The following is a 288,358-nucleotide window of genomic DNA, read 5'->3' on the forward strand; positions in this document are numbered from 1 at the left end:
TTAGTACATCATGAATGTGAGGAGAAAAAATAGAGCAGAGTAAGGGGAATCAGAAGTGTGAAGAGTAGGTAGTTGTAATTTTAGTAGGTGGTCAGGGTGGGCCTCATTGAAAAGGTGACATTTGGGATAAAACTTGTAGAAGATGAAGGAAGCTAGCAATGCAGATATCTGGGGAAGAGCATTTGAGCAGAGAGAACAAACTACAAAGGCCTGAGGTAGGAGTATGCCAAAGGTCCTTGAAGAACATTAAAGAGACCAGTGTGGCTGCACTGACTGAGCTCGGGGGAGAAGAGCAGGAGAGGAGAGTGGAGGGGTAGAGACTGATAGGTCATTGTGAGGTCTTGGTCTTTTTCTGTGAGCGAGAGATGGGAAGTCATTGGAGAGTTCTGAGCACAGCAGTGGCAGGCTCTGATTTATTTTTAAAAGAATCACCCTGGGCCTCCCTGGTGGCGCAAGTGGTTGAGAGTCCGCCTGCCGATGCGGGGGATGCGGGTTCGTGCCCCGGTCTGGGAGGATCCCATATGCCGCGGGGCGGCTGGGCCCGTGGGCCATGGCCGCTGAGCCTGCGCGTCCGGAGCCTGCGCGTCCGGAGCCTGTGCTCCGCAGCGGGGGAGGCCACAGCGGTGAGAGGCCCGCATACCGCAAAAAAAAAAAAAAAAAAAAAAAAAAAGAATCACCCTGACTGCTCTGTTGAGAATACTTTTGCAGCTCAATATTAAAAAAACCAAACAACCCAATCCAAAAATGGGTAGAAGACCTGAATAGACAGTTCTCCAAAGAAGACATACAGATGGCCAAGAAGCACATGAAAAGCTGCTCAACATCACTAATTATTAGAGAAATGCAAATCAAAACTACAATGAGGTATCACCTCACACCAGTTAGAATGGGCATCATCAGAAAATCTACAAACAACAAATGCTGGAGAGGGTGTGGAGAAAGGGGAACCCTCTTGCACTGTTGGTGGGAATGTAAATTGATACAGCCACTGTGGAGAACAGTATGGAGGTTCCTTAAAAAACTAAAAATAGAATTACCATATGACCCAGCAATCCCACTTCTGGGCATATACCCAGAGATAACCATAATTCAAAAAGACACATACACCCCAATGTTCATTGCAGCACTATTTACAATAGCCAGGTCATGGAAGCAACCAAAATGCCCATCAACAGATGAATGGATAAAGAAAATGTGGTACACATATACAATGGAATATTACTCAGCCATAAAAAGGAACGAAATTGGGTCATTTGTAGAGACGTGGATGGATCTAGAGACTGTCATACAGAGTGAAGTTAAGTCAGAAAGAGAAAGACAAATATCATATATTAACGCATATATGTGGAACCTAGAAAATGGTACAGATGAACCGGTTTGCAGGGCAGAAATTGAGACACAGAAGTAGAGAACAAATGTATGGACACCAAGCAGCAAACCACCAAACAACCAAAGCAGCGGCGGCTGGGGATGGTGGTGTGATGAACTGGGAGATTGGGATTGACATGTATACACTGATGTGTATAAAATGGATGACTAATAAGAACATGCTGTATAAATATATATATATATATATATATATATATGTGAGAGATACAAAAATAAATAAATAAATAAAATACATGTGAATTAAAAAAAAAAAAAGAGTAGGGGAGATGCAAGAGTGAAATCAGGGAAACCAGTTTTTCTTGTAGTAGTCCAGTCAAAAGAAAACAATGGTTCAGACTAGGCTAGTAGCATTGAAGTCAGTGAGGAATGCAAGGTAGAGCCAAGAGTATTTCCTGATAGATAAGATATGGGGTGGGGAAGAGGCATGAAACTGAGAAGGAGTCAAGAAGGGCTTCAAGGTTTTTGAATAATTAAAAGTTAGAGTTGTCACAACAAAGACGGGGATTACTGAAGGTAATTTTTGGTAGGGGAAGAGGAGAAGTTTAGGTTTTTTCTTATTAAACTTGAAGTGTTTATTGGACATCAAAATAAAGACATGGCATTGGCAGTAGCATATAAGAACCTTGACTTAAAAGGAAAGTTGGAAATGAAATTCTAGTCTGCTTTAAAGCATGAGTCTTTACAAAGGGAGTGAATGTACAGATAGAAGATAGAACAAAGGGCTGAGTTCTGGTGCCCTCCAACATTAAGGGGTCTTCAAGAGAGGAATGAGGGGATAGGTGGTGGAGGCAAGAAGAGTTAAGAGAAGGATTTTGTAAGAGGGCAAAATAATAGCATAATATGCATGATTTAATGAAAACAGGAGGAGAGTGAGATATATGAGAGCAGGGGAGAATTGTAGAGTGCTGTCCTGGAGAGGGTGAGGAAGGATGGGAAAGACTAGTTCTGAATAGGATGATGGATAATTCAGTATGAGTACAGATGCTGGTGGGTGGGTAGATGTGGTGGCAGGAGTCTACGTTCTTTTCTGATTTCTTTCATTTGTTTCAGTAAAATAGGAAGCAGAGCCATCAGTTGAGTATGAGTGTGGAGGTGGGAGGTGTTAGAAGGTTGAAGAGAGGAAGGTGTGAAATATTTAACTAGGAAAGTGAAGTTGGAAAATGTAGCAGTAAGGTTTGTGGTCATGTACTTAAAAGTGGGCCAATTAACACAATTGTGTGTTTTTAGCACTTAATTTCAGCCTTAGAGGTACAAGCATGGAGTGGGTGGAGGGTTGAATTTAACTAGGATTATGATTTTGACAAATAAGTTCTATAAAGTAAGAAAGAGGGAAGAGAAATGAAGATCTACTCAAGGGGGTGATTACAATGATTGACCATGAAATTGTTATTGAATAAGGAGGGAAGGTAAGTCCTCAAGGGAGTGAGAGATGATGAGAAGGTAATAGCTTCAATAGATTGGAGGTTCCTGGTGGGAACTGCAATAGGGCAAGTAATCTTGAAAGATAAGAGGTGGTAGTCAGAATGTGTCATGCATGAAACCAAGGTTATGGTAGAAGCACAGTCAAAGGTAATGGCAAGGTCAGTTGCATGACTGTGGGGAGTGAGTGGCTGAGATAGAATGGAAGACAGAATCAGTGGAAGACGTCATGGAACTGAGAGGCCAGTTGTTGGAAGAGTCACCTATGATGTGTATACTGAAATAACTGAGAGTCAGGAGTAGGTCAGGGGAGTGTGACACTGAGCCAGAAGGGAGAAGGAGTGGTGGTTAATCAGTGAGAATAATAATGAGGGGTGTATATATGTAAATGTAGACATACCACTTGGCTATATACTTAGCTGAAATGAGATTTGAAATTGGAAGATTTTAAGGGTGGGTGGAAGGAGCAATGGTCTGGAAGCAGAAAAGTGGAACAAGTGTACCACAACCCCAGGCCCAGCGGTACAAGTGCTGTAGGAGGAGAAACTGCTACCCCTGGAAATTGCTGCTGAAGAGACCAGTGTCCTAAAGAGAGTGTCAGATTTTTTGGTAAAAGAAAGAAGGTGGAAGGAGCCTTCTGAGCAGAGGATAGATGGAATTTTTCTGGTAGGTACAATGAATTAAAAGGAAATAGTGAAAGATTTTCAGGATTGGGAAGAGATGGGAGGTGAGGATGGGTCTTGTGAGATTCTGTGAAGTGGGGCCTCGAGGCACCTCATGGTGATTTTGGGAAGGAGAGAGCGGCATGTTTGCATACATACCTATTTATACATGTATACAGTAAGTTCAAATGTTGATGTCGAACACATTACTTATGCGACTGTAACTCTAATGATTTTACTCTGTCGTATCTTATTTTTTCCACCATTAAATTAGGGTTTTTAATGTAAGAGATCTGTAACATTATCTTTGCTTTCCAAACTAGCTCCTTATTTTCACTCTTCTCCCTCACTATTTTTTTAACACATGCATTTATCCCCTGACCCAGCAATTTCACGTCTGAGAGTTTATCCTATTGCTATATCTGCACATATATAAAATAACATACATACAAAGTTATTCCTTGTGACATTATCTGTAACAGCCAAAGAATGGAAACAACTCTGTTGCTCAGCAGTGAGGGACTTGGGTATGTTCACAAAAAAGAATACCGTGCAGTTGAAGAAAGCAAGATCTTCAATATATATTTTAAAATGAAAAGAAGCAAGGAACAAAAATGTGGATATAGAAAGTTACTTTTTGTGTAAAAATGGGAAATAATAATTATATATATTTATATTTTCTTATATTTGCATAAACAAAGGAAAAGGAAAGACATTAAAAGTTACACACAGAAGTGAAGGGGAATGGTATGGAATGGAGGCAGAGAGAGGTTGGAGCGACACTTCCAGTGTGTACCTTTTTGAATCATTTTGATTTTTTGACCATTCAAATTCACTGCCTATTCAAAAATAATAAAGGTATATTTTAAAGATATCACTGTTATATTAATCACTAAACTGGAAACTTCACTCATACTCTTTCCTCTCCTTCCTTCAATCTGTTTATCTCTTATTTCCCTAATTTATGACTTATTTTTCTCTTCATTGCCAAACTTTTAAAAGTGCAGGCTATAGTAATTGCTCCCACATTCTCATCAATTGCTCACCTTTATTGCCTTGAAACCTGATTTCTGCCTCTCTCCCTACTCCCCTGGAGATCACTAAATCTGGTTTTTGGCTCATCTTCATTCTTTTCAACTTGTCTATATATAGCAGTGGGCACCAGTGAAACCCTTCTCTTGCCTTATCATGTGGCATTATCCTCTCTCAGCTGTAACTAGGGCCCTTTGGTGACTTTTTTCTCTTTCTTTTTCTGACTCCTCTTTTCTTACCGCTTTCTTCACATGGGTGTTTCCCCAACTTTTGTGCTTGGCCATCTTTTTTTTTTCTTTCAGCATTTTATGGCTATCAAGTTCCTCATTTTTAAAATAAACAAACTTGTATGTTTCTTTTAAAACACTCTAAAGTATGAATTTTTCCTGCTAGCAATCTTATCTATCTTCATATATCTGATCATCATTTCAATACCAATAACTATCAGCTCTTTTCTTCTGACCCTACGTTGTGTCGCAAGGACCTGCACTTCCATATGAAAGCCTACAAGACATCCTCATGAAAATGTTGTTGATGCTGATTTTGCTGTTGATGATGATTATAATGAATATTATTTAACACTTTGTGTGAGGGACTATATTCAGTGATTGACATATGTCACCTCGTTTATTGATCACAAAAATCCTGTATGGTGGATATAGATAAAGAAAAGGGGATTTAAAAAGGTTAAATGTCTTGCCGCAAATCACACAGCTAGAAAGCTGGAAGCCCTGGTCAACCTGGGTCTGTCTTGAAGTCAGCCCTTTTACTCATTCTCCCCACTTCCTCATAGTTCTACAATTCAGGTTTATCTCCAAACCTGCTCTGCCTATTACATTTCCATTTCCAAAGGTATCAACACTCTAGACACATAGGCTTAAAGGATCTCTATGGTCTTTTGCATGTCTAAGACTTAATTCATTCTACCATCCAATCAGATGTAAGATCCTTTTAATTCTACCTGTAGGAACTCTCACTTTTGTCTGTTTGTCTGTTCCTACTACCACTACATTTTTCTATCACCTGAGTGGTTTTCATTGTCTCCAATCCCAGTTCCCTTATCATCATCCTTTCTTTATTTCCAATACTACTTACACACAACACAGCCTTATTTTAGAAAATCAAAGCTGCAAATAACCTTAGTTATTATTTAGTCCAATTTATTTAGGTTTATGAGCAGGCAACCGAACTGTAGGGGGACTTGCTCACTGAGTGACTTGCTCAGGGAAGCCAGACATTTAGTAGCAGGGACAACTAAAGTAGTCAGTACACTTGATACCCAGTCCACCAGCTCTGAATATGGCTTTCTTCTGTTCAAAACCTTGACTATCTCCCCATCACCTGTCAAATAAAGCACAAACCTTTTGGCCTGAAAGCCTTCAAAGACTGCCAACCTACTTATTTTTTTTAAGCTTTTTTGCCCACTTATTCCACTGTTTTTGCTTACGTTCTAACCAGTTGGATTGCAATCAGTTTTAAAGGATTTTGTAAATAGAAGAACAACAGGTTTAGAGTCAAAACCTAGTTTTCGTTTTGACTCCACCACAGTTGGATTTTGCTAAGTCATGTGACTCTTCTGAGCTTCAGTTTCCTTGCTTATAAAATGAGGGAAGTGGAATTAGTTAATTTTTAAAGTTCCTTCCAGCTCTGAAATTTCAAGACTTTATGTATAAACACACAGCAGGAGAAAAAATCCTGAGTGAGATGAAACATTCTGGTTATATCTGAAATCTATGTAGAGGGTGGTTACCTTGTCAGTATTCAAAGGAAGCACGTATCTCCTAACTTCAGGCTGGGGAGCCTTTCTGGCATTTCTTTTCACCTCTTCCCAGTTCTCACGTAAATTGGCTAAATATAAGTAATTATAAACAAATTCAAATCTGCAAAAATAAGAAGCCAAACATGAGGACAGCCAATTACAAATAATTTAGAGACACGCTTCATGCCTTTTAAAAGCACAAGTGCCTACCTATTCTTCAGACCCCAACCCAGAACCTGCTAAAGACTCAGGAATACTGGAGCCATTTCTCTTGCCCACTCTGGGTGGACAAAAGAGTCCTGCTCATGGATATGTTTAAATAACAATAGCCTTTGAAACTTTCTGCTCTGTTTCTCTATCACCATTCTGTCAGTGTCCTCAGGGGCTACTGTCTTTTTTAGTGACCTGCTGTTTTGAAGAAAGCATATCTCTTTTTCCCAAACCCAGACTAGGTGGAGTTCTAGGCTCCCCAAAGGATCTTGTTAAGTTTGAGTGAAATTAAGCTTAAGTTTACTCGTCAAGTCACAGAATATTTTATTTTCAGGTCTGGTTCATGGACCTGATCAGTTTTCAATCATTAACCATAGTTTTGAGGTTCAGTTAGTGTTTCTGATTATCTAAACTCCCTACAGCCTTTTCAATCATATTTTGTGACTTAAGCATTCTTCTTGCTTTTTTAGATGTAATTCAGATTAAATATTGAGAATGGCATCTCCGAGAAAAACCCTAATTTCCAGGAACAACTGGAGATGTAACATTTATCCAATGTCCTTTCTTACCCTTTCCAGCAACAGAGATCCACAACCAGAAAACCACTGTCTTCATAGGTATTGATGTGATGAAAGAGGTTAAAAGGAGATGTCCTGTATTTATTATTGATATACTTTTTTCTTTTTTTGTCAGCAATATGAAGCCAAACCTTGAAAAGTGAAGAAAATATTTTGATGCATTTAAAAAGAAAAAAAAGTGTGCATTATGAAAGGCATATTCTTCAGAACCATAAAGCTGACAAATAAATGTAAGACTTACCCCCATGGTTTCATTGGACTCAAAACAATCCAGGTAGTTGGCTCCCCAAAGACTCCATGAAGAAAGAAACTTGAACAGGTTAATTTTGACTGGTGTCTCCACAAAAACAATATAGTTGGGAGTCAAACCAAAACTGTTCAGAAACAGAAATAAACTTGTGAGTGGGAAGGGTTGATTCTCAAACCACAGAGAAATGTGTACACATGAGGTATACTCAGTTATATGAATCAACAGTGCCTACATGAAATTAACTACATTTAATTTTAGGTTTCTGTAAGAAAATGTCATGATCAGGATTGGTATCAAAGGTAGGCAAAGCAGATCTTTAAACCTGAGTTTTCCTGAAGATTCATAGCAGGCCTTCAAGTTACCTATGGACGTAAGATGGCTTGAATCGGTCACTGCAGGGGAATTGTACAACGATCTCTGACTTGCTTATTGGATCTTCCTTGTCTGAAATAAAGTGGTTTCAAAAGGCTGTGGAACAGCCTCTTTTTTTCTTTTTTTAAATACAAAGCATTTAGAACAGCTTATGCAAGCAAAGAAATACATTTTCAGATCTTGATTTTTTAAAGAGTTTATTTCCATTTTCTCAGTCACTGGCATTTCATAGAGAAATTTCATGTGGAGCTGCAATCACCCAGGAAAATCCAAATAGCAGCAGATTTTGAAAGTACACTCAAACAGTGTGTGGCAGACAGGGTACACTGGAGTCACATCTTACATATGGAGGTGGGTTCTAAGTCAAGGGAGTAAGGCAAAATTTTAGTATGGTCTAAGTGCCTTTTACAATATCTTAAGTTATCTATAAAGTTATAGCATATGTGGTTTTGGGTCCATAGCCCTTTACAATAATTCTTAAGCACATTAAAGTTTATTTACTACTAAGACAGTGTCTTCAAACCTTAGTGTATATAAGAACCACATAAGAAGTTTCTGAACTATGGTCTCACCCCTAGAATTACTCATTCAGTCTACCTCAGGTAGGGCTCAAGATTTGTATTTCTAACAGGTTCCCAGGTGAGGCTGCTGGTCCAGGGTCTATACTCAAGAATCATACTAAACAGTAATAAATAAAAATACATATATACTCAAATAATTCTATTATCAAGATCATTATCAAATTTCTGGCAATGAATGGAGGATGAATGGAGAATTCTAAAGAGTACTCTCTTCTGTTTTAATATTCTTTCTCTATAGTATATGAGGTAAAAGGTTATGCTTGTAGTTTTGGGAATTAAATACACAAAAAATACTACACTGTTATATACATGTGTGTATCCTATTACACATACACATGTCTGTTTAAAATCTTAATTTTGTCTGGCACATGGATAAGTGTTCAATAAATATTTACTGGATTCAAATCTAAATCTTATATGATCAAAGTCACATATACACTACATCTTTGAAACACTATAGAATAGAACACGGCAACTTATTTTTGAAGATGTCATTTCCTGCTATGGTGCTCTTTGGCATTGGTCCCCTGGTAGGGTAAGGGCGAGGGGCAGTTGTCCTAAAATCTGAGAGTAATTTAACTATCCACATAGTGCTATCCTGATATTTCTGATCTGACACCCTGTATTTCCAGTAACTTTTTCATATTATAGATACTTGTTTTAAGAAGAGTCAAAGTGGTAAACTGACCTGCTTGTAGTGGAGGGATCTTTACAATATTGTAGGCAATTGAAAAATTTTTCCCAAAGCAATTACCAATATTGTAAACAGTCCCATCATTTTCAATGTGGGGGTGAGCAGTGGCTCCATTGACCGAGACATAGTTGCAAAGATCAACCTATGGAAGGAGAACAACCGTAACCCATGTTAAGAGAAAGATCATATTACACCTTTGGTTCCTCAGTCTGACCTCACCGTTACCACTTGCACCCTCACCCTAAGTGTGCTTTCTCTTTCTTTCCATCTCTCTGGGTCCTACCCTCTTTTAAGTCTGTAGAAGTCCCATCTTTAGTGCTGAGCTCTCCTCTGACCCCCATGCTGATCCCTCATGTCTCTGAAATCTTCAGGTTCTCCCTGATTGAGCTTTTCAATTGATGTAGGCCATACATTACTCTGGTTGGTTACTTTCCTTTTGCACATGCAGTTTGTCTTCAAACAGTGATGAATTTGAATCCTGAAACTTCTTTACATTCCCTTTATTGAATTACATTGAATTGTATGCTGATAGTCAATAATTTTCATTTTATAAAAATGGCAATTTTTTTTTCTTTTTTTTTTTTTTTTTGCGGTACGCGGGCCTCTCACTGCTGTGGCTTTTCCCGTTGTGGAGCACAGGCTCCGGACGCGCAGGCTCAGAGGCCATGGCTCACGGGCCCAGCCGCTCTGCGGCATGTGGGATCTTCCCAGACCAGGGCACGAACCTGTGTCCCCTGCATCGGCAGGCGGACTCTCAACCACTGCGCCACCAGGGAAGCCCCAAAAAATGGCAATTTTTTATGATACAACCTAAATACCAAATCCAGTGTCTTACATACAGAATGAATTTGGAACTGAAAGGAACTTCAGGATTCATCTAGTATAGAAAGTCTTAACCTAAATAGACTTCAGGGGAACCATGAATTCCTGGAATTAGTGGAAACTTTTTCAAGGCAGGATTCAGTGCTTTAATTCGTTTTGGATTCTCATAAAAAATTCAAAACCACTAATCTACCACAAACCTCTCAGTTTACATAAGGAGAACTTGAGGTGTCAGAGAGATCAAATGACTTATCTAAGGATGCAGAGCACTAGAATTTCTACCTGGAACCTGCTCAGTAAAGACTTATTGAATGAATAGTCGATGGAGTATATATTTGTCTAACCAAAATTCTTTCTATGTTTTAAAGCATAGGGAGTTTTTAGCACCCTCACTTAAGTAAAAGGCAAGACATTCATTCAGTCATTCAGTCATTCATAAAGTATTCCTTGAGCTTCTATTATATGCCAGGTGCTGTGTCAGGGTCTAAGAAAACAGAGATGGCCCTTGCTTTCAAGAACTTCAGTCTAGATTTGCACTGTCCACTATGGTAGCCACATATAGCAATTTAAATGTAAGTTAACCATAATTAGATAGAACTTCAAATTCAGTTCCTCAGTCACATTAGCCACATCCAAGTGCTCAATAGCACTTGGACAATGAAGATATAGAACATTTCCATCATTGTAGAAAGTTCCATTTAATAGCACTGCTGTATTAGACCTATAAGCTGGTATACGGTGCAGTAGGTGCAAAATGATATCTGTAAAGAAAGGCCATCTAACCCAGACTAGGGGATTAGGCAGGGCTTCCCAAGGGCAATGACTCCAACACATGCTTGAAAGACGAGTAAAATTTACCAGATGGAGAAGGATGACAGTGTGTTCTAGGGAGTAGGAACCCTAATGTAAAGGCATAGAGTTGTAAAAATTGAATGTTGCTTGGGGATTACTAGTCATTCAGCATGGCTGTGGTTATACACACACATGGAGGAGGAGAAATAAAATAGGCCAGCCACAAAGGTCTGTGCTTTTAACTTTAACTTGGAAACTATGGGTGCACTAGTTGGAATAACACATTTATACTTGCATTTTAGAAAAAAATTGCTTCTACAGAATTAAGGAAGCTGTATTTAAGGGAATCAGGCTGGAGGCAAAGGAACTTGTTAGGAGTCTATTTCAGTAATAGTAAACGAACAAAAAAATACTCAAAATTTTAAAACTACATTTTTATACGAAGTCAGGGTATAGTGCTGCTGACAATGAAACCTGACTCCTAATAAAGTCTATTCTGGAGCCATGCCATGAACTTCACACTTCCAATTAAATTACTATGGTAATTGGATTCACTGTCAAAGTCAAATGGATGGTTTAGAAACTCAGCTTCAGTATTTCTCTAAATGATCTACACACACACACTCATATGTGGTTTCAAACATACATCTAAACTAAGAAAGAGCAATCGAGAATATGTTAAGCCTTAGTAAATCGTCTGTTGGGGATTACAAATCAGCTTGTGATATTGAGACCCATTGTTGGGACTCCTTTTCCTTTCTATTCCTACTACACCGACTATCTAGTTCTGGTCTTCAATTCCACCTAACTGGTCTCCTAGCTATCCCTTATCTTTTTTGTCCTCCCATAGAGCTTACATGTGGCTTCCAGATTAAATAACCTAAAGTACAGTTCTGCTTATACCACTTCCCTGAACAAAAACTTTCAGTAGCTTCTCATCAGCTAAATGACTTATTCCAAGTTTTTGTCCATTATTCAAACTTCTAGTTTCACCCTACCCTGTGTTTCACTATTCCCCTTGACATGGCATGCTTTATATCACTAGTTCTCACCTGGGAGTGTTATTGCCCCCTAGGGGGAGAGTTGGAAATGTTGGGGAGCATTTGGGGTTTGTACAATGATTGAGGACATGTCTGGTGTTTAGTAGGTGGGATCAGGGATACCAAACCTCTGCAGTGGGTGGGACAGTCCCCACAATGATGAAGTACCACCGGCCCAATGCCACTGCCACCTCCATTGAGAAATACTGCAAATCTAGCCAATTAAATTATTCTTTATCCTCCAGTTTCCCACCTCTATACAGCTGATCATGGTATTCCCTGTATATGAAATGTTCTTTCTCCAAATTCAATGAAGTTGTGCCTTCCCTTTAACTTCTAACTCAAATGCAAGACTTTTAAACCTTCCTTGATCTGCCCCACCTCACATCCACCAACTACTGCCAGAAGTAATCTTTGTCCTTTCATAGAAGGTTTTCCCTCTGTGAAAAGAGTCCTCACATTCTGTGTCCTATTATAGTTAAGTAATGTATTTATCTGATTTCTCCACCTAGGTGTTAAGCTTTCTGAAGACAAGAACAATGCCTTGCAAATAGTTACATCTTAATAAATATTGGTTGAAAATGTAGATCTATCTTATCGAATGCTGCACCGAGATTGCCTAAGTTCTCATCAAAATTTGTCACTTTTTAATACTGCTGACATGTTTATCTATGCTTTTTCATTTAAGATATAGCTTTATTTCTAACAAGCAGTGTCTATAAGAAGGGGCAAGTTGGTGCAACACACTTTCCTAGAACAATGAACGGTAGGGTTTTCAATATTAAATGTGCCAGTTCCATGCTAGTCTATAAAAACCATGAAGAGCAGGGACCATGTTGTCTTACTCATTGGTATATCTTTTGCAACTAGCGTAAGTTCTGGTACATGGAAGAGACTCAATAAATATTTGTGTCACAAATAAATATGTTAGGCATTTTATATGGTTTTCCTCCAATCCACATAATAAATGTTTAAAATTTCACAGATGGAGAAACAAAGTTTGCCCTATGTCACATTGCTAGTAGTTGATGACAAAGCAGGGATTTGAAACTTAATCTATCTGGCTCTCATATTCTTCAAACCCAAATGCACAGCTGACTTAATTCTAAGTTGCAAATTCTAAATTCTTGAGCGATATCGTCTGAGCACTGTGTCCTACCTGCTTAATTGTCTCCAAGGTCTCAGGATTAATCTTTGTAATGAAGTTGGTCTCTGTGCAGGCATAGTAATCTTCCCCCACTGGGTAGATATTAACAAGGGCATTGTCAGTAACTTCCACTCCTCGAAAGTAAGAAAAAAACCTGCAGAAGCAAATGGATTTTTCAGTCCAGTAACTTTCAAGCCATAAGAGAAAAAGGGCTAATGTAAAACGTCTTTAATAACATGCAGTTGGGTTTCAGTAACCTGGAAAATATATTCTTGCAGGGGTCTGGGAAAGCACAGGTGCCAAATTCTGTTATGACGATCCTTTTCTCAGTCATTGCCCGTACGTAAGCATCAGTGCGGATGAACCTGAAGGACATTGAGACACGGGAAAGGGTCACAGACAAGGGCAATTAGTGTAGTCCATGGGGAGCTTAGAATGGTCATTCTGTGTGCCCTTCTAAAGTCAGAATCATAAATCCACAACATGAAGAATGAAGAGTCTCATAACTTTCTTGGGGTGACTGAAGGAGAAAGAGACAATGTGCCACGAGCTTAAATTTATGTCTTATAAACTTCACAGTGACATATGAGGAAATCAAGGTTCAGAGAAATTAAGTGATCAGCATATGTGGCCAGAGCCAGAAAACATGCCTTTTCCATATCACACTATGCAGCTCCATGGGTAGTTCACATTGGACCTCTGACTTCCTGTAGCCTATAATTCACCAATCTACACTGAGCAGGGAAGTATAGAACATGTTATGCTGAATTATATTCCTTTCAATCTTCCTCATGTTCCTCTTATGTTTTTCTTCAATTTAAAAATTTATTTTGCTACTTTTAAAAGTAGATATTCTTGAATCTGGTCTCTTGCACAGGCAGACCTCCTGAACCATATCTCCCAGACTAGATGGCATACGTTGCCTAGGATTTCTTATGTGGAGAGCCAATTAAAATCTGATTTTGCACTTTCATGAAGAGGAAAAAGTACTAAGGTCTATAGAAGGCATGTAAAGGCGTTGCCTGACCTCCAAAATATGCTTTCATAACTAAATTTTTGCTTGACCTGATCTGTTTCTCTTCTATTACAATCCAAGTTATCCTGACTACTTCAAGACTCCATTTATTCTTTCTTTTGATGTCTCTTCAGAATGCCTGAAATCTGTGGTGATCAACAAAGCTGCTAACAGGCCTGAATATTAAGGCATAAGACAAACTATTTATTGTGGTGTTAATGAATCTTTGTAATGAAATTGGAATGATGGCTTAGGGCTTCAAGCCTTTTAGCAACAATCTTCTGTTTTTAGAAAACTTCTCTTTCTTGTATTATTATGACATATTTGGGCCTTGCCTCCTTTGTGACACACCTCCCTCCTTCCCATTGGCCTTTCTGATTATAAAAAAGGAAAGACATCAAGAGACCCATGGTTTAATAATAATAAAAATAACTATTATTATTATTAAATGCTTCCTATGGGCTAGGAACCATGTTCTCATTTAATCCTTGTAATAAGCCCTGAAATAAATTCTCTTATTTCTCCCATTTTTATAGATGACAAAACAAAGAATTAGAGATTAACATCTTGCCAAAGGGCACCCACCTAGGCAAATGGTTTGTAGGGGATATAGGATTTGAAGCCAGGCATGTCAGACCCCAAAACCCTAGTTCTTAGCTGCTTCTTTATCCCCTAGTACATCTCCGAGGTGTCCATACAGACTCACTGGCCCAGGAGGATTCTGAGTGGAGGCGAGTATAAAAGTCTCCTCTTGGGTTCAGGAGGTTGAAAAGTACATGGAGGGAGGAGCTGAGATAGGTCCGACCCCTAGGAGGAGTGGACCCTAGTGTTCTTTACCTTCTGTGGTATGTGACGTGTCCTTCTTTAAAGTCAAACTTGTGCAGGAGAGCTTGCCCATCAAACAGGTGGTAAAATGGCTCAGATCCAACTTCAAAGAGTCCTGGCCCACATCGAAGGAGACTGCCGGTTAGCCAGAGGGGGATCCTGCCTGTGATGAAGGCAAGACTCAGAACATTGCTTCTTACCCCTGCCCTTCTCACCCAGGTAAAGAGCAGTGATTATCTAAGCAGCCCGATTGGGCAACCTCTTACTTCTAAAGCTGGCAGTCATTTCCATTCCCAGTTCTCACAGTGGGTAGCTCTCAGGAAATGCCTGCTGGCCTACTCTCCTTTCTCTAGGAGACCAAGTGGTAGGAAATGTGGCAACATCTCAGAGTTTAGATAAAGGGTTGGAAGGAGACAGGGAAAAGTATCTCAAATGGAATGGGATTCTCCATCTAACAGATTTCCCCAGCTACCAATACATTTGCCTTTTTACTGTCTCACTTTTAAGAAAAATTTCAAATTTCTTGATATATAGGAGGGATGGATTAGAAGCAGGGATCTATATACTAAACAAAGATGTGTCTACAGAACAAACCATTTAAATGAAACAAGAAGAATACTGGCTTCTTAAAATATAGACCTATATTCCTTTGAGAATATGGGCTACTGTCCAGATAAAGGTCAACCTGCTGTAGCAGAAAGTGCAAAGGGCTGTCAGAGACCTGAATTCTGGTTCAGGATTTGCTATGTGCCATCTCTAGGCCTCCGTGTCCTTCTCTGAAAAGTGAGGGGCACACAAGAAAGGGCTTAAGTCTGTTCAGTCTAAACAGTTAGGTTTGTCCCCTTTGATCCTTTGAAAAGTGCAGCGTTTGGCAGTGTTTGTATAATCCTTGCCATTAAAAAAAAAAAAAAATGTATTATTTCATATAGCTCAATTTCAGGAGCCCACTTTACAAGGATTTATATTTCTATTTATAAAAATTCTATTTATATAAATTTTTATTTATATATAAATTTTATATATAATTTTATATATAATTTTCTATTTATATAAATTTATATAAATTTCTATTTATATTTATAAAAATTTGAAAAGAAGGCATGGCTTAACTAAAAGGCACAGCATTAATTTGATTGCTAGAACCTAGATTGTTAGCATCAGAATCTAGTTGAGAAAGAGCACCGGGCTCATTCCTTCTATTTTGCATAAGAGATAATTGGGAGGAAAGAGACCTGCCCAGGCTTTGGACCTTCCTATAACACCATGTCTAAGCAAGGATGTTATGTGGGTCATGTGGTGACTTCGGATAATGATAACAGTAGTAATAATAACAACCATCTGTTGATAACTTTGTGTTGGATACTGTGTGAATCTTTCTATTTACATTATCTCATTTAACCTTCACAACATCTCGATGAGGTAAAATTTGGTTTATGGTAGGTGAATGAATTGAGACTCAGAAAGTTTAAGTAACTTGTTGAAGGATTCACAGATAGTAAAATAGTAGAGCTACAATTAGCACCTACATCTGCCTGACTCCAGAACCAAGACTTCTGATATAATGGGCATGAAACCTACCACGCTTTATTGTCATATTCCTAGATGCTTGTCACCAGGCCTTCATTTATTCTGCAACTGATAGAACAGACATTTACAGAACATTTTCTATGTGCCAGGCACTGAGCTAGGCACTGACAGTTTAAAGATGAGAAAGGTATAGTCCCAGTTGTTAAGGAATTCCAGTTAGGTAGCATTTTTCTATATTAGAGAAGTAAAGAGGAAATGGGTTTTTAGTATAAAAAGCCCAAACGTCCAGATTCCTCTCTCTGTAGCCCACAGGGGGAGCCCGTACTGAGAGATGCCAATGAATAAGGAGACAAAGAAGAGAGATTGAGACAGAAGAGAGAAGATGGCTTCAAGATAGGTGAGACCAACCTGTAACATGAGCTGTGAGCGGTGAGGATAGTTCCTCCACAGTTTCAAACAGTTTCTTGTAACCACCAGCAGGATGTTCGACTCTGAAATGGTGGAATAATGAGGAGGAAGCCCATGTGGAATCTCAGGAAGTCCACGGAGACAGAGGCAGAGCTCCAGGAGAAAAGATGCTCTCTGCTCAATGGTGGTGCATACTGCCAGTCTAGCCTGGGCTGGGAGCACACAGTGTTTTGGTGTGGTGTGGTGGTAGAAATGTATGAGGTTGGCAAAGGGGCCCAGGTCAGTGCTCCTCCTTTGATGAAGGAGAAAATGATCTCCCTTTTAATGCCACAGTGGACTTGCCCTCTGTAGTCTTCCCATATTTCTGAAGACAAGTCAACAAATCCTGCCATTGTCACTTCTCTTCCTGACCGGGTCCTTCCCACAGAATTAGCCTGCCCTGTCCCTACCCTCAGCTTTTACTGCATCATTTATTCTCTTGCCTCCCAGACAGTCTCATTCCTCTCCCTCTTATGCACTGGGAGACCACAGGTTTGGGGGTCAGTTTATCATCCTTTGTTATTCACCCATATTATACCATCACGTCTTTACATCATCTCACTTCATCACCAATCTCCAAGAGCTACAGTACATTTTAAATATAGTCAGACAAGGAGATTTAGGTCTTATACTTTTGATTATTTTCTCCCTTCTCACTTTGGCTCCATTTTATAACTTCTTAGAGTGAGAGCTCTGACCAGACTGCCTAATTATGATAGTTATTTTTTATTAAGCATTTACCATGTGTCACATACTATAAAAAGGACTTTGTATGCTATTCGTTCGTTTAAATCTCACAACACCATAATGGGGTAAGTACTACTCATTCTATATACAGAAAAGCCAAGACTTCAAAAAGCAATTTGCCCAAAATCACACAGCTAGGAAATGGCTGGGCAAGAAATGGAACCCTTGTCTGCCTCATTGAAATCCTCATGCTCACTACTATTTCCAAGGCCCATTCCAAGCCACACAAATCCCACTGTAATTTAGACCTGAATTCTAGATATTTGCTTCAATATATAAATAGGAAGAAACTCCCCAACCATGACCCAAGGCCTTCCCTAAAGGGGTCATCAATCCTCTCCAGGAGCTCTTGAAATAGACCATTTACCGTCAACACACTAAGGAATTTAAAAAATAATCTCCCAGAGATACTTACTGGATGGACATTTTCTCTCAGTGGAGGATTGAGAGTTCTGGCACCAGCTGTGGAATGAGGAGGCAAGTCCTCAGCCAGGGACCTTTATATGCCTTCTAAATCCACCTAAAAAGAGTTATGGCTTTGGGAACCCTTTCTCACCCCTTCAGCTGAGAGAGGGTGAATAGAAGTGGCTTTCAGTGCTAAGATACTCCTGATGCTTGAGCATTAATTTGGGCTGGCTGCTCCCTTAATTGTTTTTTGGCTATTTTCCAGAGACCTCAATCCTTCCCAAAGAGAATGAGAAGTGGTTTAGAAAGAAAGAGTTGTGTGGGAGTGGCTAGCATCAGGCCTGTGCTGATCCGGGTCACCCCACTGGAACCAGGCAACATTCTCTGGTGCCCACCTCCCTCTTCCACTTCTGTGCCCTCATCTTTTCCCCCATTCATTTATTCATTCACTTATTTTTAAAAATATCTATTACAAATTGTCTATGGAGCAGGCATGGATGAGCCATCTCCGTCTTCACACATCTTGTAACTCTGCAAGAATAACAAGAAACTAACAAACTATTCAATAAAATTTTATAAGTGCTATGACTGGAGAAGTATGGAGTGTTATGGAAGCATACTGTAGCACTTCTAACTCTCTCTGGTCACCTTACCGACTCCATTCAGGGCCCAATTCCGACCAGGCTGAGGACTTCAGTTATGTTCTTTTGATTTGCTGCAGATGAATCCCTTTCGTATCTTTGCTTGTTACTAATGCCTTCCTGATCTCCACATCACCTTCCTGTTCATTGGTACGTGTGCTGCACTCAGACAGCAAATAGCACTATTTCATTCATATTTCCTTTATTTAGCCTCAGTTGTTTGCCAGCACAGACATAGTACTGACCAAAGGAGTCCCCTGGAAACATAAAAGATACTTACTATACCAGCTGACAACTTTAACATTTTTTTAGAAACTCACCATGATCAAGTGGGCTTTATCCCAGGAATGCAAGGATTCTTCACTATACACAAATCAATCAATGTGATACACCATATTAACAAATTGAAGGAGAAAAACCATATGATCATCTCAATAGATGCAGAAAAAGCTTTCAACAAAATTCAACACCTATTTATGATAAAAAAACCCCAGAAAGTAGGCATAGAGGGAACTTACCTCAACACGATAAAGGCCATATATGACAAACCCACAGCCAACATCGTTCTCAGTGGTGAAAAACTGAAAAGATTTCCACTAAGATCAGGAACAAGACAAGGTTGCCCACTCTCACCACTATTATTCAACATAGTTTTGGAAGTTATAGCCACAGCAATCAGAGAAGAAAAAGAAATAAAAGGAATCCAAATTGGAAAAGAAGAAGTAAAACTGTCACTCTTTGCAGATGACATGATACTATACATAGACGATCCTAAAGATGCTACCAGAAAACTACTAGAGCTAATCAATGAATTTGGTAAAGTAACAGGGTACAAAATTAATGCACAGAAATCTCTTGCATTCCTATACACTAATGATGGAAAATCTGAAAGTGAAATTAAGGAAACACTCCCATTTACCACTGCAACAGAAAGAATAAAATACCTAAGAATAAATCTACCTAAGGAGACAAAAGATCTGTATGCAGAAAACTATAAGACACTGATGAAAGAAATTAAAGATGATACAGATAGATGGAGAGATATACCATGTTCTTGGATTGGAAGAATCAACATTGTGAAAATGACTATACTACCTAAAGCAATCTACAGATTCAGTGCAATCCCTATCAAACTACCAATGGCATTTTTCACAGAACTAGAACAAAAAATTTCACAATTTGTATGGAAACACAAAAGACCCTGAATAGCCAAAGGAATCTTGAGAACGAAAAACGGAGCTGGAGGAATCAGGCTCCCTGACTTCAGACTCTACTACAAGCTACAGTAATCAAGACAGTATGGTACTGGCACAAAAACAGACATATAGATCAATGGAACAGGATAGAAAGCCCAGAGATAAACCCACACACATATGGTCACCTTATCTTTGATAAAGGAGGCAAGAATATACAATGGAGAAAAGACGGCCTCTTCAATAAGTGGTGCTGCAAAAATGACAGCTACATGTAAAAGAATGAAATTAGAACACTCCATAACACCATACACAAAAATAAACTCAAAATGGATTAAAGACATAAATATAAGGCCAGACACTATAAAACTCTTAGAGGAAAACATAGGCAGAGCACTCTATGACATAAATCACAGCAAGATCCTTTTTGACCCACCTCCTAGAGAAATGGAAATAAAAAAAGTAAACAAATGGGACCTAATGAAACTTAAAAGCTTTTGCACAGCAAAGAAAACCATAAGCAAGACACAAAGACAACCCTCAGAATGGGAGAAAATATTTGCAAATGAAGCAACTGACAAAGGATTAACCTCCAAAATATACAAGCAGCTCATGAGACTCAATATCAAAAAAACAAACAACCCAATCCAAAAATGGGCAGAAGACCTAAATAGACATTTCTCCAAAGAAGATATACAGATTGCCAACAAACACATAAAAGGATGCTCAACATCACTAATCATTAGAGAAATGAAAATCAAAACTACAATGAGGTATCACCTCACACCAGTCAGAATGGCCATTATAAAAAAATCTACAAACAATAATGCTGGAGAGGGTGTGGAGAAAAGGGAACCCTCTTGCACTGTTGGCAGGAATGTAAATTGATACAGGCACTATGGAGAACAGTATGGAGGTTCCTTTAAAAACTAAAAATAGAACTACCATACGACCCAGCAATCTCACTACTGGGCATATACCCTGAGAAAACCATGATTCAAAAAGAGACATGTACCACAATGTTCATTGCAGCTCTATTTACAATAGCCAGGACATGGAAGCAACCTAAGTGTCCATCAACAGATGAATGGATAAAGAAGATGTGGCACATATATACAATGGAATATTACTCAGCCATAAAAAGAAATGAAATTGAGTTATTTGTAGTGAGGTGCATGGACATAGAGACTGTCATACAGAGTAAACTAAGCCAGAAAGAGAAAAACAAATACCATATGGTAACACATATATATGGAATCCAAAAAAAAAAAAAAAAAAAGGTTCTGAAAAACCTAGGGGCAGGGCAGGAATAAAGACGCAGATGTAGAGAATGGACCTGAGGACACGGAGAGGGGGAAGGGTAAGCTGGGACGAAGTGAGAGAGTGGCATGGCCATATATCCACTACCAAATGTAAAATAATAGATAGCTAGTGGGAAGCAGCCGCCTAGCACAGGAAGATCAGCTTGGTGCTTTGTGTCCACCTAGAGGGGTGGGATAGGGAGGGTAGGAGGGAGACACAAGAGGGAGGGGATATGCAGATATATGTATATGTACAGCTGATTCACTTTGTTATACAGCAGAAACTAACACACCATTGTAAAGCAATTATACTCCAATAAAGATGTTAAAAAAAGAAATATTAAAAAAAACTGATATAAAAAAATTAACAAGTGGTTATGCCTAGTCACCCTCAATCTCTTCAACAAACCTATAAAACAATTAATCTGAGCATTCCTCAAGATAGAGGACAAAACCTTACTGTCCCAGCATGCCTTGCAGTGAGGATTCAGGAATGTGATCTGGGCTCCATCAATAAGAGGCAGGGCCAGAGGTCCTAGTGGTAGCACCCAATGCTTAGCATCAGTGTTGTCTCCGCTCATCCAAGGCAGCTGTAGTGTGGAGTCATTCCACAGTGAAGCCTGGAGCATTATCACTGGCCTGGTGATCCCCAGGTCTCATTCTTTAGTGATCCCAGAGATTCTGTTAGCTACCTAATATTTAAAAACTTTGTTTGCCACTTTGATTAACTAGAGTTGATTTCACTGTTTACAGATAAAATCTCTGTCTCTAAAAAATGATGGTAATATAGGATACTGTGGTATCACATATAATGAACATCTATATTGGTATATGGAGGTCCTGGAAGGATTTTTGAGGACATATCTAAGCTGAGATAGGAAGAACATGTAAATGTTAGCCAGTAAAAGTGTAGGGAGAAGAGTGTTCAGGCACGGCTTGGGGGAATTTACAAAAGTCTGGAAGCGAGCATGATTTGGGGAAATGGCAAGAGATGAAGCTAGACTAGAGATAATCATAGGCCAGATTTTGCAGAGCCTCGTGAACTATGTAAAGAAATTGATACCCATATCACGAGAACAGAGGGAATCAATGAAATACTTTACCCAGAAGAGTGACATGATCTGATTTGTTTTTTATTAAGACCACTCTAATTACATTGTGGACAATATGTAGGAATGGGAGATTTGGGCAAGATAAATTAGAGAGAGACAAAACAAATGAAGGTAGTTGATGTAGGGGGATGGGTTGGGGATGGATATGATATTCAAGAGATATTTCAGAGGAAGACTGATCAAACTTTGTGATTGGTTAATGTATGGAGAAAGAAAAGGCAGGACAAGGATTATGAGTAGGTTTCTGGCTTGAATTATGGTACAGTTCATTGGGATAGTGCAGTCTGTGTGTGTGTGATGTGTCAGCGATGCAGAGAGAAAAAATTCTGATTTAGATATATGTTTATTAAAGAAAGAGATCACTGGGGGTTGTATACTTTGAAAGCTTTATAGGGAAGTGTGATGAGTTGGAATCTGAAGGATAGGCAGTGTGTGGAGAAGGCAGAGAAGATGGAGAGGACACTCCTGGTGAAGGGAACAGAGGGAGAGAAGGCAGGTTGGGAGGCACATGTTAGAAGGATTTTCTGTCTTCTGTACCACTTCTGCTGGATTTCATTTTCTCAGAAGGAGTCTCATCTCCTTGAGTACAGCCATGTGCCACGTTGTGATACCTGTACACTGGCAGTCCACTGAAGAGAAATTCCAGGAATACCAGGACCCAGCTGCTCTTCTTCCTGTACACCTCCCATTACAAGGGGCCAAAGGAGAAGGCTTTGCAGTAGCCAGGTGCCAGAAAACTACACTACAGTATACTACACTACACTACACTACTGCTCAACATTATGCCCTCAGGGACAGGGCATTGACAAACTGCATTTAATACTGAATATCACTTCCAGGGAGATTAAAGTCAATCTTACTGGTGCCTACAACTGCACCAAATGCCTTTCTTAGGTATTCCTGTTCTGCCTTTGGTATTCTGGGGCTGTAGCCACATTATTTAAAAACAGGAACTGATTTTAGTGATTTTTGCATTTTATTTTTCATCTTTGGTAGGCTTTATTTTTCAGCCTGCTTCAATCATAGGAGGCAGCTGCTTGACGGCTATTTGTTTTAAAAATACAAATAATGGCAATTCATTATGGGAAGGCTCACAGACTCATGGCTCCTGTCAATTGTCAAGTTACCATGTGTGATTAAAGTCAGAATGAAAACTAATTACTATCCACTGAACCTCACTAGACCCCAAGGTCTTCAGGTATAAACAAAGCAAAATAAGCAAAAGCACTTTTTAGCTAAGTACTGTATGTAAGTATTAAGTAATACTTACCAATGCTGATTCTTAGGGAGTTTGATTTCATGTCTAATTTTCCAGCTTATACCTCCTACCTCAGGGTAACTTATTTCCTCTGTTCTCCAGTCCCTGTGAAGTTAGAGAACAGCTGGGTTATATACTCTCCAAAGCCCCAAATGTAGACTTCTCTTTCAGGTCTAATTGTGTCCTTTTGTCATTTCAATGTGATACAGTGGACCATCAGTGGATTGTTATTTTTTCTTTCATCCTCTCATCTTATTCTCCACCTTAATTTTTTGCTATTTGGTAAAATCAAATCATCATGTTTGATTTCTGTGTTTTCCAAAGAAACTGTTTCATTTTGATATATTTTGGTACTTTTACCAAAATAATATTCCATGAGTTGAAACAGTAAATCAACTTTCTTCAAGCAGAGATTTCTAAATAAGAATTCATCCCACATTTCTTTGAAGAAACCATTTTTGAAGGTAAAATAAAAGCTACTTTTTCATCTTGGTATTAGGCAGACCATGAGGTCATCATGAGGCATTTGGATTATATTCTGAGAGCAATGAGAAGATATTAAAGGATTTTAAGCAGGGCAATGACTGAGGTGATCTAATATATGTTATTTGGGGGGAAATCACTCTCCCTGGTATTTGAAGAATAGATTATAAGTGTCTGGCATGGAAGTAGATAAAGCAGTAGTTCAGATGAGGTATGATGGTTCTTAAACTAGAGTGGAACAATGAAGATGGAAAAAAGTGAATGGATTTGAGATCTGTTTTGTAAGTAGGAATATAGGACTTGTGATATAACTGATCTGTCTAGGATGAAAGAAAATGGGGTAATGGGGTATATCATTTATTTATTGCAAATATTGCAGCCTAAAAATTACAGCATAAAAATTAACACCAAACCTCAGTGTCATACAACATTAAGGTAGATTTGCTGATATTGGCTGGACTTGCTCTTGTAACTGGACTTAGCCTGCCTGTCAGCTGATCCAGGTCTCAGCTGAGATGCGTGGGGTAGCTTGGCTTTACTATACAGGTCTCCTCTCCAGTAGGGTGACCTAGGCATATTCTCCTGGCAATGGCAGAGGTGAAAGAGAGCAAGTAGAAACATGAAAAGCTGCCTAAGGCCAAGGCTCAGAACAAATACAGTGTCACTTCTACCATCTTCCATTAGGTCAATCCAACAAGTCATGAGTCCAGTCCATGCATCAAGGGGTGTGAAAATAGCCTCTGCCTTTTTAGTCATTAATGACAACTGCAGTGTCACATGACAAGGGCCACGGACATATAAAAGGATGAAAAACCCAGGCCATTTTTGTAGCATGGCACATGGGAGAACCAAGTTGGATTTCTAGGTTTTTGCTTGAGCAGCTGAATGAATATTACACTATTCTTTAAGAGTAAAGGAGGAAAGGTTGAGTGGGAATGGGTATATCAAGAATTCACAGTAAAATCTGAGATGCTATAAAACGTTCATCTTCTCCATGGGGCTTACTTGTCTATCCTTCTTCCCTCCTGTAGCACCCCCTGATCCTCCTTACCCTGAAGGAACTTGTTCAGTAGAAATAGGATTCAAACCAAAGCAGTCAGATTCTAAGGTCTGTACTGTTATAAGTATTACTTCCATCCACAAATGGAAGTTTTGGTAAATGTTATTTTCTTGATTTCATTACACGCTCAGTGATATTTTAGTGCTCCTTGTAGACAGATGCTCCTGGAAGCTTCTCAGCTGACTTGCCCCTACTCTGTGCCTTCAACCATTCCCCAACCATACTGTCAGAGTCATTCCTCTTAAAGGAAAATCAGATCATGTCCCTTCTCTACTTGGAACCGTTGAAGAGGTCTGCATTACCACTGGATAAAGTCCTAGCACTTTAGCACAGCTATATAAGATCTCACACACCTGACCCCTGCCTACTTCTGTGTCAACGTCTGCCACTCTCCCCTTTCATCTGTGCTCCAGCAGTACCAAGCTGTTCACTGCTTCTTGTCAACTGTTTCATGCTTCCCTTTCTTCACACAGGCTAGCTCCTTTGCTTGGAACTCCCTTCTTTCCCTTGTCCACCTGGTAAATTCCCAGTTTCTATCACAACCCCGGTAGAGCATCGCTTTTCTATGATGCCTCAGACAGGATGCTCTGTTTTGTACTTTTTCTGAAACTCACATATAAGTCTATTTTTGTATATATCACATCATGTCGTTTCATTTGTTAGCATGTCTGTCTTCCACTTTTGATTGTGAGCTTCTTGCTTATTGTAGAGAGAGAGAATTAAATTACCCTAGCACAATGGCATTTGGCTATATCATTCAACACCTGTCAGGATGGAAGCTGGCAGCCACCAAGCTGCTCCCCCAGGGTGAAAACCAGTAGACTATCAAAAGCTCTGCACTTACTTCTCCTGCACCCCCAAAAATGACATGTGAGGCAACTCACCCTGCCCCTCTTTTCTCCTCCCCTATCACCAGAACTTAGTCGGCCCTTGCATCATTCAAAAAGGTCATAGAGAAGGAGGGATATATGTATATACATCCTCCTGACCATGCACATTCTGCCTCTCTCTCTCCTACAGGGGATATCAGAGTGCCCTTTTGCTGGTGGGCCCTGCCCCTCACTCAGGGAATCCCCCTTGCTTTGCATATGCCTGTGTGAGTAATAATTTAAATTGCTTGTGGTCTCTGGTTTGAGTGTGGAGCATTTTGACATCGGATATCTTAAAAACTTAGGGTCTGGCAGCAGCCTACTGTGCCACTTATGCATCATTATGCTTAGGGCATCAGTATAAGAACTCAATAAAACTTGTTTCTTCAACCAAGTTAATAGAGGCTACTAGAAGAACTGCCTTAATGAACTGAACACAAGAATAATTTAAAAATTGTATTTATAAATGAGTACTTAAGGATTTGGATTTGTTTTTTTGAAAGAATTTGAAATATTTTACTTTTACTTGAAAATCTTGATTATACTCATTTAAATTAATCAGCTCTTGATTCACAGAAAAAAAAAAGCACACAAAAGAAAGTTCTGGGCCAGCCTCATTGGATTATGGTGCCTCAGCTATTGAAGGCCTCAGTACACTTTTAAGTTCTCAGGTTCTGCCAGTTGGTATAAATGCAAAAAAAAAAAAAAAAAAAAAAAGAAAAGGCAACTGAATCTTTTAGAATAGACTTTTCCCCTCCCTCTCTGGGCCAGAGAACTGGTTTATTAGACAAAAGAACCTCACATGTGGATTAGGAAGACTTATCCTCTTAACTTCAGGCACATGGACATCAGAAAAAAGAGCTATTCTAATAGCATTAGGAATTCTGGCTGTGCTGATCCAGTTTATGGAATTAATGGATTGCTTATGAGTTATTCTCAGACAACGGGAGAATAGGTTTCCTAACAAGAGAAAGTTGTTAGGAATATTTGACCGAATGTCCACACTTAACTCTATTCCTTTACTTATCAGAGTGTATTATTTGTTTTTATGTTTGTTTCCCCACTTAGCGTCTTGAGGACAGTGCCCCTGTTTATTTGTCACTTTGTCGTAAAGCCCAGCGTTTAGTAAGTAGTAATTAAACATTTTATGTTATTGCATATGGTACTGTTTTATTAACATGAACTTCTGCTTGTTGATGTTAGTGTATAGAAATAAATTTGATTTTTGTATATTGATCTTGTATCCTGCAATCTTTCTAAACTCATTAATAGTTCTAGTAGGTTTTTAAAATAAGCCATCATGTTTTCTACATAAAGATCATGTTGCTATGAATAAAGACAGTTTTACTTCTTCATTTCCAATCTAGATGCCTTTTATTTCTTTTATTGTCTTGCCTTATTGCACTGCTAGAACTTCAGGACAATGCTGAATAGAAGTGGCAAGAAAGGATATCCTTGTCTTGTTCCTGATCTTAAGGAGAAAATATTGAGTCTTTCACTACAAAGGATGATGTTAACTGTAGGCTTTTTCAGACATCCTTCATCAGATTGAGAAAATTTCCTACTTGTTGAAGGCTTTAAATCAGGAATGGATGTTAGATTATGTCAAATGCTTTCTCTGTATCCATTAAGATGATCATATGGATATTGTTTATTAGTTTGTTAATATGGTGAATTACATTGATTTAGAATATGAAACCAATTTTGCATTTTTGGGATAAACCAGAAACATATTTTATCAACTTTTAGATTCTATTTGATAAAATTTTAAGAGTTTTTGCCTTTGTGTTCATGTAGGATATTGGTCTATAGTGGTTTTTTTTTCCTTGTAATGCTTTTGTCTGGCTTTGATATCAAGGTAATGATGGATTCAAAGTATAAATTGGAAATTGTTATCAGCTCTTAACTTTATTGGAAGACTTTGTACAGATTTACTATTATTTCTTCCTTAAATGTTTGGTAGAGTTCATCAGTGAAGCCATTTGAGCCTGGAGCTTTGTTTTTTGAAAGAGTTTTAACTGCAAATTCTATTTCTTTAGTTGATATATGACTCTAGGTTATCTATTTCATTTGAGATATTGATTTCATGAGATATGTTAATTTGTGTCTTTTAAAAATATGTTCATTTCACCCAGGTTAGTGAATACAGTGGGATAAAGTTGTTCATAATAATTCCATATTATCTCTTTAGTATCTATAGAATCTGTAGTTATGTTGCATCTCCCATTTCTAGTATTGTGTAATTGCACCTTTTTTCCTTTTTTTTTCTGGTAGGTCTAGTTAGAGGTTTATCAGATTCATTGATCTTCTCAAATAAATATCTTTTTATCTTCAACCTACTTGTGTCTTTAGGTTTAAACTGCAGTTCTTGCTGGTCAAATATGATTTGGTCTTGCTCTTTTATCCAGTCTGACAGTATGTGCCTCTTAATTGGGCTATGTAGACTATATACTTTAAAAAGAAATTGAAGTATAGTTGATTTACAATATTGTATTAGTTTGAGGTTTATTATTTTTTTTTGGCAGATTGTATTCCATTATAGGTATTCCAAGATATTGGATACAATTCCCTGTGCTATACAGTAAATCATTGTTGCTTATCTATTTTATGTATAGTAGTTTATACCTGCTAATCTTATACTCCTAATTTGTCCTGCCTCTCCCTCTCCACTTTGGTCACCATACCTTTGTTTTCTGTTTGTGAGTCTGTTTCTGTTTTGTATATAGATTCATTTGTATCATTTTTTTTAGATTCCATATATGTGATATCATATAGTATTTGGTAGACCATTTACATTTTTTTAAAATTTAATTTATTTTTGGATGTGTTGGGTCTTTGTTGTTGCATGTGGGTTTTCTCTAGTTGCGCTGAGTGGGGTCTATTCTTCATTGCGGTACATGGGCTTCACATTGCGGTGGCTTCCCCTGTTGTGGAGCACGGGCTCTAGGTGCGCAGGCTTCAGTAGTTGTGGCACGCGGGCTCTAGAGTGCAGGCTCAGTAGTTATGGTGCATGGGCTTAGTTGCTCCATGGCATGTGGGATCTTCCTGGACCAGGGCTCAAACCCGTGTTCCCTGCATTGGCAGGCATATTCTTAACCACTGTGCCAACAGGGAAGCCACCAGACCATTTACATTTAATGTAAATATTGATGTGGTTAAATGTGAGTCTATCATCTTGTTATTTGTCTTTTGTTCACCTCTTCTGTTCTTTGTTCTCCTTTTTCTCCCTTTTTTCTGCCTTCTTTTGAATTAAATCAAGTTTTGTTGTTGTTGTTGTTAATCCCATCTACTTTATTTTTTATGTCAGACATTGTAGTTTTCATCTCTAGAATTTCTATTTGGTTCTTTTTTATATTTCCCATACCTTTTCTTAACTTTCTGTATGTTTTAATGTACCTGTCTGCCAATTACAACATAAGTCTCAGTTCTGGGTTGGTGCCAATTGACTGATTTTTGTCTTAATTATGGGTTATTTTTTCTGCATCTTTGCATGCTTGGTAATTTTTGATTGGATGCCATTTTATTTATTTCTTCTCATGTCTTTTTCTGTGGTTGACTTCTAGTTTCATGATGTTGTAGTCATAAAAGATGCTTGAAATAATTTATATACTCTGAAATTTGTTGAAGCTTGTTTTGTGCCCTAGTATGTGATCATTCCTAGAGAATGTTCCATGTGCATTTGAAAAGATTGTTTATTCTGCTTTTTTGGATGTAATGTCCTGAGAAATATCAATTATGTCTAACTGTTCTATTGTGTCATTTAGGATCTCTGTTGCCTCATTGATTTTCTGTCCATTGATGTGAGTGGGATGTTAGAGACTCCTACTACTATTGTATTCCTATCAATTTCTCCCTTTATGTCTGTTAGTATTTGTTTTATGTATTTGGGTGCTCCTATATTGGGTGCATATATGTTGACCAGTGTAGTATCCTCTTCTTGTATTGATCCTTTTACCATTATATAGTGTCCTTCTTTATCTTGCTTTATGACCTTTGTTTTAATGTCTATTTCATCTGATATGAGTATTGTGACCCCCACTTTCTTGTCATTTCCGTTTGCATGAAATATATTTTTCCATTCCCTTTATTTCAATCTATGTGTGTCCTTTGCCTTAAAGTGGGTTTCTTGTAGGTGACATATTGTAGGCTCTTATGTTTTAATTTCTTTATACAATCTGCTACTCTATGTCTTTTGATTGGAGCATTTAGTCTGTTGACATTTAAGGTAATTATTGATGGATATGTATTTATTGCCATTTTAAACCTTGTTTTCCAGTTGATTTTGTATTTCTTCTTTGTTTCTTTTTGTTTTTCCTTTTGTGGTTTGATGATTTTCTCTTTTATTATGTTTGTGTTCTCTTCTTTTTGGTTTATGTGAATCTACTGTATGTTTTTGATTTGTGGTCACCCTGTTTTTCAAGTATGTTAACCCATTACTATATCTACTTGTTTTAGACTAAGAGTCATATAGGCTGAAACACAGTCTAAAAAAAAAAAAAATCTACATTTTCTTACTCTCCTCCCCCTCATTTTATAACTTGGATTTCCTCTTTTACATCCTCATGTTTATCCTTTTTCTGTTCATTTTGGTTATCATTACTTTCACAGAAATTTTTTTGATTAAAAAGAAAATCCGTGTACTGGCTTATTTAAGTGATTTACTTTCCAACTGTGATTTTCTCTTTCCTATAGATTCTTGCTTCTTTTCTATTTTGAGAAAGCCTTTTAATATTTTTTTTAAGGATATGTTTAGTATTGCTGTATTCCCTTAGTTTTTGCTTGTCTGAGAAATTCTTTATCTCTCCTTCTACTCTAAATGATAATCTTGTTGGGTAGAGTACCCTAGGTTGCAAATTTTTCCCTTTCAGGACTTTGAATATATCTTGCCACTCCCTTCTATGGGTGCCAGACATTTTAAATTTTACTTCATTGTTTGCTAGGTTTATTTGTATTCCTTTAAATATTATTGAGCTTTATTCTGTGACTCATTGTTTTTGGAAACAGTTTGGTTTTTGAGTTTTGTTTTTAAGATTTGTTAGGTTGGATTGAAGCAGTGCTCAGTGTAAGACTAATTTTCCTTAACACTGTATTATGCAGTATTACTGTCCAATACTGAGTTCAAGACTTTTGATTATTCTACCAAATTCTCCATGAATCATGAGACTTTCTAGTTTGGGTGCTGGGAATAGGTACTATATTCTCATCTCTGTGTGGGTGACTAGCACTGTGACCTCTAATCCACTCAGGTGATTCTCTTGGCCTTGGGTAATCTCCTCACACAGAAGCACTAATAAGTATTTCAGTTGAATATTCAAGGGGGACACTCTGCAGAGCTTCAGAATTCTCTCTCTGTAGACTTCCGCTTTTACAGGACTCCATATGAACTCTAGTCACCTTGTTTTCCTCAATTCTCAGCTCCATCTCCTTAACTTGGAATCTTCTAGGCTCTATCTAGATTCACTTTCTGGGCATCACAGCCTAGAATCCTTTCATAGCATTAAGCTGGTGCAATTGGATGGTTTACCTTGTCTAGTGGTCCCTGTATTTTTATTGATGATGTCCCGTATCATGAACAGTGTTGTTTCTTTGAAAAATTATTGCAGATAGCAGGGTTAATCTGGTCCTTAGTACTTAATTTTGTTTGGGAGCTAAAGTTCACTGATTGATAAATATACATTTTTTTTGAAAGAAATATCAGAGAACTGCCTGAGTGACATACAGAACAGTGGTGGGGAGCTTCTGTTGTGCATTTTTAGAAGTGAGAAAATGAGATTATGGAGTTTCATGACTGAAGGCATTACATATGATATGGTGGTATTGGAAGTCAAATAATGCAGGAGGCAAGAAACTTAAGAAAGACTTTTCTGTTAAGACTTATAAGATACAAATAGTGTCATGCACTGTTGTATATATGGCAGTGAATAAAATGACAAAGTCCCTTCCTTCATTAAACTTCATCCCAGTTTGCATGAGATCAAGTTTTGAGTACCTAATGTAGTATTTTTATATTCATTTAATTGAGATGCTTTATTTAATTAGGGTAGACAATGTAATCCAAAAAATACACAACATATGATATGTTACCTCGTAGCCTTATACTTCGTTATAGCACTTGTTACATTATAATTGGCAATTTATTCATCTCTTCCTCTAACCAGTCTGTGAGCATCTCTATATCAGGACTAGGGTGTTTTATTTAGTCTTTTAACCCCATTGTGTACATAATGCAGAGCACATAGCAGGTACTAATGAGCGAATAAATGAATGGATAAATGAACGGTGCAAATTTTCTGTACTAGTGTTGATTGTCAAGGGAGTTATTTTGGATAAATGGGCCTTCTGACCACTGCCCCAATACCCATCAGTCAAAATGGCCAACACATTTATTCTCAAGCACAACTGAGGTTGGTATGTAATAATAACAATAGGTTAAGTGCTCAGTACATTTTTTCTAAAGTTTTAATACTAATCTTCTATGACAACTTCAAGTTTTTTGCCTTCAAATTTAAACAAATGAGCAGCAGTACTCCCTAAATTCAAAGAAGTGAGAAGCTAGTCATGTATCAACTTGAGTATTACTCAGTACTTACTTCACAATATGACAAATGCAGTTCTGTGATCGTCAATGTAAAGAGAGAGAAAAAAAAAAAAGAGGCAGCAGACAATTGTGGCTCATGTCCATAGCAGCAGGATCTTTGTATGTGTCTCTAGGATCTAGAACAATGCCTAGAAATGAATGAAGAGATGAATGAACAACATCTCATCCTTCTCAAGGCTAATTCACTATCAGCAAAATGACTCTGGGAGCATAGCTGAAAAAAAGAAATAGGTGACTTCATTTTCAAATATCTATATCTGATGAGGATGGCATTATTATGGTTTATGAAGAGAATTTCCATTTCTCAAAGGGTTTCTTCTAAAGCTGCCTCTTCAAAAAAGCAGATATTTTCTAATCTGCAGAAAATGGGCGAGCAGATTGCTTTTTAGAATATTTGTGGAATATAAGGCTTTAGCTCAAGCCAAGCTATTCAAGCCATGATTCAATACCCTGAATTCCAATCGAGTTTGTAAAATGAGATGTCAGATTGAAAACCTCTGTCAGGTTTTAAATTGCTTCTCAGAAGATATTTCTATGTAATTAGCAGGACAGTAAAAGGGCACACAGGGGAAGAGAAGAAAAAAAGCCATGCACAAAGATAATGTGGTAAAGTTGTGCATAAGTTATAGGGCTTTAATGACATTTTATAATTAAAAATTTGGGCAAACATTTGATAAGACATCAAATATAATTATGAAAAGGTGAAATATCAGAAATCCACTGAAGATGCCCAAATCAGACTTGTTGAGTTATTTATTTCCAGATCTGCTTATCTTGCATACCAAAAAAAAAAAAAAAAAAGCTGAGTGGGAAAAAAACGAGATTAGTAGATTCTAATTGCTTACCATGCAAGCTCTGTCGATTAGTTTGCAACTGCTGATAACGGCACAAAAATGTGCACTAGAGCTGTGAGATATTCCATGAGACTGCTACAATGTCTTTTCCTGGCATTAATCGTAAATGCAGAAATTCACATTCAATCAGATTTGCAAGTAATTTTTTCCCACATAAATTCCTTATAATCGTTCTTTAGCTTAGTTAATCATGTCTGTCCAGGTTGTGTGCAGTTGAGGGAATTATTCAAAGAATCTTGGTCTTAAAAAATCACTTTGACCTGTAATGTTCATATTTCTGAATGAACAGTTTCAATTTTTTGCCTGAATTATCTACTGTTGAGTCAAATTTCTGTTTTTTTTTTTTTGCATGAGGACACATTTTTGAGTGCCTATTGTATTATTTTTTGCATTCATTAATTAGAGATGTTATATTTAATTAGGAATTTCTTTTAACAACTGGATTTAGAAAGGTTCCAACCGCACTGAAATTAAATTTTAACTGTTACATTCAAAAGATCTTAGATTATTATGGTTGTGATACTCCTAACTAGAAGATTCTAGGTTTGAAAGAATCAGTAAAGTTAACATTTGAAATAGAGTAAAAGAAGAAATGGGGCACCATTTATTCTCTGAAGGGCATTAAGTGAATTTCTCTATTTTGGAATGGGTGACAGCTACTCCAACCAATCATTGGACCACTGGACCCCTTCAGAGGTTCTTGGAAGAGAAGAGGTGAAGAGAAAAAGGAGGGACTAGGTGTTCCTTCTTCCTTTCTCCTCCATATCCAAACTTGGATTAAGTGGAAAACATTAGCTGTATTTACAGAAACAAATAGCTATATTAGTCATTATTGAATTAACCAATCAGATCAGTATAGTAAAGCTATAATAAATTCAATAAACATTTCAGTAATCTAATGACTTGTCATATTTTATTTGACTAAACTGACTCTTAGAATCTAAGACACTAGTCTTTAAAAAGCCTAGAGAATATCTAGTACAAGCTTCCCATTTTACATGTTAGGAAATTAAAACTCAAAAAGATTAATTATCTAACCTTTAGTAAAAACCAAGAATTCACTGCTTTTATTCTCAATTAGGTCAGAATTGAAATGGCCTTTGCATAGGATATAGCAACTAGATTTGAGATATTTAAAGCACATTTTTTCCCCCATATCTATCAGTCTTAGTCTTTTCTCCCCACCAGAAAATGTTTACTTCCAACAGCCCATGTATGGCCCAAATGGATACCAGATAGTACTTCTCTACATCACTTTTACTTATCATGAGTGGAGGCTCCACATCTTGTCTCCCTATTAGGCTATACCCAGTATGAATGATGAGACTAAGTTCCCAGGCAAAGTTTACTTCTTGCCATGGAAAACAATCTTCATGAACCCAGATTTTAGGATTCAGTCAAGCCAATTAGAATTAGACTATAATCATGCTAGATTAAACTAATCATTCTAATTAAAATCATGCTAGATAAAAGATAAAGCAGCATTTACCAAACCTACATAGTCATAAGAATCACCTGGAGTACTTGTTAGAAATACAGATTCCCTCTCTGCAGATTCAGACTCATTAGGTCTGATGTGATAGATTAGGCAACGTTGGAAAACACTAGAATAGGGTCTGTGGGCTAGCACAGGCAAGGCAGGTACAATAGAGCTTAGATGGCTGTACCAGGGGAGAAAAAACTTAAGAGGAAGATCAGAGATAGTTCAGACATAGAGGCAGATGTCTTTGGTCCTATCAGTTAGAGTGTGCTTAAAAGTTGAGGTCAATGAGTGACATTAGTGGCTCTGAGGAAAGGCTGAATGCTCTAGAATTACCTAGCTGATGCTTCCTCTAGAACTGCATAATTAGTTGAAGTTTATTTTATGTTAAATTAAAAGTCCCCATGGTTCTTGATATCCCCAGTGTCTGGCATCACTGTCACTTGATAAAGATTGCTGGAATTAAAACAAAATAGATTCCATAGGGATATGAAGAAAACTTATACAGAGGAATTCTTTCCATTAAAGATGATTTTAAAATCTGCCTTTTTAAAATCATTGGCTGAGATTGTAAATGTACACATATCTCTTTAACAATGGTGGGACAACTTCATTCTCCTGAGCACTCTAGCCTTTGAATCTTGTGGAAAAGGAATGGAAAGGTGTTTATGCCCTCAGATGACCTGGAGAGCTGTTCAATTCTGGTTTAATTCTCATCAACATCACATGGCTTATCCTCTAAGAACTTTTCTTTCCTGGTGGAAAGGATCTTGCAAATTATTTTTCCTCTTTGTGCCTGTGTTTTCTCATTGTAATATACCAGTAATAACTACCTCAACAAGTTCTTGTGAGAAGAAAATGAATTGTTAATGTAATGTGCTCAGAAGAGTGCCTGGCAACAAGTGCTTAATAAATGTGAGTTATTATTATTATTGTCACTTCAGGAGGAGAGTATTTATGATGCTGGGGATAAAAAAGAAAAGAATCATTGAACTATGTGGAAGATTGAGGACAATGATGACCCCAATTTTTCTCCCTTTTCCATGCCCTCTGCAACGTGTCTTTGCAACTCCTCCTATCAAGAGATGGAGTCTATTTTTCCACTCCTTGGGTCTGGGCTGATCTGTGATTTCCTTAGACCAACAGAATGCAGTAGAAGGGAAGGCATGCCAGTTCCAGGCCTAGCCCTCTAGAAGCACTGTGCAATTCCACTCTGTGTCTTGGGCCTTTACTCTGCCATGAGAAAAAGCCCAGGCTAGCCTGTCGGAAGGTGAGAGGCTGCATGAAATGGAGATAAGTCATCTCAGCTGAGGCCATTCTAGATCAGGTAAGAGCAGAAAAACTGTCCTTTTGAGCCCAGTTGAAATGACTGAACTGCAGAATTGTGAGCTAAATAAACGGTTGTCGTTTTAAGCTTTTAGATTTTGAGGGTGGTTGTTTAATGCAAAAATAACTACTTGATATCTTGTAATTAAAGATGAGGGACAGATGTCAACTGATAAATGTTGGCTTATTTGCTACTCTAAGCCAGCTACTAGCAGCTGGTTAATACTATAAAACATTATCATAGAATTTTAAACTTGGTATAGACTTTAAAGATATCTTGGTATAAACTCCTTAGTTTACAAATGAAGAAACTGGAACTCAAAGAGGTAAAGTGATTTGTAAAAGGTCATTCATATAAGTAATTGTAAAGCTAGATTTGCAAAATGCTAGGAGAATAATAAAAAAAGAATGAGGACAAATGCATATCGATTTTGGAAGCAAAGTAAAGGAAAGTGCTCAGGAACTTCTTACGAAAGAGAAGAGAACGTGACAATGGAAAGCTTAGGAGAGTAGTTCTGCATGACTGAGGTGTTTTGCATCATTACCAGTAGATATGTGCCTATCAAATCTCTCCACCCAAAGAGTCTCAATGTTGGATGAGAATTAGCTCACCCTGTAAGCATCTGTGGGCATAACCAGAGGCTACTCGCTTGAAGGACCAAATTTCCTTGAAGTTTGAAAAATATTCATATACCCTATCACCTAGTATAGATTGTTTATATAAATACATATTTTTCTCCTCTGAAATTTCATGATAAACTGACTCTGCAGAAAGATGAGTCCTATTTGTCTTTGGTTATGCCCTGGCATATGACCTCTCCTGTTGGAAAAGCACATTAGATTAAGGTGGTCAAGCAAAAAAAAAAAAAAAATTCTATATACTGTTGATACAGTAAAGGATAAAAATTCACAAGGCCTCTGATTCTCTCTTTGGGTTACCTCATTGTTAAGTCCTCTCTATTTCACCCCTCTATAAATATTTATTGAGCATCTTCTATGTTCCAGATACTGTTTTAGGTCTTGGAGACTTTTTTAAAACAAAGATATACTATTCTAATTGTGACTCAAGCCAAAAACCTTAGCTTTCTTATAGCATAACCAGGGACACAAGAGGCATCACCATAGAAGGTGCAAAAGAAGAAGCTCTCATGATAGATCTCATGATCTATCCAAAGGTGGCCAAAAGCAAGAAAGACTTAGACAAACCAACCCTGAGAACTGGCAATGGCAAGACACCAGCTGTGAATGCAGTGCAACCCACATTTCTGTCTTTTCATCTGCTTGCTCTTGGCCTCCACCCCACCTCCCTGACAGGTGGCTGCCTGCAGTTGCAGGTATGACAACATGCATGCCCTGGCAGGAGGAAAGCCAAACTCTCAGGACACAGAACTAGACAAAGAAGAAAGCAATAGCTGTCCCTGGGAGGGAAAGGATCAATAATCAGTCCCTCAGAACAAAATTCACATGAGTAAAAATCCAAATAACTAATTTCTACAATTGTTTTTCAATTGTTAATCTAAATTTGGAAAAGATAAGACAAAGAGACATTTGCCACCCTCATTTGATTGGACACTGCAGATAGAAACCTGGGAGGCTGACTTTGGTAAGAATTTTTACATTCAGCCAGCTTTGTCAGGGGTCCTGGATTTCAGTTGCAGTCTCCAGAGCAAGTGGGGTGTCCCAGCTAGCCCATTCTCATTGCCAGAAGTCTAGGGGAGGAAAAAGGTCTTTTCCTCTATCCACTTTAAGTTCCTTGGCTGGGGCCCTGATAATCGGGCCAAAGACAGGTTAACAAGTGAAAAACAAAGAGAAGTTTATCAATGCGCACTGTGCATGTACACGAGAGCACCCAAAGATGAGCAACCCAAAATGTGGTTAAAATCTGGGTTTTTATACCATCTTAGGTAAGATAAAGGGCTTCTGAGAGAGGCTAGTTAGGGGAAGGTGGCCAGAAAAATATGGTAAACAAGAGTTGTTTAATAAAGTTTGTTAACCAGTTTTTTTGGTGCCTTCTCCATTGACAAGAGTTAAAAGAGTCCTCCTCCTTCTGGTATAGGAAAATAAGACATCTTATTTACAAATGTAAGTTTCCTTCATAAATGTAAATTTCCTTTACAAAAGGGAATCTTGTGCCCTGGTTTTAGAGCTTTTCCTGGGTGTTCAGGTTCTACTGGCCTTTAGCTCAAAGAAGCATATTTTGGGGTGATTATTCTGGTATCATTCAAGATAGAGCAGCAATAAACCAAAACCTCCTGCTCTCAAGGGGTATATTAATTTCCTGCTGTTAATTACCACACACTTAGTGACTAAAACAACACAAACTTATTATCTTATGTTTCTGGAGGTCGGAAGTCTAAATTCGTTTTACAGAGTTGCTTTCCCTCTGAAGCCTCTAGGAGAGAATGTTTCCTTGACTTTTCCAGCTTTCATTTTTATTTATTTATTTATTGACTCTAACCAAGTTGTAGATTTTACTTCAATATTTCTTTTTAAAAAAATTTTATTGGAGTATAGTTGATTTACAATGTTGTGTTAGTTTCAAGTGTAGAGCAAAGTGAATCAGTTATACATATATCCACTCTTTTTTAGATTCTTTTCCCATATAGGACATTACAGAGTATTGAGTAGAGTTCCCTGTGCTATACAGTTGATCCTTATTAGTTTTCTATTTTATATATAATAGTGTGTATAAGTCAATCCCAATCTCCCAATTTATTCCTCTCTGCCCTTACCCCCTGGTAACCATAAGTTTGTATTCTACATCTGTAACTCTTTCTGTTTTGTAAATAAGTTCATTTGTACCCTTTTTTTTAGATCCCATATAGAAGTGATATCATGTGATATTTGTCTTTCTCTGTCTGACTTACTTCACTCAGTATGACAATCTCTAGGTCCATCTATGTTGTTGCAAATGGCATTACTTTGTTCTTTTTTATGGCCAAATAATATTACATTGTATATATGTACCACATCTTCTTTATCCATTTATCTGCTGATGGATATTTAGGTTACTTCCATGTCCTGGCTATTGTCAATAGTGCTGCAATGAACACTGGGGTGCATGAATCTTTTTGAATTATGGTTTTCTCCAGATATATGCCCAGGAGTGGGATTTCTGGATCATATGGTAGCTCTATTTTTAGTTTTTTAAGGAACCTCCATACTACCCTCCAGAAAGACTGTACAAATTTACATTCCCACCAACATTCCCTTTTCTCCACACCCTTTCCAGCATTTATGTTTGTAGATTTTTCTGATGATGGCCATTCTGGCCGGTGTGAGGTGATGCCTCATTGTAGTTTTGTTTTGCATTTCTCTAATAATTAGTGATGTTGAGCATCTTTTCATGTGTTTTTTGACCATCTGTATGTCTTCTTTGGAGAAATGTCTATCTAGAATTTCTGCCCATTTTTTGATTGCGTTGTCTGCTTTTCTTGATATTGAGCTGCATGAGCTGTTTGTATATTTTGGAGATTAATACCTTGTTGGTTGCTTCATTTGCAAATATTTTCTCCCATTCTGAGGTTTGCCTTTTCATTTTGTTTATGGTTTCCTTTGCTGTGCAAAAGCTTTTAAGTTTAATTAGGTCCCATTTGTTTATTTTTGTTTTTATTTTCATTACTCTAGGAGGTGGATCGAAAAAGATCTTGCTGTGATTTATGTCAAAGGGTGTTCTGCGTATGTTTTCCTCTAAGAGTTTTACATTTAGGTCTTTAGTCCATTTTGAGTTTATTTTTGAGTATGGTGTTACAGAGTGTTCTCATTTGATTTGTTTACATTTAGCTATCCAGTTTTCCCAGCACCACTTATTGAAGAGACTTTCTTTTCTCCATTGTATAGTCTTGCCCCCTTTGTCATAGATTAGGTGACAACAGGTGTGTGTGTTTATCTCTGGACTTTCTATCCTGTTCCATTGGTCAATATTTCTGTTTTTGTGCCAGTATCATACTTTTTTTGATGACTGTAGCTTTGTAGTATAGTCTGAAGTCAGGGAGCCTGATTCTTTCATCTCCCTTTTTCTTTCTCTAGATTGCTTTGGCTATTAGGGGTCTTTTGTGTTTCCATACAAATTGTAAAAGATTTTGTTCTAATTCTGTGAAAAATGCCATTGCTAATTTGATAGGGGTTGCATTGAATCTGTAGATTGCTTTGGGTAGTCATTTTCACAATATTGATTCTTCCAATCCAAGAACATGGTATATCTCCCCATCTGTTTGTGTCGTCTTTTATTTCTTTCATCAGTATCTTATAGTTTTCTGAGTACAGGTCTTTCATCTCCTTCAGTAGGTTTATTCCTAGGCATTTTACTCTTTTTGATGTGATGGTAAATGGGATTATTTCCTTAATTTCTCTTTCTGATCTTTCATTCTTAGTGTACAGAAATGTAAGAGATTTCTGTGTGTTAATTTTGTATCCTGCAACTTTACCAAATACATTGATGAGCTCTAGTAGTTTACTGGTAGCATCTTTAGGATTTTCTATGTATAGTATCATGTCATCTGCAAACAGTGACAGTTTTACTTCTTTTCCAATTTGGATTCCTTTTATTTCTTTTTATTCTCTGAAAGTTATTCTGGGACTGTTCAAGATGATAGAGCAGCAATAAACCAAAAACTTCTGCTCTCAAGGAGCATATTAATTTCCTGCTGTTAATTACCACATACTTAGTGAGTAAAGAACATAAACTTATTGTCTTATGTTTCTAGAGGTCAGAAATCTAAACTAGTTTCACAGAGTTGCTTTTCTTCTGAAGCCTCTAGCAGAGAATGTTTCCTTGACTTTTCCAGCTTTTAGAGGCCACCTATATTCATTGGCTTGTGGCTTCTTCCTGTATCTTGAAGCCAGCAGCACAGCATTTTCTCTGTCTTCTGCTTCCATGTTCACATCTCTCTCTGTCTCTGATCTTCCTATCTTTTTTTTATAAGGACCTTTGTGATTATATTGGGTTTACACAGATGATCCAGATAATCCAGGGTAATCCCTCTATCCCAAGATCCTTATTTCAATCACATTTGCAAAGTATATATATATATATATATATATATATATATATATATATATATATATATATATATATATATATATATATAATCATATAAGGCATTATAATCTCAGGTTTTGGCATTAGGACATGAACTTATCTGGGGGCCTGTTATTCAACCTAACACAAGAAGTCATATTTTAGTAAAGTTCACCTTTATAGAATAAAGTCCAAGTTCTTGAATGTGTGTCAGATAAATTTTTATGATGTTCAGGAAGGATACAAGATGGCAAAGTAGAAGGACTTGAGCTTACCTCCTCTCATGAAAATACTTAAATAACAAATAACAGCTGAACAACCATCAACAAAAAAGACTGGAACCTACCAAAAAAAGATATTCTACATCCAAAGACAAAGAAGAAGTCACAATGAGATGGTATGAGGGGCGCTTTTGTGATGTAATCAAATCCCATACCTGCTGGGTGGGTGACCCACAAAGTGGAAAAGAATTATATTGCAGAGTTTCTCCCACAGGAGTGACAGTTCTGAGCCCCACGTCAGGCTCCCCAGCTGGAGGCCTGATATTGGGAGGAGGAGCTCCCAGAGCATTTGGCTTTGAAGGCCAGCAGGGCTTGAGTGCAGAAGCTCCATAGGACTGGGGGAAACAGAGACCCCACACTTGGAGGGTGCACACAAGGTTTCATGTGCTCTGCGGCCTATGGCAAAGTAGTGACTCCATAGGAGCCTGGGCCAGACCTACCTCTGGGTCTTGGAGAGTCTCCTGGGGAGGTGAGGGTCAGCTCTGACTCACTGTTGGGGCAAGGACGTCCCCCGGGAATATTCATCAGCATGAGCTCTCCTGGAGGTTGCCATTTTGGCACTGAGATCTGGCCCTACCCAACTGCCTGCAGGTTCCAGTGCTGGGACGCCTCAGGCCAAACAACCAATAGGGTGGGAACACAGCCCCACCCATCAGCAGACAGGCTGCCTAATGTGTTGTGAGCCTACAGTAGCCTCTAAACACACCCCCTGACACAGCCCTGCCCACCAGAGACAAGACCCAGCTCTACCCACCAGTGGGCAGGCACCTGTTCCTCCCACCAGGAGGCCTGCACAAGTCCCTGGACCAACCTCACCCACCAGAGGGCAGACAGCAGAAGCAATCCTACAGCCTGTGGAACAGAGACCACAAAGACAGAAAGTTAGATAAAATGAGGCAGCACAGAAATATGTTCCAGATGTAGGAACAAGATAAAACCCCAGAAGAACAACTAAGTGAAGTGGAGGTAGGCAATTCACCTGAAAAAGAATTCAGAGTAATGATAGTAAAGATGATCCAAGATCTCGGAAAAAGAATGGAGGCACAGACCTAGAAGATACAAAAAAAAAAAAAAAAAAATGTTTAACGAATAGCTAGAAGACTTAAAGAACAAACAAACAGAGATGAACAATACAGTAACTGAAATGAAAAATACACTAGAAGGAATCAATAGCAGAATAAACGAGGCAGAATGAATAAGTGAGCTGGAAGACAGATTGGTGGAAATCACTGCTGCAAAACAGAATAAAAGGGAAAAAAAAGAATGAAAGTTTTACAATGTTCTTCCCAGCAGTATCTCCCCGCCTCAAATACATAGCTCAGCAATCCTGACCTGCTTCTATTACCCTTCCCTCAAGAACACATCTGCTATATCTCACCCCCTGTGATTTGCCTCTGTCTACACTACCCTAACCCTCCCATACCCTGTCCCTACATCCATTAACCCTCTGCCTGGCAAAACCCTCATCCAATACATCACCTTACCTGTGAAATGGTGCTCCTTCCATTTACTCGCAAAAGACCTTTTGCCTGCCTCTACTGTGGACTTGATCACACTATATTAGAACTATCTGTTTATGTGTTGTTTGTCTTGTTCCATTAGTTGAAAGCTCCTTGAGAGTAGGGAGTGTAGCATTCATTTTTTCTAGCCTCATCACTCAGCATAGTACTTGGCACACAATAAGAGCTTAAGAAATGTCAAATAAATGAGGATCACTGAAATTGTTTAACTATAATAATTATGAGAGGAAGGAGGGAGGGAAAAATTGAAGGAGTTTTTACCTTGAGTTGTTAAGAAAGTTTGGTAAAGAGCGGCTTTCTTTGCTGAGCCTAGAAAAGGAATAGCAGACAGGGGAAAGATGAGATATACATGACTCACAGGCAGTGATGATAATAAGAGCCGGAGGCACTGAAGCTTCAGGGCTGCTCCTCTCGGTTGGGGTGCTTTTGATGTGTGCCTGCTTTGATCTCTGCTGTGCAGCTATGGCCCAGGATGTTCTGGAATGAAGAAAAACTACTTACTGTTTCCTGTTTCCAAGATCCAGAGTGTGTTAGAAAATACGCACTTGGGGAAGGGGTTGGATTTTCTGGTGACAAAATAAAATCATTTCCCAAAGGTAAACGGTCTCTCCCACATGGTTGAGAGCTGAAGCAGATGAAAAGAGGATGCACAGAGAGGATGTTGCAGTGTGCAGAAGAGAAAAGCTGAATGCAACATAAAAGCAGAGACAAGATAAAATAGAAAAATGCAAAAGGGCAGCAGCACATGGGTGAGGTCAGCTAAGCTGTACTAGTAATGGACACAATGGGACACTGGACCACACATGGAGAGATTTTGCCAGCCTCTTGGAAAACACATGGGAACACAGGTAATGACATTCCAACACCTTATACTAAGGAAAAGGACAACACAGCTAGCAGATCATGTCTGGGGGCAAAGAGACACAGAAATACACTGCTACCTCTCTGTGTATGGGAGGCCAAATAGAACTCCCATTTGTGTAGTTTATTTTTAGAAGCATAACTTCTGTTATGAATTATGCAAAGTTAAATCATCCTTATTAAATTTGTCTGAGATGTGGATTCAGTTATTCTCAAAAACTGATTTTTGAAATAGAGCTTCCATTTTAGAAACTTTCTAAATTTGTATAATAGTCAGATTCTATTCACCATCTCAAACTAACCTAGTGTAAATGTTTGGCAACTTTAATCTCCCCAGGTTGGTAGAGAGAGAAAGGAGATATTATGAACTCAAAAAAAAAAAAAAACAAAGAAAAAAAAAGGAGTAGATGCAATAAAGTTTTATCTAAGTATTGTTAGAAGGAAAATCAAGCATTATAATGCCACACATATTAAACAGCTTAGGGATTAAAAATACCTAAGCAAATATCTGATGGATTTGATTAAAAAAGGAAGCAATTTCCAGAATATGTGTATTTTAGGGTTAATTGTCAGAGCCCCCAAATCCGGGTATTCAATGAGATACATAAGCGGAGGTCAAAGTCATTAAAGCTCTTCTACAAAGGCCTAAATTATATGATTTAACATACCAGACAGCAGAGACCTTGTCTGTTTTATTCCCCACTAGAAGAGTTCCTGCACACTGTGGATACTCAAAAAATAGTTGATGGAACAAGAGTAAGTATAGAGAAACTGAAGCAATGAATCTATAAAATTTGTGCTTGTGAACGGGGATAACAACTGGCATGAAAATCATGATTTTCCAAAGACCTGTGAGTCTCTGAGGCTTGGGCTTCTGTAGTTTAGTCCTAGGAGAGAGTTAATATTAATAGTTACATTTTTTGGAGTTAATATTAGTAGTTACATTTTTTTGAGTTCCATCCTATACCAGATATTGAGCTAGACAACTTAGATACATTGTTCCTAATCCTCAGAATAACTTCCCAAGTTAAATAATATTACCTGTTTTATAGATGGGGATATAGGCTGTGAAAAGTTAAACAACTTTCCCAAAGTTACATAGCTATTAAATGGCAGAGCAGTAACTCAAATCCACATCTGACTGCTAATCAATGTGTTTTACTTATATCAAACTGTCTCTAAGAGTGTATATATTTTGAAAAATTTTATTCCTTGTAATAAAATTAGTGTATGTTCATGAGAATAAATATGTTCATGGAAAATACAGAAATGTATAGGAGAAAAAAAAAGTCAGCCATGATACCTCCACTCTTTTGTAAACATATGGCAATACAATTGATTCTCATTATTTGCAGTGATGTTTCTATAAAGTCGCCACAAACACTGAAATAGCAAATCCTGAACCGTTGCTCCTAGGGTAATTACAGGGTTAGGTTCCTTCGAGCCTTTGGTCATAACATTTTCAGGAACTGACTAATCTATAACCTTGTTTTATGTATGTTTCTGTTCAAAACCACATTATTTAATATGTATTGTTGATGCATTAACATTTAACTCACAGCCAACAGCACTGTAACTCATGCCTGAGTGAAGCTTATCTAACACATACATTTGCTTGTCAGATACATCACCACCTTGTTATGCTTATGCTTAGGAATAAAAGGCAGCACTTCAGCACTATGCTTGGGGTTCAATTTAAACAGTGAAATCACCTACAAAAAGCACAAAAATAAGAAAAACATGGCACTACATAGACTGCAAAGAGGACACTTGTTCATAGCATGAGAGCTAAAACAAGAAGGTAGAGCCTCATCTTGCTCAACCTCAGCTGGAAACGTGTCAGGTGATTCAATTCATAGTCTAATACATAATCACAGAGCTAGCAGTTGGATAATATGTCAGCCTCTGCTTCCTGAGAGGAGAGATCTTAGGCAGTTTATTCTATTCTTATCAATTTTGAAGAAAACTGTATACAGGTTCCCTTGAAAGTATATATCAATATTACAATTTCAGAGAACGTTTATTCAAAATCTGAATTGCTCAGGTAAGCCTTCTCCTTTCTGTCTTGTTTCATTTAGAAGCAAAGATTTTTGGAGGTGGGGGTGAGACCAAATTATCATTCTTCTTTTTTTTTTTTTAGCTGTGCCTTGCAGCATGTGGGATCTTAGCTCCCCAGCCAGGGATCAAACTCGTGACCACTGCATTGGGAGGGTGGAGTCTTAATCACTGGAATGTCAGGGAAGTCCCTATGATTCATTTTTAATACAAGGATAATCTCAGACATTTTCCTTTTCCAAATGTTTATATTTATTAGTTTTATTTTGGAAAAAGCAATGTTGTACATGATAGAAATCAAAACAGTTCCAAGAGTATACACATTAAAAGCATAAGACTCCTTCATATCCCCAAAATTCAGCAATCACTGTTTATCATTTCTTGTAAATACCTCGCAGAAATACTCTATGCAGGTTCTAACATATATCTACATTTAAATTTTAAAAGACATAAGAATGAAAAGACATACAGGACAGGATGGATAATAAGTATCCCAGTAAAACTGTTCCTTCAAACTCCACTTTATCCAAAAAGGTAATGATATATTTTATAACTCTTAAATGCACTTTGTACAAAGGCAACAAATGGTCTTGAGATTTTTGTTTTGTTTTAATTTTAAGGGAAAGGGAAATATTATCAATTGGAGGCATATTGTATGCACATTTGTGCTAGGCACTTTATACATTTAATCTATTTTGAGCTCTCAAAGATGTCATGAAGGAAGTATTATCCCCATTTTACTAATAAAAAACCTGCATCTCAGAGAAGTAAATTTTTTAATGTCACACAGCTGATAACTAATATAAACACAATTAGAACTCAGTTCTGCCTGATTCCAATACCCACACTCATTCTATATATATTCTAGATCTTACACATTATGTTTAATATTTGAATTATAAATATGGATATGACAGTTGATATTAGCTCAGTGGTTTAAAAATCCCTAATGAGGATCTGTACCTATAAGTTCACCCTTCTGCAGTCTGTGATTAATACCATTTTGTACTTGCATTATAAAGCCATAAATATTCAGTAGAGTCAAATCCCTTTTAAAGAGAACATCAGAGACTAAAAAGAACTACAACAGAGGAGGCCTGCAGATGGCACTGCTGCCCATAAGTCATCCAAATCTAACTTACTAATAGGTTTTTAAAAAAATAAATACACAGTCATTTTAGGAATTATATAACACTGATTCCAAAAGTTAAACTTCCACCAACATCTGTGATTTATAAATTGTGTAATTCCTTCCAATTTATGATTTGATTTTGAAATTTAATTTTCTGTTTAATGAACTTAATAGCAATGCTTAATAGTCCTACAGCTTAGCAATAGGTGGAATATAAATCTAAGTGGAGGGGATACATGAATATTAAGCTGGGGAAGAGAAAGACATTTGGACTCTTTGCTTGAGCATAAAGTACTGCCTGACAAATCAGGTCACTTAATTGTAAGGAGACAGGTTGAAACTGCTAAATCTAAAGATGGATGCAGTCTTTAGAACTTCCAAGGTATAAATCAGAAAGCTGATCAAAATCCAAAAATACAGAAGTCTGAGACACTGTACATAATGAATAAGAATGTAGGTCTTTTCACTGCATTTTTAGCTTCACCATGAACTTTTAAGAAAAATTATTGCTAATCTCTAATCCTAGTCAATCATATAAGCTTTAGAAAACAAAAAGCCACTTTCTTTTGAGTTGTTGAGACACAGAATACTCCAAGATTTCACAAAGTTTTATGTTGTTGATAAAGATTATAGGTGATTTAAACTTTTTCATTTCCAAATCATGTACAATAAACAGACATTACTTTTTAATAAATCAACAATAAAGTAAAAAATAATCCCAAAACATCAGTTCTCATAACCTCTCATAGTAACACAATCTCTTTTCCAGTTCGTTTTAATGCTAGGGATCCTTTGCAGTGAATATGAGGTGTTCTCCATAGAACCCCTCAGTGCTCATTCATTTCCCAGCTGTCAGGAATATTGGCTGCACTCCTCTTTAGGAACTGTGCTTGGCTGAAGGGAACTGCTTCACTCAAGGTTACACGTCCTCCCGAATCAACCCATATTCAGTGACTGGTTTACATGAAGGTACAAAGGCCCAGCTCCTTTTCTCTATTGTGGACAATTCCGAAGGCCCATCCCAGCTCCACAGCCTGTTCACTGGATCAGTTGAGGCCTTTGTTACAATTCTGTGGCAGTTCAACATTTTCTTTTGCCCCATCCCCTGTGGCACTTTAAGTATTGCTCCTAAGTGTAGCATCCAGTACACAAACATTTGTCTCAATATTATGGGTAACATGACCTAAGGCAGAACTAAGACTAATCTTAGGAAGCTGACTAAAATAGAATTTTGGATCTGGATCAATCAATGGCTGGCTTGTAATGAGGAGACTATCACTGGTGGTTGGTAGAGTACTGACAGTCCCTGCCAAAATTTTTATTAGTGGTGAATTGGCACCAATTCTCAGCCAAGAAAACAAATCTAAAACAATATCACTTAATTGTCTTCTGGTTTTCAGTTTTTAAAAAGAAGTCTATAATTCTTATTTTTGTTCCTCTGTATAAACTGCTTTTTCTCCGAATGCTTTTAAGATTTTCCTCTTTATCACTAGTTTTCAGCAACTTGATTATGTGTGCCTTGGTGCAGATTTATGTTTTTTTTTGTTGGGGGTTACTTGAGCTTCTGTGGGTTTATGGTCTTTGTCACATTTAGAAAAACTTCAGCCATTATTTTTGGTCAATAACTTTTATGCCCTCCCTTTTTCTTTCTTCTCTTATTTCTCATTTTCTTCTCTCATAGACTCCAATCCACGTTACTCGGTTCATATTTTCACATAGCTCGCTGAGACTGTTCTTTGTCCTTTTCAGTTTTGCTTCCTTTGTACTTTATTTTGGGTAGTTCCTATTGCTGTTTTCAAGTTCATGAATCTTTTCTTCTGCTGTGTCTAATTGGCTCTTAATTTCATTCCATGTATTTTTCATTTTGGGTATTGAATTTTTAACCTCCAGAATTTCTCTTTGAATCTTTTTTATATCTTTCATTTCTATCACTATATTCCTGATTTTCTTTATATCCTAGAATATATTTATAATGGTTATAATAACTGTTAAAGTGTCTCTAATTTCATTATCTGTCACTTCTGGGTATGTTTCTATTGATCGCTTTTCCCCCTGGTTATGGATTATATATATTTTTCTGTTTCTTTGCATGTCTGGTAATTTTTGATTGGATGCTGGACATTGTGATTTTTACACTGTTAAGTACTGGATTTTGTTGTATTTCTTTAAAGTATTGAACTTTGTTTTGGCACACAGGAAGTTACTTGAAGAGCAATTTGAACATTTTCAGGCTGTTTTTAAGATTTATTAGGGTGAATTTATAGCAGTTTTTATTCTAGGGCTAATTTGGCCCCACTACTGAAGCACAACTCTTCTGAAGATGCTACCCAATGTCCCAAGTATTAGAAGCTCTCTACATTTTGGCTGATGGGAATATGAATTATTCCCAGATCCATGAGGTACAGAGATTGTTTGGTTTACTGCTTTCCAGTCCGTTCTCATTCTTTCCTTGGCTAGTGTTTTTTTTTTTTTTTTAGTACTCAACTGACTTACTTCACCGTGCTCCATGCCAATTAGTACTCAACAAAACCTTGAGACCACTGCAGATCTCTGAAGGGTTTTTTTCTTTTCTTCTGCTTTTTTTTTTTTTTTTTTTTAATATATCTCTCTCAGTCATCCTGAACTCTGATCTCTAGCTCCTTAATGCAGTGAGACACTGGGCTTTATTTTGGCTGCCCCTCCCTGCACTGTGGCCTGGCAACTGCCTGTAGGCAGTAATCTGGGGACAATCATAGGACTTACCTCCTTTGTTTTCCTTTTCTCAGGAATCAGTCTTTTATTACCTGTAGTTCGATGCCTACAAACAGTTGTTGCATATACTTTGGTTTTCTAGTTGCTTATGGAAGGATAAGTTAGAGACCAACTAATGATACAAAAATTGTTTTTACAATGAGCAAAAGTCAAAACTACTTTCAAATGTCTTATACATTCTGCATTTCCTCAGTACACATTCTGAGAGGTTTTCAGGAGAGATAAAAACAGCTATTTTGTACATTTTTCCCCCCAGTTCTTAGAAAATAAGATTCTTAGTTAATACAAAAGCTAATTCTGAGTTAACAGAAGATTCTTAGTTGCTATACTTTATTGTATTTAGAACTATTAAGTTTATTCCAGTGAACTGACTTAATTTCTTTAAATTTAGAGTTTAATATTAAAACCAGCAATCCTTTCTCTCCTAGAAGTTTCATTTCAACAATAACACCACATGCATACACATATACACATATGTGCTTTACCTTCAAAATCAAAGGGAGATATATCTTTGGGAGAGATACACAGGCTGCCAGGATATAAAATTCTGGATCTATTTTTAATTCTTCCAAAGATGGGGTAAAAAATATCACCACTGATAGAATAGAAAAGAAAATATATTGTGAGATATGAGGACAGAGATTTGGAAGGGAAGGAGTTTGAATCAGCAGAAATCTTATTAAACTCATTATCAGAGGAAAGGACTTAGAAATTGAGCTTGGGCTTGCTAAGGTCAAGATTTAAACATATTGCTGCTTTAGATTATCTTAACAACCCAGTTAGGTAGATGTTATTATTCATATTTTATGGATGAGGAAACTCAGAGTTTACATTTTCCAAGGACAGAAGCTAGTCAGTAGGAAATTCCTTGTATTGATACTTTCCACTACTGAGTGCTAGATAACTAGACAGTATATGAGAAGAGTGGATCATTAAATGACAACAATTAGCAGAAGCTGTTGGGAATGGTTGGTGGCAATAACTTCTGGGACCAGAACTACAATTCCCTGTGCATTGCCACAGATTTACTATTTCACACCCTCTCCCTTCAAACTTGCAATATCTTCCCCACCATGCTTTACTCTCAAGGGTTGACTCTGATTCTTATTTCGTAAGAAGGCAAAAGCAATTAGAAGATACTTTTTATAAGCACTCAACATCAAATCAACCCATCAATATTTGAAATTAAAGACTCTTCCCTTTTTTTCTGATCCAACGGTATCTGTCCATGCTCCAGCCAAAGGTTAATAAGCCTTCTATTTGTGTAATGTGTCCTGTATGCTTTCACATATTCAAGGATTTTGTTCCTGAAGATATTAATGCTTTCCTTCCTCATCAAATTTTCTCATTATATTAGACCAGGTATTTCCAACCAGTATGTACAATCAGAAGCTGTGTCTCATGACTAAAAAATAGTTTAATAAGACTCACCAATTGTTCACAATTTTGTTTTGGTTCCTTTCTGCCCAAAGCAATTGAGAGGACTGTATTTTTGCTAAGATCTCTTCTAGTGTTATAATTCTAGGTGTTTCTAGTATTAATTTATAACATTTAATAGAGTGCCTATTCTATGCTAGACACTGCTAAAAACTTCTCACAAATTATTCTATTTAATACTCAACAATCCTAAAGGACAGGTACTATTATAATCTTTATTGTACAGATAAGAAAACTGGGATTTAGAGAAGTTAAATAACCTGTCTCAGGTTACACAGTAAACAGCACAGTAGGATTCAAATCTGACTCCAGAGTTCACATTATTAAAGTGTTACATCATGTATTTTGTAACCTCAATTGCATGCACACTAAGGGAGATCAAAGTTTACTATGTCTTTATAATATTTATATATTTAATATCAATCAATAAATACAAAATTAAATTGTTATAAAACCCACAACAGTTTTTATCTCAATATGCAACATAATTCACATTATTACATACCTTTAAACAGGAAAACTTCTAGTATACAAACACCTTGGGAAGAATTCTAATTCGCTTCAATATTTTTATAGCTAAGGTTTCTGGGCAAAAGATATAGTTATTTTCTGTCCATATTTTTAGTAAAAATATTAATTTCAAATGGAACATGGTTATTTTACAGTACGACTTTACACTGAAAAATCAAAACAGTCATTGAACAATAAGTGTCTATTACATCCCAGGCATTATGTATATCTTTACACTTACCAAATAGATATTAAATAACCTTCAGAAAAATGTGGAAGAAACGCTGCTTCAAGTTTGTACACAGTTAGCCAAGCAGAAATTTGTAGAACCTTCTATTAAGATGAGAGGGATTTACACTTGGCATTTTCTTCCAATGAAATAATAAAGCCAGTGTGAAACCAGCTTGACATTTTATTTATAAAAAGTATTTAGGGCACTGATTCTCAAAGGTGGCTGAATATTGGAATCACCTAGAGAGTTTAAAAAATACTGAGGCCTATATGCCATCCCTTAAAATTTTGATTTAGTCAGTATAAGGTAGGGCCTGAGCATGTATTATTTTAAAATTCTCCAGGTGATTCTAATATGCAACAATTTGGAAAACACTAGCTTAGGGAACTGTTGCATAATTAAAAAGGCTAGTCTTCAGTTGAATGAATCCTCATGACTTGATTTCAGGGGATGTATTGTTTTTTTAAATATCTGGTAGGTATATCTCCCTTGATTAGAAAGCAAATACTTTAGAGAAGAGGTTTTCTGTTTTATTCATCATTTTCCCTCCACATCTTGAAGAATGAAAGGCACATAGCAGTTGCTAAGTAAATATCTTTTAAATGAATACGTGATTGCCTTATACTTCTTTCATATCTTTATATTCTAGTAGATTCATGAAGATAAGAATGCAAAAGATATTTATTGAAAAAATGAATGACTGAAGCAGTTAGGGTAAATGTTTAAGGCAAACCAAAGTCTTATAATATATATTCATATTTTAAAACCACATATATATATAAATAGATAAAAAGTAGCAAAAGAATATATGAGTGCAATATTTAGCAGTTGAAAATTAATTCACTGAATTTTCAAATATTCTTCACATTCTTACACTTAGAAACAAAAGTAATCCTAAACAACTAGTTCTTTAAGCTAACATCCATAAGCACATGCAGATAAGTTGTTTTTTGTTTTTTTTTTAAATTACAGCTTAATCTTGAAGAGCAAATGTCATTTTTCAAAATTCAAGTAAATGAAACATTAGCACACATCATGATAGCTTTTCCAGATAGTTGTATAAAAAACAAAAGATTATTTCTGATTAAAATATTTGGTATCACCTATTGTCACTTGCTCTCCATTGAGATTCACTAGTTTCTCAGCAGTTTCACATTGATAAAAACTATTTTGGCACTTCCCTACATAATGTTTTATTTAGAAAAACCTTATTGATAAATAGACTTCCTTTTTAGTAGCTGAATTCTTAGATATGGCTTCACTTACCAAAGTTCCACAAGTATTACATAATTTTCAATTCAATTAGTATCTTAAACTACGAAACTTTGGTTTTCTTAAAATTAGCATTGGTTGCTTGATTGTAGGTTTGTCACCAAAAAGTGCTGCTTCACTTTCAGAGGTTGGAAATCTTTTCTGATATATCAAGGGATATTCCTTCTGAAACTTAAAAATGAGGTGAGGAATTAGAGGGTATTTAACATTATTATCTGAGCTGAAGCCACTGGTCAACATTTTATAAAGATTCAGTGCCTTTCTCAAAGATGTATTACAGAGATCAGCATCCTTTCACTTTATCCTTGCTTCTCCCTCCACTTTCTCACACATGAAAGGTACCCTGTAATATTTCTTAGATTCCAGTTAGCATTAACATCTAGGATTCTCTTCTGCTGTTAATTCTCCTAAATTCCAGATGTTCTTCCTTCTCATTGGTAAAGTCTATGAAGGTCACAAGGATCTAGTTAGTATATTTCATACTTCTTTGAGTGTCTCAGACCAGGAATTGGACTTGCCAGAATCATGTGGCTACAGGGTTTTGATGTAGAGCTAAAAATTCTAAATGATGAGTCACTAAAAGTTACATATTATAGTCCTAAGTTTATAATTATTTTCCCAGGGTAATGCATGTTTTAAATATAAAACACTGGAAGTAAAGGAGAGTATCTGTTATTATGGTTATTATGAAAATTTCAGGACAGAGTAAAACCAGGCAGGTAGTTATACATAGCCTACATATATGATATTTAAAATTCAAAATATTAAAATGAGAAATTAGATTCTAAATGTCATTAAATAACCATCAGCAATAGCATATTAGAAAATATTTATGATTGAAACTTGTTCATTCTCTTACCTGTTTTAGTTTTTTCCTTTTCTCCTTTATAGGCAAACTCTTATTTTTAATAATATTCTCTAAAAGTTCTGCAACTGCAGCTTGAGAGGTAGAAACTTTTTGTTCATCAAACTCCTGAGCACTAATTTGTTTACAGTATGAATACGTTGGCAAAGGAGCAATCACTCCATCTCCAGGATTTTTAATCTGTAATGAACAAAATGATACATACAGTCAAATCTATTCTGGTCATGTTCCTATTTGGTAAAGGGTTCTTCTGATGGGTTTTAATACCTATTATTTTGCCACAAAACATTCAACACTTTAAGAAAACTGTATTATGCAGTAGAGTAGCAATAAGTCAGTAGGGTCTCAATCCCAGCCCTACAACCTACAAGCTTTATAACCATCATCAAGTTATTTAAACTGGTCTTGGTCTGTCTCCTCATCTGTAAAATGTGAATGTACATGAGATAATGTACATAAAATGCTTAGCACACAAGTATTAAATAAAGGTAGCTAACATCATTAGAACCAATAGCCATGGATTTTATTCTTTTAACTACAAAACACTAACGAAGTGATATTTTAATTCATCCTAAAACATTAACGTTTTGAAATGGTAATAAAGTGTTCATCTACTATTTTTGAGATGTAAGAGCATGGGCAGGGCCCATAACATCTGTAGACAAGGTGATTAGGAACCAAGATGGCGGAGTAGAAGGACGTGCTCTCACTCCCTCTTGAAAGAACACCAGAATCACAACCAGCTGCTGGACAATCATCGACGGGAAGACACTGGAACTCACCAAAAAAGATACCTCACATCCAGAGAAAAAGGAGAAGCTACAATGAGAAGGTAGGAGTGGTGCAATCACAGTAAAAACAAATCCCATAACTGCTGGGTGGGTGACTCACAGACTGGAGAACACTTATCCCACAGAAGTCTACCCACTGGAGTGAAGGTTCTGAGCCCCACGTCAGGTTCCCAACCTGGGGGTCTGGCAATGGGAGGAGGAATTCCTAGAGAATCAGACTCTGAAGGCTAGTGGGATTTGATTGCAGAACTTTGACAGGACTGGAGGAAACAGAGACTCCACTCTTGGATGGCACACACAAAGTAGTGTGCACATTGGGACCCAGGGGAAGGAGCAGTGAATCCAGGGGAGACTGAACCAGACCTAACTGCTAGTGTTGTAGGGTCTCCTGCAGAGGTGGGTGGTGGCTGTGCCTCACCCTGGGGACAAGAACATTGGCAGCAGAAGTTCTGGGAAGTACTCCTTGGCGTGAGCCCTCCCAGAGTCCGCCATTAGCCCCACCAAAGAGCCCAGGTAGGCTCCAGTGTTGGGTCTCCTCAGGCCAAACAACCAACAGGGAGGGAACCCAGCCCCACCCATCAGCAGTCAAGCGGATTAAACTTTTACTGAGCCCTGCCCACCAGAGCAACAGTCAGCTCTACCCACCACCAGTCCCCCCCATTAGGAAGCTTGCACAAGCCTCTTAGATAGCCTCATCCACCAGAGGGTAGACAGCAGAAGCAAGAAGAACTACAGTCTTGCAGCCTGTGGAACAAAAACCACATTCACAGAAAGACAGACAAGATGAAAAGGCAGAGGGCTATGTACCAGATGAAGGAACAAGATAAACTGCAGAAAAACAACTAAATGAGGTGGAGTTAGGCAAACTTCCAGAAAATAATTCAGAATAATGGTAGTGAAGATGATCCAGGACCTCAGAAAAAGAATGGAGGAAAAAATGGAGAAGATGCAAGAAATGTTTAAAAAAGACCTAGAAGAATTAAAGAACAAACAGAGAGAGATGAACAACACAATAACTGAAATGAAAACCACCCTAGAAGGAATCAATAGCAGAATAACTGAGAAAGAAGAATGGATAAGTGACCTGGAAGAAAAAATGGTGGAATTCACTGCTGAGGAACAGAATAAAGAAAAAAGAATGAAAAGATAATGAAGACAGACTAAGAGACCTCTGGGACAACATTAAACGCAACAACATTCACATTATAGGGGCCCCAGAAGGAGAAGAGAGAGAGAAGGGACCGGAGAAAATACTTGAAGAGATCATAGTCAAAAACTTCCCTAACATGGGAAAGGAAAAAGCCACCCAAGTCCAGGAAGCACAGAGAGTCCCATACAGGATAAACCCAAGGAGAAACATGCAGAGACACACAGTAATCAAACTGGCAAAAATTAAAGACAAAGAAAAATTACTGAAAGCAGCAAGGGAAAACTGACAAATAACATACAAGGGAACTCCCATAAAGTTAACAGCTGATTTCTCAGGAGAAACTCTACAAGCCAGAAGGGAGTGGCATGATATACTTAAAGTGATGAAAGGGAAGAGCCTACAACCAAGATTACTCTACGTGGCAATGATCTCATTCAGATTTGATGGAGAAATCAAAAGCTTTACAGACAAGCAAAAGCTAAGAGAATTCAGCACCACCAAACCAGCTGTACAACAAATGGTAAAGGAATTTCTCTAAGTAGGAAACACAAGAGAAGAAAAGGGCCTACAAAAACAAACCCAAGACAATTAAGAAAATGGGCATAGGAACATACATATCAATAATTACCTTAAACGTGAATGGATTAAAAGCTCCAACCAAAAGATACAGGCTTGCTGAATGGATACAAAAACAAGACCCATCTATATGCTGTATACAAGAGACCCACTTCAGACCTAGGGACACATTCAGACTGAAAGTGAGGGGATGGAAAAAGATATTCCATGCCAATGGAAATCAAAGGAAACCTGGAGTAGCAATAATCATATCAGATAAAATAAACTTTAAAATAAAGAATGTTACAAGAGACAAGGAAGGACATTACATAATGATCAAGGGATCAATCCAAGAAGAAGATATAACAATTATAAATATATATGCACCCAACAGAGGAGCACCTTAATACATAATGCAACTGCTAACAGCTATAAAACAGGAAATTGACAGTAACACAATAATAGTGGGGGACATAAACAACCCATTTACACCAATGGACAGATCATCCAAAATGAAAACAGGGCTTCCCTGGTGGCACAGTGGTTGAGAGTCCGCCTGCCGATGCAGGGGACATGGGTTCGTGCCCCGGTCCGGGAAGATCCCACATGCTGCAGAGTGGCTGGGCCTGTTAGCGATGGCCGCTGAGACTGTGCGTCCGGAGCCTGTGCTCCCACAACGGGAGAGGCCACAACAGTGAGAGGTCCGCGTACCACAAAAAAAAAAGAAAACAAATAAGGAAACACAAGTTTAAATGACACAATAGACCAGATAGATTTAATTGATATTTATAGGACATTCCATCCAGAAACAGCAGATTACACTTTCTTCTCAAGTGCACATGGAACATTCTCTAGGATAGATCACATCTTGGATCACAAATCAGGCCACAGTAAATTTAAGAAAACTGAAATCATATTAAGCATCTTTTCTGACCACAACACTATGAGATTACAAATGAATTATAGGGAAAAAAATGTAAAAAACACAAACACATGGAGGCTAAACACTACATTACTAAATAACCGAGAGATCACTGAAGAAATCAAAGAGGAAATCAAAAAATACCTAGAGACAAATGACAATGAAAACATGACGATCCAAAATGTATGGGATGCAGCAAAAGTAGTTCTGAGAGGGAAGTTTATAGCTATACAAGCCTACCTCAAGAAACAAGAAAAATCTCAAATAAACAATCTAACCTTACACCTGAAGGAACTAGGGAAAGAAGAACAAACAAAAGCCAAAGTTAGCAGAAGGAAAGAAATCATAAATATCAGAGCAGAAATAATTGAAATAGAAACAAAGAAAACAATAGCAAGGATCAATAAAACTAAAAGCTGGTTCTTTGAGAAGATAAACAAAATTGATAAACCATTAGCCAGACTCATCAAGAAAAAGAGAGGACTCAAATCAATAAAATTAGAAATGAAAAAGGAGAAGTTACAATGGACACCGCAGAAGTAAAAAGCATCCTAGGAGACTACTACAAGCAACTCTATGCCAATAAAATGGACAACCTGGAAGAAACAGACAAATTCTTAGAAAGGTATAACCTTCCAAGACTGAAACAGGAAGAAATAGAAAATATGAACAGACCAATCACAAGTAATGAAATTGAAACTGTGATTAAATATCTTCCAACAGGGCTTCCCTGGTGGCGCAGTGGTTAGGAGTCCGCCTGCCAGTGCAGGGGACGCGGGTTCGAGCCCTGGCCTGGGAAGATCCCACATGCCGCGGAGCAACTAAGCCTGTGCGCTACAACTGCTGAACCTGCGCTCTAGAGCCTGCGAGCCACAGCTACTGAAGTCCGCGCGCCTAGAGCCCGTGCTCTGCAACCAGAGAAGCCACCACGCTGAGAAGCCGCGCACCGCAACGAAGAGTAGCTGCTGCTCACCGCAACTAGAGAAAGCCTGCGCGCAGCAACTAAGACCCAGAGCAGCCATAAATAAATAAATAAATAAATATATTAAAAAAAAAAATCTTCCAACAAACAAAAGTCTAGGACCAAATGGCTTCACAGGTGAATTCTATCAAACATTTAGAGAAGAGCTAACACCCATCCTTCTCAAACCCTTACAAAAAATTTCGGAGGAAGGAACACTCCCAAACTCATTCTATGAGGCCACCATCACCCGGAGACCAAAATGAGACAAAAATACTACAAAAAAAGAAAATTATAGACCAATATCACTGATGAATATAGCTGCAAAAATCCTCAACAAAATACTAGCAAACAGAATCCAACAACACATTAAAAGGATCATACACCATGATCAAGTGGGATTTATCCCAGGGATGCAAGGATTCTTCAATATACACAAATCAATCAATGTGATACACCATATTAACAAATTGAAGAATAAAAACCATATGATCATCTCAATAGATGCAGAAAAAGCTTTTGACAAAATTCAACATGTATTTATGATAAAAATTCTCCAGAAAGTGGGCATACAGGGAACCTACCTCAACATAATAAAACCCATACACGACAAACTCACAGAAAACATCATTCGCAATGAAATGAAATGAAAGCATTTCCTCTAAGATCAGGAAAAAGACAAAGATGTCCACTATCGCCACTATTATTCAACATAGTTTTGGAAGTTCTAGCCACGGCAATCAGAGAAGAAAAAGAAATAAAAGGAATACAGATTGGAAAAGAAGAAGTAAAACTGTCACTGTTTGCAGATGACATGATACTATACATAGAAAATCCTAAGGATGCCACCAGAAAACTACTAGAGCTAATCAATGGATTTGGTAAAGTTGCAGGATACAAAATTAACGCACAGAAATCTCTTGCATTCCTATACAGTAATGATGAAAAATCTGAAAGAGAAATTAAGGAAACACTTCCATTTACGACTGCAACAAAAAGAATAAAATACCTAGGAATAAACCTACCCAGGGAGACAAAAGACCTGTATGCAGAAAACTATAAGATACTGATGAAAGAAATTAAAGATGATACCAACAGATGGAGAGATATAGCATGTTATTGGATTGGAAGAATCAATATTGTGAAAATGACTATATCACCCAAAGCAATCTACAGATTCAATGCAATCCCTATCAAATTACCAATGGTATTTTTCACAGAACTAGAACAAAAAATCTTAAAATTTGTTTGGAGACACAAAAGACCATGAATAGCCAAAGCAGTCTTGAGGGAAAAAAACAGAGCTGGAGGAATCAGACTCCCTGACTTCAGTCTATACTGCAAAGCTACAGTAATCAAGACAATATGGTACTGGCACAAAAACAGAAACATAGATCAGTGGAACAAGGTAGAAAGCCCAGAGATAAACTCATGCACATATGGTCAACTAATCTATGACAAAGGAGGCAAGGACATGCAATGGAGAAAAGACAGTCTCTTCAATAAGGGGTGCTGGGAAAACTGGACAGCTACATGTAAAAGAATGCAATGAGAATACTCCCTAATACCATACACAAAAATAAAGTCAAAATGAATTAGAGACCTAAATGTAAGACTGGACACTATAAAACTCTTAGAGGAAAACATAGGAAGAACACTCTTTGACATAAATCACAGCAAGGTCTTTTTTGATCCACCTCCTAGAGTAATGAAAATAAAAAAAATAAACAAATGGGACCTAATGAAACTTCAAAGCTTTTGCACAGCAAAGGAAACCATAAATAGGACGAAAAGACAACCCTCAGAATGGGTGAAAATATTTGCAAACGAATCAACAAACAAAGGATTAATCTCCAAAGTATGTAAAGAGCTCATGCAGCTCAATATTAAAAAAAACAAACAACCCAGTCCAAAAATGGGTAGAAGACCTAAATAGACATTTCTCCAAAGAAGAGATACAGATGGCCAAGAAGCACATGAAAAGCTGCTCAACATCACTAATTATTAGAGAAATGCAAATCAAAACTACAGTGAGGTATCACCTCACAACATTTAGAATGGGCATCATCAGAAAATCTACAAAGAACAAGTGCTGGAGAAGGTGTGGAGAAAAGGGAACCCTCTTGCACTGTTGGTGGGAATGTAAATTGATACAGCCACTATGGAGAACAGTATGGAGGTTCCTTAAAAAATTAAAAATTGAATTACCATATGATCCAGCAATCCCACTACTGGGCATATACCCAGAGAAAACCATAATTCAAAAAGAGACATGCACCCCAATGTTCACTGCAGCAGTATTTATAATAACCAGGTCATGGAAGCAACGTAAATGCCCATCGACAGATGAATGGATAAAGAAGATGTGGTACATATATAAAATGGAACATTAGTCAGCCATAAAAAGGAATGGAACTGGGCCATTTGTAGAGATGTGGATGGATCTAGAGAGTGTCATACAGAGTGAAGTATGTCAGAAAGAGAAAAACAAATATCGTATGTTAGCACATGTATGTGGAACCTAGAAAAATGGTACAGATGAACCAGTTTTCAGGGCAGAAATTGAGACACGGATGTAGAGGACAAATGTATGGACACAATGGGGGGAAAGTGGTGGGGGAGTGGGAGTGGTGGTGTGATGAATTGGGCGATTGGGATTGATATGTATACACTGATGTGTATAAAATTGATGACCAATTAGGACCTGCTCTAGGAAAAAAAAAATCTGTAGACAAGAGAAAGAATTGTAGGGGATAGTTATAATTACAGTAAGTCATGGCAATATTAGAGTAGTATGTATAGGAAGAAACATGAATATATTTGTTGGGCAGCCAAGGACTGAATATAGCAGACATCTGTTGTTTTTGGCTGCTTAGATTCCTTCTCTCCTTATAAAAGTTCCTTCCCATTCTACTCCAACTATCCTTACCTTTCGTGAAGAACAGATTCTTCTCTAATCTATGTAGAGCCACTCAGATAATGGGCCCTCTCTTCAACCCACTCACCCCCAACCACCTAAAGAATGTGCATTTAATCTAGATTTAGCCACTCTGAGTCCATACCATTAACTTTTCAAATTGGAGGTGAGGAATGGTTTTTTTTCCCTTTGGATTGCAAATATAAGTCTATGACTCAAGAGCTTTAATCAGCCATATCCAATCATGTGAAGGAGCCGTTTTTCAAATATGGGACAGAAATGGAAATAAGTGATGAAGGGATAGAAACAATCCTATTGCTATTTGAATCTCTATATTCTGTCTACATTCCTGACTTTTGGAGGTTATTTATGTGAGCTGATAAAGTCTCCCTTTCTGATTAGGCTAGTTTGAGATGAGTTTGCCACTTGCAACTGACTAATGCAGAGAATTTTAAGACTTAGAATACATACATGGCCCTTTCTTAAGTAGTCAAGATGTTTCTCCACTGCAGTCTGTAGGTAAGAGGGTACTTGGAGAATTTCCTGTTGATGGTCCATCAAGAAAGAAACTAATCGTGCAGCAAGAAGCTCATCAAGATCTACTTCTTCAGCACAGCGTAACACACACCGAGAAAAAGTATGTATCATCTAGAAACATTAAAAGATGTGAATTTAAAAACTTAAGGTTTTATAGAAATTAGAATACCAGTTATTTCTAGGTAGTATTATGCTAAAGGATTGAGATAAAGTGATAAGCAGACTTCAGCTTACAGAATGAGGACAATAACTTATTACACTAGAAAGAATAAAATGCCAAATTTTTTATAGTACTTATTAAGTATTTCCTTAATATAAATTCCAAATGATTACAGAAGGCTTAGCTTTTTCTTCAGTTTTGTCTCAATTTTATCACTAAACACCATAGGTTCCATTAATACCATATAAATATGGTGCTTAAAGACTGTTAGAGAACAGTGACTTATTAAATTAACCCCATAAAAGCACAGACTAGGAGAATGTATAAACACAAGTGGTTACAAGGTTGGCACCATTTATCTTTTGAAACTGGAAAACAGTTTTTAATGCTATTCTATTAGTCTTTAAAAACAATTAACACATTGTATTTTTCAATTCCATCACGACAATCTTCAAATCCTGGGGTAAATTTTGTGTTTCAAAACTAATTTACTCTCATTCATGTCCATATAACCCACCAAATATAAGAGACACACATGTACACACGCAGACATAAACACTCACACACCTCATTCTAAAATAATTTGAATATCAGAATTGTATTTTAAATATTTTGCACATAATAGATGGTAAGCATATTTATTGAATTGAAATATTTTTGGTCTTATTCCTACATGCCTGCAGGTTTTCCTATCTTCTTCCAATGCTCAGTCCTCAGCTTTTATTCTTTTTTTTCTCAGCTTTGTTGAACTCATTTACTCCCATAGCCTCAACTACCACTTTTCCAAAAAATATACTTTCTGCCCTAATATTTCTTCACCAGGTTCATGTTTCCAACATTGTCTGTAGGATAAATTTCACTTGGATGTTCTATAACCTCAATCTCAAAAAGTGTAAAACCAAAATTACCTCCTTCCTACTCATATCTCTCTAAATATCTTTTCCTACAAACTTCCCTATGCTTTTTAATGATGCCACAATGACTTAAGAATAATTCTTCCTCTTTACATTAGGTATGTCATTTTATTAAAAAACTGTCCTTAATAAGTGGAAGAACGGAGCTTAGCTACAGATTCCTTGCTACAAGAACATTCTGTAAATTGAAGCTGCGCTCTGAGGAAGTGGCAGCTCTTTATAGACAGAGAGAGAGAGAGAGAGAGAGAGAGAGAGAGAAAGGAAGAGAGAGATAAAGAGAGGGAGGGAAAGAGATATTAGAGATACTATTTCAAGAGTTCATTTCCAGTCAATATCTGCATATAAATGCCTCTTTTCCCTCATCTTCATATGGAGCCTAAGACTGCTTCACAGTACCTCTCCCAACTTCCTGCCCACAATGACAAGCTATCCTAATTCACATAACACATCAAATACAACTTTCCCACTACTACAATATCTGAAACACTTTGACTTACTACACATGAATTTCCCATTAATTCTTTATTTCACAAGGTTATAGTGCCCTTCGGCTTTCAACAGTGCCTACATCTCCTCTTCCTTCCCCACCAAACAGAATTGGCACAAGGCAATATAATATGGTCTGACAGTTAACCACTATGAAGTGATATAGTGTGAGTGAATAGGCAAAGTCCTTAGGTAAAGATCAAGATGTGAAAGTATAAAAGACTGGGCACGAAGGATTAATGCACCAGTATTCTGCTGCTAGGAAAGGTTAGACTTTCAAGAGCCTTTTTTTAAACTCAAGAATCTAGGATTTCAAGACCATGACATCACTTGAGTAGTATGCTTAGATGGTTTGGTCTTCTTTCTTTCTTTCTTTTTTCGGGGCGGGGGGCGCAGTTTATGAACTGGACTTATTCTTTCCTTAAGAAATCAACTTACCAGTGATCTTGTACCCATTGCATCATGAAGTTGGGGCATATCAACATTTTGACTCATTCGCGAAATCATGCGCATTAAAAGTTGAAGCCGTCTACGATTTGGTGGGGGAAGTAACAAACAACACAACTGTAGTGCATCGATGGCAACTCTCTCTAAATGAGGTTGTAGCAAACCTAGAAGGCAAATTACGCCCCAGAAAAAAATCATCAATGACACTAGCTGCTTTCATACTACCAGCATATAAACAAGGCAAAATAATATTTTAATATTTCGTTTCTTTTGACTATTCCCAGAAATTTCCACATTCTTCAAAAGCATGGTTAAGATACTCATTATTTTCTTCATAACCCATTGGATTATGAAGGATTGAAAATCCTTCACTTATTACAAATAAAGTGACTCAGAATAAGTGCAATTTAAGGGAAAGAAAAGGCGTGCTTTAGGTAAGTAGAATAAATCTTGGTTATGCCATGACAAGTCTTTTACAATATGAAACTTTCCTTCTGGAGGGAAAAAGTAAAGCAATTTCAGATAAGAAAAGCCAGGTAAGTGAAACAGGGTTAGTAAACACTAAAAGTTAACATTACATGCATTGAAAGCATCAACCTTACTTTGTGTGCCAGTCAACATAGAGGAAGCTGGAGGTAAAGAGTTTTCTGAAAGTTCTATTGTACTTTTGCAGAGTCTTTTATTGACTGTGGTACTAGACTCTCCGAGTTCACCTTCCATAGCTGTTTGCACATTTGTGCTGCCTTGTCCAAGATTTGGTTTCATGATAATTTCAGCCACTGGCATATTAATATAACTATTCCTTCTTGTACTACTTCTTAAAAGTAAACTCTGAGATCTACAAAGCTGTTTTGACTTGCACTTTCCATTACATAACTCCTCTTGGTCTTGAACGGTCAAAGTAGAGGTTCTTTTAAAACCAACACAGAGTGGCTTTTGAATACTTTCCTCTGAATGAAGATGCATTAGGGATTCCTGTTTGGTCTCAGACTCTAACAATTGTTTATTATTTTGTCCTTTTATGTTCAGAACAGATTGATGGAAGACACTGGAGACCTCTTTACTTGAACTCCCTGGTAAATCTACAATTCCTTCTAATGAATAACACCTTGGTTTGATGCTAGAGGATAGAACATGCATACTACTTAAGCCTATTAAATTATGACAACTTCCTCCCATTATGTCATTAACACTGGCTCTTCTGTTTTTTAAATTAACTAGCTGCATTTTCTTAGCATCGTTTTCTTGAAATCCTTGATCACTTATCTGCAGTCTCTCAGTAGTATCTGATTCTTCTTTGTTTTTGTCTTTATGAAGCAGACTGAGAAGAAGACACTCAGTTGATTTGAAGGAATTCAGACTGTTTAAGTGAAGGATTTTTGAAGACTGTGGATCATCTTGGATTTTATGTATCCCACTGGGTCTATCTGAAACTGTGACGTAGCCACAAACAACTACCAGGAAATGAAACAAAAATTAAGATGCAACTGTATGACAGTGGACAAAAATAAAACAAAAACAAGAGTAACGTTAAAAAAAACAAAGCATCACTATAGTACATATTGTTAGTATAGTACAAATAGCAGTTGCTTAATTCAGAAGCCACTTAAATAGGACACATGCAACATTCAGTTACAAAGTGCAAGACTCGAGGTTTTCCAACTTGTGATGAAAATAACTTTAAAATTTATTTCAACAATCTAATTAAATGGATTCAGTCAAATACGTGAAAAAATATCTACTTTCAGTCTACAAGTATTAGAAAATTCTTAATTATAAGACAACTGTAGTTTAATAAAACATATATATAGTTTTTGTTTCTGGTACCTGGTATAGAACTCCTAAAACCCATGGAATTTCCAGAGTGACAGGAGTCTTTTGTTATTCACAATGAGCCTATTAGAGCTAGCCTCAGTTTATGCTAATGAGGTGACTTAGGCTTAGCCCTTCTTGGAAGGTTGGAACTTTTAGCCTTACCTCAGACCTCCCTGGAGGGGGTGGTGGGGTAGTGGTGGTTGGTGGAGGTCAGACTTAGTCAACAATGAGCAATAATTCAATCAACCATGCCTATGTAATGAAACCTCAATTAAAACTCTGAAACAACAGTTATGGGAGCTTACCAGTTGGTGAATACATGGACACGCTTGGGGGGATGACATTCCTGGAGAGAACACAGAAGCTCTGCACAACACTTACCCCCATTCCTTGCCCTATATATCTCTTCCATTTGGCTGTTCCTGACTTGTATCCTTTATAATAAACTGGTAATCATTAAGTAAAGCACTTTCCAGAGTTCTGTGAGCGGTTACAGTGAATTATTAAACTTCAGGGGGTTGTGGGAACCCCTAACTTGGTAGTTAGCCAGGCAGAAATGTCAGTAAACCTGAGGACCTCATTTGCAGCTGGTGCATGAAGTGAGGGCAGCATTGTGGAACTGAGCCCTTGATCTCTGGGGTCTGAGCTAGCACTGGGTAGTTAGTATCAGAGCTGAAAGACTTTGTCCTCAACTTTTGGGGGTCTGGGTTAACTCTGGGTAGTAAGTGTCAGAAATGAACTGAATTGTAAGACATGTATTGGTGTAGAGAATTGGTGTTGGAATGGTATACCTGAATTACTGGGAAACAACATAGCAACAACCAGAGTATTCCTGAACTTTAAAATAATTTATAGCCTGCCACCTTCTTATTTACCTATACTTTTAGATCTTTTAAATTATGGGGGACTTGGAAACTAATAAAATAAATTTAAGTAATAAATAAAAATCTATACATACCCAAAATGTTCACAAACAATTCATAATATTCAAAGGTAAGTAGAGGTTCAGGGAGATCTAGAAAATAATCTGCAATTGTTCTGAATACATCTCGTTCAAATCCAACATAAGTTGGATTATTCATATCATTACTTCTTGGCCCTAAGTAGAGGCAAAAAATTAAAAAAAAAGGTGAAATATATTTCATTTTAAATATAATTTTTAAAGATACTTATAAAAAGCATAAAACATATACTTATTTCATGAAGGAGTTATGTTTAACAAATTGTCACAATTTAAAAATTTAAAGGGTTGTGCATATCTCATTCCTTCTCACCATGTTTTCATTAGAAATCACTGCAACTATTAGCATTTTGTTTAATTTTAATATTTATATGACTGAAAAATTGTATATAAAGCAAAATTTGAAATATATTTTAAAAGCATCCGGACAGTTTATTTTAATGGGATTTTATCACAATTCATTTTATAAAGCAAAGATTATTTGGATTTGCAAATAATTCTTTCAAATTGTGTTTTGTAAATTTACATTTTTGTGATTAAATTTTGCCTGACGTGAAGCATACCCTGAATGAGTTTAAATAATATCTTTACATCGCTGTTCCATTAGGTTAACATTATTGAAATAATCATGTCTACTCATTAGTATCTTCCTCAGAAATAAATTCTGATCTTATGTTACAGGTGAGGAAACTGAAGCTCAGAGCAACTTGCTCAAGGTAAAAGAGGTTTGGTGGCAAAGCTAAAATTAGAACTTAGAGCAGTATAAAGTGAGAGCAAGTCACAGGATCTTGAGGTTTAATAGGTTTAAAGTGTGGTCCATGGACTACTGAATCAGAATCATCCAGTGTACCTATTAAAAGTATATATAATCTCCTCTAAACAGTCCAGAATATATCAGAATTCCTATGGAGCTAGGAATTACTGATCTAGAAATGTTTGCTTCTGGTTCACTAATTAAGTAGTTTCCTAACACTGAGCTGGGCATCTTGCTATAAGAATCTTCTGAGACGTGATTTAAAAAAAAAAAAAAAAATCCTGACATACTGAATTGACTGAATCTGAATATTTGCTGAGTTTCTCTAGTGACTGTGATATGCACTCAGATTTGAGAGATACTATGTTATCTTTCAAGTTAACACACATACACACACTTAATAGCTTAAAGGCTAATAAGGATTTTATGTGGAACAAATAGACAATTTTTCTGAGGAGGATATAAGAAATATTCTTAATATGTAGAATAAAAAATTGGATAATCATTAAAAGTTTTCTAAGATAGAAAATACTTTACTGGAATTAAAAACACAGAATTTACAGTTAGAGAATCTAGGTTTGAATACATAGCTCCTTATGTATCAGAAATAAAGACCTTCTAAGCCTTAGCTTTCTCTTCTAGAAAAAAAATTATGAACAGTATACTGATCTTTGATTCCTGTATGTCACAAGATTACGGTGGGGGATTAAATAACAAACAAGTTAAGTAAAAGTTTTAATATTGCTTCTGGCTAGACATATTGTTGTTAAACTGGAATTTAGTAAGCTATATCTTGGTATCATTTATGTATAACGTGGACTGAGAAGAAAAAGAAACGAATCCCTAAAGATGGGGCATCAGAGAAATCCCTGGAAGTATGCTATCTGAGTTGCTAATCATGAGTCAAGGTATGAGAGAGAAGAACAGTTACGTAGCGAGAAGGTAGAAAGAGAATCTCAAAAATCTTTAGCTTCTGATCAAGATTTTTACCTTGATTTGATAAATTTTTTCTATAACTAATATTTACTTATTGCTATTTATCCTGTTATTTTGTCATATTGACACCCAGTGGACAACAAGGGAATATATACTTATCCTGAACATTACTAAAATACTAATTTTATAAAAACTAGAAAAATACTTTTGTAACAAAATTATTAAAATATAATTTAACTTTTGATGATTTAGAAGCATACACCTCTGCACATTTTAAAAACTGATTTTCGAGAGCAATTAGGGTTTTATACTTGAACTAGGGTCTTAAATTATAAAACTCACTGTGGAAAAAGCTTGAAGAATGAAATGCTAAAAAATGATCTGATTAGTGACAGACCATTTTTTTTCATAAACATAAAAGTCCCATTAATATACCCTATGGAGTAGAAGCATGTCATGAAACACCAAATGTTGAAGCCGTGTACAATGGCAAGGGGACTGAAGTGGGTTTTATAAGACTTCATTTCTGATTGAAACTTTCAACTTACAAGCTGCTTTACTTAGAAGTTGCTATTTGAACTCTCTGGACTCACTAAGGCAATTGATGTAGATTATACCTAAAAATCCTCTGAGATCCTCTAGCCTATGATTTGATGATTTATGAGAACTAAGTCATAAATGACAGGCTTGGATTATAGAATCACTATCTGCGTAGAAAAAGTTAAGGGCTCTATAACAAATTCCACATGCAAAGAAGTGTAATCAGTTCTACTAGATCTTCATTTAAACATCAACAGAAATAATATAATTTAATTTTATCAGGACTTTATAAATTATTAAAAATAATTCCTTGGTTCTTATTAAATATTATCAATATAATACACACACACACACAGTTTGTTTAACTTACAATTTGCTAGGCACTTCATGGCAGATAATACCCAGTGAGGAAGGTCATCTACACAAAAAATTAATAGTGTTCAATCATACAATTATGATGATAGTATATTTAAAACTTCACACTTATTATATTATATAATTATACATACATGTGTGTGTATATATATATATATATATATATACACACACATGTATGTGTACCAAGGATTAAAAATGATTACATATTTAATAAGACATAGGGCCAAGACAGTATTTTACAATACAAGTTTAAAAAGTTAGCTATGCTATTTGAATATTACTGACTTGAGTGAGACTTATGATTGAAACAAGCTATATTTGAATATTAAGGTACTTTCACAGTGAGGCTTGCTTAAAATCTTTCAATTGCCACTATATGAAACATGACACATAAGTGTAGCAGTTTTTTGACACAAACACAAAAACCACACATATATTTGACTTGAAAAGTTAATAGTTATAAAGAATAGAAAGCTTAGATGGAGAGCATATAATCAAGTTATTTTAGGTAATGAAAGATACAACTGGTCCAAAGCTATAAGCATACACAACATAGTTCTTAAGTTTTAACATTTACTTTTTTGCTCCTACAATTAAACCCTCAAAGTTCTTGCCCACAAAAAGAAACTCAAAGTAATGCATGTCAATTAATTCTACAGACAGCAACTGATTATAAAAAAATGAGCCAACATTTTCAGTAAATTTATTAATACATTTCCTATAAGCTTTCCAATACATCTGGCTTAAATTATTTCCCCGATTTTCCTATCTTATATCTGAAATCAATACATTATATAAACATATATATAACACAAAGCCAGTGTTCTTTAGAATACTGTTCTTGAGAGTTTTGACTTATTTTATAGAGTGTGACTTTTGTTTTGCATGTATGTCTTGACCCCTTTAAATTTGTATATAACTTCTCATGTAAGCTCCAGGAAGGCATGGACCATTTCTCTCTTGTTCATCACTAATCTTCAGCACAGTGCCTGGCACATTATAGGTCCTCAATAAAATGTGATTAATCAATAGTTTTAATTATGTTTGCATATCTTTTGGATGCTTAACCCTGTCATTAAAAAAAATCATTCAGGAATCCACCTTAAGAACTAAAATAAGTGTGAATAATATTCATTTAAAAATTAGTCCACTATGATTACTAAAGCGCCTCTGATAAAACAGTAGTCTCCCTGACGTTCTCTCAACTGAAGTATTCTACTTTCTACATTTTGGTCTCTCTTTATCCCCACAATAGCTGCAACCTTTGTTAGCATGTTTAAAATGATTCCAACTTCTTTTATTGATACCAACCTGATTTGTCTTGCAGTATAACTACTCCATGCTTACTTGTATTGGTCATGTTGTACATTATACATTGAGGAATTACTTGTTTGGGATTTATGACTTCTTCTAGGGATGACACACCTAAAATTGTTTGCAGGCTAAATAGGAGAAAGAATACAAACTTTTTTTCCTCCATAAAATAAGTGGAATAGAATACAAATATGAAAGAGTTTGAATGGAAAACAAACAAAGTTTTTGGAATATTTCTCTTAAATCAACCTCTAAGACTTATATTAGTATCTACTTTAAAGTATCTTAATAACCTTGCAGGATTCCAATATAGACCCCAAACTAGAGCTACAACTTTGAGTCAAAGAAAAAGCAAATTCTATTGAAAACATTCTACTTCTATTGTACCAGAACTATCGCAAGAATATTTATTAAGAAACACATATACAGGTTAAATTCTAAGCTTTGCAAATTATTCTGTTCTTCTTCAACTGCATATCTTGATGAAAATATCAAATTAACATTCTAAACACCTCAGGAACTTGGTTATAGCTTAGTTATAGCTTACTAGATCAGAATAACATATCTCCAAGCTTCTTCAACATCTTTCTGGCTTATTTCTCTATTATCAACGGAGTTCTCTTGATCTTCATTGATTATTTCACAGTTAATTTTCTCTGCATTTTCCTGAAAAAAGAATTACTTTGGTTTAATACGGTATGCTCACATTTTGGAGATAATGAACTGACACCATTTCTAATATTTAGTAATTCTATTAGCATCAGCCCATTGTGGAGCTGTAAGGTGTCACCTGAAGAAATAATGCAATATATGGTAATAGAGCTTTTGGTTTTGCAGCTGCCTCCACTACCCTCAAATTAATTTAAAACAAAACATGCTTAAATTATACAAATACTATTTCAAGTATGTCTCAAGTATGTCTCAATACCATTTTTATTATCGTTTTTATTATCCAAACAAATTTATGCATACATTTTTAAAATATAATATAGTTAAGAGATTACAAGTATTGGCTTCAAATATTAATCATTCACTTTTAATGATTCTATTATTAAGCATGCAGTAATTATATTTAAACTAGTAACTAGTAAAAAGGATGTTTTACCTGAGAGAAATGTAATCCATGCTTTTTAGGAGTTCTCCGAGATAAGTTTCGTAATTTAAAAATACTATCTTTATCTTTGGAAAAGTTCTCTATTCTGTTTTTTCTCAATTCTGGATGCCTTCGTGGAAGAGTTTTAAGTGGAGAATTTGCAGGAAATCTGGTTTAAGAATAATATGCAATTAAATAATGTGAGATCTATATAAATTAATTTTCCCATTTAACCTTTTAAAAAGTTTTAATAGTTTCCTGCTTTCTTTAGTAAACTGTATGTATTTTAACTTTATTCCTATATAAATCAGGGTTATTATTAGGATCAATTCTTTTGGAGAGGTATCACTTACATAATAAATGGTTCTAGAATGTTACATTTTCTAAATTTCTCTCATTAGTTATCTAATTTGTATATATTTTCTACCCTTTGTAATTGTAAAATTTCCAGAACTCTTACTCCTTTTGATTATAATGCTTTTCCTCCCTTCAATTCAATATAAAATATTTCAAAGATACAAAAAAGTACAGAAAATAATATAAAACAACATCCACATAGGTAACCATCAACCAATGCAACTATTAACATTTTACCAAGACTTCATTATCTTTTTTAAATTTTTTAAATTAAAATTTAAAAAAAATTATTATTTTTAAAATTTAATTAATTAATTAATTAATTAATGGCTACATTGGGTCTTTGTTGCTGCGTGTGGGCTTTCTCTAGTTGTGGCGAGCGGGGGCTACTCTTCGTTGGGGTGCCCAGCCTTCTCATTGCAGTGGCTTCTCTTGTTGTAGAGCATGGGTTCTAGGCATGTGGGCTTTAGTAGTTGCGGCGTGTGGGCTCAGTAGTTGTGGCTCACCGGCTCTAGAGTGCAAGCTCAGTAGTTGTGGCACATGGGCTTAGTTGCTCTGCGGCATGTGGGATCTTCTTGGACCAGGGCTCGAACCTGTGTCCCCTGCACTGGCAGGTGGATTCTTAACCACTGAACCACCGGGGAAGCCCCATTATCTTTTTTATAAATGAAAGAAATTCTTTGCTAATTCTATTTCTCTCTTCCTAAGGGAAATCATTAACCTATAGTTAGTGTATTTCCTTCTTGTTCATGTTTTCATACTTTAAATAAATATACATAAACAATATCTCTATGGTATCTTTTAACATACATCAAGTTTATGCATAAGTTTTTAGTCACCTCGGAAGTTTTTTTCTTATTACTCTGTCCTAAACATAGTTTCTTATATTCTTTCAGAAGAGTTTTATTTTCATATTTAGGCATTTAATTCATGTATAACTCACACCAAGTTTCTTTATATGTAAGGGTTTATATTCTCAGCACTTAATGGTCTTAATTTAAATTTAATTAAGCCCAGATAATCAGGTAAGGCAATTCTCCCCTCACTGTTCCTCAAAATTGACTTGGACTTTACATTATCAAATGAACTCTAAAATCTGCTTGTTAAATCCTACAAAAAATTATGTAGGGGTTTTGAATGAAGATGCACTGAATCTATACATCAATTTGGGAAGAAGTGACTTATTTATGACACTAAGTCTTCTCATTCATGAACAGAATATCCTTCTCCACTTATTACTTTAAGTACAATTTGATAATTTTCTCCAGTAAGTTCTTACACATTTTCGTTATACTTTATTTTTAACTACGTCATAGTTTTGTTACCACTATAAAAGCACTAGAGGTAGACAGACTAGTTGAAGAGTTATGCAGAATTCCAGGTAAGAGAGAATAGTAGTCTCACGAAAAGAACATTCATTAAGAGAAGTAGACAGATCAGAGAATACTGAGGCAGCACGATAGACATGGTTTGATAACTACATCATATTTAAAGGAGAGAAGGGAAAGAATGAGGGCAACTACAGTGAAGACTGTGCCATTCATTCAGATATGGATATAAGAGGTCAGAATTTAGGTTAAGAGATGTTAGTGATTTTCCATATACTATATTTGAAGTGCCTGTTTAATAGGCAAAAGTGGGCCTAAAGCTCAGGAGAGGTATTTGGGTTGGAGGTTTGAAAGTCATAAGAAAAGTAAGTGGAGACATGGTATGAGATTGCCCAGAGAGAGAGGTGAAGGGTAGACAAGCCTAGGACCTTGAGGACAGTAAAAGCTAAAGGATGAGCAGCAGCAAAGGAACTCAAAAGGTGACTGACGAGTAGTGGAGAGAGGAAAGATTTGTAGGGTGTTATACAAGATATTCATGTGCTTGTTATTGCAGTTTACTTGTATGACATAAGTCATCTTTGACACATAGGCAAAAATCAATTTCTACATTTCATTTGAAAAATACTAATTTTGTAGAGTAAAAAAACATGGGGGGCTTCCCTGGTGGCGCAGTGGTTGAGAGTCCACCTGCCGATGCAGGGGACGCGGGTTCGTGCCCTGGTCTGGGAAGATCCCACATGCCGTGGAGCGGCTGGGCCCGTGAGCCATGGTCGCTGAGCCTGCGCATCCGGAGCCTGTGCTCCGCAACAGGAGAGGCCACAACAGTGAGAGGCCCATGCACCGCAAAAACAAACAAACAAACAAACAAAAAAACCCCATGGGTATTAGAATCCAAAGACCTAATTTAAGGGATATATAATCAAGAACTCCGGGTACAAGAGAGAAAAATCAATTATGCTGGCCCAAGGGAGTCAGAAAGGCCCCACAAAGGCTACAATACAGCTGACATGAGAAGAAACGTGTTTACTAGCCTGATGAATGTGTACATGAACATATTTCAGACCAAGGGAATAAAATTTGTTGAAGCATGGTCTCAGGCTCTTCACCTGTAAGAAGGAGTTAATACCTTCCTTGCTGAGCTATTCTAGGGATTAAATAAAGAAAACATGTAACTCATAAAGTAGGGCTTCTGGTACATGATAAATTCTTAATAATCTCTTCAACCTGTAGTATATTTCTTTTGTTAGTTATTATATAAAGTTTGCTATTATTTATTTCATCACATGTGTTCTTAGATTATATAGATTACATATCACTTGAAGGTAAGGACCTGTGAGAACTTGTCTTGTAATTCTTAAATCTATGAAACTAAAGGTTGATAATGTTCTGTCCTTGACATGTTACAGAGATTTCAGAATATGTAAAAGTGACACTATCTCATTCTTTCCTCCCAACTCCTTATTTTATTATAAGTTTGAATTGTGCAGCAATAACCTTTAACTAACTTTAAGTTTTAAATGGTTTTAATTGGACTAAGAGCAGTAAGTTTTCTACAGAAAATATTACTTCCCCTGAAAAGCCTGCTGTTTTAGTAAAAGTATTAGAAGTGGAGTGAAACTTCATTGTTAAGTAATTCAGTTTTGCAGTTATTTCTTTGTTTAGTACCTGAATAGCTGACTGTTGTCATCAAGATTTTCTGATCCCCATTTGCCTTTGATATCTTCAATGACATGGTTCTTAAGAAATTTTCTCAGTAGCTGGATAGTCTGTTGCCTTGTAACTTCAGGACCAAAATTGCTATTATTTCTTAATAGGTCATAAAGCCAGTCTATTGCTTCTCCTGCTGTAAAACAATTGCCATATTTTTTAAAGTGTTGCCTGTGTTTCCTTAGAGGCATTCCTGCTCGAAAAGATGTGGTAACTTCATTCCACTGCAAATGGAAAGAAAAAAAATTTTTTTTAATTAGACAAAGAAAATTCTCTCATTCACATCTTATTAAATCATTAAAATTCATGAAGAAATCACTTGTCTTATTTGTGCTAAAGAAAATTTTACATCTCATACTGATTTCTTTTTATTAATTCTAGTGTTGTAATAATATTTTTATGTAATAGTTTTTGACTAAAAGCACTTCACTAGCTGGTTGGCTTATTTAGGAAACCTAGGAATAATGGAGAACTACAGTGAACCTGCCTTTAGTCCTCAACAGAGAAAGCATTTATTCCTGTTTCTTCCTGTTTCTTTAACCTCAACTAATATTAATAATATGATAGTAGCATTTGTGTCAGACACTATGCATTACACTCATTATTTCACTTTAATTCTCACAATTCTATGAATAGGTACTATTACTATCCCATTTTCAGATAAGGAATATGAAGCACAGAGATATTTAATAATTTGACCAAGGTCACACAGCTAAAACCCAGGCATTGGATTGACTCTAGAACCTGCACTCACAACTAACTATGCAGGCAAAACAAAACTCTTGGCAGGCAATAGTTTTACTGGTAAAATACCTTTAGTATTAAAGTATTAATATACCTTTAGTATATTTACTAGTGAAGATCCCAATAATTTACATAGAACAGATGCGGTAAATTAAGTTTTAAGTCTACTGTTTTTTAATGACGCTGTGATATATCTACATTTTCAAAAGATACTCACACTTTCCAAAGCTGTTTTCAAATTACCCTAACTTTTGGGTTCGTGGTAGGTCTAAGAGGAGTGGTATAGAATAAACATATAACTTTTTAATTAAAAAATCTTACATTAGAGGTTAAGAAATCTGATTTGTAACCCCAACTATGCTACTACTCGCTATGTTACCACTTATCTAGCCTATGTGGTCCCAACATCACAACGCAGAATTTAAGGGCTGAAAACACAATAACTGTATTCTTTTCTTTCCACATTTCCACATTTCATATATTATTCAAGAAACTTATATTGAGCTGCAATTTATCCAGAGAATAAGTTGTTTGTTATTCTACAGATCACAGCACACTTTCACATACAGTATGTCTACTCTGGGACATCTCTTAGCCTGGGCATGTATCATTAGCTCTAGTTTACCAAGGTGGAAACTGAAGCTCACAGAAGTGACTCTCCTAATGTCACATAACCAGTGGCACAGTATCCTCTTGGATTGATGATGCAAATACACAAGACACTCTATGCAAGTACAAATCCAGTGACTACCAACAGTGGTTCCTGATGGGTACTTAAAATATTCTTAGTTATGAAATAGCTGTTACTGAGTGGCATTCAGTCGGTACATCCTGCATTAAATTCTACAGGACCGGCAAAACGAAGCTGTCACAAACAATCGGGCTTGTCCCCAGTCTGACCCTACAAAGCACTGGAACTCAAAACTCTTCTCGAATCCTTATGCGGGTAGAAAATCAGGCGTGGGGAGCGGCTAAACTCAGAATATTCCAAGACATTCCAGGGGACGCCGACAGCACCAAGAACAGGGGTCGCTTCAGAAGCTGAGTCCGATGCGCCCACCCGGGGAGCCCGGAGCAAAGGAGGGGACAGGCGTGTCCTGCAAGGGGCCGCGATTCCCGTGAACTCCCCTCATTCTCCTCTTCAGCCACGCAAGAGGTTCTGGGAACTATCCCTCCGCCCGAGGGAAAGCTACAAACGTTCTCACGTAAAAGCGGCCATCATCCCGGCTGGCCAGTCTCGTTCATGCGCGGTCTTACCAGCCTGGTGGCCCGATAAGGCCCGGGAGGCACACCCTGATTCTCCATTCCGCCCACCAGGCCCGAAGGTCTGTCAGCGCCCGGTGCCCGGCATGGCGGTGGAAGGCGACACTCAGCCCCCGAGACGCCGGCGGCAGCGCAGTCCCACACAACCGTCGGCCCCGCCATCGATTTGAATACCTCAGAGGGCTGCGCTGATTGGCTGCGCCGTTGGGTCACGTGACGCGCCGCCCTGACTCCGCCGCCTTCGGCGTGGGCTGTGGACTCTCAAGGCTTTCGCGCGGGGCCGTGGAGCTTTCGCCGGCTGGTCTACTGCCGGGCGGGGCCGGCGAGACAGGCGCCCGGCCTCACCTGGCTTCCCTGTAGCTGCTTCTCCCTCTTGCGATCGTTGGCGAGGCGGAGTCATGTTTCCACATTCAGAACGGGTGAGGCGGTTTAGTCCCCCACAGCATGGTTTGGAGCCAAGCCTTTGGGTTAAAGGAATTTGAAATTTGCAAAGAAAAAACGGAACAGACAACCCTTTTCTGCCTGGCCTTAGAGGATCTCAGGCAGTGGTTAGCATGTGAAAAAAACCTGGGGCGTACTTTTCACCTGACAGATCCCTTGGTTTTGCTTCTGGAAAGCTTCCTGGGTGTATGTTGCAGCGCTGTTCCCTTCGTAGATTTTTGCAGGGGCCACAGTTCCATTCTCCCCAGTGCTAAAATGTAGGTTAACATCCCCGCCCTCCGCTCCACCTCCCCACCGGTTAATTCGGTAGTAAAATGGAGCTTAAGTAGTTTTCCGTAAGTGCACACAATAAGGGGCTTGGGACAGGTGATGCAAAACTTGCCAAATTGCTTCCCTTAAGAAAATCTACTGCCATATCAAAGAAGAGTTCTGGTTATGTTTAAATCACCATTATACATTTGAGGGAATTTTAGGAATCTGCATCAAACGCCATTTTCCAAATGAAAAAGCTAAATTTCCCAGCGTTGAAGAACTTGCCCCAAATCTCAGGTCCTGTTGGCTGACCTCATACTTTGTACTTTTATTAAAAGTTCTATCTCCAGCCGGAAACTATTTGGTGGTGGGAGTCCCTTAGTTCAGAGACTGAGAGGTTACCTGAGTGATGTGAAGCTGTGGAAGAATAAATTTGGAAATTAAACAGCAATTTGAAAGGATAGGCTTTAGTAAAAAGGAGAGGTAAGAGAAAATTTTTTAGGGTGGAGCAGTATAATGGCGTGCAGTTTACCTTACCTATTGAATTTAGGATTATTTCGTTGGAGATACATATATTTTCTGAACAGGACCTAAAATTCTTTCAGGAATTTTCAAAAAGCTCTTGGTGGACAGGAGTAATCAACTCAGTTTTGCATTTGTGTTATGGAAAAGAAGTACAGTGATGTTACAAAATAGTGTTAACCCTTTTTTTAAAAATCTGGCTTTATGACACATTGTTCTAGGGTTTTCTTCTCTCTTTTCTTTTGTTCCCTATTTCCCTTTAGAATGAAATGAAGATAAGAATGTGGAAGCCAAAATTTATCTTGCATTTTTGCCCAGCTCCCTAGTTGAACATTATCTGATATACAGCCTTTGGTATGAGTAGCCACAGCCTAATATTACCTATGTTTCCAAGACATAACCTGACAGGGGATACTATTAATGGCACAAAATTAATTTAAAATTATAAAGTTTCATGTGAAACATTTTAAAAGGTAACAATAAAAGTAAATCCAAACTTTTCATAAGAGAATGGTTGGAGGACTTCTGAAAATGTGTGCAATAAGATGTAGGCAACATGTCTTGAGAAGACCTCTGAGACTATCTTTTAGTTGCTTCCATATTGTTTATGGGCTCACTCTGCATCATCCACCTTCACTCCAACCATTTCTTTAGATAAGAAAATACCTAAAAGTTGAGGTTTTGTCAAATGTGGGTGGTTTGGCTTTCTTTAAGGTGACTTTACTTATCTCTGCTCTTAGGAACTATTTATTGATTTCACAGTTTGATTCTTAGAAGTAATTTTATTTCTCTCATTACCAAGGTTTTAGGAGTCATTTTATCATCTTTTTCCTCAGTCTTCTACATCAGGATGTCTCAGGTGGGTTATAAACTACCTGCATTTGGATTACCTGGGATACCTGTTAAAATGCAGATTCCTTGGATTCCCCAAACAGTTTTGGGGGAGTGTATGTATGTGGGTGGGCATGGTAGGGTGGTACAGGGTACATTCTTAGGAATAGAGGAGTCTTAAGTCTCTGTATATTTCATGGAGCTGATCTGCTAAAATGCCCACAGACTGCCTAGCTGTGGACTTATATGTGAAAGAAATAAGGGCCTCTGTTAATTTACTCTTGTGGCTGAACCTAATCCTAATTGACAGAATGAATATCTCAAAGTAAAATGAAATGTATGCATCACCTCTTAAATATGATGAGACATAAAATATGATGAAACAAAATTTTTCCACCTTAACAGAGATTGGTAAGCTTTCTCTGCCTTGCAGTTTAATTTTTTTCCCACTAGAATGAAGATTCTATGGCAGAGACTGTAGTTTTTTCACTGCTCTATCTCCAGCTGCTAAACAGTACGTAGTAGGAATTTAGTAAATATCTGGCGAATGGATGAGTTTCTTATCACTAAAAAGAAAGCTTATCTATAGGTGATGTAATTCAGTTATCTTTCCTAGGAAACTTTTTTTTTTTTTTTTTTTTTTTTTTTTTTGCGATACGCGGGCCTCTCACTGTTGTGGCCTCTCCCGTTGCGGAGCACAGGCTCCGGAGGCGCAGGCTCAGGGGCCATGGCTCACGGTCCTAGCCGCTCTGCGGCATGTGGGATCTTCCCGGACCGGGGCACGAGCCTGCCTCCCCTGCATCGGCAGGCGGACTCTCAACAACTGCGCCACCAGGGAAGCCCCCTAGGAAACTTATTATGAAATCTTTCTGCATGTTTGTCAGATTTATTTATTCTTGAAATTTAGCCATTCCACCATGCTGTGTTTAGTTGTGAGTTTGATTTCATGAATATTGACTAATATTTGGTCTGATCTGAGAAAATTTCCTCTTCTTTTATATTGTTCCGGTCTGTTCGCCTCCCTGCTTCTGAAACTAGTATTATTGACTATTGATTATTTTATGATTATTGACTATTTTATTTCTTGGAGCTATCTTATTTTTCTAAAGTCCTTCCTTCCATAACTTTCATTTTATTATTTTTTTCCTTTAAGTTCTGAGAGAATTCTTCCAACTGAGCTTTAAATTCACTGGTCCAATTTCTTTTACTCTCTTATGTTTTATAGTAACTCACTATATGCTCAAAAAGGACCCTCTTCTTTGAACTGCTGGTTTTTTCATTGCATACATTAATTTTCTTTAATTTATGTGTTCTTATAAGAGACTTTAAAAAAATTTTACCATCGGTAACTGAGATGAGTCCCTGTGAAGACTGGATAAGTCCATGCAAGTATTTAAAAATAACTACTTTTTACTTTCAACCATTCATTTCTCAATTCCTGTATCCTCAGGTATGCAGACAGATGCTATAGTTCAGGGTTGGAAATATGGTTGACATTCATTATTTTATCTGTCAACTGACTCTTATTTCTTTTGAGAATAGCATACTTCCTCATTTGGAGCACTACTTCTCCCACTGTAGCATGTATTCTGAATGAACTCTTCCATATTCCTTGCAATGAGCAATATGTCCAGCTGGGTCATAGAATTCTGCTCCCCTGACTCAATGAGGTAGTCATGTGACCAAGCTGAGTTAAGCAGAGTCCTATGAGATTTTTTTCAAACTGGGTCAAGAGGGAAGAGCCTTCTCTTTCTTGTGACTGAACTGGGAAGATATGAGCCAGGAGGCAGTGGTGGCTATAATTACAAATGAATGGAGACTTCTGGTCTGGTAAAATGCACTGATGCCAAAAAAGAAACAGAAAGGAGAGCTAGAGAGTGCTAGTTTTAGTCTTTCTGAAGCTAGTTATATCCCTATGATTTGATTACATGATTCATAATTTTTTCTTTCAGTTTGTTTAGATATTTGTCACCATCTAAATGTTGCCAAACCAAACTTGAGTCTACTCACCTGTGTGTAGTAAAGCCAGTCTACTGACACTGGGTTGTGGTGAAGGAAAGTGCAGTGTTTATTGCAGGTGCCAAACAAGGAGTGTGGACAGCTAATGCTCAAAACCCCCTAACTCTCCAGTGACGGGTTTCAGGGAAGCAGTTTTAAAGGCCAGGTGAGGGTGGGGAGTCGCAGGGTGAGTGATCAGCTCATGCAAAATTCTCTAATTGGTTGATGGTGAGGTAACAGTGTGGTGTCACAGTGGTTAACATCATCAATCCTCAGGCTCCAGCTGATCTGGGGGCTCTGTGCTCATGATCATCAAGTAGTTAACTTCCATTTGGTGGGAGTTTTAGTATCTGTAAAATGACTCAGAAATGTGCATCAGACACTGTTACCTATGTTCTTCAGGGAGGAACGAAAACTTCTGTGACTGATATATGGCAGATTGACTGTTTAAATTGTTACCAGTTCTCCTGGCCCAACTAATGTTTTTGTCACTACATGTTCACATTCTTTCAATCATTAATTCTTGAGCCACGCTTTTGTGACTCAGGGGGAGTCCTGGGAGACTATGGCTTTTCTACAAACAGGAGGCAGGCAGAGGACATGGGGTTGGAGGGGGGTTCCTGTCCTGGGAAGTACCCACAGGGTCCTGCTCGGTTACATAAAGATCTCCAGTAAAAGAGAATTTTTTCAAGAATACTAATGATGTTGATATTTCTTAGGGAGGATGCCACTTAACTCCTTGGTAAGGTTTTATATCATTCCACTATGTTACAGAACTCTATATAGTAACAGAACCCATATGACTACATTGGGGAGATTATCCGGATTGCTTACAATCAGGTGCTGGTCTTCCTAAGGAGCTTCTCAGGTGTTTGACAGCTAAGCTATTTCTGTGACCTATAGTGTTTTGTCTTTTGGGGGGAGTTTTACTTCATGAGACCTCTAATCTCCTACCTAGTACAGAGTAGATGGAAGTCCCTAACTTATTTTTCCAAAGCCTCTAGTAAAGCTCATGGTTTCAAGTACACTATCCAAGTCTACTGAGGTTTGAGAGGAGAAGGAGGAGGATGTGGACCTATAGTTAGGCTGCTGTATTCCATATTTTTCTGTGTTGTGTTTGTGTGTGATGGAATAATTTACAAGAAAGAAACATTTGGGGTTGAAAAGACTGTGAAGGATTCAATTATGTGATTTTTTTCCCCTATGCAAAATTGTATTAACCAGCTTCCAAGAGAGTCCCTAATGATTCATGCTTCCTGGTATTTATGTCCTTGTGTCATCCCATCACAAACCAAGTATGGCTAACCTGTGTAACCAATAGGATATTGCAGAAATGACAATGTGACTCTTGACACTAGATCAGAAAGAAATTCCTGCTCCAGTCTTGCTATCTCTTGGATCTTTTGCTTTGGAGGCAGTCAGTTGCCATATTCTGAGGGCACCACCAGGGAAGCCCTCAGGCAACATCTTGACTGCAGTCTTATGAGAGTCCCTGAGCCAGAGCTACTAAGCCATATCTGGATTCCTGACCTACAGAAACTGTTCAAAACAATAATTGTTCATTGTTTTAAGCAGTTAAGTTTTGGGAGAATTGTTACACAGCAATCAATACATGATTAATATAAATATCCTCATTGTTCTTAAGAAATCAACTGGATAAATGGTAGTAGAGTTTATTCTGATGGAAAAGATTAGGGGAAGAACAAATACAAACCAACATATTTCTTCATTGGACTTGTTAATTATGAGATGCCAAGTAGAAATTCAAGTGCAAATGTCAAATATGCAGTTGGACATAAGATTCTTGAGTTTTAGGGAGAGATCAGAGTTACAGAATGAAATTTGTGAGGCATCTGTATATAGATTCTATTTAAAATTATAGGAAGAGATGTAGATAGAGAAGAGAATAGAGCTCATCACTGAGTCACTCCTGACATTGAGGAGAGGAAGAAGAGCTAGCAAAGAAGTCAGAAAAGGCACAATCACTGAGATAGGAAAAGAAACTAGCCTATGTGTTAAGGAAGCCAAGAGAATAAACTCTCTAGAAGGGAGTGATCCACGCTGTCCAGTGACCTGAGAGGCTGAGCAGGATGATAGCAGAGAAGTTGTCTGTGGGAGGTGGAGACATAGAGATCAGCAGCATCTTCATGAGAGCAGTCTTAGTGCAGTGGGGGAAGAATGAAGGACAATTGGAGTGACTTGATAAGAGAATGGGAATGAGGAAGTTAAGACAGACATCACTCACAGGGTCACGAAGTTTTGCAGTGAAGAAGAGGTGAGAAATGTGAAGGTAGCTGGGAGAGGATATGAGGACAAGAGGGGGGTTTCTATTTGATGTATTTATAATTAAAACATTTAAGATACAGGATACAAGGCTATGTTTGTAAGCTGATGGGAATAATTAAGCTCAAGAAAATAATTGATGATGCAGGAAAGGGATAATTGTGGGAGCAAACCCCATGAGAGACTGAGAGGGAATGGAATAGAAGTGGATATGTTGGCCTTTGATGGGAGCCGGAAATACTTCCTCCCTTCTATTAAGAAGGCAATGTAGGCTTTTTCCTGAGTAATACGGAGAGTGTGGGAAGTGAAAACATGTCAGAAAAACTGTCTTGCCATCTCAACTCCTACTCTATATAATTAACTGAAGGAATTAATCTCTGATACAGATTTTGATTGACCATTCATCCGACAGGCATATACTAAACTCCAGCAAGTAGAAGTTACTTAGGCAAAATGATAGAATATCTTTCTCTCGGAGATTGAAACCTACTTCGGAAATGGTCATGCAATTAAGCAATTAAAATGCAATAATTTAATGTTGATAATCGAGATGTGTTCAAAGTGCTTTGGATCATAGAAGGAAGAAGGACCCAAGCCCAGGGGAGACAGGGAAGGCTTCTTAGCCAAGACTTAATGGAAACTATAAGGAAAAGCAGGAATTTGCAATTGAGCTGGTTAACAATAGCCATAATAATAAAAATAGCAGTGATGATTCTGAGACATCTCATTCATGTATGGGAGAACACAGTGAAAAGGTGACGGTGAATCCTTTTCTACATTTCTTCCTGTGGTTTATGTGAGTGCTTTCACATATTTGCATATTAGCTGTTGAGTGGACTGTCCTTGGAGTTGTCTGTTTAGCAGCACGTAAGTGTACTGATTTAGGCTTGATGGCTCCTAAACCACAACAGATTTTAGAAGTCTTCAGAGATAAGGAATTGAACATTTCCTTAAAAACTAATATCAATATCTAATAGCTTTCAAGGGGAAATTCTGCATTTTAGGATTTAAGCTAATCTCTGTGAAAATTGTATCTTAAGTATCATGTGTTGAATGTGCATGTGTGTATATAAAATTGAAATTCAGATAAAAAAATCTTGGATGTATATGGGGTATGCTAGCTAATCAGAATTTTCTCTTTAATCAGAATACTATTGGTTTCAATATTATTGTTGAATATCTTTCCAAAATAAATCACTTTCCTTTGATGCCGTGTTAATGCTTAAAAATGCATATTAAAATTATATGGAAAAATTTTTAAATGATTTTCAATTTTGTTTCGGTTAGGGTTTTACTATACTTGAATGTTACAGTGTTTAGTTCCCCTCCCTGGGTTTTTTCTCTTTGAATAATTCTAATTTGTGTGTGTGTGTGTGTGTGTGTTTATGTGTTTGTTTAGTGCATGACAATAGGCAATACAGTTTTATAAATTATATTCTGCCATTAATGCAGAACTTTAGTTTTTTCCTTACAGCCATTCACATGAAGTAGTTTTCTCTTACATCTTCTTTTATTCTATCTACTTTTTTCCCCTTCATCCTTTGTCTCATCTGCTGGAGAGGTAGCAGTAAGGAAGGAGGCTACAGGGAACTCTAGTCTTCATATCATATGTCATTTTATAGACTTTTACTTTTCTTTGAACTTTAGTGCTAATTCTTTATTCTCTTTTAACTCTGCTTAGTCAGGGCTTTTAATATCCTGCAGGGAGTAAAAATTAATAATGAATTTTAGTCAGTGTATGTGGAAAATGCTAATGTAATATACAACCATCAAATATCTGGGTTTCCCTTTTTTTAATGGAATTTTTGTGTTTTTCAATTAAAAGTGATTCATTAATAATCAATTGGTCTTAGCTGTACAATAATATATGTTTAAGATATGTATGTATGTATGTATGTATGTATGTATGAATTCCCAAATCAGAAAAAATCCTTTGGTGGACTGCTCCATAACTATATTATGTACATGGGAAATCTGGTAAACTCAGGGTATGACAAAAACATTGGTAGAAGGGAATTTATAGAGGAGGGGCAGTTTGAATTTTTTGGTCATTAAAGACTGCATGAAGACTATAAATGACTCTGCCTTGAAGGAGCTTCATAGAACAAGGAACATTATCTCCTAGTGTAGTGGACATTTATTGATTGATTACATAACATCTCTTTCCCTTACCCACCTTCCTTATAATACCCAGATTTTTCTTAGGCCATCCACCCCTTTGGTACGTGGCTCATAAGTTCAGGGAGATATACTACTGCCAGCTCAGGGGGTAGCCCTGAATTGCCTTAAACTTATAAGAACATTCAGTTCTCCTGGATGCAGTTAGTGTTGGTTGGATTTAAGTCAATGAGTGCGTTGAATTTGCCATGTTCTACAAAAATCCTTCCAGCTCCTATAGGAGGGTTTTGAAGTCAGGTAGGTACACAGCTGAAGATGGCTAGCAACTACAAAACATCTGGCAGATACCATAAGGAAGGGGGGAAAATCCCCAAATATAATTTTACAAAGTTGGATCATGAAAATCAGGAAGTTGTGCTAGAATCATAGTAATACCTGTTTAGAAAGTCATCTTGCATTTTCAACTACAGCAATAATCATTAGTGGCATGTTCAAGGAGTTTAATTTATGAGCGTCAAAGATCTGCACATAAAAATAGCCCTTCCTTTAAACTTAATTTTTCGCTGTTCAGATCATTGAATTAAAGGATTGTTAGTTCCTCAGAGTACCTATATTTGGGGACTAATTTAGGAATTCAACCCAAATAAAAAATTATTCTAGGGGAAAAATTAATTCCCAGTTCTAACTGAAAGTGAATCATAAATGAATTTTTAAAATACAGTCCATTCATAAGTTTAGAATTTATTGTATCTATGAGAGGTTTGGTAGTGTATTAGAAAGAATTGGGAGATTGGGATTGACATATATACACTACATGTATAAAATAGATAACTAATGAGAACCTACTGAATAGCACAGGGAACTCTACTTGGTGCTCTGTGGTGACCTAAATGGGAAGGAAATCCAAAAAAGAGGGTATATATGTATATATACAGCTGATTCACTTAGCTGTACAGCAGAAACTAACACAGTATTGTAAAGAAACTATACCCCAGTTAAAAAAAAAAAAAGAACTCTGCTCTAGGAAGGAGTCAAAGAATATTGATTCTAATGTAGCTCTACCATTAATTAGCTATGTAACTTCCCCAAGTCACCTCCCTGGTTCTTTATTTTCTTGTCTGTAAAATAGAGAAGTTGAAGTAGATTTCTTAGATTCATTCAGTTCCAGCAAACTTATAATAAGTTTATCAAATGCCAGAACACACGTTTATTTAACAGTGATTTTAATATGGAGTTTTAAAAATGGGTTTTGAAAAACATTTTTGTGGTTTTAATATTGTTCTTCTGGATCATTAAATATTATTCATAAAAGTAATTTTACCTTAGGGCATTTAATTTAATACATTAGTTAAGATCATTCTAATAATGGTAGCAAGATGATAACTAAATAAGATAGTGTATTAGAGATAATTTTAAATGAATTTTTTACTGATTCTAAATGATTTTAAATTAGTTCATTTATTTTTCAATTATTCTACTGATGTATTGATTTAAGAGGACTTTTGTTATTTCCCCAAATAGTTTTATTGCTTTATAATTTTATTATATACTAATTTGATAGCATTTGTTAGAAATTTTAAACCAAATAATTAATATTTATGTATATATTAGCATATTATATATGTATTATATAATTATGTATATAATGTATATAATAATATGTATTATATGTATATATACATATATAATGTGTATATAATAATATACATATGCATATAATAATATGTTTGTGGACTGCATAGGAAAGTCATAAAACCTAACTTTGGGTCCTGTGTGAGAAGGAAACACCTGAGCTAATCTTGACAAATAAATTGGAATTAGCCAGGTGAAGAAAGGAGTGAAGGAAGTCTTGTGAGAAGGAGCAGCTTATACAGAGTCATGGGGAATTGCAAATAATTTTTATATGACTAGGGTATATAGTACAAGGAAATGAAGAGTGAGATGAAGCTGGAGAGGTAAGCAGTCCTCATGATGGGTCAAGATCATGAGCATACTTATATGCTGTGTGAGGATTTCATATTATACCACTCCCCAATCTATTCCTGATTAACCTTGCTTCTGACTTTTGAAGTCATTTTCCTGTAGACAGTCACACTGCATTTGGAATCTTTATATTTAGTTTTGTCTTCCTATAGGTTATCATTTATAAAGCACCCACTTACTTTTTCACCATATAGTTTTTATTATCTCGCCTTGTATTGTAACTATCTTATGTATTATATCTACACACATTTTAAAACTCAGTGTTATAATTCTTGCTTTCAAATATCAAACATATTTTAAAGAACTACAGGGGATAAGAATAGTCTATTATGTTTACCCATATATTTACCATTTCTATTGCTCTTTCTTCATTCTCAATGCTGCAGGCATCTTTTGGGTATTATTTCTTTTCTGTCTGAAGAAGTTCCTTTAACAATTCTTTTGGAACAGATCTGCTGGCAAGAAATTCTCTTAGTTTATTTACCTTGATCTGAGACTGTCTATTTTACTTTCATTCCTAAAAGATATTTTCTCTGGATATGGAATTCTGGGTTAAAAATTATCCTTTCAGCATTAAAAATAATAATTAATTAATTAATTATTTTAAATTTTTGGCTGTGTTGGTCTTCGTTTCTGTGCGAGGGCTTTCTCTAGTTGTGGCGAGCGGGGGCCACTCTTCATTGCTGTGTGCGGGCCTCTCACTGTCGTGGCCTCTCTTGTTGCGGAGCACAGGCTCCAGACACGCAGGCTCAGTAGGTGTGGCTCATGGGCCCAGTTGCTCCGCAGCACATGGGCCCAGTTGCTCCGCAGCATGTGGGATCTTCCCAGACCAGGGCTCAAACCTGTGTCCCCTGCATTGGCAGGCAGATTCTCAACCACTGTGCCACCAGGGAAGCCCTTCAGCATTTTTTAAATGTTCCATTTCCTTCTGGCCTCCATGAGACAGCTGTTAATTTGAATAAATGTTTCCCTATCCGTAATGCATTATTTCTCTCTGGCTGCTTTCATGATATTTTCTTTGTCTATAGTTTTCAGCAGTTCGATTATGATGAGTCTGGGCATGGATTTTTTTTGTGTTTATTCTGTTTGGGTTTACTGAGTTTCTTGAACGTTCAGGTTTGTGCATCTCCCTGCACATTTAGGTAGTTTTCAACCATTATTTCTTCAAATGTATATATATATATATATATATATAAATATGTATATGTTTTATTAATGTACTCTTTCTCCACTCTGTCTGGGACTCAGATGACACAAATATCAGACCTTTTATTATTGTACCACAGGTTCCTGAGTTTCCATTTAATTTTTTCAATCATTTTTCTGTTTTTCAGATTACATAGTTTCTATTGCTCTATCTTCAAATTCACTAATCTTTTTCCTTTGTCATCTCCATGGATCCCATTCAGTAAGTTTTTAAGCTTGTTATTGTATTTTTAGTTCTAAAATTACCATTTGGTGGTTCTTTATAATTGCTGTTTTATTTCAAGATTTTCTACCATTCCATTTATTTCAAGGTATATGACCTTGTTGGAATGTTTTTATAATAATTGTTTTAAATCTTTGTCAGATAATTACAGAATCTGCCATTACAGCATTGGCATTTATTGATTTTCTTTCCCTGTGAGAGATTTCTTGGTAACCCCAAGTAATTTGGGGTTATATCTAGGACATTTTGAATATTATGTTATGAGACTCTGGGTCTTGTTTAAATCCTATGAAAAATATTGATATTTTTATTTTAGCTGGCAGTTGGCCAAGTTGGGTTAAGACCACAAATTATAACTAGCTTTCTGCAGAATGTGGTTTCAAGGTCAGTTCTGTTTTCAAAGTTTTTTTTTTTTTTTTTTTTTTTTTGCCGTACACGGGCCTCTCACTGTTGTGGCCTCTCCCGTTTTGGAGCACAGGCTCCGGACGCACAGGCCCAGCGGCCATGGCTCCTGGGCCCAGCCGCTCCGCGGCATGTGGGATCTTCCCGGACCAGGGCACAAACCGGTGTCCCCTGCATCAGCAGGTGGACTCTCAACCACTGCGCCACCAGGGAAGCCCTGTTTTCAAAGTTTTGATAGTGCAAAGGGTCCTTTTTGTGTGTGTACCACTCACAGTGGCCAGTATGGGATCTGGCCAGTGGTCTAAATACTGGTTCACGTCTCAGAGTTGTTGGTGTGCTGTTTAAGGTCAAGTACACACATATGTAGCTAGGGTTGAGCACTGTAGTTCATAAACAATTTGTGGTGTCACTTTCCCACAATCCTTAGTCTGCAGTATTTCCTGTACTTACCTGTTTCCTGGGGCTCCCCTTTTTGGTCCTCTGGCCAGAAATATGTCTTTATTTACTCCACTCTCATACTTCCTATGACTCTATCATAGGAAGGAATTCTAAATATGAAATTTGATGCAAAGTAGCAAGAAGACAAAGGTGGGTGGGTGGGGAGGAGTTGCCTTACCCTCTTTGGACCACAGCTCATCTACAGGAGATGAAAGTTCTCCTCACTTAGAGTTTTAGGCTCCCATACCTCCCATTGCCACCTTTGCCGTGGTCACTGAGCCACCATTGGCTTGTTTGGATCTGGGGCATGAGAGAATAGAGAAAAAGGAAGAAAAATAGAGCTCTTGCTCTTTCTCTGAGTGTTAGGGGACACCTTTCTCATTTCTTGAGCCAGAACTGCAGGAATTCTCTTGGCATTTGCTGTTCCTGAACAAATTCCATTTCTGAATTTCAGGCTGAATTGAGTCCAGACACGGGATGCCAGAGTAAAATAAAAGTTAAAACTCAGTGTCAGTTTAGTGGCACTCTGATTTCTGTTTTTTTCTTTCCCAGTCTGCTTGATACAATTTAATTCTTAGAATCCTCAAGTAACTGCCCTATGCATTCTTTTCAGGTTTTATAGCTGTATTTGGTGCAGTAGTGAATTATTAATAAATAATTATTTGGTTCATTATGGATGAGAGGTTATCATAGCTTCTCAATTTAGGAATTTTTCAATGAAATACTTTTTAGAAATAATCTGTTTTATTTTATTAGGGGAAGTTTAATTCCTCTCTTATAAAAGTCTTCTTTTAGATATTAAATTGTCTTTTGTTATCCTGAAGGAATTAATGTTCTTCACATTATTGTTTACTCCACAAAGTATTTGCTTCAGGTTTAGTATGTTACTGATTTTCAAAAAATTATGTTTTATGTGTCTCCTCAGTCTGATTACTATTTTAAAGTGCACAGTGTTTGTAGGTCTTAATGTGTTCTAATAATTCAAAATGAAACAAAGGCCTAAGTGTTTCTGAAAAAATAGTCAAAATGTTAAACTATATAAAATCAACCACCATAGTACAAAATATCCTATCAATCAAATAGTCTGAACCATTTCAATAGCATTTGTTCTTTGAAAACTTAAGATACAATAAATGAAATTTTGTGTTACTATATCCCTTTTCATTAAAATATTAGGTTCATTATTATAACTTAAAAATAAACTTAAAATGAAATTCTTGTGTAAGTGGTCATAGGAGTAAATATCATTCTTTAATCTTTTATTAAATGAAAGGATTTATAATTAGAAAACCACTTCTCAGGACACATGTTAACTACTGAGCATAGAGGAGGAAAAAGTGCTTACTTGTATCAAAATTACTAAAACTCTAATTTATTTCTGGGTTGTCCTTTTATAAAACATATGTAAGTTGCAGTTACAAGCAATTGCAAGGGGGTTGTATTGTAGTTGGTACTTTAAAGCTCGTGAACATTTAATATTGTTCTATCTCAACTGCATATCAGAGACTTTAGTCTCATTGGAATTTAGTCATTACAAGGAATTCTAAATATAGGAAACATGGTGTCATGAACACTGTAAAATGAACTACAGGGCTCTGAGAATCAGGCTAGGGCAGGAATGAGTCTAGTTTATCTGCCCTCTCTTGTCATCATCATGAGACTATAATTAGGTTGGATGCCTACTTCCTCAAATCTGAAGCTTCTAATAGGCATTCATTTCCTAGGGGCCATGATGCTTTCAATGATAGCCTTAATGTTAACATTAATTCTCTTTAGGATTCTCCAGGAGTACCTATCAGGAAATGACAAACTTTTTTTTAGACTACATATTCTTGACTCTTTGGTAAGTAATCATTCCTATGTAAGCTTTCATACACTGCTTCAGTAAATATTTATTGACTGCCTACTGTGTTCTGGGACTTTGCTAGATAATGCTATATTAGTCAGTAAAACATAGTTTCAGTCACACTTATTTGAAATCTAGCAGGAAATACAAGCCAATAATATAAAGTTTAACTGGTGTTGTGATAGAAGCATAAGATATTATAGGAGTACATAAGAGGAACATCTAACTCAAAGAAGGCCTAGAATAACACTCAAGGCCAAGAGCAAATCAGCCAAGTGAAGAGATGATTGAAGCTGTCTTTGATTTTTGAGTAACTTTGCACAAGGAGATCTCCTGACACCTGTAACCTGTAGACGCTTTATTATTCCAATTCAATATTATTTTGTATCTCCTAAAGAATCAGTACGTAGAAAAGTTTATATACTTTTTCTCTACTCTAAATGATGCTATGAACCTAATTAATATATAATCCTGATCAGATGCAAATGAATGAAACAATGTTTGATCATAAAGAAATGTTATCACGCATAATTACCAGTTACTAATAAATAATTCTATATGGGTAAAGCATAATAAACCAAGCATTCTATAATGATTCTTGATGAAATCTGTCAGCAGCTTTCCTTTACTGTTTTCTCACCTGACAGTGTATTCATGTATCTATTTGCTTGTCTTGCAGTTTTGTTTCCAGAGGCCTTCCATTCTTTCTTATCCCTTATGATAAGGGATAAGAAATGTCCTTATGAAATGTCAATCCCATTTTTGTTAGATTCATTACCTAGTTTATCCTCAGTTTTCCAGAAAAATCAGCATGGCTTTCAAGTATAATATATGTTAGTTTAATGTCTCTGCTACCTTGTTCTCAGATATCTTTTGCTTTTTTTTCTCCTCTTATCACTGGAAGTTTCATTTCTGAGTTTATTCCTTCAAGTTAGTGTTTTAATATTTTCCTACAGCATAGTGAGATAAAAACAAATAATCTTGTTTGGCTGGACAAGATGGATGATTGAATAAAATTAAAGGAGAATAGACTGTAGAATCCAAAACCTTCAGGAGAGAAAGAGCATGACTTAAAGGTAATGGTGGCAATGAGTATTTCTATCTTTATGGACAAGAGGGCTTTGAGAGGTCAAGATAATTTATTTCCAGGTTATTTTCAAGTGAACTCCAGACCTCTGGGAGAGTGACAGCACTTGGGGACCTAGATACTCTGATGGAGAACCTGGGTATTACAAAATATACAAGTAAATGGGCTTCTACTAAGTGAAGTGTGTAGAGAAGAATAATTGAAGTTGCTTAGGTTGTGCTTGAATGGCCACAGTCTTAAGGATGTGATGAGCTTGAGTGTTGGGTTATGCTTATTGGATTGCACATTCAATGAAGGAGTTGGCTGACATATTGTGGCTCTTCAGTAAATGTTGTGGACTGAGTCAAGGAACATGGCATGCTGTAATACCAAGCTTTGTCTCTTTAGAGAGAGCTAGGTTTACTCTTATGTGAAATAAAATAAATGTACCTGTGGAGGTTCTTTATGTGTATTTGTGGTTAGGTGGATGTTGGGGCAGTGTTGGAGAGAGAAATACACTTGGATAGCACTTGGTCCCTATGAGCATGGCCAGTTTTACAGAGACTGAGGAGATTTGTCTACTCTGAAATCAAGGGGCCTACAGGAGTCACAGAGCTGAATTTATGTTGTTTTTATTACTATGATACCATCTATTAATATAAAGCAAAAAGTAAGAATACCCTATAATTAATAGTCTAAAACAAAAAATGAGATGACTAGCTTTTCACTTAAAGCAATTTCTAGTCTGTTATGCAATTACTCAGTTGCTTAGTTTCAAGACTTTATTATCTCCTTAAATCATAATTAATATAGAAAATTTGATACATTTCTGCTTCCTAATCACTGCTTATCCAAGCACTCACAATCTTTTATAATCCAATTTTGTACTACTATCATATTTGTTCTATAAATGAGAAGTATTAGATTTTCTGTTTTGGTGAGAGTATCTTAATATGGTAGTTGAATAATGCAACACTGAGTTAAGCCAAAGAATTAGAATCTTAATATATATCAATATTAAGAAATATACACATTTTTGAAAATCTTAATGACAGAAAAATTAAAGAATAAAAAATGATTTTAACATTTATAAATTCAATATCCTAGAGCATATTTTATATTTGAAAATTTTCATTACAAGGGTTTTAGGAGCATTTTCTATCTTGATCATATGAAATATAGCAAGGATAACCCAGAGATTTACAACTTCCCAGTACATTGCTCTCACTTAGTTCAGTTTAAAAGACAGATGCATAGCTCTAAAAAAACAATGCTAAGATCTGGTACGCGTCTTCAAAGAGTTTACACTTTAACTGCGAAAACGGATAATTTTAATACAATGCTGTGATAGGTGCTTTAATAAGGGCATGCACAGTGTGCTGTAGGTGCACATAAGAGAGACTTAAACTTATCTGGAATATACTGTCTTCTCTAGGAATAGCTTCCTGCCTTTTGAAAGAGAGCACAGTTTTGGGGAGTCTTGAATATATATGTTCTGTAGAAGCTGCAGTAATAGGAAGAGATGACTAGTGTACTCTGGGATAAGAGTGCCTATACTGGAAAGCTGGGTGACTTGGAAAGCACTGGCAGATGCCTTCATGCCAGAGAAGTAACTCAAAGATAGGGCACTGTGATTACAATTGAGGGACTGCAGTGCTAACAACCTAGTGATTTAGCATCTCTGTAATGTTCCTGTTGAGGTAGGATCCCTTGTGGAGTTAGTGGACTATGTGTCACTATCTCCTCTTCACCTTTCCTCCCACCACACCAGTCACCAAAAGACAGGGGAAAGCAAATTTGGGACAATGAACTGGGAGTAAAACCCTAAAAAAGAGTAGAGGTGATATATGAATCAACTAAGTTTTGCTTAAGCTGCGAAATGCTTGTAATTCATTTTACATGTGCCTGATGTAGAGGAACTCCCTAGATACAGGGAAAAGAGTTTTGGAGAAAATGAGGAGCTCCTGCCACAGCAGCAAAGGAAAAAGACCTGTTGATGTTGGGTCCTCTAACCTGCAAAGTTTACCTCACTGGGTGTCTGGAGATGGCATTGAAAAGTGTCCAGCATGGTGTACTCACAGTTGGCCTGGAATTCTAGGCAGGGTGGACTTGTGTGTTTGGAAGGTTGCACCATGGCCCAGTTCTAATCAGGTGTTAGGTAAAGTTGGATAGAGGGACGTGGGCTTCTTAGGGCCAGAGTGGAGACATTTGTTTCCATTTCTTTCTTTCATGAGGCTTTATCTCTTGCAGGGATTTTTCCTGAAACCAGGAGGTTTTGATTCCCTATAAACAAAACCAACCTCCTGGAAGTGCTATTGTACATCCTGAAAAATGTGATTCTGAAAGTATTGGCCAGTTATTGCTGGTGGTGAGAGATGGCATTGTGGAATATCCTAGATGTAAAACATTCAATCAGGTTATTGGAGAGGTTAACAAATTACATGGGGGCACACATTTAGTCTGGTTTGGTGCTAACAGGAAGGTGAAACTTCACTTTGATATATACCTTAAAACCTTTTCTACTTTTGTACCTTTAACTTGAGTGAAAATTTTTGTAACTATAAATAAGCACATGATAAAATAAACCACACAGGAAGGACAGAATAATTCTAGAGTGAGGGAGATTGCTGATGAGTTAGAGAACGTTTCTTAAAGAAAGTGAGTTCTTTCTTGAAGGAGGTCATAGAAGCAGATTGGTGTTTGTGTTATAATTTGCACTGAACAGCTCATTTAACCTTATCAAAGGCTTTTCACATTTATCATCCTATATTATCTAGACAAAAATTCTGTAGCAGTTATCATACCAATTGGACTAATAAAGAAACTAAGCCATAAAGAAGTCAAGTATTACCTAAGGACACATTTTGTTTATTGAATATCTGAGACTTGCACTCAAACTTCCTGTGTTCTGATCTGTGTTGTTTCCACAGGATATAGTCTCTTTCCTATTTGTTAAGCTGTTAAAAGTAGAGTGGTTATTAAACAAAAACTGATTATGACATTTCTGAATTAGTCTTAAAAAGTTATCATCAAAGATCAGGTCAACTTGGGCAGATAAAATACACTAATGTAATAGTAACCTTTCAAAGCTCTGCTCATGAGACTTCATACAGATACTTTTTTCTTTTGATTAGCAGTCTAAGTGATGTGTCAAGGTTTGGGCCCCTACTCCTTTTGTCCTGCTGGACCTGGAAATGGAACTGGGTGTGATGTTCTCATCCTGGATCTCATTACTGAGGCCAGGAAATGTTAGAGAGGCATTAGGCTGTCAGCATTAGCTCTAGACTGCTTTCTCAAAATGGAGGCAGCTTGGCTCACCACTAATTCTTCCTCGTGTGGTCATTGCCTTTAACAAGCTACTACTCAAGAGCTAATTAAGAATGGCTTATGTGCCCAGCAGCCCAGCAGAGTACTGTCACATTTCACACATTATCATCATTCTGACTGTTTTGTTTGTAGGATTTCAAACTCTGAAATCTCTCTTTGATCACAGCCTCCTCTTCCCCCTTCCCCTACCTTCCAATATTGTTGCTTCTCCTGGGCTTGTACTTCATCTATGTCTTTTAACCTTGCTCTAGATATTTTAATTGTTAGATAACAGGGCTCCTGATTTTGGAAAATAAAGGCAAAAGATACAATTTTAGCTTTCAAGGAGCTCAAAGTCTAGTAGGATAGGCAAAAAAGGAGTCAGATAATGACAATACCATGTGGCAAGTTTTGTCAGAGATTTATAATACTTTTCTATTGCTATGTAGCAAATTATCCCAGAATTTAATGGCTTAAAGCAACTATCTAGAAATTTCTGTGGGTCAGGAGCTGGTTTAATGGGTCCTCTGACTCAGGGTCCCTAACAAGGCTGGAATAAAGTTGGGCTGTAGTCATCATAAGGTTTGTCAGGAGTGGGTCTGTTTCCAGGCATACTCATGTGGTTGTTGGCAGGATTCATTTTCTGGTGAGTTGTTGGACTGAGGGCCTCAGTTCTTTGCTGCTGTTACCAGGAGGCCACCTTTACTTTCTCACCAGGAGTGCCTCTCTGTAAGGCAGCCCATAGTACACCAGCTAACTTCATCAGAGTAAGCAAGTGAGAGGACAAGAGAGGGAGTGCAAACAAGATAGGAGTCATAGTTTTCATAATTTAATCTTGGAAGTGACATTAATCACTTTTGCCCTGTTCTGTTTGTTAGAAGCAAGCCACTAGGTTGAGCCCATACTCAAGGGAAAGAGATTACCAAAAGGCAGGAGGTGGGGATCGTTGGGGACCATTTTAGAAACTACCTACAACACCCAGAATAAAATATCTGTCAAAAAGTCCATGAACTTTTCCTTGTAGGAGATAAGAGTATATTTTTCAGGCCAGAAAGTGGCTTTGAATTAATTATTGAATTGACAAGTTATCTCACTTCTCTTTAGATTCAGAGTGTACTAGATTGGATGCGGCTCAAATGGCTAAAAAACTGAAGCATGTTGAGGTGACAAGGATTTATCATTTATTGAAAGGCTATGTGCAAAAAATTGTGTTGCGTGCCTTCATACTTTCATTTAATCTTCAAAAAAATGTTGCATGAAATAGAGAGTTAGCCTAGGGGGTAGAGCTGCTGTTTGGGTTGTGCCCTGCATAAGTCCCAGGTCATTACCAACAATGTGAGCAGCATGTTGGAGTGTGCATCTAGTGGCCATGTTTAGTGGTTACATCCTTGTGTCTGAAGTCAGCACTTCCTTACTAATGCTGTTACTTTGTCAAGTTAATTAAGGTCTCTAAATCTTAGTTTCCTCATCTCCAAAATAAGGAGTTATTAAGTTACTCTCAAGATCGCTCTGAGGATTAAATGAGATCATCACCACCATCATCACTTACTCAACGCTTACGAGGATTCAGGCACTCCTTTTAGTGTTTTGAGTATACTGACTTTCACAGTAACTCCATAAAGAAGGTGTTTTTATGGTCTCATTTTTACCGATGAGGAAGCTAAGTCATGGAAAGGTTAAGTAATTTGCCTAACGTCACAAAGCTAGGAAATGGTCCAGCTCCACAGTCTGTTTTTGATTCCTGCACTGTATGCTTCTCAGTGTGGAGTTAAGACTGTAGCACAGTGGCCAGCACTTAGCACATACTCAATATTAGCTCTTACTTTACCTCCATTTTGCTAATGGGAAATCGAAGACTCATAAGTGGTTAATAACTTACCTAAAGAGTAACGCAACTCTTAAATGGGAGACCCACGATTTTAATTCATATATGGCTGGATTCAAGGCTCATGGTGTTATTCGTTGTGCTGTGTTTTATTCAATATAATTATGCCAACTCTGAAGTAGTCTTTGGCTAAAGGAAAAACTACCTGGATAGCTCCTCAGGGCATTGCTATATTATAGTGCAGCACAAACACTGATATGTATAAGGATGATTCTAGACCATCAAGAAAAGGATACATTTTATATAATATACCTACTGTAAGAAGGACAGGAAGTATATATTTTAGAAGGTTTCTATCAGATTCATTAAAATAGAGTCAATTTGATACTATAGTGGTCAAGCTTTAGCTATCTGGAAAATTGATCTATGTTGCATACCATATTCCTGAGCAGTGTCAGTTAAATGAGGTATGACTATATAAAACAAGAGGGATAGTGAATGCAGTAGCTTTGGATATTTAGCTATGAAATGGACCTTAACAGTCTTAGTTTAGTTTCCTGCATCTTACTGGAAATAAGTTCTGTAACCCATAAAATGAATTATGTTAAAAGAATGTGATCCATAAATTATACTTCTATTTTTAAAAATGTACATATACTCATCCACTAGTTGAAGCTTTTCCATATAGGTATACATATATAGAAGTTATTAATCACGTACTTATCCTATGCTGCTATCAAAGAATACAGAATGGAATTGGTAGATGAAGTGTTATTTCTTAAAGAAAACAAGCATTTTACCTGTGAAGACATAGCAACCACCAGCAAAGTTGGTGCTATTATAAATTCATGTTCTCCATCCTAAATTGGCTCTCAACACTGATTGGGAAGAAAAAACTTTTATATTTCTGTAATCATCTCACTGCCCTCATCTTACAAAGTATCTAAATTAACCTTACTTATTTTTATTCATTTTCTGTCTTTTCTACTTTGTTTTTCAGAGTTCCCCTTCCTTCTTACTTCATGTCTCTCTAAATGATAACATCTACTTTCATACAGTTAAAAATGTTCAGAAGGCAGTTTAATGAATTCAGTTAAGCAAGTGGACACTGGAGTCAGAACTACTTTTATTTAGATGCTTGTTCTGTTGTTTACTAGCTGGGAAACTGGGGCAAGTTCCTCAAATTTTCTTAATTTTCATTTTACTTCCATGTAAAATAAGCACAATAGTGGTACCTTAGGTACATTAGGATGTCCTAAGGATTAAATTATGTAACTCATATAGAACTCTCAGTATAGTGCCTGGCCGGTGGTAAGAGGTCAATAAATGTTAATTATTATTGTTAATACCATTATTTTTGTTAATATATTTTGGTTAATATTATTTATTGGTGATATTATATTTAAGTGCTAAGAGCTTCCAACTCTGTGCCTTCAGTTCAGATACCTTTTCTGGGATTCAGGCCTGCCTGTGCCCTACATCTAGCTTTCAACAAAACATCTGCTTAACTGAGTTTTTATTGCTGATAGCTTTACTTAAGACTTGGGCCAAACTCTGGGGAGAGCAAAGCCATTCACTTTGCCTAATGTAATTGTGAATAGACTTTTTCACATTCCAGGCACTTTTCAGTTATTAGGACAGTCCTATTTCAGCATTTAACATCCAGTCTTGTATATTTTAAGACTTCTGTCTGAAACTCAGTTCAAAGCTTTCTCTTCTCTTCAAAGCATAGGTAGGACTATCTGTATCTTTAGCAGCTTGGAGCAGTTTCTCCATCTGCCTCCTCCTTCTAGGTGCTAGCTTCTCTGTTAGGTTCTGGTAGAGAGGAAGGAGAGGGAAAAGGCAAACCTCTTCTTATTGGACTGCAGGTGAAAGCAGTTACTTGTTCATTGATGAGAGGTGTCTGGCTCACATTGGTCATTTCTGTCATGGGACCCAGGAGGGCCCTGTTCAGATATCCTGCTGAGTCCCTGATATGGGAGATCTAGCTCTGACTTGGTATTTTCCACCTCCTGTACTCTTAGCTCCTGGCTTCTCCCACAACACCTTCCTGCTTAGGTTCCTCTTGGGAGAAGTTCTTTCAAGATAGCTCAAACCCAACTATCTTCTGAAATGTTCACTCACCTCAGCCTTAACAGTATGTGAAGTTTCACTTTTCCCTCTATTTTAGCCCTGTCTTCTTTTTCTTTTCCCAGCTCATGGTAACCCAGGGGCAGATTAGTGAGTCTGCTGGTTACACAGTGTACAACTGGGGGACAAAATACTTTTCTCCTTTTCTGGCAGAAATCCTACTATTGAATAAGTGATTCTCATGAAGCTCCCCATTTCCAGTGGATTTTGGAAGGATAAGCATTCCTATAGGCTCATGCTGAAAAAGGAAGAAAATAGTCTTTCCTCTTGGACACTGCTTCTGAAAAGGCAATTCATTTTCTTACCACCAGTCTTCTATGTGTTTTGACTCTCAGAGTTATGGGCATTAGATATGGAAGAGAAGATGCTTGGATTCTGCCTCTCATTAGACCTTGAAGATGTGTCTGGCCCCAACTCCTAGTGATCTCTGAGCTTAGAATGCAAGAACTTTGCACGTTTTGCATGTAATTTTGAGTCTTTGAAGCAATTCCTAGAAAACAGGATAAAATCTCATATGGACCTCGGTTACACTCGACTAAAAATTAATACCAGAGATCTGGGATCATTATTCTCCTGTTCTGATATTGTATCTGCAGGATCTATATGCAAAATAATAGGATTTAATACATATTTGTTGAATGAATTAAAAGAAAAACGTAATACCCAGAAAACCTGATCCTAAACTCTGTAACACACAACAGCTAGAGAAGACACAGTCCTGGAAATAGGCACCCAGAGAAATTGCTAACATTATCTTTATACCTTAAAACACCTAAATTCTTAAATTGGTCCCTTTGATACCACTGTATTTATTGTGTAGATTTCTATACTTTTATGCTTTGGTTTCACTTTCCATTTATTAGTTAAATAATTACTTTATGAGAACTGTGGGAATAAATTTAAAACTTTACTGTATTTCTACAGAGAGTTCTGCTGTAATATAATGACTATGAAATGATCTCAAATTTACTTAGGATTATTAAAAGGCACTGTCCAAGAAATATTTTTATTGTTGTTCATTCTTTTCCAAATCACATTAAAATAGTCCCCTTGCACTTAAATGATTTTGTAAGACTTTTATACTCACTTTAAAATGCCAGATTATTTTCCTAGCTTTTAAAATTTCTTTTTTGAAAACTTGATTTCCAAGCAAAGTATTCAAGAGAAAATTTAAATCTAAATTTAGTCCATTAGAGAAATATGAATGAAATTTGATATAAAGTATTAAATGACATGTTTTATAAATTTCTTACAAATTTTGGGAGTATTTCTGTGTTTCCAAGTAGATTTACCTGGGAGATCAACCATGAACCGTCATGAGTTACATTTGCTTGATCACTTGATATGAGCAGATTAACACATATCTTTATTAAAAACACAAAAATAATCATAAGGTACCATTCCAATGCATTTCAACAATGTTTAGAAAAGGGAAGGAGATACAATCTTTTTAAGAAGTCCTGCTCAAAAAATTGCTAGGAATTTATAGAGATTGCTAAAGAAATAACTTGCATACTCAACCTATTGCTTGGCTATTTCAGGTATCTATGAGGAATGGGCTTTGTAAGACAAGTTACGAAGGAAATTTTTTCCTCACTGGTAAAGGATAGTTGTGTACTAGGAGTCCATGTATAACAAGGCTGTAATCTTGCTGTGCTTCCATTTCATCTAGGTTAGCAACTGAAGAGCAAACATTAAAGTCTAGATGCTAAGAATTCAGAAGGGCAAAAGCAATTTTTATAACCTTAAGTTGATTATTCATACTAACAGTACTACTAATACTAGTACTGATAATGTTAATAAGAATAATTATGAACAGTTATAGAGTACTCTATAGTTTAAGAACTGCATATACTTAAATTATATCTTTTGGGAGACATTATTGTCATCAGCCTCATATTAGAGGTGAGGAAACTAAAGTCAAGTACACGGCCTATTGCCAACAGCAGTTAAATAGGAGCCTGCCAGCCTTCTTGATTCCAGAGCATTTACCCTTTACACATCACCCATTTTTCTAAAATAAAGTCCTAGTCTTGCTTGTGAGAGGATGCAGAGGCAGGTTTAGCATGAATTAAGGGAAGCATAGTTTCAGGATCTCTTACTTTGCCTGGGCTTATTCCAAAGTCTAGGGAGAGGCCCTAAAAATGTTCATACATTTGTGTAAAATTTTGCAATATTTTTTAAAGTGATATTTTAAAATATCTATATTCAGTCTGTCCACTTCATCTTCACCTTTATCTTACTTCCCCTTGTACTGAGTTGGCATTCAAGTAGCCGTGGGCAGTTTTGGGATCTGGCTTAGAGGAAATTGATTTGGTAATACACTTGAATAATAAGATTTATTTATGTGGTTTGCAGTTGCTCCCTCATATAGTTAAATCACTGCTAGCCATGTTGATGCAGAGATGATTTTTAGGAATGTTACTATAGCCTGTTGTGTTCACTCAGTTAGGGTTGAGACATAAAACTGCATCATAGGCAGTTGTTTATCATATGAATTTGTCCTACAGCCTCAGCACCTAAAGTATGTGGGGAGAGACAAAGTTAGAAATGTTCAGAACCAGAAGCTAATTTGTGGAAAATTCTTCCATACATCGGATGAATAAAGTATAAGCAGAGAAATGGGTACTCATGAAACCTAGTCAAAATAGTCTTCTTCTTGATAGAGGTTTTCCCAAATATGACAACAATCCTAAAATTTTACATCTTGTTACCAATGACAATTTTTTTTTTTTTTTTTTTTTTGCGGTATGCGGGCCTCTCACTGCTGTGGCCTCCCCCGTTGCGGAGCACAGGCTCCGGACGCGCAGGCTCCGGACGCGCAGGCTCAGCGGCATATGGGATCCTCCCAGACCGGGGCACGAACCCGCATCCCCTGCATCGGCAGGCGGACTCTCAACCACTTGCGCCACCAGGGAGGCCCCAATGACAATTTTTGAACCTGAAAGTTAATTTAGTAAAGGAAGTTAATTGATAGAAATATGCCATTTTTCTCATTTTATGTTTTTGGTATTACAACTTAATAAAATTTGTAATTTTTTGATTTATTTTATCATTTCAAATAAATACCTTCCTAGATGCTTTTGTATTTATAATTTTATATTATTTTTTTAAAGAGGCCCTTATCTCCTAAACTGTGAAAGATTAAGGCCTCATAAAGCCTATACCCTCCGCTGAAGTACGTGTGCTCAGCAAATATTTGTTGAATGAGTAAAGCATCTTCAGGAATTGGTTTTGATGCCAAGGTGACTTGATATTCTGAAGTTCTCACCTTAAGTAGTTGTGGGTGGAGTTTCTCTTCAAGGCTGGGAGAAAGACCCTGTACTTTATTTATTTTATTTCTGTTTGAAATGGAAGCAATTTATTTTATTTTTTAAAAATTAAAAAAAACCTTTTTATACAATTTTAAAAGTTACTTTCCATTTTCAGTTATTACAAAATATTGGCTCTATTCCCCATTTTGTACAGTACATCCTTGAGCCTGTCTTACATCCAGTAGTTTGTCCCTCCCACTCCTCCACCCTATGAAGCACCTCCCCCCCTCCACTGGTGACCACAGGTTTGTTCCCTATATCTGTGAGTCTGCTTCTTTTTTGTTGTATTCATTAATTTGTTGTATTTTTTGATTCTACATATAAGTGATATCACACAATATTTGTCTTTCTCTGTCTGACTTATCTCAGCATATTGCCCTCTGAGTCCAGCCATGCTGCTGCAAATGGAGAATTTTTCTTTTTATGGCTGAGTAGTATTTCATTGTGTATAAATACCACAGCTTCTTAATCTATGTATCTGTTGATGGACACTTAGGTTGTTTCTGTATCTTGGCAATTGTAAATAATGCTGCCATGAACACTGGGGTGCATGTATCTTTTCAAATTAGTGTTTTTGTTTTTATTTTTTTTGGATATATATCCAGGAGTGGAATTGCTGGGTCATATGGTAGTTCTATTTTTAGTTTTTTGAGTAACCTCCATACTATTTTCCACAGTGGTCACACCAATTTATAATCCCAACAACAGTGTGCTAGGGTTCCCAACTGTCCACATCCTTGACAACATTTGTTATTTGTGTTCTTTTTGATGATAGCCATTCTGACAGGTGTGAGGTGATATCTCATTGTGGTTTTGATTTGCATTTCCCTGATGATCAGTGATACTGAGCATCTTTTCATGTGTCCGTTGGCCATCTACACTTCTTCTTTGGAAAAATGTCTATTTAGTTCTGCTGTACATTTTTTAATTGAGTTGTTTGTTTTTTTGATGTTGAGTTGTGTGAGTTATTTATATATGTTGGATATTAATCCCTTATTAGTCATATTATTTGCAAATATTTTCTCCCATTCAGTAAGTAGGTTGTCTTTTCATTTTGCTGTGCAAAAGCTTTTAAGTTTAATTAGGTCCCATTTATTTATTTTTCCTTTTATTTCCTTTGCTTTAGGAGAAAGATCCAAAAAAAATGGTACAATTTACATGAAAGAGTATTCTGCCTATGTTTTACTCTAGGAGTTTCATAGTATCCAGTCTTACACTTAGGTCTTTAACCCATTTTGAGTTTATTTTTGTATATTGTGTTAGAGAATGTTCTGATTTCATTCTTTTACATGTAGCTGTTCGATTTTCCCAGCGCCACTTGCTGAAGAGACTGTCTTTTCTCCATTGTATATTCTTGCCTCCTTTGTCATAGATTAATTGCCTATAAGTGCGTGGGTTCACTTCTGGTCTCTCTATTCTGTTCCATTGATCTATGTGTCTGTTTTTGTGCCAGTCCCATGCTGTTTTGATTACTGTAGCTTTGTAGTATAGTTGGAAGTCAGGGCACATGACTCCTCCAGCTCTGTTTTTCTTTCTCAAGATTGTTTTGACTATTGGGGTCTTTTGTGTTTCCATGTAAAATTTTAAATTATTTGTTCTAGTTCTGCAAAAAATGCCATTGATATTTTGATAGGGATTGCGTTGAATCTGTAGATTGCCTTAGGTAGTGTGGATATTTTAACAGTATTGATTCTTCCAATCCAACAACACAGTAGGTCTTTACATCTGTTTATGTCATCCTCAGTTTCTTTCATCAGCGTCTTATAGTTTTTGGAGTACAGGTCTTTTGCCTCCTTAGGTAGGTTTATTCTTAGATATTTTATTCTTTTTGATGCGATGGTAAATGGGATTGTTTCCTTAATTTCTCTTTCTGATACTTCATTGTTAGTATATAGATATGCAACAGATTTCTGTGTATTAATTTTATATCCTGCAACTTTACTGAGTTCATTGAGGAGCTGTAGTAGATTTCTGGTGGTGTCTTTAGGATTTTCTAGGAATTGTATCATGTCATCTTCAAACAGTGATAGTTTTACTTCTTCCTTTCCCATTTGTGTTCCTTTTATTTCTTTTTCTTCTCTGATGGCTGTGGCTAGGACTTCCAATATATATTGAATAAAAGTGGCGAGAGTGGGCATCCTTGTCTTGTTTCTGATCTTAGAGGAAATGCTTTCAAGACCCTGTACTTTATGAAGTTGCTCTGTACAAATTTATTGTATTTCCATTCCAGTACCTGCCTAAAGCTACCTGCATTTTATATTCAGAGATTTTCCCCTCCTCCTCCAGAAACTTAGCCTCTTGTCTTTACAGGATATCAAACGGAACCTTTGTTTTTGAAAACCTAGAGTCATCAAGGCAATGCAAATTGATTGTTTTGGGCTGGAAGGATTCCAATGGAAGTATTCCACCCTGGGAGAGACAGTGTTAGAGTCCTTGTGTTTAGGTGTCAGAGATAATGGAAGGTTGTTTGGAATAATAGGGACCAGCATCTTGTTCCCCTCATACCCATAGTTCTTGGAAGTAATGGATCTTCCATAAGACTGAATGTATTGTGGCACTAGAAGTCATGGTTTGAGACACTTATTAATTATTCTTTGAATCCAAAGTTATCACAGAGGGAGTATAAACACTAGTCTATAAAGGGATGATGGGACAATTCATGTCACAGGGGAAGTGAAGACCATAGTCCCTTTCCCCCAATTTGTTGAACTATGTATGTAACCACTCCATCCAATAACTTAACCACTCCATCCCATCACTCCATTAACCACCCCATCCCATCACTCCAACCCAAGACTTTTGTGTGTATGAACTTAGGGTTGTAATTCTCGAAGTATGGTTTCTTTCCATATGTCAGAATCACTTGTAAATGTTTTGTTTTATTTTATTTTTTTCTACATTAATTTTTTATTCTGTTATGTCAGAGGATTTAAAAACAATAACCTTATTATTTTAGAATAATTTAGAATTCCAGAAAAGTTGCAAAGATAATACAGAGAATTTCCATATTCCCTTCACACAGTTTCCCTTATGGGTAACATGTCACATAACATGGGTAAATTGACAAAACTAATAAACCAATACTACTATTAACTGATCCTCAGACTTTATTTTCACTTCTAAACGTTTTAGAAATACAAATTCTTAGGCCTACTAATTAGAAACTCTAGTGACTAGTCTATAGAGCAAACTTATATGTACCACATATGGAGCCATAGTATTTCATGCAACCGGGGAACAGGTAGGTCAGGTGGGCCTCATGAAGGATGTGAAACAGAAACACAAAAGCCTTCAGGACACATGGCAATGACACACACTCTTTACATACAAGGTGGCATGGTCTGTGCTGGATTTACTCTGTGAATCTTCTGAAGTTTTACTTGTTTAAAGATTTTTTTATCTGCTTCTCTATACATATGGCTGAAAAGTAACCCTTCCTTAGCTCCACAAGAGCTCAAGGGGTTAATAGAGATTGATTAATGAATTAGAAACCCAATTTTAGGAGAAAGATTTGATCAAGTCAATTTGGATGAGTTTTGGCCATGCTGACAGAATCATATGGGACAAACAGGGCTGAAGGGGACTCACACTTGTGTGTGACGAGTCACTCAGGACAAGGGCTTATGTATCACAGTGAACATCAGGACTCAAGATTTAAGGCCACTAATATTAATGAATTATATTTCTAATTTTTATTAAATTTCTTGTCCACAGTTTGATTCTTTTGTACTTTGACTAAGTTCTATGCTCATATCCATTTGCCTGGATATATGAAAATAAATTGGGTTTGGCAAGAAAGTTAAATTTCTGCTGGAGTGAAAGGGGGTTAAAAGTTCGAATTTCATACTGGAATTTTTTTTAATAGATCTTTATTGGAATATAATTGCTTCACAATACTGTGTTACTTTCTGTTGTACAAGAAAGTGAATCAGCCATATGCATACATAAATCCCATATCCCCTCTCTCTTGAGCCTCCCTCCCACCCTCCATATCCCACCTCTCTAGGTCATCGCAAAGCACTGAGCTGATCTCCCTGTGCTATGCTGCTGCTTCCCACAAGCTAACTATTTTACATTCGGTAGTGTATATATGTCGATGCTACACTCACTTCGCCCGAGCTTCCCCCTCCCTGCCGTGTCCTTAAGTCAATTCTCTACGTCTACATCTTTATTCCTGCCCTGCCAGTAGGTTCATCAGTTCCATTTTTTTTTTTTTTAGATTCCATATATATGCGTTAGCATACGGTATTTGTTTTTCTCTTTCTGACTTACTTCACTCTGTATGACAGACTCTAGGTCCATCCACCTCACTATAAATAACTCAATTTCATTTCTCTTTATGGCTGAGTAATATTCCATTGTACATATGTGCCACATCTCTATCCATTTATCTGTTGATGGACGTTTAGGTTGCTTCCATGTCCTGGCTATTGTAAATAGTGCTGCAGTGAACATTGTGGGACAAGTCTCTTTTTGAATTATGGTTTTCTCAGGGTATATGCCCAGTAGTGGGATTGCTGAGTCATATGGTAGTTCTATTTTTAGTTTTTTAAGGAACCTCCATACTGTTCTCCATAGTGGTTGGTTGTATCAATTTATATTCCCACCAACAGTTCAGAAAGTTTCCCTTTTCTGCACACCCTTTCCAGCATTTATTGTTTCTAGACTTTTGGATAATGGCCATTCTGACTGGTGTGAGGTGATACCTCATTGTTGTTTTGATTTGCATTTCTTTAATAATTAGTGATGTTAAGCATCTTTTCATGTGCCTCTTGGCCATCTGTATGTCTTCTGTGGTCTATTTGGTCTTCTGCCCATTTTTTAATTGAATTGTTTGTTGTTTTGATATTGAGCTCCGTGAGCTGTTTGTATATTTTGGAGATTAATCCTTTGTCCGCTGTTTCATTTGCAAATATGTTCTCACATTCTGAGGGTTGACTTTTTGTCTTGTTTATGATTTCTTTTGCTGTGCAAAATCTTTGAAGTTGAATTAGGTCCCATTTGTTTATTTCTGTTTTTATTTCCACTAGTCTAGGAGGTGGGTCAAAAAAGATCTTGCTGTGGTTTATGTCAAAGAGTGTTTTTCCTATGTTTTCCTCTAAGAGTTTTATAGTGTCTGGTCTTACATTTAAGTCTTTAATCCATTTGGAGTTTATTTTTGTGTATGTTGTTGGGTAGTGTTCTAATTTCATTCTTTTACATGTAGCTGTCCGGTTTTCCCAGCACCACTTATTGAAGAGGCTGTCTTTTCTCCATAGTATGCTCTTGCCTCCTTTGACATAAATTAAATGACCATATGTGCGTGGGTTTATCTCTGGGCTTTCTGTCCTGTACCATTGATCTATATTTCTGTTTTTGTGCCACTACCATACTGTCTTTATGACTGTAGCTTTGTGGTATAGTTTGAAGTCTGGGAGCCTGCTTCCACCAGCTCCGTTTATGTTTCACAAGATTGCTTAGGCAATTCTGGGTCTTTTGTGTTTCCATACGAATTGTTAAAGTTTTGGTTCTAATTCTGTGAGGAATGCCATTGGTAGTTTGATAGGGATTGCATTGAATCTGTAGATTGCTTTGGACAATATAGTCATTTTCACAATATTGATTCTTCCAATCCAAGAATATGGTATATTTCTCCATCTGTTTATGACATCTTTGATTTCTTTCATCAGTGTTTTATAATTTTCGTGGTAAAGTCTTTCACCTCCTTAGGTAATTTTATTCCTAGGTATTTTATTCTTTCTGTTGCAGTGGTCAATGGGATTGTTTCCTTAATTTCTCTTTCTGATTTTTCGTTGTTAGTATATAGGAATGACAGATTTTTTTTTTTTTTTTTTTTGCGGTATGCTGGCCTCTCACTGTTGTGGCCTCCCCCGTTGCGGAGCACAGGCTCCGGACGCGCAGGCTCCGGACGCACAGGCTCAGCGGCCATGGCTCACGGGCCCAGCCGCTCCGCGGCATATGGGATCCTCCCAGACCGGGGCACGAACCCGTATCCCCTGCATCGGCAGGCGGACTCTCAACCACTTGCGCCACCAGGGAGGCCCATGACAGATATTTTTGTGCGTTAATATTGTAACCTGCAGCCATACCAAATTCATTGATTGGTTCTAGTAGTTTTCTGGTAGCATCTTTAGGATTTTCTATGTATAATATCATGTCATCTGCAAACAGTGACAGTTTTACTTCTTCTTTTCCCATTTGTATTCCTTTTATTTCTTTTTTCTCTGATTGCTGTGGCTAGGACTTCCAAAACTATGTTGAATAAGAGTGGTGAGAGTGGGCATCCTTGTCTTTTTCCTGATCTTAGAGGAAATGCTTTCAGTTTTTGATCATTGAGTATGATGTTTGCTGTGGGTTTGTCATATATGGCCTTTATTATGTTGAGGTAGGTTCCCTCTATGCCCATTTTCTGGAGAGTTTTTATCATAAATGGGTGTTGAATTTTGTCAAAATATTTTTCTGCATCTGTTGAGATGATCATATGGTTTTTATTCCTTAATTTGTTAATATGGTGTATCACATTGATTGATTTGCATATGTTGAAGAATCCTTGCATCCCTAGGGTAAATCCCAGTTGATCATGGTGTATGATCCTTTTAATATGTTGTTGAATTCTGTTTGCTAGTATTTTGTTCAGGAGTTTTGCGTCTATGTTTATCAGTGATATTAGTCTATAATTTTCTTTTTTTGTGATATCTTTTTCTTGTTTTTGTATCAGGGTGATGTTGGCTTTGTAAAATGAATTTGGGAGTATTTCTCCCTCTGCAATTTTTTGGAAGAGTCGAGAAGGATCAGTGTTAGCTCTTCTCTCAATGTTTGATAGAATTCGCCTGTGAAGCCATCTGGTCCTGGAATTTTGTTTGTTGGAAGATTTTTGTTTTTGTTTTTGTTTTTGTTTTTGTTTTTGGAGTACGTGGGCCTCTCACTGTTGTGGCCTCTCCCTTTGCAGAGCACAGGCTCCAGACACACAGGCTCAGTGGCCATGGCTCATTGGCCCAGCCGCTCCACGGCATGTGGGATCTTCCCGGACCGGGGCACGAACCCACGTCCCCTGCATTGGCAGGCAGACTCTCAAACCTCTGCGCCACCAGGGAAGCCCTGTTGGAAGATTTTAAGTAAAGTTTCAATTTCACTACTTGTGATAAGTCTGTTTATATTTTCTAATTCTTCATGGTTCAGTCTTGGAATATTGTACCTTTCCAAGAATTTGTCCATTCCTTCGTGGTTGTCCTTTTTATTGGTATATAGCTGTTTGTAGTAGTCTCTTGTAATCCTTTGTAATTCTGTGGTGTCAGTTGTGATTTCTCCTTTTTCATTTCTAATATTATTGATTTGCGTGTTCTCCCTTTTTTCTTGATGAGTCTGGCTAAGGATTTATCAATTTTGTTTATCTTTTCAAAGAACCAGCTTTTAGTTTTAGTGATCTTTGCTATTGTTTTCTTCATTTCTATTTTATTTATTTCTTTTCTGATCTTTATGATTTCTTTCCTTCTACTGACTTTGGGTTTTCTTTGTTCTTCTTTCTCTAGTTACTTTAGGTATAGGATTAGATTTTTTATTTGAGATTCTTCTTGTTTCTTGAGGTGAGATTGAATTGCTATAAACTTCCCTCTTAGACCTCTTTTGATGTGTCCCATACGTTTTAGGTCGTCATGTTTTCATTTTCATTTTTTTCTATGTATTTTTTAATTTCTTCTTTGATTTCTTCAGTGATCTCTTGGTTATTTAGTAGTGTACTGTTTACCCTCCATGTATTTGTGTTTTTTACAGGTTTTATTTCTGTAACTGATTTCCAGTCTCATAGTGTTGTGGTCAGAAAAGATGCTTGATATGATTGCAATTTTCTTAAATTTTCTGAGACTTGATTTGGATCCAAGATGTGATCAATCCTGGAGAATGTTCCATGTGCACTTGAGAAGAAAGTGTATTCTGCCACTCTCGGGTACCATGTTCTATAAATATCAATTAAATCTATCTTGTCTATTGTGTCATTTAAAGCTTGTGTTTCCTTATTTATTTTCTGTTTAGATGAAGTTTCCATTGGTGTAAGTTGGCTGTTAAAGTCCCCAACTGGTATTGTGTTACTGTTAATTTTCTCCTTTCATGGTTGTTAGCATTCGCCTTATGTATTGAGGGGCTCCTATGTTGGGTGCATAAACATTTATAATTGTTTTATCTTCTTCTTGGATATATCCCTTGATCATTATGTAGTGTCCTTCCTTATCTCTTGTAACAGTCTTTATTTTAAAGTGTATGTTATTTGACATGAATATTGCTATTCCAGCTTTCTTTTGATTTCCATTTGCATAGAATATGTTTTTCCATCCCTTTACTTTCAGTCTGTATGTGTCCCTAGCTTTTAAGTGAGTCTCTGGTAGACAGCATATATATGGGTTTTGTTTTTGTATCCATTCAACTAGTGTGTATCGTTTGGTTGGGGCATTTAATCTGTTTACATTCAAGGTTATTATCAATATGTGTATGTTCCTATTACCATTTTCTTAATTGTTTTGGGTTTGTTTTTGTGGGTCTTTTTCTTCTCTTGTGTTTCTCGCCTAGAGAAGTTTCTTTAGCATTTGTTGTAAAGCTGCTTTGGTGGTGCTGAGTTCTCTTAGCTTTTGCTTGTCTGATTAGCTTTTGTCTTCTCTGTCGAATCTGAATGAGATCCTTGCTGGGTAGAGTAATCTTGGTTATAGGTTCTTCTGTTTCATCACTTTAAGTATGTCCTGCCACTCCCTTCTGGCCTGCAAAGTTGCTGCTGAAAAATCAGCTGATAACCTTATGGGGAATCATTTGTATGTAATTTTTTTTCCCTTGCTGCTTTTAATATTTTTTCTTTGAATTTAATTTTTGTTAGTTTGATTAATATGTGTCTTGGTGCGTTTCTCCTAGGGTTTATCCTGTGTGGGACTCTGTGTTTCCTGGACTTGGGTGACTATTTCCTTTCCCATATTAGGGAAGTTTTCTGCTATAAAATCTTCAAATATTTTCTCAGACCCTTTCTTTTTCTCTTCTTCTTTTGGGACCCCTATAATTTGAATGTTGATGTGTTTAGTGTTGTCCCAGAGGTCTCTGAGATTGTCTTCAATTATTTTCATTCTGTTTTCTTTATTCTGCTCCTCGGCAGTTATTTCCACCATTTTCTTTCCAGCTCAGTTATTCATTCTTCTGCCTCAGTTATTCTGTTATTGATTCCTTCTAGTGTATTTTTCATTTGTTATTGTGTTGTTCATCTCTGTTTGTTTGTTCTTTAGTTCTTCTAGATCTTTGTTAAACATTTGTTGTATTTTCTCAATGTTTTCCTCCATTCTATTTCGGAGATTCTGGATCATCTTTACTATCATTACTCTGAATTCTTCTTCAGGTAGATTGCCTATTTCCTCTTCATTTATTTGGTCTTGTCGGTTTTTACCTTGCTCCTCCATCTGTGACATATTGTTTTGCCATCTCTTTTTTTCTTTTTTTTGATGAGTGGGATTGTGTTCCTGTCTTACTGGTTGTTTGGACTGAGGCTTCCAACACTGTAGTTTGTAGGCTGTTGGGTAGAGCTGAGTCTTGCTACTGAGATGAAGACCTCCGGGTGACCTCACTCGGATGAGTATTCCCTGGGGTCTGAGGTTCTGTTAGTCCAGTGGTTCAGACTTGAAGCTCCCACCACAGGAGCTTTGGCCTGACCCCTGGCTCATGAACCAAGATCCTTTAATGTACATGGGGCATTTGCCCCACCCACTTGAGCCCAGGAAGACTGCTGGGCTCCCAGGTGGGGTCCTCCACCCTCTGAGACTAGAGGCAGGAGGCACACTTGGCCCCCTTCTGTTCTGTTGAGCCTAATGCCCTCTGCTCCTCTCCTGTTCCTCTGGTACTGGAGGTTCCCTTCCACCTGCCTCTCCTGATCTCCCCGGCCTACTTCCTATGCCCGCAGGACCAACACAGCCTGGAGGTGGCTTTGGAGAGTGGGGGACTGTCCTGGGACCTCAGCAGGCTCCCCGAGCCTGAGTGGGTGGGGCAACTGCCCTCTGCTCCTCTCCTAATCCTCCCATTTTGGGAGACCCCTCCCACCTGCCTCTCCTGATCTCCCTGGCCTTTCTCCTATGTCCCCAGGACCAATCTGGCTCAGTGGGGACCTCTGAGGGTGTAGGACCTGGCCCGAGAGCCTGGCAGACTTCCCTGGCTGATTGGGCAGGGGAAATGCTGGTCTGAGCCCCTGAGGGTCCCTCCAGGCATGGGAATCCCTCCCCCATCTCAGCCACCCCTCCGGGGCTCTGGTCCTGTATGGCCTGCATTTCTCCTCCCCCCTCAGTCCCCATACATCCTACCAGTTCGCTTGGTGATTCTTCCTGTCTTTTTGGGCGTCAGGGTCCCCCCCAGCTTCTGGAAGGCGCCCTAGTTGTGGGGAGATGTGAACTCTGTGTCTTCCCACACTGCCATCTTGACTCCGCTCTGATACTGGAATTTTTATTGCCTGCTTAAGATATAAATTGTATTTCCTCCAAAGCTCTGAAATAACAGCTCAGTAAATAACTACTAATATCGTGGTTTAGGCTTTTTAATCTAACTTTCACTGGCATAATATTCAAATAATGCATGATGCAGTGAACCATTTTGGTTGCAAAACTGGAACCCCTCAGTAATTTAAGCAACATTTCAAATGACTTTAATTTTAACTCAGACTCTGTGAAACTAAGAATTATCTTTACGAATATCTAAGAATAATCATAGATTTGTTATACCTTTAATATTCCTATGGTTTCTATATTGTTAATGAACATTGTTATTTCCAAATCTAGGTTTTTTATTTATTATTTCCTTACAAACAATTATGCTGAATTCTGAATACTACACAATAAGAGGAGACCTTCAATCATAAAGACTTCGGGGTATAGTCCAGAAGTCGGCAAACGTTTTCACTTAAGGGCCAGAGAGTAAATATTTTAGGAGTTAGAGACCACATATAGTCTGTCACATATTCTCCTCCTTTCCATTTTCCTTCTCTTCTTCCTTCCCCTTCTTTTGCTCCTTGTCCTCTTCTTCCTTCTTCTTTGCAACCTATGCTTAGCTCATGGGCCATACAGAAACAGGCTGCAGGCTGTGTTTGGCTTGAGCTGTAGTTTTCCAACCCATGATTATAATCCCGAAAGGAAATGAAAGGAGATTTAATGTTCTTTCTTCATCCTCTTGTGATTGAATCATATGATCAGATTGTGTTATAGAAAGAGGGTGAAATATGCACAGCAATTGGAGTAAGGGAGAACAAATTGACAAATAACTTCAGAATTAATGGTAAAAAATATATTTATAAGCATCTATGTTATCACAGATGCTAAATACGTATGTTTTTCGCTTAATTTTGTAAAACATACTGATAGGTTTTATAATACCCATTTTATAAATGAGAAAACAGACATGAAGAGGTAACATTACTAAGTAACAAACTATTTGTTGAGTCTCAAACTCAGGTTTTTTGGGCACATAAAGCCCATCTTTGTGATATATCACATTGTGATCTTCCATAGAACAGAGTGAGGAATACTGTACACCTCAACATGGATTTGTAAACATTTTTAAAACTTCATTCTGAAAACATTTTATGAAATTGCTCAGGTGTTAAAAGAATTTTACAGGTACTTATTAAAGTCAGTAAGTGCAAGTAAGTTTGGACTGCATATAAATAACTCTTTAATGATAACATACTGTTCTTTCACATTGTGTATGGTTTGAAAAGTTCTGAAGTTCTTTTCCTAATAAATTGAAGTAATATTATACATTGCCTTAAATGTTCAGTATACACTGTTCCCTCATCCATATTGGTATACTTATAATCACAATGTATTCATGAAACATGCAAGACAAATGTACTATTGTTCCCCTCTATTTTTCTGAGGCACTAGAACATAAATGAAGGAACTGAAATGAACTTGCTTAGTCAATGAGGGAACTAAGACTACTGTTGAAATTATACATACCCTTAAGCTAATGGATATTTTACTAGATTGCCTCTTGTGTGTTGCTTTATGTTTTACCGAGAGCATTTTCCTTCTTTCTAATGAATATACAGCTGGACTGACTTTTTTCAAATTAGCTTATCATCAAGGCTATTATTCCATAAATGTGCCTCAGATGTTACTTAAATCTAGCTTGATTACACATGCTCCCTACAGTTTTATTCAGTTGCTTAACTCTAAACATTATGCCATCAAACCATTTAATTTAGCCATCTCCAAAAATTTTATTTATATTGTTTAATATTATGTGAATTAAATAACTCATTACTCAAACCATAAAAGGGAGGTCATAACACAATAAAAGTGTTGCCCTCTGAATACCAAGCTTCTTCTCCTAAGTCTCCAACATAGTAATAAAGTATTTTTATCAACTCTTAACATAACTTTGTGAGATATAGTAGGAATCACATTATATCTGGACTTTATAGATGAAGAACTCATAGTGGTGTATTGATTTGCATTAGATGTAAAACCTCAAAAATGTTTCATGGTTTAATGGTCTTTCACAGAACAAGAATATCTTGGTTCAGGCTGTCGTAAAAGAATACCATAAGCTGGGTGGCTGAAACAGGAAGAATGTCTCACAGTTCTGGAGGCTGGGAAATCCAAGATCATGGCATTAGCAGATTCAGTGTAAGAGTCTGCTTCCTGGTTCATAGACAGCTGTCTTTTTGCTGTGTCTTCATATAGCAGAAGGGGCAAGGGAACTCCCTAGGGACTCTTTTATAAGGTCACTAATCCCATTTATGAGTGCTCAACCCTCTCTCCTAATACCATCATATTGGGGCTAGGGTTTGAACATATGAATCTGGGGGAGCATAACCATTCAGTACATTGCAAAGAGTATACTATCTTACTTTTTATTTATGAACTTGCCTTGGTGTGCTTAAGGCATTATATAAAATATATAATATTCCACATGAAGTTTATATCTTATGGGGAGAAATACATAAATATAAGTTATACCTTTGCAGTCCAATATTGTAGCCCCTGGATATGTATGGCTATTTAAATTTAAATTAATTAAAATGATGTACAATTTAAAATTCAGTTCCTGAGTCACACAGCCACATTTCAAGTGCTCATTAGGCACTTGTGTCTAGTGGCTACCATACTGAACAGTGGCTACAATATAGAACATTTCCATCATTGCAGAAAGTTAAATTTGATTGTACTATTATAGAAATAGAGACTAAAATTTTTGCATAGCACTTTAGTATATACTTTATTGATTACTTTTACTTTGTATATGTGTTAAATTTATTTTAGGAATCTTGTAAAAAACAAATATGATGAGGTCAAAAAAATTTACCAAAGACAAAAGAAATGGAGACATAAGGAAGGAAGGAAGAAGAAAACTGTATAGGGAACTATCTGTGATGGAGTAACAATTGATAACAAAGCTTAGCTCTGAGTTTCTTAGCATCCAGGGCAAAGAGGGAAGAACAATGATCAATATCAGTATTTTAGAGGAAAGGAAAAACATATACAAAGATTCATAAGGAAGATTTAAATTAACTGCCTCATAATGTAACTTAAATGGAACTGAAATACAATTTACAAAGTGTGTACTCTATGTTTTAGAGCTTATAAATGGATAAAACTAGAAAAATAAATGTATAAATTAATGATAATTCAACAATAAAAAAGTATTTTTGGACATTTACTAACATAAAATTGCAACTTGAAAGTATTACCACTAAGACACTGGTTCTTCTGAGTGTGGTATCTTTGTAATACCTGTTTTTCTTTTTCTTCTCCCATCCTCTCTCCTCCAAAATAGGGCACAAGATGAAAAGACATTAAATGAAAAGACTTACTTAAAGTGTTGTGTAGATGCTGCCTAATGCCAGGACTGCTGTTGTGCATTCCCATTTGAGAATCTCAAAATGGATAGAAGGAGCAAGAAGTATGATACATAGATTTAGAAGTAAAGTTTCATATTGTCCTTACTATAAAAAGCCTTAATTGAGAAAAGGATATACATTATTGTAAGTAACACTATTCTGGAGAACCATTTTAGTTTACAGAAGGAAGCTTATACTAATTTAATTTCTCTCCTGTGAAGACTCAATTCTTCCATTTTTTTCCTATTATATCTATTATTAAACCTTCCTTTCTACTTGGTACTAATGTAATACTAACACCAAATATATGCACATGGATCCCATTTTTATAAACTCTGAACCAGAAAATTCTCATTTACCAGTAAGAAATTATATACTAGTTCATCATAAAACTATTTTTTCTTCCTTGGTCTTGAATCCTATGATAAATTTATCATTAAAGGTCTTTGGGGGTAAGGAGCATAAGTAGCATAATAGAAAATTAAATCGAGAGGAACTTTAAAAGAAGTGCATCAATGTTTCTCCACTTACTGTTCTTTATGATGGCCTTCAGTGAAAGTGAATGAAATAATGAGAAAGCATAGGTCTGCAAATAGATAATAGTTGGTGAATGGATGGGGCAAAGGGAAAATAGAGAATGTAGTGGTTCAGGATTGCTACTTTTAATGCTTTGTCTTAATACATGGTTAAAATTTTAGGAATCTTAAAAAAATTGAGAAATTAACATATTCCTTAGTGCACATCTCTTATATAACAGCTCTGAAAACTGGGCTTTTGAAGAGCAATTTAAAAAAAGAAAAAGAAGAAGAAAATTAGGTTACTATTTTCCAAAATTGGTATCATAACCTGAAGGGAAATATCAACAATCCCTTTTAAATAAGAGGACTGGGATGGTTGGGCTGCCTTCAGAAGCTTTCTTGGATTCAGACTAGCACAGAGGGGAATCACATGAGATAGAGTTGAAAGAGGAATTACACAGATATGCTGTATTTTAAGAAAACAGTCAGAAGGTGAGGCATATTGAAAGAGAGAGGAAAGATCACCAATACCTCTGGTGTATAGTATTGGCAATATTCTGGTTTTAATTTGGTGGTTACTTCATGGATGTCCATTTTATTCTGCTTCTTAATTTATAATATGTTACATGCATGTATTAAGTATCTTTTGCTGGATAGCAAATTATTTCAAAACTTAGTGACTTAAAAAATAATAAGTGTTTATTTTCCTCACAGTTTCTCTGAGTTGGGAATTCATGAACAATTTAGCTAGCTTGAAGTCTCTCATGAAGTTTGTAGTCAAGTTGTCAGCTGAGGATGTAGGCATCTAAAGGCTTAAATGGAACTAGAAAATCGGCTTTCAAGGTAACCCACTCAAATGGCTGGAAAATAGGTGCTGGTTGTTGGTGGGAGGCCTCAGTTTCTTCCAATGTGAGCTTCCTCACATGCTGCTTGAATGTCCTCATAACATGGTGGTTGGCTTCCCTCATGCTGAATAATTCAGAGATCACATGGCAAAAACAACAGTGCTTTTTTTGTTGTTTGTTATTTTATTTTATTATTTTTTTAAACACATCTTTATTGGAATATAATTGCTTCACAATACTCTGTTAGTTTCTGTTGTACAACCAAGTGAATCAGCCATATGCATACATATATCCCCTCCCTCTTGAACCTCCCTCGCACCCTCCCTATCCCACCCCTCTAGGTGGTCACAAAGCACCGAGCTGATCTCCCTGTGCTATGCTGCTGCTTCCCACTAGCTAACTGTTTTACATTTGGTAGTGTATAAATGTCGATGCTACTCTCACTTTGCCCCAGCTTCCCCTCCCACTCTGTGTCCTCAAGTCCATTCTCTATGTCTACATCTTTATTCCTGCCCTGCCACTAGGTTCATCAGTACCATTTTTTTTTTTTAGATTCCATATATATGCGTTAGCATATGGTATTTGTTTTTCTCTTTCTGACTCACTTCACTCTATATGACAGACGCTAGGTCCATCCACCTCACTACAAATAACTCAATTTCATTTCTTTTTATAGCTGAGTAATATTCCATTGTATATATGTACCACATCTTCTTTATCCATTCATCTGTTGATGGACACTTATGTTGCTTCCATGTCCTGGCTATTGTAAATAGTGCTGCAGTGAACACTGTGGGACATATCTCTTTTTGAATTATGGTTTTCTCAGGGTATATGCCCAGTAGTGGGATTGCTGGGTCATATGGTAGTTCTATTTTTAGTTTTTTAAGGAACCTCCATAATGCTCTCCATAGTGGTCGTATCAGTTTACATTCCCACCAACAGTTCAGAAAGTTTCCCTTTTCTGCACACCCTTTCCAGCATTTATTATTTCTAGACTCTTGGATAATGGCCATTCTGACTGGTGTGAGGTGATACCTCATTGTAGTTTCGATTTGCATTTCTTTAATAATTAGTGATGTTGAGCATCTTTTCATATGCCTCTTGGCCATCTGTATGTTTTCTTTGGTGAAGTGTCTATTTAGGTCTTCTGCCCATTTTTTAATTGAATTGTTTGTTGTTTTGATATTGAGCTCCATGAGCTGTTTGTATATTTTGGAGATTAATCCTTTGTCCGCTGTTTCATTTGCAAATATGTTCTCACATTCTGAGGGTTGACTTTTTGTCTTGTTTATGATTTCTTTTGCTGTGCAAAATCTTTGAAGTTGAATTAGGTCCCATTTGTTTATTTCTGTTTTTATTTCCACTAGTCTAGGAGGTGGGTCAAAAAAGATCTTGCTGTGGTTTATGTCAAAGAGTGTTTTTCCTATGTTTTCCTCTAAGAGTTTTATAGTGTCTGGTCTTACATTTAAGTCTTTAATCCATTTGGAGTTTATTTTTGTGTATGTTGTTGGGTAGTGTTCTAATTTCATTCTTTTACATGTAGCTGTCCGGTTTTCCCAGCACCACTTATTGAAGAGGCTGTCTTTTCTCCATAGTATGCTCTTGCCTCTTTTGACATAAATTAAATGACCATATGTGCGTGGGTTTATCTCTGGGCTTTCTGTCCTGTACCATTGATCTATATTTCTGTTTTTGTGCCACTACCATACTGTCTTTATGACTGTAGCTTTGTGGTATAGTTTGAAGTCTGGGAGCCTGCTTCCACCAGCTCCGTTTATGTTTCACAAGATTGCTTAGGCAATTCTGGGTCTTTTGTGTTTCCATACGAATTGTTAAAGTTTTGGTTCTAATTCTGTGAGGAATGCCATTGGTAGTTTGATAGGGATTGCATTGAATCTGTAGATTGCTTTGGACAATATAGTCATTTTCACAATATTGATTCTTCCAATCCAAGAATATGGTATATTTCTCCATCTGTTTATGACATCTTTGATTTCTTTTGAGTAAAGACTTTTACCTCCTTAGGTAAGTTTATTCCTAGGTATTCTAGGTATTTCTGTTGCAGTGGTAAATGGGATTGTTTCCTTAATTTCTCTTTCTGATTTTTCGTTGTTAGTATATAGGAATGCCAGATATTTTTGTGCGTTAATATTGTATCCTGCAACCTTACCAAATTCATTGATTGGTTCTAGTAGTTTTCTGGTGGCATCTTTAGGATTTTCTATGTATAGTATCATGTCATCTGCAAACAGTGACAGTTTTACTTCTTCTTTTCCCATTTGTATTCCTTTTATTTCTTTTTCTTCTCTGATTGCTGTGACTAGGATTTCCAAAACTATGTTGAATAAGAGTGGTGAGAGTGGGCATCCTTGTCTTTATCCTGATCTTAGAGGAAATGCTTTCAGTTTTTCATCGAGTATGATGTTTGCTGTGGGTTTGTCATATATGGCCTTTATTATGTTAAGATAGTTTCCCTCTATGCCCATTTTCTGGAGAGTTTTTATCATAACTGGGTGTTGAATTTTGTCTAAATATTTTTCTGCATCTGTTGAGATGATCATATGGTTTTTATTTCTTAATTTGTTAATGTGGTGTATCACATTGATTGATTTGCACATATTGAAGAATCCTTGCATCCCTGGGATAAATCCCATTTGACCATGATGTATGATCCTTTTAATATGTTGTTGAATTCTGTTTGCTAGTATTTTGTTCAGGAGTTTTGCATCTATGTTCATCAGTGATATTGGTCTATAATTTTCTTTTTTTGTGATATCTTTTTCTTGTTTTTGTATCAGGGTAATGTTGGCTTTGTAGAATGAATTTGGGAGTGTTTCTCCCTCTGCAATTTTTTGGAAGAGTTTGAGAAGGATCAGTGTTAGCTCTTCTCTAAACGTTTGATAGAATGTGCCTGTGAAGCCATCTGGTCCTGGACTTTTGTTTATTGGAAGATTTTTAATTACAGTTTCAATTTCTTTACTTGTGATAGGCCTGTTTGTATTTTCTGATTCTTCGTGGTTCAGTCTTGGAAAATTGTACCTTTCCAAGAATTTGCCTATGTTTTCGTGGTTGTACATTTTATTGGCATATAGTTGTTTGTAGTAGTCTCGTATAATCCATTGTATTTCTGTGGTTTCAGTTGTGATTTCTCCTTTTTTATTTGTAATTTTATTGATTTGCGTACTCTCCCTTTTTTTCTTGATGAGTCTGGCTAATGGTTTATCAATTTTGTTTATCTTCTCAAAGAACCAACTTTTAGTTTTTTTGATATTTCCTATTGTTTTCTTCATTTCTGTTTCTTTTATTTCTTTTCTGATCTTTATGATTTCTTTCCTTCTACTGACTTTGGGTTTTCTTTGTTCTTCTTTCTCTAGTTGCTTTAGGTGTAGGGTTAGATTTTTTATTTGAGATTTTTCTTGTTCTTTGAAGTGAGATTGAATTGCTATAAACTTCCCTGTTAGAACTGCTTTTGCTGAGTCCCATAGGTTTTAGGTTGTTGTGTTTTTGTTGTCATCTGTTTCTATGAATTGTTTTATTTCTTCCTTGATTTCTTCATTGATCTCTTGGTTATTTAGTAGTGTACTGTTTACCTGCTATGTATTTGTTTCTTTTACAGTTTTTTTCCCTGTAATTTATTTCCAATCTCATAGCGTTTTGGTCAGAAAAGATGCTTGATAAAATTTCACTTTCTTAAATTTTCCAAGACTTGATTTTTGACCCAAGATGTGATCTATCCTGGAGAATGATTCATGTGCACTTGAGAAGAAAGTGAATTCTGCCACTCTCAGGTGGCATGTTCTATAAATGTCAGTTAAATCTATCTGGTCTGTTGTGCCATTAAAGCTTGTGTTTCCTTATTTGTTTTCTGTTTGGATGATATTTTCATTGGTGTAAGTGTGGTGTTAAAGTCCCCTACTATTACTGTGTTACTGTTGATTTCCCTTTTCACGGCTTTTGCTTTATGTATTGAGGTGCTCGTATGTTGGGTGTTTAAACATTTATAATTGTTATATCTTCTTCTTGGATTGATCCCTTGATCATTATATAGTGTCTTTACTTATCTCTTGTAACAATCTTTATTTTAAAGTGTATTTTATCTGATACCAGTATTGCTACTCCAGCTTTCTTTTGATTTCCATTTGCATGGAATATCTTTTTCCATCCCTTCACTTTCAGTCTGTATGTGTCCCTAGGTCTGAAGTGGGTCTCTTGTAGACAGCATATATATGGGTTTTGTTTTTGTATGCATTCAGCCAGTGTATGTCTTTTGGTTGGGACATTTAATCTGTTTACGTTCAAGGTTATTATCAATATGTATGTTCTTATTACCATTTTCTTAATTGTTTTGTTTTTGTTTTTGTGTTTTGGGTTCGTTTGGGGTTTGTTTTTGTGTGTCTTTTTCTTCTCTTATGTTCCTGCCTAGAGAAATTTCTTTAGCATTTGCTGTAAAGCTGGTTTGGTGGTGCTGAATTCTTTTAGCTTTTGCTTGTCTGAAAAGCTTTTGATTTCTCTGTTGAATCTGAATGAGATCCTTGCTGAGTAGAGTAATCTTGGTTATAGGTTTTCCTCTTTCATCACTTTAAGTATATCCTGCCACTCCCTTCTGGCCTGCAGAGTTGCTGCTGAAAAATCAGTTGATACCTTATGGCGAATCCTTTTTATGTTAATATTTTTTTTTCCCTTGTTGCTTTTAATATTTTTTCTTTGAATTTAATTTTTGTTAGTTTGACTAATATGTGTCTTGGTGTGTTTCTCCTACAGTTTATCTTGTATGGGACTCTCTGTGCTTCCTGGACTTGGGTGACTATTTCCTTTCCCATGTTAGGGAAGTGTTCCACTACACAGTCTTCAAATATTTTCTCAGACCCTTTTTTTTTTCTCTTCTTCTTTTGGGACCCCTATAATTTGAATGTTGGTGCATTTATTCTTGTCCCAGAAGCCTCTGAGATTGTCTTCAATTCTTTTCATTCTTTTTTCTTTATTCTTCTCCTCGGCAGTTATTTCCACCATTTTGTCTTCCAGCTCGGTTATTCGTTCTTCTGCCTTAGTTATTCTGTTATTGATTCCTTCTAGTGTATTTTTCATTTCAGTTATTGTGTTGCTCATCTCTGTTTGTTTGTTCTTTAGTTCTTCTAGATCTTTGATAAACATTTCTTATATTTTATCAGTCCATGTCTCCATTCTATTTCCTAGTTTATGGATCACCTTTACTGTCATTACTCTGAATTCTTTTTCAGGTAGATTGCCTATTTCCTCTTCATTTATTTATTCTTGTTGGTTTTTATCTTGGTTCTTAATCTGTGCCATAGTTTTTTTCCCTCTCATTTTTTAAATTTATTTATTTTGATGAGTGGGACTGTGTTCCTGTCTCACTGGTTGTTTGGCCTTAGGCTTCCATCACTGGAGCCTGTAAGCTGTTGGGTAGAGCTGGCTCTTGGTACCAAGATGAGGACCTCTGGGAGACCTCAGTCCGATGAATATTCCCTGGAGTCTGTGTTTCTCTGTTATTCCAGTAGTTTGGAGTTGCAGCTCCTACTGCAGGAGCTTCAGCCCGACCCCCAGCTCATGTACCAAGATCCTGCAAGCTGTGGAGGGTGGCAAAAATATATTTAAAATAAAAGGAGAGCAATAACAAAGAGTAAAAATAAAATTAGACTAGCAAAGTAACAGATATGTTGGAAAGATTATTACAGTAAAAATATAGATGAAACAACAACCGGAGAGTAAAACATAACCACAATAGTAAAAAAGAGGAGAAGAAAAAAAAAAAGTGGAATAGGCCTTGGTTGTAGAGGATGGTACTTAGGCAGTGGGTGGTTTTTGAGGTGGGCAGGCCCTATGCTTAGGACCCACAGGGCTGGAAAAGGCCCTGGGGGGTGTGGCATGTGGTGCTTAGGCACAACAGAACAGAAGGGGCCCAGGCATGCCTCTGGTCTCAGAGGGCAGGGGACCCCGCCTGGGAGCCCAGTAGGTTTCCGTGCCTGAGTGGGTGTGGCAGCCGCCCTCTGCTCCTCTCCTGCTCCTCCGGTTATGGATGGCCCCTCCCATCTGCCTCTCCTATTCTCCCCCAGCCTCCCTCCTACACCCCCAGGACCTACATGGCCTGGAGTGGGCCTCTGAGGGTGTAGGACCTGGCCGAAGAGCAGTGCAGACTTCCCAGGCGATTGGACAGGGGAAACGCTCAGTGCATTACCCCCTGGTCTGAGCCCCCGAGTGTCCCTCCAGGCATGGCAACCCCTCCCCGCCTCAGCCTCCCTTCAGGGGTGCCTGTCCTGTCTGGCCTCCACTTCTCCTCCCCTCTTAGTCCCCCCACATCCTACCAGTTCACTTGGGGGTTCCTTCATCTCCTTGGGCATCGAGGTCCCCCACCAGTGTCCAGCAGGTGCCCTAGTTGTGGGGAGATGCGAACTCCACTTCTTCCCATGCTGCCATCTTGACTCTGACCCAACAATGCTTTTTATGACCTAGCTTGAGAGCTAGTAGTATCCCTTATGCCATACCCTATCTGGATGTGAGTCAACAAGTCCAATCTACATTAAAAGGAAGGGAAATTAGATTCTTACTTTTTATAGGATGAGAAATGAAGCATTTTCAAATATTTCAAAATCATCCTACTGTTTTTTGAAGGCTTCAAATATTATATAGCAATTTTTTAAAATCCATGAACTCAGATCTTAAGAACTAAAATAAAATGATCCCTCAAATGAAGATCACATGTGACTTATAACATAAGAGAATAGAAACTGTTGAAAACACAGTGAGAATGGGAGAAGCAAGAAAAATGTATTGGAAATGAATGAGTAATTAAAAAGAATTTGTGGTAAATTGAGTAATGGCCCCAAATATATCCACATCCTAATCCCTGTAACTGTTGAATATTACTTATATGACAAAGTGACTTTGCAAATATGATTCAAGTATTTTGAGATGGGGAACTTATCCTGATGCTCCCTGAATGTAATCACAAATGTCTTTAAAGGAGGAAGACAGAGGGAGATTTGACTACAGAGACAGAAAAGGAGAAAGTGGTGTAATAACAAAGCAGAGATAGACTTAAAGATGATATGTTGTTGAGGTTGAAGATGGAAGAAGTGACTATGGCCCAAAGAATGTAAAGAATGCAGGTCTAGAATCTGGAAAGGCAAGAAAACAGATTGTCTCTTAAAACTTCCAGTGGGATCACAACTACACCCACGCTTTGGTTTTGGCCCAGTGAAACCCATTTCAGACTTCTGACCCCTTGAACTATAAGAGAACAAGTTTGTATTGTTTTAAGCCACTAAGTTTATGATAATTTATTACAGCAGCCATAGGAAAATAATATAGGATTGGAGAGAAATTTATATGCATGGAAGAGAGACAAAGGAGATTCCAGTTACCCATAATTATTTTGACTGAAGAACAGAACTAAAAAGATTGAAAAATATAGTTCAAGAAATCTTCTGAAATGAAAAGGTTGAAATCAATAAATTTAAAGAGTCATACCATATCCCAAGGGAAATTGTTACAGAAAAATCCCTATCAGGATTTTAATCATTGTGACAGTCTCTGCATTCTAATTGGCATGTTTAGACTCTTTATATTTAACGTAATTTTCAATATATTTGGATTTAAGTCTGCTTTCTGCTTTTAATTTTCTATCTGTGTTCTTTTTCTTCATTTCTGTCTTTATTTAGATTGTGTATTTTAATAAATATTCTATTTTGTCTCCATTAGTACGTTATCAACTGTATACTTTTTTGTAGCTGATCTAGACTTTAAAATATACATCTTTAATTTATCACATTTTTCTTCAAGTAATATTAGACCACTTTATAAATAGTGTAAAAACTTTACAACAGTGTACTTCCATTCCACCTCCCATTGTTTGTGCTATTTTGGTCATATATTTTACTTCTACATAGGTCATAACTTCCATAATGTGTTGATCTAATTTTTTATTACAATTATCTTACACATTTTTAATGAAGAAAAAAGTCTTTTACATTTTCTTTCACATTTAATGTATGCCAATGATAAACACAAAATATTTTGTGTATACACACAAAGAGATTAAGTTATTCAAGTACAAAATATATCAATCTGGCCACAGATTTCACCATAACATCCAATACTGGAATATTGTTATTCTAGACTTATATATCTGCCCAAATATTCTTCAAATATAAGTAGAACAAATATTTTTGAACTTACAGAAACAAGAAACTGTACAAATTATCAGTCATATTTGAAAAAAAGTTTCAGAAATTTCATTAAATGGAGAATTTGATATTAGAAATAAAGTGGATAAGTTAAATAACTTAGAGGACTGGAAGATAAATCTGAAGAAATTAAAGAATGAAACAAAAAGAGACTAAGAAATGGTAGATAGTAAAGAGAAATTAATAAATATGGTGACTAGATTGAGAAGGTCTATTTGTATCTAACCAGAGTTCTAATTTTTTAAAACAAAAGAAACATCTTTAAAGCAACCAAAGAGAAAAAGAATGATTACTTACAAAAAAACTGTAGCTGGCTTGACAACTAATTTCTCAGTTGCAGCAAGGGAAGCCATAAGGCAGTGGAATAAAATGTTTAAAGATTGGAGAGAAAATAATTGTCTTAATGGAATTTTCAGGCATACAAAAAAAGTGAGAGAGAGAGAAGACTTACTGTTATCAAGCTCTCACTAAAGAATCTTTGAAAGATATTTCAGTTATAAGAAAAATAATGACAAGGTGGTTTGAAATAATGAGAGAAGAAAATGATAACCGTGTGAGTAAATGTACTAACATTTAAGGTTATAAAAAGATGAAATTATAGAACATTTAAAAAAAGGACTAAGCTTCTGGACAATAGAATGGAAGTCAAAAGAAAATGATTTTAATTAAGGGTTTTTTTTTGTTTAATTTTGTTGAGTTATAGTTGATTTATAATGTGTTAATTTCTGCTGTATAGCAAAGTGATTCAGTTATAAATATATATACATTCTTTTTCATGTTCTTTTCCATTATGCTTTATCACAAGATATTGAATATAGTTCCCTGTGCTATACAGTAAGACTTTGTTGTTTATCCATTCTGTATAAAATAGCTGTGCATGTTATTTCTTATTAATAACTATTTCTTGTTGACACGGAAAAAAGAGCAAGACATAACGTGTTTAACAATTACATAAATCAGGCCTGTGCTGGGCACTTTAAATGAATATAATGAATTAGCTAATATTTATTGAGTGCTTACTAAATGCCAGGCAGAAGACCTAAATAGACATTTCTCCAAAGAAGACATACAGATGGCCAAAAAACACATGAAAAATGCTCAACATCACTAACTATTAGAGAAATGCAAATCAAAACTATTGATACAATGAGGTGTCACCTCACACCAGTCAGAATGACCATCATCAAAAAATCTACAAACAATAAATGCTGGACAGGGTGTGGAGAAAAGGGAATCCTCTTACACTGTTGATGGGAACATAAATTGATACAGCCACTATGGAGGACAGTATGGAGGTTCCTTAAAGAACTAAGAATAGAACTACCATATGACCCAGCAATCCCACTACTGGGTATGTACCCAGAGAAAAACATAATTCAAAAAGATACATGCACCCCAGTGTTCATTGCAGCACTATTTACATTAGCCAGGACATGGAAGCAACCTAAATGTCCATTAACAGAGGAATGGATAAAAAAGATGTGGTACATATATACAATGGAATATTACTCCACCATAAAAAGGAACGGAATTGTGTCATTTGCAGAGACGTGGATGGACCTAGCGTCTGTCATACAGAGTGGAGTAAGTCAGAAAGAGAAAAACAAATATATATTAACACATATGTGAAATCTAGAAAAATGGTAAAGACAATCTTATTTGCAAAGCAGAAATAGAGACATAGACATAGAGAACAAACCTATGGATACCAAGGGGGAAAGGCAGTGGGGGGGGGATGAATTGTGAGATTGGGATTGACATATATATATATATATACTACTATGTATAAAATAGATAACTAATGAGAACGTACTGAATAGCACAGGGAACTCTACTTGGTGCTCTGTGGTTACCTAAATGGGAAGGAAATCCAAAAAAGAGGGGATATATATATATATAAGTATGGCTGATTCACTTTGCTATACAGCAGAACCTGACACAGCAGTGTAAAACAACTATACTCCAATAAAAAAAAAATTAAAAAAACGTCATAGCAGACAAAATATCTGGGTGAGAACTGAAAGAGTCATAGCTGAATCACAAACACAGAAATAGATTAAGTAACAAACATACGCTGTGGATAAGATTCCTGGAGTACACACTACGCATTGCGCACTCTGGGGCCATGAAGAAGTAGAATCTGACCCTGCATGTGGTGTAAGATGATGTCATGAAACAACACAGCACAAAATCAGTTAATTTGTATTTACTCAACCCTAACTATGCTCAAGGCATCATACTTGATACTATGGCATATAGTCAATTTTTCTATATGCAAGTACACACACATACATACTAGCAATAAAAAATTAACAGTAAATTGACTGGAAATTTGTTAAACTTATATGGAGACAATAATTCTTCTCTCACAGCCTTTTGGGAGATGGAGAGTGAGGGTTAAATGGAAAGCAAAATACTTAAGAGCTCCAGAAAAACTTGGGTTTGATTTCCTGTTCTGCTGCTTATGAGATAATCTTAGGCAGGTAATTTACCTTTTATTAAGCCTCAATGTCCGCATCAGGTAGGAAGGGATAATAATAGTGGCTTCACATGATTGTTGAGAGGGTTAAATAAGATGATCTGTATAAAAGTGTTTAACACAATGCCTGGCATTTAGTAAGCACTCAATAAATGTTAGTTGAGGTTTTAAACTTACATGCTTTTTTCCTTAAATTCTAGATTTTGTTGTTAAAATTTCTAAATTTCTAAAGTTACTATTAAAATGAGTAAAGTGGAGTGAATAACTTAACTTCAAAACAGGGAAAAAGTGGAATGAGCGAAAACTCAAAAACTGAAAAAAACAATTCAATCAATTTGAAGGAACATAAGAAAGAAGAAATAAAATCACATAGAAAAATAAGAAAAAAATTACAAAACAATACATGTAAATGGATTCAGTTACTTAGGTAAAAGACAAAAATTTTCAAACTAGGGTTAAAAAAAGATTAGGAAAAGTTATAGTAGGCAAATGCAAAGTAAAAGGAAGCTAGTTTAACTCTTGTTAATGTACTGTCTATATTGAACAATCAGGATTTATGGGGTTTAATCATGAAACCAACTTTACTTTTGTCATCACCTATTTTTTTTTTTAAACATGCTCAGTTGTTTGAAGTGGATTAATCCTTTTCCTTCTACTTAGTGAGAATTCTAGTCCTTTTAATTTTTATATTTACTCTTAGAAAATAAATTAAAAATTATATTAAGTTGCAAAGCAGATTCCCTTCCAAACATTAATGAACACTTTCACATTCATTTAAATATTTAGTTGTAATTGAATAGTTTTTGTGAAAACTGTATCGGAGTTGGAAAAGTAAGGGTATATAAAATTTTTTATTTGATTTTATCATAAATTGGTTCTATAGGCTCGACTGATATTCAGACCAGTGTTTCTCTTGTGGGACCCTGTCATGGCTTCTGTGGAAACTTACTTGCTTTGCCCATTGAACTACAACTTTCTTAGTGGACAGTGGTTCTTCAGATGATGCCCTTTCATCATGTGCCCCGGACAATACTTTCCACATTTCCTTTCTGTTAGGGTCATCTTATCCTAGCAATAAGCTCTCTTGACTAGGGACCCTTAAAAATGATCCCATACTAACATTCTAACCATAAATTTCATGTCTTATCCTTGGGATTCAAGTATTGATACCTTTGTAAGAGACAAGTTACTAAAGCTTCTGCAAACTCCTTTATCAGACATTAAGTTCCTCTCAGGCAGCTCTGAAACAGAAGCATAGTGACATGCTGGCTTGTCTTCAATAGTTTTGGCTGATCACCACACAATGAGCCCACATAGATTTAGAGTTTATTATTTACAGCACAGCAGGCAGCATACGTTCCACATTCACATCAGTTTCCCTTTTCCTCCAAGTCCCAGAAAGTGATCTGGAAGTAGACCTAGGTGGATTCTCCACCCACAGTGGATCTGTGTCAAAGCTGAGGAGTACTGATCTTATAAAATCTTATAAGGGGCTGATGGTAAATCTACCCATCCTCTTTGCTAGAGGTTATTTTTATTACCCTGGACTATAAACAAACCTCTCTGGGGAGAAGAGGGAGACATCTATATTACCTTGTAATATCTCCATGAGAGGAGATATCTATATCTTTATTATACATTAATGTAAAAAAATATACTCCAGCGTGAGTCATTGTTTCTATCCTGCCAAGGCCCCTTGCAAACATTCATAAAAAGATAGTCATGGAACAAATGGATTGTTAATGCCTAGACACCTAGAAATATGAAAGATACATGGAGAATTGTTTCTAACGTTGTTTTTCTGCCTGTGGTGATAGTGGGAGGGTTGACTCCTAGCAGTACAATGAATAACTTCAAAATTGTCCTTGTTAAATCCTACCTATTGGTTACTTTTGATATATTTGATCCTTATTGTGAGCAAATAGTTTTTATTTTTATTTTTTTATTATTATTATTTTTTTTTCTTTTTGCGGTATGCGGGCCTCTCACTGTTGTGGCCTCTCCCGTTGTGGAGCACAGGCTCCGGATGCGCAGGCCCAGCGGCCATGGCTCACGGGCCCAGCCGCTCCGCGGCATATGGGATCCTCCCAGACCGGGGCACGAACCCGTATCCCCTGCATCGGCAGGCGGACTCTCAACCACTGCGCCACCAGGGAGGCCCAGCAAATAGTTTTTAAATATGTGAATCAGTTGTCAGGTCCATCATTTGAAAATCTAGACTTGATGTACCCTTTACTTTGGAATTTCATGTGTATTATATGTTGATGCCACACCAAAAAGCTTTCATATAAACTGCTTGCTATTTAAATGTCACACAAGGTGGAATTTACAACAAGGCCTTACTAGGGAAAAATAACTAGTGTGCCTTGATAAAAATTTCTCTTATGAAAATATTAAATTTTAAACTTGCATGCACCTAATATCTAGTTTTAAATATACATGAAAACAATTGGCACAGCTACGAGAGAACTGACAAATATACCATTCTACTGGGAAATACTAACACTTTTTAACTCATTTTGTGAGGCTAGTAAGGCCTTGATACCAAAACAAAATGAGGGGGAAAAAAAAAGGAAAAAGAATTATAGACCTATTTCACACAGAAACACACAAAACATAAATATTAGTGAATATAATTCATTAAAAGCTAATGCATTATTATGAGATTAGATTTATTCTAGGAATAAGCATTGGTTCAGATTTAGAAAAAATCAATGTATTTCATGCTAATAATTTAAAGGGCAAGAATGATACAATCATCTCAAGAATATAATGGAAAATTGTAACACTAATTCAATACTAAAAAAAAGAAAACTTCTTAGAAAGCAAATTATAGAAGAGAACTTCCTAGGCTGATAAAGATATACACAAAAATTCACATGAAACATCACTCCTAAGAGTATATCCTCAAAAATCAGAAAGAAGACTTGGATTCCTGATATCACCTCTTTCAACATTTTTCTAGTTACCAGCCTTTTCAATAAGTCAATTAAAAGAATAATATCTGGGAATTACCTGGTGGTCCAGTGGTTAGGACTCAGCATTCTCACTGCTGAGAGCCCAGGTTCAATCCCTGGTCGGGGAATAAAAATCCCATAAGCCTTGTGGTGCGGCCAAAAAAAAAAAGAAATTTGGAATACATAGAAAAAACAAAATTATTTTCAGCCAATGTAATTGTCTACTTGAAAAACCAAAACTAACCTACAGATAAATTATTAAAATTAATGAGAGTTTTTCAAGGCTGTAATATATAATATTGATATTGAAGTCAATTTTATTTTTATATCCCATCAAAACTAATCTTATGTAATTTAAGAAGATATCACTTGCAAAAGCAACACAATGTTTTTTGAATATAACAAAAAGTTGGATTACTATGGAGAAAACCAGAACACCTTATTGAAATACATTATTAAATAGGACCTAAATATATAAAAAAGATATACCATGTTCATGGGTTGAAGACTCAGTTTTGTAAAGAAATTTCAATATGGTGTTCCAAAATGACAAGTGTCCTGACTAGGAGAGCTAACTGAAACACTCAGTTCCTTATGGCCTATAAAGATGAGTCCTCTAAATGTCTCTGATAATTATAATAAAACACTAATAGTAAATTCAGGTATTAAAAAATACAAAATGTATTTTGTACTGATAATGATAAAAAAAGGACAATGAGTTAGCAATTATAAGCTATGCAAAATAAGAACACATCATTTTGGGAAAGATACCAAATTTCAAAAAATTAAAACCAACTGGCAGAAACTTTAAAAATTGATGTTGTGACATGTAAATCTTCACATTAGAATGGGCTCAATCTAATGACCATGGCATTTTTGAATTATTTGTACATAAGCTACCAGGTCTTATGTCCCAACCAGATTCTGCAACCTGGATTTTTATGAAGGAATGAAAATAATTCAGAAATCTTAGGAAACTTTCAATATAAATAAAGCAATAACTCTGAAAAGTATGAGAATAATAAAGAAATAATTTATATCTGTGCCGTTGATGTTTTAGATCAAGTTAGGCATATCTTGCAAAGCTGAGTTTAGAATCTTTGAGTCTGTGCATGTTTGTTGTTTAAAGGAAAGTATTTGGAGACCCAGCTATAATAACAGCAGTTTAAGTTGCTTTATAAAGGAATTTATTGAGTGTGGTTACTATTTAAATTATTGCGACAAATTGGTTTTCAAAATTTGTCTAATGGAGATGTGAATCCAATACATCAAGCAGTAAGCAAAGTACAAATAACAGTGAGTATGTCTCTCCACATGTATAATTAGTTCTCACAACTAAAGAATTGATCAGTACAGTAGTGTTGCAGAGGTGCCCTGCTTAGATCCCCTCTACAGGACCAAAATTCTCCTTCCCCCAGCTGTTGTGAGTACTGTCTGATGACGGTTCACAGGTAGTCCCTCTCTAAGAATTATCCTTTGCAGAAGGGAGTTGTCTTGCCAAAGGTTATTCCCCTCCCTGGGGACAGCCTGCATCCAGTGGTTGATGTGGGGACACAAAGTCTCAGATTTCACTGTGGGACAGCACTGAAGGGCCATCCTGGCTCCACAGCTCCTTGTAGGATGTGCTGAGGCCTCTGCTGTGTCAGCGTCACCCAGTTACAGGTGTTGTTCCAGGCAAACACTCCTCAGTTGCTCTTCTGTGTGCAAATCTCTGTTCAGAATCTATTTCACAGAGAACCCTAAGTGGGGGTGATTTCTTTTTAATCTCCATAGACAAACATCTACTAAATTGAAACTGTATGACAGTTGTTGAGTTATTGAGATAGGCATTGGAGATAGAAAAACATATTTTCTGATGTAAGTTTTTATGGGTAGGCAGGGCATATGTGTTAAACACTGCTAAGCAATATACATATTGTCTGGGTCAAATGTGTGAAGCAGAGAGCACATATTATAGGAATTTAGGGCAGGGAGAGACCTGTCTTCTTTGGCTGAGCTGTAAAAGAAAAGGTTGAAATAAATGGAAAGGAGATGGGATTATGCCTGGTGCAGTGCAAGGCACTTTGTTCATGGCTCTTTTGTAACCGGTAGCAGGTGGCACCATGATTTATCTATTCACATATCTCTTTTTTCAACTAGAGTGTGAACTCCTCATTGATAGGTCCATATTTTATTCATCTTTGAATCCACAGAAGATAGAATGTTTATTAATTCAACAAGTATTCATGCAGCATTGATCAGTCTGATAGTGTGCCAGGAGCTGTACATTAGTGTATAAACGAAGTATTATCTCTGCCTTCAAGGAGCATACAGCCCAGACAGGAAGATCATTAATAGAGACTTCAATAGACAACTTATATTTTGACAGGTAATATTCATTAAATAATTCTTTATTGCCAAGTGCCATTTATGCGCCAGTCACAGTTCTATGATGAAATAATCAACAAAGTGCCATGGGAGCACACAGCAGGGACCCTCAACCCACGTAGAGAACATATTTTTAAGAAAGGCTTCCTGGATGAGGTGATGTTCAAGTGTGACCTTGGGTAAGGGGACACTCTTTTCTCTGTGGGTTGTGCTCTGAGAGGGACTCAGCTGAGAGCTGTCAGCTGTCTATGCCCCTAGGGGCTGGCAAAATGAGAGCCTCCATCCTGCAGGCAGTGCTGGGCTACACACAGCTGTAGCCACCTTGGTGATCTGGGTAGAGCATTGGCTCTCAAGCTTGAGGGTGCATTGGAATCACCTGGAGGACTTTTTCAAATAGCTTGCTGGGCCCCATCCCCAGATTATCTGATTTAATAGGTCTTGAGAGAGGCCTAATATTTGCATATCTAACATGTTCCCAGGTGATGCTGCAGCTGCTGCCACAGGATCCATACTTTGAGAACCACTGATGCAGAGAAGTCTGTATTTGAAATGCCACTCCAGGGCATTCATTCAGAGTAGATAAAGTTAGATAATATTTACTGAATGAATAGCACCAAGTTCAAGTATCCTACTTCCAACTGAGGGAGAAAGTACACGATTACAATGCAATGCAGTAAGCTCTAAGAAGTTAGTTGCAAAGTATTAGCAGGGTTGCAGAAGAAAAGGGCCAATTTTTCCTTCATTCGTCATGAGAACCTTGACAGACAAGTGAGCTGATCTCACCTTCTGGCTGAGTGAACTAATTGGGAATAAACTTTTATCTTTGGATCTTAGTATCCTCAAGAGTAAAATGGGGATGTTAATAATGATATCAGAGGGTTGTTGTTAGGATCAACTAGGATAATTCATGCAAAAGTACTTCAAATGTAAGGTAATATTAAACAATCTAGCCTTTGTTCTTTGCTTGATTATCTTTCTAGAGTTCTTTATTTATGTATATATGACTTGCATTACTGAAGTAAAGTCACTGATACTTTTATGGGCCTTCAGATATTTTCTTTTGTTTTACTGATTAGGCACAAGGAAACAGGAAGCCACTATTAACATTCTAACTTAAACAGTTTCCTTTTTCATATTAATTTTGCCTTAATTACAAAAAATTGGATAAGTTGCAGATTTTTTAATGAAAGACAGAAATGCTATGCTAATGCTAAAAGAATGAATATGCATTTGGTTAGAACTTTTATTTGGGGATTTAAATTTCATCTCTGACTGGAACTATTCCTTTTTTAAAAATAAATTTAATCTCTTTTGCCACAGGATGGTAGTGTTGCTTCTCTTGTTAAGCCCCCAAAATAGATTTCAAATGCCAGTTAAAATCATAAAAAATATATTTCTCCAAGGAGATCTAACAATAAAACATTAGTTTCATAAAGAAAAAAGACACCTACACATTTATGTTATTTTTAAAGAGCAGGAAACCTCAATGCCAGTGTTTCCTGAGGAGAATTGCCATTTCTTCCTTAGGAAACAGATCTTTGCATGTCAGGAATATTCTCATTATCTCTCTTCTTAAGTGAATCTTGTTTTAGGATTTCTTTCAAATTACTGCCCCTTTTACTTGGGTTGACTAATATAATTATTTCCTTCTAAGTTGATGTAGATATTTATTTTGAAGAAGAGAAATTTTAAATGGCACTTATGTTAATTGTAATCTACATAATCTTTTATAGCAGATTTAGGATTAGAAGCCAATTTGGAAGTTGTCTAGTGTGACCCTCTATTTGCATGCAGTAATTTCTTCTGCATCTCCAGAACAGATGGCCATGCAGTTTCTCAAGTGCCTCTAAGGATGCCCTTCAAGGCAGCCTCTATTCGTTGGAGGACTCCTAGAAAAGGAACTTGTTTGCTTTATGCTCAACATAATGTGGTGTTGCTTGGAAGCTGTGAAGCTTCTGTTTGCTTGAATTCAAGACCATTTCATTTGTCTAGAGGCAACCATCTTGTTGAGAGAATGAGTCATAGGATAAAATTATGAAATGTAGTTTGCTGCATACCGTAGTCAGTCACAGTCTGTCCACAGATAAAATATTGAAGAAATATAACAAGCTACAATACATTTTGTACTCTGAGAGATCTGGGTTTAACATGTCAGAAATTATTTATTTTCCTCATGACCATCATGGATTTACTGAAATATTCAATTAGGATTTTTGGTTGCCCTGTTCCCAGAAGTACAGTTTCCATTAACATTAAAATTTACAATCAGCAGGTTTAGTGGAGGAAATAAATTCCTTTGTCACCTTGCCAAATGTGGTGGTATGTGAGAAAGCACACATGTCTCAGCAGGGTCTTGGCTATTTTCTCAGGGGACACTTGTCTCCTCACCCAGTAATCCAGTGACTCTGTAGCCTATTGAAGGTAAAATGGTAAGAGAGAGGTTTGTGGAAAGATTTAGACTGAGTTTACAGGGATCTGAATGGCAGGGGTGTCACCAGGGGTCCTAAATGCATTTCTCAGGTTTGTAGATTTAGGAATGTCCGCTTATCCGTTCAGCAAGGGGCTGATTATGCTCTTTGAAACCCGCTACACTAACTGATAGGAGAAGAGAGTGAGATATAAACACGAGGTGCTTCATTATTACATTTCCCATGAGAAGTGCACCTGGCAGAATAGTCTACAGTGGTCATAGCCCATGCTCTACTATTTCAGTAGGTTTTATAATATCAGCTCCCTGAGGGTCACTGTGCCAGGTATAGATGATCAAAACCTCATGGGATGGCTTCCCTGGTGGTGCAGTGGTTGAGAGTCCGCCTGCCGATGCAGGGGACACGGGTTCGTGCCCCGGTCCAGGAAGATCCCATATGCCGCAGAGCAGCTAGGCCTGTGAGCCATGGCCGTTGAGCCTGCGCGTCCGGAGCCTGTGCTCTGCAACAGGAGAGGACACAACAGTGAGAGGCCCACATACCACAAAAAAAGAAACCTCATGGGATATGCTACTTTGGCAGATGGCTAGTCACTTCTAGTTTGTATTCATGCTTGTTGGTTATGGTTTCAGAGGATTATGTTTTTTTTTCTGTTGTTGTTGTTGTTGTTTTTTGTGGTACGCGGGCCTCTCACTGTTGCGGCCTCTCCCGTTGTGGAGCACAGGCTCCGGACGTGCAGGCACAGTGGCCATGGCTCATGGGCCTAGCCGCTCCGCGGCATGTGGGATCTTCCTGGACCAGGGCACGAACCCGTGTCCCCTGCATCGGCAGGCGGACTCTCAACCACTGCGCCACCAGGGAAGCCCCCAGAGAATTATGTTTTAAACCTTGACCTCAAATTCTTACTTGAGTCCTGAAGCCACCTATTTATGGCAACTACGTAGACTTTTATGATTGTAAATTTTGTGATGTCTAAATCTAGAAATCAAATATGAATCATATATTTTTCAAATGCATGCCATTTGTAATTATTTTCCTGTTACTACATAGCATTTTGATCAAGAAAGGGAGGAAGAACATTTTAATTTCTTCATATTTTGATTAGATATGGCAGGCGCTGTGATTAAATAAGATGTAAAGGGTGAAACAATGAAATAGTAATGTGAGAATCCAGAGTTAAATAACAATTAATTTTGCCTTCAAATTAAAAGCCAAGTAAAGATTCACATAATGTACATCTTCTATAAAGAATCAGTGTTGACCTTTTTTCACTTGATGAAGGGCATCTACCTTATATATGTTTGTTCACTCAAAAAATTATGAAGTGCTTACTAAATGCCAAGGATTGTGTTAGGCATGAAGGAGACAAAGATAAATAAGACATAGTTTCTATATCAAGATGCTTGCAACCTAGTAGGAGAGGCTAACAACTAAACAAGCAGTTCTAAGTAGGATATAAAGAAGTACAAGGTGCTACCGATACACATGAAAGTGTTCATAACCCAGCTCTCTGTTTCTCAATAATGGAGGGAAAGCATATTTTAGTCAATATGTTTTTATACTTTTCCATAATCTTCCTTTTGTTCTAAATGATTAAAGATAAAATAAATACTTGTCCTTAGAGATGAGATGCACTTATTATGTATGTTAGCATATCAGTGTAATCAAGGTTTTAATTTTGGAAGTTATGGTCCCCAAAGGGAGACAGTTTATTTTTTACCATTGGGATGGTAATGATGTAGCAATAACCTCCCCAATTTTTAATGTCTCCCCCAAACCACCCCACATTAAACATACAATCTGCATAAAAACAATATTCTTGGAATGTGGTTACAGCTTCAGGCAAGTCCCTCAGAACCTATTCTCTGCTCACCACACACACATGAACTCATCCAACCAGAGTGCGGCTTCAAAGCTCCTCATATTCAGAAATCCAGAATCTGCTACTATATGGAAGTCTATTTATGATATAAAGCAGGAGTCACTGCAGCAAAAGTAGAATATGTGCTATTTCGGTATGATATATAAAGTTATTTATTGTCCAAGATGTTAGAGTCACAATTGTAACATTCCTTACTTAAACTATGTCCTTAATATGAACTAACAGAACATACTCTATTGCACTTTCCAAAACTTCAGAGAACAAAACCACGGAGGCAGTATGGATCCTTCTTTAGCAAACTGCAGAGAATCTGTGCTCAAAATCTTTATCTTAGGGATTTCCTTGAACTAGTCAGATCCTATCAATCACTTGACTAGCATAAAGGTATTCAATAAAATTTCATATACCCATTAACCCACTCAAATGGCACTTGTTGAGCTCCTGTTATATGTTGGGTAGTGTTGTAGATTTGGGGGTTCCATTAAAAAGTAACGTTAAAAAAAATAACATGTCATCCCTATCTCCAGGGAGTTCACACTATGTCATGGGAGGTAGACTTAGTAATGATCTATCATGTGAGAAGTATTAAATTATTTCTTGAACATGGTGCCACAAAAACACTAGACAAGAAGGATGAATATTGTCTTTTATGGGTAGAGAAAGGCTCTAGAGAGAGGTGGTCACACTTGTACTGATTCTTGAAGAATGAATAGGCATTTTCTAGGTGGTAAGAGTGAAGGCATTTTGAGTGGAGAAAATATTATGAGATATATTACATACGATTCATTAATCTATTGATTTTAATTTCTATGTTTTAGAAAGTTAGGTGACCAGAAATCTCAATGCTTACAGTGTCCTGTCTTAGCTTCCTGCAAAAAAGTCTTCACTGGATTGGCTCAAAATTATGGTCACATATTTTCCTAAGAAATGGCTTTAAGAAGAATATGGCTGCATTATTTGTAAAATGTTTTTGATTGGTATCATATGTTCATGTTGATTTTTCAATCTGAGTATTATTTAACAAACATTTTCTTCATACTCTCCATAAGTAATTATCTTTTCTTGGTCTTAAACTCTTCTAACCTTTTACCATCTTCCTTAATTGAGATATATGCACTTTCTCTTTTATCTCACTTCTTTGCAATGTACAAAGAAGCAAAGGAAACTGAGTAACAGGTACCAAGGCCAAATCATACTTCAGCTAAATGCTTGGGAACACTGGACTCTTCCACAGCCACTGAGTATACATTCTGAGCTGTTTCTATACATTTGCATCCTCAACTTGAGACTGAAAATCCTGGGTGGAATATCCAATTACCTGAACCTGGGTCATTTGTCTCAAGAAACCCTGGCTGCTCTTTACCTTCTCTAGTGGATACATGGCCCTTTACCCTTCGCATAAAATAGGATTTTCCCCAACATTAAAAAAGTGCCTTAGATGTTGAGCAGTAAAATATAACAGTCCACATCATGATCACTCTGTGGACCTTGGTACCATTATCTACTCCCTTCTTGAAATCTTTTTTTTTTTTTTTTTTTATTTTACAAATTTAATCAGTTATACATATACATATGTTCCCATATCCCCTCCCTTTTGCGTCTCCCTCCCACCCTCCCTATCCCACCCCTCCAGGCAGTCACAAAGAACCGAGCTGATCTCCCTGTGCTATGCGGCTGCTTCCCACTAGCTATCTACCTTACGTTTGGTAGTGTATATATGTCCATGCCGCTCTTTCACTTTGTCACAGCTTACCCTTCCCCCTCCCCATATCCTCAAGTCCATGCTCTAGTAGGTCTGTGTCTTTATTCCTGTCTTACTCCTAGGTTCTTGATGACATTTTTTTTTCTTAAATTCCATATATATGTGTCAGCATACAGTATTTGTCTTTCTCTTTCTGACTTACTTCACTCCGTATGACAGACTCTAGGTCCATCCACCTCATTACAAATAGCTCAATTTCATTTCTTTTTATGGCTGAGTAATATTCCATTGTATATATGTGCCACATCTTCTTTACCCATTCATCCGATGATGGACACTTAGGTTGTTTCCATTTCCGGGCTATTGTAAATAGGGCTGCTATGAACATTTTGGTACATCTCTCTTTTTGAATTATGGTTTTCTCAGGGTATATGCCCAGTAGTGGGATTGCTGGGTCATATGGTAGTTCTATTTGTAGTTTTTTAAGGAACCTCCATACCGTTCTCCATAGTGGCTGTACCAATTCACATTCCCACCAGCAGTGCAAAAGTGTTCCCTTTTTTCCACACCCTCTCCAGCATTTATTGTTTCTAGATTTTTTGATGATGGCCATTCTGACTGGTGGGAGATGATATCTCATGGTAGTTTTGATTTGCATTTCTCTAATGAGTAAAGATGTTGAGCATCCTTTCATGTGTTTGTTGGCTGTCTGTATATCTTCTGTGGAGAAATGTCTATTTAGGTCTTCTGCCCATTTTTGGATTGGGTTGTTTGTTTTTTTGCTATTGAGCTGCATGAGCTGCTTATAAATTTTGGAGATTAATCCTTTGTCAGTTGCTTCATTTGCAATTATTTTCTCCCATTCTGAGGGTTGTCTTTTGGTCTTGTTTATGGTTTCCTTTGCTGTGCAAAAGCTTTTAAGTTTCATTAGGTCCCATGTGTTTATTTTTGTCTTTATTTCCATTTCTCTAGGAGGTGCGTCAAAAAGGATCTTGCTGTGATTTATGTCATAGAGTGTTCTGCCTATGTTTTCCTCTAGGAGTTTGATAGTGTCTGGCCTTACATTTAGGTCTTTAATCCATTTTGAGCTTATTTTTGTGTATGGTGTTAGGGAGTGATCTAATCTCATACTTTTACATGTCCCTGTCCAGTTTTCCCAGCACCACTTATTGAAGAGACTGTCCTTTCTCCACTGTACATTCCTGCCTCCTTTATCAAAGATAAGGTGACCATATGTCCGTGGGTTTATCTCTGGGCTTTCTATCCTGTTCCATTGATCTATCTTTCTGTTTTTGTGCCAGTACCATACTGTCTTGATTACTGTAGCTTTGTAGTATAGTCTGAAGTCAGGGAGCCTGATTCCTCCAGCTCCATTTTTCGTTCTCAAGATTGCTTTGGCTATTCGGGGTCTTTTGTGTTTCCACACAAATTGTGAAATTTTTTGTTCTAGCTCTGTGAAAAATGCCATTGGTAGTTTGATAGGGATTGCATTGAATCTGTAGATTGCTTTGGGTAGTAGAGTCATTTTCACAATGTTGATTCTTCCAATCCAAGAACATGGTACATCTCTCCATCTATTTGTGTCATCTTTAATTTCTTTCATCAGTGTCTTATAATTTTCTGCATACAGGTCTTTTGTCTCTTTAGGTAGGTTTATTCCTAGATATTTTATTCTTTTTGTTGCAATGGTAAATGGGAGTGTTTCCTTGATTTCACTTTCAGATTTTTCATCATTAGTATATAGGAATGCCAGAGATTTCTGTGCATTAATTTTGTATCCTGCAACTTTACCAAATTCATTAATTAACTCTAGTAGTTTTCTGGTAGCATCTTTAGGATTCTCTATGTATAGTATCATGTCATCTGCAAACAGTGACAGCTTTACTTCTTCTTTTCCAATTTGGATTCCTTTTATTTCCTTTTCTTCTCTGATTGCTGTGGCTAAAACTTCCAAAACTATGTTGAATAAGAGTGGTGAGAGTGGGCAGCCTTGTCTTGTTCCTGATCTTAGTGGAAATGGTTTCAGTTTTTCACCATTAAGGACAATGTTGGCTGTGGGTTTGTCATATATGGCCTTTATTATGTTGAGGAAAGTTCCCTCTATGCCTACTTTCTGCAGGGTTTTTATCATAAATGGGTGTTGAATTTTGTCAAAAGCTTTCTCTGCATCTATTGAGATGACCGTATGGTTTTTCTCCTTCAGTTTGTTAATATGGTGTATCACGTTGATTGATTTGCGTATATTGAAGAATCCTTGCATTCCTGGAATAAACCCCACTTGATCATGGTGTATGATCCTTTTAATGTGCTGTTGGATTCTGTTTGCTAGTATTTTGTTGAGGATTTTTGCATCTATGTTCATCAGTGATATTGGCCTGTAGTTTTCTTTCTTTGTGACATCCTTGTCTGGTTTTGGTATCAAGGTGATGGTGGCCTCGTAGAATGAGTTTGGGAGTGTTCCTCCCTCTGCTATATTTTGGAAGAGTTTGAGAAGGATAGGTGTTAGCTCTTCTCTAAATGCTTGATAGAATTCGCCTGTGAAGCCATCTGGTCCTGGGCTTTTGTTTGTTGCAAGATTTTTGATCACAGTTTCAATTTCAGTGCTTGTGATTGGTCTGTTCATATTTTCTATTTCTTCCTGATTCAGTCTTGGCAGGTTGTGCATTTCTAAGAATTTGTCCATTTCTTCCAGGTTGTCCATTTTATTGGCATAGAGTTGCTTATAGTAATCTCTCATGAACTTTTGTATTTCTGCAGTGTCAGTTGTTACTTTTCCTTTTTCATTTCTAATTCTATTGATTTGAGTCTTCTCCCTTTTTTTCTTGATGAGTCTGGCTAATGGTTTATCAATTTTGTTTATCTTCTCAAAGAACCAGCTTTTAGTTTTATTGATCTTTGCTATCGTTTCCTTCATTTCTTTTTCATTTATTTCTGATCTGATTTTTATGATTTCTTTCCTTCTGCTGACTTTGGGATGTTTTTTTTCTTCTTTCTCTAATTGCTTTAGGTGCAAGGTTAGGTTGTTTATTCGAGATGTTTCCTGTTTCTTAAGGTGGGATTGTATTGCCATAAACTTCCCTCTTAGAACTGCTTTTGCTGCAACCCATAGGTTTTGGGTCGTCGTGTCTCCATTGTCATTTGTTTCTAGGTATTTTTTAATTTCCTCTTTGATTTCTTCAGTGATCACTTCGTTATTAAGTAGTGTATTGTTTAGCCTCCATGTGTTTGTATGTTTTACAGCTCTTTTCCTGTAATTGATATCTAGTCTCATAGCATTGTGGTCGGAAAAGATACTTGATACAATTTCAATTTTCTTAAATTTACCAAGGCTTGATTTGTGACCCAAGATATGATCTATCCTGGAGAATATTCCATGAGCACTTGAGAAAAATGTGTATTCTGTTGTTTTTGGATGGAATGTCCTATAAATATCAATTAAGTCCATCTTGTTTAATGTATCATTTAAAGCTTGTGTTTCCTTATTTATTTTCATTTTGAATGACCTGTCCATTGGTGAAAGTGGGGTGTTAAAGTCCCCTACTATGATTGTGTTACTGTCGATTTCTCCTTTTATGGCTGTTAATATTTCCGTTATGTATTGAGGTGCTCCTATGTTGGGTGCATAAATATTTACAATTGTTATATCTTCTTCTTGGATCGATCCCTTGATCATTATGTAGTGTCCTTCTTTGTCTCTTCTAGTAGTCTTTATTTTAAAGTCTATTTTGTCTGATATGAGAATTGCTACTCCAGCTTTCTTTTGATTTCCATTTGCATGGAATATCTTTTTCCATCCCCTTACTTTCAGTCTGTATGTGTCTCTAGGTCTGAAGTGGGTGTCTTGTAGACAGCATATATATGGGTCTTGTTTTTGTATCCATTCAGCCACTCTGTGTCTTTTGGTGGGAGCATTTAGTCCATTTACATTTAAGGTAATTATTGATATGTATGTTCCTATTCCCATTTTCTTAATTGTTTTGGGTTCGTTATTGTAGTTCTTTTCCTTCTGTTGTGTTTCTTGCCTAGAGAAGTTCCTTTAGCATTTGTTGTAAAGCTGGTTTGGTGGTGCTGAACTCTCTCAGCTTTTGCTTGTCTGTAAAGGTTTTAATTTCTCCATCAAATCTGAATGAGATCCTTGCTGGGTAGAGTAATCTTGGTTGCAGGTTTTTCTCCTTCATCACTTTAATTATGTCCTGCCACTCCCTTCTGGCTTGTAGAGTTTCTGCTGAGAGATTAGCTGTTATCCTGATGGGGATTCCCTTGTGTGTTATTTGTTGTTTTTGCTTTGCTGCTTTTAATATGATTTCTTTGTGTTTAATTTTTGACAGTTTGATTAATATGTGTCTTGGTGTATTTCTCCTTGGATTTATTCTGTATGGGACTCTCTGTGCCTCCTGGACTTGATTAACTATTTCCTTTCCCATATTAGGGAAGTTTTCAACTATAATCTCTTCAAATATTTTCTCAGTCCCTTTCTCTCTTCTTCTTCTGGAACCCCTATAATTCGAATGTTGGTGCGTGTAATGTTGTCCCAGAGGTCTCTGAGACTGTCCTCTGTTCTTTTCATTCTTTTTTCTTTATTTTGCTCTGCAGCAGTTATTTCCACTATTTTATCTTCCACCTCACTTATCCGTTCTTCTGCCTCAGTTATTCTGCTATTGATCCCATATAGAGTATTTTTTATTTCATTTATTGTGTTTTTAATCGATGCTTGATTCATCTTTAGTTCTTCTAGGTCCTTGTTAACTGTTTCTTGCATTTTGTCTATTCTATTTCCAAGATTTTGGATCATCTTTACCATCATTATTCTGAATTCTTTTTCAGGTAGACTGCCTATTACCTCTTCATTTGTTAGGTCTGGTGGGTTTTTATCTTGCTCCTTCTCCTGCTGTGTGTTTTTCTGTCTTCTCATTTTGCTTATGTTACTGTGTTTGGGGTCTCCTTTTTGCAGGCTGCAGGTTCGTATTTCCCGTTGTTTTTGGTGTCTGTCCCCAGTGGCTAAGGTTGGTTTAGTGGGTTGTGTGGGCTTCTTGGTGGAGGGGACTAGTGCCTGTGTTCTGGTGGGTGAGGCTGGATCTTGTCTTTCTGGTGGGCAGGTCCACGTTTGGTGGTGTGTTTTGGGGTGTCTGCGGACTTTTTATGATTTTAGGCCACCTCTCTGCTAATGGGTGGCGTTGTGTTCCTCTCTTGCTAGTTGTTTGGCATAGGGTGTCCTGCACTATAGCTTGCTGGTCGTTGAGTGAAGCTGGGTGCTGCTGTTGAGATGGAGATCTCTGGAAGATTTTCGCCGTTTGATATTGTGTGGAGCTGGGAGGTCTCTTGTGGACCAGTGTCCTGAAGTTGGCTCTCCCACCTCAGAGGCACAGCACTGACTCCTGGCTCCTCAATTTGGGATGATTTGTTGTCTATTCATGTATTCCACAGATGCAGGGTACATCAAGTTGATTGTGGAGCTTTAATCCGCTGCTTCTGAGGCTGCTGGGAGAGGTTTCCCTTTCTCTTCTTTGTTCTCACAGCTCCTGGGTCTCAGCTTTGGATTTGGCCCCGCCTCTGCGTGTAGGTCGCCGGAGGGCGTCTGTTCTTCGCTCAGACAGGACAGGGTTAAAGGAGCAGCCTCTTCGGGGACTCTGGCTCACTCAGGCCGGGCGGGAGGGAGGGAGACGGAGTGCGGGGCGAGCCTGCAGCGGCAGAGGTCGGCGTGACGTTGCAGCAGCCCGAGGCGCGCCGTGCGTTCTCCCAGGGAAGCCGCCCCTGGATCCCGGGACCCCGGCAGTGGCAGGCTGCACAGGCTCCCGGAATGGCGGTGTGGACAGTGACCTGCGCTCGCACACAGGCTTTTTGGTGGCAGCAGCAGCAGCCCCAGCGTCCCACGCCCGTCTCTGGGCTCCGCGCTTTCAGCCGCGACTCGCGCCCGTCTCTGGAGCTCCTTTACGCGGCGCTCTTAATCCCCTCTCCTCGCGCACCAGGAAACCAAGAGGGAAGAAAAAGTCTCCTGCCTCTTCGGCAGCTCCAGAGTTTTCCCGGATTCCCTCCCGGCTAGCTGTGGCACATTAGCCCCCTTCAGGCTGAGTTCTCGCCGCCAGTCCCAGTCCTCTCCCTGCGCTCTGACCGAAGCCCGAGCCTCAGCTCCAGCGCCACCCGCCCCGGCGGGGGAGCAGACAGTCCTCTCGGGCTGGTGAGTGCCGCTCGGCACCGCTCCTCTGTGCGGGAATCTCTCCGCTTTGCCCTACCCAGGTATGTGGGGAGTTTCTTGCCTTTTGGGAGGTCTGGGGTCTTCTGCCAGCGTTCAGTAGGTGTTCTGTAGGAGTTGTTCCACGTGTAGCTGTATTTCTGGTGTATCCGTGGGGAGGAAGGTGATCTCCGCGTCTTACTCTTCCGCCATCTTACCCGGAAGTCTGGGGCTCAGATCTTGAGCAAGTACCAGAACCACCTGGAAGCCTTGTGAACCAGGGGCCCTGGGCTCTGCTGACACTCAGTACCTGGTTGTGGGAGCAGCATTTGCCTGGGAAGTCTTGAAATCTTTTCTTTACCTGACTTCTAGAATCTGTTACTTCCAGATACTTCTAGATACTCCCCTGATTTTCTAATCTTGATGTCTCTCTATTACCAATAGGTTAGGTATAAAATAATTAACATGAAATTTAATGCCCTTCATAATAATGCTCTTTGGATTTGGGGCATTACACTCCCCTTTCTGTTCCAGCTCCCCATTCTGCCCTCTGATACCCTTGGTTCTTGTACTTGTAATTCCCTCAGTATATCCTTCACTTGAAAACATCCTGTAAAGCCTTTCTTCCTCTTTGTCTTTGGATTCGTCCTTCAAGGTTCAGATTAATTGTGTGAAACCCTCCAGGATTATCTCTGAGCAAATTAATCTCTTCCTTTTCTGCCTTCCCTTAGTACTTTACCTAGTTAGTTTATGACTCTCTCTTCCAAATAGATTCTTCAAAGGGAGACGATGTCATATTTTAATTCAGCAAAATGCTAGCTGAATGACTTTTGAATCATCTTAAATCCTTTTTGGACATATCTGTGTATAAATTGTATGGTAATAAAAATAACGTTGTAGCAACTGTTTTTCCCTATCATCCAGGTGTTCAGTTATCAAAGGACCATTGTTTTCATTTACCATGCATAATTAAAACACACTTGAAGTATCTTTCACCCAAAGATCTGGACACAGTTCAACAAAAAAAGCTGGAGTCTTCTGTTGTGCTGAGGAGAGCACTGTGGTGAAATAGAAGAGCATCTTTGCATTGTGCTCCTGTTATTTTCTAGGACAGAGTAATACCTATGCTGCCAATAGCCTAATGTGATTTCTGGCATAAAGTTTCGTAGTGCCTTTTCAAAACCATCAAAGCAAAATCCTAGATGGGCAGCACTCTAGTAGCTGCTATAAAAGCCCTTAAATTGCCACTCATACATAACTTTCAGTATTGTGCTGACATGTGTTGGCCATGGTTTGCCTCTTTCTAGACTGTGTAAGCTGTAGATGAACAGACGTTCTTTTCACCATTCTGAGATACTCCACCACCTACACTATTCCTGCATCTGAAGTAGAAGACAAGACTAGACAAACCACAGCACAAACATTCATGCTAAGTAGGTGAATGCCATTTCATACTTAACCAGGTTCTCTATCAAATATTTCCTAAACCCAGGGGAGATATTTTCTGATGATTGTTAATCATTCCTAAACAATAAATTGCTAAGTGGTTTTGAATGATATAATGTACTACATTCAGTATATAATGTTCACTGATGAATGGAAAATATCTATGAACAGGGAGATTAATGCACCACCCACAAAGAAATCTGTATGGTAACAACCAGTAAGCCAGTGGCAATAAACTTTAAGAATTCAATTGTTCTAAATCTTAGGCATTAACATCAGGCTCTAAAGTAATGGTACACTTATATTTAAACCCGTGGATGACGTATATTCCTGAAAAGTCACTTATAAAACACATTTCTGTGAGTCATATGTTTGTCCTGAGTTCTGGTTTTAGAAATACAGACCTGTATAGCATATACGCTCTGCAGGAAGAAAGGGAGAGAGATGGTAAGAAAAAAAAAAAAGATCTAGCAAAACAAACAAAAAAGTTAAGGATGACAGACTCCAACCAGCAAACCTGGAGGCAGACGTGAACGCTATTAGCTTGCTTTGGCAGTGGTAAAAGAGCCCAAGATGAAAGAACGGCTGTCCAGCCATGACAGCTGGCAGAGTTTGCGTTCTAGCTCTGGCATTAGAATTCCTTGCTGCTTAATTCTGCAAGTTCAAATTTTTAGAGAAAATATTCCATTTAATGGTATACCCTTATGAAGAGATTTATACAATAGCTCTAAGAACTTTTGTTTCATAGATAGCCAATGGTTTCTAACAAGTTAATGGAAATGATCAGCAAGACATTGGTTATCCTTTGAGACAAACTTTATTTTATTTTATTTTATTTTTTTTTGCTTTATAACAAATTTAATCAGTTATACATATACATATGTTCCCATATCCCCTCCCTTTTGCGTCTCCCTCCCACCCTCCCTATCCCACCCCTCCAGGCGGTCACAAAGCACCGAGCTGATCTCCCTGTGCTATGCGGCTGCTTCCCACTAGCTATCTACCTTACGTTTGGTAGTGTATATATGTCCATGCCGCTCTTTCACTTTGTCACAGCTTACCCTTCCCCCTCCCCATATCCTCAATGAGACAAACTTTTGAGATACTTTGTAAAACTGAAATTACTGTGTGTGTGTGTGTGTATAGTTTGTCAGGGAAAAATTGTGAAAGACTAAAATGGCAAAAAAGGATTTTGAGGGTCTCCTGTCTTGTGTATCCTTCTGGATTATCTCTGCCTTTCATTTTCTTTGAGCTATTTTACAATTCTTAGCATTGCGTGATGCAAATAGTAAATGATTCTTGTCCATAGAAATGGAAATTGTGTCCCGCTGGAAATTCAGTTGATTATTGCTCTGTGGGCATTAACCAGTTTTACATCTGTTAAGCAAATTCATTTCAGCATTCTTTATGGTCTACATATGCGTGGTTCCTTCAATTCCCTTTTGTGCCATTTGTAACATTTTACTCGTTCCCTCATTTAATGAGTTAAATAAAATCTTTGGCCCATGTGCTCATTTTATATTTACATGTGTTTTACTTCTTAAAAATTATCTTTAACTGTTTATACTTATGATCTTACTAAAATAGCTTAATGTGGCAGGATGATTCTCTTCCTCTGTCCCTTCCCTCTCCCTTTCTTCCTTCCTTCTTTAACAAGTATTAATTGGTTGCATACTTTTTTGCCAGGCATTTTAAAAGGTACTGGGTATGCAAAATCCAACCTGAATCTACCTGTAATTTTTACATTTTTTATTATGATCTATAATGGCTTTCACAGGGACAAATAAAACTATATGAGATAATGAGAATAATAAGGCCTATGAGTTTACATAGGTTCATGTTTGGGTTTTCCCTTTTTCCTACTGTGTGACTTTTGGTAAGTTTCTTAATTTTTCTGAACTTCATTTTTCTCATTTAAAGATGGATTATGCTAATACCAACCAGGCAGAGTGGTTGTTGAAAAAGTAAGATTTTATATATATAACTGCTAGGTACTTAGATGGTATCTGGTTCTTGGTAGGGACACTGTGATTCAGTGAATGTTAAATCCCTTCTGTATGCCATGTCTTCAACCTTCTTTTTCAATCCTCCCCCCCCCCCATTGTCTCCAACAAGTTATTATTACCATTTCTCTTTTATTGATGCTGGAATGACTAGGCTGATCTCAATACACAAGAATCTAGAACCAAAGTCTCGATTCAGTACCTAGTTCAATGAGTCATGAAAACCTAAAACAAGGAATAAACTCACAACCAGGAAAACCTCCAAATGCTGAAAACCACGCTTATGGTTAAGGGACTATTAGTGTAAAAAAAAAGTGATTACAAGAATGACCACATTGCAGAAAGCATATTAGTCCACCTGGGTAATTACAGATCAAAATTTGTGAAAGCCACATTTGCCCTGTCAAATTCTTAAAAATGAATGCTTCGCTTCCTGTCTTTGTGGGCCCACAGCAGCATTTTTTTTACCCAATTCATGGTAAATGTCCCTCTTATTATTTTCCCCTCCAGCTCTGCTTGTCACTTCTCCTTTAGCAGCTGGACATGTTTGCATCTTTCCCTTACAATCTTTTACTGGGTAGTTTAGATTTTTAAGTTATTTACAATCCAAATGATATTTAATGGAATACTCGTGATGCAACTTCCAGTTGCCACTTTTTTTTTTTTTTTTTTTTGCGGTATGCGGGCCTCTCACTGTTGTGGCCTCCCCCGTTGCGGAGCACAGGCTCCGGACGCGCAGGCTCCGGACGCACAGGCTCAGCGGCCATGGCTCACGGGCCCAGCCGCTCCGCGGCATATGGGATCCTCCCAGACCGGGGCACGAACCCGTATCCCCTGCATCGGCAGGCGGACTCTCAACCACTTGCGCCACCAGGGAGGCCCCAGTTGCCACTTTTCTATTACTACAGTGAGTCTGAAGGATGGTGAAGGTGCAAATGCCTATTTCTTGTGAGTTTAATCTAAGCTCCCTGTGTCCTGATATATCTTATCATTTTGTTTGGTAATTAGACTTCTCTGATGATGGTATAAAATGTATCTCAGTTGTGAAGGGAAAAGTCATTATTTATCATTAGAGGGTGGGGAATATGCTCATTTTTCATTTACTTGGGCAGCAAAGAGACAGTGATACAATTTCAACTTGGAGGCCTGTGCTTGATGTGATTCTAAGATGGAACAAATAACCATGAAATTAATCTGAGAATGTTCCATTATTCTCTTGCCAGGACTTGGCTGGCATCATCTTGGTATATGAAGTATAGCTTTCCAGGCTCTCATCTTCCTCCTGAGCATGAGCAAAGCAGGGGAAGATTTGTCCCTGTTACATATCATCCTATAAAGAGTGAGGTTTGAGACCAAAAGGAAACAAATTAATGAGAGGGGAAATGTCTTTTGAAGCCAAGGGACTATAAATAGTACAGTTCTGTCAGTATTGTATTCATGAAGCAAGGCTGTTACCTAATGCGAGTTGGAGAATAACTTGTGTAAGTATAGTCCCAGAGGAAGAAAAACCAAGACTTACACATTTTATATCATAAGGAAAGTGAAAATGAATATATGTTGGATATGGTCACTGGTTTCCAAGAGAGGACAGTCCCACTTTGTGTTCACTCATTCATTTAGTACTTACGAAGCTCCAACTAAATTCCAGACACTCTACTGAGAAGTAAACAGTGTTCTGAAGTTTGGTAGGTTTAGAGAAAAACTTGAGTGTATTCTAAGAAGGTTAATTCATGAATTATATATTTTATGTATATTAACCTCTTTAGTTATTTTGTTGAATTTTGTGTTTTCCTCTAAGTTTTAAGATATATTTATTTCTTCTTTAGGGAAGATGATTCATTAAATCACCAAGTAGCCAATCTACTGTTGCTGCAGAATTTACCATCATTGTTCATAAATGATATAAATACTGTCTTTGATAACATCAGGAAGTCTTAAAGATCAGACAGATACTTCTGTGCAAGCTGTGAAGTGATTAGTGTCTTCTTTAGAGGTACACAGAAATCCCCCAGAATGTTGTCCTTGCTTATCCAAGGTTAAAATAGGAGGAACTGTGATGATCTGCCTCTAAAGAAAACTCTGGATTGCCACAGAGAAGAAAAGTCAGTAATTGCTACTTTACTCCTTGTTGCAATGGTTTAATCATGCTTGTTGATAGTAAGTAAGTCATCAGTATTTTGTGTCATTTAAATGGGTGAATACATGTCAAGTGCCTGGAATAAGGTCTGGGTCTTGGTAAAAAGGCAGTGACCTTATCATTACTTGCAATTATACACCCCCATAATCTCAGTTTCATGCATCCCACTTTCTGGTCAGTACTTCGTCTCTTTCTGGGTTACTCCATATAATTCTCCAAATTTAACAATTTTTCAGCCTTACTGGGACCTACAATCCTTTGATCCTACCACCTTTTCCACTGTCCCTCACGCTTCCATAATGTAACGTTCCTAGATAAAAAGGAAAGTGACATGATTCATGACAGTCATCCTCCTGCACATACAGTTATTTCTCTTACCTTTTTAATACTCTGCCATATACCTCTTTTTTTTAAATTGAAGTATAGTTGATTTACAATATTATACTAATTTCAGGTGTACAATATAGTGATATTTTTATAGATTATACTCCATTTAAAGTTATTACAAAATAATGGCTATATTTCCCTGTGATGTACAATATATTCTTGTTACTTATTTCTTTTATACCTAGTAGTTTGTATTTCTTAATCCCATACCTCTACCTCACCCCTCCCCCTTCCCTCTCCCCACTGTTAACTACTAGTTTGTTCTCTATATCTGTGAGTCTGTTTCTGTTTTGTTATATACATTTGTTTATTTTATTTTTTAGATTCCACATATAAGTGATAACATGAATATTCATCTTTCTCTGTCTGACTTATTTCACTTAGCGTAATACTCCCTAGGTTCATCCACATTGTTGCAAATGGCAGAATTTCATTCTTTTTTATGGCTAATATTCCATTGAATATATATACCAATCTTCTTTTATCCATTCATCTGTTACTGGACACTTAGGCTGCTTCCATATCTTGGCTGTTGTAAATAATGCTGCTATGAACATTGGGGTAGATGTATCTTTTGAATTAATATTTTGAATTAATTAATCTTTTTTGATATATACCCAGCAGTGGAGTTGCTGGATCTCTGGTAGTTTTATTTTTCATTTTTTGAGTAACCTCCATACTGCTTTCTATAGTGGCTGCACCAATTTACAATCCCATCACAGTGTGTACTAGGGTTCCTTTTTCTCCATGTCCTCACCAACATTTGTTATTTGTAGGCTTTTTGATAATAGCCATTTTGCAGATGTGAGGTGATATTGTGGTTTTAATTTGAATTTCTCTGATGATTAACAATGTTGAGCATCTTTTCATATGCCTGTTGGCCATGTGATATCTTCTTTGGAAAAATGTTTATTCAGATCTTCCACCCATATTTTAATTGGGTTTTTTTTTTGATATTCAGTTGTATGAACTGTTTGTATATTTTTCATATTAACCCCTTATTGGTCATATCATTTGCAAATGTTTTCTCCCATTCAGTAGGTTGTCTTTTCGTTTTGTCAGTGGCTCCTTTGCTTTGCAAAGGCTTTTAAGTTTGATTAGGTCCCATTTGTTTATTTTTGCTTTTATTTATTTATTTTTTGTCTTAGGAGACAGATCCCCAAAAATACTGCTATGATTTTTGGTAAAGAGCATTCTGCCTATGTTGTCTTCTAAGAGTTTTATGGTTTCAGGACTTAAATTTAGGTCTTTAATCTATTTTGAGTTTATTTTTGTATATGGTGTGAGGAAATATTCTAATCTTATTCTTCTACATGTAGCTGTCTGATTTTCCCATCACCACTTATTGAAGAGACTGTTTTTTCTTCATTGTATATTGTTGCCTCCTTTGTTGTAGATTAATTGACCGTAAGTGCATGGGTTTATTTCTGGGCTCTGTATTTTGTTCTGTTGATCTACATGTCTGTTTTTGTGCCAGTACCATGCTGTTTTGAGTACTGTAGCTTTGTAGTATAGTCTGAAATCTGGGAAGGTGATACCTCCAGCTTTATTCTTTTTTTTCAAGATTGGTTTGGCAATTCTGGGTCTTTTGTGGTTCCATATAAATTTAGGATTGTTTGTTTTAGTTCTTTGAAAAATGTCCTGGGTATCTTTTTTTTTTAAATTTTTATTTATTTATTTATTTATTTTTGGCTATGGTGAGTCTTCGTTTCTGTGCAAGGGCTTTCTCTAGTTGCGGCGAGTGGGAGCCACTCTTCATCGCGGTGCGCGGGCCTCTCACTGTCGCGGCCTCTCTTGTTGCGAAGCACAAGCTCCAGATGCGCAGGCTCAGTAGTTGTGGCTCACGGGCCTAATTGCTCCACGGCATGTGGGATCCTCCCAGACCAGGGCTCAAACCTGTGTCCCCTGCATTTGACAGGCAGATTCTCAACCACTGCGCCACCAGGGAAGCCCCGACCTGGGTATCTTGATAGGGATTGAATTAAATCTGTAGATTGCTTTGGGTAGTATGGACATTTTAACAATATTAACTCTTCAAATCTAAGAGTGTGAGATACCTTTTCATTTCTTTGTATTGTTTTCAAATTCTTTCATCAATATTTTATAGTGTTCAGAGTATGGGTTTTTCATCTCCTTGACTAAGTTTATTCTGAGGTATTTTATACTTTTTGATGCAATTGTAAATTGAAGTGTTTCCTTAATTTCTCTTTCTGATAGTTCATTATTAGTATATAGAAAAGCAACTGATTTCTGTATATTAATCTTGTATTCTGCAACTTTATTCATTTATTAGTTCTAATAGTTTTTTTGGTGGAGACTTTAGGATTTTTGATATATAGTGTCTTGTCACCTACAAATAGTGACAGTTTTACTTCTTCACTTCTGATCTGGATACCTTTTATTTCTTTTTCTTGGCTGATCGGTGTAGCTAGGACTTCCAATGCTATGTTAAATAGAAGTGGTGAGACTGGGCATCCTTATCTTGCTCCTGATTTTAGAGGAGAAGCTTTTAGCTTTTACCATTGCGTATGATGTTAGTTGTGGGTTTTGTCATTAATGGTCTTTATTATTTTGAGATATGTTCCCTCTATACCAATTTGACGAGAGTTTTTATCATGAATGGTTGTTGAATTTTGTCAAATGCTTTTCTGTATCTATTGAGATGATCATGTGATTTTTATCTTTCCTTCCCTTTGTTAATGTGGTGTATCACATTGATTGATTTGTGAGTGTTGAACCATCCTTGCCTGCCTGGAATAAATCCCACTTGATCATGGTGTATGATCCTTTTTATGTATTGTTGAATTCGATTTGCTAATATTTTGTTGAGGATTTCTATAGTCATTAGAGATATTGGCCTGTAATTTTCCTTTTTTTAGCAGTGTCTTTGTCTGGTTTTGGTATCAGGGTAATGGTGGCCTCAGAGAATGAATTTGGGAGTGTTCCATTCTCTTCAATTTTTTGAAATAGTTTGAGAAGGATAGGTATTAGCTCTTCTTTATGCCATATACTTTTGTGAAACTTGAGTACTTGTTAAATTTAGCATAGGTTTGTTTACTCTTTTGTAGATGAACAAGGCAGGAAAAAAATCAAAAGAACCTGGCTGACTGCTTTCACTTGGAATTTATTACATGAAATTTTTAAAGTAAATTTATTTATTTATATTTGGCTGTGTTGGGTCTTTGTTGCTGTGTGTGGGCTTTTCTCTAGTTGCAGCGAGTGGGAGCTACTCTTCGTTGCGGTGTGCAGACTTCTCATTGTGGTGGCTTCTCTTGTTACAGAGCATTGACTCTAGAGCACGTGGACTTCAGTAGTTGTGGTGCATGGACTCAGTAGTTGTGGCTCGCATGCTCTAGAGTGCAGACTTAGTAGTTGTGGCGCACGGGCTTAGTTGCTCTGTGGCATGTGAAATCTTCCTGGACCAGGGCTCGAACCCGTGTCCCCTGCATTGGCAGGCAGATTCTTAACCACTGTGCCACCAGGGAAGTCCATATTATATGAACTTTTAATGCTGCTTGTCAATCACAATACTTTTCCATCCACTTTCCCACTTCCTTAAAGTATTCATACCTTCTTCTCTTTCCTCAAATCTCCAAACCTTCTTCTACAATCTTCACTCTCAGCTATTGACTTTCAGAACATGGCTTTCATAGTCTCCCACAGTCAGTTCTAACTACCTGCCACCATTTCTTTACTGCTGCCTGTTATTATGGGTGAACTGTCCCACTTTTATCTAAGGATGGCATCTCTGTTTGTAGGCTATATTCCATTATTTTTTCCAAAATCAGGAGGACATGTTCTCGGCAATTCTCTCCTCCTTCTTCTATACTAATGATTTCCTTCTCTTTACTGGGTCATTCCTATCAACATAAAAATATTCCAGTTTTGTCCCATTTTTACAAGAAATTCTTGACCTCACCTTCTCTTGCTTTTGCAGCAAAACTCCCAGCAAGAGTTTAATATTCTTATATTCTTTTAAAAATAATTAATTAATTAAATTTTTTTTTTGGCTGCATTGGGTCTTCATTGCTGTGCACGGGCTTTCTCTAGTTGCGGTGAGTGGGGGCTACTCTTCATTGCATGGCGTGGGCTTCTCATTGCGGTGGCTTGTCTTGTTGCAGAACGTGGGCTCTAGGTGCACGGGCTTCAGAAGTTGTGGTGCACAAGCTTAGTTGCTCCGCGGCACGTGGGATCTTCCCGGACCAGGGCTCAAACCCTTGTCGTCTGCATTGGCAGGTGAATTCTTAACCACTGAGCCACCAGGGAAGTCCCTATTCTTATATTCTTTACTCTTTGTCTATAGTGAAGCCACTTCAGTTAGATTTTGCTCCTAATGACTTTACTAAAACTGTTCTTGCTGAGATCCCAGTGACCCTCAAATTGCTGACAATTCTGTCTTCATTTTACTTGAATCATTAGCTGTACTTGATAGACTTGAATCATCCTTTCTTCCTTGAAATACTTTCTTTACTTCTTGCTGTCAACACCACTTGTTCTTGGTTTTTCTATTACCCCCTTGGCTACTTCTTTTCAGTTTCCTGTGCCAGATCCTTGTTCTTCTCCTCCTTGACCTCTTAAATTTGTTGTGTTCTAGAGCTCAGTTCTTGATCCTTCTTTATTGTTTATCTATACCAGCAATTAACAAACTAAGGCCCATGGCCTTACTCCAACCTGTGCCTGTTTTGATAAATAAAGTTGTTTTGAAATACAACCATGCTCATTTGTTTATGTTTTATTTGTGGCTACTTTTGAGTTGCATAGATAGAGTTGAGTAGTTGTGACAGAATCCAAATGGCCCTCAACACCTAAAATATTCACTCTATGGCCTTTTTCAGGAAAAGCATGCTAATACATGATCTACATTTACTCTTTTCCCCTCCGTGAATACATTCAGATGCATGATTCAGATACTATATACTGATATCTCTTCAACTTGTATTTCTAGACCAGACTCCCTCAAACCCCCAGAATTATAAATCCAATTGCTGGTAAGACATACACTTGTATGTCTAATAGTAGAAATAGTAAATATGTTTGATTTTAACATGTTCAGAATAGAACTTCTTATCTTTATCTCCAGATCTGTTTCATCTACAGTTGTCTTTGTCTCAGTTAATGTCAACTTTGTCTTTCTAGATGACTAGGTCAAAACCTTGAAGTTTATTTGCCTTTCATATTTCGTGTTCTATTTGTCTGGAAATCTTGATGGCTCTACCTTCATAATATATCCAGAATCCGACCACTTCCCCCGTGGGACCACCAGTCCCATATACTTATATGATGACTGGTATAAGTCATCATAATCTCTTTCCTAAATTACTGTAACTGCCTCCTATTTGATTTTTATGGTTCTGTCCTTGCTGCCTCCCCTATTTGGGCTATTTGTAATATGGAAGCAAGGGTATTCTTTTAAAAGCATAATCCAGATACTTTAATTTCTCTGCTCATAATCCTCCAATAGTCCTTATTTGATTCAAAATAAAAGCCAAAGTCCTTAAAATGGCCAGACAAGTCCTATAAGACCTTGCCTCATGCTACTGCTCCAAAATTATATACTACTCTCTCTTTTGCTCCCTCAGCTTTAGCCATGCTGAGCTAGCTCCTTGTTCTTACTTGAATATTCTAGGCATACTCTTTTTCAGAGCTTTTGTCCTACCTTTTCCCTATACTAGGAAAGCTTGCTTCCTCAGATATTTATAAGGGTTGGCCACAAAATACCACTTTTTAAATAAGGACTAATCAACTACCCTATTTAAAATTTTACATCCTCCTCCTTCCCAGCATTCCCCATCACCCTTATTCTGTTTTATTTTTCCCCATAGATCTTATCACCTTCCAATATACTATAAATATATAATTTAGTTAATTATTTTTTCTATCTTACCACTCATCCCTAGAACATGAGCTCCATGAAGAATAGGCATTTCTGGTCTGTATCTTTCTTTTAATATTAAATCTTCAAAACCTATAATAGTGCTTGGCACATAGTGGATGATCAATAAATATTATTGCCTACACAAATGATAGTGTTAGCTATATTATTATTTATGTTGTCAAAATAAATATAAAGAATATTTTTGATGTATTAAGTAGGCATAATATTTGAATTTTAAATGCATTTTCTGTAGTAAGGATAGACATTTCTGGGTTGATTCACTTGAGGAATGAGGCTTATTAATGTGTTGGCATTTGAAGGCTTCACATATTTCTATTAAGATTCTATGAAACTGATATCATAGGTTGCGTTAATATATCAATCTAGATAAAAGTTAAATTGGAAGAATGAACACTGAACTAGTAAGTAAACACTTTGTGTCCCTTCATTTTATTCTCCACAATACTATCAAAATGATGTTTCTAAAACACATAACTGCCTCTGTCATGTCCCTGATATAAAGTACTTTTGTTACTCATAGTTACCTAGGATAGAAGATAACATTCCTCAAGGCTTAATGTTTACTTGTATTTCAAGTTTTACCACTTCACCTTTGTTTCAACTGTATCAACCCACTTGTAGTTTCTGGGACACTCTGTAGTCTTTCATACATTAAGACAATTCTTTCTGGAAATTCTAGCTTCCTTTTCTTATCAGTAGCATTGTATAAGGCTCACCTCAAATACTTTCTCCTAGAAACAGTCTTTCATCTGCTCAGTAGTTAGTCCTTGGCTTTCCTAATACCTTATATCTCTAGTTACACTTATCACATTATAACATTGTATTGTGTGTTTTCTTTCCCAATAGACTTTGAGTTCATTGAGACCTAGACTAATCAATAATCTATTTTTTCACCTTTTAAAATTTGAGATTTATTTAGATTTATAGAAGAGTTCCAACTTCTATAAAGTTGCAACTTCTGCAACTTCTAACTTCATCCAGCTTCCTCTTGTATTAAAATCTTACATAACCATAGAACATTTACCAAAACTAAGAAATTAATCTTGGTAAAATATTATTAACTACATGATTCATTTGGATTTCATCAGTTGTTTCTCTGATGTTCCTTTTCTCTTCCAGGGTCTAATCCATTATTTAGTTTTCATGTTTTCTTATTCCTTCAATATTGAGAGTTCTTCAGTCTTTCTTTAAATTTCTCTAATGATCTTGGCACTTTTGAAAAGTACTGGCCAGTTATTTTGCAGAATATCTATCAATTTGGGTTTGTCTGATGTTTTCTCATGATTAGGTTTGGGTTATGCATTATTGGAAAGACCTTAAGCTGTAGGTTGTTCCTTTATGTTGTGCCTCAGAAAGGGCTTCCTTTCCTACTCTTCTTTCTCTCCTTTCCCTCTCCCAGGATTCTTCTGTGGTTAGCCAAAGCTTGTTAGCTATAGGGTGTATTTTATATTTAAATTAAGCCTCATTCTTAGGCATTCTTAGGCATTCTTGTTGGTTCTTGGAGGTAAGGACTTCTCAGTTCTACTACCCATTATTTAAGAGTAGATTTTCCCCCCCTCTGTCCCTTCCCCTAGCTGCAATGAGTTTTTACCACTGTCCTGAGGGTGGCAATGTTTGCTGCCCTACTCCTCACATACTAAGGTTTTTGTTCCGTAAATGACATAGGAGAGAAGGGTCTGTGTAGAATTTCTTGCCCCTTCAGCATGGCTGCTGTTTCCCTCTCCTGGGTTTGAACCATAAAAGAAACTTCTTTGGGATCCTTCTGATCTACTCTGTGAGTGTTCCATAGTATTCATAGAGAAAGAGCCTGGAAAAGAGTATAGACTCCCTCAGTTTCTGCAGTCTCTGTGGACATCACACTGTTCCCTAGTTTCTCACACAGCTTTCATTTACCTGTCAATTATTCTAGGTAAACTATTTTTATTGGTGTCTGGTTACATTTACCCAAGTTAAGTGCTCACATTTCTTCTCTTCCAATAGTTGCCTATATCTCCAGATTTTAGGTCATTTGTTTGTTCTGAAAACTTATCTCAGTTGGATTGGGAAAAAAGTTATAAATTTGAAGTTAACACAATTTTTTTCATTATAATGATGGAAGGAATACTCTTTTCAATTCTCTAAGTCACAGAGTGGAAGCTAGAAGTCTCTTCGCCACTGATTTTTATATTGCTAGTGCCTTGCAGAGTACTTGGCACATATCAGACATTCAATAATTAAAATATTTAATACATGCAATATGCATGTATGCCTAGCCCCATAATTGACTAGGACAGCAGGAACAGCAGCAGAATGAGTTAGTACATCATGATACTGTATATCACCTCCATCATTAAGAGTATGTTACTGAATTTTAATTTTTCCTTCTACAGTTCTTTTCTATTACCTACAGAAAGAGCCTAGATTAGATTTAAGAATATCATGTACTTTTTAAGTTTTGTGATAAAGGGACTGAGATATATTTTATATACAAAGCAAAACATATTTTTCTTGTGTGGTATGCAATATTTTGAAATAGTAATTACGGTTTTTTCACTATGGGTTTTTTTGAATTCCACAGACCTTTACCCAACCTAAACAGCTAAGGAATTCTGCTTTCTCTACTTTGGAAAGGAAAAACAGAAAGTAAAAATAACAACGAATCAAACACTTGTCTGAAATTCAGACTCTTGGTAAAACCAGCATACACAGAAAAATATGTTATCAATGAGAGCCAGTATTTCCCCCACCTGGAGACTGGGAAAGTTTTCTTATATTGAGGGGCATAATACAGCTTAGATGCTAGTGGATCACTGTGAAGTAGCCTTGTGTCCTACTCACCTCAACCCTGGACTGAAATCTAAGATTGGGCTGGTATAACAGGCAGACAAGAGAACCTTTATCTCTGGGTACAGTACAAGGAGCTAACAAAATCTTATAATGCTCATTATCTAGCAGATAGGGGGCACAGTATAGTTGAAATAGTTGCTTGGTGGTTTAACAGGAATGCTTAGGTAGCCCCTTTGAGTTTCTTATTGCTCCAGAGTAGTGAAGAAATTTTGGAGAGGACAGGGAAGCCACCAAGAGAAAGTAAACAGGACCTGAAGAAGCTTTGTGAGCTTGACATGGAGGAGAGCTGCAGAGATCTATGTGTACTGATGACTGAAGAGTAGGCAGGAATATCTCACGGGATGCCGTTGTGCATTTTTGATAGCACTGAAGGATCAGATACACCTCTTCACTAGTTCCTTCCTATGCTGCCATGCTACAGAAATGCTCTGAATGTAGATGTAGTATTAGAGATAGGGTGGGGAGGCCTCAAATTATCTGAAAACATAGGTGCCTACACATGGTGGAATGGGCGCCCAAAGTATAATTTAAGACTTGTTATATAGAAGTAATGCTGTATTGCTGGCACATTTCAATTTTGAACTGAAATTTGTCATTGCTGTGTGTTTAAAAACTTGTTTATTAAAATAGAATATCTGCAGTAGGCATCAGTAAGCTTTTAAATGTAATGCCATTTAAAAATATTCTCTCTTGGGCTTCCCTGGTGGCGCAGTGGTTAAGGATCTACCTGCCAATGTGGGGGACATGAGTTCGATCCCTGGTCCGAGAAGATCCCACATGCCGCAGAGCAACTAAGCCCTTGTGCCAGAACTACTGAGCCTGTGCTTTAGAGCCTGTGAGCCACAAATACTGAGCCCGCATGCCACAACTTCTGAAGCCTGTGTGCCTAGAGCCCGTGCTCCACAACAAGAGAACCCACCACAATGAGAAGCCCGTGCACCGCAATGAAGAGTAGCCCCTGCTCGCTACAACTAGAGAAAAGCCCACGTGCAGCAATGAAGACCCAATGCAGCCAAAAATAAAATAAATAAATTTATAATAAGTAAATAAATAAAAATATTCTCTTGGGCCCATTAATATATAAATGGGTTTTAATTTGAAAGTAAAATGACTTCTCTTATGAAGTATATTTTAGTTTACAATCTGGTTCCAGGTACCCCAATTACTGAACAACACTTTACCATGACAGCCTTGGATCAACCTAAATCAAAATACAAGTTAGAGCAAGATGTGCAGATGAACTGTATATAAAACATACAGCAGCATGTGATAATTCTATCCCTGTAGTCAGACATTTCTGGCTTGACATTTGGCAGTCACTTATCAACTGTGAGACCTTGTGCAAGTCACTTCTCTCTAACTTTCAGTTTCTCATCTATCAATGTGGATAGTAATAGTACTAATCTCATGGGGTTCTTGCAAAGACTAAGTGTGATAATTCATGTAAAGCTCCAGCATACAAACAAGAAGTATTCAATAAATACTAGCCATTATTATGTTTCAAAAGGGACCCACATGATCAAGTGTACTGAATCATGGGCCAACCAAATGTTTCCATGATACAGTCAAGCTTGGTTAGAAGATATTTTTCTTTCCTTATGTTTGTTTTCTTTTTCTCCTTTTTCATTACACTTTCCTCTTTTCTGCTCCTTCCTTTCTCTTTTCTTCCCTCTTTCCTTTCCTTGCTTCCTTCCCTGCTTTCTTCACTCCCTGCTCTTAAACTTTATTATGGAAGAATTTATACACAAAAGTAGATAGACTAGTATAATGACCCCCACATATCTGGCATCTAGCTTCTACAGTTGCCTGCCTTTTATCAGTCCTTAGCCTCTTCAAGTTTATTTCTCCCCATTTATACCATGTCTCTTTCTTTATCTTCACTGGTATATAAATATGTCTTTATAAATTTTCTGTATTCTTTTGGCTCCATTCACCAGAGTGATCCATTTGTTGACTGTAATAGATTTAGGTAACATTCTAACCATATATGGTCTATAAAAAACTAGCATATTCACTGTTGTTAGTGTAAAAAAATAATTTACCTCTCCAACTTCTCAACCCATTGACAAATCATGCTGGTTTCAATTAGCTTCATCAAGCATATGAAATGCCAAAAGGTGAACATTTGTGATGCTTAGCGTATGTTAGTGATAAGACAAAACAATTTTACAAGTATATTTGTGATTTTCTGAGATTAGATCATTTAAAATTTAGCTTCAGTTTTTAAATTGCTATTTTACTTCAATTCCCATGTAACATAAAGTTTTAAAACTCTTGCAAATAAGTACTTCATGTACAGTTATGAACATGACAGGTGTACCTATAACTTATGCCAAACAAGTATGGTAAGAAGTCAGAAGATAAAATTTAAAAAGAAACACTAATAAGCATCTCCCTAAAGTAATAAATTATTAATATTTTTACACTTGAAGTAACTATTACAAAAGTACATGTTTTCATTCAAAAATGTAATTTCTCAAAATATTAAAATGAGACATTTTAATATCTTAATTCATTTATCTATTTATTAATACAATTTATTGAATAGAACTATGTGTCAGGTACACTGCTAAGCATAGAAAAATAGAAATAAACAAGATACATTCTGTGGTCAAGGAGCAATAGTTAAGGGTGTAAATAGATGAAGAATGAGGAAGAGTTTGTCAAGTGAAAGGCATGCCACTTAGTAGGCATGGTATGGGCAAAGGCTTGGAGAAATAAAAATTGTTGTAATTTTTGGAAATGATAAGTAAATAGTTGAGGGCAGGAACCATGTCTAGTTGTTCATCACTGTATCCTTAGCACATAATATTGTAGCTGTTCCATAAATATATCCTGAATTGATTAATTGATAAATACAGTAGTAGATAAAGTTGAAAACCTCTTACGAATGGCTTTGTAGGCCATTTCATTTTATAGTCCAATGTTCACTGAAATATATTTTATAGGATAGTAACTGTTTGGAAAATTAAGAGATATTGTGGTCAAAGAAAAAACAACTAAGAGATACTGATCGCACAGATTTAGAACAATATTCTTTACTGAAATATTTCTCAGACTTTAGTATGCTAATGTTGACTGATCATTAAGAGAGATTTTGATTAAACTGCTTCCCAAACTTCTCTACCTGAGACACTCCTACCCACTCACGCAAACCCTGTCCATAAGACTATACTTGATACCATGTGCCTTGGGAAAGTCTACTCTACCTTCTACTGAGATCCATTCAAAAGTTTTAGGTAGGGAACTACTCTATTGTCATAGTTTTTTAGAAAACTCCCTTTGTATGTGAAGGAAGTAGAATGAAGAGAATTTAATAGTTAAATTGATGTGGACATACTATAGAAATTTCCAGGTTTCTTTCATGGTGGCTAAGATGGACATGCCAATAAAAAAGGATACGGATTATAGAATGAGTAGGAGTTTTGGAGGGAAGTATAACACAGTCAGTTTTAGGCAACTATGTTTAAAGTTCAAGTGGACAGCCAAGATTATTCAGTTTATATAATAGTTAGATTTATTTGTTTGGATCTCAGAAGAGACTAGAGATCATAGTGAAAGCTCTGGGAATGGCTTTTGTAGGGTTGCTCGGAATGTATTTCCTTTCTCCTCCATAGCCATTTAGATATTTGAAGTCAGCTATCACGGCATCCCTAACCCTTTCTTCTCCAGGCCAAATAAACTCAGTTGCCTCTCACAAGACTTGCATGAAATAATATCTGAACCATTTTACTCATGCAGTTCTTTCCTCTAAATACACTGTAAATCATCAATGTCTCACTTACGATGCGGTACCTTACTGAACCTTATACTTCTAAAATGTCACATATTATATTATTGAATGTGCTTTCCTATACTTTTATAACCTCCGCATCCAAACTGGCTCTAAGCCATTTACTACTTCCTTCTACCCAACCCTTAAGCAGCCATGCCCCTTGAATTATAACCCCTCTGCAGTAAATGATCACCACATGAGATCTTTCCAGTGTCTGCCTCTGGAATCCTTACTTTGCCTTGTTTGGCTTAAGTGTTGAGTCTTCCTATGGTAATTACTTCTTGTTCTCCATCTGTTCTTGTGCACTCAAGTTTTAGACTTGTTCCTCGTTTCTAAGCAGTCTCACTCAAGATGTTGATTCTGGGTTATATTATGCTGGGTCTGCAGCAAATATCCCATTTCATGTACCCCTACTTCTGACCTTAGTTTTTGTGTAGCTATCCAGGGTCCTTCACTTTGAACCAACCAGCATCTAAGATACATCATCTAAGACAGTAAAAGTGATAATATGCCAGTTTCCTTGAAAGCTGGAGCCATGTCTTATTCTTTGTGTTCCCAGTGTCTAGCACAGTGCCTGACACCAATGATATTCAGTGCATGAATGGATGGGTGGGTAGGTGGTTGAAAGAAGCAGCTCTGCTTCTGGCTGTATTTTAACATAATGTTTTATGCTTCTACATAAAGTTTTGCTTGAGAAAATAGTTCTGGCACTAAAACTACTGGAAAACTAGTGATCTACTAGGAAATGCCGTGATTAACTGATTTAATTTTTTTTCTTATGACTAAGGAAGGAGAGATAATTGCAGGAGTATTTAGGCATTTTATACTTTTTTTTTTTTAAAGAACCTACTATATGAAAGCATGGAGATGGCATTTTCCATTTAATTTTTATGTTACTCTCTGAGGTACATTTTATTATTCTCATTTTACAGATGGGAAAACTGAAGTTTAGAGAGCTTACATGGTTGAAAGCTGATGAGCAGTGAGGGTGGGATTCAACCCTAGGTTTTTTGACTCTGATTCAATTTTTCTTTCTTATACTCGAGAGCATGTTCTCAATATCTTTAGTGAGTACTATGTCACATAGAGTTATTATTTCCTTTTATTTTTATGTTTTCTTAACTTGAAGGGCAGAAAATGAAAAACCGCAAAATATCTGAGAATTTAATTTTCAGGAACATTGATTATTTCTTAGTAATTGGATGCTCTAATTATTTTCTTGGAGAAAAAGTTTTAAGGTCAAGCATGTTTTTGGTTCCAGTGCTGATATACTAAGAAAGTACAATGCTAGAGTGACTCAGAAACAATTATCTGTTTATTGCTGTCATTTTGTAATCTAGAGAAGAGACAGTGCTGACACATAAAGGTAGAAGAAGTTGCATTTTGTTGAAATACTTCAGATTGGGGATAGAGAAATTGAAGAGTTGTTGATCGATAGGACTTGGGTAAATCTATTATAACACAACTGTGAAATATTACCATATAAAATTTCACAGTAGAGTTGGTTTGAGTAAACTCTTGCCTGGCTAAATTGGACTTTTTGTTTAGGCAGTGGGTTCTAAATGAGCTAATGGTTCATTCTAACACTTAAGATTATTTACTAGGTCTAGGGAGAAAAGGAAGTGTTACCACTCTCCAGTTCTTCAACTGCAATAGACTTATAATAAAAGTCTACTGTTTATTATCTATTATCTATTGGGTGCTCTGTGTCATATTTCTACTTTGTTCTCCCTAGAACCCTAGGAGAGAAGTTTACATTTTACTGGAGAGAAAATTGAGGCTCAGAGAGATTAAGTAACTTACCTAGGATTCCCCATTTGAAGCTGGGATTTGAATCAAGATCTGACTGAATGTACCGCTTTGATCTCCATTCTGTACTGTTTATTGAGCATTAATCATTTTTGAACAGGGAGCTCTACCTCTCCAAAATTATCTTCTTCAAGAATGCTAATGGCTACATTACTGACAAAAATATTTTTTTCTTTAGCAAAGAGCGTAAACTAAGCATACATTTCTTTCAATTAAGTAAACTTTCTACCTCATTACTCTAGGGTCTCTATGCAATATTTATTTTTATTTATTTTTAATTTTTTTTTATTTTTTTATTTTGTTACTTTTTTTTTATTAGTTTCTGCTTTATAACAAAGTGAATCAGTCATACATATACATCTGTTCCCACATCCCTTCCCTCATGCATCTCCCTCCCTCCCACCCTCCCCATCCCACCCCTCCAGGCGGTCACAAAGCACCGAGCTGATCTCCCTGTGCTCTGCGGCTGCTTCCCACTATCTATCTACCTTACGTTTGGTAGTGTATATATGTCCATGCCTCTCTTTCGCTTTGTCACAGCTTACCCTTCCCCCTCCCCATATCCTCAAGTCCATTCTCAAGTAGGTCTGTGTCTTTATTCTCGTTTTACCCCTAGGTTCTTCATGACATTTTTTTTTTTAATTTCGTATATATGTGTTAGCATACGGTATTTGTCTTTCTCTTTCTGACTTACTTCACTCTGTATGACAGACTCTAGGTCTATCCACCTCATTACAAATAGCTCAGTTTCGTTTCTTTTTATGGCTGAGTAATATTCCATTGTATATATGTGCCACATCTTCTTTATCCATTCATCTGATGATGGACACTTAGGTTGTTTCCATCTCCAGGCTATTGTGAATAGAGCTGCAATGAACATTTTGGTACATGCCTCTTTTTGAATTATGGTTTTCTCAGGCTATATGCCTAGTAGTGGGATTGCTGGGTCATATGGTAGTTCTATTTTTAGTTTTTTAAGGAACCTCCATACTGTTCTCCATAGTGGCTATACCAATTCACATTCCCACCAGCAGTGCAAGAGTGTTCCCTTTTCTCCACACCCTCTCCAGCATTTATTGTTTTTAGATTTCTTGATGATGCCCATTCTGACTGGTGTGAGATGATATCTCATTGTAGTTTTGATTTGCATTTCTCTAATGATTAATGATGTTGAGCATTCTTTCATGTGTTTGTTGGCAGTCTGTATATCTTCTTTGGAGAAATGCCTATTTAAGTCTTCTGCCCATTTTTGGATTGGGTTGTTTGATTTTTTGCTATTGAGCTGCATGAGCTGTTTATAAATTTTGGAGATTAATCCTTTGTCAATTGCTTCATTTGCAAATATTTTCTCCCATTCTGAGGGTTGTCTTTTGGTCTTGTTTATGGTTTCCTTTGCTGTGCAAAAGCTTTGAAGTTTCATTAGGTCCCATTTGTTTATCTTTGTTTTTATTTCCATTTCTCTAGGAGGTGGGTCCAAAAGGATCTTGCTGTGATTTATGTCATAGAGTGTTCTACCTATGTTTTCCTCTAAGAGTTTGATAGTTTCTGGCCTTACATTTAAGTCTTTAATCCATTTTGAGCTTATTTTTGTGTATGGTGTTAGGGAATGGTCTAATCTCAAACTTTTACATGTCCCTGTCCAGTTTTCCCAGCACCACTTATTGAAGAGGCTGTCCTTTCTCCACTGTACATTCCTGCCTCCTTTATCAAAGATAAGTTGGCCATATGTGCGTGGGTTTATCTCTGGGCTTCCTATCCTGATCCACTGATCTATCTTTCTGTTTTTATGCCAGTACCACACTGTCTTAATTACTGTAGCTTTGTAGTATAGTCTGAAGTCAGGGAGCCTGATTCCTCCAGCTCCGTTTTTCGTTCCCAAGATTGCTTTGGCTATTCGGGGTCTTTTGTTTTTCCAAACAAATTTTGAAATTTTTTGTTCTAGTTCTGTGAAAAATGCCAGTGGTAGTTTGATAGGGATTGCATTGAATCTGTAGATTGCTTTGGGTAGTAGAGTCATTTTCACAATATTGATTCTTCCAATCCAGGAGCATGGTATATCTCTCCATCTATTTGTATCATCTTTAATTTCTTTCATCAGTGTCTTATAATTTTCTGCATACAGGTCTTTTGTCTCCTTAGGTAGGTTTATTCCTAGATATTTTATTCTTTTTCTTGCAGTGGTAAATGAGAGTGTTTTCTTGATTTCATTTTCAGATTTTTCATCATTAGTGTACAGGAATGCCAGAGATTTCTGTACATTAATTTTGTGTCCTGCTACTTTACCAAATTCATTGATTAGCTCTAGTAGTTTTTCGGTAGCATCTTTAGGATTCTCTATGTATAGTATCATGTCATCTGCAAACAGTGACAGCTTTACTTCTTCTTTTCCAATTTGGATTCCTTTTATTTCCTTTTCTTCTCTGATTGCTGTGGCTAAAACTTCCAAAACTATGTGGAATAAGAGTGGTGAGAGTGGGCAGCCTTGTCTTGTTCCTGATCTTAGTGGAAATGGTTTCAGTTTTTCACCATTAAGGACAATGTTGGCTGTGGGTTTGTCATATATGGCCTTTATTATGTTGAGGAAAGTTCCCTCTATGCCTACTTTCTGCAGGGTTTTTATCATAAATGGGTGTTGAATTTTGTTGAAAGCTTTCTCTGCATCTATTGAGATGATCATATGGTTTTTCTCCTTCAACTTGTTAATATGGTGTATCACATTGATTGATTTGCGTATATTGAAGAATCCTTGCATTCCTGGAATAAATCCCACTTGATCATGGTGTATGATCCTTTTAATGTGCTGTTGGATTCTGTTTGCTAGTATTTTGTTGAGGATTTTTGCATCTATGTTCATCAGTGATATTGGCCTGTAGTTTTCTTTCTTTGTGACATCCTTGTCTGGTTTTGGTATCAAGGTGATGGTGGCCTCGTAGAATGAGTTTGGGAGTGTTCCTTCCTCTGATATTGTTTGGAAGAGTTTGAGAAGGATGGGTGTTAGCTCTTCTCTAAATGTTTGATAGAATTCGCCTGTGAAGCCATCTGGTCCTGGGCTTTTGTTTGATGGAAGATTTTTAATCACAGTTTCAATTTCAGTGCTTGTGATTGGTCTATTCATATTTTCTATTTCTTCCTGAGTCAGTCTTGGCAGGTTGTGCATTTCTAAGAATTTGTCCATTTCTTCCAGGTTGTCCATTTTATTGGCATAGAGTTGCTTATAGTAATCTCTCATGATCTTTTGTATTTCTGCAGTGTCAGTTGTTACTTCTCCTTTTTCATTTCTAATTCTATTGATTTGAGTCTTCTCCCTTCTTTTCTTGATGAGTCTGGCCAATGGTTTGTCAATTTTGTTTATCTTCTCAAAGAACCATCTTTTAGTTTGGTTGATCTTTGCTATCGTTTCCTTCATTTCTTTTTCATTTATTTCTGATCTAATCTTTATGATTTCTTTCCTTCTGCTAACTTTGGGTGTTTTTTGTTCTTCTTTCTCTAATTGCTTTAGGTGCAGGGTCAGGTTGTTTACTTGAAATGTTTCCTGTTTCTTAAGGTGGGATTGTATTGCTATAAACTTCCCCCTTAGAACTGCTTTTGCTGCGTCCCATAGGTTTTGGGTCGTCGTGTCTCCATTGTCATTTGTTTCTAGGTATTTTTTAATTTCCTCTTTGATTTCTTCAGTGATCACTTCGTTACTGAGTAGTGTATTGTTTAACCTCCATGTGTTTGTATTTTTTACAGATCTTTTCCTGTAATTGATGTCTAGTCTCATAACATTGTGGTCGGAAAAGATACTTGATACAATTTCAATTTTCTTAAATTTACCAAGGCTTGATTTGTGACCCAAGATATGATCTATCCTGGAGAATGTTCCATGAGCACTTGAGAAAAATGTGTATTCTGTTGTTTTTGGATGGAATGTCCTATAAATATCAACTAAGTCCATCTTGTTTAATGTATCATTTAAAGCTTGTGTTTCCTTATTTATTTTCATTTTGGATGATCAGTCCATTGGTGAAAGTGGGGTGTTAAAGTCCCCTACTATGATTGTGTTACTGTTGATTTCCCCTTTTATGGCTGTTAGTATTTGCCTTATGTATTGAGGTGCTCCTGTGTTGGGTGCATAAATATTTACAATTGTTATATCTTCTTCTTGGATCGATCCCTTGATCATTATGTAGTGTCCTTCTTTGTCTCTTCTAATAGTCTTTATTTTAAAGTCTATTTTGTCTGATATAAGAATTGCTACTCCAGCTTTCTTTTGAGTTCCATTTGCATGGAATATCTTTTTCCATCCCCTTACGTTCAATCTGTATGTGTCTCTAGGTCTGAAGTGGGTCTCTTGTAGACAGCATATATATGGGTCTTGTTTTTGTATCCATTCAGCCACTCTGTGTCTTTTGGTGGGAGCATTTAGTCCATTTACATTTAAGGTAATTATTGATATGTATGTTCCTATTCCCATTTCCTTAATTGCTTTGGGTTCGTTATTGTAGGTACATTCCTTCTGTTGTGTTTCTTGCCTAGAGAAGTTCCTTTAGCATTTGTTGTAAAGCTGGTTTGGTGGTGCTGAACTCTCTCAGCTTTTGCTTGTCTGTAAAGGTTTTAATTTCTCCATCAAATCTGAATGAGATCCTTGCTGGGTAGAGTAATCTTGGTTGCAGGTTTCTCTCCTTCATCACTGTAATTATGTCCTGCCACTCCCTTCTGGCTTGTAGAGTTTCTGCTGAGAGATCAGCTGTTAACCTGATGGGGATTCCCTTGTGTGTTATTTGTTGTTTTTCCCTTGCTGCTTTTAATATGATTTCTTTGTGTTTAATTTTTGACAGTTTGATTAATATGTGTCTTGATGTATTTCTCCTTGGATTTATTCTGTATGGGACTCTCTGTGCCTCCTGGACTTGATTAACTATTTCCTTTCCCATATTAGGGAAGTTTTCAACTATAATCTCTTCAAATATTTTCTCAGTCCCTTTCTTTTTCTCTTCTTCTTCTGGAACCCCTATAATTCGAATGTTGGTGCGTTTAATGTTGTCTCAGCGGTCTCTGAGACTGTCCTCTGTTCTTTTCATTCTTTTTTCTTTATTTTGCTCTGCAGCAGTTATTTCCACTATTTTATCTTCCACCTCACTTATCCGTTCTTCTGCCTCAGTTATTCTGCTATTGATCCCATCTAGAGTATTTTTCATTTCATTTATTGTGTTTTTAATCGATGCTTGATTCATCTTTAGTTCTTCTAGGTCCTTGTTAACTGTTTCTTGCATTTTGTCTATTCTATTTCCAAGATTATGGATCTTGGAAATAGAATCTTGGATCAGCTTTACTATCATTATTCTGAATTCTTTTTCAGGTAGACTGCCTATTACCTCTTTATTTGTTAGGTCTGGTAGGTTTTTATCTTGCTCCTTCACCTGCTGTGAGTTTTTCTGTCTTCTCATTTTGCTTATGTTACTGTGTTTGGGGTCTCCTTTTTGCAGGCTGCAGATTCGTAGTTCCCGTTGTTTTTGGTGTCTGTCCCAGTGGCTAAGGTTGTTTCAGTAGGTTGTGTAGGCTTCCTGGTGGGGGGGACTAATGCCTGTGTTCTGGTGTTTGAGGCTCGATCTTGTCTTTCTGGTGGACAGGTCCACGTCTGGTGGTGTGTTTTGGGGTGCCTATGGCCTTATTATGTTTTTAGGTAGCCTCTCTGCTAATGGGTGGGGTTGTGTTCCTGCCTTGCTAGTTGCTTGGCATAGGGTGACCAGCACTGTAGCTTGCTGGTCGTTGACTGAAGCTGGGTGCTGGTGTTGAGATGGAGATCTCTGGGAGATTTTCGTTGCTTGATATTGTGTGGAGCTGGGAGATCTCTTGTGGACCCGTGTCCTGAAGTTGGCTCTCCCACTTCAGAGGCACAGCACTGACTCCTGGCTGCAGCACCAAGAGCCTTTCATCCACCGATAGAACCCTGGGGCATATGGTGGAAGCAAAGCTATACAGAGAGAATCTTACACAGAAGATTACCCATACACATTCACAAAAAGAGAGCAGGGGGAAAAATCAAAAATCTTGCTCTCCAAGTCCACCTCCTCAATTTGGGATAATTCGTTGTAAAAAGAGGAAAAGGGCGAGAAGTCTGAAATCTTGCTCTCTAAGTCCACCTGCTTAATTTGGGATAATTCGTTGTAAAAAGAGGAAAAAGGGGGGAAAGTCTTAAATCTTGTCCTCAAAGTCCACTTCCTCAATTTGGGATGATTCGCTGTCCATTCATGCACTCCACAGATGCAGGGCACATCAAATGGACCGTGGAGCTTTAATCCGCTGCCTCCGAGGCTGCACAGAGAGATTTCCCTGTCTCTGCTCTCACAGCTCCCGGGTTTCAGCCTTGGACCTGGCCCCGCCTCTGCGCGTAGGTCGCCGGAGGGCATCCGTTCTTCGCTCAGCCAGGACGGGTTTAAAGGAGCCGCTGATTCGGGGGCTCTGGCTCACTCAGGCAGAGGGGAGGGAGGGGCGCACAGTGGCGTGCCTGCGGCGGCAGAGGCCGGCATGACGTTGCAGCAGCCCGTGGCGCTCCGTGCGCTTTCCCGGGAAAGCTGTCCCCGGGTCCCGGGACCCCAGCAGTGGCGGGGTGCACAGGCCCCCCGGAAGGCGGGGCGGACAGTGACCCGCGCTCGCACACAGGCCCCGCGGCGACAGCGGCGGCGGTGGCAGCAGCCCCAGCGTCCCACGCCAGTCTCCGAGGTCCGCGCCTTACCCGCGGCTCGCGCCTGTCTCCGGCGCTTCCCCAAGCAGCCCTCTTAATGCCCTCTCCTCGCGCACCAGGAAACAAAAGGGAAAAAAGTCTCTTGCCTCTTCGGCAGCTCCAGACCCTTTCCCCGGACTCCCTCTGGGCTAGCCGTGGTGCACTAACCCCTTCAGGCTCTCTTCCTGCCGCCGGCCCCAGTCGTCTCCCTGCGTTCCGACTGAAAGCCGATACCCGAGCCTCAGCTCACAGCCCCGCCCGCCCCGGCGGCCGAGCAGACAGACAAGCCTCTCGGGCTGGTGTGTGCCTGAGGGCACCGGTCCTCTGTGCCAGAATCTCTCCGCTTTGCCCTCCGCACCCCTGTTGCTGTGCTCTCCTCCGCTACTCCAAAGCTTTCCCCCTCCGCCACCTGCAGTCTCCGCCCGCGAAGGGGCTTGTAGTGTGTAGAAACCTTCCCTCCTTCACGGCTCCCTCCCACTGGTGCAGGTCCCGTCCCTATCCTATTGTCTCTGTTTATTCTTTTTTTCTTTTGCCCTACCCAGGTATGTGGGGAGTTTCTTGCCTTTTGGGGGGTCTGAGGTCTTCTGTCAGCGTTCAGTAGGTGTTCTGTAGGAGTTGTTCCACGTGTAGATGAATTTCTGATGTATCTGTGGGGAGGAAGGTGATCTCCGCGTCTTACTCTTCCGCCATCTTCCTCCGGGGGCCTCTATGCAATATTTATTACTGTTATATGTTGGGGTTTAAATAAAATAGTTTTTGTTTGTATGTGTAGAAAAGCAAAGGTGGCTGAGGAAGTTCTTCTAGATTGCTCAGTAAGTTTTGCTGAAAAAACCTTTATAACGGGGGCAAATATTTTTCCTGAGATGTCCCTTGGTAAACTTCCTGAGGCCTCCCTTTTCTGGGTGATGTGTTCACTTTGACCACTTCCTTTTTAGATTTCTATTATATTTTTCTTCTGTGATTCCCATGTGGTATCTCTTATTGGTTTGTGTCTCTTGGCCCTTTAAAGATCAAGTAGATTAGGATAGAGATGAAGAGATGATTTAAGAGAGAGATGGTACGGGTAAAAAGAAGGGTGCCTCTCTTGTCTTTCTTGTGTTCATGGGAGGATATAATCAGACTGAGCCTGGTCTTACCTCTCAGAGGTATGACTATCATTTACATAGTTGATCTGATGGGAGTTAGGATATGTATCAGGAACTGAATTTTGGGAGGCAAGTTCATTTAGGGATTTTAAGACTTAGAGCAGTTTCCGGTGGTTGATATCTTATGTGGAGAGAAAAATTTTCCTGATTTGGGAGATGATCTTGATTATGGCCTCTAACTAATGGGATGATAGGAAGAGAGATTATTTTCTGGGGCTCAGTCAGGAGATGTATGTAGTAAGCACCTGGAAAACCACCATCTACTTTGAGCAATCTGGCTTTGGAAGGTATAGGGAGTCATTTCTCCATTTCCCTATTCAGGGAAAATCTGCTCAAAGAGCTTCAAAGAGCATTGGCTAGAAGCAGAGTGTCTGGCACTGGGAAGGGATCTCATTGGGTGTTGCTAGGGAGTGGGAATGTACTGCTTTAGAGCCTGGTTAGGCTTACTTCTGGTATGGATTGTAATTGCCAACTACTGGTTAGTGGGATGGCTTCTGTTCTATTTGGTTCTCTGTATTTGTTTGTATATATGTCTGTCCATCTATCATCTACCATTTGTCAACCATCCATCCATGCCTGATATATATTTCTAGAAGAAGCAAGAAATAGAGAAATGTTGGGGTTCATATTATATCAAGAATGTATTCCCTTGGGCTGAGTGGAGGGAAAAAAATTAACAGATTTACAGGGAACTCCACTGTACAGTAGAAACTAACACAACATTGTAAAACAACTATAACCCCCCCAAATAAAATTAGCAGATTTATTGCAAACCCAAAGATGAAGCAAGAAATTTTAAGAAGGATTTCACCCAGGACACTTTGGATCTCAGAGCTGTTTGCTTCCAGGCAAAGGGAAAACACAATCAGCTGATTAAAGGCTCAGAATTTGGTATAAGAATTAAAGCTACTGCTTAAGCTTTTGAGGGAGAATATCAGAAACTCAGAGTGGAAGTGCATTAGCTTAAATAAGTTTTAAATTTTGCAATAAAATAAGGAACTGTGAGAGGATTAACAAGGGAAGGAAGACATTCAATTCAACAAATAATGCTAATTCTTATATCTATTTGCTTTTTTTTGTGAACTGCCTTAATACTAGGCCATATAATTCTGGTTGACTGATAATTGCAGAGCCCTTTCCTTCTCTGTGATGAGGCCAAGGGTGAGAGAGGGAGTTGAAGGTGGGTGTCGGGGGTCTAGGCTGGTCAGTAGACACTCTTCTTCTCCCATGATTCGTCTATGGATGTATATGTGCCTTAGACAAGGGCAACTGGTATCCTTCTCTGATAGGGTTACTGAAAAAAAGTCCCTTTGCTTCTGAAATCACAGGTGCTAAGGGGCACATTTGTTGATATATGGAGAGAGTTTGCCTGAGAACCAGCCAATACAGGAGAAAGATGAGCTGAAAAATGAAAGAGGGAGAGAGAGAGAGCGAGAGAGTGAGAGAAAGAGAGAGAGAGAAGAGGGAAGAGGGAAGAGAGAAAAAGCATGAATTGAAAACTGCTAGACTCAGCTATGCCTGAAATTAACATCCCTTGGGCTTCCCAATTTCATAGATTGTTTTACTTATGAGAGTTTGCATTCAGTTTTTGTTACTTGCAAAAATAAAAAAGCTGAGAGAAAATGCAGAAGCAAATTAAGAAACAGATTGGAACTTTTAAAACACAGCTGAGCATGCATAAAAGGAATGGGGTGAGCACAGAGGAAGTACATCTAGCAGTAGAAAGGAGTGGCAGAAAAGTATGTGCATGCTACTGTTTAAAGTACATAGTCCTGAGTAATTTAAAGGTAGAGAAAAGAGTTTGGGAGGAGAGCACATGGCTGAGTACACATCAGTTTTCTTTGGGCCCATTAATATACTGGCTTATGAAGCATAAACAGTAGCAAGTACAAGTAAAACATCTTTTGAGGAAAATCTACAACCAGGGCAAATATAGGAGCAAAGGGTGAATCTGCTGGCCTCAAAAGTTACAGGCACCTCCTCTAGAGGAGGTGGTAGAGGCAGCAGCTAGACAGGCAGAAAAAGGCCAGGTGGGACAAGAAGGCCCTGGGAACTTACCAGAGTCATTGAATATAAACTAAAGAGTAGGAGGCTTGGATGGTGGAGATGGTGCAAAGCCACAGATTTCACCTGGAGGATTTCTTGTTATAAATACAGGTTCCCTTCCTCACAGGAAAGAATAGCATCTTGAGACCACACTGAATTTAGCAATGGCTGCTATGAATCAAAAAGATATGGAGAGGGAATTCCCTGGTGGTCCAGTGGTTAGGACTCTGTGCTTTCACTGCTGAGGGTCTGCGTTCAATCCGTGGTTGGGGAACTAAAATCCCACAAGCTGTGTGGTGTGGCAAAAAAAAAAAAAAAAAAAAAAAAAAAGGATATTATTATAAAAAATTTTTAAAAGATATGGAAATGGTGATCCAGAGGGGTTGGATATAGGGAGAGGTTGCTCAAAGGAAGAAGAGGATTTCAGGAAAGACCTTAAGACAACAGTATCCACCATTTTATCTTTCTAAATTTTATTAGAGGTTAAGGATATTCCAGATACCATTCTTAAAAAATAGAGTCAATCAATATATAAGACATTGGGACAATGGTTTTAAACTTTTTCTGAAAGAGCAGCAGAACTCTTTTTAAGAAAAGTGTTACGCAAAATTCTGATACATAAACCAATAAACTATTGAGTAAAGTATTGGGCATCTGCCTGCTCAGAGTCCCACTCTGTCTGTGGCCCTTCTTGAGAACACTGGGGCCCCAATGCACACAGTATGAAAATCAGTGGTCTACACCAAAGGAATCTTTTGCTTAGTCCAGTTCTCTAGGGTAGGAAAATACTCATTGATCTAGGGCCATAGCCCTGGCTTTTAGTAAATACCATATATTTTCTAGGTCTGTATGATCTATATTTCTAAGATCTACATTTCGGCATGATTTTTATTTCCAGAACCCTGCTGAAGTGGCCGAAGCCAGCAGGTAGCTCCTTGTGGATTTGGAGATTGAGATTCTGTCACTTCTTTTCTATTTCTGTCAATATCTATAGCCAAGAAGGAAGTGCTTTGTTAAACGGCAGAGAGTTATAGAAGCATAGTGGATCATTGTTTATTTTGATAGTGCTTCTCTCAGAGATGGTGCACAATGCTTATGACCTTTCCCCTCTAACCACATAAACCTTCTACCCTCTACATACACACACTACAGATTTCTATTCATCTTTCAAGTTTCACTGTGAGTAACATTTCTTCCAAGAAGCCTCCCATGTCTTTTTCTTTTCTTTTCCTTTTTTTTTTTTAGATTTTATTTATTATTTATTTATTTTATTTATTTTTGGCTGCATCAGGTCCTAGTTGCGGCACACAGGATCTTCACTGAGGCATGAGGGATCTTTTGTTGTGGTGCACGGGCTTCTCTCTAGTTGAGGTATGCGGGTTTTCTCTTCTCTACTTGTGGCACATAGGCTCCAGGGCACGTAAACTCTGTAGTTGTGACATGCAAGTTCCAGAGCACGGGGGCTCTGTAGTTTGCAGCATGCAGGCTCTCTAGTTGAGGCTCCTGAGCTCAGTAGTTGTGGCACGCAGGCTTATTTGCCCCATGGCATATGGGATCTTAGTTCCCTGACCAGGGATCGAACCCGCGTCCCCTGTGTTTTATACCGCTGGACCACCAGGGGAGTCCCCCATGTCTTCTTCTGTCCCTCTTTTCCCCAGACTGGTAGGATTTTTCATACTATCCTGCAGTTGTTTGTCTCCTGCTGTTAAATTGTGAACTCTATAAGGCAAGGGACTGAATTTTTTTATCTCTATATTTCTTCTGCTTAACATAGAACCTATTCAATTGTAGATATTATAAATGAATTTTATATTTTATGAAAATATAAAAATATTTTTTTCATAAATTAATAGATAGTGAAAAAAGAGATGAGGTAGAAGGAGGAAGGGGCAGAGACCCTTTATAATTCATCAAGTATTGAGAACTTGTACCTTATTTGATATTAACACAGAGTCTTAAGGAAATTGGATAATCTATTCCTCTATACCAGCATTAGAATCAGCTGATGATCATGACACCTGTATGTAGACACAAAGGTCTCAAGTCCTAGCCAAGATGTGAATTCCCACTTCTTAAACATTTTTAGAGCTGAAATGAACTGTTAAAACCATTCTGGTGTCTGTGTCTTGTTAAGTTATAGCTGATATTTGTATATTTACTTTTTTTAAGTTTCTGATACTTAGGGTTGTCTTTTTCTGTTTGTTTGTTTCTTGATCCTTATTGTTCCATTCTACTGTGAGTTCTCATAGGACAGAAGTTGTCAGTTTTCCTTAATGTCTCTCCGCTCAGTGTCCAGCACAGGGCAGGAGGATTTACTAATTGCTTAACACAGCAGGGTTCCCCAGAACCATATTTGTTAGAGTAAAGGTTATGAGACACTAGGAACAAGCATCTTAGTATTTAGATAGTTAAGTTTTATATTTATATAAAGACTCTCAAGTATACATATGTATACAAACACACCAACATTACCACCACCACTCCCATGGGCACAGCACCTGGGTTTATATGTCTGGGCAGTGTATGTCCTACATCTGAGAATAAAATTAATCAAGCAACTCCATAGCTGAGGCATACTGAGAGTAATAAAGCATTTTGCAGTTAGAAGTAGCACTCTCTAAATGACATAATAGCATAGTCCCAATCTATGGAAAATAATGCCTAAGTGACATCAATGATGAAGTTGCTTTCCTAGCTTTGATAGCTGAGGTTGTAACTAGTGTGAGAATACAGAAAATGTCTGGATGCAGTAGTGAATGTGGATACAGAACTAATATGAAATTTAGTGAATTCAAGTGACTGATTTGAGTCTCACATCTTCAGATCCTTTGAAGCAGAAAACATGCAGAATTGCAAGGGCTTTGTACTAGTCAGGGTTCTCCAGAGAAATAGAATATGTATACTATTATATATATTTTTTTCTAGAAGTAGTGCCCATTGATAGGATTAGAAGAGAACACAGGTAAATATTTACACGATTTCAGGTTAAGGAAGGTTTCTCTACGTATAGCAGCTCATGAAGAAGCAATACAAGAAAAGCACATTGACAATGAAAAATTTAAAATCCGGGCCAAGTGTTAAAAAAATAAAAAAAAGTAAAGCTAACAAAAATAGAAAAAAATATATAGTATTTTTTCATTCATACATATATCCATGTTTTGGCTATTGTGAATAATGATGTAATAAACTTGGGGCTGCAGATACCTCTTCTAGATAGTAATATTATTTTCTTTGTATATATACCAAGAAGTGGGATTGCTGGATTATATGGTAGCTCTACTTTTAATTTTTTGAGGACTCTCCATATTGTTTTCCTTAGTGTCTGCACCTATTTACATTACCACCAACAGTGCACAAGGATTCCCTTTTCTTCACATCCTTGGGAACACTTTTATCTTTTTAATGATAGCCATTTTAACAGGTGTGAAGTGATATCTCAGTGTAGTTTTGATTTGCATTTTCCTGATGATCAGTGTTGTTGAGCATCTTTTCACGTGCCTGGTGGCCATTTGTATGTCATCTTTATAAATATCTATTTAGGTCCTTTGCCCATTTTATTTTATTTTTTAAAATTTTATTGAAGTATAGTTCATTTACAATGTTGTGTTAATTTCTGCTGTACAGCAAAGTGACTCAGCTATACATATATATTTTTTCATATTCTTTTCCATTATGGTTTATCACAGGATATTGAATATAGTTCCCTGTGCTATGCAGTAGGACCTTGTTGTTTATCCATCCTATATATAATAGTTTGCATCTGCTAATCCAAAACTCTCAATCCTTCCCTCCCCCAGCCTCCCTCCCCATTGGCAACCATAAGTCTGTTATCTATGTTTGTGAGTCTGTTTCTGTTTTATAGATATGTTCATTTGTGTTATATTTTAGATTCCACATATAAGTGATATCATATGGTATTTATCTTTCTCTTTCTGACTTACTTTGCTTAGTATGATAATCTCTAGGTCCATCCGTGTTGCTGCAAATGTCATTATTTCATTCTTTTTAATGGCTGACTAATATTCCATTGTATATGTATGCCACATCTTCTTTATCCATTCATCTGTCGATGTACATTTAGGTTGTTTCCATGTCTTGGCTATCACAAATAGTGCTGCTATGAACATAGGGGTGCATGTATCTTTCCAAATTATAGTTTTGTCTGGGTATATGCCCAAGAGTGGGATTGCTGGATCCTATGGCAATTGTATTTTTAGTTTTTTGAGGAACCTCTATACTGTTTTCCATAGTGACTGCACCAACTTACATTCCCACCAACAGTGTAAGAAGGTTCCCTTTTCTCCACACCCTCTCCAGCATTTATTATTTGTAGACTTTTTAATGATGGCCATTCTGACTGGTGTGAAGTGGTACCTCACTGTGGTTTTGATTTGCATTTCTCTAATGATTAGTGATGATGAGCATTTCTTCATGTGCCTATTGGCCATCTGTATGTCTTCTTTGGAGAAGTGTCTATTTAGGTCTTCTGCACATTTTTTGATTGGGTTGTTTGTGTTTTGGATATTGAGCTGTATGAGCTGTTTGTATATTTTGGAAATTAAGCCCTGTCAGTTCCATCATTTGCAAATATTTTCTCCCAGTCTGTAGGTTGTCTTTTTGTTTTGTTTATGGTTTCTTTGCTGTGCAAAAGCTTTATAAGTTTGATTAGATCCCATTTGTTTATCTTTGCTTTTATTTCTGTTGCCTCAGGAGACTGACCTAAGAAAACATTGGTATGATTTATGTCAGAGAATGTTCTGCCTATGTTCTCTTCTAGAAGTTTTATGGTGTTTTGTCTTATATTTAAGTCTTTAAGACATTTTGAGTTTATTTTTGTATATGGTGGTGAGGGTGTGTTTTAACTTCATTGATTTACATGTGGCTGTTCAACTTTCCCAACACCACTTGCTGAAGAGACTGTCATCTCCCCATTGTATATTCTTGCCTCCTTTGTCAAAAATTAATTGTCCATAGGTGTGTGGGTTTATTTCTGGGCTCTCTAGTCTGTTCCATTGATCCCTATGTCTGTTTTTGTGCCAATACTACACTGTTTTGATTACTGTAGCTTTGTAGTATTGTCTGAAGTCTAGGAGTGTAATGCCTCCTGCTTTGTTCTTTCTCCTTGGGATTGCTTTGGCAATTCTGGGTATTTTATGGTTCCAAATAAATTTTAGGATTATTTGTTCTAGTTCTGTAAAAAATGTCATGGGTAATATGATAGGGATTGCATTAAATCTGTAGATTCCTTTGGGTAGTATGGCCATTTTAGCAATATTAACTCTTCCAATCCAACAGCATGGGATATCTTTCCATTTCTTTAAATGATTTTCAGTTTTCTTTATTAATGTATTGTAGTTCTCAGCATATAAGTCTTTTACCTCATTGATGAGGCTTATTCCTAAGGATTTTATTTATTTATTTATTTTTGATGAGATTTTAAAAGGGATTGTTTGTTTACATTCCCTTTCTGATATTTCACTGTTAGTGTAAAAAAATACAACCAATTTCTGTATGTTAATCTTTCATCCTGCTACCTTTCTAAATTTGTTTATCAGTTCTGGTAGTTTTTGTGTGAAGTCTTTAGTGTTTTCTATATATAGTATCATGTCATCTGCGTACAATGACAATTTTTCTCTTCTCTACCAGTTTGAATACTCTTTATTTCTTTTTCTTGTCTGATTGCTGTGGCTAGGACTTCCAGTACTATGTTGAAGAGAAGTCTTGAGAGTGGGCATCCTTGTCCTGTTCCAGATTTTAGCGGGACGGCTTTCAGCATTTCACCAATGAGTATTATATTGGCTGTGGGTTTGTTATAAATAGCTTTTATTATGTTGAGATATGTTCCCTTTATACCCACTTTTGTAAGGGTTTTTTTTGTCATGAATCGATGTTGAATTTTATCAGATGCTTTTTCTGCATCTATTGAGATGATCATGTGGTTTTTGTCTTTTGCTGATGTGGTGTATCACATTGATTGATTTGCTATGTTAAACCATCCTTGTGACCCTGGGATGAATCCAAGTTGGTTGTGGTGTATGATCTTTTTTATGTGTTGTTGGATTTCATTTGCTAATATTTTGTTGAGAATTTTTGCATCTATATTCATTAAAGGTATTGACCTGTAATTTTCTTTTTTGGTAGTGTCTTTGTCTGGTTTTGGTATCAGGGTGATGGAAGCTTCATAGAATGTCTTTGGGAGTGTTCCTTCCTCTTCAGTCTTTTCAAAGATTTTGAGAAGGATCAGTATAAGTTCTCCTTTGTATGTTTGGTAGAATTTGCCTATGAAGCCATCTGGTCCTGGAGTTTTGTTTGCAGGGAATTTTTAAAATTACAGATTCTAGTTTACTTCTAGTGATTGGTCTATTCAAATTATTTCTTCTTGATTCAATTTTGTTGGGCTGTATGTTTCTAGAAACTTGTCCATCTCTTCTAGGTTGTCAAATTTGTTGGCATATAATTGTTCATAGCATTCTCTTAATGGTTTTTTGTATTTCTGTGATATCAGTTGTGATTTCTCCTCTTTCATTCTTATTTTGTTTATTTGGGTCTTCTCTCTTTTCTTCTTGGTGAGCCTGGCCAAAGGTTTGTCAATTTTGTTTACCCTTGCAAAGAACCAGCTCTTGGTTTTATTGATTTTTTTCTATTGTCTTTTTAATATCTATTTTATTTATTTCCTTTCTGATCTCTGTTATATCCTTCCTTCTGGTGACTTTAGGTTTTGTTTGTTCTTCTTTTTCTAATTCTTTTAGGTGTTGGGTTAGGTTTTTTATTTGAGATTTTTCTTGTTCCTTGAAGAAGGCCTGTATTGCTATGAACTTCCCTTTAAGAACAGCTTTTGCAGCATCCCATAGATTGTGTATGTTTGTGTTTTCATTGTCATTTGCCTCAAGGTATTTTTAAATTTCTTTGATTTTCATTGTTGACACATTGGTGTTTTAGTAGCATGTTGTTTAGTCTCCATTTAATTGTTTTTCTCTCATTTCTTTTTCTGCAGTTGATTTCTAGTTTCATGCCCTTGTGGTCAGAAAAGATGCTTGAAATAACTTCTACATTCTTATATTTCTTGAGGCTTGTTTTGTGGTCAATCCTAGAGAATGTTCCATGTGCACTTGAAAAGGTGTGTTCTGCTTTTTTTGGATGTAATATCCTGAAAACATCAAGTAGGTCTGACTCTTCTATTGCATCATTTAGGATCTCTGTTGCCTTATAGATTTTTTGTCTCAAAGATCTGTCCCTTGAAGTGAGTGTGGTGTTAAAGTCTCCTACTATTATTGTATTCTCATCAATTTCTCTTTTTATATCTTGTTAGTATTTGTTTTATGTATTTGGGTGCTCCTATATTGGGTGCCATATAGATTGATGGGTGTAATAGCCTCTCCTTGTATAGATCCCTTTATCATTATATAGGGTCCTTCTTTATCTTCCTTTATAACCTTTGTTTTAAAGTCTGTTTTGTCTGATATGAATATTGTGACCCCTGCTTTCTTGTCATTTCCATTTTTGTGAAATATATTTTTCCATCCCCTTACTTTCAATCTATGTATGTCCTCTACCCTAAAGTGGGTCTCTTGTAGGCAGCATATTATAGGCTCTGTTTTTATTTTTTATCCAATCTGCCACTTTGTGTCTTTTTTTTTTTTTTCTTCCATATGGCATGGCGTGCACAGCATGGCATGCACTGCATGGCATGTGGAATCTTAGTTCCCCCACCAGGGATTGGACCCACACCCACTGCAGTGGAAGCGCAGAGTCTTAACCACTGGACCACCAGAGAAGTCCCATGCCACTCTGTGTCTTTTGATTGGAGCATTTAGTCCATTGACATTTAAACTTTGTATTTCCCATACATTAAACTTTGTTTTCCCATTGGTTTTATATTTCATCTTTTATCTTTGTCCCTCTCTTTTTCTTTTTGTGTTTCCTTTTTTGGTTTGATGATTTTCTTTTGAATTATGCTTATGGTCTCTCTCTGTCTTTTGTGTGTGTGTGTGTGTGTGTGAATGTATTGTATGTTTTAGATTTGTGGTTGCTGGTTTCCCTATATCTACTTGCTTTAGACTGGTAGTCATATAAGCTCAAACACATTCTAGAAAAAAAAATTCTGCATTTTCTTACTCTCCTCCCCCACATTTTATAATTTTGATGTCCTCTTTTACATCTTCATGTTTATCCTTTTGCTGTTCATTGTGGTTATTATTGCTTTACAGAAAATTTTTGATTTTTAAAAAAAATCTGTGTTCTGGTTTATTTAAGTGATTTACTTTCCAATTGTGATTTCCTCTTTTCTATAGATTTTTACTTCTTTTCTATTTATAGAAGACCTTTCAATATTTCCTTTAAGATAGGTTTAGTATTGCTGTATTCTTTTAGTTCTTGCTTCTCTGAGAAATTCTTTATCTCTCCTTCTATTCTAAATGATAATCATGGTGGGTAGAGTATCCTAGGTTGCAGATCTTTCCCTTTCAGGACTTTGAATATATCTTGCCACTCCCTTCTAGCCTGCAGTTCTGTAGAGAAATCAGGTGATAGCCTTATGGGTGTTCCCTTGTAACTAAGTCTTTGTTTTTCTCTTACTGCCTTTAGAATCCTTTCTTTATCGCTAACTTCTGCCATTTTAATTATAATATGTCTTGGTGTAAGTCTGTTTGCATTTATCTTGTTTGGGACTCTCTGTGATTCCTGTACCTGGATATCTACTTCCTCCTTTAGGTTTGGAAATTTTTTGGCCATAATTTCTTCAACTACATTTACAATCCCATTTCTTCTTTCCTTTCCTTCTGAGATCCCTATTATGCACAGATTGGTACACTTATATTATCCCCTACATCTCTTATATTGCATTTTTTTTTCATTTGGGTTTCTATTTGCTGTTCTAATTGGGTGATTTCCATTATTTTATCTTCCAGATCACTTATTCATTCTTCTACATTATTCATTCTGCTATTCATTGCCTTTAGTTCAGCTTTCATCTCTGCAAATGAATTTTCTAACTTTTCTTGGCTCCTCCTTATAGTTTCTAGTTCCTTTTACAGTAATCTGCATTTCCGTCAATAGCCTTTCTTAAGTCCTTCAGTATTTTCATTATCTCCTTTTTGAATTTGGTGTCTATTAGACTGAAGTGGTCTGTTTCATTGTTTGTTCTTTCAGGGGAATTCTCTTGATCTATTAACTGGGAGTGGTTCCTCTGCTTCTTCATTTTACTTATATTTCTCTTGCTCTATGAGTTTAGGAAAAGCAATTATTTACTGTGGTCTTGGAGGGCTATATTTATGTGGGAGCATCCCTGTGTAACCTGCCGGGGTTTATTATTTTTTGATGCAAGGGCTGTTTTTAGTATGGATGCCTGCGGCCTCTTTCCTCAGTGGATGCTGGCTGTATACCCTTGATAGGAGGTGTGACTGGTGTTGTGGGGACCATAGCCTGCATTGGATATTGGGTGGTGCCTTCTCTTTGCTCTGTGGTTGTCACTGCCCTGTCAAGGGCAGGGTCTGCTCCCTAGTTGTTGGAATAGAAGCCCCCAGATCCGTTTCTGAGCTGTGCTGTGAGGTAGGCAGGATTGGAGTACTCTCAATGGGAGAGGGCTCACTGAGTATTCCTCTGCCAGAGCTGTTCACCCATGAGTGTTGTTTCACTTTTCACCCATTGTGTGGGCTCACAAAGTACACTGTTTCTGGCATTACCCTTGGCCCTGCCTTATCTGTGGGAATGCCAGCAACTGGCCCTGGTGTCCCTTGGGCATTGTTTTCACAAGGCCACCAGCACAGATCTACCACAGTAGTTGCACATCTGGACCTGTTGTGGGACCTATGGAGGCAGCTCAGACCCTGGCCCAGCCTAGCCCTTGTGTGCCTGCACCCATAAAGCCCACAGCTGTTAAGGCCAGACTCGTCCCAGCCACAGGAGCACCTGTTGTTCATTCAGATGTCCTACAGGTGCCGAACTTACAAAGCCAGCAGCAGAGGTGTAAATCCATGACTCACGCAGCCATGGGGAGAGATTTCAGCCCTACTTCCTAACTCATGCGGCCCCTGGGGCTCAGCTGCAGTTTCAGCCCTGCCTCTGTACATGGGCAACCTGCTGGCATCTGCTCCTGGGGCCTGCAGAGGAGGTGGTTGGCGCAGGAGCCCCCCATGGTGGGCCTCGGGTGCGGGAGCCTACCCAACCTTTGCTCATTTTTTTTTTTTTTTTTTTTTTTTTTTTGCGGTATGCGGGCCTCTCACTGTTGTGGCCTCTCCCGTTGCGGAGCACAGGCTCCGGACGCACAGGCTCAGCGGCCATGGCTCACGGGTCCAGCCGCTCCACGGCATGTGGGATCTTCCCGGACCGGGGCACGAACCCGTGTCCCCTGCATCGGCAGGCGGACTCTCAACCACTGCACCACCAGGGAAGCCCTGCTCATTTTTTTTGATTGGGCTGTTTGTATTTTGCTGTTGAATTGTATGAATTTCTTTTATATATTATATGCTAGATTATGCATTATATAGCATATAATATATATTATATGCTAGATATGCATAATCTAGCATATAATATATATATTTTATGCTAGATATGCATTATTTCATTTTCTCCTTTTTTTTTAAACATCTTTATTGGAGTATAATTGCTTTACAATGGTGAGTTAGTTTCTGCTTTATAACAGAGTGAATCAGCTAAACATATACCTATATCCCCATATCTCCTCGCTCTTGCATCTCCCTCCCATCCTCCCTATCCCACTCCTCTAGGTGGTCACAAAGCACTGAGCTGATCTCCCTGTGCTATGCGGCTGCTTCCCACTAGCTATCTGTTTTACATTTGGTAGTGTATATATGTCCATGCCACTCTCTCACTTCGTCCCAGCTTACCCTTCCCACTCCTCGTGTCCTCAAGTCCATTCTCTCTGTGTCCTCGAGTCTATTCTCTATATATGCGTCTTTGTACCTGTCCTGCCCCTAGGTTCTTCAGAACGATTTTTTTTCCTTTTTTTTTTTTTTAGATTCCATATATATGTGTTACCATATGGTATTTGTTTTTCTCTTTCTGACTTACTTCACTCTGTATGACAGTCTCTAGGTCCATCCACCTCACTACAAATAACTCAACTTTGTTTCTTTTTATGGCTGAGTAATATTCCATTGTATATATGTGCCACATCTTCTTTATCCATTCATCTGTTGATGGACACTTAGGTTGCTTCCATGTCCTGGCTACTGTAAATAGAGCTGCAATGAACATTGTAGTACATGACTCTTTTTCAATTATGGTTTTCTCAGGGTATATGCTCAGTAGTGGGTTTGCTGGGTCGTATGGTAGTTCTATTTTTAGTTTTTTTAAGGAACCTCCATACTGTTCTCCATAGTAGCTGTATCAATTTACATTCCTACCAACAGTGCAAGAGGGTTCCCTTTTCTCCACACCCTCTCCAGCATTTGTTTGTAGATTTTTCAATGATGGCCATTGTGACTGGTGAGGTAATACCTCATTGTAGTTTTGATTTGCATTTCTCTAATGATTAGTGATGTTGAGCATCCTTTCATGTGTTTGTTGGCAATCTATATATCTTCTTTGGAGAAATGTCTATTTAGGTCTTCTGTGCATTTTTGGATTGGGTTGTTTGTTATTTTGATATTGAGCTGCACGAGTTGCTTATAAATTTTGGAGATTAATCCTTTGTCAGTTGCTTCATTTGCAAATATTTTCTCCCATTCTGAGGGTTGTCTTTTCGTCTTGTTTATGTTTTCCTTTGCTGTGCAAAAGCTTTTAAGTTTCATTAGGTCCCATTTGTTTATTTTTGTTTTTATTTCCATTTCTCTAAGAGGTGGGTCAAAAAGGATCTTGCTGTGATTTATGTCATAGTCATTTCATCCTTTTAACGATCCTACACACTTGGTGTATTTTTACTTCTTTGTTTGGTTTTGATTTTTAGTAGCGGAGGTAACCAAAGTTTAGAGATTTCCAAATTTGTCCAGGGTCACGAATTAAGGATTTATGTACATGAAACTTGAAAGGCAGCAGAAAATAAGTCCAAAGTACAAAAGAATGTTTTAGGCTTTTTTATGGGAAAATTTAGAACATGCACAAAAAGAGAGATCTCTTCAGATCTAGAGACACTTGCAGACAGAAAGTGAGGGGATGGGAAAAGGTTTTTCATGCAAATGGAAATCAGAAGAAAGCCAGAGTAGCAATACTTATATCAGACTATAAAATAGACTTTAAAATAAAGACTGTTACAATAGACAAAGAAGGACACTGCAAAATGATCAAGGAATCAATCCAAGAGCAAGATATAACAATTGTAAGTATATATACACCCAACATAGAGGCACCTCAATATATAAGGCAAATATTGACAGACATGAAAAGAGAAATCAACAATAACACAATAATAGTAGGGGAATTTAACACTCCACTAACATCAGTAGACAGATCATCCAGACAAAAAATCAATAAGGAAGCACAAGCCTTAAACAACACATCAGATCAAATGGACTTAATTGATATTTATAGAACATTCTACTAAGTATGATCTCTTTACATAATAAAGAAGTTTTTAAAATATCACATCTGTGACAAATAAATTTTAGTCTATTGTTTACATTTTAATTTTTAATGATATTTTGACATATGTTTTAAATTTTACATAGCTTGAACACTTACTATAATTTTTAATTAATGTTGTTCCTATATATATAGTCAACTCAAACTCCAAACCCTTAAACCTAACAGCATTCCGGAAAACTCAGTATAGCTAGCTCCTTTGTACTTAAACTAATAGTATAAAGCATATTAAACTAATAGTATAAAGCATACTATACTCATGTATATTGATGATTTGTTGAAACTGGGGTGATGACTGCACAGAAGTTTGTTACACCATTCTTTCTTTTTGTGCATCTCTATTCATCAGGGATAATGGCCTTAAGTTTTCTTTTCCTATTGTGTCCTTACCTGGCTTTGGTATCAAGGTAATGCTGGCCTTGTAAAATGGGTTTGGGAGTGTTTTCTCTTTTTCAACTTTTTGAAAGAGTTTGAGATGGATTGGCATCAATTATTCTTTAAAAGTTTGGTAGAATACACCAGGGAAGGCATCAGGTTCTTGGATTTTATTTGTTGGAAGGTTTCTAATTGTTGATTCAACCTCCTTACTCATTATTGGCTTGTGCAGATTTTCTATTCATTCAGTCTTGGTAGTTTGTATGTTTTTAGGATTTATCCATTTCTTGTATTCTGTCCAGTTTGTTGGCATATAAATATTCACAGTACTCTCTTATCATCCTTTGTGTTTCTGTGGTATGAGTTGTAATGTCTCCTCTTTCATTTGTAATTTTAATTGTGTCCTCTGTCTTTTTTTCTTTGTAAGCCTAGCTTACAAAGAAAGCTACAAAGATAGGTTTACAAAGATAGGTTTGTAAATTCTATCTTTTCAAAAATCCAGTTCTTAAGTTTTATTGATCTTTTCTATGGTTACTATTCTCTATTTCATTTATTTCTGCTCTGAATTCTGTTACCTCTTTCCTTCTGCTAATGTTGGGCTTAGTTTGTCCTTTTGCTAGTTGCTTGAGGTGTAAAGTTAGGTTGTTTGAGATTCTGTTTTTTCTCTTCATGTCGGTATTTATCACTATAATCTTCCCTCTTTTAGAACTGCTTTTATTGCATCCCAGAAGTTTTGATATGTTGTGTTTCCATTTTTGTTTGTTTTTGATTTATTTTTTGACCCATTGGTTGTTTAGGAGTGTGTTATTTAATTTCCACTCACTTGTGAATTTTCCAGTTTTTCTCCCATTATTGATACCTGGTTTCATACTATTGTACAGATGCTTAGTATGATTTCAGTCTTTTTAAAATTTGTTAAGACTTGTTTTGTGACCAACATATGTTCTGTCCTGGAGAATGTCTTGTGTGCTTGAGAAGAATGTGTATTCTGTTGCTTTTGGATGGAATGTTCTATTTATGTCCGTTAGGTCCATTTAGCCTAAAGTATAGTTCAAGTCCAATGTTTTCTTATTGATTTTCTGTGTGGATGATCTTTCCATTGTTTAAAGTGGAGTACTGAAATTCCATACTATTATTGTTTTGTTGTTTACTTCTCTTTTCAGATCTGTTACTGTTTGTTTAATATATTTAGGTACTCCAATGTTGGGTGCATATATTTTCACAGTTGTATCCTCTTGATGAATTGACCCCTTTGTCACTGTAAATAACCTTCTTTGTCTCTTTTGATGGTGTTTGATTTAAAGCCTATTTTTTTCTGATATAAGTATAGCCATCCCTGCTCTCTTTTAGTTTCCATTTGCATAGAATATCCTTTTCTATCCTTTCACTTTGAGCCTTTGTGTGTCGTTAAATCTGAAGTGGGTCTCTTAGGCAGTATGTAGTTGGGTCTTGTTTTTTTATCCATCCAGACACTCTATGCCTTTTGATTGGAGAATTTATCCATTTACATTTAAAGTAATTATTGATAGATAAGAATTTATGAATGCCATCTTATTGTTTTCTGGCTATTGTATAGTTCCTCTGTTCCTTTCCTTCTGTCTTGCTGGCTTCCTCTGTTATTTGAAGATTTGCTTATTTGCTCTAGTGGTATGATTTGATTTCTTCTTCTTTATCTTATGTATATCTACCATAGATTTTTGCTGTGTGGTTACCCTCAGACTTACATAAAACTTCTTATAAACATGATAGTCTATTTTAAGCTTTAACAACTTCGATTGCATTCAAAAACTCTACCCATTTACCACCGTCCCCACATTTTATATTTTTGATGTCACAAATTTCATCTTTTTAAATTGTGTATCATCAACTCTGAGGAAGAAAACAATAGCTCCCTGCCCCTTGCCACGCTCCAGCATTCAAAATTTAAATCTCAGGGAGATCCTCTGGTGTTGGTTGGGACAAAAGCCCACCTCTTGGGGTAATCACAGTAGTCAGGGAATAGGATCTCATCTGGAGAATAACTAGGTTCCGTGCTGATTCCTGCAGTTAGGGGCAGGCAAAGATATTTTGCATGTCAGCTCCATCAGAACCACATGGGAAATGAGAGAGACAGTTCCCAGAAAGGGAGATACAGGCCAGGCAAAAAGACCAGGTGGCCGCTACAGATATACAATGTCATATGTACACACAAAAATGTACAGCCTAACTGGCAATAAAGAAATGCAAAATAAAGAAGGTGGAATGTTTTTCACTCATTGAGTTGACAAATAATAGAGGAACGATAATACTAAATGATGGAAGGAAATAAGAACTCTTTGATCTTCTGTTTTATAGGTAATTTACTCAAGAAAATAATCATGTTATAAAATATTATTTAGTATAATGAAAAATTTTAATTGTTATATGAAAAAAGCAGGGCATTGACCATTCAATAAGGTTCCATTTTTATAAAATTATTTCATAAAAATAGTATGTATATATATTTACAGTTTGGTCCAGTTTTGCCTCTTGGTTATAGAATTATGAGTGGTTTTAATTTTCTTCATGCTTTTATACATACCCAAATTATCTTCAGTGAATGTATATAAATTTATTTATTTTTAATTTTGATATATTAAAATATAGTACACTACAAAGAATAGTATAAAAAATACTTATGTACCCATAACCCAAATTAATAATTATTATCATGTTGCTATACTTGCTTCAATTTTTATTTTAATAGAAGAAATAGTCCCTTTTATCCACCATCGTCAGCACCATTCCTTCTACTTTTCCAGAGCTAACAACTGTGATTAATTTGATGTTTAAACTGCCAGTCCACTTCTATACCTTTGTATAAATTGCTTTATTGTATTCATTTTATAATTGGAAAAATAGCATATCAATATGCTGCTGGTACAAGCAAGCTCCCAAGATTTCAATGGCTTACATCAAAAAAGGTTTATTTCTTGACACTGCTTGATTCCCGTATTTGTACAGGTGGTTTTTTTTTCTAATTTTTATGTTTCTTCTTTTTTTTTTTCACAGAGAATTCAGGAAGGTGAGTATTAAATACTTGGGCTCAAATGATTACCCTTTACCATAAGCTGCTTATTTGACCATGTTGCTTTTTAAAAATAGTGTGATATATCTTAACATTCCAGCTCCTTTGGTACTGATACACTCACATGAATGTGCTAAGAGCAGGTAAAAAACCCTTCAATGGGCAGTAACAGCTGTCTGCCAAATTTGTTTAGACCAGCTTTTGTTCATGGGCTCCTATATGCCGTTTCCCTTGCATCTCAGTTCCCAGTATTCTCCCCAGGCTGCCCTTGTTTGACTCTCTATTTTGGATAAGCTTATTTGGTTCAGTTTCACACACCATATTCCATAGACATCCTACAGCCTCATTATATTTGGGTGGGGCCACAGCAGATGCTCAGTTACTATTTGTTGAAAGCACTTGAAAGGCATGGTTCTCGTTCTCCATGCCAACTATATAAGACAGATTGGCCAGGGCTGCTTCCCACATGGCCTCCCAGTTGTGGGAGGAAGGGATGCGGCTCAACTCAATCCTGAGCTCACATTTAGTTAAATATTATATTACTATTTAAAATTATTTACACAACACCCTATACTTTAACAAAGATCTCGTTTTACCTGGGAAAATAGCAGGCACACAGGGAGCAGAGTTCTCCGTATGGTGGAATGGGTATACTCTTGTTTCCCCTCTGGATAGAGTAATGACTTTTAAAACCAGAATGACTACCATGCTTATAAGCACTCTTGGTTTGGTGTGTTTGAAGAGGGAATCTCTGTATGTCCAGATTTCGGGGTGTCCATTTTTGGCTCAGGTCATAATGTCCTTCATTCCAGAGTGTGACAGAACTCAGCAGCACTGCAGTATCTGGAGCCCTCAGCTTCCCACTGTACCCCCCACACCCCGCTCCCCATCTCAAGGGAGTGTGCTTCTAAGTCCTGCTGGATTTTGACTAGGTTTCTTTACTTCTCTCAGAACTGTACTGTAAACACCTTCATTCTATTCGGCTGGCAGCTTTAACTTCTCTCCTCTTTTCCCACCCAACTCCCCATCTTCTTGTTCTACTTATTACCAACCAAGACTATATTCCTACCACATTTCAGCAAGTAAAATAGTGGTTTTCCTGAATTCTCATCAAGGGAAAAGAAATGTTGCAACTAAATATTTTGTGACTCTAATTGAAAATTGTTCAAAAAAGTTGTTTTCAAAATCTGTTATTGGCCACTTTTTAAGCATTATTTTCTGAATTTCAGCATTTCAACCTTAGGTTGGTGAACTGCTTTTCTGCAGCCTAAAGTGGATGAATTTATGGGGAAAAAATAAGCTAATGCAGTCTCTCTGTGGTGTGACAAGTGACTGTGATAATGCTTGCAGTTTCCCATAATGCCAGAAAGGCACAGAAAATTACTGCAGCTGCTCCATCGATGGTGGTTTTGTTTTTCCTAATTAGTAGCTTCTTTTGTATTCTCACCAGAACATATATGACTCTCATGAACTTTTTTCTTTTCATATTCCTCAAGCTGTGAGGTATTATAGGTACATGTAAATTTATTTTGACTGTGGCACAAGCTCTGGGTAAATTAACACACATTTTAAAAGAGTGGTAGGAACAAAATGGATGAGTTCTGTGGTATCCAAGTTTAGCTCTGGCCTTGCCCAGATTAGAAGATTTAATCAAAACATAATAGCCTTTTGAGTATTTTTCACAGGAACATAAGTCTGAACCAAAAGAAAGAAGTACAAAAGAATCCTCGATTTTGTTATTTGGACTTGGTTGTCTGAAGCAAACTGATCCAAGAGGAAGAAACTCAGTATGTTTCTGAATCATATGGGTTCCATGTAGCCCTGGTGACCAAAGGGCATCCTATGAAACATGGATGCACCATGATGAGATTCTGGTTTGAGGTCTGTGTGAAGTTCTGTTAGTGGCTTCTTCCCACTGCAAATCTCATTAATTATTTGAATCTAAGAGAAATAAGCCCTTGGAATAATGTAACACAAATTTTCTCTTAAGAGCATGTTTGAAAATTAAAAGTGCAGCTGTTCTTGAGAGACTTAATTATTCCAAATTCAGACTTTGACACCATGATATCAAATCTTGATTCTGCCCTTAGGTGAATCAGTAGGTCCGACTTTGTAGCTCTGAAAGCTGGGATTTACTCTAAATCAATTTGTAGATACTGAGAACGCGTGAATAATAAGATGGCTGTCCAGTGTAAGTTTAGGGGTGATTTTTATAAAATCACGATTTGTAAAGCCATCAAAAACTGAACTATCTGCTTTACAAGTATAAGCTCACTATCATGTGTATAACTAATATTCTGAAGTCAGAATTAGCTAATTTTGATTTAGACACAGTAATATAAGTTTCTTGTTATCCCTCTGACTCAAATATATTCATCTATAAAGAAAGAAAAATAGTATTTACCTCTTGGAGAAATGGCTAAGAACTAGGCTCTAGCATGAGGTAGATAAAGCTATGTTTGAATCCCAGTCTTGCAATTTGCCAGCTGCTTGACTTGGGGCCAATTACTTAAACTCAGTAGGTTTCAGTTTCTCATTTACAAAATGGGGATATCAATACTACGCACCTCAGAGAGTAGTTATTAGCACGAGATAAGGTAAATTATGTAATGTATAGTTGAAACTCTTAAACTATAAATAAGCATCAGCACAGTGCTTGGCCCACATTAAAGGCTCAGAAATTTTAGCTCTTTCATGAAGATGAAATGTAATAACAAATTAAAAGCATCTTGTATTTTGTCTGACATTAATGGGTACTCAGAAACATCAAGTCCTTTTCTCTTTTTTCTTTTTGCCCTCATTCTGGGGGTTGGGGAGATGTATGGGGGGGTGGAGTTGGCAGAATGTGGCCATAAAAGTGACAGGATATTTCAATGAAAGTTTTTTTTTTAGCTTTTGAAAACTGTTAAGTAACCCTTGTCAACTCCTACCTGCCACCCACTATGTATCCAAGCTAAACATGATATCTAAGGGCTGGGTGTCATGTAGCTCTGCCTCATCTTTCCTGTAATTACATTGGTCTGTGTGAGGACATTTACTTCACCTCATCCCTCACATTGCTTGGGTACAGGAGTAAGTAAAAGCTGATGTTGCTTTTAGATGAGATTATTTCTGAGAATCTGTATGCCTCTCCTCATCCCTCTTCCCCTACTCATCTGTAACCCACCCTTGTGCTTTCCAATTTGTCTCCTTTTTCCTTTACTTCTCTTAGCATTCAGTCAAAGAGAATTCCAGGTAAACTTTAGATTTTGTCCTGTTATGTTGGGATCAAGGGAATATAAGGTTTCATCTGAGTAATGTTGAAGGAAGTGTGGGTTGCCTAATATATTATTTTTACAACATTAAATCTTTTGCTATTTTTAAAAAGTTATAGCATTATTTGACCTAAAAAGACAACATTTTAGTTTCACCACAGTTTTTTACTCACAAAAGTTTTCTATATGGCTCTTATGGATGGATGAATGCTGTATGAAGTTCTGAATAGATTTTAAATTACTTATTTTTCAAATGATTATGGAATGGATTACAATCTTTGGTTTTCTACACTGACATTGGAAGATGAAATAATTGGCTGGAATTTTTTCTTTGAGTAACTGAGGAAATGAAGTAAGGCATAATAATTAAGATGATGGAGGCCACTTTAATTGGGATACTCTAATTTCTCCTCTCAATTTAAATATGTAAAAAAGGTGAGACATTTAGGATTTCTTTTTCTGTTGGGAAATTGTTACCCTATTTCTACTATAACAAATGATCACAAACATAGTGGCTTAGAACAATACAGATTTACTCTCTTATAGTTTTAGAGGTCAGAAGTCTAAAATGGGTCCATCATGCTGTGCTCCTTTTGGAGGCTCTTGGGGAAGATGTGTTTCCTTGCTTTTTCCAGCTTCTAGAGGCTACCTACATTCCTAGGCTTTGTGGCCCCTTCCTCCATCCTCAAACCAAGCAGCATAACATCTTCTCTCCTCTCTGATCTCTGCTTCTGTTGTTTCCATCTCTCTTTCTCTTCTGCTTCTCTCTGCCTTGTAAGGACCTTTGTGATTACATTAGGCCCAACTGGGTAATCTAGGATAATCTCCCCATCTCAAAATTCTTAATCAAATTTGCCAAGTCCATTTTACCATGTAAGGTAACATATTAAGTTCTGGGAATTAGGAGATAGACATTTTTGGTAGACCATTATTCAGCCTATCAAAGCCAACATCAGAATTCTGAACTATTTGTGATAAAAGAGGAAAAAAAGTTGGTGAAAGTTTCTAAGAATCAAGGTCAAAAAAGGCAATCAAAGACTGAAAAATGGGCATGATGAGAACTGACGGATGAATAACAGCAATAAATAACATGTCATAATGCAGCAGCAAATGTTTCAGATATATAGCAAGGATGACCACCCAAAGATATTTTTGTAGCTTACCAACAGCATACAAAAGGAGTAGAAAACAGGTAACAGTGTGAGATGGATGGGGTCAAGAAAGCCCTGTCAGAAAGGTGACGATTTAGAGAGTGTATTGCCATTGCTGTGAGAGGAGCAGAGCGGTACTTTTCTAGTCTCAAGTTTCATTGGTGGCCAGCTAGTTGACCTCAATGAGACATAAAGAACTCAGGTATTGTAAAAAATACTGTATTGGGATTTGTCTATTTTTAAAGCAAATTAAAAAAGAATCTTCTGAAATGGGAATTTAGAAAGTTAAATAGTTAAATAGATGTAGGTTCAAAACTTAATTTTTATATGAAAACTATGATTTATATGAATAAAGCCTACTTTAAATGTATACTAATTTATTGTCCGAGAGATATATATTAGAAAACCATAAGTTTTCCTTTGATAATAAACCAGAAAGGTGAATTTCCTGCTCCTATTTTCACCTGCCCCTATCCTCTCCCCATCTTATATAAAACAACACGCCTCTCTCTGTTCCCACTGCTGACCTCAGTTCAGGCCTTTGTTCCCTGTCTCCTGGACTATTCCAGTAGCCTAACCAGTCCCTCAATTTTTTTCCCCTCCTTCTATAATCTACTTTATGTTATGCTGTTAAATTAATTGATTATACCACTCCTTGGTTAAAAACCTTTGATTTATTGCTGGTGAATAAATTTTACACCCTTTGACCTGACATTTAAACCCGTCTGAAATCAGGTGGCCTGGTTTGAATAAGGGATGTGATGCAATGGAAACAGGTGTGAGGAGTTGGCATACCTCAGCTCCCGCCCAGCTCCACAACTTACAGAACTGTGGACATGGGCAAAACAATGAACTTCCACAAGCCATAGCTACTTCATCTTTCAATTGGAGAGTATCTAAATGCCTGGATTAAAAGGTTGCTATGGGAATCATATTTTTAAAATAATGAATATGAAAGCACTTTAAGTGGAAAGCAAAATATTATCATTATTCCTTTTTGTATTTTTCTTTTCATCTTGTCCTCCGTTGAATATCCCTAGGCACCCTCCACTCTGAAGTTTAATATCTTTACAAATAGTGCACATTTTTCCATTTGCCTTTGTGTATTAGTTTCCTATTGCTGCTGTAACAAATAGCTACAAACTAGTGCTTTAACGCAACACAAATTTACTATTTTATAATTCTAGAGGTCATATAAAACAGGTCTCAGGAGGCTAAAATCAAGGTGTCACAGAGCTGCATTCTTTCTGGAGGTACTAGAGGGAATCTATTTACTTGCCTTTTCCAGTTTCTAGAGGCTGCATCACTCTGACCTCTGCTTCTGTCCTCACATCTCCTTCTCTGACTCACATTCCTTCCTCCCTCTTATAAAGAACACTTGTGACACTTAGGGTCTACTTGGATAATGAGGATAATCTCCCCATCTCAAAACTTCCTAATTTAATCCCCTCTTGAAAGTCCCGTTTGCCACGTTAAGGTAACATGGTCATAGATTCTTGGGATTAAGACGTGGACACCTTTTCAGGGACCCGTTTCTGCCTACCACACTTGGCTTGTACTCTCTTTCCACCTTGGGTTGCTACTCTTCCTAACACATGCACACATTATGTGTGTTTGTATCCTTTCTGCCATAAAATCTTTCCCAATTACTCCCAACAGGAAATAATCTCTTCCCTCAGTAAACTCCCTGTGTTAGGAGAGACATTTTTAATGTGTCCACAGCTTTTCTCCACCAGTCTTCAACTGAATACTTTGAGTACTGTCTTCTTAGCTTCTCTTCATTCCTCAACTCTGTGAAGAAGGAAAGGGTAAAAGCTACATGGGGCAGGTTCATAAGAGAGGACAGTTGGGTCAGGTGATGAGCTGCACTTCCCAGGGTTCTGCTTATAGTTAGGCCTGGTAGTGGTGTGTCAGAATACTAGTGCTGAAGAGGGACCTTAGTGAGGGGAGTCTGGTAGAATCCAAAGGCTGAAATAAAAGACCTCATTCTTCTAGAGTAGGAGAGGCAGAGCCTCCCAATGTCCATCACAGTGCTGTACTAGCAGAAAAAAAGGCATTTTAATGAGTTGGCTACAAACAGCTATTTGAACCCTCATTAAGTGTTTCTGAGAAAGGGAAAGGAGGAAAAAAAAATGTGACCAGCAATTATGTGTTTCTCTGGGAAACTTTGCCTAGATATTTGGATGCTTGGCTTCCATTATGAACTTGATTCTTGAGGGCCATGGGAGCTTTAGGGTAAAACTCTAATCAACTGGTTCAAAGTCTTGAGCTTAGAAAAATAAAAAATATTTTCTATTCTATCTCATTGGAATGGAAGGGTGGAAGCATAGCATGTTTCTCTTAGACATAACAGTGTATAAAACACGTTATTTATATTTTGTTTTTAAAATTACAAATATTTTTAAGCTAAATACTGATATTTTTAGCATTAGAATTTAAGGTTAATGTAATTGACTTATATTACAATTTAGCAATAGAGAGGTGTTAGCAGAACTTTTTCTTCTTTAAAAAATATGTCTTCAAAAAGATTTTAATCATAGTTAACAGGTTGGATTTTTTTTCTAAATGGAGAAAATATTTAATTAAAGAAACTGGATGTCTTTATCTGATGGCAACTATATAGACAATACAATACTTACTGACACTAAGACTTTTAAGAAGTGATATGGATAAGGACATGTCGCAAAGCTTAAAAATAAAATGAAAAAACCCTCAAATAATATAATAAAAAAGGTTATAAGCTGATCAGAATTCATCAGTAATGGAGTTTAATTCCATGGTACTGTACTGTTATCTGTCAAACATTCTTACAATTAAGAGAAAATATCTCCCAGCGTTTCCATGGTGCTAGAGCATTCCAATAGAACAGTTAGCCCACACAGGGCCAAGAAGCTATAAAATATTAATTCAGTACAAGTATGCATGCAACAATCTTAACATTTATTACAGGTTACAGTAATTTTGCCCTAACAAGTGAATCAGTTAAAATGAACACTGCCAAATATTACAGAATAGGGCAAACCTTCCCACTTTCTTAAAAGACATTTTTTTTTAGCTTAAGACAATAAGGACTGTATGCATGATAGAGAGCTCTCCACAATCACCATTTATATATAATGGGAGATGAAGAACAGTGAAGGTTGAATGACACCCATTAGTAATGTAGCTATGGTATGATGCATGTATGGGGCAGGGAGGGAGATTTTGAGGGCACAGTGAAATAAGTTAATGTTTTTTAGAACTCATCTGTTCAGGAATCAGAGAACTGCTGAATTTTGAGGTGGAAGAAAAAAGCTGTCTGCTCTAACCAATTTCAGAGGAAGAAAACATCCAAAAGGGAAGAAGGGAGCCCAGATCCTTTTTGACCAATCCTAACAGTGGCTCATAGGGGAGCCAGAAATAACACCATTCAGACAAGAATCTCACTGCACGCTGAACAAACTAAAAATGTCATTTCTATTTCCATTTAGAGGAATGGCTTCGTATAAGGTTTTGGTAAATTAAGCTATTCCTGTATTAGGACAGGAGTATTCATAACTTGTAAATGAGAGATTTCTTTCACTGTTTATTTTCCCCCAAAAATTCTCTTTATTTTTAAAAGATATTTATCATAATAAGAGGCTGAGATTTAGAGTTATTTGTGGAATTTATAAAAGGTCTAACAACATTTATCGTATATGATTTCAGCTGTCTTTGAGGTAACTCATTTTGGCGTTAGTCATGTCATTAACTGTCATTGCTGGCATTTTTGTCTGAAATGCTATAGGGAAGAAAGTCCAGTGTTGTAGCTTTAATAGCACAAATGCCTTATATGCAAAGTATCTTGGAAATGCAGGAAGATAAGCCAAAATTTTCTCACCCTCTTATCAGTGATTGATTTTCCAGTGTTTCTAAAGTCACTAATTTTTTCAGTTTTTCAGATACTCATGGCTGGTGTCTGTAGGTGTTGCCATTTGACTAGTGAAGAAAATATGGGTGCTTACATATATGTCTTAAATGAGGAAGTAGACATTTCAAACAATGAAGTAAAACTTCCCTTTTTATGATTAAAAATGGCTACTCCCAATGGAAAAATGAGTACAAAGAATGAATGGGTAATCACAACAATTTAGTAATAAAAGTAATACAATAATTATAAACAAAACCTAACATTTACCAGGTTTTAAAAAATTTATTTCACTTGTCTTCATAAAAACTCAAGGGGTGGATTCTATTATTATTCCTGTTTTTCAGAGAATTTGCTAACTTGTTTAAGATGAAACAACTCTACCTAGTAAGGGACTATCTGATTTTAGAGCCCATGTTTTCACAACTAAAAATCCACACTGATAAGAAAGAAAAGAAAAGAAAGAAAAAAGGGAATAATGGCCTACTCTTTTTAGTTGTCTGGCAGCTTTTGATGTTACTGTGATTTTTTTAAAGGTTAATTTTCAACATTAGTGAAGGCTGGAGGAAACCTGAACTCACATTATTTGTGGGACTATATATTGACAATATCTAAGCTGCTTGTCAAAGCTCAAGAATGGGCACATGACACAAACTGATCTAGAGTAAGATATAGGATTTTTTGTTTGAGGTTTGGGGAAGATGTGCTCTTTCACTGAACTTGAAAGGGAAAAATGTGTTCCCAGGAGTTGTTGGCAGCCATTTGGTATGTAAGTGAGAAGGAGGCTCTTATCAGTGTAGGCAGAGCAGAAGACAAAAAGAAGCAGGATGTAATGTTGTTGAGCTACTGGAGGAAACCGATTTTGTGACCTGAATTATCTCTGGACTCTATGAGATCCATTAAAAAGCCTTTATTATTTAAGACATTTAAATGATAATTTAAATGTTGATTGGTTTTTTATTGCCATTAATAGCACCTGAAGCCATCATAATTGACACATCAAAAGCCTTAACATTTTGAATTTGACCAAGCAATTCCAACACAAGTTTTTTGAAATAATGATATAATTAGAGAATGTAGCACTTTGCTTTAAAAAATAAAACAGTATTAAAAACACCTGAAACTAACACAACATTGTAAATCAGCTATACCACAAGAAAAATTTTTTAAAAAGAGCAGAGAGGAAAAACTTAATATACAATATGTAATTTTATTCTTTCTAGGTAAATATGGGGATGCAGAGTTTCTAAAAGCACCATCCTGACATTGTGTCTAATGTATACAACAAATAATTCTGGATGTGGCAAAAATCCAGCAAAGTATTGATTGTAATTCATGGTGTTTTCTTCTACAATGAAAGAAGATAAAATTTCTTTGAAGTAAAAAAAAAAAGCAGTATTAAAAAATAAATTATTTTAAATGACAACATGGGGGGAACAAAACTAAATTTCTAACAATGGGAGATTGCTTGATTAAATTTTATATACCCATAAAATAAAATAGCTGATGATAAACTATTACAATACTGAAGGCAGTTTCCTACCATGGAAATATTTACAATATATTTATGTGAAAAAATAATTAAAAGCATATATATAATATTAATCTGTTAAACAATATATATAAAATATATAAAATATATTTTATATGAAGCTAATTTAATTAAATATATATTATACTAATCACATACAAACACATGTGTGCATGTACACACATGTTAAGCTGGTATAAAACTTGCAAAAATATTTCTGATTGTTAGAATATTATGGATGATTTTAATCTTTTTTTCTTATTTGTATTTTTCAATTTTGAAGGTGTATATTTTTATCAAAAATATAAAGGCTATTTATAAATGGTTAGAATTTATCTCAACTTGGTGTACACAATGTTTGAGCTCTTAACAAGAGTTTGTAATATTTCTATGCATACTTCTATTCATGAAAACCTATTGCCTCTTTCAGTGAAACTCTCAGAGCCTGCTGTTTTCAGAAGCAGGGACATTCTCACTGCATCAAGATTCAAGGTTGTAGCCAGAGCAAATCCTCTAACCTCCCCCTGGCTCCTCTGCTCATCTTGAAGAGATGCTGTGATTTTTTTTCTTTTTCCCTGGGGCTTACAAGTTCTACAATTTTATTTATTGTTTTTCTTCTCCTAGATTCTGTCACCTTATTCACATCTTTAGGGTGTGATTTCTTTTTATTTCTCTCCCATCTTTACCATGGGACTGACTTCACAAGCTTCCTATGAGCACCTTTAAGTTTTCCCCTACTTTATATAATTATTTTTTTGTTTATGCCTTCATTTATTATTTTACTTTTCTATTCACTTACTTTCTCACATATTAAGCCATGCCCATGAAAGAATCCATGCATTCGTCTATTCTTCCATCCATCCATCCCCCACCATCTTCTTCCCTTAGTAGTTTTCATACGGGTCAGGTACTGGTGGGCACAGCAGCATCCATAGAGAGAAAATATATATGGCATTGTTCATCCTCTTCTCATCCACTATTGACTAGGGATATCTGAAAAGAATGGTTGGTATTGAGGAATAGGAAAGAGAGGGCTCAGTAATTAGGTGAGGGTCACCTAATATAAAGGCAGAAGGGAGCACCAGTGACAAATTTCTGACTAGATTTTGCCTACAGACTTGCCTTTTCCTCTTCCTCTTCCCAGAATTCAGATAGGATGGGCTCTCCAAGCTTTCTTCTTAGCTAAGGATATCTGTCATTCAATCCTTGACAGCCTCTGTCTTAGATACCCAATTTCATTTTTCATTCTCCCTGAATCTTAGTGCAAAAGGGAAAAGAACCTATTTAGACTTTGTATATATGCCCACGTATCCACTAGAATGTCTACTCCATGAAGCAGGGATTTTTGTTCATTTAACTCATCTCTCTATTCTGTATAAGTATTAATTGGATGTTGAATAAATGAATGCTTTGAATTTTACTCTCTTACATCAGAAAAGTAAACTTTTCCCTGATACTTGTGCTCTGCTCTTGCCTTTTCTTCACTTGTTGCAGTATATTTGGCCTACGGTGACTGAAGAATAGGGTACATTCTACAGCAGTAGAGTTAGGATCAGCTATTTACAGACAGCATATATGTGTCGAATCATCTCACATCATACAGGGCTGTACATTGTTCAGTCTTTCAGCTCTCCTTTAGATGATGCATGTTTAGCTTCTATGGTCTGTGCATATATGGTGATACATTAATAGATGAAACCAATAAAGTTAGTTATATTTTAACTGACTTGAAAAAAATTATTAAATTCAGTTGAGATGGTTAGTCCTATAGCCCAGTGTACACATAATTTTAGGTAGGCCAGCCCAACTTTTGCTCTATGAATCAATTATGTGAAAGTTGAAGCTGTTATCGTGCAGTTGGGGCTACATGTAGTGCAATTTTGGACTGTTAGCCATCACTTACATAGATATATAAATGTGAGTATTTGTGCCTATTCTCAAAAAATGGATTCCTCAGGGAGTTGGAAAGTCCTCTTGAGAGGTTTGATAATTCTTTGTTTACCCTAAGCTCTTCCCAAGGGGGTAGGAGAATCATTATGGATAAAATCAACATATTGGGTTTCAGGTGAGCTAATGCTGTATCACTAAAGGGTAGCTGCATGCTGGTGCTCCTCCAGGGATAAGATGCAGATTACTTAAAGATTTGATTTCTAGATCTCTACCTTTTTGTGGACTTCCTCTCAACCTGCAATTGGAACTCTTAAAATTCTTCACCAACACATTCTTAAAGTCACAGTTCCCATTAAATCTTTTTAAAATGTGAATTTGCTTTATTATTTCTTTTAAAGTAAATTTGAAACTAAAATTTTTATTACTGGAATAATTCATAAGCATTAAGAAAATTTACAAAATACAGAAAGTCATTAAAAAAGAAAACTATCCAGAGACAACAACTATTTATATTTTGATGTATTTAAGCCTTTTTCAATGAATATATATATAATTTTACAAAAATAGGATAATTTATTAAGACTTCTGAACATTGTAAAACAAAAAATGTTGCTCACCATCCAGTTCTACAAGGATTAAGTCAGTAGCCATTGCAGTCCCTGACAGTACACCCAAGAGGAATTCAGGATGAAAAACAGGATGAGGTACTTTGTGCTTTGGAAAAATATGCCTCTTAGATAGTTACATGTATATTTCAGGAAGAATTTTAACGAACGCAGATTCTTGCATCTTCCCATACATAGAAGAGAACTAAAATCGTTAACTAAGATATCTGTTGCTTGTGACTAACAGTAACCTTTTACCGAGATGTATGCTTGACTGCATGTATTCCGTAGCCAAAATCTTATGTATATATACTGTACTGGCTTCTCCCCCTACATCTTTGGAGCAGTTCTCTCAGAGGTACGGAGAAGCTGTTTCCTGGGCTATAGTCCTCAGTAAGACCCTGGATAAAACTCAACTCACAGCTGTTACATTGTGTGTTTTTCTTTTAGTCGACAATATCTTAAAATAGAATATTCAAAATTTAAAACCAGGTAGCCAACATGGATTATTCTGTTGGTTTTAACAATGTACAATATATATTGAGCAGTTTTACATGTCAGTAACTATTCTTCTACATTATTATATGTAAAGGTTGTATAATATACCGTTATATTTATGTATCAGAATTTAACTAATTTTCCATTGTACATTAATTTTTGGATGTCCTAAACCAACATAATAGATATATCTTTGTATTTAACCATGATTATTTCCTTGGGATATATTTTAAGATCTGATATTCTGGAACAAATGTGTATACACTTTTATGGCTTTACTATTTAGTCCAATTTTTCCATAAATATTTAAGTAATTTATTGTTTCATACACTGTGCCTAACTAAACTTGTTTTTCTGTACAACCTCAGTGCAACTAGTCTATCCTGCTTCCTCCATTATGTAACAGCTACATGACTTAAAGAGAATTCACCCCACCTTGGACACCAAGAATGGGCCCTGAATGCTTTAAGTCAATCATCAAACTGTTGTCGCCCTTGCTGTGATGATTGGTTTAGCCATGGGCACTGAACTAATCCAATTGGAAGGTGCTATTTCCCTGGCCATGGTTAGTTACGGATTGGACACATGACCTAAATTTATTTAATCAGAATGAATGCCAGGACCAGGACTGAGCTGGTTAATAGAAGAAATACTCTCTTTTTTTTCTGAATGGTGTTGTGCAAAGCCAACTCTTACAGTCATTTTGCCTCATGAGGGTAGCCATCTTTAGCACAATGTTGATAAATAGACCAAATCCAAAGAATTGAATGGAATTAGAGCTTGACTACTGATTAAACCATGCCTGAAGGCAAACTTCTCTCTGGAGTTTAAAATTTTTGAGAGGTCACTAATTTTCCAATGTTTTTAAGTTGTTTTGAATCAATTTTCTGTTATTTGCTACCAAAATCATTTGAACTGATACATCTGTGTACTATTTTTTAAATATATCTACTCATATACAGACAAAAAAAAGTTTATTGCTGTTTTAGTTTATTTGATTATATGCAAGGCTAAGAATTTTTTCATATATTTATTAGTCATTTTTATTCCTTCTTTATGAATAGCTTCATATTCTGTGCTCATTTCTAAAAATTATGTTTTCATGTGTTTCTTCTTGCAGGAAGAAAAGGACAAAACTTCTAGTCACACCCATTGAAATATTTTCCATATTGGTTATTTGTGTTTAAATTTTGAATATTCTGTTTTAGGATACCCAGAAGACTTAAGTTTTTATGTATTTAAATCTGTCACTTTGTCTTTTAGATTCTGCTTTTACTCGTATTCCTAAAGAATCCTTCTCCACTCTAAAATCAGAGAGATATTTACTTACATTTTTCTAGTTCTTTTTTTTGTGCTTGTCTTCACACTTAAATCTTTCATTAAATTGAAAAATATTTTGGGGTAAGATGTATGGTAGGGTTAAACTTTACTTTCTTCCAAATAATGACAGCAACTAAATAGTTGAGGCAAATAATCTTCAAATATTAGAGTACCAATACATTATTTGTTGTTTCATTTTCCTTAAATTTATTCCATGGAAGGTAGGAAAAATTTTTCTCATTGATTTGTTATTCAAGGTGTGATATTTAAAAATCCATTTTTTATAAGCAACTTTTAATCTAAATTGTCTTTTCTTTTGGCCTGCCTAGGGGTATTGGTGCTATGACTAAGATTAGATGTTTCTATGCCTGAAGATTACTTTTTTTTTCTTTTTAAAGAAAGGAGCTTACCTTTATCTTTCAAGTCCTGATACAAAAGGCCTCACAACTGGCTGACTGTGTCCTATAAATACATTTCACCAACACTTTGTAGTGTGTATTCAAACAGGAAGTGGAGAACCAGGAACTGAAAAAAAATAGTCACCCTAAATCTGCTGTTCAGAGATTAACACCGACAAAAAGGACCATGACAGTTCTTTACTTTTTTTTTGAATTGCAATCTTTTATGTTCTGACCACATAGAGAAGGGAAAAGAAGTTCAGAAAGCCTTGTGGAGACTTTTCGGGTGAAAAGTTTTTAGAGGACTCTGGTGCAAAGCAGTTTAATGAGGTGAAAAAGATTTAGGCCATCTCTGAAGACCCGCAGTGAAAACAAGAACGTGACAATAATTTAGAGGTTGGGAGCCTTTTAGAAGATTTATATAAGGGACCCAAGGGCTGATACTGTCCCATTACTGCAGGACTATCTTTGTCTAAGTGGACCAAACAGATACTTCTTCTGCTTTGGATCTGTATCCCTGTGTGGTAAGTGGACTCCACTGTGTGTTCTTCAGAGTTTAAGGATCTTTATGGAAATGATAGTTCAATTTAAATTTGAGAAAGTAAATAAGACTTGTCAAAAGTTGCATTGGGACACTTGAAAGCTTTTTATACATATTTATAATGTGGGCCTCTAATGTGTATATGATATTGAGAAATAGAACTGGGAACAAAGAGTAGTGACTACACCAAACAATTTTGCCTTCTAAATATCATTTGCATCCATCCCACCTATTCATTTATAGCACTACTGCTTCAGTTTAGTCCAGGGGTCAGTAAACTTTTTCTGTAAAGGGCCAGATACTAAATATTTTAGACTTTGTAGGCCATATGGTTTCTGTCGTAATTACCCAACGCTTGCTGTTACAGCATGAATACAACTATAGACAATGTGTAAATAAATTGTGGCTGTTTTCTGATAGAACTTTATTTGCAAAAAGAGGTGATGAGCCAGATTAGGCTTATGGGTTGTGGTTTTCTGTCTCCTAATTTAGAACATCTCATCTGAGTTGTAATGATTTCTCTTTCTTGTGATCAGTTCACTTCAGTTCCATAAATATTTATTGTTTTAGGCATTCACAATAGAAGGATAAAGAAGGCAAGTTTCCTGTCCTTAAAGAACCAACAGCCCAGAGGAAACACAGATGTGAAAGCCCCATACATTAATGTAATGAGGTAGGGTTTCTCTCTGCATTGTTGCCAGAATGGGCTTTCTGTAAAAGATGATCATTTTCCTTTTCTGCTAAAATACATTTAGTGGTATCTTATGTTTAGCATCATCACAAGTTTTCAATGAGACATGTAGGTCTTTCATTATTATCTGGCTATCTGGCTTATAACCATCTTCCTAGACTCATATTTTAACTTTCTACTTCTACACCTTAAGTTCGAACTACAATAAATCTTAGTACCAGCTGTGGCAACAACACATACCATTCTGCCCTTTCATATTCTGTGCCTTTGCATATGCTGTCCTGGAATGACTTCTCTCCATCCTCCCACATCCAACAAAAGGAACACTTTTCTATTTAAACTGTCCAAGGATTATAACAGACTGCCTTGTTAGGTGAAGAAGGGGGTGTGATGGCGAATTCTTTCTCTCTAGAAGTATCTAGGCAGGGATTGGCTAAACACTTGGCAAATTTATCAGATATTGTTGGAGCCATGCCCAGATTAACAGGCCTTGTATCCATATTCTGGCTACTACACGTGTGTTGGTTGTTAATGGCACATACCTGCATCCTTATTCTGAGGATTTCCCTAACCTAATGGGAGTAATCTTGCCTGGACATGGCAGGGAGGTTATGCCCTTCCCTTCTTCCTTCGTCTCCCACTACACCAACCTTGCAGCCAATGACTTTCTGAAGCGGGGTGTAAACAGCCTAGTAATCTTGACTCTGGGTGGGAAAAACTCTCTGGTATAATTCTTGCACCAGAGCTTCCCAGTGGATCAGGCTGAGACTAGAATTCTTTTTTTTTTTTTTTTTTTTTTTTTTTTGCTGGACCTTTTTTTTTTTTAACTTTTATTTTACATTGGAGTATAGTTGACTAACTATGTTGTGTTAGTTTCAGATGTACAGCAAAGTGATTCAGTTATACATATATATGTATGTATTCTTTTTCAAATTCTTTTCTCACTTAGGTTGTTACATAATATTGAGCAGAGTTCCCTGTGCTATACAGTAGGTCCTTGTTGGTTATCCATTTTAAATACAGCAGTGTGTACATGTCAATCCCAAACTCCCTATTCCTTCTCCCACCCTTCTCTCGGTAACCATGTTTGTTCTCTACCTCTGTGAGTTTGTTTCTGTTTTGTAAGTAAGTTCATTTGTATCAACTGTTTAAAGATTCCACATGTAAGTGACATCATACGATATTTCTCCTTCTCTGTCTGACTTACTTCACTCAGTATGACAATCTCTAGGTCCATCCCTGTTGCTGCAAATGGCATTATTTCATTCTTTTTAATGGCTGTGTAATAGTCCATTGTATATATGTGCCACATCTTTATCCATTCATCTGTCAATGGACATTTAGGTTGCTTCCATGTCTTGGCTATTGTAAATAGTGCTGCAATGTCATTGGGGTTCATGTATCCTTTCGGACCATGTTTTTCTCTGGATATATGCCCAGGAGTGGGATTGCTGGATCATACGGTAGCTCTATTTTTAGTTTTTTAAGGTACCTCTATACTGTTCTCCACAATGGCTGTACCAATTTACATTCCCACCAACTGTGTAAGAGGGTTCCCTTCTCTCCACACCCTCTCCAGCATTTATTATTTGTGGATTTTTTGATGATAGCCATTCTGACTAGTGTGAGGTGATATCTCATTGTAGTTTTGATTTATATTTCTCTAATAATTAGTGATTTTGAACATTTTGTCACATGCCTCTTGGACATCTGTATGTCTTCTTTGGAGAAATGTCTGTTTAGATCTTCTGCCCATTTTTGACTGGGTTGTTTGTTCTTATGATATTAAGCTGCATGAGCTGTTTGTAAATTTTGGGGATTAATCCCTTGTCGGTCGCATCATTTGCAAATATTTTCTCCCATTCTGTGGGTTGTCTTCTTATTTTGCTTATGGTCTCCTTTGCTGTGCAAAAGCTTTTGAGTTCAATTAGGTCCCATTTTTTTTTGTTTGTTTGTTTTTATTTCCATTACTCTGAGAGACAGATTGAAAAAGATACTGCTGCGATTTACGTCAGAGAGTGTTCTGCCTATGTTTTCCTCTAAGAGTTTTATAGTGTCCAGTCTTACATTTAGGTCTTTAAGCCATTTTGAGTTTATTTTTTGTGTATGGTGTTAGGGAGTCTTCTAATTTCATTTTTTTTACATGTAGCTGTCCAGTTTTCCCAGCACCATTTATTGAAGAGACTGTCTTTCCTCCATTGTATAATCTTGCCTCCTTTGTCATAGATTAATTGACCATAGGTGTGTAGGTTTATTTCTGGGCTTTCTATCTTGTTCTTTTGATCTGTATTTCTGTTTTTGTGCCAACTCCATCTGTTTTTATAACTATAGCTTTGTAGTATAGTCTGAAGTCAGGGAGCCTGATTCCTGCAGCTCTGTTTTTCTTTCTCAAGATTGCTTTGGCTATTTGGAGTATTTTGTGTCTCCATACAAATTTTAACATGTTTTTTGTTCTGGTTCTGTGAAAAATGCCATTGGTAAGTTGATAGGGATTGCACTGAATCTGTAGATTACCTTAGGTAGTACAGTCATTTTGACAATATTGATTCTTCCAATCCAAGAACATGGTATATCTTTCCATCTGTTTGTGTCATCTTCAGTTGCTTTCATCAGCATCATATAGTTTTCAGAGTACAGGTCTTTTTTCTCCTTAGGTACATTTATTCCTAGGTATTTTATTCTTTTTGATGTGATGGTAAATGGGATTGTTTCTATAATTTCTCTTTCTGATCTTTTGTTGTTATTGTACAGAAATGCAACAGATTTCTGTGTGTTAATTTTGTATCCTGCATCTTTACGAAATTCATTGATGAACTCTAGTAGTTTCCTAGTAGTGTCTTTAGGATTTTCTATGTATAGTATCATGTCATTTGCAAACAGTGACAGTTTTACTTCTTCTTTTCCAATTTGGATTCCTTTTTATTCTTTTTCTTCTCTGATTGTCGTGGCTAGGACTTCCAAAGGTATGTTGAATAAAAATGGTGAGAATGGACATCCTTGTCTTTTTCCTGGTCTTAGAGGAAATGCTTTCAGCTTTTCACCATGAGTATGATGTTAGCTAAAGGTTTGTTATATATGGTCTTTATTATGTTTAGGTATGTTCCCTCTATGCCCACTTTCTGGAGAGTTATCATAAATGGATGTTGAATTTTGTCAGAAGCTTTTTCTGAATCTATTTAGATGATCATATGGTTTTTATTCAGTTTGTTGATGTGGTGTATCACACTGTGAGGCTAGAATTCTGAAACCACATCTATGTTAATTGAGTATTTCCTCCTTGCCAAAGAATCCTTTGAAAGGTAGTGAGATTAAATGACTTTTAAGATCTTTTATTAATCTGCATGATTCTGAGTGTAAAAGGACTTTTTCATATTCTAACTCTATATCAATTGTCTTACCTCTGTCACTTACTGTGTTACCTTAAGACACCTTTGCAGTCTCTCTACTTCTCAATTTTCTCACTAGTAAAATTGGGATAATAATAGTATCTACCTTGAAGCATTGTGAGAATTAAAAGATGTAATGAATATAATTTTAGCACAGCCTATGGCACTTAAAAGATAGTCAATAACATTAGCTATATATACATATATATATATATATACATATATATATATATATATATGTATATATATATATACTTATTTTTTTTTAAATTTCTTTTGGACACACCGTGTGACATGTGGGATCTTAGTTCTCTGGCCAGGGATCGAACCTGCTCCCCTTGCAGTGGAAACACTGGAAGCACTGAGTCTTAACCATTGCACCGCCAGGGAAGTCCCTAGATATTTTTATTATTGTTATCATAAACATTATTATGTTTTCCCAAAAGATAAAATATGAAGGCAGCATTTTTTATGTGTTTTAAGGCAATAAGAAAATCGCCTGAGTAAAATAATGGGAACTGTGAATAATCCATATGTTTGTTGATCATATTTGATTTCTCCATTAAGGGTGGCTTTGTCTTTTTACTTTTAACCTAAAACACGGTAGGTGACTATTAACTGTTTATTGATGAATATAAAGACATGTTGGAATGAAAAAAAGATTTGAATTTCTCACAAATCTGCAGGCTGAAAGTCCAGGATAAGGGTGCCAGCATGGTCATGTCTGGTGAAGACTCTTTTCCTGGCTTGCAGATGACCACCTTCTTGCTGTGCCCTCACATAACAGAGAGAGAAAGAGCAAGCAAGCTCTCTGATGTCTCTTCTCATAAGAATACTAATCCCATCATGAGGGTCCCACCCTAATACATAATTACCTCCCAAATACCATCACAGTGTGAGTTCGAGCTTCAGGGTATGAATTTGGGGCGAACACAAACATTTTGACCATAGCATATTTAAGCAATACTTCCTGTGCAGCAATGTAGCACTGTTGTTACCTTGTAACATAATCTAATCAAAGGAGTGACATTCTATTGGTTAGAAGCACAGTTGTAAGGTTAACACTCAAGGGGAAGGAATTAAACTAGTGCATGTCTCACTGGGCCCCCTTAGAGTGTGTCCACTAAAGCGATGTGGACATACTCTTCCATCAAGAGGTGGGGTCCATACGTTTGTTCCCCCTGAATATGAATCCTTCTTTGTGACTTGCTTCTAATCATCTTAGAATGCAATAGAAATGATGATATTCTGAAGTTAAGTCATAGAGGTTGATAAGGCCTCTCTCTGTTTCTCCTTATATCTTTCTCTCAGGACATGTGCCTTTGGAGTCATGAACTGCTGTGAAAGAAGTCCTGTGACCTTGAAGCTACCATTTGGAGAGACTTCATGGAGAGGCCGTTGGAGAGGAGAAGCTGCTAGCCAATAGCAGGCATCAAATGCCTGACATGTAAGCATGCCAGACTTTAGATGATTTCAGTCTCCTGTCTTTGAGTCTTCCATCTGAGACCTAAGCTATCATAAAGTGTAGAGAAGTTATTTCTATTGTGCCCTATTTGAATTCTTCACCTATAAAACCATGAACAAAATAAGTGGTTTGTTTCTTGCCACTAAGTTTGGGGGTAATTTGTTATGTGGTCATAGTAACTGAAACAACAGTGAAGAAAAATAATTTAAAGCTAGCTACTCTACATAATGGCTTCCAACCTCATAACCAAGACTCTCCATAAGAAGACTCCTGCTGGCCATTTATCTTTTAGTTTCTGTCTTTCCACCCTGTTGTAGAGACGAGACTACTTCCTTTCAATTAGAATGCCTTGAAGAGATCCTGCCACTTCCTACTAAGTTCAGGCCCAACTTTTCAGGCTCTCTGAAAGGAAAAACAGCATCCTGAAGAAGAAACACATTCTGGATATTTATAATTATCACCAGCAATGAACACATAGCCATTGACATTTCATGAGGAGCACTTAAGCACCTCAATATCTCACACATTCCTATGCCATTATGGGTTCTTTGTTTATTTTGCCCAGCCAAATTATGTGTTAAATTGTCTTACCCTAAAACAAAGATCTAGTCTTGTCTTGGAGGTGAATCAAATCCTTAATATCTAGAAAATGAGAAAAGCTATTTACTCCTTTAAAAATGGCATTTTTTTTCTCATGTCTCAAAAATTTGAAGTTCAAATCTCAAACTAAAGACACGATAATTTCTATTGTATTCCAGAGGATGGATTTGGAAGAGATCAAGGAATCGTCTCACTTTAAGGCAAGTAGCCTTTTATAAAAAATTTTTTTAAACTCTACCTGATGATTTGGTAACAGGGAGAGGTGGGATATGTCAGAAGAGGCCTATCTTATTATATAAGAAGAAAATAAATTCCTAATAGTTCTGAATGTGGCACTACCCCCAAATTAAGAGGAAGTTGTGATTTGCCTTGTAATAAATAAGAACTATGAAATGCAGCAGACAATCCATATTCTTCAACTAAATTACTCGTGAAATGCATTTGCCATTGGCAAAGAGTTAAACTTAAAATACGGTTTCCCAGGAACTTTTCTTCATGTTTTTTAGAAGTGGATTGTCACCTTGTCATCTGTCTCTTAGGCCACTTTTCTTGAGTAGTTTCTGAAACCACAGAAAGTATTGTTTAAATTGTTTGTCCTTGTTTATCTTACTCTCAAAACAGGACCCCAGGGGTAGTTGGAAAGACAGAGAAGAAAAAAACCCAATGTATCTTATATTCTGTTAAATCACTGGGTCATCTGTTTTTGGCAACAGTAATATCATGTGGTCGGTTGAAAATGGGTTTAATAAATATCCTACGTGACACTAGCTGCCCAGCCAGATTTACTCAGGGGACTAATGCTCAGAGTTTGAGAACCTTTGCAGGACTCATTAATATACATTTGATGGAGGGATGCCTGGTGACTTCAGTATGTCCACAGGGAATTTGCATATTATAGAGTTGAGGGGCTGTCTTCAGGGAATTACAGTCTGGTCCTGTTCTTCAATATTGGCTTTCTTTAAGGTCACTGCCAAAGAGGACCTTTTCATGCTTGCCAACCTACTTTGCTTTTGCAGAGTGTGAACCATTTTGATTAAATATGCCACTCTGTTTCAGAGAGAGAGACCTTTGCTCTTCCTTGTTAGGAAAACTACAATCCTCTTCTGAGGATTGTTGGTGCTATCATTTGTCAAAAAAATGAGATTCTGACTGGTTCAAATGCAGTAGTTCTTGCAGTGAGGGTGGAGTTGTGACTTGCATTACAGTAAAGAATAACATTGAATATGCTTCCTGCAGATAATTTCTAGCAAAGAATCAGTAAATTTTATCTTATCAATCCGTTTGTGAATTTTACCTACAGAGTGTTTTTACAAGGGGAGTGCGGTGGTGGGAGTGGTCAGGAGGATAGCATCCTTTCCATTTCCTGCACACTAGATTTTTGACTAATCTGAAGGTCCTGAGAGACAGGTTTAAGATTTTTCCAAATGCAGAAGCTGTTTTAGCAAATTAGATAAAATTAATCAGCCCTTCACAGGAAATTTTTCTTATTAAGAAGAAAAACTCACTCATTTTGGTCACTTGGCAATAAACTTTCTCCTTTGTAGAAGAAGTCTGGTGTAATTCTAGGGCTTCATTTTTCCTGCCTTCCTCCTTCTTGTGTAGTCATTTTTTACTCAACCTTCAGTATGCCATGTATAGTCATCTCTTCATTTCTGCCTTCCCTAATTTCTCCAGAGGGTTAGTTTCTTCTTCCAGAATTCTTACATGTTCCCAGAGATGGGACCAATCTCCATTACAATGGTTAACACAGTGTATTGTAATTATCTCTTTATTGTGCTTGTTTTTCTCAATAAATATGAACCTAAATGTCAAGGACTATGTCTTTTTTTCACATTTCTATAGTTAGCACCTACATAATGGTATGTGGTTCTGAAATGTTTCTTATAAGAAAAGAAGTCCTTCAGTGTAAAAGACTCTGTCAGATTATTTGCCTCCTGACACAGAAGTTTCTCCTATAATCTTCTACCCCTTTACAGTGAATTTCCATGCCCAAGTGTGATTTATTTCATTTTTTTCTCAGTGTGGTTAGATTTTTTTTTCTGTGTGTGTTGTTGTTTTCTTATTCAAATATAATTAGCCAGCAGCACAATTAACATTAATATCAAGATGAATAATTAGAATATTCATTAATATCAAAATGAACATCACTTACTAATGATGTTCAGTGATCCAATTGCCACTCCGCCTTTATTTTTGTTCCTAGTGGACCTTGTATTTATAATGTAAATACTGTAGATACTGCAAACTCCATCAAGGAGAGGACACTGGAAGAGGAGGCAGATACTTTTAAATGCCCGACACAGAAAGGAAGGAATAAGCTAAGGTTGCATGTTTTCTTTGGACATTGCATAGTACATTATATTATCACCAATATCACAGACATAAAGTGTTGATCTTGTCAAGAAATAATGCAGCAACTAGACCCATCCCTGGAGGGGTTCTGATTCAATAGATGTGGGGTGGAGCCAGATAATTTGCATTTCAAGCAAGTTCCTGGGTGATGCTGATACTGTGGGTCTAGGAACACAATGGTTTGGACAGTGCCTGCTTCTCAAACTTAAAAGTTCCTATGAATCATCTAGGATCTTGTAAAAGTGCAGATTAAGTTATGTGGGGGTGGGGCCTGAGATTTAAAATTTCAAATAAATTCCCAGGTGACGTGAATGCTGTTAGTAGACCACACTTTGATAGCAAGGGTTTAGAGTAGAATTCAGTAGTTCCCACATTTGTTTTGTATCTGACTCACTTGATATTATGGGCTGAATGTTTGTTTCCCCCCAAATTTGAATGTTGAAACCCTGATCCCCAAAATGATGGTATTAAGAGGTGGGTCTTGTAGAGGTCATGAAGGTGGAGCTCTCATGATTGAGATTAGTGACCTTAGGAAAGAGACTTCAGAAAGCTCCCTTGCTCCTTCCACCATGTGAGGACACAGGAAGAAGGCAATGGCCTATGAACCAGGAAGTGGGTCTCTCCAGACACAATCTGTTGGTGCCTTGATCTTGGATTTCTCCAATCTCAGAACTGTGAGAAATAAATTGTTTAAGCCAAAGAAAGAAAGAGAGAAAGAAAGAAAGAAAGAAAGAAAGAAAGAAAGAAGCATATCGTGTTATCTAATATTTAGCAAAGCATTTCATTAAATGCTGTAGACAGTTCTTCAGTAATAAGGTGTTTAAAAGAATTTAAGTCTTTATAAAAAATGTCAGTCAAATTTTTCACCTCTTATTCTTTCTCTGTTGCTCCAAATATTGGTCTAAAATACAGAGTAATATAATATTTTTGAAAGGGTTGATGAGGTTTAGGGTAAATCTCTTGCTAAATCCTGCTTTTTTGTATTACTTTATGAAAACAATGCTATTTTCATAAGAATTCATCTTTATTTTCATTTTGGTTTAAGCTGCTGTAGGACTTCCCTGTTCATGGTTTGTTTTGTTTAGGTTTTATTCCATTTCTTAGTAGTTTTCTATAGCATTTATTATCTGTTATACATATGATATTTACACCATACCTGAATCAATAAACACTGATTGTCCCAATTTTGTTGAAGACTTACTTTATACATGTAGGCCTATTCTCAACAACTAGACTAAACTCCTTTTGAGACCAGGGATACAGCTTACATTTGTTTATATTCTAGGCAGTGCTTAATATAATGCTTGCCCAAAGCAAACGTTCAATAAGTATTTATTGATTTATTTACCTCACCTTCTAAATGGTATTTTAAGTCAGAAATGCTGTTTTAAACATTATGCTGTATTTCTTTTTAAAAGGAAGTATTTAAGATTGACTTTTCATATGAGTCCATATAATGTAATCATACAGGGTGGCCATGTAATGTTTAAGAGGACAGTCTCTCTGTCCAGGTACTTGGGTTTGAATCCTAGCTTTACTATTTGCTGCTGCAAATACTTTGCTGAACAAAGGGTTTAACTCTCATTTCCTCAGTTTCCTCATCTATAAAGTGCAGATAGTAATACTACCGACGCATGGAACTGTGAATATTAAATGAGTTAAAATATATGTAATGTACTCAGAAAAGGCTTGACATAGAAATAAGTGCTATATAAGCTGTATCTGTATTTATATGTGAAAAGAGCTCTGCAATTTCATACGATTATAGAACACTGAAAGTGAAAGGCACTTTTCAAACCAGAGTGTGAAGAAAATGAGAACATGGTCAGAAGACCTGGCTTTGAACTCTAGTTGTGACATTTCTGAATTGACTTCATTTGTGAAACAAACATGGTAATAACTTCATTACTGACCTTAGGGTGATTGGGGGACTAGATAGAAAAATATGTTCAAGATCTCACTGTAAGTGCTAAAGCACAGTTTGCATGTTAGTTTCATTACTACTAACAAATGAAGAAACTGTAGTTCATTCTATGGCCTCAGGAAAGTTATTTCAGTGCCTGTTTTCACATCTGTAAAGTATGGATAATAATAGAACCCAGCTCACATGATAATTATAAGGATGAAATGAGTTAATACATGTAAAAGGTACAGCAAAGTGCCTTTAAATAATATGTGGTAATAAGCATTAGTTACTTATTATTTTTATACTCATCCATTAAATATTTGTGATTCAGTAATAATCTATGCTTGTTTATAATGATATCTGGGAGTATTGTTACAAATACTGACCCCTCAAAAGGACAGTTTCTTTGATAAATGGTGTTAAGAAAATGGACAGCAACATGCAAAAGAATTAAAGTGGACAACAGTCTTATACCATACACATATATTAACTCAAAATGAATTAAAGACTTGAATGTAAGACCTGAAACCCTAAAAATCCTAGAAGAAAACATAGGTGGTGAGCTCCTTGACATCAGTCTTAGTGATTTTTTTTCAGATCTGACTCCCAAAGCAAGGGAGACAAAAGCAAAAATAAACAAATGGGACTACGTCAAACTAAAAAGCTTCTGCACAGTGAAGGAAGGAAACCATCAACAAAATGAGAAGGCAACCTACTGAATGGGAGAAGACATGTGCAAATCATATATCTGATAAAGGGTTAATATCCATAGCATATAAAGAACTCATGCATATCATTAACACCAAAAATCCCCAAACAATCTGCTTAAAAAGTGGGCAGAGGATCTGAATAGACATTTTCCCAAAAAAGACATACAGATGGCCAACAGGCATGTGACAAGCTGCACAGCATTACTAATTATCAGGAAAATGCAAATTGAAACCACAGTGAGATACCACCTCATACCTGTCAGGATAACTATTATAAAAAAAGACAAGAAATAACCAGTGTTGGTAAGGATGTGGAGAAAAGGGAGCCCTCATATACTGTTGGTGAGAATATAAATTGGTGCAGCCACTATGGAAAACAGTATGGACGTTCCTCAAAACATTTAGAAATAGAACTACCATATGATCCAGCAATTCCACTCCTGGATATTTTTTGGAAGAAAAGAAAAACACTAATTCAAAAAGGTATATGCACCCCTATGTTTATTGCAGTATTATTTACAACAGCCAAGCTACGGAAGAAACCTAAGTGTTCATTTTTTTTTTTTTTTTCGATATGCGGGCCTCTCACTGTTGTGGCCTCTCCCGTTGCGGAGCCAGGCTCCGGACGCGCAGGCTCAGCTGCTCTGGCTCACGGGCCCAGCCGCTCTGCGGCATGTGGGATCTTCCCAGACCAGGGCACGAACCCGTGTCCCCTGCATTGGCAGGTGGACTCTCAACCACTGCGCCACCAGGGAAGCCCCCTACGTGTTCATTGACAGATGAATGGTTAAAAAAGATATATTATATATGCAATGGCATAATACTCAGCCATAAAAAAGAATGAAATCTTGCCATTTGTGGCAACATGGATGGACCTTGAGGATATTATGCTAAGTGAAATAAGTCAGACAGAGAAAGACAGATACTGCATGATTTGCCTTTTATGTGGAATCTAAAAACAAACAAGCAAAACTAAACACAACCCAGACTTATATATACAGAGAAGAGATTGGTGGTTGCCAGAGGAGAGGGGGGTTAGTGGGAGTTAGTGGGGGAGGGCGGGTAGGGTGAAATGGGTGACAAGTACAAACTTCCAGTTATAAAATAAATGTCATGGGGTTGTAAAGTACAACATGGAGAATAAAGTCAATAATATTGTATTAACTTTGTATGGTGACAAATAGTAACTAGACTTCTTATGGTGATCATTTATCAATGTATACAAATGTTGAATCACTATGTTGCATACCTGAAACTAATATAATATTGTATGTCAATTTATACCTCAATAAAAAATACATTTATTGTAGGAAAAAAAATACTGACCTCTTCTGCTAAAGGTTTTGATTGGCAGTTTTAGGATAAGTCTTGAGAGGATAGATAAGGAACATATCTTTCAGAAAATTCTCAGCTAAGTTTTCCTATATTGACATACATAATGCTTTAAATTCCTTATATTGGCACTGAAATCTACTTCAGAACTTCTGTACTGTTTTCTATAATGACTGTACCAATTTACCTTTCACCGACAGTGCACAAGGGTTCCCTTTCCCCACACCCTCAACACCACTTGTTGTCTCCTGTCTTTTTTGATAGAAGCTATCCTAACAGGTGTAAGGTGACATTTTATTACGGTTTTGATTTGTATTTCCCTGATGATTAGTGATGTCCAGTACCTTTTCATATACCTCTTGGCCATTTGCATGTCTTTTTTGGAAAAATGTCTGCTGAATTCTTTTGCCCATTTTTAATTGGGTTATTATTATTTTTTTTAACTATTGAGTTGTATGAGTTCTTTACACATTGATTCAATATACTGAGGCTCAGTGCTGGGGTGAGGATTCAATGGAAAAGTGCACTGTAAATGGTAAAGATCTAAATATAGCCTGATTGTCATTAGGGTATAACACAGACCAGCTGCTTGAGGACTCTTTCTGTATGCTTCACTGCTGTCCTGCAATGGTTCCAACCCCGTTTATGGGGTTAAAGCATGAACTTTGGAGTAGTTGCTATTATTTCCTTTACCTGAAAAACTGCTTACATGTAAGACCAGTTGTACCTCAACCTTAACTTCTGTGAAGTTGCCATGACTTGTCCTCTGTAAATGGCAGAGTTTATTATTCCCTCTTGTGGGCCACCATTATGCACCCCGTCTCACAGACCCACCCTTGTACTCCACGCTCCTGTGAAAATACGTTTCATGTAATTCCTTAAATCTTAGATGTTCTCTCTTGTCGCTGGACCTTTATATATGCTACTTCTCTGACTAGAACATTATTCTCTGCCTCTTAACGATTGTCTCATTATTCTTTAGTCTCTTGGACAACCTGCCTTAACCCTATCATATACCTAATCACAATTACTTGTTTAAGTTTCTGATTTTCTGTGATAGACTGTAAGCTCCATAAAGGAAAGGGCCCATTTTTCTTGTTCACTGCTATATCCTCAGTGCCTGTCAAAATGGCACGTTATGGTCACTTAAATATTTATTTGAGGAATTAGTGTATTTGACTTATTATGGAGTCTTTTGGAAGAATTATCTGATATGATATGAGTTTTATGTTTATGGGGCTATAAGAAAGTAATAAATCATATACACTCATGCATGTATGGGCATATGTGTATTTTTATACACATATACAAACACATATTGTGTGTGTGTACACATATCCCTTATCAATTGCAAAAAGGATGGATCTACTCGCCTAATGCTAAATGCTCTCAGTTTGAAATTGTTCTATAATCCAAGAAAGAGAGAATAGGTAGTGTGAGGCTAGGGAGACATTTCTGAAACATGCTCCATAGAACATATAGGAAATGCCCGGAGAATAGGGTTATTTTGGAGTAGATTGCTGTTACATGCTAGAGACAGTTTTCTCCCAAATGAACCAAACAGATAAGATATAGAAAAATTTGATACATTTCACATTCAATTTCACTTTTATATCAAGATAGCTCTAAGAACAGAATAAAGCTGCTGTCCCTTTCTTGAAGAATACGTGAGAAGACACTGAGTGTTAAGCATTAGTTTCCTAATGGCCACCTTCAGTTATCAAAAAATGGCTTGGGAATGACTTCACCAAAACTCAGCCAGACAGCAGCACAGACTAGGGAGAGACGACCTTGCAGACTCACCAAGCACAGGGTTTCTTTGCAGCATGTGCTCTGTTGAAATATTGTAGAATTGTGTTTTTTTGAAGATTGGAAAATTTTATAGAAATTGTATTAAGAAGAAAAGTTTCTGACTGAGAAAAGATATTTGAGTATGTTGACACCATGTCTCTGAGTGTTTATGTAAACTAATGTCAGGCATTTTCCTCCCACGAGTCCACCAAATCACAAACTCAAGATTATTACATTTGCTTACTTACTACCTGACATAGATGCTGTAGAGAACTGATATAGGTCATAGCACAATCCTCTCAGCAGCATGCTTAGTACAAGATTTTGGGTGAAAATTTAAGATATGAAACAAATATATGGCATATTTTATGTATTTATATAATGAAAAATTGAATCTGAAGTTTGCATATAAGTAGCAAAGCTTTCACAAAATTCCTGTTCTCATTATCTACCAAATTAACCAATCAGAGTTGGAAGGAAAAACTCTGAGGGAGAAAAGAACAGTAATTTCAAACCCAGTGATCTGTGTCCTTAATGTCACAGTTTCCTGTGTTCCTGGGTCATTATCCACTTTTAGTGGGTGCCTTCATTATTTTTTCTTTAACAATTTGTTTTCTCCCCCATTAAAATGGATCTTCCATTATGATCTCCATTCTATTTCTTTCCTCTTCTGTGATGCAACATTTTGGCTCCTATTCAAAGGTTTTGTTTTGTTTTAATTTATAGAAAGAAATACACTTTCAGATGCTGGAGGCAGGAAGGCAAATGAGGAATTAGAGTGCTCACTAATGTTTGTATTCTGTTCTTCTTCCTGGATCCCCTGCTTTCCTATCCCCCTTGCACCTAAGTGTTAGTTCTGGCCAATGGAATTCAAACAGAGTGATGAATGCCATCTCTAGGCTGGTCCTTAAAATTTGTGAAGTCCCTCCACTATTACTTTCATTATCCTGGTCTGGTGGCTAGTCCTAAAGCAGTACTGTCCAATACAAATATAAAGTGAGTACATATGTAATTTAAAAATTTCCAAGAACCACATTAAAAACAGTGAAAAGGAATGGATAAAATTGATTCACTGATATATTTATTTAACACAATATATCAAATATCATTTCAAAATGTAATCAATATAAAAATTATTAGATAGCTTTTTTCTTTTTTTATACTGTACCTTTATTTTCTTCTTATTTTTATTATTTATCTATTTGGCCACACCATGCAGCTTGTGGGGTCTTAGTTCCCCTACCAGGGACTGAACCCTGGCCCTTGGCAATGAAAGCAGAGTCCTAACCACTGGACTGCTATTGAATTCCCCTATACTGTACCTGAAAATCCAGTGTTTATTTTATAATTATAGCTCATCTCAATCCAGACTAAATCCACATTTCAAGTGCTCAATGGCCACAAATGGATAGTGGATACTCTTTTATTAGGACGTTTCTGGGGGTGACATGGAGAGAATGACATAGCCATTAGATGGAAAAAACCCCTGGGTTACTGAATGACTATGGAGAAGTGTCATATACCACTGATCTACATCGTAATGTGAGTAAGAAAGAAACCTTTGTTAACACATTGAGATTTTTGGATTTGTTTGTTGTCAGCTAGTGTACTGTGTAAGATTAGATTACTGTGCAGCAAACATTCACTACCTTGCTGCTTGTCTTCTCTTGAAACTCCCTGAGAGGAATATACTTTCCTGCCTAATTGATGTTGCGGTTGGCCATGTGATTTCCTTTGGCCAATGGAAGGTTGACAAAAAAAAACTTTGCTGGCTCTAAGTCTAGGCCTTAAAACTTTTGTGTGATTCTAATGAAGATTTTTTGAGATTTTTTTTCTTTCCCATTAAAAAAAAAAAGTGAACCAGAGGAGCCACTGGCCCCAGAAAAATGAGGAACACATTGAGCAGTCATGAACTGAACCTGTGACTGGCAGTTAAGCTGAGTCTACTCTAGAACCGTTGAACATCAACCAGTCTGCTTATTGTTGTATGCAGCTGTGTTTTGGGGTAGCTTGTTGTATGGCATTATTGTGACAGTAGCTGACTGACTAAACTACCCTAATAGAATTTCATTTCCCACGGAAGAATCTCCAGCCCTTCACCAGTCCATAGTCCTCCCTTCCTGTGGTACTTTTGCTATGCTGCATCTCCTCTGCTGTCCTTTCTTCCCTTTTACAAGCCCCTAACCCATATCCTTCTGTGTTAGCGTTCAGTGTTGGTCTGATTTTGTTTTATAATTATTTACACCTATAACTCAGATTAGCAACTTAAGATCTTATAACTTAAGATCTGAATATACAGTCAGCCAACAACTTAAAAAAAAAACTCTTGATATGTTCCAGGCACTGTTATAGTCTACAAGGACAAAACAGTGAACAAGACCTGTTCTCATGATACTTACATTTTTTTGGGAGGGGGTCATAGACAATACACAAATAAAATACATGGAGATATAATATTCATATAAAGAAAAATGAAGAGGAATTAGAGGTCGGAGATGGGAGGCAGTTATTGCTATAGAAATAATTTCATAAATCCCTTATTCTATACCCTGAAGAAATATAAACCCTTTCTAAGATCTTTGCCCATTACTAGGGGCTTATGTTCTTATTCTTCTCTGTGCCTTCCACCTGCTTTCACTGCATTAGTTGAATTTAAGGATTAATTTTGTCATTTTGTTTGTGTCCTACCTCTCATTAACTGAGTTAATTAAATTATTATCACACCATTCACACAAAGGTGTGTGTGTGTGTGTGTGTGTGTGTATGTGAAAGACCTTATTCAAGGTGTTGAAAATATGAAAGTATTTTCATCATGGTAACACAATTTAAAATTCAGTATTAGCTATTCCTGAACCTAAAAGTAACAAAGCTATACCCTAGTCTCCTGTCACGTTTTGTTTTGCTTATATTTTTCTGTACTCTTTTGTTCTAATCTCTGAATTTTTTGTTTCATTTTATTTTATTCAGAAGAGCAATTTAGCTAGCACTTTCGTTTCCTTGGTTACAACAACACAGGCCCTCAGAATCTCAATTTTCTACTAAATAGCTTACAAAGTTATTTTACTACATTTGAAAACACTGAGGTTTAGAGGCACTGCATTATATGCTCAAGGTCACACAGCTAGAACATGGTGGGACTGAGATTTTGTTCTAGTCTGTCTGAATTTAAAACTCATGTTTGCAAAGTGAAAACTAATTTCATAGTCACATTTAGGTGAGCAAACACCTAACTTATTTATTTTTTTGATAAACTTATTTGCTGCCTATCATCTGCCTATAGAAAGTAAGTTAATCTAGTCCCCTTCATGTAAGGTCAGTTATACCATGATATGAACTCAGTGAAATAAGAATTTACACACAGACATACCAGTAAAGTCTAATTCCAGGGGGTTATGCATTGTTGGACATCAGGGGGAGACATGTCTTATCTGTGGCTATCCTCTGTCCATTGCTGGCATCCACTGAGTTATAAGTTATTTAGCCCAGTCATGAGGCAATGGCCCCTTTCTTTGACATATCTACTGTTTATGTCTTTTGTCTTTCCATGGTCATTGATAGAGTGTGCCACACTGTACACTCTGGCCTGGCTGTTTACCATATTCCTGAGCCTCTCCCAGTCAGTCTGCTCTCTCTCAGTCACTTTCATGCCCTCTGAGAAGGAAGTAAATATATGCTTCTTCCCAAAATTGTATATGGGGTACTTCAAGACTCCATTCAGGCCCATCTAATTATACATCTTTCTCAGGCATTGCCTGGTAGGTATGGCCCCCCCAAACATGTCCACATGTTTAACCCCCAGAACCTGTAATTTACCTTACATGACACAAAAAGTACTTTGCACATGTGATGAAGTTAAGGGATCTTGAGAAGAAAGTTTATATTGAATTATCCAGTTGGGCCAAATGTAATCACAGAGGTCCTTAAAAGTGGAAAACCTTTCCCAACTGAGGTCAGAGTGAGATGTGACTATGAAAGGACAGTCATAGAGATGAAATAATGCTAGCTTTGAAGATGGAGGGAAGGAGTCATAAGCCAAAGAATGAAGCTGGTCTATAGACTCTGGAAAAGGTTCTCCCCCAGAACCTCAGAAAGGGATATAGCCTTGCTAAGACCTTTATTTTATCCCAGTGAGAACTGTGTTGGATTTCTAACCTACAGAACTGCAGGACAATAAATGTATGTTGTTTTAAGCCACTAAATCCGTGGTAATTTGCTTCAGTAGTGAAAGAAGCCTAATATACTTGGTAATATACTGGACCAAGACTTTTCTGTGAGGCATGCCAACTCTCAGAGTTCCAAGATTCTCCTGAACTTTTCTGAGGATTCTAAGATCCCTCACTCTGGGAATCATCCTGAAGAGGGGCAGGATCCCAGCACTTTCTCCTACTCACAACACTGGACAAGTTTCCCTGTATTCTTCACTAATGAAAAACCATCTCCCTGCTTCCCCCAGTTAATTGAACTTTTCAGTGGTTCTTACAAGACCATGCAGTTTTTCTAACACTGTCATTTATGGTACAAAATTTATGTCCTATGTTCTTCATGCTTTTAGAATTTTTTTAAATTCAAATACTGCTTTCTATAAAGAAGTCTATTTACAACCCAAAGCCTTGGCATTCAGGACTATTGATTCTATACAGATTTTCAAGAACATATTTAATAAGTTGAAAAGTTAAACAATAATTCTTTATTTTGCTTTGCAGTTTCGCAAAGCAACCCAACTTACTGCCTATGGAGAAAATGCAAATGTTGCCTGAATAAAGGCAAGGATGGGTTGTCTTACAGTGTTCATAGAATTCCTTGTTCATCCTTTTATTTTTTTATTTTTTTATTTTTTTTTAATTTTTTTTTTTTTGCGGTATGCGGGCCTCTCACTGTTGTGGCCTCCCCCATCGCAGAGCACAGGCTCCGGACGCGCAGGCTCCGGACGCGCAGGCTCAGCGGCCATGGCTCACAGGCCCAGCCGCTCCGCGGCATATGGGATCCTCCCAGACCGGGGCACGAACCCGTATCCCCTGCATCAGCAGGCGGACTCTCAACCACTTGCGCCACCAGGGAGGCCCCCTTGTTCATCCTTTTAATTTCCATTAGATCAGTAGTAATGACTCCTCTTTAATTTCTGATATTGGTAACTTGTATTCTTTCTGTCTCTCTGTCTCTGTCTCACTCTTGTTAGTCTGGCTAAGGGTTATCAATTTTTTGATATATTAAAAAATCACCTTTGCTGTTCCTTGATTTTCTTTATTATTTTCCTATTTTAAATTTCATTGATTTCTATTCTAATTTTTATTATATCTTTTCTTCTGCTTGCTTTAGGCTTAAATGGCTATTCTTCCTTTAATTTCCTAATGTTCAAGCATAGCTTATTGATTTTAGACCTTTATTATTTTCTAAAATATATATTTAATGCTATAAGTTTCCCTCTAAGTATTGCTTTCACTGTCTCCCACAAAACGTGATAAATTTTGTTTTCATTTTCATTTGGTTCAAAGTATTTAAAAATTTCCCTTAAGATTTCTTTCTTGACTCATGTGTCATTTAGAAGTTTTTTCTTTAATTTTCAAATATTTGGAGGTTGTCCTAATATCTTTCTGTTACTGAGTTCTATTCTATTGTGGTCTGCAAAAATACTTTCCATGATTTCTATTCTTTAAAGCTGTGTCTTAGGGCCCAGAATATGGTCTATCTTGGTGAATGTTCCATGTGAGCTGAAAAAGAATGTGTATTCTGATGTTGTTGGATGGAGTATTTTATAAATGTGACTTAGATCAATTTGATTGATAGTGCTATTCAGGTTAAATGTATCCTTACTGATTTTATGTTGGCTTGATCTATCAATTACTTAAATCTATCAAGTCTTCAACTGAAAGGGTGGATTTGTCTATTTCTTCTTGCAATTCTGTCAGCTTTTGTTCCTATATTTCAACACTCTTTTTGGTTGAATACACATTTAGAATTGGTATGTCTTGTAGAATTGATCCCTTTAATAGTATATAATGTCCTTTTTGTCCATGATAACTTTCCTTGTTCTGAAATCAGCTTTGTCTGAAATTGATATAGCTATTCCAACTTTTTTTGATTAGAGTTACCATGGTATATCTTTCTCTATCCCTTTATTTTATAGACTTATCTATGTCTTTACATCTAAAGTGAGTTGCTTACAGACAACATATACTTTGGTGTTGTTTTTTTAATCCACTCTGACAATCTCTGACTTTTAATTGGTGTATATAGACCATTCACATTTAAAGTAATTTTTGAAATATTTGAATTAATATCAACCATATTTATAACTGTATATATTCATTGCCAGAGCCTTCTTTTTCTACCTCTCATTTTAATTGAGCATTTTATATTATTCCATTTTTGTATCCTCTCTTAGTGTGTCAGTTATACTTCTTAAAACTTTTTTAATGGCTGCTCTAGAGTTTACAATATGTATTTTATAAATAATCTAAGCCCTCCTTCAAATAACCCTATTCCGCTTTATGAATAGTAAGCTACATTAGAGTACTCCCGATTCCTCTCTTCTGTACCTTGTGATATTGCTGTCATTCATTTAACATCCATATTCTATAATCACTCAATACATTATTATTATTGTTTTTATTTTAAATAAACAGTTATTGTTTGGATCAACTAAGAATAAGAAAAATAAAAGATTTCATTTATTCATTTATCCCTCTCTGATTTCTCTTCCTTTCTTTATATAGATCTGAGTCTCTAACATAACATTTTCTTCTCCCTGAAGAACTTCTTTTAATATTTTTTGCAGTTGCTGGCATTGAATTCCTTCAATTTTTATTTGTCTGATAAAGTATTTTTTGTTAACCTTTGAAGGCTAATTTTGCTGTATATAGAATTCTGGGTTGGTGGGGTTTTTTCCCTGAGTATTTAAATATTTCACTCCACTCTCTTCTTGGTTCTGTGGTTTCTGATGAAAAGTCCACTAAAATTTTGATCTTCTACAGGTAAAGTGCTTTTCCCTCTCTGGCTTCTTTTTTTTTTTTTTTTTCGGTATGCGGGCCTCTCACTGTTGTGGCCTCTCCCGTTATGGAGCACAGGCTCCGGACGCGCAGGCTCAGCGGCCATGGCTCACGGGCCCAGCCACTCCGCAGCATGTGGGATCTTCCCGGACCGGGGCATGAACCCGTGTCTCTTGCATCAGCAGGCGGACTCTCAACCACTGCGCCACCAGGGAAGCCCTGGCTTCTTTTGATACATTTTTTTTCTGTTTGTCTTTGGTGTTCTGCAGTTTGAATATGATAGAGTTTTTTTTTTTTTTTCTTTTTGTCTTCTATTCTTTCTGTTTAATGTTTTTTGAGCTTCCTGGATCTGTGGTTTGGTGTTTACCATTAAGTTCGGAAAGTTCTTTGAGTAGAGTATTTTCCACTACTCTTAGAGGAAAACATAAGAAGAACATTCTCTGACATAAATTGCAAGAAGATCTTTTTCGATCCACTTCCTAGAGTAATGAAAATAAAAACAAAAATAAATGAGTGGGACCTAATTAAACTTAAAAGCTTCTGCACAGCAAAGGAAACCATAAACATAATGAAAAGACAACCCACAGAATGGGAGAAAATATTTGCAAATGAAGAGACTGACAGGGGATTAATCTTCAAAATATACAAACAGCTCATGCAGCTCTATGTCAAAAAAACAAATAACCCAATCAAAAAATGGGCAGAAGACCTAAATAGACATTTCTCCAAAGAAGACAAACAGATAGCCAAAAAGCACATAAAAAGATGCTCAACATCACTAATTATCAGAGACATGCAAATCAAAACTACAATAAGGTATCATCTCACAAGGGTCAGAATGGCCATCATCAAGAAGTCTACAAACAATAAATGCTGGAGAGGGTATGGAGAAAAGGGAGCCCTCCTAGTCTGTTGGTAAATTGGTACAACCATTATGGAGAACAGTATGGAGGTTCCTTAAAAAACTAGAAATAGATTTACCATATGATCCAGCAATCCCACTCCTGGACATATATCTAGAGAAAACTCTAATTCGAAAAGATACATGTGCCCCAATGTTCATAGCAGCGTTATTTACGATAGCCAAGACATGGAAGCAACCTAAATGTCTGTCGACAGATAAATGGATAAAGAAGATATGGTGTATATATATATATGTATGTATATATATATACATGTATATGTATATATATACATATATATATATACACAATGGAATATTACTCAGCCATAAAAAGAATAAAATAGTGCCATTTGCAACAACATGGATGGACATAGAGATTATCATACTAAGTGAAGTAAATCAGACAGAAAAATACAAATATTGTATGAAATCACTTATATGTTGAATCTAAAAAAAAATGATACAAATGAACTTATTTACAAAAGAGAAATAGAGTTACAGATGTAGAAAACAAACATGGTTATCAGGGGGTAAAGGGAGGGGAGGGATAAATTGGGAGATTGGGATTGACATATACACACTACTATATATAAAATAGATAACTAATAAGGACCTACTGTATAGCACAGGGAACTGTACTCAGTACTCTGTAATGACCTATATTGGAAAAGAATCTAAAAATGAGTGGATATATGTATATGTATAACTGATTCACTTTGCTGTAGAACAGAAACTAACACATCATAAATCAACTATACTCCAATAAAAATTTAAAAAATAAGAGAAAGTTACAGGACAGAGACATGGGTCCATTAAAAGACTGAGACTTAATTAAAAGATTATAAAACACTCCCCTCTCCCATGCATTACCACCACACCAACAGGGCTCCTATAGATTACAGCTGAAAAAGCTGGAAGGCACAGGTTTTCTCTGAGGAGGTATTTAGGGAAGGTCAAAGTCAAGAGGGGAGCCAAAACAAAACACTAGAGGAAATTGAAGTCCCTGGCACCTATAGCTTCAGAAAACATTAAACAAAGCCCAACTCCTAGCTGAATAAACATAAATCTTCAAACAAGAGACCTATTGACCCCAGTTCCTGTGGTAAGTAAAATAATGCACCCCCTCTCCCCAAAAGATGTCCAAGTCTTAATTCAGAACCTGTGACAAGGAAAAGGGGAAATAAGGTGGCAAGTGGAATTAACATTGTCAGTAGCTGATCTTGTGATGGAGACATTATCCTGGATTTCCCAGGTAGGCCCAATGTAATTATAAGGCTAAGTGAAAGAGGAGAGCAGAGTGAGAGAACCAGAAAGATGGCAGTTTGTATGGATTCAGCCAAATGTTGCTGGCTTTGATGATGGAGTACATAATGGGGCCACTAGCCACGGAATGCAGGTGGCCACTGGAAACTAGAAAATACTTCTGACATTCTCCTAGAATGCTAACACCTTGATTTTAGCCCAGGGAGACATATTTTGGACTTCTGACCTCCAGAATCATAAGACAAATTTGTATCATTTTAAGTCACTAAGTTTGTGATACTTTTTTACAGCAGCAATAGAAAATTAATGTAATTCCTCTTACCCAATGCAATATGTCCTGCTTTCAACAAAAAATTAAAAGGCACAGCAAAGGGGAAAAAAAAATTCACAGTCTGAAGAGACAAAGCAACCATTAGATTCAGATATATTGGAATTATCAGGCAGAGAATTTTAAATAGCTATGTTTACTATGTTAAGGGCTCTAAGGAAAAGTAGACAACATCCAAACACAGATGGATAATTCAATCAGAGAGATGGAAATTCTAAGAAAGGGTCAAAAGGAAATGCTAGAAATCCAAAACACCGTAACAGAAATGAAGAATATCTTTGGTGTGATCGCCAGTAGACTTAACATAGCTGATGAAAGAATCAGTGAGTTTGCAAGTAGGTCAACAGAAACTTTCCAAACTGAAATGCAAAGAGAAATAAGAATGAAAAAGAATAGTTCATAAAATAAATGTGAGACAATTTCAAAAGATGTAACATATATGTAATTGGAGTAACAGAAGGGAAAGAAACTGAGTAGAAAAAATATTTGAGGTATTATTTTCTACCTCAAAATCTTTAATCCATTTTGAGTTTATTTTTGTGTATGGTTCTGGACTTTTGTTTGTTGGAAATTTTAAAATCATTATTTCAATTTCAGTATTTGTGAATGGTCTCTTCATATTTTCTCTTTCTTCCTGGTTCAGTCTTGGAAGGTTGTACCTTTCTAAGAATTTGTCCATTTCTTCTATGTTGTCCATCTTATTGGCATATAGTTGTTTGTAGTAGTCTCTTATGATCCTTTGTATTTCTGTGGTGTCAGTTGTAACTTCTCCTTTTTCATTTCCAATGTTATTGATTTGAGCCCTTTCCCTTTTTATCTTGGTGAGTTGACCTGTGACTTCATAAGGGTTTCTTCTTGTATAGATTCCTCATCACGTTATCTGAGATAGGAAGGCTAGAGGGTGCTGGAGGGTAATTTTATTTTCCCCCTGGAGGATAGGCTTTTGTTATGGAGAGGACTCTGGGCTTGTTTCACAGGGATTACCCTTTTTCTTCCCTTGCTAGACACCTGAGGGGATCTTTCTTGGATCTTCACCTTTAGAATCTGGTGGGCTTCCTGGAGGTAAAGTCCATAAAAGTTTGGATGCCCACCTGAGACCGTAGCCCCCAGGAATTTCTCATGCTCGCATTTCTCCATACTCATCCTCCAGAAGTTTGTCAAAATTACCGTTTCAGTGTTCCTATCAGTATATTGCTGCAGTGGCTTCTGCTTCAGGTAAGGAAATCTTGGCTGTGACTCTATGGATTTTCTTGTTTCTCCAGATTCAGGGGGGTAGTTGCTCTGTAAATTCACTTCTCTGATGGGTCCAAGGAAAGTCATTGAGTTGGCTTGTCTAGATATTTCTGTTTTAAGGATGACAGCAACAACTTCCAAGCACTTTACATGTCAGAGCTGAAACTGGAAGTCTCCTGTACCTTTTATTTTATTTTAACTTTTTGCGGTACACGGGCCTCTCACTGTTGTGGCCTCTCCCATTGCGGAGCACAGGATCCAGACACGCAGGCTCAGCGGCCATGGCTCACGGACCTAGCTGCTCCGCGGCATGTGGGATCTTCCCGGACCGGGGCATGAACCCGTGTCACCTGCATCAGCAGGCGGACTCTCAACCACTGCACCACCAGGGAAGCCCCTCCTGTACCTTTTAAACTCTATTCACCTTTACCTTTATTTTCACTTAGCTTTCTCCTCACAGGAATACCTCCTGAATTTCTCATCATTATAATTCCCCTCCTCAGCAACTGAGACTCCAGTAACACTTTCATTCTCTGCTTGTAGCCTCTGATCTCATCACCCAGCTACTAAATTTCCTTATATCTTCTTCCAATTATGGGTCATATATTTCTTGAAATGCTTCCAATTTCTCTATTCTAAGAGACTCCTATAGACTTCTGTTCAGTTTTTTTTACAAATTGTTCACTTGATTTTCCTATACCCATCTAACTGTTGTTCTCTTCTGGTGAAGTATAATCATGATTCATTTTGCCTTCTTTCTTTTTTAAAAAAAATATTTATTTATTTATTTATTTATTTGAAGTATAGTTGATTTACAATGTTGTGTTAGTTTCAGGTGTACAGCAAAGCGATTCAGTTTATATATATATATATATATATATATTTTTTTTTCAGATTCTTTTCCATTATAGGTTATTTCAAGATATTGGGTATAGTTCCCTGTGCTATACACTGGGTCCTTGCCTTCTGCTTTCTTACCTTCAATTCCCAGGATGATTTAAAACAATGCAAATTTATACTCCCTAACCTGAACTGAGCCTTTAGAACTACTTGCAATCCTTTTACTTATCTTTGGTTCACTCCCTCTCCCACTGCATCACTAAGTATTATAAGTATGTACCTCTTTCCTTACCCCTCTTGTTTTCAATCTTAACAGATAACATATAACTCCTTTTAACAAAAATTGAGATCATCAGTTAAAATCTTCTTCAACTTCTCTTTTTCTCTGTTATTGACTCAGAAATGGCATAGGAACTAAGTAATTGATGAGGAAGAATAAAATATGGTCCCTGCATTAAAGGAGCTTAAAAAACTTATGTGCTCAAGTACAAAACGAGTGTTATATGCCGCAAGTCCTAAAGTTTGTACTGATAACAAAAAATTTTAAAACTTTAAATGTATTATTTTCTTTTATGCATAAAACCACTTGGAAGGTGAATATAATTATTACCCTCAGTACATAAATGAGTGAACTGAGAGTTGAGATGTAATGTAATTTGATAGAGCTTCTGAGTGAATAAATGGTAGAATCAGGGCTACAATCATGTCTGACTTATAATAGCCTCTCCTATAAACCTAAGTATAGTATTTTGCTAATAGTTTGTTGACTCTGTTCTATGCCCCCTCTCTGGGTTATCCCAAACCTCTGGAGGAATGCAAAAGCAGTCAAGCATTCCCAGCAGTGGGCTACAGATATTTCCTTGAACCTTATTCATAACCTCAGTAAAGTATACATCTTTCTTTTCCCAGCCCCGGATTCCTGATTTCTAAAGTTCCTTTCCAAGCAGAAAACTGAAAATGGATGGGTGAGACATAGCTGTATAATAATGTGGTTTATTACTAACCCTGCCTCTGACCAGTAGCAGGAGAAACAAAATGTCAGCAGTAGCAGAAAGCTTCCTCAAGTAAACAGACTAAAATCATCCTTTTTTTCTTATATAAGTCATATTCTTTCATTTGTTGGCATTCTTTTGTCAGGAGTACAAACTCTTTCACGTACCTTCTCATGGCTGGAGCCTACTTAGCTGTGTGAGGTCCTCCCACTTTTTACTTTTATTTCAAGTGCATGTATTTTTTCTTATTTTATTCTTATTGTCAAAAAATGAGGTTCCCCTTTCACAGATATCTGAAAGGGGAATATACTCAGTGTAGCTTTGACTGATATCGTTATATCCATCTAATTAGAATCCCATCATGTTCGTGGCTACTCTCACTCCTGTGGTTAAAACTTCCAGAACCAAACAGAATTTTTAAATGCAGAAATTATCCAGTTTGTTGTCATTCCTATTATTGAAATAAATTGCTATCCCCAAACTGCAAGCCTGCAAGATTTCTTTGTTTTCCACTTTAAGCAAAACATATTCTGAGTAGAAACTGCCTGAGATAGTGTCTGTGGAATGACTACTATAGGAAATCTAATTTTGGAGGAATGAAGGAAGTAAGGTCTTATGTAAACTCCATGAATTCCCCAAACAACTTTTAAAATAGCAGTTTTTAACCAGAGGAGCACTGTCTGCTCAGAGAAAGTCCTTGAATGTACACTAGCCAACTGGTGTCAAAACTAGATTGCTTTGTACCAATTCTCTCCCATATGAAATTGTTTTGTGCAATATGAATGGACTCAATAGTTTGTTGGTTGTAATGAGTGGCAAAGCCTGGAGAAACACACTCTTAAGATGGGGTAAGGAATTGAAGGACTGATTGTTTTGAAATGGGCAGCACATATTATAAAGAACACCAAATAGCTCCTCAGGGCACCCTGGGTACATGTTTTGCTTCTGGTTACTTTTTTTTTTTTTCGAAAATTTGGAAGGGAAACATTTTATTTTATTTTTTTTGTTGGGGGTAGGAGTTTATTAATTAATTAATTTATTTTTGCTGTGTTGGGTCTTCGTTTCTGTGTGAGGGCTTTCTCTAGTTGTGGCAAGCGGGGGCCACTCTTCATCGCGGTGTGCGGGCCTCTCACTGTCGTGGCCTCTCTTGTTGCGGAGCACAGGCTCCAGACACGCAGGCTCAGCAGTTGTGGCCCATGGGCCTAGTTGCTCCGTGGCATGTGGGATCCTCCCAGACCAGGGCTCAAACCCGTGTCCCCTGCATTAGCAGGTAGATTCTCAACCACTGCACCACCAGGGAAGCCCCTGGTTACTTTTTTGTGGGGTACAGTCTAAGCAATCTAATGTCTCAATTTCAGGACCTCCTGAACAGTGCATATTTTGCTCTGGCAAGTCTGTATGTAGTGTGTGTATGTGTGTTTGTGTGTTTGTGCCATTCTTATTCTTTTTGATTTGTGAGGCTTGGCAACATGTGACACAACAGGAAGACTTCAAATATATAATCATTCTGGCTTTCAGGGTCTTACACTTAGACCAAAGTGGATATCTCTTTGGTCTAAGCTCTTAGACCAAATTTGATAGCTCTTTGCTGAGAAAGATGGTAGGTCCCCAAGGTACAATTTTCCTGACATGGTTGACAGTGTATTACTAGAATGTTTGGCTTGGTGTTCCTTCATATGGGCACAGTTATCTTTCATGCAAGTTAGGCACAGGAATAAAGAAAGGGGTTGGTAGTATGTGGTGTGGAATTAAATGGTTCAAGTTAATTAGGGATAGGAGCTAGTTTAAACAGAAAAGAGAATATTCTTGAATGGCATTTAATTCTTGAGACTTAACCTGAACTAGCTGCATAATTTGCCTAATTTACATTCATGAATTAGCAGAAGAGATCTAGTAGAATATAGGATTTAGAACCAGAGAAGCCTGAGCTGGAATACAAATTCTTCTATTTATCAGTAAAAATACCTTGAACAAAGTAAGCAATCTTTTTGAGCACCAGCATCCTCATCTGTGACAGAGGAAGGGATAATGAATAATTCCCTGAGTTTTGGCATGGAATATTATAATATATGCAAAGTTCCAAGTGCCTATCTCACAGTAGGTATTTAGAAATATTACTTATATTTCTCCTTCTGCCAGAAAAAATAGGGTTATGTATGGTATTGTTTTGTTTTTTGCATTTCAATTTGAAGGCTCTTAAGGCTATGGCATTTTAAGGAAATTGAATGCTTAACATTCAGTTCTCTAGGAGGATGTCTGAATAGTCAAGTTAATGGCACGCACCTAAATTTGAATCTTCGAACACATCCTCCAAAAACTATAAAAATCAAGTAGATCAGGGATCAACAAGCTTATTTTGTAAAGGGACAGATAGAAAATATTTTAGGCTTTGTGAGCCACAGAATCTCTGTTATAACTAATTTATTCTGCTATTGTATTGTGAAAGCAGTCATAAAAAATGCATAAGTAAAAAAAGCATGACTTTATTTCAAACACAGGTGGTATACCAGATTTGGCCTGGGAACCATAGTTTACTGACTCCTGAAGTAGAAGAACAAATACAACCACACAAATCCCATACCTTTAGTATAATTATAAGTCAGAGAAATTACATACTTTAAAATGGCCACAAGTAAAAAAATAAACATCATTTTCAGTGCTATTTCTTGGATCTCCACCACAAACCTTTGCAGAAAGCAAGATGGGTACAGAAAAATTGTGGAAGAAGGAAGAGGGAAATGGAGGGCCTAGAACTGAACTAAAATCAACAGGAAAAAGGGAAAGTCAATCTATGTAAGGAAATACTGAAAAAAGAGTCCTGCTAATTTTGAACACTGGGTGTAAGAAAGATGCTTATTTAAAGGTGAGGGAGGCCTATATGGAGGCAATTGGAAGGGCAACATTTGTGAAGAGGAGAGTAAAAAGAACAGAAGAAGCACATTTTGGAAACTTCATGGTGAAGAGAAAAAGAGCAAGAGGGGGAAATTTATGATCCTGTAAAATAAAATAAAATTTAAAATAATCAAAGGATATCACCCTTTACTACCACCCCTCAAAAAAGAACCATCTATTAAAGAAACTATATTGTAACACTGACAGAAAAGTGCTCTTGAACTAGCAATCTTTTAAACTATCCCAAACTTTCATCCTGTTCACAGAAATGCAAAAGTACAAGCAGTTTTACGTATAAAAAGCTACTATAAGAAAAGAAATAGAACACATGAATGCTAATACAAATTTTTCAGATGAAGAAAATCCCACTCCCCCACCCCTAATTAACCAGGAAGCAGAAGATAACTGTAATACATAATTCCATATTGAAGCATATATCATCAAACAAGCATATGAAGAAATAGCTTATATCAGATATTTTAAAATTTAGTACAAAAATGAACATAAAACAATAAGAATAAATAAATTAAGAATGGATTGAATTCAGGAAAATATAAGAAATGACAAAATCATATGAGAAATAAAGACCGAGTTACAAGAGGCCCAGAAGGAATAGATTTGAATAAAAACTAAAATACTCTAAATAAATTCAGAAAACAACAATGAAAAAGTAAAAAGAGTCAGAGATAAAGTATTTAAATTAATACTGTTAAAGAAGATACAATGTAGTAATGTCTGGAATCCCTGAAGATGAAAAATTAAACATGGAAACAGAACTAATATGTAAAATTCTAATAGAAGGAAAAATTTCTGAAATAAAATATACATATGTATATATAATATTTATTTATTTATTTATTAAAAGGACCTACCTGGGAAAATTGTCCCGGAATTACCAACACCGATATGTATTCAAGTAAAACTACAAGTTATGAAGAGAAAATTCTCAAGGCCTCTAGAAAAGCAGCATGTAAATGAAGCTATCAGAGGAGCAGCATTTTCAAGAAACTCAAAGAAATAAAACGTGAATCAGGATTCTATATCCATATGAGTTGTCCTTTAAATATCATGGCCATGTAAAAATAGTTGTAAACTTGCAATAACTCAAATAATATTGTATCCTTGAGCCCTTCTTGGGCTAAACTATTAAAGAATGAACTTCATCCAACCAAGAAATGACTAGAGAAATTTAGCAACAGAAGCTTTTTAATTTAAAATATAAGATTAGGGCTTCCCTGGTGGTGCGGTGGTTAAGAATCTGCCTGCTATTGCAGGGGACATGGGTTTGAGCCCTGGTCCAGGAAGATCACACATGCCATGGAGCAACTAAGCCTGTGAGCCACAACTACTGAAGCCCACACACCTAGAGCCCACGGTCCACGATAAGAGAAGCCTGTGCAGCACAACAAAGAGTAGCCCCCACTCGCTGCAACTAAAGAAAGCCCGCACATGGCAATGAAGACCCAATGCAGCCAAAAATAAAAATAAATAAATAAATTTATTAAAAAAATAAATAAAATATAAGATTAATAAAGATGAGGATGGGTAGAAGAATAATGTATAAATATATGCTCTTAGTAGAAATAATGCAGCTAAAATAGGAGTAGGGAGAAATAATGAGAAAGTAGAATAAGCTCATTGATTATTATATAATCAATATTTGAGAGCCAAAGAGTGGTATTAGATAGTAAAATATTAAATAAGAAAATAGGATTATAAGGAAATTTTAACAGTTGTATAAGTGCAAAAGTAACCAATACAATCAAAATATAAATCTTTCTAAATATCAAAGAAACAAAATTAAAAACAAGAAAAATCATATAATGTAGGTAAACAAACATGGAAAATAAACATAGTACATGTAATATTTATATTAAAATTTATCAGTTATATCAATAAATGTGAATGGGCTTAACCAAATAAAAAGAAAGAGATTTTAAATTTGGTTCACAAAATACATCTAACTATGTGTTTTATACAAGAGACAAACCTAAAAGTGATTTATAAAGGGTGGCATATAGGAAGGGCAAAGATATCCAGGTAAATGAAAGCAATAACAAAAAAAAACAGATTTGCAATCCTGATATCAAATAAAGTTTAATGGAATAAATGTATTGAACTTGAAAAAAGAATAGTTGTATATTCTAAAAGTCATAAATCATAATGAAAATATAACAATAATTAGGCAGAGCAAGAAACACACTGATAAGAGCAAACTCTAAGATACCAATCTCAGTACAAGACAGGTCAAGTAACAAAAATAAGTAATATAAAGAAAACCTAACAAAGTAATGTTAGAAGTTATGAAAATATATTTACTAATATTAATACTAGAGAATAAAACTTCTAAAGCCTACATTGGCTATTTATAAAAATCTATTATATATTAGGTCACAAGGAGAATATCAGAAAGTTTAGTAAATTAACTCTGTGGTCATAATGAAATAAACTAAAACTCAATAACAAAAATATTTTTATCTAAATATTAAAAATACTTCTATCAGACAACTCTTGGGTGAAAAGGGAAGTGCAAACAAATTATAATATTTTTAAAAATCTGTGATGAAAACACTACATATCAGAATCTATGTGTTACATGAAAGGAGCTAGCTGAGAAAAATATTACAGCCTTGAAAACATATAAAAATAAAAGAATGAGGGCTTCCCTGGTGGCGCAGTGGTTGAGAGTCCGCCTGCCGATGCAGGGGACGTGGGTTCGTTCCCTGATCTGGGAGGATCCCACATACCACGGAGCGGTTGGGCCCATGAGCCATGGCCGTTAGCCTGTGTGTCCAGAGCCTGTGCTCCACAACGGGAGAGGCCACAACAATGAGAGGCCCGTGTACCGCAAAAAGTAAATAAATAAATAAAATAAATTAAAACAAATTTTAAAAATAATTAAAAAATAAAAGAATGAAAATAGATGTATTAAAGTCTCAACTCAAAAAGCTATACAGGACTTCCCTGGTGGCGCAGTGGTTGAGAGTCTGTCTGCCGATGCAGGGGACACGGGTTCTTGCCCCGGTCCGGGAAGATTCCAAATGCCGCGGAGCGGCTAGGCCCGTGAGCTATGGCCACTGAGCCTGCGCGTCCTGAGCCTGTGCTCCGCAATGGGAGAGGCCACAACAGTGAAAGGCCCACGTACTGCAAAAAAAAAAAAAAAAAAGCTATACAAAGAATCAAAAAAAAGAATGAAAGCGTAAGAAAGGAAACTATAAAGATAAAAGCAGAATTTAATGATTTAGCGATTTGAGACTCAGTGTATCTAATTAATAAATGAAATTTTGGCTTTGGAGAAGAATTAACAAAATAGACAAACCACTAGTTAATCCTGAAAAAAATGGGAGAAATCACAAGTAATGCAAACTAAGAAATGACAAGGGAAAAGTAGTCATGGAAACAGAAGAAATTCTAAAACAATCAAAAGAGATTATATTGCTAACCTCTATGCAAATTTGAAGATCTAGATGAAATGCATGATTTCCTAGGGTAATACAGTTTACTTGTTTAATCGAACCCATTAGAGATATAAAGTTTAAACAGACCAATTTTCACAGAAGAAATATCAAAAGTTATCAATAAACAACTTCAGAAGGGAATTCTATCAAATATTTAAAGTCTAGATATATAGTCCTAATGCTCTATAAATTGTTCCAGAACAGAGGAAATCAAGGGAAATATCCGAACACTTTTTATAAAGCAAATACAACCTTAACAGCTAAAACTGGTAGAGATAGTACAAAGAAATTACTGACCAATGTAATGTACAAGCATCACTGCAAAAAAATGCTAAATAAATATTAGCAATCAAAATCCAACACTACAAGAAGAAAATAAAACACTCATGACCCAGTAGGATTTATTCTAGGAATGCATAGTTGGCTTAATATTTGAAAATCTACCAATGCAATATACTGTATTAAGAGCTGTAAGGAGAAAAACAGAATTAATGAATACTTTCTTAACACACACACATACACACACCTCATGGTCATAGAGGCAGTATGCCTATCATATTCACTAATATTTAACATTATACTGGAGGTATTAGCAAATGAAATTAGACAAGAGAAAACATTTAGAGTTATAAGAATTGGAAAAGAAGTAAAACTATCTCTATGTGCAGATGATACAATAGTATATAGTATACCTGGGAGATATCAAAGGGTCAGTGATAAGACCTAAACAATAAAAGAATTCAGTAAGATAGCAGACATAGAATTAAGATACAGGAATGAATGACTTCACATTCACAAACGATAAACTGGGTACTTCCTTAACTATGCCTTGAAATCTAGATTCAGCAAAAACAATTAGTACATTTGACTACACAAATAGAAAAGATTTGTATGACAAAGTCAAATGACAAAATGATGTGTTTGCAGTGTATATCTCAGGTAAAAGAGAATTATTTCTAACTTATAAAGAACTTTAAAAAATTGAAATGAAAAAGACCTTTTATAAAGTTGGCAGGAGACATGAACAGGCAACCAATATTGAAATGGTCCTTTAATATAAGAAAATATATTTATCCTCACTTATAATAGGAAATTGAAATTAAAGTAGTATTTCTTACCTATCATATTGGTAACAATTTATCACTTTCTGGGCTACAGAAACTCACCAGTACAGTATAATTTATTTGTTTCACATCTTTCAGGGATTACTGTTCTTTGTTGCCTGGTGTCCCATGTCCTGAAAGCCATTTCTTCTTGTATTTTCTCTGTTTATTTCAGTGGGTGGGGAGGTAAATCTAGTCCCTGTTACTACATCTTCCAGAAGTGGAAGACTCTGATTTGAGCGACACTTGACCTGGAGATTTTTACAAATCAGCAGATGTCTTGAGGGGAAAAATTAGCTGGAGAATGTCAAGCTCACTTTTAATGAGATTTCTCTTTTCTCCAGGATCTTGGCACTTAACGTCCTAGCTGTCTTGGTTGCTTGCTAATGGTTTTACACAGTTGTTTGTTTATTTATCCAGTATTGCAGTTCTTCTTAGTAGGAGGTTGGTCTGATAAAAGCTTTTTCTTTATAGCCAGAGGAAAAAGACTCAGCCAGTAACTCTTTCTAATATGGCTCCTCCCCCATACTTTCTAGTCTCTTCATTTAGAGATCTGATACTCTATCTATGTATTTTAATGTCTTTTCCACATATACTATTTTGTATATTCTCTGTGTTGAATTCTTTATTTTTAAATGCCCATTCTTTAATGTATGAATTCCATCTTTAGCTGGTAAACCTGTCCATTAAGTTTTAAATTTCAGTTAAAATATTTATTACCAGGATGTTTTTTTTGTCCTTTATCAAATCTGCCTGGATCATGTTTGATAGTCTTTTATTTCTTTTATTATGCTTTAGTCTCTTTTGGTTCTTGAAATATATTTTATACTTTGTGTCTGATAACCCTAATATCTTCAGATTTTTGTTTTTTCTATAGAATTCTCATTACTAATGATTTATTTCCTTGGTGTTCTGTGATTTTCATCTATTGTTAGATAATTTCTATGAAACTCCATCTGTGGCAATTCCTGGTTTTAATGTGCACTATGTCACAGGGCATTTTCATTTTCTTTTACCTGGTGCTGGTTGCATGACCAACCTGGGCCTCTTCAAAACTATACTATTGATTTCTTGGGAAAAGGGAAGGCTTACAGGTAGTGTGAGTTCAAACTGTAATACTCTGTGAGTGCTGGTTAGGAACTTTAGGGGAGATTTTCTGCCCTGTACCCAAACTTTCCTTACTTTCTATCTCTGTGTGTGTGTGTGTGTTTTTTTTTTTTTTTTTAGTTTACCACCTAGTGAGATCTCTTTTCTAGGCTTTTTGCTTCATTGGGGGTTTCTGGTCTGACCTCTCGCAATGACTGGCACCAAACCTTTTCTCTTGTTCTTGATAGGCATAAGTGGCTGCCCTGTTGATGCCCAGGCTCCTGTGTACTCAGGATTGTAAGATAGCGCAACCCCCTGAGAAAATGAAGACCACAGAGCTCACCTATATTTAGGAATCATGCTCTTTTGACATTTTGGACCTCAGATGGTTTTCCTTTATTTCCATTTCATTCATTGTTAAAAATGTTATTTAAATTTAAGCAGTCATTGTTAATAATTTTTTTTGTTTTTGTACTGGAAGGGTTTTACACACATCTAGTCTACCATCTAGTCTCCAATATTGCTAGAAATGAAGTCACTTCAACCTATGTATCATACTGCAATCCAGGTTTCTACTCAACTGCAAATATTATCAAATCTCTCATATGTTCAAAGCATTTGATTCTTTCTGAATGTCTTCCATATCAAGGGCACACTCCTTTTCAAGTCACCTGATTTGACTCCTGCATGATTTGATTCTTGCTTAGCATTTTAGCTTGAACTTATATAACTCTTCCTTCCTGTCCTTTCTTTCTATTAAAATACTTGCATTTCTCCCCATACAACATCATTTATCATGACTAGGTGCCTTTGTTTAACTCTCAGACAGAGATTTAGTTTTAGTTTTTGTTGATTTGCTGAACCCATCTCTCAGGATTGAAGTGATGCTTTGATATAACATCTCATAGGAATCATCCTTTGATGCTTTCCATCATATTCATCATATTCCATCTGTCCTCTGACTGTATCCTGTCTTTAAGTTGTAGCACTTATCGTATGGAGAACAAATTGAGATCAAAGACTTTCTTTTTGTCTTCCATATTTCCAGTACCTATTATGTTACCTACCATACGTTAAGTCCAATAAATGTTGAATGAATGAATACACTTGTTAAAAATCTCATTACGTGATCCAGCAGCTTTAATTGTTATATATATTTTTTGTCACGAATTTTTACAGAGCATGTGTAAAGAATGTTATTTTATACTGTAGTTTTTTTGGTGTTTTTCTTTTTTGTATTTTCACAAAACATTTTTCCACATATGACTACATTTTGTGCTTGAAAAAATCCTCTGAAAATTAAGAAACTCCTCCAAAGTTTAAAAAAGTGCAACGTTTTCTAGACTACAAAGAGAGTTTTTAAAAAAATTCCAAAACCAGATTTAGCCCTGCCCACATCTGCCAGTCCATGAGAATCATATAATCTGAAGTCACTGTTAAAGATGGTAACGTGTGATTCTGTTGGTTGCTGACTTGATGAATATTTCTAAGTCATTCCAATTCTCTTCATTGTACCTTTTATCTTATTTTACAGTTGCAAAAAGTTTCGATCAAATCAAAATTAGCTTTTCTTAGCTTTTCTGTGGTGCAGTTTGAATGCTAACAAAATCAATTTGGTATTGATATTTTTCTCCTGGATGACAGTCATTATCTCAGTACTTTGATGACATCAAAAGATATTTGATTATAAAGCTTTTCTCATGATATTTATGGAGAGAAGTTCAAAAAATTTTTAATATATCATTAAAAGACTGAGGATCTATGGACATTTTATTAGGTAAAAGATGTGTATTTTGGACATTACTTAAAGACATAGAAGCTATATGAAGTGGGGTGCTTGATCTCCTTGTGATCTGGTTATAGTGGTGAAAAATGAGATATATGAAAGCAAGGAATTTAGATAGGGAATATAATAAACACAGAAATCAGAGTCGACCCAAGTTTATCTCAGAAATAAAGTAGCAAAGATGTTTGAGCTAATGACTGAGCTCAGAACTGCTCACTTGTTTTTTATTGAAGTGAAATTCAAATAACATACAATTAACCTTTCTAAAGTATACAATTCATTGTCATTTAGTGCGCTCACAGTGTTGTGAAACCGCCACCTCTCTAGTTTCTAAACATTTTCATCACATAAGAACATCCCTACCTTGTACTCCATAAGTAATCACTCTCTATTTTCCCCTACTCTCATCTCTGGCACCACTAATTGATTTCTGTTTCTATGGATTTTCCTATTCATGACACTTCTCATCAAAGGACTCATACATGTGACCTTTTACATCTTGCTTTTTTCAGCATAATGTTTTTGAGGTTCATTCAAGTTGTAGTATATATCAGTATTTGATTCCTTTTTGTGACTGAATAATATTACATTGTGTAATACCCCACAATTTGCTTATCCATTCATCTGTTGACAAACATTTAGGTTGTTTCCACCTTTTGACTATTGTAAACAGTGTTGCTCTGAACACTCAGGAACAAGTGTTTGCTTGAGTACCCATTTTCAGTTCTTTGGGGTATATACCTAGGAGTGGAATTGCTGAGTCATATTGTAGTTCTATGTTTAATCTTTTGAGAAAACACAAAACTATTTTCCAAAGCTGCTGCAACATTTTACATTCTCATTAGGAATGTGTGAAGGTTCCTATTTCTTTACATCCTCACCAACACTTGTTAGTTTCTGTATGTATGTATGTATATATGAACTTAACAGCCTTCCTGGGGGTGTGAAGTAGTATACCATTGTCGTTTTGATTTGAATTTCCATAATGGCCAATCATTGGACATCTTTTTATATGCTTGTTAGCCATTTCTATATCTTCTTTAGAGAAATGTCTATTCAAGTAGCTTACATATTATTTAATTGGGTTGTTTGTCTTTTTGTTGTTTAAGTGTTCTTTATACATTCTTGATACTAAACCCTTATCAGAATATGATTTACAAATACTTTCTCTCATTCTGTAGGTCATATGTCTACTGTCTTGATATGTATGAATGGATATGAGTGTCCTTTGATGGACCTAAGTTTTTATTTTTAAGAAGCTTAATTTGTCTATCTTTTAATGTAGCTACCATCTTTTGTTGCATGTGCTTTTGGTGTCAAATCTCAGAATTCATTGCCAAATCCAAAATCATGAAGATTTATCCCTGTTTTCTTGCTAATATGTATAGTTTTAGCTCTTACATTTAAGTCTTAGATCCATTTTGAGTTAATTTTTGTATAAGGTATGAAGTGGGGTGTCCAGATTCACTATTTTGCATGTGGTTATCCAGCTTTACCAGCGTAATTTATTGAAGAGACTGTTCTTTCCCTATTGAGTCGTCTTGCCACCCTTGTCAAAATTAATTGTCTATGTATATATGGGTTTATTTCTAGACTCTCAATTCTATTCCATTAGTCTGTAAGTATATCCCTGTGCCAGTACTATATTGTACAGTTGATGTTTTGTTTACTTTTGGTACATGAGTACCTCCCCAAAGCAAGAGAGCCTTTCACTTCTTCCTACTATCAAATGACAGAAAAGGGGCATAATAGAGTATCCCCACCTTTCTTAACTCTAATGCCTGACAAATATCTGTGACAAGAGATGGAAAAGATGGGTGACCACATTCATAAAATCAAACTGAGGTCTGATGGTAAAAAAAGAAAGTAGACTTTATAGTCCAACATACTTAGACTGGAGTCCTAGTTACCAACTGTAACATCTTAAGCATGCAATTTTAACATCTTGAACCTTAGTCTGTATTTCTGTTAAATGTGGATAGAAATACCTACCCTGTAGTATTTTTGTAATGAGTAGGCATAATATATGTAAATTTCTCCTAGTTCAGTGCCAGACACAAAATAGTTTTAGAAAACAACAACAAAAAATGCTATTAATAATAGCTTGAACCTTGAAAAATGGTCTTCTGCAGACCTTAGAAAAGCAACCCATCTTACCCAATTCAAATTATGCTTCCTAGGAAAATGGCTTCTTACTTGCTAACCATTAAATTTTGGCTTTGAGTGTCAGGTGTCCTCTTCTTTTCATTCAGATACCAGCAGTTGTGTGTGTGTGTGTGTGTGTGTGTGTGTGCATGTGTGTGTGTGTTAATCTCTATGAGTGTATATCCACTGTGCTTCTGTTTGACATGCACAGTCTGTAATCCTTGGTTCAGGCACTGTCTTTTATTACTATGCTGTGTAAATGTGCCTGAGGTCTGTAAAAGAGTATGCTGCATATCAATAAAAAGTAAAGAAGTAATCCATTACTGACAGTTGAATGGGGGTCTTCTGACTACCATTCCAAGACTATCCAGTTCTCAGATTTATAACCAAGCCACTTTTTTAACATAATTGGATTATAGGTAAAAGAATTTAGAGCTAATTTTATTTCTTTGAAAATATTATTTTATTTCCATTGCTCCTCTGGTACCAGATACATTGTTAATAGGATATGGTCTCATTAGAGAGCCAGAGAATTGCATATAGTGAGACCTGGGTTCAGGTCCACATGCCACCACTCACTGGCTTTATATTCTTCTAGAGTCACTTCACCTCTTCAAACCTCAGTTTCTCATTTGTAAAAGCAAGAATAATTGCCTCATAGGGCAGATTGTAAGAATAAAATGCAATCATTGAGGTGAAAGTGATTTTCAAACATAAAGCATCATACACATGTGAACTCTCATTATCATTAACATTTAGTACTATTTATGAAACTGTGAAATCTTAAATTAGAAAGGCACCTTATAGGCCACTATGCCAATTACACACCACTGTATTTGCCTCTCTAGCAAGGCTTATATACTGCTTTGTAGAGTGATAATATTTATTCCTTGCAATGGATGCTTGAACATGGTACCATTGTAGTGTGAAGTGGTATACCCAATTACAAGCCACACTTTCCTCAGTGGTCTGCATAAATGACGTTTTTATTTTTGGAGGCAGTTAAAAAGCCTTTGGTGAATCCAAGAAAGACCTGCTTCTTTGGAGTCTGCTTCCTTGATAGTCCAGTTCCAAGCCCTCTGTGAGTGTAGAGAGGATGCTGATTGGTGCTAATGGTAACTTGGCCAACTTCCCACTCCTTGTGCTTCCATTCTCCTGCTTAGCTGAGATGGACTTCTGTAATTTGAACACAGGGAATATGGAGGCAGGACATCTTTAAAAAAGAACCTTAAATACTATAATGATAACTATTAAGAGCTTGTTAATAAGCTCATTACTCTGTAACAGTGGTGGCTTTAGATATTCTGTACAACTCTCTAATTTATAAAAATTTGAGGTCAACAGGAAGGTGTTATTTGTAAATCTAATTTTTTTATTTTATTCCCCCATCTCTAATACACGTTATCATCTTCAATGTAGTAGTAGGTTATGTGTGTATTTTTCCAAAGTATTATTAAAGACTATATCAGAAAGTAAGCAATTCCAAGATTGCTATTGGTAGAGGAAAGACAAATCATGTTTGCTTTTCCAAATCCTTGATGATAAATAATGTAAATATGAAACAATAACATCTAATAACAGGAGTAAATAAGTTTTGATGATGTCTTTCTACGTTGGACAGCTGTGTTTTTGCACAGTATTCACTCTCTATTCTTCTAGTAACACCACCATAATTTTTTTGGAGAATCATTTTTCCTTTATTCTTAGTTCATGCACTACATTTATTACTTCAACAATAATTTATTTTTAATTAAATTTTTAATCTTGAGATAATTATAGATTTACATGTAGTTATAAGAAATAATATAGAGAGGTCCCATAAATGCTTTACCCAGTTTCTCCCAATGTTAATGTTTTGCAAAACCACAGATAGCTGTCTTCTGGCTGTGTCTTCACACGGCAGAGAGAAGAGAAGAAGAAAGCTCTCTCTGTCTCTTCTTATAAAGTTATTAAGCCCATCATGAAAGCTCCACTCTCATGACCTCACTACTTCCCAAAAGCCTCATCTAAAAATACCATATATTAGGGATTAGGGTTTCAACATGTGAATTTTAGGAGAGACAAATATTCAGTCCATAGCAGCTAATCTAGTTCCTTTGCCTTGCTACATTAATTTTAGAATAGTCTTATTGGTATCTACAGAAATCTTGCTGGGAGTTTGACAAGAATTATGTTAAATTTGTATATCAATTTGGGGAGAATTGATATCTTTACCATATTAAGTCTTCTAATTCATGAGCATGCTATATCTCTCTAATGAAATAAATATTTGATTTCTCTTATTAGTATATTGTTTAGAATCATGTTAATTCTTCTTTAAATGTTTAGTAGAATTATCCAGTGAAAATATTTGGGCCCAGTGATTCCTTTTTTTGGAATTGTTAAGTTATGAATTTGTTTTTCTTAATAGTTTTAGGGTTATTCGAATAATCTATTACATTTTGGGTGAGTTGTGGTAGTTTGTGTTTTTTGAGGAATTGATACATTCATTTCATCTAAGTCATCAAACTTATGCGTGTAGAGTTGTTTGTAGTATTTCCTTATTATTCTTTTGATATCTTCAGGGTCAGTAGTGATCTTGTCTGTTTTATTCCTGATATTAATAATTTATATCTTTCTTCTGTTAGTATTGCAACAGCCTTGTCAATTTTATCAATCTTTTCAAAGAACCAGCTTTTGTTTCACTGACTTTATTGATTTCTGTTTTTTATTATTTCTTCCCTTCTTCTTGCATTTGGCTTATTTTGCTCTTCCGTTTTTAAGTTTTTGAGATGAGAGCTTAGATTGTTGATTTTGGATTTTCACTCTTGTCAAATATAAGCATTTAGTGTTATAAATTTCCCACTCCATTGTAGCACTTATCACATTGCATTACAATTGACTGATTTTAGTACTTTAGTTGTGTCTCACAAAATTGTTATGAAGTATTTTCATTTTCATTCATTTCAATGTATTTAAATTTTCTTTGCCTTGAGAGTTCCTCTTTTACTCATGGATTATTTAGAGTTAGCATGGGTTTGGAGATTTTCTGCATCTTTGTGTTATTGATTTCTCATTTGATTCCATTGTGGTCAGAGAACACTCTGTATAATTTCAATTCTTTTAAATTTGTTAAGGTTTGTTTATAATCCAGAATATAGCCTATCATGGTATATGTTTTGTTGGTCCTTGAAAGAATGTATAGTCTGCTGTTGTTGAATGGAATATTTTATAAATATAAATTAGATCAAGTGATGGTAGTGACAACTTCTAAATTATTTATATGTCAGACTGAAATTGACTAGTCTTTTACATTTCTGGTGTTTTTTCCATTTTGCAACTTATTTTAACATGTAGCTATTCAGGGATATCAACTGAATGCCTGGGACATTTACTGAGTTTGTTTACCTCAGTAGATTCTGAAATCCAACGTTTGTCTTCTCAGTTTTATAAGACTTCTGAAAGTTTACCTCAATTTCTCAGCCTTTTAGCTTCTAGCAAATAACTTGAGAAAAACAGTGCCCAATATAGATCTTATTACCTTCTTGCCCTTCTCACCTTTATGGGATCTTAGCCACTGAAGTCTCTTGGAAACTCTCTGGTATGTGCGTGTGTGTGTGTGTGTGTGTGTGTGTGTGTGTGCAAACATTATGTTGTTGAATCAAAGTTTCTTCAGTTTTCCTACTTACTTAGTAGTAGAGCTGGTTTGATACAAGATAATCTGCTATAGCCAGAATTGGAACCCTCAACATTTATTTACTGAGTACCTACTATCTGTCAGGTACTCTTATAGGATCTCTATTCTAGATTCTCTCCCTTAATGGAACTTACATTCAAGTGGACCAGTCAGTGCAAGTAGGCCATATCACTAAAGCTCAGTCAATCAGAATAGTGTCTCATTGGTAAGTGGTTTCTTTAGTGATATGCTTTATGAAAAAAACCAACCCAATTAGAGGGTTTTGAAGGGACTGTTTAAAAGAAGTATTATTTCTTCAGGACATGGAGTTAAAAGAATGTAAGCCTGAAGATGCTGTGTTGCAAGAGAGGAGAGAGACAATTTTTTTAATAGCAAAGGCATGAAGTCAACATAGGGAAAAGCAGGGCCAAGAGATGGAGAGAATGACCATACTGATAAAATTTTTCAAATTTCTAGCACTACTTCAGGGTATATCAGCCATGTGAGGTATACTGGTTTTGCTTAAGCCCATCTAATTTGGGTTTTTGTCTCTTAAAACTTCATAAACACACTTTTTAGCTAGCAAATTAAATGGATACTTTTTGGTACTTATTTTATTTGACTTCTTTTTGTCTTTGGCTTTGTTTGACTTTCTTTTTTCTTGAATATTCCTTTTCCTTTGGCTTTTATGGTATCACTGTCTATTGTTATTCTAAGGTTCATGCTAGTTTTCCTCAGACTCCTTCCCAGGTTTTTTATCTCCTGTTTAGCACTTGCATCCCTCATGTTTATATCCTTGCTCCTAGTTTCCATTTTATGTAAATGAATATCTTTGTATACGTTAACAAAATTAACATCAACTAGAATGTTCGTTTTGATTCATTGATTCTACCTCTTAAGTATCTTTTATTTCCATCCCTTGATTTGAGTTAACTCTGCTTCTCTATATTAATTTAGGCTTTCATAAATTTTCATTTGTGTTAATTAACAATAGCCTTCCAGTCTCATCATTTTCTAAGTAGCCACCAGCATGGTACAGCTTCATTGCAAAGTGGACCATGTCATTTCCTTACATTACACATAAGGTAAAGTCAGTAGTGCCCAGGATTTGGTCCTAGCTGACTTCTTTGTCCTTTCAACATTTGTTGATCTTCCTTTCCACCCCTTGCTCTTGTCAGAGAAAATTGCTTGGAGTCCCATTAAAATAGTTATGCTTTCTTAAGCTTTGGTTTCATTGCACCTGCTATTCCCTATAAAATGTATTTTTCTGTGTGCCAGTCTGCTGAACTCATGGTTGTACTTCAAATCACAGCTCAAATTATAAACTCCTCTTTGAAACTTTTTCCAAACTATCTCAGGCAAAATCAGGTACTTCACTCCACTTACATTATAGACCTAGTATTATTGCATTACAACATTTATCACATTACATTATAATTGACAGTAGTTCTACCTCTTTCCTAAAGAAAAATTTTAATTCATCTAAGAAGAAATTTTAATTCATCTTTGGATTTCCAGAATCTTGAACAGTATCTGACAGAGAGTAGACACTCAATAATCTAAGTTGATGCATTAGATAATTGGGCAAATCTTATTATTTTTATATTCTAGTTAAGTAGGTTGTGATATAGTTTAACTTACTTTTTTCATTTACAACTTCACTTATGGACCAATACTATGTTTCTCATTTTTTTAATCCTGATAATATCTTCAGAAACATTAAGGAAATATAAAACTATATGCTTATACCATCCATTGAATACTTAATATAATATTGATATAAAGGTAATCCCAATCCCAATCATATGAAACGGATTTGTTATACTCATTTTTTTTTACAGATGGGTAAATTAAAGTGAAGAGAGTTAAGAAAATTGCCTAACAGAAAAAAAAAAAGAATGAAAAGAGTTGAGGACAGTCTAAGAGACCTCTGGGACAACATCAAACGCACCAACATTCGAATTATAGGGGTCCAAGAAGAAGAAGAAAAAGGGAAAGGGACTGAGAAAATATTTGAAGGATTATAGTTGAAAACATCCCTGACATGGGAAAAGAAATAGTCAGTCAAGTCCAGGAAGCACAGAGAGTTCCATACAGGATAAACACAAGGAGAAACACGCCAAGACACATATTAATCAAACTAACAAAAATTAAATACAAAGAAAAAATATTAAAAGCAGCAGGGAAAAGCAACAAATAACCTACAAGGGAATCCTCATAAGGTTATAAGCTGATTTTTCAGCAGAAACTTTGCAGGCCAGAAGGGAATGGCAGGACATGTTTAAAGTGATGAAAGGGAAAAACCTACAACCAAAATTACACTTCAGTGAGGATCTCATTCAGAATAGACAGAGAAATCAAAAGATTTACAGACAAGCAAAAGCTAAGAGAATTCAGCACCACCAAACCAGCTTTACAACAAATGCTAAAGGATCTTCTCTAGGCAAGAAACACAACAGAAGGAAAAGACCTACAATAACAAACCAAAACAATTAAGAAAATGGGAATAGGAACATACATATCGATAATTACCTTAAATGTAAATGGATTAAATGCTCCCACCAAAAGACACAGACTGGTTGAATGGGTACAAACACAAGACCCATATATATGCTCTCTACAAGAGACCCACTTCAGACCTAGAGACACATACAGATTGAAAATAACCGGATGGAAAAAGATATTCCATGCAAAAGGAAACCAAAAGAAAGCTGGAGTAGCAATTCTCATATCAGACAAAATAGACTTTAAAATAAAGACTATCAGAGGAGACAAAGAAGGACACTACATAATGATCAAGGGATCGATCCAAGAAGATATAACAATTGTAAATATGTATGCACCCAACATAGGAGCATCTCAATACATAAGGCAAATACTAACAGCCATAAAAGGGGAAATCGACAGTAACACATTCATAGTAGGGGACTTTAACACCCCACTTTCACCAATGGACAGATCATCCAAAATGAAAATAAATAAGGAAACACAAGCTTTAAATGATACATTAAACAAGATGGACTTAATTGATATTTATAGGACATTCCATCCAAAAACAACAGAATACGCATTTTTCTCAAGTGCTCATTGAACATTCTCCAGGATAGATCATATCTTGGGTCACAAATCAAGCCTTGGTAAATTTAAGGAAGTAGAAATTGTATCAAGTATCTTTCTGACCACAATGCTATGAGATGAGATATCAATTACAGGAAAAGACTTGTAAAAAATACAAACAATTAAAGATGATACAAATAGATGGAGAGATGTACCATGTTCTTGGATTGGAAGAATCAACATTGTGAAAATGACTCTACTACCCAAAGCAATCTACAGATTCAATGCAATCCCTATCAAACTACCACTGGCATTTTTCACAGAACTAGAGCAAAAAATTTCACAATTTGTATGGAAACACAAAAGACCCCGAATAGCCAAAGCAATCTTGAGAACGAAAAATGGAGCTGGAGGAATCAGGCTCCCTGACTTCAGACTATACTACAAAGCTACAGTAATCAAGACAGTATGGTACTGGCACAAAAACAGAAAGATAGATCAATGGAACAGGATAGAAAGCCCAGAGTTAAACCCACGGACATATGGCCAACTTATCTTTGATAAAGGAGGCAGGAATGTACAGTGGAGAAAGGACAGTCTCTTCAATAAGTGGTGCTGGGAAAATTGGATACGGACATGTAAAAGTATGAGATTAGATCACTCCCTAATACCATACACAAAAATAAGCTCAAAATGGATTAAAGACCTAAATGTAAGGCCAGACACTATCAAACTCTTAGAGGAAAACATGGGCAGAACACTCTATGACATAAATCACAGCAAGATCCTTTTTGACCCACCTCCTAGAGAAATGGAAATAAAGACAAAAATAAACACATGGGACCTAATGAAACTTAAAAGCTTTTGCATAGCAAAGGAAACCATAAACAAGACCAAAAGACAACCCTCAGAATGGGAGAAAATATTTGCAAATGAAGCAACTGACAAAGGATTAATCTCCAAAATTTATAAGCAGCTCATGCAGCTCAATAACAAAAAAACAAACAACCCAATCCAAAAAATGGGCAGAAGACCTAAATAGACATTTCTCCACAGAAGATATACAGACTGCCAAGAAACACATGAAAGGATGCTCAACATCTTTACTCATTAGAGAAATGCAAATCAAAACTACAATGAGATATCATCTCACACCAGTCAGAATGGCCATCATCAAAAAATCTAGAAACAATAAATGCTGGAGAGGGTGTGGAGAAAAGGGAACACTCTTGCACTGCTGGTGGGAATGTGAATTGGTACAGCCGCTATGGAGAACGGTATGGAGGTTCCTTAAAAAACTAAAAATAGAACTACCATATGACCCAGCAATCCCACTACTGGGCATATACCCTGAGAAAACCATAATTCAAAAAGAGACATGTACCAAAATGTTCATAGCAGCCCTATTTACAATAGCCCGGAGATGGAAACAACCTAAGTGTCCATCATCAGATGAATGGATAAAGAAGATGTGGCACATATATATAATGGAATATTACTCAGCCATAAAAAGAAATGAAATTGAACTATTTGTAATGAGGTGGATAGACCTAGAGTCTGTCATGCAGAGTGAAGTAAGTCAGAAAGAGAAAGACAAATACTGTATGCTAACACATATATATGGAATTTAAGGAAAAAAATGTCATGAAGAACTTAGGGGTAAGACAGGAATAAAGACACAGACCTACTAGAGAATGGACTTGAGGATATGGGGAGGGGGAAGGGTAAGCTGTGACAAAGTGAAAGAGCGGCATGGACATATATACACTACCAAACGTAAGGTAGATAGCTAGTGGGAAGCAGCCGCATAGCACAGGGAGATCAGCTCGGTGCTTTGTGACCTCCTGGAGGGGTGGGATAAGGAGGGTGGGAGGGAGACGCAAAAGGGAGGGGATATGGAAACATATGTATATGTATAACTGATTAAATTTGTTATAAGGCAAAAAATTTTTTAAAAAAATAAATAAAATATATATTTAAAAAAATACAAACACACAGAGGCTAAACAACACACTACTTAATAACAAAGTGATCACTGAAGAAATCAAAGAGGAAATCAAAAAATACATAGAAACAAATGACAATGGAGACACGACGACCCAAAACCTATGGGATGCAGCAAAAGCAGTTCTAAGAGGGAAGTTTAGAGCAATAAAATCCTACCTTAAGAAACAGGAAACATCTAGAATAAACAATCTAACCTGCACCTAAAGCAATTAGAGAAAGAAGAACAAAAAACCCCAAAGTTAGCAGAAGGAAAGGAATCATAAAGATCAGATCAAAAATAAATGAAAAAGAAATGAAGGAAACAATAGCAAAGATCAATAAAACCAAAAGCTGGTTCTTTGAGAAGATAAACAAAATTGATAAACCATTAGCCAGACTCATCAAGAAAAAAAGGGAGAAGACTCAAATCAATAGAATTAGAAATGAAAAAGGAGAAGTAACAACTGACACTGCAGAAATACAAAAGATCATGAGAGATTACTACAAGCAACTCTATGCCAATAAAATGGACAACCTGGATGAAATGGACAATTTCTTAGAAAAGTACAACCTGCCAAGACTGAACCAAAAATAAATAGAAAATATGAACAGACCAATCACAAGTTATGAAATTGAAACTGTAATTAAAAATCTTCCAGCAAACAAAAGTCCAGGGAACAGATGGCTTCACAAGTGAATTCTATCAAACGTTTAGAGAAGAACTCCAGGGACCAGATGGCTTCACAGGTGAATTCTATCAAATATTTAGAGAAGAACTAACACCTATCCTTTCAAACTCTTCCAAAAAATTGCAGAGAGTGGAACACTCCCAAACTCATTCTACCAGGCTACCATCATCCTGATACCAAAACACGACACAGATATCACAAAAAAAGAAAAATACAGACCAATATCACTGATGAACACAGATGCAAAATTCCTCAACAAAATACTAGCAAACTGAATCCAACAACACATTAAAAACATCATACAACATGATCAAGTTAGGTTTATTCCAGGGATGCAAGCATTCTTCAGTACACACAAAACAATCAATGTGATACATTGTATTAATAAATTAAAGAATAAAAACCATATGATCATCTCATTAGATGCAGAAAAAAGCTTTTGACAAAATTCAACACCCATTTATGATAAAAACTCTCCAGAAAGTGGGCATAGAGGGAACATACCTCAACATAATAAAGACCATATATGACAAACCCACAGCCAACATTATTCTCAATGGTGAAAAACTGAAAGCATTTCCTCTAAGATCAGGAACAAGACAAGGGTGTCCACTCTCACCATTATTATTCAACATAGTTTTGAAAGTCCTAGCCATGGCAATCAGAGAAGAAAAAGAAATAAAAGGAATCCAAATTGGAAAAGAAGAAGTAAAACTGTCACTGTTTACAGGTGACATGATACTATACATAGAAAATACTAAAGATGCCACCAGAAAACTACTAGAGCTAATCAATGAATTTGGTAAGGTTGCAGGATACAAAATTAATACACAGAAATCTGTTGTATTCCTATACACTAACAACGAAAGGGCAGAAAGAGAAATTAAGGAAACAACCTCATTTACCATTGCAACAAAAAGAACAAAATTCCTAGGAATAAACCTACCTAAGGAGGCAAAAGACCTGCGCTTAGAAAACTATAAAACACTGATGAAAGAAATTAAAGATGATGTAAACAGATGGAGAGATATACCATGTTCTTGGATTGGAAGAATCAGTATTGTGAAAATGACTGTACTACAGAAAGCAATCTACAGATTAAATGCCATCCCTATCAAATTACCAATGGCATTTTTCACAGAACTAGAACAAAATTTTTTTAAATTTGTGTAGAAACACAAAAGATCCTGAATAGCCAAAGCAATCTTGAGAAAGAAAAATGGAGCTGGAGGAATCAGATTCCCTAACTTCAGACTATACTACAAAGCTACAGTAATCAAGGCAGTATAGCACTGGCACAAAAACAGAAATATAGACTAATGGAACAGGATAGAAAACCCAGAGATATACCCATGCACCTATGGTCACCTAATCTATGAGAAAGGAGGCAAAATGGAGAATAATCAATGGAGAAAAGTCAATGGATTTACAATGGAGAAAAGACTGCCTCTTCAATAAGTGGTGCTGGGAAAACTGGACAGCTACATGTAAAAGAATCAAATTAGAATACTCCCTAACTCTATACACAACATTAAACTGAAAGTGGATTAAAGACCTAAATGTAAGACCAGACACTATAAAACTCATAGAGGAAAACATAGGCAGAACACTCTCTGACATAAATCACAGCAACATCTTTTTTGACCCACCTCCTAGAGCAATGAAAATTAAAACAAAAGTAAACAAATGGGATCTAATTAAACTTAAATGCTTTTGCATAGCAAAGGAAACCATAAACAAGATGAAAAGACAACCCTCAGAATGGGGGAAAATATTTGCAAATGAAGCAACTGACAAAGGATTAATCTTCAAAATATACAAGCCACTCATACAGCTCAATATCAAAAAAACAAACAACCCAATGAAAAAATAGGCGGAAGACCTAAGTTGACATTTCTCCAAAGCAGACATATAGATGGTCAAGAAACACATGAAAAGGTGCTCAGAATCACTAATTATTAGAGAAATGCAAATAAAAACTACAATGAGGTATCACCTCACATTGGTCAAAATGGCCATCATCAAAAAATTTACAAACAATAAATGCTGGAGAGGGTGTGGAGAAAAGGGGACCCTTTGCACTGTTGGTGGGAATGTAAATTGATACAGCCACTGTGGAGAACAGTATGGAGGTTCCTTAAAAAAACAAAAATAGAACTACCACATGGCCCAACAATCCCAGTACTGGGCATATACCCAGAGAAGACCATCATTCAAAAAAAAAAAACACATGCACCCCAATGTTCACAGCACCACTATTTACAGTAGTCTGGATATGGAAGCAACCTAAACGTTCATCAACAGAGGAATGGATAAAGAAGATGTACTACATATATACAATGGAATATTACTCAGCCATATAAAATGGAATGAAATTGGGTCATTTGTAGAAATGTGGATGGACCTAGAGAGTAGCATACAGAGTGAAGTAAGTCAGAGAGAAACGCAAATAATGTATAATAATGTATATATGTGGAATCTAGAAAAATGGTATAGATGATCTTATTTGCAAAACAGAAATAGAGACAAGAGACATAGAGAACAAATACATGGATACCAAGGGCGAAAGGGGTGGGGTGAGAGGAATTGGGAGACTGAGATTGACACACATACATTATTGATACTATGTTAAAATAGACAACTGATAGGAACATACTGTATAGCACAGGGAACCCTACCTAATGCACTGTGGTAACCTAAATGGGAGGGAAGTCCAAAAGGGAGGGCATATCTATATGTGTATATACCTGATTCATTCTTTTTTGTGCAGTGGAGGCTAACACAACATTGTAAAACAACCAAACTCCAATAAAAATTAAAAGAAAATATTCTCTGGAAAAAATTTGTTTAAAAACTTTAAAACATTCCTAGTGATGACTAAGAGACTGAGGTAAAAGATACAGTGAAGAATTTTTAAAAACAATCATGACATTAGAGTGGAATAAAGCAATATTAATAGTTAGTTTATTATTTTACATAAGTTTTTAATATACATAAATAAGGTAATTAGTTTAATATTATAAGTAGACATTTGACTACCTTCCTTGCATCCCTAAGTATTTGTATGTTCAAATTGACTGGAAAAAATCTTTAATTGGGGCTTCCCTGGTGGCACAGTGGTTGAGAGTCCTCCTGCTGATGCAGGGGACACAGGTTCGTGCCCCGGTCTGGGAAGATCCCACATGCCGCGGAGTGGCTAGGCCCGTGAGCCATGGCCGCTGAGCCTGCGCCTCCAGAGCCTGTACTGCACAATGGGAGAGGCCACAACAGTGAGAGGCCCGCGTACTGCAAAAAAAATAAAAAATAAAAATCTTTAATTGGATCTTCTTCTGGGAAAGTGGGGGATTGCCTTATTCCATGACCACCTTATATTTGGTAATGTAAGATATCTTGAACTTTCCCAAATAAATTTATTTTCAACATTTTCCAAAAAAAATTTGCCTAGGGATATAAGACTAGTAAATTTTGGAAATGAGATAAGAACTTAAGTTTTTCTAACTCTGAAATATTTACTTTTTCACTACAACACAATTTGTTTTTCAGGACCAAGGGGACAAGTATACATCATCATGCTTATCCTTCTAAAATGTTAAGCATTTTTGAAGGATAGTATAATAAGCCCAAAATTTTATCATAGGGCTGATTTTCAGCACCATTGCTAAATGCCAGGAAAAATCCTTATGCATTTCCTCGCCTGCTTCAAATCTTTCCTCAGGTGTCTTCTTATTCAGGCAACCTTGTTTGATCCCTTTTATAAACTTAACTTCTACCCAGCTCCCCAACCCTTTCACGATGCTATCTTTTTTTCCAAAGTGCTTATTATCTTCTAACTTAATAACAAATCAATTTATTATTTATATTATTATTTTCTGTTTTGGATCCACTTGAATTTAAATTCCACAAGAGAAAAAAATGTCTATTTTGTTTACTAATGAAAACAGAATCAATAAGAGGGTTTTGGATGTATTAGGTGATAGTTTAGATATAAGTGAGAGAAATAGACTAGACATATATAACGTGAATTGAGAATGAATAAGTAAATGAATGAATAAAAAGACATGCAATGCCAAGAGTCAAAGTTGACAGGATGTATCTGCCACTTTTTGCAGAAAAACTTAGTTAATGGAGTATTTGAGAAGCTTGGATGTTCAGAGCAGTTTGACAATAATGCTTGCCAAATATAAATAGGTTCTTACAAATTTAGAATCTTTGTGAACAAACAAAATATAAACAAAACATTTACCTCTTTCCTACCCGTGACTACCAATTGAGGAAAGAAAAAGCCAAAACAAAACTCCCAATTGAAAATAAGCAGTGGTGGATTGTGAGATTGGCAGTACTTTTATGTTCAGGCTTGATCCTTTCCTCAGTTTCTTCTCAAGAAATGAAAGAAAACAAGGAAGGCAGGGTGATAGCATAGCTTAATGTTTCTTTCTGATGAGATGATTTAGGGCAGTTATCAGAAATGGCATTTGAGTTGCTAGAATTAAATAGGGCTCAGGTGAGGACTCAGAATGGCTAGGGATAATTGATAGACAAAGAGAGCAAGAAGACTAAATTGGTTGTAGTCCCATCAGGTATTTTTATTTTGTGGTTTTTTTTAAATATTTGGGAGAAACAGAAAGAATATTTATGAATAAGAGTAAATCACAATATCTTTTCTAGAAGTTTAATATATCTGGAATTGATTTTAGTGTATGGTCTGAGGTAGGATCCAATGTCATTTCTTCTGCATGTGATTGACCCATATATATTTTCTATGTATTTTATGTACATATACACATATGTGTGTGTATATATATACACACACACATACGTTCTGTATTTCTAACACACACATGTGTGTGTGTGTGTATACCTTATGTGTCTTTTTTGTGTATGTGTGAGTTCTTTACTTTTCCTTCCTTGTACTATCCTTTTAAGTTTTGGTATTAAATTTAGTATGAGTTATTTGTATCTGTGTTCATGAGCAAGACTGGTCTTTATTTTCCTCTCTTGTTCTGTCCTTTTAAGGTTTTGGAATCAAATTAACCTAGGCTCATAACATGAAATGCAACTGTTTCCTCTTTTACCCTATAATCTGGAATATTTTGTGTGATAATAGATTTGTTGACTGTTTTATAAAATATATTCAAACCTGCAAACAAGGTCATTTGGGCCTGTAACTTTGTGAAAAGATTTTGACATACTGACTCAACTACTTAATGGTTGTCATTAATCCTAGTTGGGCTTTCTATTTCTTTTCATATGAGTTTTTGTTGCATTTTTAAAGGAATGTATCTATTTCATCTAAGTTTTCAAACTGTTTTCATAAAGTTGCTCATCTTTTAAATATCTGCTGAATGTGTAATGTCTCTTTTTCATTTACAATATTGCTTATTTTGCTTTCTCTCTCACTTTTGATTAATGAATTGTCACAGAGACCTGTCAATTTTGACAGTTTTTAAAGATCCAACGTATGTATTTTTTTTTTTTTTTTTTTTTTTTTTTTGCTGTACGCGGGCCTCTCACCGCTGCGGCCTCTCCCGTTGCGGAGCACAGGCTCCGGACACACAGGCCCCGCGGCCATGGCTCGCGGGCCCAGCCGCTCCGCGGCATGTGGGATCCTCCGGGATCGGGGCACGAACCCGTGTCCCCTGCATCGGCAGGCGGACTCTCAACCACTGCGCCACCAGGGAGGCCCTAACGTATGTATTTTTTAAGGATCACTATTTTGCTCTCTTTAAATGTATTTTTTTCTTTTACCTTAAATTTTTTTTTTTTAACTTCTCAAGATGGATGTTTTACTATTTAATTTTTAGTTAGTCTTTTCTAAGTTTTAAGCTTTTATATATTTCATTCTAAGAACAGTTTTGGCTGTACCATTACAGGTTTTGAATTGTAGTATTTCTCACTAGTTTGAAGTCCTAAATATTTTCTAATTATCATTATGACCATTTAACTCATGGATTTAAAAGTGTTTATTAATTTCCAAACTCATGAAGTTTTACTATTTGATGTTTTGTTATTGATTTTAAGTTAATTGTATTGTGTCACATATAATCCTAAATCTTTTAAATACATTTAGGCTTGATTTTTCGCATAGCATAGGATCAATTTTCATCAATGTTCCTTTGTGGTTGAAAATAATGTATATTTCTTTGGTGTTAATTTGCAGTGTTCTATGTATTGCCATTAGATCAATTTATTAATTATTTCATTTAAATGAACTCTCTTATTTTTTTCTGCTTAATCTATCAATTACTGAGAATGCTATACTAATCTATGCTAATCTACTATAATGGTAGATTTCTCAAATTTATACCTTATATATTTAGGGTTTTGTATATATATATGATTTTTATGTCTTCATGATGAATTAAACCCTTTATTATTATACAGCACATGCTGTCTCTTGCAGTGTTTTTTCCCTTAAATGTGTTTATTTCAGCTGTAGTTATATATACCAGTTTTATCTGGTTTACCATTTGCATGATAGAATTTTTCCGTTTCTTTTCTTTTACCTTTTAATATTCTAATGTTTCAGATTTATGCAGTATTTAGTTGTACTTTTAAAATTCAACATGACAAAGTTTCTTTTTCAAGTTAACAATTTAGTCTATTGATATTTTTTTTATTGAGGTATACTTTCTATAGAATAAATGATACAGATCTTAAGTATGCGACATTTAACATAATTACAGATTTACATGGATTTAAATTCACCATCTTTGTGATTTCTATTGTTACTCCTTGTTCTATTTTTTCTTCTCTCTTTTTTTGCCTTCTTTGATTCACTGCTCTTTTTGGTCTATCATTTCATTTTCCTCTTCACTTGTTTGAATTTATGTATTCTGTTAATGCTCTTCATGGTTATCTGAGAAATTATAACATGCACCCATATCTTATCAAAGTTAAAAACATTTACCCACAGTTCATATTCAAAATATTTGATATCAGCACACTATGAGCTCTGATAATTTTAAATGGATATTGAATAGTCAGAAATGATAGCAGCCAAAACATCTGATTATCAGCTCTACCTATCTGCCTACTGTTGATATAATATACACACACCTTAGAATACTGTATCTCCATTCTTCCTTTCCCAACTTATATGCCAATGTTGTCATATATTTTAGTGTATTATTTTAAAATATTATGTTTTATTCTTTTTGTATGTCAAAATATGTTTAGAATTATTAGAATATTTATAATTCTTTCTGCTGTTCATTACTTCTTGAAATTCACACCTGCTTTTTTTTTTTTTTTTTTTTGTGGTATGTGGGCCTCTCACTGTTGTGGCCTCTCCCGTTGTGGAGCACAGGCTCCGGAGGCGCAGGCTCAGCGGCCATGGCTCACGGGCCCAGCCGCTCCGCGGCATGTGGGATCTTCCCAGACCGGGGCATGAACCCGTGTCCCCTGCATCGGCAGGCGGACTCTCAACCACTGCGCCACCAGGGAAGCCCTCACACCTGCTTTGAAATCACATTTCTTCTGTCTAAAATATGTTGTTTATAATTTCTTTTAATGAAAGTTCGTTGGTGGAAAACTTAAAACTTTATTTTCCTGATATCATTACATTCTCTCCATTTATGAACACTGTTGCTGAAGCTAAATCAGCCATCTGTCTAATTGATTCTCCTTTGAATACAATCTACCTTTTCTTTCTGTCTGACTTTCAGATCCTTTAACATTCTACAGTTTCAACATTCTTCTTACTTGGATTTTTGGGGTTCTTGAGTTTGTGATATTATGTTTCCTTAGTTCCAAGCCATTATCTATTCAAATATTGTCTTTGCCCTATTCTCACTAATTTTTCCTATGGAACTCCAGTAGGTTAGCTTTTCCTACTTTGTCATTCACATCTCTTGATACTTATTTGTCTTTCTGTGCTATATTCTGAATAATTTCTTCAATGCTATCATTCAGTTTACTGATTATCTCTTTTGCTGTGTCTAATCTGCTGTTAGGTATTTCCATTTATTTTTTATTACATTTTAGTTTCTGGAAGTTCCTTTTAGTCCCTTTTCAAATAATTTGGTTCTTAACTCATTCATAATATCAAACCTCTATTTTAGTTCTTTGAATGTATTAAACATGGGTGGTCAATATATTGTTTCTGCTAAATTTAGTATTTAAATTCTGTGTGGATCTGATTCTGTTATGTTTTTTCTGCTTGGTTTTACCTCATGATGTGATGTTTGTCCTTGGCTGTTTATTAACTCTTGATAATTAGGTATACTTTTTCTGTGGACACTCTCTAAGGTCTTGGATAAAAGAGAGTTGGTCTAGGTAGAATTGTTGTTTGCTTCTGGCAGGTATCTAGAGGCCTTACCTGATTAGGACTACTCTCAGCAAATTCTCAGCTTGAGGCTTTTCTGACCACCAGTGTAGTATGAACTCACTTCACAAACAATATGAGGTCTAGTTGTTGGTTATAATTTCTCAGGGAAGATAGTTTTTTACTCACTGACACAAAGTTTTGAGATCATCAGGTTTTTTTTGTGTGTGGTCCATCAGAACAGGGATGGTAGAGTATTGCCCTTTGGTGCTTGCTTTTTATAGTGGGGTGATCTATTGGAATCTCCACCTTGAGTGGCCCTAGAATTTTTATTCCTATTCTTCAAACTTCATAAGGCTGAACAACAAAGTCTTGAACTCCCTGGTTTTATAAATACTCTCAAGCAAAAACTATTTTAAATAATTACTACTTAATAAATATAATAAATAACTATTTTAAATACTAAAATTATTATTATTTTAAATAATTTGAATATCTTACCTTTCTAGATTCCTGCCTTCACCTTGTTTTTCACCCAAATAGCCCATATGTTTTGTTAGTTTATGGATAAATTTAAGACGAGTTAACAAGACTTCCCATCTATCACTATAAGTTGATTTAAACAAGATAGTCTGTCCAGGTCACTAGTACACCATATTCCTAAAATGGAAATCCAATGCCTTTTCTTTTCAATCATTTTGTAAACAGTTACTGGCCACTTCTTATGTGCCAGTCATTATAGAAAGAGCTTGAGATACAGAGTTCAGTAAGTTGTAGGCCCTAACTTCAAGTTAATCACAGTCTAGAGAGGGGAAGAGCTCACATAAACAAAATATTATAACATGAAAAATGATGAAAGATCAGAACATTATGATGTCAGAGAACATGCAGAGACCAGTCCTGTTTCAGCCTAAAACAGGTGGTGTGAGAAAATGAGCTTTGAAGGAGTAATGTCTGAGGAATATAAGCAGAATGTGAGCTTCATGAGGGCAGGTCCCTAATCTGACGTGGTCAATATTGTATTCTTTATGTTAAGAACTGGTACTTACTAAATATTTGTTGAATTAACAAATGTTTGAATAAGATGTAATTAAAATCTGGCTAACTTTTCTTGCACTTGCCTGAAGGAATCATGACTGTTGATGAATCACACCATGTCTTCATTTTTCCTAATTTTCTCTAACTTATCCTTCCCCAAGTTAAAAATCATGTGTACCTTCATCATGTCTTTCTTAAGTATACAAGAATAGAAGAAGAGGGGAAGTGGTTCTGGAATTCAGAGGGTATAAGGCCTGTGACAGAACAAGTTATTAGTCCATATTTTTCTTTATTTAATATTTTCATTTATCCTCAGCCTCTTTTTAAAATACAAGGGAAAAATAAATAAATAAAATAAAATACAAGGGAAGAGTTCACTCTGGCTCTGAATTTACATTTAAATAGTTATGTTATAATGCAAAGAGCTTTGGACACAGATCTTGATATGAATCTTAGCTCTACATCTTGTTAGCTATATAAACTCTAAGGCTTGTTTCCCTTATTTATAAAATAGAGTTATGGGGAATTCCCTGGTGGTCCAGTTGTTAGGACTCCACGCTTTCACTGCTGAGGGCCCAGATTCAATCGCTGGTCAGGGAACTAAGATCCTGCAAACTGCGTAGCGTGGCCAAAAAAACAAATAAAAAAGAAACACAAAGAAAACAACAAAACTTTAAAGTACAGTTCATGTTTGCAGTATTGCAACTCTTAGAAATAATTGTATGATATATAAAATATGTAAATAAATATAAATAATATATACAATAAATTATATGTAATATATATACATAAGCTTATTAATATATAGAACATTGTTATTTTTATTAGCATTATTGTTATTCTTGTAATATATCTGATGATTTTCATAGCTGAACTTTTCCCTACCTTTCCTCTACTTACCTCCAATAAATAATTGGAGATTGTTAAATTAAATATTAAATAATAAATTTAAAAATTTTATAGGACAGTATGCTTTTGGAAGTTGTCTGTTGGGAGTTTTGGTGAGTAGACCATGTAATTTTGGGTTATAATGTTGACTCAAATCTTGGTACTCTTATCTCTTCAGTCCTAATCTGGACAAATAGCAACAAGTTCACTTCACTAGTTGCACGGAGTGGTGAAAGTTGTAAATGGTAGGAAGAATTTTGGCACATGAAGTTGGATTATATTTAAATCTACATTATAAATCCCCCAATAAATGTTTTTTATAAAACATATTATTTTATATTCCCATTTTATTTTTTATATAAACACAGAATATAACATACAATGGGTTATATTCTCTGCCCCATCCTAGTTCATGGGCATTTATTTCCAAAGGTAAAGTAGAATAATAAAAATAAATAGCATGCAAAGAGTAGAATAACATTTCCTTTCTTTTTGGTATATTAAAAAAAGAAACACAAAATTTTGATTCAGAACCTTATGGATGTATGTTTGTTAATACAAGAAACTCAAAGGGTCAGGAAATATGTACTAGAGTTGATGCATATTAATGATATCAATTTTCTTTTAAAATGTATGCCTAGACTGTTTTTTTTCTGGAGTACCAAAATTATGAGTATCAGAAGACTAGAGAACTGTGGAAATATAAACTCTGACTTTGTACAGGTACTTTTTTGGTTGGCTATTCTAACAATTAATTTTCTTCTTTCTTTTAAGTGCCTTCTTCAGTTTGGAACATACTCTCAAATTTTGAAATTAACAGAGGCATATTGAAAGGTTAGCAAGTTAGCAAGGCAGTAGTGGGGTTTATGTTCTCATTTCATGTGAGTGAAATTAGTCAATGTTTGACTGCATTTATATAAAGTTTAATAATCTTTCTTGTATTGTCTGGTACTGTCGGTATTTTTCTCTTGAGATTGTCAAGGTCAAAATTCAGGTACTCAGAAGGGGAAAAAAAAATAAGGGAAATTTTTGCCAATATTATCTTAAGAGAATGCTGATTTCCACATGTTATAATTCAACTTAAGCTGTTCTGAATTTTAGAATAGGTATCTCAGTTTATCCCTTCCTTATTGTGGGTGTAACACTATCAAATGCTCCCTCTGTTATCAATGGTTGGAAAGAATTTGAAAATCAAAATAGTTAAAATGCAATAGAAGCTTTTCTTATTGGAGGTAGAACTTTAATCTCTCCAGAGATAGGTTCTTTCTGATAAAAACTGAATCAGTACAACTATAATTTCAATTAAAATATAATTTGTGTTCTTGAGAACTTTAGGCATTCTGCAGAGAAGTTTTTTTTTTTTAAATAAGCACCTACTCTCTAGAAATGGAGGAAGAAAGTTACCATATTTAAGATAACAGATATTTATTGTGTATTTTAGGTTAAACATTCTATTACATCTGCAGGAGATACAAAATTAAGAAAGACATTTTTCTTGACTTCAAATAGCTTTCAATTTATTAAGTAATTGGACAAATGTAATGGTCTATCAAATAAGGTACAGAATTAGCTCTAAGGGCTTTTGGATGATGGAAAGATTGTATCTTCTTAGAGGTAGAAGAATAAAGAAAGAGATCACAAACCTGTGGGCTTTAGAGGTAAGCTTTAAGGGCATATAAAATTTTGGCAGCTGAGGATATGAAATGTTACAGGAATTACAGTCTAGGCTAACAGCATAAGATGACAAGAGGCAAGGAATTCTGGGCATATTTAGAGAACAGTGAGCATCATAGGCTTAATACATGGAGAATATATTTTTAAAAATTTTTATTGGAGTATAGTTCCTTTACAATGTTGTGTTAGTTTCTGCTGTACAGCAAAGTGAGTCAGTCATGGAGAATATTGAGAAGCTGAAAACGTGGGCTTCATCTGGTAGATCTAGAAATTTAGGCTATATTAGCTGTCAGTAGGAAAACCTGCAGACATTTTTACCAGGATAATGTCATCATCCACACTATTCTTTAGGAATAATTCTTTAGCATCATGTTCAAAGACCTAGAGGATGCAATAGCATAATGTACACTGAGAATCACAAAGACTTTGACACAATTGGAGTGAAGCAGGCATTCGGAGGAATGTAGAAGATGAGGCTAGAGAGGAGGCAAGAACCTTAGGTTCTAGGAAGTATTAAATTGATCTTAATGGTGAGAATGAATCAAGAACTATCCTTAACTAGAGGTATAACATTAAGAACATTCTAGAAGTTTGGGAGTGGAACCATTTCTCCCTCATCTTGTGCTTCTTCCTGAAGGGACTATTCTTCCTTTTCTTTTGATTCCTCTTCTCAATATCATTTTTCTTCTTTTTTAATTCCAGGAAGATCTACTGTCAGAGAATCTCTCCTTTCTCATTTCTCTGTGCCCAACACATTCAAAGACCTCATATTTGAGGACACGAAGACACAATAAGGAAATAGCCCCAGATGATTCTAACTTTCACAAGAGAGATTTCATGACATGGAGGAGAGAGTTGAAACTATTTCAGTGGGTGAGACTGCCAAGGGAGAGAATGCAAACAGAGGAGAAAAGAAAGTCAAGGACAGAGCCTTGGGGAATGCTTAGTTTTAGACGATGAGAGGAGGACAAAGAGCCAGAGAAGGAGAAAGGACAGATCAGAAAAATAGGAGCAGAACCAGAGACAAAGAAAGTAATTGAATAGAAGAGAGAAGAGAGTTGCCAGTCGAGTGGTGTGAACAGGATCGACAACATAGAGACAGTAATAAAGAAGAACACTTAGGTAAAGCAGGTGAATTAAGAGTAGATTTAGCACTGCTACTAAAGTGAGGGTGGTAAACAGATTCTAGATTGCAACAAGTTAAGGCAGGGAGAGGATTGAGACTGAAGATGGAAAGAATCAAAGATGGATTGATCGAGAAAACACAGAAATGAGAGTGTTATGAAGAACACAATGGGAGACAGCCTTGGAAGAGAGGACAGAGACCAGAAAGAAATTAGGGGGACAACCAAGACAGAGGTTTTAGGTGGAGAAGGGGAGGTTGAAGGTGTTCAGTGTGACACATGTAACGTAGTCGTTAAGAGTGCTGTCCCTGGGAGCAGACCCTAGCTCTACCTCTAACTTCGAGACTTTATATATGTCACTTGAGCTAACCTCATCTCCCTTCTAACTCTTCTCTCAAGTAGGAATAATGACAGTACTTACAGAGCTGGAATGAAGACTAAATGAGTTAAAACTTAGAGCAGTAGTTGCCCATGATCATTACTTATTATTGGGGGGACAGTATGAGTGGTATTTTCTGTGGAGTTTCTGGTGAAAACATCATGGCAAGTGAAGGCTTAAAGGTAGAGCTAGGGAATGAGGACCTTTGACATGATTGATCATGTGCTCTAAGTGAGTAAGGGGCCAGATGGAATCACTGAGCATCACTGAGATAGACTTTGAGAATATGGGAAGAGGAGGGAAGGGACTGGAGCCTAAGTGAGAAAAAAGAGTCTTAAACCTTATACAAGTACATATATAAAAATAAATGTAAAAAATGAGGAACAAATCATCTACAAGAGTAAATCTTGAATTTTCATAAGTCAGGTAGGCACAGTACTGCCATCCTGTAAATTACAGGTGGTACAGGGCTTGTTCATGGGAAGCTTCTCAGATTTCTTACATACTGGATATTCTTCTGAAGAGATCTGAATCAATTAACAGAGAAAACCAGGTAACTGCTGGCTTATCATTGTAATATAACATTAGACTCCTCCTTCCCCTAAAGTACAGAAGAAGGGATTATAGAGCCTCAGTGTTGGAGGGTGCTTGAAAAGTGGTTCAATAGAACCAACAAGCAGGTACTCAAATCCTGTACCACTGGAGCAGGTGACTGTTTGGTTGTTTGTTGTTTGTTTTTTAGTCTCTGTTTTAAACTATGCACCAACAATAGAGAACTAACTGATCATTACAAGGAAATGCTTAAAACTTTCCTTTTTGTGGTCAAACTAGGTCATAGCTCTACCATTTGGCACTCAATAGAATATGTGTAATGTCATTTCCATTGCCAATTTGTTAGATATTGGAACACAGCTATTTTGTTCTTTCTGAATCTTTACAGTGGGAGGGAGGTGGTGTGTTGAAACAGGGTCAGCTCACTCCATCACTCCTTCCCTGAAATGTTTTTGAGTTCCTGTGTTGCTTTGGCTACTTCGAGCCTCAGTTTTTCGGTGTTCTGGAAAGATTGTCCCTAGGAAGGAAAGGATAAAGGTAGTGCACAGGTCGTATTTGATCAATGTGAAGGGGAGAAGGACTAGAATCTAAATTTGTGTTATTTGATATAAAACTTGCCGGCTGACCAAGCGGACACAGAGAGTAAACAGAAAGTTCATATGTGTCTCAGTTATCTTATGAGTGAAATGGGGGTGACATTACCTCTTCAGGTTGTAGTAAGGATTAAATGGGCCTATAGCCAGAGACTGACATCTTAGAGGCACTCATTAAAGAGTACCTATCATGGTTATTATCATTATTATCAAATGGTGTCACCAATAATTGTAATACAATCTATTGTTTTGTGTGTGCATTGGGTAAAATTTAATTCTTTTCTAAGTTATCAGTATGGAGAACATGTGCATATAAATTCTTTACACATTTTATGGAACCACTTAATTGGAACTGTAATATTTTTCATTTAAAATGGAGATTATTCTAAAAGTGAATATGATGTATCATCAGGGTTCTTGTTGATCTTTGTGTTCACATTTTATGGAACCACTTAATTGGAACTGTAATATTTTTCATTTAAAATGGAGATTATTTTAAAAGTGAATATGATGTATCATCAGGGTTCTTGTTGATCTTTGTGTTCAGAATTTAAATCCATGGGATAGATCACATTGCAGTTTATATTGATATGCAGAAGGAAATGGCAATTCTGTATTCATGACAGCCTATTTAAAATGGGCGTGAAAGAGTCTCTTATAACAAGGTTATGTTGTATTGATTTGCCTTTCAAGTATTTATTTATTTATTATATGTGCCATTTCTGAAAAAATGAAAAGTGCAACAAAAATTCATGGTTATCTCCAGGTTCCAGGGGGCAGGATAGATGCGAGAGTATATTTATGGGGTATTTATTTCCTAATATATGCAGTGGAGTTGATTCCAAGTGATTTGACCTAGGAACAGAATGTAAATCTCTATAGGCACAAGTAGAATTAAGGTTTGCACTAAATCTTTGGTAAAATACCCCAAAGTAAGTTATGATATATTCGTTTCCATGTATCAAATTAAATATAACCTTACTGGGAAGCCAGTGATGAAACAGGACCCCTGGACCACTTTGTATTTATCACAGCATCCATCACCAAGTTATATTTGATTTATGGAAGAAATATCTTATTTCTGCCACTATCGTGTAGATTCTTTAAAGACAATATCTTTGGCCTTTAATGCCTTGCATATAAGTGAAGCTATGGGGTAAGGAACTACCCTCCATTTATCCAGCTCCTCCTGTGTGCCTGGCACTGTTCTGGTCAGTTCAATAATAGTTAACATTTATGTAGTACTTCGTGTGGGATAGGTATTGTGTCCCAAATGCTTTATATACGTTATGCATTTAAGTCTTCAAATAGACATATGACTAGATATCATCTCCATTTTCCAGTTGAGGAAACTCAGACTCTGAGAGATTAAGTAACTTGCCAAGAGTTAGCCAGTTCATAATTGGTGAATTCAGGCTAAGAACCCAAGTTTGATTGATTGAAAAGTCCATCTTCTTTCCATTAATAGTTTTTAACACATTTTGATCTAGGGCTGAATGCATAAATGAGAATTTGGGGAATATATCATTTTTCTGAATCTAAGACCATTGCTAAAACATAAAAATTCTCACTTACCTCAGAGAGAGACCAAACCAAGAATATAATGCTCATTCATTCATTCAATAAATTACTTACTGCAATTTACTTCATGCCAAGCATTTCGGTAGGAAATGAAGACATAGAGATAAAAGATTGTCCCTGATCCCCATTGCCTTAGGGTCTTTAGGGATTCAGACAATTAAAAAAAAAAGTCTAATATGCAGCTACTATAGAAACTTTCACAGCATAGGGGTGCAGGGAGGTTACTAAAGACTTTCCAGAGTGGCTGATAGCGCAGCTGAGTCTTAGAGAACAGGAGCACTGAACCAAGAGAAGAGAAAAGGTAGGAGAAAAGAAAAACGAATAAAAACCTTTGTTTTAAACCTCTCAATTCAGTCAAAAGCTGTTTTCAACTCATTCACCTGCAACCTATGGCAGTAGCTTAATGTGAGAAAACTCTTGGCAGTGGAGATATGTGTGTGTGTGTGTGTGTGTGTGTGTGTATGGAGCGAGAGAAAGCGAGAGAGAGGAGGGGGGTAACGTGAGAAGAGAGGAGAGGGGAAGAGAGGAAGAGAGACAGAGAGACAGTGAGAGAGAGAGAGAACAAGTGAGAGCCTCCTGAAATTTCAGTACAGTTTGCAGTTTGGCACTGTTTTATATCTGGTTTGGGAAATTATACCCTTTCTCAGGAATTGATTGTCATTTTTGATTTTCTGTAAAGGAGGTTGACAGTTGAAAGACTGCTGAACTTTTCTGAGATTCTGCACTGTCACTTGCTTCCTTTCTCCTGCATTCCTTTCCTTTCCTAGACTGACACCATCAGTTACTGCAAAGGGTGATGCTGATTTCCTTAATAGCCAGATTGGGATGTGAACACAAAGGCTGTATTGAATCAGAGAGGGTGGGAAGAAATGAGCAGCTAGTTAAACAGCAACCATAATTGCATTAATTCCCAGACTCTTGGTAAAACCAGAGTAGCTGGGGAGAAATACCGAAATTACAGGTAGAGGGCTCTAAACTTTATGCAGACTTCAAAGCTGGCAATTGTCAATCATTTCAATCATAGTGCAGTTAGCAAGGGGACCCTTTCCTTTGGAATGTTGTATGTACTCTTCCCCCCACCTCCACACACACTCACTAGTATAGAGTTTAACATATAATGCGAGCTCAAGAAATGTATGCTCTATAAATGTTACACCTAAGGGAAGAATGATAATGCTTGTGGGAAAATGGGAGCATTATTTTCCACCTCCTTCCTCTGGTTCATTCCCCTCTTAGTCCAGCACTGCCACAGATTTTCTTGTTTTTACTTTTTCCATGCCCGGGCTTTTTTTAGTACTCTCATGACAGACTAAGTATTGTTTTCTTATAGTTCTATTCTTGTTGACTTGCATATTGTCTAATGCAAACCTTATCCTTTTAGGACACTGCAGTCCCTCTTCTTTCCTGCCCCCTCAGCCTTCTTCCTTTTCTATATATACCTCTTCAATTTTAAGCAGTTTTCCTACCTTGTCATAGTCCCATGTAGAGACACATTAACTGCAGCATCTGTGTGGATGCTTTTCTCTATTGTGAGGCTTTGGATTGCATGGAATTCTCTCTCCAAGACAATGATTTCCCTGTTTAAGATTTAAGAATTGAAAACATTTATCTTCTTCACTACGGTTTTATTTTTTCTCGCTCCCCTTCCTTGAATCGATCCTAATGGGTGTTTGCTGATGGTTTGGTGTAACTGTAAAATAGAAGGAGAAAGTTGGTTAAATCATTCTTCCTGTTAGGCATTACCAAATACTTTCTTGCTAGAAAAATATTTGTTTTAAAAAGGAGAAAAAAACACCAGTGGAGAAATATCTTAGATCTGGGATGCTGTTAATTTTGAAGACATCTACTTTCAGGCAAATGAAAATTTCTATATTTTTCATACCTCAGTCACAGCCTATATCAGGTTATATGTCAATTATTAGTGTAAATTTTAATCTTATTAAATAGTGTGTACTTCAGGGACAGAAGTTTCTTCTGTTTATTCCTCTTTATGTCCCTGACATCTAGCATAATGTCTGGCATGTAGCAGGCCCTGCATAAAGATTCTTGCATGTATCTTTTATCACTGTTATCTCCTAGGAGTAGCAGAGTTTTAATTTTCCCAGTGAATATTATATAAAATTCATACCATTCAGATTCAAGTCATACTTTGTTGATTTGCACTGTTGTGTCACAATTTAAGCAACTGTTCTACACATCCAAATGCCCTTTTAAATTGTGAATATGTTTTGCACACATATTAGAACATTAAAATTATGCAGCCAACTTGAGAGAATGCTTCTGAAAATATGAACATATGTGATTTAAAAACAGAAAGGTAAAAATTAGCATCTCAAAATAAAAGTTCCAAGGGAACTTAACGGATTTAAGAGGATGGGCTGTGCAGTATGGTATCATATAAAATGTTAAGGAGAAAGTCAATCTTTCACCCAGGTGTTGAACTATTAAGTCAAATGTTTAGATGCTATACTTTCCTCACCCAGATTTCTGTTATTTAACAAAAGCTAAAGCCTTCTAAGCCGGTACAGATGGATTGACTAGCTATTCTGATTGTAATCAGCCATAAAAGGAAACAAAATGCCCAAATGTATTTCTGTCCATTGATTCATCTGGGGCAGAGTAGAAGATGAAAAATGTGTGAACTGCTATCAAGCACAAATACAAAGATACTATCTCTGAAACAGAAGTAAGAAACCTGAATAAGAACCCCCAAATACCATTTTCATGAAGACAACAGAAATACTGCAGTCTGAGGGGGAGGAATTCAAATTGAAATGAGCTAGCAGAGGAGCTGTGCCATGGAAACTCCTCAGCTGCTGACTGGAAGAGATATTCAAAAGCCCTAAAAAGGAAGAAAAAGCATCTTCTGTATGAATATGATGAAAAAAAGGGGGAGAAAAATTTAGAAGTTGGTTTGTTGGTAGGCATGCATGTTTCCAAGCTTACTCCAACCAGGGAAAGGAAAGAGATTGAAAAAAAATGAATTCTGGTTGAAGTGCTTTTGGGGGATGACTAAAAGATCTAGATGTTAGGGTATTCTTTTGTCTAGACTAAGGTTATATTGTCAGCTTATTAATACATATTGCTTGAAGTGGTTCTCTCTAGGTGTCTTCCATAGTTTTACATCTGATAGGAAAAGTTAGATGCTATCTACCCTCTTCATATTTCCTTAGAGTTTTGTCTACATGACATAGAAAAAAATCACATGCAAATTTAAAAGTAAACCCGGATAATTTTCTACACTGTGCTGATAATAAATATGTGCTAAGAAAGGTAACTGGATGGGTTATTTGGAATTCGTGATGGCAGGAATAGGTTAGGGAAGAGAATGAAGTTGGTGGGGAAAGCATGGGTAATGGAGTTAGGCATTTTTGCATTCATTAAATATTTATTGAGGGTCTACTGTAAGTCAGGCATTGTTGTGGCTTCTAGGTAAATAGAGAATAAAAGAGAGGAGGTCCCTGTCCCCATGGCACCCATAGATTTGTAAGGGAGAAAATCATTAACAGTGGAACAATGAATCTATGATTTCATTTTGCCATCAGATACTAAAGAAAAAATATTGAGAGAGAAAGAGGTTACGGTGTTTGAGGAACTAAAGAAGTGTACTAGTCCTATTTTTGAAAATTACTTGAGATTTTACCATGGAAAAGTTACTTAATCTCTCTGAGCCTCAGTTTTCTCAGTTGTAAAATAGATTTAAAAAGAGCTACTAAATAATGTGGTGTGAATAAAGTGGAACGAGATGGGTAAAGTGTCTAACACAGACCCACTTTGGATCTTTCACATAAATAAGAATTAACTAGAAAACCCTTTTATTCTAGTTATATCACCAACAACCTAATCTACATTTTCTTCTCCCCCCTAAGTGTCAAAGAACCTGACCCCAGACTTAGGGCAGTATAGATTACTGAACATTGACCATCAAGGTCAAATCCTGTCCTTTCAGGCAAGGATCCTGTTCTGTCATGGCCAATTAGGTACAGATATGACTTCTATATAAAAATGTATCCAAAATCTCTCTCCTAATTACTCTATTGTCAGCAAACAGTCCATCCCTTATTTTTTTGAAGTCGTAGAAAGGACCTGAGCTCTTTATTTTTGGACTAGTGTTCTGATTAATCTGTTGTTAACCTATACGTTTCATCTTTTAAACACCCTTCAGGGAATTGGGTATTGGGCATTCGGGAAGCCCTGAAATCCAGGGTGGTCTGGCATAAAGGGAAGTTTTAACATTTCAGGCTAACAGTTAGCACAGTGGCATGAACATAACTGAACACTGCTTTGAAGATTCAGAGTCCTGCAATGCCCTTGGGTCAACATGCTAATGACTCATAACTCAGCATGTTAGGAGCTGAAAGTGAATGGGACCCAAGCCCAGGATCACACCTCAGAAGTTGATTTCTTTAAAATGGAATTCTTGTATGTCCTTATTTTAAATATTTTGCCTTTTTCTCTTACAGGAATGAGTTTTGTTTCATCAAGTAACCTGGAAAATGTATTTCTGGTTATTTCAAATTTTAAGAATTGAATTCAGGAGGATCTTAGCATTTAAAGAACAAGTTGTTGATGTGTGGATACATTTCCTCTATCCCTGCTTCAGTGCCACATATTTTAATGGCATATACTGTAGACTCAGAGTGAATTTTTCCCAACCTGGAAGACATCCTTAGTTCAGGTGGTATAATACATATCCCAATTAGGGAGGCAATGAGTGACAAATCTTATAATACATCATCTAAGAGAAGCTTTTAAAAATACTGCTTCCTGGGCTCTATCTCAGATATACAGAATGAGAAACTCTAGGGGTGGAGCCCCCAAATCCATAATTTAACTAAATCTCTCCAGGTGATTCTGGTGAATGAGGTCTGTGGATATGCCTTTGAATACTAGCTGAGAGCAAGTGGAGAGTGGTGTGTGTATTTTGGGCTAATGTGAATCCCTTTTTTGCCCACAGGCACATTTCTGACAGTCATTATAGGTGTAATCAGTGATTCTGCTGATTGCAGTTGTTCCTTTCTCTCTAGTTATGCCCCAGATGTGTTGTAATTCGAAATGAAGCTCCATTTCAAGTATTGGGAGGGAAGGTAACATTGCTCACAAGAATGGAATCCTTGCTCACTTATAAATATTCTCTCTCTTGTTTTGGAAGTATTCTACTAAGAAAATACTGAAAATAAGGTGCAGATATGTGTGTATTTATGTGCATATATGAGTGTGTATTTTTTCCTAGAATAATAACAGCCTTGATGAGAAGCCCTTTCATTAGGATTATAGCATTAGGGACTATAAAAACATTCTTAGGTAAATTGCCATTTTGTAAACTTCTCAGTTTGAATTATTCAGCTGTGGGTACTATGGGACCGCGAGCCTTGTTCACTTTGCAGAGGAAAATTCTAGTGGTCCCCCAGTGTCCCCAGACTGTGGAAGAGCTCATTAAAGGAAAAGTACTACTCTCCCTGCTAAAGACACATGAGCCAACTGTAGAATGTCCACATCACGGTGTTAGGTGTACCTTTCGTTTGTCAGAGCTTGCACTTGCAGATGGGGGTTGTCCTTTGAAGTGTTAAGATGCCTCCTTGCTGGAAATAGTTATCATGCTTAGGTAGGTCCACTCTGTCCCAGGGATCTGATATTTTGGCATAATGAAACTCGCTTGGTCTTCTTTTTGTATAGGATGAGTGAAATAATGATTTATTTACCACTTATTTAACACTTAATATTTTCGCCTTATACTCCTAATGGTTTATGTATATAATTTCATGTAATTCTCCTAATGATTCTAAGGGAGGATTACTCCATGTTACAAAGGAGGAAACAGATTCAGAGTAGTTGGGTAAACTACCCAAGTAGGTAAAAGACCCTGGATTTGAACCAGATTCTAACTCTAAATCCTAGACTTCATCTCTAAATTAGAATGCACAGTGTAGGCTCAGTGGTATAGAACCTTTGATTGCTACTTATTATTCTTCAAGAACCAGGGATATAGTAACTGCTGTCCCAGTTGAGGAGAAATTTTGAGCAAACTGTATTCAGCAAAACCCACTGTCTCATCCCAGAGCTGGAGCCAGGAATTTGTGCCTCATTAGGTGACCATAACTCTGCCCTCCTTCGTTTGAATTTATGAGGTTCTGTAATACTGAAAGGGAAGTGGGTTTGTGGTCCCCTATTCTCCCACCCTTACAAGGTGAATTGTATAGGGAGCAAGTGAAATTGGGCCCATCTGTTGGGCAAATGTTGACCTTGGAAGCAGGCAGTGGTCAGAATTTGGTAGGGAAAATATGGGGAAGTCCGGGATTATCCTATTCTCTCAATCACAAATATTGAGTTGAACTTTTCAGGTTTACAAAGGAAACTAGTTGAAACATTAATGCAGCAATAGATCAATGACTTCTTTATATTCATTTATAAAATAAAAATATTTTATTGACTGCTGAAAAAAAATTCTAGGTCCAAGATGGAGCCACTCTTGCCCAGGTTGCCACACCAGCAAACTGAAACTTAGATAACTTTTGTGTCCCTATACATGCTTCACTTGACTGGAAATGCAGTATATCCAGTTAGTCAATTCCCAAATGCCAAGTTAACTCTGGACTCTGGACTTATTTCCTTGTTCCTTGATCTTTCTAAATATGTGAAACCCTAGCCAATCAACCTCCAAGTACTTTTTCCTTGTTTCCTGCTTGCCTCTTTCTATAAAATCTTGCAGCCCCTTTCCCTTATAGTAGTTCCCCCTTTTCCTCAAGGAATATGTTTCAAAACCCCCAATGGATGCCCAAAACTGTGATAGTATTGAACCCTGTATATACTGTTTTTTCCTATACATACCTATGATAAAGTTTAATTTATAAATTAGGCACAGTAAGAGGTTAACAACAATAACTAATTATAAAATAGAAAAATTATAACAATATTCTGTGATATAAGTTATGTGAATGTGGTCTCTCTTAAAATGTCTTATTGTACAAATGTAATGCCTTTTCCATCTTAACTAAGCACTGAACATGTGCTGTGGCGTTACCTTTTACAGTTTGAGGTGTGACAGCAAAACTAGAACAGGTTCTTTTTCCTTCTTCATAATATCATGCATAGAAGATTCTTTCTTACTGTAGATCTTCATAGTCTCAACATACACTCCTTTTCTTTCCTTATTAACTTGAGAACTTTCACCTTTTCTTTTAAAGAAGGCACTTTATGGCTTCTCTTTGGCATATCCAAATGGCCAACATCACTACTCTTGTGCTTTGGGGCTATTATTGTGTAAAATAAATGTTTCTTGAAGACAAGCGCTGTGATACTGTGACAGTTGATCTGATAATCAAGAGGGTTACTAAGTGACTAAGGGTAGAATTCAAGGGGATGATTCACTTCCCAGGTGGGACAGAGCCAGGCAAGATGAAATTTCATCATACTACTCAGAGTGGCACACAATTTAAAACTTATGAATTGTTTACTTCTGGAATATTCCATTTAATATTTTTGGACCACGGGTAACTGAAACCACAGTAAGTGAAACCGCAGATAAGGAGGGACTACTGTACTTTGTAGTTCTCCGAACTGTTGAGATTAGAGACTGCTTCCTTTGTGAAGTATTAAAGTTTGTTTGTATCACCTAAATTGTCTTCTTTAATCATTTTAACATGGTTTCACACATGATGAGAGGAAGTTGAGGACCAGGGAGATAATACTTACCTGAGGAGTTCAAAGACCTAGAGGATACACCTACAGGGAATAGAAAACTGGTCTCCTGATGGCAAGAACAGGCTTTCCACACTGGATCCTGCCCCCACTCTTGTCAGGGGTCAATCTGCTTGACATTATGTGTCGAACAGCAGCCTTTGGCTGTGTGGAGGGAGAACTGGTTGTGGAGAGGTGGACATTGGAAGAGAACAGGAGATAGGAGGGGGTAGGTGAAGATTAAAAGAGCAAGGCGAGGGGACCCAGGTGACAGGCAAATTGTACCTACTTACAATTGTGTCCAAAGTTGCCTAGTGTTGGGGTGATACTCTTGATTTCCAGGAGGTATGAAGCCTCAGTTAATGAAGCAAATTGCATTCCTTAGAAGAAACCTGGAAGTATTATAACATTTTTCCCCACCTCTGGGTTTCATTGCCTCAACTTTCACATTTCATATGCAAAAACAGCTGCTTAATAAGCCTGGAAGGTTCTTCTCCAAATTATCCTTGAGTCTGTGAACTGCTTTTAACTTTTATCCCAAGTGTCAGTTCCTGACAAGGTTTCCTCCCAAATATTGAGGCAATGTCTCTCCACAAGAGGCACTGAAGATGGCTGGTGTCCTCAAAGCACAGTAGGAATCCTTGCTCTTTCCTGGACTCTCTTTTTAGAACTGTTGTGGTAACTGGATCTCAGAGAATAGTTACCAAGTCATACTCGTTACTCGATATTGGTTCAATATCTGTTTTCCTGACATAGCTGTAAATTCCATAAAGTCAGAGATCAAATCTATCTTGTTTACCACATATTAACCAGCTCTTAATAGAGTACTCAATAAATACTGATTTTGAAGACTTTTGCTTAGACAGTTAGGGGATTGTGACGCCATTAACTAGAACCAGGAATAAAGAAGTGCACATCTGACAAGGGAAGGGAAAACATGGAGGCAGTCAAATCACAGTGCAGATCTAGAGCCTAAGAAATACACTGGCATTAGAGATACATAGGTTTCTTGTCATGGAATATTGCTGATCTTTAAAGCTTTGGGAAAATGTGAAAGTATGCAGGAAGAACATATTTAACCTATGTACATAACAATTATAATATTAACTAAACACTTACCATATGCTATGCACTGTTTTAAGTGCTTAAAAAATATCCACCTCCTTAATTCTTACAAAAACTTGCAGTTACTGTAAGAATTCCTTTTAACACATGAAGAAACTGAGCCAAAAATGAGGTTAAGGAACTTGTCCAAGTTCACACAGCTTTTAAGTGGCTGAGACAAGCTTTAGACCTAGCCTGCCTGGTTCATGAGCCAAGACTCCTGAAGTAAGAAGAGGGAAGAGGTGGTTTATCCTATTTCTTCCCATCTTATTTTAGTAAGTGTTGATGAAAAAAGTCATTTTCTATGAAATATCAAGGTAAATTTTAGCATTTGATACCTTGTCCTAAGAGTATTGTGCATTTATTCTAATGTGCAAGTCTATAGACTGGCAATGGCTTTGCCTAAACTGTTCCAGGTACTGAAATGGCCCATCGATAGCACGATAGCAAAAGAGTTTCTTCTAAAGCACCTTGAATTATTCTTGGCAGCTTATACTCCAAAAGGAAGGAGCATCAGAAAGATGAACTGAAATATGCTTTGCATTGCTATGCCAGCTGTCTGTCAGAGTCCAAAATAGCTGAGACTTTCCAGAAACTGTAAAACCATCTTAAAGGTCCAATTACACTTTTAGCTTATCTGATTTTCTTAAAAAGAAAGTAGCTTAATTCATTCAATATTTAAAAAATATTTTTTTCAGAATAGTACTGTATTCTATTTTGAATGAGTTGGCACTAATGCAGGCTAAGGGGATTGCCTCCCACTAGACCAGACCATGGAACTGCTTAAGAGCACCCATTATCATATGTAAGTCACAACTGACATGTGCTTTTATTTTATCTGTATTTTCATGTTATATTTTGATATACTTTTTGCTAACGTATTAGGTGTTTCCTCTTCCCAGTAAAGCAATAAATACACTGAATTGAACCCTTTCTTGTATGTATAGTTGAAAAATACTTATTTTTTATAGTAAATCTGCTTATCAAATTTTTAAAGAAACAGTTTTGCTGAATTGCAGCTTCAGGTAGGTATCTCTGCTTCTCAATAACTGCTTTAAGGGGAAAAAAACCTCCAAATTCCAAAAGACGATGGGCATTTTAAAGTAAGATTCACAGAATCTGATTTCTGAGGATGTGCCTGGTAAAACAGACCAGCATGATCACCAGCTTTGCACCTCATTAGGAGATTTTAGAACCCTGCACCAAGGCAACTCCAGCCAGCTGACTCTCCAGTGAAGTCATGAATTTTAAAGCATCTTCAAATATAGATTCTATTAAAATTACGTTTGATCTTTGGTTTGGCTTTTTGGTTAGGGGTTTCTACCCAGCAGTCAGTTTTATCTGCATCATTGGATGCTTATTTAAAGAAGATTTCATTGTTCATCTTTGTGTGTGTGTGTGTGTGTGTGTGTGTGTGTGTGTGAGAGAGAGAGAGAGAGAGAGAGAGAGAGAGAGAGGGAGAACCAGAAGTCTTAACAATAAAGTGTTGAAGCTGAGAGCAAAAGTCCATCTCTATATTTTCTCACTCCTGCCTCATTTTGCAGTTCTCTTTATTAATACTTAGGACAGCAGAGGGACGACCACCTGAAGAGCTCCCTCCCTTAAAAATGGTGATATGAATGTCCCTGCAATAGCTATGGCTAATACGGCAAGATTCCCACTGTGTTTTTACTAAGCTCAGCTTTCTCTTTCCTGGGGCCATGGAGAAAAGCCCATTTATTCACTTGAGCATTCTGGATATTGTTGACTTTTTCTTCGACTGTGCCTCAGGCTGTTGTAGTGACGAAGGCTTTTAACAGGAGGGTTAACTGCCTGAATGTCAGAAAGCTTTAACATCCACATGCTTTACCAGCAAATAAGTTCATGTGTTTTTGTACTTTCAAGTGGGTCTGTGAGCAGGTCACACATTAATAGATTATGTGTTGGAAAAGGGAAGGTGGGATGGGGCTTTGAGGAACATTTCTGGCCCTTGCTGCTGTCCCTACATTTGTGTATTGGCAATTGCATCCTGACTAGGGATTATGGTGATAGAGGATGAGTTGGAGCTCACAGAGCAACCTTGATAATTATATATTTATTCTATCTTATAGTCTACATACTTCAAAGCCCAGCTTTAAATCCATCAAACATACGTTATCAGGATGGAAATTGCTGGATCCATCAGAACTTAACTATTTTGATCTCCAGACTCTTCCTGGTGATTAGAAGTGAGGCTTAGCTGCCAGGTTTCTTTTGTTGATTGCCTCAATGTCCTCAACTGAAAAATAAAGATAAAAATAGTATTTTCCTTAGGGTTATTGTGGGAAACAAGGACTAATACATGTAAAAGACTTAGATCAGTGTCTGGCACAGAGTACGTCTTGCTTAAATGTTCCCTCTTATCATCATATTCATCAACAGTCATGACTCCATCTTGCTGCTATATGCAGTGGTATTGGTCTGTTGGCCCAGTTTCTACACCTTTTTCTCTTCCGCCAAATGAGGACACAGCGAGAAGGTGGCCATCTGCAACACAAGAAACAGCTGAATTGGCTAGCACCTTGCACTTGAATTTCCCAGATTCCAGAACCGTGAGGACTAACTTCCTGTTATTTAAGCTCGCCAGTCTATGATAATTTATTCTGGCAGCTTGAACCGACTAATATAGAGGTAATTTGTCTGAAGTTAAACAGCTATGATGTGGAGAAGCCAGAACTCAAACCTGGGTCTGCCCTTAACCGCTCTGCTGCATGGCTGCATAAAAAGCTGCCCCTTTTCTGATCAAGGCTGAAATCTCTACTGGGGCTCTTGCCTCTGCAGTCTGGATTTTAGCATCTTATAAAACTTGCACTATTTCTTTCTTCCTTGCATTTTCAAGTTTACTGTCAATTGTCTCCCTCCTTCCTTAGATATACATGCTCTAATTTCATTTTAAATTGTATCGCAGTCCTTTGTCTCCTAGTCAGCTCCCTTAGTTGCCAAAATCAATGCATTCTGTTCAGTTGCTATACTTAGTGATCTCATTTTAATGTTAGGGGACAATTTGAGCTCTTTTAGGGGACAATTTTTCTCTTGATTTACTCACATGACAGCATTCTCTTCTGATAGTCCTCCTTTTCTGTTTCTTCTCGGTCCTCTTTGTTCATCAGGCTTAAATGTTAGTGTTTCCCAGGATTCAGTCCTTAGAATATACTCTCTTTCTACAGCCTCAGCCTGGGAGATCTCATTTACTCTCACATCTCCCTGTTGCTTATGGCTCCAGGATCTATGTATGTGGTCCAGACTAGTGTGCAGAGCATGCCTTGCTACCTCCATTCAGCATGTTTTTTAATTTTCAAATATCAGAGCCTCAGAGAGAACTGTTCTAATTATGCAATCTAAAATGACACCCCTGCCCACTGCCTAACCCTGCAATTTCCTTCTTCATTTAAAAAAAATGTATCACCACCTGCTTTTATATTCTGTATTCATTTATTTCTTTGTTTTTTTTTTTCCCCTACTAAATGAATGCCTCAGAAGGAGGGGTCCAATACAGTGATTAAAAACATAGATTCCAGAGCAGATTGCCTCAGTTTGAATTCCAACTTTGCCACTTACTATGAATCTGACAACTTACTAAACTCCGTGCCTCAATTTCCACGTTTAAAAAACGAGGATAGGGCTTCCGTGGTGGCACAGTGGTTGAGAGTCCGCCTGCCGATGCAGGGGATATGGGTTCGTGCCCCGATTCGGGAAGATCCCACATGCCGCGGAGCGGCTGGGCCCGTGAGCCATGGCCGCTGAGCCTGCGCGTCCGGAGCCTGTGCTCTGCAGCGGGAGAGACCACAGCAGTGAGAGGCCCGCATACTGCAAAAAAACAAAACAAAAAAACAAAATAAAAAAATTAAAAAAAATAAAAAACGAAGATAAAATTAAGAACATCATTCAACATCATTTAATGAATGCTTCCTATATTCCAAGCTCTGTTCTAGGCATCGGGGGTGTAGCACCAGACAGAAACCTGCAGGCAAAAATCTCTAGGGAGCTTATATTCCAATGAGGAGAGACAGACAATAAGCGAGTTAAATAAGCAAACCATCCAGTCTGTCAACCAGTAGCAAGGCTGTGAAGAAAAATTAAACAGGAAGGGGGATGGAGAGTAAAGGTGTGGTGTTCAGTTTAAATCAAGGTGGTCAGAGGAGGCATCTCTATAAAGGAGACTATGAGCAAAGGCCTGAAGCAGGTTAGGGTATTGGCCATATGAATACTTGGAAGAAGAGCTTCCAGGGTTCCAGACTGATCCACTGCTTCCCTTCTTGTTCTCACACTGTCCCCCGCCACCATTGAATTATACTTTGGTCTTTCTGAACTATGAATGTTTCACACCTCTGTATTCTTGCTTACTGTGCTCCTTCAGTTTGTAATCTCCACCTTCCTTTATTTTCTTCTGGAAAATACCTATGCATTTGTAAAATAAGGATGAAGACAATTGTACCTACGTCAAAGGTGGTTGTGAAGGCTATTTCACATGTTTAAAGCACATAATAGAGTGGTTGACCCATAGTATGTGTAATAGACACATCAATTCTTAATATTACTGAAATACAAATATGAATCATGTAATCCTCATTATTATGGCTGCTTGCCTAACCCCTGCTCATCCTTTAGGTCCTAGCTTCCCTCAGCCCCTTAGTCTAGTGTGGTGCTTTTCTTATGTAATCCTTTTGCTTTCTCTAATACTGCATTTAGCACAGAGAATTGCAATTTCCTATTTTGGCTGCATTCCAATTTAGACTTTAAGCGACTTGAGAATGGAGACTGTGTCTGGTTAACTGTTGTATCCCCAGTGCTAAGTCTCTGACTGGCACATAGTAAGAACTCAATACATGAGTTATTATTATAAATAGTAAATATTCAATAATTATATATTATATTAATAAATGATAAATATGAACAAAATTATTAACTAGGTAAATTGTATTCTATTGAAAAAGTTATTGAAAAACCTACCAGAAGGAAAGCTTGTCTGAAAGGATTTGATTTCTCAAGGCTTCAGTGAAACCTGGAAATTCCTCAATATGGCTTCTTTCCCTTCTGTTCTCCCACAGAAAGTATACTTTTCCACACCAATTTCTGTCCCGAGTATCTATTATTGTCAATAATGTATGTATTGAGGGATTTACTTTGTGTTAATCAGAATTGGTCAGGTTATGCTGAAGGAACAAATAATCTCCCAATTGTAGAGGCTTACCATAGCAAGGTTTTATTCCTTGTTCCTTCAGTGACCCGAACTGACAGAAGCTCCACAAACTTGTGACTGCCATGCCAGGAGTAAGTGGCGTCCCTGGCCATCATAATATAGGAAGAGAAAGCCTGGAGAATTCTCATGGGCTTTTCACTGCTCAGCCTGAAACAGAGAGATGTGTGTCTCTTCTGCTCCTTTTCATTGGCTGTAATAAGTCACATGGTTCTACTCCCTTTGAGGCTCAGAAGTGCAATCTCTATGCCCAGAGGGGCAGGAGAACTGGATATTGAACATTAATAGTATTTACCTCATATATTAATCCATGACCAACAACTGGGGTGAGTTTTCTGCTTATAGCTCTGCAGTTGGCCAGATTAGATAACCAACTTGCTACAGTGTCTTCTCTTAACCTTGGGGATGATCATTTCAGATGTGATTTTGTTAAAAGAACTGACTTGTCTCTAGGTAGACAAATTTTTATTTATGTGCCAAGTATCATTTTGCCTATTAAGATCCGTCTTAAATTTTATGCCAACTAACCTGTAATCATTGTTGAAATTCCCTGAAATGTGAGCATCTAAAGGGCAGAAACTAAGTCCTAATCATCTCTGTATTTTGACGTCTAACAATACTTGATGTTAAAAATAAAACACAGCTTTCTGAGTGAATAAATAAATAACTAAATGCCCTATACGAAAATAGTTACTTATTATCTTAATCACTCACTTTTTTTTTTTTTTGCGGTACGCGGGCCTCCCACCGCCGCAGCCTCTCCCGTCGCGGAGCACAGGCTCCGGACGCGCAGGCTCAGCGGCCATGGCCCACGGGCCCAGCCGCTCCACTGCACGCGGGATCCTCCCGGACCGGGGCACAAACCCGTGTCCCCCGCACCGGCAGGCGGACTCCCAACCACTGCACCACCAGGGAAGCCCAATCACTTTTATTGACCCATATCACTCCATTTTTGGAGGGGAAAAGGGGCAGTGTGTCACAGTGGCTAGGAACAACGACTCAGAGGGGAAGGAGATGTGGATTTGATGCCTGGCTCTGCTACTTACAGCTGAAAGCCTGTGGGCAAGTTAGTAAAGCTCTCTAAGACATATCTGTAAAATTCAGTCCATAGTGTTCCCACGAGGTTGTTTTGAAGATTTACTGAGATAATCCCTATGAAGTGCTGAGTATAGCATCTGGCATATAAAAGGTTTCAGTTGATGTTAGCAATTATTATTGTTCCCTAACTGAACTTTTGCCAGTTCTTTCCCAAGACTTAGGCAAGATAGTAAATAAACACGAATAATGTTTGTTGAACAACTATGTGCTAAACATTGCATATTTTATCTATATTTAATCCTTACAGTAACCTTATGTTGCTCTTATTATTTCTCCTTAGAGAAACTGAGCCCTAGAGTAGGTAAAAACCTATACAAGGTCATGCAGCTGGTAAGTGGTAGAGCTGAGAATTGGATCCAGAACCACTGAACCACTTTGTCCTAACTACTAATTTAAAACTACATGGGTGATCTTTGGTTACCATCCTGTGGAAATGCTTTCATCTTTATTAAAGTTTGTTCTGTTTGCTTGGCTAACAGAAATAATTAAGCTAGTTATTAAACTGAGTCATTAAGACAAGTTCATCACGTTTTTGTTCCAACTTGCCAACATACTTGTACATGACAGGAAATACTCAGCTTTATTGTCACTCACTAGATAACCGAAATTCAACCATGACAACTATAAAAGTACTAGTAATAATACTGGGTTACTGAGATTCTGTGTAACTAAGTTCTGTTATCCGTGTTTAGTGCCTATGTTTCACTCTGGGTACATTCTTAGTCCCAATTTACAGAGTGGTAAACTGCAACACAGAAGGATTGACTTCTCCATATTACCCACTGAGTTGGTTGCAGAAGCAAGATAACTCCAAAACTCCAAAGCCCCCAGGCATGGTAAATTACTTTACCACTATACCTCACATTCCAGATAATGTGATTGTGACCAC

The 288,358-nt window shown here is 36.7% G+C and overlaps 2 protein-coding genes and 1 long non-coding RNA gene across 6 annotated transcripts in view; 1 reads left to right on the forward strand and 2 right to left on the reverse strand.

Annotated features, from left to right (window-relative positions):
• Nucleotides 1-17,734, reverse strand: part of RPE65 (retinoid isomerohydrolase RPE65) — a 20,432-nt gene extending 2,698 nt beyond the window's left edge. The window contains exons 1-10 of one of the 2 annotated variants that reach the window (XM_060084471.1): nucleotides 17,724-17,734; nucleotides 16,523-16,605; nucleotides 14,600-14,750; nucleotides 13,005-13,112; nucleotides 12,760-12,901; nucleotides 8,941-9,088; nucleotides 7,662-7,743; nucleotides 7,291-7,423; nucleotides 7,041-7,180; nucleotides 6,253-6,382 (exon numbers count right to left, since the gene is read on the reverse strand). In XM_060084471.1, coding sequence (XP_059940454.1) covers nucleotides 6,253-6,382; nucleotides 7,041-7,180; nucleotides 7,291-7,423; nucleotides 7,662-7,743; nucleotides 8,941-9,088; nucleotides 12,760-12,901; nucleotides 13,005-13,112; nucleotides 14,600-14,750; nucleotides 16,523-16,605; nucleotides 17,724-17,734 — 1,128 coding nt within the window. The remainder of the gene's footprint in view (nucleotides 1-6,252; nucleotides 6,383-7,040; nucleotides 7,181-7,290; nucleotides 7,424-7,661; nucleotides 7,744-8,940; nucleotides 9,089-12,759; nucleotides 12,902-13,004; nucleotides 13,113-14,599; nucleotides 14,751-16,522; nucleotides 16,606-17,723) is intronic. The other variant, XM_060084480.1, reaches the window with a different exon arrangement.
• Nucleotides 17,735-52,506: 34,772 nt separating this feature from the next.
• DEPDC1 (DEP domain containing 1) lies at nucleotides 52,507-77,042 on the reverse strand. 2 transcript variants are annotated; one of them, XM_060089949.1, is made up of 12 exons: nucleotides 76,849-77,042; nucleotides 74,806-75,071; nucleotides 71,468-71,624; nucleotides 70,910-71,028; nucleotides 70,360-70,490; nucleotides 69,041-69,088; nucleotides 66,438-66,578; nucleotides 64,267-65,118; nucleotides 63,656-63,828; nucleotides 61,592-61,768; nucleotides 53,819-54,004; nucleotides 52,507-53,130 (listed from the first exon to the last, which is right to left on the reverse strand). In XM_060089949.1, exons 1-12 carry the CDS (start codon nucleotides 77,014-77,016, stop codon nucleotides 52,990-52,992), a joined length of 2,559 nt encoding a protein of 852 aa, XP_059945932.1. In that variant the 5' UTR covers nucleotides 77,017-77,042; the 3' UTR covers nucleotides 52,507-52,989. The 2 variants fall into 2 exon arrangements, with proteins under 2 accessions (XP_059945932.1, XP_059945934.1); XM_060089951.1 differs by lacking the exon at nucleotides 64,267-65,118 and having other exon boundaries at nucleotides 52,514-53,130; nucleotides 76,849-77,041.
• Nucleotides 77,043-77,110: 68 nt separating this feature from the next.
• Nucleotides 77,111-213,990, forward strand: LOC132483976 (uncharacterized). Of its 2 annotated transcripts, none has more exons than XR_009531134.1 (3): nucleotides 77,111-77,273; nucleotides 213,036-213,171; nucleotides 213,948-213,990. It is a non-coding gene; the product is annotated as an uncharacterized LOC132483976 (long non-coding RNA). The 2 variants fall into 2 exon arrangements; XR_009531135.1 differs by lacking the exon at nucleotides 77,111-77,273 and adding an exon at nucleotides 208,241-208,320.
• The last annotated feature ends 74,368 nt before the right edge of the window (nucleotides 213,991-288,358 follow it).

Source organism: Mesoplodon densirostris, chromosome 2, assembly GCF_025265405.1.
Source record: "Mesoplodon densirostris isolate mMesDen1 chromosome 2, mMesDen1 primary haplotype, whole genome shotgun sequence".
In the NCBI taxonomy this organism is placed as follows: domain Eukaryota; kingdom Metazoa; phylum Chordata; class Mammalia; order Artiodactyla; family Ziphiidae; genus Mesoplodon; species Mesoplodon densirostris.

Coding starts and splice junctions, on each gene's coding strand:
- DEPDC1 (XM_060089949.1), bottom strand. CDS start 77,016: ATGGCGGGGCCGACGGTTGTGTGGGACTGCGCTGCCGCCGGCGTCTCG. Junction 63,829..64,266: donor TATGTTGACTGGCACACAAA/GTAAGGTTGATG, acceptor TTTGCCTTCTAG/GTTTGCTACAACCTCATTTA. Junction 54,005..61,591: donor ACTACTTAAGAAAGGGCCAT/GTATGTATTCTA, acceptor TGTTCATTACAG/ATTAAAAATCCTGGAGATGG.